The 288,358-nt window shown below is 39.2% G+C and overlaps 12 protein-coding genes across 57 annotated transcripts in view; 4 read left to right on the forward strand and 8 right to left on the reverse strand.

Moving 5' to 3' along the window:
- The first annotated feature begins 1,960 nt into the window (after nt 1-1,960).
- On the forward strand, nt 1,961-54,597 carry LOC310736892 (transcription initiation factor TFIID subunit 4). 5 transcript variants are annotated; one of them, XR_014536700.1, is made up of 16 exons: nt 1,961-3,669; nt 4,101-4,255; nt 4,537-4,626; nt 5,601-5,762; nt 6,316-6,438; nt 7,502-7,591; nt 10,371-10,547; nt 10,647-10,722; nt 10,836-10,947; nt 12,946-13,115; nt 19,670-19,800; nt 22,417-22,542; nt 25,213-25,269; nt 31,989-32,105; nt 52,840-53,829; nt 53,862-54,597. XR_014536700.1 is itself a non-coding variant. In XM_083560854.1 (15 exons), exons 1-15 carry the CDS (start codon nt 2,490-2,492, stop codon nt 52,999-53,001), a joined length of 2,928 nt encoding a protein of 975 aa, XP_083416980.1. In that variant the 5' UTR covers nt 1,961-2,489; the 3' UTR covers nt 53,002-54,597. The 5 variants fall into 5 exon arrangements, 2 of the variants coding, with proteins under 2 accessions (XP_083416980.1, XP_083416981.1); XR_014536701.1 differs by having other exon boundaries at nt 52,840-53,819; XR_014536702.1 differs by having other exon boundaries at nt 52,840-53,811.
- A 1,343-nt stretch (nt 54,598-55,940) lies between these two features.
- Nucleotides 55,941-74,798, reverse strand: kctd15a (potassium channel tetramerization domain containing 15a). Of its 4 annotated transcripts, none has more exons than XM_083560897.1 (5): nt 73,544-74,798; nt 70,794-70,969; nt 68,040-68,184; nt 63,761-64,066; nt 55,941-58,691 (listed from the first exon to the last, which is right to left on the reverse strand). In XM_083560897.1, the coding sequence occupies exons 1-5, from the start codon at nt 73,553-73,555 to the stop codon at nt 58,533-58,535; spliced, it is 798 nt and encodes a 265-aa protein (XP_083417023.1). In that variant the 5' UTR covers nt 73,556-74,798; the 3' UTR covers nt 55,941-58,532. The 4 variants fall into 4 exon arrangements, with proteins under 4 accessions (XP_083417023.1, XP_083417026.1, XP_083417025.1 ...); XM_083560900.1 differs by having other exon boundaries at nt 74,015-74,363; XM_083560899.1 differs by having other exon boundaries at nt 74,019-74,362.
- A 5,917-nt stretch (nt 74,799-80,715) lies between these two features.
- On the reverse strand, nt 80,716-144,851 carry LOC310736902 (carbohydrate sulfotransferase 8). 2 transcript variants are annotated; one of them, XM_083560894.1, is made up of 6 exons: nt 144,629-144,851; nt 113,819-114,009; nt 85,225-85,256; nt 83,803-84,267; nt 81,577-83,640; nt 80,716-81,407 (listed from the first exon to the last, which is right to left on the reverse strand). In XM_083560894.1, the coding sequence occupies exons 2-5, from the start codon at nt 113,976-113,978 to the stop codon at nt 83,044-83,046; spliced, it is 1,254 nt and encodes a 417-aa protein (XP_083417020.1). In that variant the 5' UTR covers nt 113,979-114,009; nt 144,629-144,851; the 3' UTR covers nt 80,716-81,407; nt 81,577-83,043. The 2 variants fall into 2 exon arrangements, with proteins under 2 accessions (XP_083417020.1, XP_083417019.1); XM_083560893.1 differs by lacking the exon at nt 144,629-144,851 and adding an exon at nt 130,300-130,740.
- A 4,140-nt stretch (nt 144,852-148,991) lies between these two features.
- On the reverse strand, nt 148,992-154,221 carry mapda (N6-Methyl-AMP deaminase). Its single transcript, XM_083560896.1, has 10 exons — nt 154,073-154,221; nt 152,713-152,843; nt 152,105-152,165; nt 151,922-152,009; nt 151,758-151,839; nt 151,549-151,675; nt 149,864-149,944; nt 149,633-149,771; nt 149,444-149,544; nt 148,992-149,357 (listed from the first exon to the last, which is right to left on the reverse strand). Exons 1-10 carry the CDS (start codon nt 154,115-154,117, stop codon nt 149,166-149,168), a joined length of 1,047 nt encoding a protein of 348 aa, XP_083417022.1. The 5' UTR covers nt 154,118-154,221; the 3' UTR covers nt 148,992-149,165.
- A 67-nt stretch (nt 154,222-154,288) lies between these two features.
- Nucleotides 154,289-157,502, reverse strand: cplx3a (complexin 3a). Of its 2 annotated transcripts, XM_083560914.1 has the most exons (4): nt 157,390-157,502; nt 156,337-156,530; nt 155,348-155,435; nt 154,289-155,226 (listed from the first exon to the last, which is right to left on the reverse strand). In XM_083560914.1, the coding sequence occupies exons 2-4, from the start codon at nt 156,492-156,494 to the stop codon at nt 155,002-155,004; spliced, it is 471 nt and encodes a 156-aa protein (XP_083417040.1). In that variant the 5' UTR covers nt 156,495-156,530; nt 157,390-157,502; the 3' UTR covers nt 154,289-155,001. The 2 variants fall into 2 exon arrangements, with proteins under 2 accessions (XP_083417040.1, XP_083417039.1); XM_083560913.1 differs by lacking the exon at nt 157,390-157,502 and having other exon boundaries at nt 156,337-156,808.
- A 6,164-nt stretch (nt 157,503-163,666) lies between these two features.
- On the reverse strand, nt 163,667-205,613 carry csk (C-terminal Src kinase). 4 transcript variants are annotated; one of them, XM_083560890.1, is made up of 14 exons: nt 205,324-205,613; nt 204,412-204,537; nt 189,073-189,214; nt 187,737-187,850; nt 187,488-187,600; nt 181,467-181,686; nt 171,930-172,023; nt 170,073-170,138; nt 169,655-169,754; nt 169,425-169,515; nt 168,200-168,273; nt 166,633-166,828; nt 166,423-166,509; nt 163,667-164,608 (listed from the first exon to the last, which is right to left on the reverse strand). In XM_083560890.1, the coding sequence occupies exons 3-14, from the start codon at nt 189,085-189,087 to the stop codon at nt 164,426-164,428; spliced, it is 1,353 nt and encodes a 450-aa protein (XP_083417016.1). In that variant the 5' UTR covers nt 189,088-189,214; nt 204,412-204,537; nt 205,324-205,613; the 3' UTR covers nt 163,667-164,425. The 4 variants fall into 4 exon arrangements, with proteins under 4 accessions (XP_083417016.1, XP_083417015.1, XP_083417018.1 ...); XM_083560889.1 differs by having other exon boundaries at nt 204,412-204,592; nt 204,923-205,592; XM_083560892.1 differs by lacking the exon at nt 204,412-204,537 and having other exon boundaries at nt 205,324-205,553.
- On the forward strand, nt 175,831-177,181 carry LOC310736914 (uncharacterized protein). The gene is made up of 3 exons (XM_083560912.1): nt 175,831-175,923; nt 175,986-176,379; nt 176,556-177,181. The coding sequence occupies exons 1-3, from the start codon at nt 175,859-175,861 to the stop codon at nt 176,568-176,570; spliced, it is 474 nt and encodes a 157-aa protein (XP_083417038.1). The 5' UTR covers nt 175,831-175,858; the 3' UTR covers nt 176,571-177,181.
- Nucleotides 205,614-208,817: 3,204 nt separating the features above from the next.
- edc3 (enhancer of mRNA decapping 3 homolog) lies at nt 208,818-218,167 on the reverse strand. Of its 4 annotated transcripts, XM_083560883.1 has the most exons (8): nt 218,084-218,113; nt 217,966-218,050; nt 217,348-217,527; nt 216,952-217,235; nt 215,769-216,110; nt 215,127-215,280; nt 214,722-214,939; nt 208,818-212,229 (listed from the first exon to the last, which is right to left on the reverse strand). In XM_083560883.1, exons 3-8 carry the CDS (start codon nt 217,509-217,511, stop codon nt 211,895-211,897), a joined length of 1,497 nt encoding a protein of 498 aa, XP_083417009.1. In that variant the 5' UTR covers nt 217,512-217,527; nt 217,966-218,050; nt 218,084-218,113; the 3' UTR covers nt 208,818-211,894. The 4 variants fall into 4 exon arrangements, with proteins under 4 accessions (XP_083417009.1, XP_083417011.1, XP_083417012.1 ...); XM_083560885.1 differs by having other exon boundaries at nt 217,966-218,167; XM_083560886.1 differs by having other exon boundaries at nt 217,348-217,512; nt 217,966-218,137.
- Nucleotides 218,168-218,172: 5 nt separating this feature from the next.
- Nucleotides 218,173-224,367, forward strand: kxd1 (KxDL motif containing 1). Of its 2 annotated transcripts, none has more exons than XM_083560909.1 (6): nt 218,173-218,534; nt 221,654-221,749; nt 221,877-222,029; nt 222,139-222,185; nt 223,292-224,120; nt 224,161-224,367. In XM_083560909.1, the coding sequence occupies exons 2-5, from the start codon at nt 221,655-221,657 to the stop codon at nt 223,540-223,542; spliced, it is 546 nt and encodes a 181-aa protein (XP_083417035.1). In that variant the 5' UTR covers nt 218,173-218,534; nt 221,654; the 3' UTR covers nt 223,543-224,120; nt 224,161-224,367. The 2 variants fall into 2 exon arrangements, with proteins under 2 accessions (XP_083417035.1, XP_083417036.1); XM_083560910.1 differs by having other exon boundaries at nt 218,275-218,534; nt 221,651-221,749.
- A 1,361-nt stretch (nt 224,368-225,728) lies between these two features.
- Nucleotides 225,729-234,830, forward strand: ergic2 (ERGIC and golgi 2). Its single transcript, XM_083560895.1, has 14 exons — nt 225,729-225,940; nt 226,234-226,366; nt 226,573-226,681; nt 226,799-226,845; nt 227,596-227,663; nt 227,751-227,791; nt 229,052-229,153; nt 229,312-229,407; nt 230,806-230,861; nt 231,143-231,241; nt 231,465-231,562; nt 233,141-233,303; nt 233,413-233,492; nt 233,671-234,830. Exons 2-14 carry the CDS (start codon nt 226,261-226,263, stop codon nt 233,734-233,736), a joined length of 1,131 nt encoding a protein of 376 aa, XP_083417021.1. The 5' UTR covers nt 225,729-225,940; nt 226,234-226,260; the 3' UTR covers nt 233,737-234,830.
- Nucleotides 234,831-238,177: 3,347 nt separating this feature from the next.
- On the reverse strand, nt 238,178-240,827 carry LOC310737297 (uncharacterized protein). Its single transcript, XM_083561548.1, has 3 exons — nt 240,531-240,827; nt 240,360-240,432; nt 238,178-238,915 (listed from the first exon to the last, which is right to left on the reverse strand). Exons 1-3 carry the CDS (start codon nt 240,665-240,667, stop codon nt 238,619-238,621), a joined length of 507 nt encoding a protein of 168 aa, XP_083417674.1. The 5' UTR covers nt 240,668-240,827; the 3' UTR covers nt 238,178-238,618.
- A 3,235-nt stretch (nt 240,828-244,062) lies between these two features.
- The window catches only part of magi2b (membrane associated guanylate kinase, WW and PDZ domain containing 2b), a 163,021-nt gene continuing 118,725 nt past the window's right edge, over nt 244,063-288,358 (reverse strand). For 4 of the 30 annotated variants that reach the window (XM_083560821.1, XM_083560817.1, XM_083560836.1 and 1 more), the window contains 13 exons: nt 280,301-280,332; nt 274,797-274,974; nt 270,499-270,534; nt 269,160-269,275; nt 268,504-268,699; nt 263,097-263,276; nt 262,698-262,883; nt 261,504-261,951; nt 259,008-259,206; nt 257,218-257,361; nt 256,853-256,991; nt 250,859-250,947; nt 244,063-247,935 (listed from right to left, as the gene is read on the reverse strand). In XM_083560821.1, the coding sequence (XP_083416947.1) occupies nt 247,879-247,935; nt 250,859-250,947; nt 256,853-256,991; nt 257,218-257,361; nt 259,008-259,206; nt 261,504-261,951; nt 262,698-262,883; nt 263,097-263,276; nt 268,504-268,699; nt 269,160-269,275; nt 270,499-270,534; nt 274,797-274,974; nt 280,301-280,332 (2,000 nt within the window). In that variant the 3' untranslated portion in view covers nt 244,063-247,878. The remainder of the gene's footprint in view (nt 247,936-250,858; nt 250,948-256,852; nt 256,992-257,217; nt 257,362-259,007; nt 259,207-261,503; nt 261,952-262,697; nt 262,884-263,096; nt 263,277-268,503; nt 268,700-269,159; nt 269,276-270,498; nt 270,535-274,796; nt 274,975-280,300; nt 280,333-288,358) is intronic. The other 26 variants (XM_083560825.1, XM_083560845.1, XM_083560833.1 and 23 more) reach the window with 12 other exon arrangements.

The following is a 288,358-nucleotide window of genomic DNA, read 5'->3' on the forward strand; positions in this document are numbered from 1 at the left end:
GTGAGGGTGGTGCAGGACATGTATGAGGACAGTGTGCAGTAAGAACGTCAGACTGATCGGAAGGAGTGATTTGTGATAGAAGCGTGTCTGCAAGAGTGAAAGGGAAAGTTTATAGGACTGTGGTGAGGCCTGCGATGTTGTATGGTTTAGGGACAGTGGCATTGAGTAAAAGACAGGAGGTGGAGCTGGAGGTAGCAGAGCTGAAGATGTTGAGGTTTTCATCTGGAGTATTGAGGATGGACAGGATTAGAAACAAGTTTATTAGAGGGACAGCGCATGTAGGACGTTTTGGTGAAAAGGTGAGGGAGGCGAGATTGAGATGGTTTGGACATGTGCAGAGGAGGGACATGGGGTATATCAGTAGGAGAATGCTGAGAATGGAGCCACCAGGAAGGAGGAAAAGAGGAAGGCCAAGGAGTCGGTTTATGGATGTGATGAGGGAAGACATGCAGGTGGTTGGTTTGAAAGAGGCAGATGCAAAGGACAGAGGGGTATGGAGACAGATGATCTGCTGTGGAGACCCCTAATGGGAGAAGCCAATAGAAGAAGAGTCTATGCTCTTTATTTCATAGCTTTTCTCTAAGTTGTGCTGTTTCAAGAACTGTATATTTTATCCAATCTGATTCCAGCGATCACATCACGTGGTGTTGCCAGGGTCCTTTTAGAAGGTTAACATTGATGCTTCTGCTAGATATGATAATTGCAGTACAGCAGTAACACTCAGAAGTTTGGGTCCACCTTCTTCTTCAGAATTTTTATTATTATAATTTTCATCATTGTACATTAACACTGAAGACATCCAAACTGAAATAACACGTATGGAATTTTGAAGTAAAAAATCTAGAATCTAAAAAATCTGCTAAACAACCCAGAATATATTTTGTATTTTGGATTGTCCAAAGTAGCTAGATTTTGCATTGATGTCAGATTGGTGAACTTATGGCCTGTCTAGTCAAGTCAAAGTCAAAGTGAACTTTGTCACTCAGTCAGGCAGCAAAGTGCAAAGTAGAACGAAATTGTGTTTCTTTAAAGGCTCCATGTGCAGATGAACATGTAACAGTCAGTAGACAAGACAAGTACCAAATAGGCAGCACAATAGACAGTAGACAATACACAAAGATTACACAATAGACACAATGAGAAAAATAAAATAAATTGCACATCATGCACACACATGGATGACACAATCTCTTTCCTTGTTACTTCTGTTCAGCCTAATCACATCTTCTCCCAGCCTGCGAGTGTATCAGGTACCCAGACTGTTGCCCTCCACTGACCTTCCAACATCACACCCAATCAGAGTGACCCGAAACTCGCAGCGTCTATGAGCATCGCCCCTGACCCAGCCTCTGCGCTGACCTTTTCCAATGCCAGTCTGATCAAGACCAACCCCCAGACCCAGATTAAAACCATTGTCCCGAATTAGCTTGCCGGGTCTCCTGTCTCCTTACCACCCGGATTCACTATCCCACCGAGTTAGCAGCATTTACACTCCTACTAAAGTTCATATTTGGAGTCGGTATGACCATGATGGAGAAATTGAGATCCTGTTTCGGACTTTTAAGAGCCAGTCACCCCTTTAACTTAAAAAATACAGAGGGTGTCATATCACACACATTCATTCATTCATTCATTCATTCATTTTCTCCCGCTTATCCGTAATTCGGGTCGCGGGGGCAGCAGTCTAAGCAGGCCCCCACCTTCGACTGCTGCCCAATCCTTACAGCACCGTCCCTTACGGTCCCTCCTGCAGGTCCCTTACGGTCCCTCCTGCAGGTGGTGAGCCCCACGTCACGGACCCTGATATTTCCCTCGTAAGGGACCCCCGGAGCATAGAGGGTTAAGGGCCTTGCTCAAGGGCCCAAGAGTGGCAGCTTGGCGATACCGGGGCTTGAACCCCAGACCTTCCGATCGACAACCCAGCGCCTTAACCGCTGGAGCCACCACTCCCCCCCATCACACACATTCGTTTTATGAATCTTATTTAAATGTTTACTATGTCTGTTTACTATAGAGCCATTGAGTTTATTTAGAGTATTATTTGTATTTTAGATTGTCCAAAGTAGCTAGATTTTGCATTGATGACAGATTGGCGGACTCGTCGCCTGTCTATATAGTCAAAGTGAACTTTGTTGTCATTCAGCCAGACAGCAAGCTGCAGTGCAGAACGAAATTGCGTTGCTCCAAAGGCTCCATGTAAAGATGAACATGTAACAGTCAGTGGGCAAAATATTGAATACTGAGAGTGATAACAGCAACAAGAAACTGGACAACTCCATCTATTAAAGAAAGAGAAATATCAGTACATTAACATTATTTAGTTTTAGCAACGTTCTTATAACTCGACGGGAACCCGCGGCGCGTACACACACCAATCCCGTACAGCGGTGTCGCGTGCTTGTGACGTCACACCCGCCCATTTCCCACCGTGCACTGCGCGGGCAAAACAACGCACGCGCACGACACGCTCCGTCGAGCGTCTTCCAAAGATGGCGGGCGTCCCCGATCCGCTGGAAGATATGCTGTATTCCGAAGTGGACGAGAAAGCCGTCAGCGATCTTGTGGGTTCGTTAGAGTCGGAGCTCGGCGGTCAGAATAAGTCCCAGAGCGAGGCGAGGAGGTCAGGAGCAGCCGAGAGCGGAAACAGCAACTTAGGAAAAGCGCAAGCCGCTCAAGCGGGAACCGCATTGGAGGCGCGAGAGTCGGGAGCGCACAGAGTGGAGGTGAAGCGGGAGAACGGCTCCGAGAGGACACCCAGCACCAACTCCGTCTCCGTCCCTTCCACTCTGAGCGCCACGGCGATTATGGCTACCAACCGAGTGCAGCCAAACATCACCGTAGTACCAAAGCCAGCTGTGCCGGGACTCGCAACTTCTCCCAACTGTTCAAGTGACGCAGCAGTTGTAGCATCATCCTCATCAGCAGCAGTTACAGATTCTCTACCCAACACCAATCACATAGCTTCAACTATCCGCCCCGTTTCCTCCAGAGCAGTGGCAGGTGAGAATGGCAGCAGTGGCTCTGTAGCTCTCCCTTCAGCTCCCACTCCTGTAGCCGGATTACAGCTCGGTGTCAATGGTGCTGTCATTAGCTCTGGCTTAGGCACCGACACCACCAACACATCCACTTCCAAAGGCACAAACGGTACTTTCCTTGCTACTTCTAATCACATCCTCTCCCAGCCTGCGAGTGTATCAGGTACCCAGACTGTTGCCCTCCACCGACCTTCCAACATCACACCCAATCCTAGTGACCCGAAACTCGCAGCATCTGTGAGCATCGCCCCTGACCCAGCCCCTGCGCTGACCTTTTCCAATGCCAGTCTGATCAAGACCAACCCCCAGACCCAGATTAAAACCATTGTCCCGAATCAGCTTGCCGGGTCTCCTGTAGCCGTGCGACCTCCGATGACCGGCACACTAGTGCACTCGGGGGCGGTGAGTACCCCACTTACAGTGGTCAGCACGCCGTCAGTGCTGGTCAAGCCGGACGCAGGGCAGACCACGGGAATGCTGAGACCAGCTACGGCGTCTCCGGTGGTGAGCACTGTGTCTGTGCGACCCGGGGTTCCTGCAGCACCTGCGCCCAGGGCAGTGGTACCTCAAATCACAGTCAGACCTCAACAACCGACCACAATTCAGTTACCACCCGGATTCACTATCCCACCGGGTAAGCAGCATTTACACTCCTACTGAAGTACATATTTGGAGTTGCTATGACCATGATGGAGAAATTGAGATCCTGTTTCAGACTTTTAAGAGCCAGTCACCCCTTTAACTGTTTAAAATAACACAGGGTGTCACGTCGGGTGTCTTTTAGAGAGCCATGGAGTTCATTTAATCCAGTAATTTTTCCCACACATACACACAGAAAACAAAAAGAATTGTTACTGAAAGATTCGTTTTGAAAAGAATCAGTTTGACACCTACGGCTTGAATCTTTGGGATATCCATCATTTCATGATTTAAAGACTATAATCGACAATCTAAAAGATTTATTATAATATTTATCGAGTTCTAATCTCGAGCACGTGTTGTGTTACGCAGCTTTTTTTGCTCATTTTGTGTGCATCTTAATGAGGTGTATCGTCTGTACTGTAGGAATGGTGCTTGTCCGGACTGAGGCAGGCCAGCTGGTGCTGGTTCCTCAGCAGGTCCTGGCCCAGGCGAAGGCTCAAAATCAGACCAAAGCGGCTCTGTCTCCTACGCCTGCGACGACCACCACCACTATCCGAGTCGCCACTCCTGTGCAGCAAGTATGAAAGAACACATTCTCAGTGTGAAAAATTTAATCGATAAAAAAATGTATTCGGGTTATTTATTTATTTATTTATTTATTTATTTATTTATTTGTTTATTTATTTGTATTTTTTATTTTATTTATTTATTTTTTTGTCAACCTCAGTTAGGGTTCAAATTACATGCGCATTGTTAGATCAAGGTGCAAATAGTATTATAGTAAATAATATGTATACATTTCTGGCTCGTAAGATTTTGGCTCTCGGGATTTCATCCTGGACAATGACTTGCTTTGCAGGCACCTGTGACATCCCAAGCCATCCGACCGATTCCTCCTGCACAGGCTAAAGTGGTCCAAGCTGCCAGCACTGCAGGTCCTGCTCTACAGGTACATGTCCTCTTTTATCTGTTTTAAATTTCTAACAATTGTACTGTATCATGTTTATTAATCCAACATAGTGAGCTCAAATAATTTTTTACTTAATGATAAACACTAAAGATCTTCAGTATTACTGATCAAACGAGGTGAATTTTTTTTCTTTTGACTATCAATAAATTCTTTCCGAGTTTAGTTTAAATATTCTTTATAAGGTTTCTTCTGAATATAGTCAACACTGCAGCTCTGCTCCACACAATTGTCTATTAGTTATCCCACGATGCACCAAAGAAGCGCCCAAGGAGACCATTTCTGCCTGTGGCCTTCAAACTATACAACCCCTCTCTCTGAGCACAAACAGCTGGTCCACAATATGTATGATCTAGATAATATAGTGATAGATTTTCATGCCACACTTATCAAATGTTATTACCCTTGGCAATTCAGTGCAATAATTACAGTGCAATAATAATAATAATTGTTACATGTGCCATAACTTGCATAAATATCATAGACTGATCTATTGATGAAATATCATGTAGACTGATCTATTGTCATCTGTTTCACTGCTGCTACACATTTCACTTCACTGAATATATAACTTATGTATATTTATTTAAATTTTCATGTTTTTTTTTTTCTTTCTTTTTTTATTTCAGTTTAATCTTGACTTACATTTTTTCAGCTCAGGCAGATTTTCATCATCGTCTCAACCACATACAATACACAGCATTACAATACAAAATATTTAAAGTTATAATAAAACACTTCCTGAATGTAGACATTTTAATGGGTGGGTTTATTTTTGACTGTTGCCAGCCAATCAGACGATCAGGGTATAAATATTATTGCAGGTGAAATCCTTTGATGTTTCAATGAGAGTGTCAGCTTGGTGTTAGTTTTTTTTAAGAGTTCATTGCAATATTGTAATATAATGAAATATAAATACCCATATGTGTGATGGTTGTTATGATGTGTTGTGTTAGAAGACCCCATTGGTGACAGCAAGCCCTGCTCAGAAGCCCAGTGGCCCCACTGTGATCACTGCCGGAGCTCGTGTCCAAACACCAAACCAGACGATCCTGAAACCTTCACCCGCCGTCACGGCACCCGCCGCCCCCACCACGGGACTCGCCGGCCTTTCTCAGGTAAACCGACTCATCTCAAATCTTTCGTCTGCACAGAAAATATCTGCTTCGTCCTAAATTGTGTTTCTTGTGGTTCTTGTACAGTCTCTTATGTAGTAGTACATAAAATTTATTTATAAATTAAATTTGTTTTTGTGAATTTCCAGATAATTTTGCTTCACATTGCTTTGCATTGAACCAAATGTTTACTTGTACAGTATTTATTTGTAATTTTTCTACAGACAATCCACATGCACAACCTTCTGTACTGTTCAGAACGGAGCTACAGCGTCGCTGTGTTTACTGTTTCTGACAGTTACGGTGTCTACTTGTCTCATGCTGTTATTTTTATTGTTTTCTTGCAGTAAATGTTGCGCACGTGCACTTTGTGGTGTTAGTTCTTTTGTGTAGTTCTGTTACTTTGTGTTAATTTCTGTTGTCCGACGTAGCACCTTGGTCCTGGGGAAACGTTGTTTCGTTTCACTGTGTACTGCACTGTATATGTTTGAAATGACGATAAAGCCCACTTGACCTGATCGATTTGCTGTAATGTTTCACCCTTTGTTTGTTTTAGGAAATGCAAGAGAATGTGAAGAAGTGCAAGAATTTCTTAGCAACGTTGATCAAACTGGCATCCCATAATTCCCCTTTTCCGGAAACGTCGAAGAACGTGAAGGCGCTTGTGCAGGACCTGCTGGTGAGTAGCATCGGTGGTTCCATGACATCTCTGTCTGCCTTTTTGAGAGGGAGCGTTACAGCACTCCGATGCTCACGCATTTGTGGAGATGCAAATGTTCTACTGTACTCACAACTTTCCTTCAACTGTCATTCATACAGCATATATGATCGCAATGGACGTTCTATATTGAAAGAAATGTGCAATACTTGTTACATACAACGTTTAGGAACAGTTTGAACAACAGAGATTTATCACAGAAAGGCTCTTGTCCTTGTAAATTCTATTCGCTATGCATTGTGGGAAATCCACTGCAGTAGCGTAGATTCAACGATCCAGAAGAAGAAAATTTCTGTCACTTTATCTGTATCTATATTTGGGATTTCTGCACTGTAATTTACAAGTTTCTCATGATCTCATTTCTATCGGATGTCCAGACGGCGAAAATCTAAATTTTAGGTCTTAAGTCTTAAATTCACTGTTAAATAATTTTAAATTGGTCTTAATTTTCCAGTGTCCATGTAACGCTACCTGTAATGCTCATTGAAATGCTCCTGCAGCACTTCAGAATGTTTTTGTTTTAGTTTCTGTGGTGTTGTAGTTCTTTCTTTTGTTAGTCCAATTATAATTTGCTTTCTGACAACTACAAATGAGACCAACATGCAACAACCAGTCAGCTGTGTGTTATTGGAGCGAATTTCACTTGGATTGTATGACAGACATCAAACGGATAACATTTTTCAGATATGGGGAAGTGCAAGTTTAGCGATACTTGGCCTGAAAAACATGAATTAAGGGCTTGACTAAGTTTCTAACAACATATTCGTGTGTTTTTGGTCGTAAAAAGGTTTTCAAATGTTTTGAGCTGACTTTGTGAAATCTGCAAACCTGCCTTGTGGTAGCTCAGTGGTGAAGATGTCGCTCCCACTGCTGGGCTCTAGTGCAAGGCCCTTAACCTTCAATGCCACAGAATTTTATGCATGTGATAAATGTAAGTCGCTCAGGATAAGAGTGTCTGCTAAATGCCATAAATGTGAATGTCCAGTAATCCCCATTCTGTGAAACACTGTTTAATTCTGAACAGGATGACAAAATTGAGCCTGAGGAATTTACGAATCGCCTGCAGACGGAGCTGAAGTCGTCTCCTCAGCCCTACCTCATCCCCTTTCTGAAGGTAATGTCCCCAAACCTGTCTCTTCCTCCACTGAGCTATAGATTAAAGAAGAACGGGAGACTTGCTCTCTGATCATTAGTGTTATCGTTAGCTGATAATCGGGTGGCGATTTGTTAGAACAAGAAACCATTTTATAATTTGTCATCGAGTTTTTCATGCATGCATCCGTTCTGGAGCACTGATGGGTTTTTATGTATTGGTGATTATTTTAGCATGACGGTGTAACAGGTGCCTCGTAGGATACATGATTTGGAGGCCTGTGAACCTTTTAGAAAATGAAACTGAAAGTCACAGCTTGTGGTTACAGCAGGGACCAAAACTCCGATTTACTTCTGGAAGAATTCACTTGCCGAGTCACAATCTGTGAATATTATTGTATACATTTTTATATTAAAAACGTGCTTACAATTTCTAATGTGTTTTCAGTAAACGACACTGTTTGTTTAGTTTAAAGTTGCATCCATGAATGAAGTTATATATATTATAGCAGTCGCCCCCATCACCGGCGTCTTTGGTTTCTCCGTGTTGAAGTGAGACAGAAACCTTCTTTGTCCTGAAGCCATAGTGGAAATCTTACTGTCTCACAACACTGACCCTGGAGACTCCTTCCATATGATGTTCATATTGCTTAGAAAGAGTGCTTTAATAAAAACACGCGATGTGCAGCTGCATTTCTGCCGTAGAAAGATTTTCAGCACTTTCTGACAATTCGGACTGGTGAATTCACGAGTGCTGTGGTTTCAAAACATTTCCGAGCATTTTAATGAATGATGCAAGTTAGACCCTAGCTAGCATTGCTTTAGGTGACGACTATCAGAGTTTCAGTGGTCTAGAGTTAAAACATTTTGCACTTCTTGTTTTTAAATTTCGCTTTAGTCCTGTTCGGAAGAAATGATGCTTATATAAAATCAATGAAGTTTTTGGAAAAAGTGAAATTATTGTTTAAATTAAGTTATATGTGGAAGCGTTTGTTATTCAGTCCAGCGGATGCGGCATTCGTGTTTTTCAAAAAGAATCTTAAATTTTCATTCGTTTGACCACAGAACAGTTTTTCACTTTGCTTCAGTACATTTTAAGTGAGCTTTGACCCATTAAAAGGTGGTGGCATTTATGGACCATGTTCACATATGGTTTCTTCTGTGTATGATAAAGATTTAACCTGCATTTGCGAAAGATTTGGCGAACTGTGTTCACAGATAATGATTTCTGGAGGTGCTTTCGAGCCCATGCAGCGATTTCCATTCGAAAATTGTGACCGTTTTTAATGCGGTGCCACCTAATGGCCCAGATATGATGGGGATTTTTTTTTTTTTTCACACTTGTTCCTTGAGATGTCTTCAGATTCTCAGAACCTTTTCATTATGTACTGTATTTGATGAGATATTGAAAGTCTTTTCAATTTGATGGTGAGGAACATTTATTCTAAAATTGTCCCAAAAATTGTAGCCACAGTTTTTCACAGATTGGTAAAGCACTGCCCATCTGTACTTCCTAGAGACTCTGGCTATGTCTACACTAATCCGGATCAATTTGAAAACAGTGTTTTAGTTTAAAAACTAAAACACTCCGTGTCGACTTTCGTTTCCAAAAGTTGCTCATCCACAACCAAACGTCTGGAAACGCTTACGTCCCTGTACTAAGATTCGGCCCGCGTAATTTCTGCCTGCCGTTTATTTCATTTCTCGCTGCAATGACTAAAAATGTGCCATCGTTTTGTTGCCCTGTCCGTGTTGAAAAATAATTGCATTCTGTTTGATTATATATATTTAGCATAGCGTCCTAACTCTTTTGGAACTGGGGTTGTACATCTCTCTGGAGATGGTAAATGTACAGAGGTCTTGATGTCTAAGAGTTGGCGTCAATAAACAAGCTAACAGTTTATACTGTGTAGTGGCAATGTGTTTATGGGGTCAGTACAACAATGCTGCCTTTGTTTACAATAATTATCATTCTGTAAACCTTTTCACCTAATCAAGCCAATCACTTTTTCTGTACACACGTTGGGGAGTGTTAGAGTTGGGAACAGAAACACAGACAGTGTTTACATGGTGATGTGTGGTCACCCTGTGCTTGCACTAATTCAGACGTGAGGAAGCAATGCAGATGGAGATGCGCGTTTAATGTCACCTTCGTCAGGGCTTTGATGGTGTATGTCTATATACTGATTAGGCATAACATTCTGATCACTTACTCAATGTAGTGTTGGTCCCCCTTTTGCTGCCAAAACAGTTCTGACCTGTTGAGCATTAACATCATTACCTTATTCAGCAATTTGAGCTACAGGAGTTCGTCTGTTGGATCGGACCAGCATTCGTTCCACCCAAGTGCATCGATGAGCCTTGGCCCTTTTGCCGGTTCACTACTGTTTCCTTATTGGATCGTTTTTGATCAACACTGACCACTGCAGACCGGGAAAAGACCACAAGAGCTGCAGTTTTGGAGATGCTCTGACTCAGTTGTCTAGCCATCACAATTTTTCCTGCTTCTAACACACCAACATTGAGGACAAAATGTTCACTTGCCGCCTAAATCCTACACACTAACAGGTGCCATGATGAAGAGATAATCAGTGTTCTTTACTCACCGCTCTTTGTTATAATGCCATAATGTTGTGCCTGATCCGTGTATGATTTGTATTTCAATCTGAATGGGTATTTGTAGTGTGTGAGTGAATTGTAGTAATCGTTAAAGTAGTAGCGAGTAAAAGGATTGTGTGTGTGTGTGTGTGTGTGTGTGTGTGTGTGTGTGTGTGTGTGTGTGTGTGTGCATGTGTATACAGAAAAGCCTACCTGCTCTCCGCATGACGCTGTTGAGCTCACAGCAGTCTCTGACCCAGCTCGCTCAAACCTCCAGCCCCCTGACTGTGAGCGCCATTAAGGCTCCGCCCCCACGCTCCCTCGCCACCGCAATGCCTACTGTCCGCCCCACCGTCACACAGGACCAAGCTGCCGTGGTGGTACTAGACATAAACGTTACCTATACAGAAATTATTAATGTAAGTAAAGCATGCAAGCCGTCACTATAAATATATATTTATTATTTGTCCCACCTGAAGGCTGTGAAGAGGACGGCAGCACAGACAGGTCCAGTTCGGATGCCCGTAGTGATCACTCAGTCAGTCCGGCCTCAAGGTGTGTGAGTTTTCCTACTGATGACTGAAGAGTTTTGGGAGACTGGTGAGTGAATCTGCAGCTGTATGTTGTAGTTATTGGGAGTAATGCAGTGTGTGTTTTGTGTGTTGCAGGAGCCGTATTGAGAGGGCCAGCGGTACAGGTGAGGGGCCCAATGGGCATCGCCATGCAGGCTACAGCCAATCAAAGACAGAAAGCGAACGACCCAGGAGGTGGAACTTTTAGGTACTTGTGCTAAATGCCGTGTGTGTGTGTGTGTGTGTGTGTGTGTGTGTGTGTGTGTGTGTGTGTGTGTGTGTGTGTGTGTGTGTGTGTGTGTGTGTGTGTGTGTGTGTGTGTGTGTGTGTGTGTGTGTGTGTGTGTGTGTGTGTGAGTTTCTGACCATTACCGCCTGCTTCTACAACGTGCGATTTTTGTGTCCACTCCCACTTGCACCCGCAAACATTCTTTCAGCTTATAAAGATTGTGTAAAAATATACACAAACGTTAGGGTTATGATTAACTTTTAAGCCTTAAAAACTTATAAAGCACTTTCAAACGAAACATTACAACTAGCGCAGTCTGCAGGATGGTGATACACGTGCCCACAGCAAAGCTAAAACCACCCAATCACGTGACATTTCTGTTGGGTTCTGTAGGACCCCAATCCCAGTCCAGCTCTCGATCTCACGCCAATGTGTTTGTTAAATAGAAATTAACACCACTGTGTTTTTATTAATTTTTGTAACTTTTTTTCCACACTCTGCTGAAAAACATGCTGGTTCAAGGAAATTTTGATGCTGATGATAAAAAAAAAAAAAGGTCCCTCACCCAGAACACACACTGTAACCATAACAATGCTTTTAACAGTCCTACCTACAGCTAATTAACCTCCCTAGCTTACTATATAGATTAAACACTGCTGATGAGCCATTGCTGTCAAATCAAGAAGGCTTTTATTGTCATTTCAGTCCTATAAAGTAGAGTTACACAGTGAAACAAAAGTGTTCATGTCTGATGTGCCCCATAAAACAAGGTGCCCCATTAAAAAAAAAAAAAAAAAAAAAAAAAAAAAAGAACTAGGACACTATATAAAGTATACATGACATTTAGTGCAAACTATCTAAAACAGTGAGATGTACATTTGTACAAAAGGTTTTCTTCAATTATTATTAATACCCAATCCTCATGGGTATATAAATGTCATTGGTGCATAAGAGGTAATAAATGACACGTTTTATCTGATATAGTGAACAGAGCATTTTTGTATTGATTTTGGTTACTTATTTTTGTCATTTTGTTGGGGGTTTTTTGTGCAGCTACACAATACCGCTCAAATGTGAGAAAGTCTGCAATGTGAATAAATGGCAAGTTTAGGTTTCCTTCATGTGCACTTGTGGTTAAAGGGGAAGTGACTCAAAGTGGTTTTGGTGAGAGATGACCTGTGGAGTGTGTACATTTAAAGTGAAACGAGCATTCCTGTGAGCAATTCAGCCAGACAGAATTTATTCCTCTGTCTGTTTCTTGGCATGTCAATCAACGGATGATTTGTCACGTTACGTGTGTGTGTGTGTGTAAGAATAAAAAAGAGATTTTTATTATTGGCTCTTGAACACTGTTAATAGCAATACCTCCTGTCTTGCGTTTCATTAAAGGGTCTGTTTCAAGCCAATAGTTTCTGCATTAATTAGGTGCTACCCTGGTGGTCTAGTGGTTAGGATGCGGCGCTCTCACCGCTGCGGCCCGGGTTTGATCCCCGGTCTGGGAACCAACCCCAGCCATTAGGGTTGCACAAGCCAGTGCACTCTTAGTGCCGGTCCCAAGCCCGGATAAATGGGGAGGGTTGCGTTAGGAAAGGGCATCCAGCGTAAAAACGTGCCAAATCGAACATGCGGATCATGAATACGGATGATCCGCTGTGGCGACCCCTAATCGGACAAGCCGAAAGAAAGAAAGTTTCTGCATTAATTAAGTTCGTGTCTTTTATAACTGAGGCCACTAGGGGGCAGCACGTCACTGAGGGTTTTCTAGCAGTGATCAAACAGCAATCACAAACACATGTACTGGATGAATAATTCTCAGGGCTAAGAGTTATTTTTTTTAATTATTATTATTTAAAGAAATTAGTTTTTGAAAACAGTTATAGTTTATGCAGAGATCTTAATTCAGACTGCAGTTTTTATTTCTTTGCAGTTAGATGTGACTCGAGGCAAGGTAACCGATCCTGTATGTGATGTATTTCAGGGATGATGACGACATCAACGATGTGGCCTCCATGGCCGGTGTGAACCTTAATGAGGAGAACGCTCGTATTTTAGCCACGGGCTCGGAGCTGGTGGGCACACAGATCCGTTCCTGCAAAGACGAAACGTTCCTGCCGGCTAATCTGCTCCACAAGCGCATCCTCGAGATCGGTAGGGAAACCCCAAAGACATTAATATACGCATTAATTCATTAAGGAGCACTTTATATATAATGTATTTAATTAGGGCTGTCAATCGATTAAAATATTTACTCACGATTAATCGCATAATTGTCAGGAGCTAACTCGTGATTAATTTCAACTGAATCGCACATTTTATCTGTTTTAATTGTACTTAAATTAATACTTTTCAAGTTTTTGATACATTAATTAACATGGCCAGGATAAATATTTATGCTTTATGCAAATAAATGTTAATTATTAGTGAAACAAAACTCAACATAGAGCATGAAGACAATATTCTTGTAAATGTTTAAAACGAATTGTTTTGTTTTTAATGAGACATCACCAGGACACCAAACGAAACTTTTGCTATGTTTCCACACGGACAGTTAATGAGGTGACACCAGAGAAACTGTACTTCTTCTAACTTTTATACGGATTACATAATCAGAGAATTAGTTTATTTAAAAGTAGACATTTCAAGCTTTCTTTCTATAAATATAACTCTGTGAGGCAAATTTTTAGAGATTCAGGTTGTTTTATTTGTCTCAGTGAAGAGAAGAGACAGAGACGGCAGATAGCGCCCCCTGTCTGTTTTGTTTATTTTACAAAAGCTTTTTTTATTACAAGTGAATGTAAATAAAATTAGACCGTTTACAGATTCGAATGCTGTATTGCTACGATGTATTTGTGCCGTTAAAATTAATTTGCGTTAACACGTTATTAGTGTGTTAATTTTGACACCCCTAATATTTTATATATATATATATATATATATATATATATATATATATATATATATACACACACACACGCGCACACACACACACGTTTCTACATCATAATGGCTGAAGCCTGGAGCTGCAGATACACACAGATGAGACAATAATTCTGCCTCCCTGAGCATTAAGAGTGAATGAAATTGTTTCCACTGAGCCGAAGGTGAAGCATTTTTATGCAGAACATCCAGTAGAGTTCACACAAAAACGTGCATCAGTGGCTTTGAAAGAACATCTTACTGATACCCATCCAGAGTATTAACACCCAGGAAGTCACTCCAGAGACTGACTCAAGCCCCAGATTTTCTCACATGGCAGATATGTATCTGCCATGTGAGAAAATCTGGGGCTTGAGTCAGTCTCATGTGTGAACACCATGATGTTTGTACTGTGCAGAAAAGGCCATTTTAGTTCCCTGTATAGTTTTTATCCTGTTGGTGTGCTGCAGTTCGGCGTTGTATCAATTCCACAGCTGAAGTTTTTGCTACACTTTAATGAGCCTCTGTCAGATGTTCACTTTCTCTTCTCCTGTTCATATTGTTGAATCCTTGCAACCTAAATGTCTCGATTCTTAATGGTGAGAATTTGCTGAGTACGTTTCTGTAAATAACAATACAGTCAGGATTCCAGATGTGCCAGAGGTTCAGCATGTAAGAGCCACATAACTGAGGAAAAACGGCAAGAATTTCTAGGCTCTATATTTAACACAGAAGTAGAACAATGCACTGTAGCACAAAATGATTTATATTGGTATAATATTCATTAAAATAAATAACAATTAGAATTATTATAAAAACTAAATTATAATAAATAAATGTAATACATTCTATATATAATATACACACGCTGCGATGCATGTACAGTATTTTAATAGCTATAACCTTTTTTAAAAATAATACTTTAAGTGTAGTAATAAGTAATGCATGTGTATGATTATAATAAATAAGGATTTTATGCATTTATTTTATGCATTTATCGTTTTATTTAAATTGGCAAAGCTCAACAAAATATTTGATAGATAATTATAACACAATCTTTATTTATATTGTAAAAAAAAAATAAATCAAAGAAATAAAAAAATTATATACCCCTGAATGTGGAAGTTTGCAAGACAGATGCTCGTTTCCCTTCATATGCTTTATAGCATTAAATGTAACTATAAATGGATAAGAAGTACAGTAGTTAATAATAAACGTGTGGAGGGTCAGTGGGCTACTGAAAAAAACTGTGTTAACAATAAACCTGCTTAACATCAGCTCAGTGCAGATTAGCATCAGCTCATTTATTTTTTTTCCATCGCAGTGTCTTATTTTCTCTAAAAGCCTCTCGGACCGGCGCAGCATCAGAGTGTATCGCTAGTGACATGGTGCAAATGATCGCGCTAATCATGTGCATCGCCTCGACACGGTTATTGAAGCGTCACGCTATACAAGTTGTGACGTCCTACACTAACCCTGAATGCTCCCCGCTCACCTGTGTTTAGCTCTCCTTTAGTCCACTAAACTTCTAATGCACTTCTGCTGTCCTCTCGCTCCTCTCCGACTCTAATGAGTGCTCGGTGTAGCGAGGCTCAGGCATCCTCAGGCTGCGTATGAATACTTTATGGGCCTCCCTCTGATGCCTCTCTGTCAGTTTGTCATGTGTGCTGGACCAAGAGAGAGCCCGCGGCCGTCTTCCCGACAAGGTCGCCTCCACAAAACGTGCACTACATGCTCTCAGTGAGTCGAGCAGCGATGAGAGAAGAAACGGATTACAACATGTATTACACACCCGTTTGTCCATAAAAGTGAACCTTCAGCGAAGCCAAAAAGAACACTTTATGAATTATAAATCAAAGTTTACTCTCCACGTTTGTGAATAAATGATCACCGATTATCTTAATAGAATCGATGGGAGTTCTCGAAATTGGGCTTAATTGTTTTATGACCTTTTTAAATAGAAAAACATAAACACTGTATAAACAGTAATGAAGATGACTAGAGGAGGCCTGCGAGTCTCACTCACAGTATTCACCACAAGGTGGAGCTGTTACTCAAGTAGTTTTTAAGATCTACAGTTCTGGAAACTTTTCCACAGTGCGCAACAGGTTCGCTGATATTCCATTCTACTCAGATTATACAGTATGTAAGGAGGGCGGAAGGAGCAAAGGACGAAGATGATTTTTAGATGAAAAACAACTCAGATAATTTAATTCATCCTATTTCTTGTGTTATATAAGCACTCATTATATCTGGTCTGCATTTCTTTCAATTACAGCATTATTATTATTTACTGCTGTTCTAATAACTTCCACTCTTCTGGGAAGATGATTTTAAAGTGATGCTTGTGGTGATTTGTGATCATTAAGCTACAAGGGTCTTAGTAAAATCAGGTACTGCTGGATGGCGAGGAGGACTGGGGTGCGTTCCAGTCAGAAAAACACAACAAATACACACAAATCATATTTAAATTACGGACGCCGGACAAATGCATTGTGTTGTCACATGACATCAATTGTCAAAGGTTTGCATTCGAAAGACACAAGCTATTGAACAACAAACTTTTCTAAATAGTTTAGAGTTAAGCTGTTGGTCAATAATACATTCAAAGATGTAATTACAATAAACTATAAAAAGATGTAATATATTTACATGTACATTTATGCAAATGCTTTGATTTCATTAAAAGAAAAATTGTTGATGAGATGTGAGGAGAGCACTCACGTTTGTGAGATACTGTAAATGTATCTGTGACCAAATTAATTTCTTCTCCTCTGTCAGCCATTGTGGAATGAAAAAACAGCTATTAAATCCATATACAGTGGGTACGGAATGTATTGAGACCCCCTTAAATTTTTCACTCTTTGTTATATTGCAGCCATTTGCTAAAATCATTTAGGTTCATTCTTCTTCCTCATGAATGTACACATAGCACCCCATACTGACAGAAAAACAGAATTGTTGACATTGTTGCAGATTTATTAAAAAAGAAAAACTGAAATATCACATGGTCCTAAGTATTCAAACCCTTTGCTCAGTATTTAGTAGAAGCCCCCTTTTGATCTAATACAGCCAGGAGTCTTTTTGGGAAAGATGCAACAAGTCTTTCACACCTGGATTTGGGGATCCTCTGCCATTCCTCCTTGCAGGTCCTCTCCAGTTCTGTCAGGTTGGATGGTAAACGTTGGTGGACAGCCATTTTTAGGTCTCTCCAGAGATGCTCAATTGGGTTTAAGTCAGGGCTCTGGCTGGGCCATTCAAGAACAGTCACGGAGTTGTTGTGAAGCCACTCCTTCGTTATTTTAGCTGTGTGCTTAGGGTCATTGTCTTGTTGGAAGGTAAACCTTCGGCCCAGTCTGAGGTCCAGAGCACTCTGGAGAAGGTTTTTGTCCAGGATATCCCTGTACTTGGCCGCATTCATCTTTCCCTCGATTGCAACCAGTCGTCCTGTCCCTGCAGCTGAAAAACACCCCCACAGCATGATGCTGCCACCACCATGCTTCACTGTTGGGACTGTATTGGACAGGTGATGAGCAGTGCCTGGTTTTCTCCACACATACCGCTTAGAATTAAGGCCAAAATGTTCTATTTTGGTCCCATCAGACCAGAGAATCTTATTTCTCACCATCTTGGAGTCCTTCAGGTGTTTTTTAGCAAACTCCATGCAGGCGTTCATGTGTCTTACACTGAGGAGAGGCTTCCGTCGGGCCACTCTGCCATAAAGCCCCGACTGGTGGAGGGCTGCAGTAATGGTTGACTTTCTACAACTTTCTCCCATCTCCTGACTGCATCTCTGGAGTTCAGCCACAGTGATCTTTGGGTTCTTCTTTACCTCTCTCACCAAGGCTCTTCTCCCCCGATAGCTCAGTTTGGCCGGACGGCCAGCTCTAGGAAGGGTTCTGGTCGTCCCAAACGTCTTCCATTTGAGGATTATGGAGGCCACTGTGCTCTTAGGAACCTTAAGTGCAGCAGAAATCTTTTTGTAACCTTGGCCAGATCTGTGCCTTGCCACAATTCTGTCTCTGAGCTCTTCAGGCAGTTCCTTTGACCTCATGATTCTCATTTGCTCTGACATGCATTGTGATCTGGAAGGTCTTATATAGACAGGTGTGTGGCTTTCCTAATCAAGTCCAATCAGTATCATCAAACACAGCTGGACTCAAATGAAGGTGTAGAACCATCTCAAGGATGATCAGAAGAAATGGAAAGCACCTGAGTTAAATATATGAGTGTCACAGCAAAGGGTCTGAATACTTAGGACCATGTGATATTTCAGTTTTTCTTTTTTAATAAATCTGCAACAATGTCAACAATTCTGTGTTTTTCTGTCAATATGGGGAGCTGTGTGTACATTCATGAGGAAGAAGAATGAACCTAAATGATTTTAGCAAATGGCTGCAATATAACAAAGAGTGAAAAATTTAAGGGGGTCTGAATACTTTCCGTACCCACTGTATATCTGAGCTTGTGCAGTTTGCTACGGATGCAGTTCGTGAGCTCTGACTAGCACGCTTTCTGACCATCCAATCGAAGGACGTGAAAATGCAGACGTAACTGGACGCTTGCCAAATCGCAGTCTGATTGTTTGAGTCAAAGGTTGATGACTGCTGGCCTTACGCCAGATTCCTTTGACCCCAGCAACATGTAATGTGACAGTAGAAATCTGATTGGATAGAACCACCAATGTATACAAATAGTAGTCAATGGTTTTACTGATTAATCGGCAGGGATAGTTGATTGTTGGAACTATCGAATATTGGCAAACATCCATACCGATAGTTTTTCTGGACAGCGTCTGTTGCTGGAAGGGCTGTGAAGGTCGGCTGTCATTACGAGAGTGGCCTCTAGAGGCAGATCACTAACGCCGCATGAAAAACGCTATAATATCTTTATTATTTATTAGTCATATAATTCTATTTATAATATCATTTAAAATATGTTAATATTTATTTCATGTAGCACATTTTTATGATGCAGTAGTTCTTTTTATTTTAGTTATAAAGTTCAGCACTATTTTACATGGAGTGTTATGTTTGTTTGTTTTTTAATCCAGTATCCTTTTGAAAAAAGACATCCACAATAGGCAAACTACAAGCAACACAGTCAACTCGTCACCTGCTAGTTATAAACTATATAAACCATTTTATAACTGTAAAGTTGCAAAATGTTCAGTTACTGGCTTTTTTTTTTGGCGGGGGGTGTCTAAATGGCTTTAATCATTTTTAATCATGTTTTTACAGAACCCAGCCGTTAGGGTTTACAGGTTTCAAAGGTGTTTGTACAAAAAAGAGCAGATGTTTTGGTTTTTAGTCCGACACAACATTTAGTATGCTTTAATAACACTCAATGCTTTAACCTTCACTATGTTGATGATATATAAACGTTTGTCTGCATCTCAGCTGGTCAGTGGTGTGAGGTGTGAACAGACACACTGCAGCAGAGCGTGATGATGAAAGATTTCTCTTGTTCTCAGAAGTCATGTCAAGCTGTTTAATTCCTTCCCTTAAGCATTCGCAGGTGTTAATCTATTCTCTCTCGCTCTTTTTCCCTGCTTTCACTTTTTCTCCTCGCTCTTGCTTTTTCTTTTTCTCTTTTTCCAATCTCCCTTTCTTTCTCTTTCTCCCTTTTCCTACATCTTTTTCTATTTCCTCTCTGTTTCTCTTTCCTTCTGTCTTTCACTCTCTTTCTCTTTTTCCTCTCTCTCCCCCTCTATCTTTCTCTTTTTCCTCTGTGTCTCTCTCTCTCTCTCTCTCTCTCTCTCTCTCTCTCTCTCTCTCTCTCTGCAGCACGTGGGTTTGGTGTGAACGAGGTGTTTGCAGACGTGGTGAGTTTGGTATCTAACGCCACTGAGGCCAGGCTCCGTGCCACGCTGGAAAACGTCTCTGCGCTCGCGCGACACCGAACGGACCCCTGCAAGGTAAGAGCCAATCAGAGTGATATGTGGGCGTGTCCGAGTGATCCGTACGAGCACGTTATTCAGATTTAGTCCACTGATCAAATATTCATTTTGGAAGCATTGGAATCGCTGTCCGTTAGGGGCGTAACAGTACACAACAGCCACGTTCCAGAACAATTTCAATACAGTTAGAGGAAGAAATGCAAGCCATAAAATTAATGCAGTTTATTATTATTATTATTAACATTTGTGAACATGAACAGTTTGCGTTGTTAAAACAAATTTAAATAAAATGCCTGCTTGGTTAAATAATGTATATATTTTGTAATCTTTTATAAAAATTGTAATGTAGAATTAATTCATGCAATACACTTTATTATATTGATTAATCGAATAAAGTTTCACATATTAAATTGATTCAATTACATTTTTATCAATGAAAAACAATTTAATTACGAGTGTGTGTGTGTGTGTGTGTGTGTGTGTGTGTGTGTGTGTAGAAAAGACTTTGTTAGTGTACTTTTTCTTTATTTAAGAACAACACTAAATATTCAAGAGAAAATCAGACTTGTCTCATATACTAAACCAGTAATTGGTTTTCTTTTTAGAAACATTTACATTTTTATTGCTGAATTTGCAATCTGTAAAAACTAAACCCATTTAGTGCATATAATTGCCATATTACATCATAATATAAATATATAAATAAGAAAATCATACATAAAAATATAAAAAAATCCATTTCAAATGACTTAAAAAAAAAAAGAAAGAAAGAAAGAAAGAAAGAAAGAAAGAAAGAAAAGGAAAAAAAAGTGGTGAACGCATTATTTTCTTTATTTATTGTTTTGAATTGATTCTGTACTTGGGAGACTTTCTGTTGTGTTGTTCACTCCGAATCTGCTCCTCGCCCCTCGCTGTTTTCTCTCTGTTCCTCCATTTGTCATCCTGCAGCATCTTCTGTGTTGTATGGAAGCCTGTTTTCCACCACATAAAAAAAAAAAAGTTTGCCCAATTCCAACTTTTTTTTTCTCGCAAATGCGACTAAATTTCTCAAAAACGTCTAACATTTCTGGTGCATCCAACGGTAACCATGTTGTGGGCCTGAATTTTGAAGCTGTTGGTGAATGAACGAGGCTCCTATGCTTCATCTGTCTTATTCTGTCTCCTCCAGAGCTGATTGTTAGACAGAGTTCTCTTCAGGGATTCAAGGCTTAGTTTCAATGCAATTCTACTGATTGTAGCCTGTTTTATTTTCAGAAGTAAAGCTTTTTGCCACTACAGAGGAGGGATGCTGCCAGATTGGCTAAAATAAAGTTGGAATTGCAAGAAATAAAGTCATTAGGCAAACATTTGAATGTGGCAGAATTGGTCTTCCATAGCGTTTACCTGTAGAGAGCGCTTCCTAGTTTAGCAGGTGGTGCATCAGTAATAATGGTCTGTGTGGAAACACAGTGCTCTTTGTGTAGTTAAATGGACTAAACAAAGCAACGAGGCAAATAATTTACCTTTATGCATTGTTGTAATCGATTTACTTCAGGCCTACTTAATACGTTCCTGAGGTAACTCAGAGTTTAGCTTTGTTCCGCACGCAAAAAGGATTGCATTCGTTGCATATGTACACCGAACCGAAATGCTCAAAAGTAGCTTGATAAATCCGTGTTAATTATAACAGCAGCTTAAACAGTACCACTGCCTGTAATCTCACTCGTTCTAATGTTGCGTTTGTGTTAGGATTTTTCTTCGGATCCAGTGTCATTTTGAGGGAAGTCAGACGTAAGGAGTTTGTGAAATCTTTTTTTTTTAAATTAGATTTATACTTATGAAATATCTGAGAAAAGCAACCCGTGACACAAAGATCAGAATTCTGCAGTGACTTGAGGTATCGCGTTCTAAACTTTCTACAATGAACACCGTCACCCCCCCTGTCATAACAGCAGCTGTGTTAATGATCTCACCCCGAGAAGCGTTTCAAACATATTCATTTATCAGTATAGGAAAATTATTTAAATTACAATTTACTGGTAGACTTCAAGGGGAAAAAAATTCCCTTGGGTGTGTGTGTGTGAGACAAGCTGAGAGTATTGTTTTGTAGTTAGTTTATAGTTTAGCACTTGATGGAAAGAAAAGTGCCGAGAGGGTTGAGTCATTTACCTGCTATTCTAAAAGCGGGGCACACTTGAGCAGTGACAGGAAAACTTGCCCTACCAGCGAGCACAGCTGCAACACACACACATACACGCACACACACACACACACACACACACAGATCTAGAGCGAAGTTTGATGAGAGGCAGAGAGCACTGCTGCTACCAGGCTACAGCTTCAGAAGTGTGTGTGTGTTTGTGTTCGTTCCGTCGTGCGCTGCCTTGCTTTGGTTCTTATACCACTTTAAGTGAGAAGTAAGAACAGAGCCTTGGCAGCGAGTGTGTCGGGGGCTGCCTCGGAGATGCTCAGCGAAACAAACAATTATCCCATTAACTCAGGGTGACCTACTAACTTCTCCTCACTTCAGTCGCACGCGCGAGAAATCAGCAAAAAGTTTAGAGCAGAAGTTTAGACGCCAGATGAAAGGGCAGCGCAGCACAATGTGGAGGTGGAGTGTGTACATGATGATAAGGATGGTTTTTCCTGCTTCAGGATGAAGAGCACCACGAGCAGACGTCGGATGTGAGGACGCAGCTGAAGTTCTTCGAGCAGCTGGAGAAGATGGAGAAGCAGCGCAAAGACGACGAGGAGCGAGAGATCCTACTGAAAGTGGCCAAAGTAGGTTCTGCTTCTCACGCACGTCTCCAGTCCGAGATGAACATTGGCATCCTGTTATCATTTCTTTTTTTTAATTAATATGGTGTTTGATAAGTTTTCTCAAAGGCGATTGTAGATTTTTGGAGGAACCTTCAGTGTCAGGGTTTTGTTCCGCTCAATGGAAAGATCTAATTTTACATTTTCCAGCATGAGAACTAACAAATGAATGTTGTTTATATCTGCTACATGGTATGGTTAAGTATGTGGATGCATGATCTTTACAAACAAGAGTGGGCCTTCACCAAATCATAGTTTGAAGCGCGTACAGTGTGCAGTGATCTCAAGGTATTCGGACCGCTTTATTTATTTATTTTTTAGCTAAAATGCACTTCATACTTCTGTCATTCTGACGCAGAGACCAACTTTCCTTTTTCATTGTTAAATTATTTTTAAAAAAGAAAAAACTTAAGTGTCTCACTGATTTAATAATTGAGACCTTTTCACAATGATGAAATGGCACTGTGATGTATCCCATAACTCTGGGTCTTCAGAGATGTTTCAACACTTTGAATGGAGTCTAGATGTGGCAAATTCAATTGATGAGCATGGTTTGGGACAAAACACAGCTGTTTATATGAGTTCTAACAGCTGGATATATTAGAGTATCGTAGCAAAAAAACAATCATGAAGTCAAAGAATCTGGATGCAGAGCTTGTCTCGGGGCAAATAAACATTTCTGCTGAATTAAAGGTTCCTATGAGCAGAGTGGCCTCGGTAATGCTTAAAATGTAAGAGGTATGGGACAACCAGGACTCTTGGCAATCTGGCAAAAAAACAAAAACAAAAAAAAAACCTTGGTGGCCAGAAATCGATTGTCACTCTGGTTGAGCTCCAGAGATGATTTGTGGATATTAGGAAACGTACAGAAGGTCAACCCTCACATGACGGATCTGGTCAGAGAGATGCATCTCTTCAGTGCATAATGATCCTAAAAAATGTCTAAAAGGTTTGGAAATGTATTTACATATACAGCGTAGCTGAAGTTTGGAAACACCTATTCTGTTATCGTTTTTTAAGAGACAACAAACTCATAATGTAATAGTATGAAGATTTACTTTAGCCAAAGAAATAAATATATATATACACCGATCAGGCATAACATTGACCACCTGCCTAATATTGTGTTGGTCCCCTTTTGCTGCCAAAGCAGTTCTGTCCCATCGAGCACTAAATCCAATAACTTCTTCAGCAGTTTGAGTTACAGGAGCTCGTCTGTTGGATGAGTCCAAGCAGACCAGCCTTCGCTCCCCACGTGCATCAATGCGCCTCGGTCACCCACGACCCTGTCGCCGGTTCCTTCCTTGGGCCACTTTTGATAGATACTGACCACTGCAGACCAGGAACAGCCCACAAAAGCTGCAGTTTTGGAGATGCTCTGACCCAGTTGTCTTGCCATCACAATTTGGCCCTAGTCGAATCCTTACGCTTGCCCATTTTTCCTGCTGATAACACGTCAACTTTGAGGACAAAATGTTCACTTGCTGCCTAATAAATCCCGCCCACTAACAGGCACCATGGTGAAGAGATAATCAGTGTTATTTACTTGATAATGTTATGCCTGATGGGTGTAAATGTACACATTACAGTTTACTTTCTTTCGAAAAATCCTCCCATAGCATGAATAACAGCTTCTGGATAGTTAATTTCTGCAAACATTAAGCTGAAGCACGTTGATATGCCTCTTGTAAAACTTGCGTGTTTTTTACTAGTTGGAGATTTCTTCCTGACTTTGTGCTTCAGTTCATCCCAGTGCAGTTCAATAGCATCAGCAACTGTTTGCTCTGTGTTTAATGCTTACAGAGCTTGGACGTACTCTTCTGAGCATTGTCTTGTTCTATGCTGAAGTTGGACTTTCAATTCGCTACAGTCCAGACAGAATGGTTGCCATGTTGGTTCAGTTTTCTGCTACCATCTTCTTGTGTCTGTTCCTCTGTTCCCCTAAGCTCTTCTGTAAGAGCATAGTTCCCCATAGTTCTTCTTTTCCTTAGTTTGTTTTATATAAACAGAAATAACCTGTCTCTTTTATAAACCATTCAAAAGTAGGTGTTTCCAAACTTTCCACAGACACTGCATCCTCCGACGAGACGCACTCCGATAGCTACAATTTCCCATCAACATTTTAAATTAGCAAGCAGCTAGCTTTTAATTCTCCCAGCATGCCTTCTTTCTCGCTCAGGTTTTGCTCCATAAACTCCTAAAGTCCAGGGTTGTTTCAGGATGCTCCACAGGAGAAGGCGTGCAAATAAAAACACAAGCAATTAAATCGACTTAAAGCGCAGCGATGCTGAGGACGTGAGGATGGTAGCGTCCCGGTCCTCAGCCTCCTTTGTTATACCTCCAGCGCTGCGTCCCTCTTCTAATTAAGCACTCGTCTAATTGAGCTGTCAGCCTGGAAATAATTGCTGTTGTGTTGCTCTTTACGGTTTGTTTGTGAGTTCAGCTGACCGATATGCACAACCCGACTTAATTATATAGCAAGCTTTCATCTAGAGACAAACTTTCTGACGCTTTGATTGTTTGCACTTCAGACCTTCAAGACTTTCGGCAACTGTGTCAAAATGTTCAAGCTGAAGACTGAAGTTTTGAATCTGAATGATAAATCTGTGTCTAATTCTAACATGTGTTCTGCAGAGTCGCTCCAGGCAAGAAGATCCCGAGCAAGCTCGGCTGAAGCAGAAAGCTAAAGAGGTGAGTATATACCATATAGACTGTGTAAATATAGCATGCATGTGGTGGTCTGTTTCAAAGGTGCTAAAATAAATTGTTTAGGACAATTGGGAAGGGAATAGTTTTCTATTTTTTTGCCAAACAAACTAGAAAGATGGATGTAGAACCAGTCTTTAGTGTGATTTTACTCACACTGTGAATATCACATTGTTGGATCGATACATTCTATAGTGAAGCAGACATGAGCCTGCCTGCCTGCCTGCCTTTCTTCCTTCCTTCCTTTCTTCCTTCTTTCCTTCCTTTATCTAGCTGCTGCTATTAATTTATATTAGTATTTAAGTATCCTCATGATTATTTCACCGATTAATCGGAATATAAAGTAAAAAAATGTTATTTTATTTTTTAATCGGGCTCTTAAAATGAACAAGTATTTGTTGATTTGTTTAAATTTTTTTTATTTTTAGAAACAATACCCTTTTCATTGCTAAAATTGCCTACAAGAATATCTGTGATTGATTGCAATATTGCATCAAAATACAAATACAGTTGCGTTCAAAAAGTCCCTCCGCAGATTATGGGAAACTATTAGTTCCTTTAATGAAACTCGTAATTATTCTCACTCGTATTTATTTATTTAATCTCACAAGATCGTGATGTGGTTTTCATTTCTCCGTAAAAGCTGCTTGAAATTTTCCACACACTAAATCCGTCTATTTATCAGCAGCTAATAATGAATAAAAATATAAAAATCTATTTCAAGTTACTTTAAAAACGGTAATCGCACTTTACTGCGTATTCTTTATGCTTTAGTTTGTAAATGATTCCAACCTTTAGAAACGCCCTGCCTGAATCTTCTCCTCTACCCCTCGCTGTTTAGTTTGAGCCTTTAATGTGGTCTCTACTGGTAATTTGTTGTGAATATTATTAGAATGCATTTGGTCACTTGTAGGTCACATGATAGTAAATATGATTACAAAAGTTGATTAAGGCAAACATGCTTCGTTTTGTCCATTTAACTTAACACTGAGCCTTGTGTTTCCCATGGACCAAACACAGTGCTTTCAAAAAGTCCCTCTGCAGTGGGCAGATTAAATGCACTAAATGGGTTTAGTTTTCACTGATATTCTTGTATGCAATTTCAGCAATAAAATTTTACTTTTTTCTAAAAAAAACAAAAAACAAAATCCTTGTTAATTTTATAAAAAATATGATGCTATGCAATTCAATATGTTACAGATAGTTCCGATTTTTTTTTCCACCCAGTAAAGATTTATTCCATGTATAAGCTCATACACTGGTATATGATTGGTTAGTTTCAGTCTGATTGACAGGGTCAATGGGCAAAAAATGGGCAATTAGTTGTTTTGTTGATGATTTGACTCAGAGACATTAGAACTGTTTAATGTTTCTTATTTCAAAAGGAATTTTGCATACAAACTTGAATTGTTTGGGTTTGTTTAGTTGTTGACGTATTAAGTGTTTTATCTAACTAGTAGTGGTTAAGGAGGTTTTCTTCTAACCACATTTTGCATTAGCTGTAAGAGCAGAGCGAGGCAGTCGTGTTATGGTGCCCCAGTGGCTCTTTCTCGGATTGTACCGCTGGTTTCAGCACTCAGTCTTGTTTTCGACCTCCTGAGGCCATGCTGTAATGGAGAAAGTCGAGCGCTTCATGAAGCTCTTTTTGTTCTGTGGCTCTTTTTTTCCCCCAGACCTGAGCATGGCTAAGTAGAATAATGAGACATTAAAGTGTACACCGAAGGAACTTTTGCATTTTGCTTTAAGGCTGCCTTAAGGAACAGCATGTCCTTGGTTTTTATCCTGCCTCAACATATCTTAGAGTCGAGACCTGGAATCATTAACTAGCAGAATGATGCAGATCCAGATGCAGAGTATTTTTATTAATTTTTTCCCGGGCTGAAGTGGAGATTTGGGGAAGATATTGTACACAAAAAAAAAAGCAGTTAACATATCAATAAACTGCCCATAGTTCAGCATCTCTGGTTTTTCTAACATGAACCAGTTGCTGTTTATCTAATCACATGCATTTATGCTAATTATTTAGCTAAATGCAGCTCATCAGACCAGAGACTAGCTACAGGGTTGGAGACATTAGCTGGGAGTTTCATGTGTTTCCACAGATTTTTCATGTTACAAAAGCCAATGATTAATGTTGAAACATTAGACGGTCGTTGTTTGTTGCCATTCATTTCATTCTGTAACTTCTTTGTAAGAAATTTTGTGTAGTGTTGGGGAATACCTCTCCCTCGGCCCCCAACACACAAGCACATACAGCTATTACAAAAACACTTCTACACTTCAATCTTGAATATTCTTCAGGAGGGAGACTTTATGTGGCTTTTTCACCACAGGGAGATTAATGTTCCTTCATCTGATTATTATGGTGAGAGTGGATGTTCTACTTAAAGCTTATCTTTTCAAAGTAACAACAGACAGAATCAGGCACTTTATAGGACCGTGGAGGTTACGCCGGTTCATCATAATTGCAGGCCAAGAGATATATAATAGATGGACAAAAGTATTGATACACCCGACTTTGTTGTTGAGACTATTAGAAGCTTCATATTTCACATTCTGGCTGTTGTTTTTTTTATTTAGGTATGTATAAGGATATACCAACATACCCAGAATCATAAAATGTTTACCATCAAAGCAAGTCCTGGAGAAAAATAAAAAATAAAAATGAAAATCCATCAGGATTTGGCCTAGTAAGAGTCTAGACCACATTCCAGTTCCAAATCTGTGGGAAGATTAGAACTATATTTGCTTACCAATGGACTTCATTAACAGTTATGTCAGGAAAAAGTTCATTTCAGTGACTTTGAGTATGCGTTTGTTCCTACTGTTGCATTGGATTCAATGTGTTGTGTATAGTGAGATGCATTTCTGCTTACCTTGGTTGTAAAGAGTGGCTGTTTGAGTTACTGTAATCTTCCTGTCATTTAAAATCAGCAGCCGTTCTTAAACTTTCACTCAAATCTGGCACCTTCCATTTCATGGCCAAATTTTCAGATCTCACATATTTCCTCGCCATGCTGTTTCTGAATCTGTATTTTGTTTAATGATTGGATAGTTGTTGAATGTTTACAGGCTACAAGTTAAGAAGTGGCTAGTAAACCTATTTGGTCCACAAGAACTACAGATAGCCTCTTCATAAAATCCGATGTCCAGGCTAGTTATTTGTCTCCCCCCTGGACTGAGGCCGAGAATGGGTTGTACCGCTCAATATGAAAACGCCATTAAACTGATTCTTATCAATTTTTTTCGAGGTTGATCCAACTCATTGCTGGCAGAGAATAATGTCTCCGTATCGCCTTTGTCTAATGGCAGCTCATTTAGAAGTCACCTTGCTAATCCGGAAAAGACAGACAGCCCCTAAAGGCCGGTGAAGCCCCCCGAAGCGATCGCTTCCCGTGCTAATATCGGCCGCAGAGCCAACAATCCCATTCGGCATTGCCGTCGGACACGTAGCTCTTTGGTCTTCGTGTCCTTGACTTCAGTCAGCCGGCCTAATTGAAGTGCTGCGTTCAGCGCTCTCTTGCACGTTTATTAAGCTCTCGCTCTGGGGCCAGTCATTGTGCAGAGCTGGACAGCAGATAAGGATCAATAAGGGTGGAGAGCAGCGCTGGCGGCGTCGCTGTCTCCCTCCACTGACCTTTTGGAAATGATTAGAGATTACAAGCATTTCTCTCTCTGTCATTTCTGTGTTTGTCACTCTCTCTCTTGTTTTTTCTCTTCCTCTCTTCGTCCCGTCGTCCATTAATCTGTTCTGCACAGGAAACCTTAAAGTTTTCCGTTTCCATACGTTGAGATTGTTGCACCCAGACTGGAAATTGAGCTCTGTGATTGAGCTCGGTCATTAAAGTGTGTGTGTGGGGGGGTTTGATTGGGCGCAGAGCTCTGGATTACAGATGGCATAACTAGGTTTCCCCTTTCACTCCTCATCAAATAAATGAATATGAAAGCAAAGTGCCACTGGCTGGGGGCACTGAGAAGATCGGCTCAGACACCAAGCAGTCTCTCAGCTTCCGAAACCTTCTGTTTAGCGCTAATAGAGCCGCTGCAGCGTTTGTGCCTGTGAGACTCCTTTCTTCCCCACCTCGGGCAGCAGCATCCTCAGCGTAGCCATGAGAGACGAAGCGGAGTTCAGTCACGCGGCCGCTGAAGCCTCGTACAATCCGCGGGCACGTGACTGTGTCGTCTGCTTTCTTCAGGGCAGCCATGCATGTGCATGCATTGTGCATGACTTCCTCTTAGATTAGCATAACCCCTAAGTTAATTAGCATGCAAATGTTGCCTCATATTAGCTTTTTGTCAATTCCAACGCTTCACGATATCTTTGTATATGTGAGAGGAAGAAAGTGGCAAATGTATAGAGAAGTTAGTGTGTGTGTGTGTGTGTGTGTGTGTGTGTGTGTGTGTGTGTGTGTGTGTGTGTGTGTGTGTGTGTGTGTGTGTTATCACTGACTGCTGTGTAGAAGTGAGGTGTCTGAATTAGGACTAAATAATCTAATTGCAATATATTATTATTATTATTTTTTTTTTTTTTTTTACCAAAATTGCGATTGCAATTTAATATGCAATTTTTTCAAGCTCTTTATTTTTTTTGTATTATTCAACAAAGGCAAGCAATAAATCATTGTGTAGAATGACTAACCCAATATTAGACATATTAAACATAAAATTGTCTTTTCTGTAGGCCAGACCTATTTGTTACGATGAGACAAGGTGATGCATGCATTGATATGAATGACATTTTTATTTAGTAGCTCCAATCAGATTAGTATATTGAATAATTTGTGAAACCTTTGTAAGCATGTAATAATTGACAACATGAAGCACCTACAAATAAGCCTGGTGTAAACATGATGGAAGTCAGTAACCAATCACACAAACTAAACTAGAATAAACTTAAACACTGTGTGTGAACTTTACTAGGCAGTATTTATACTTGCTTGTATTTATACTATACTTCACTTCACTATACTTACTATACTTGTGCTGCTCCGGTATGGCGACCTGGCTAAAATATGTGCGGGAAGGCATGCTTTACTGCTTATACAGTATGAATACGGTGTATTTATCAAAGCCACGGCTTAATCACCATACGGATCAGCATCATATCTTTCGCATTATTGCTGGAGTAATTTCCATGTGCCGCTTTGAAGTACATTCAAATAGGGTTATGACACACTGGTGTTCGTGTTTTGAGCAGTGCAAGTATTGTACAAGTCTTTGTGGTGGTTGAGTGCTGAATCAGGTTAGTAGTGTTGCCCCTTGAGGTAGCAACCTTAGCAGGTTTTGCACAATACCTGACGCTGCACAGCAGCATCTTTTTTTAAAGCCAGAATAGTTCAACACAACGTACTGTTCCACTTTGACAGTAAAGTTTCTGCAATGTCAGGTTCTGTCAAGCCTGAGGTCATTGTATATCTGATCAAGGTGCAGTGTAGCATGCCAACTTGATGCTTCCTCTGCAAACTGCTTTGCTCTCGCGTGTCACGTGAGAGAGTGGAACCGCAGCCTCTGCTATTATCGCAAATGCAATTAGTCGTTCAGCCCTAGTCTGAATATTACAAATTCCATTGATGCAATTAGTTACTATTAACAGACTGCAGTGATGGTAAACATATCTTAAGTTACTGTTTGTGTTGGGTGCTTCAAGTTCTTCTGGTTCTCGTGTGGGTTTCTTGCCAGTGAGTGTGTGGGGACATCCGGGGTTATTCTCATATTTTGCACAAGCCCAGAATAGACTCCAGGGACATCACAACCCTGTCCTGCAGTTTCTGTTGATCAGGGGTCTCGAAAACTATATACAGCCTCCCCCTAACTTTGGGTGGGTTCTTTAAACAAGACGAGAGTCCATAAAACCTGGGCTCCTAAGTAACCTTTTTACGTCAACATTTTTACTCATTCAGACGTTTTTTCTTTTTCATAAAAATTTTCAGTAACATTAGCATGCATGATATTGTTGTTATTTTTAGATATTCTTTTTTTATTCAGGTTTTTTATTTATTTATTTACCAAATCAATTGTAAGCATTTAAAAATAATGTATCTATGTATCTAATAGAGTTGGAAAATTTGTTAATTTTATAATTGCATTGATTTATTACTCTCATGCTTATCTCTTTATTCTCATATGGCAACACAAACATACACAGAGTTTTGGTGAGGTCGTGGTTGCTGTGGTGTTGGTATGACAGTAAGTTTCTGTCAGCTGTATGTGCTCATCAGTGCCTGAGCTGAATGAGGACCCCTTCCTCTGGCAAGGCTGTCTCCGTCATTGCCTGCTAGGGAGATACGGCTTCACCTGCAGGCTGGGCTTTTTAACAATCCCCCCCCCCCCTCTTGCTCACTCGCTCGCTCTCTCTCGCTCTCTCTCGCTCTCTCTCTCTCTCTCTCTCTCTCTCTCTCTCTCTCTCACTCTCTTTCACTCATTCTTTCTCTCATAATACTATCTTTCATGGACAGATATTGAATTAAGTGCCTGAATATTGAAAATAAAATGGCCACATGTCTGTCTGGTGCATACAAGATCATAGTTACATTGAGGTTTCTGACTGACGTATTGTACATTGGCCAAATTCAGGGAGATATATATATATATATATATATATATATATATATTATATAATATTATATTAGCACCCCACCACCACCACCCCACCCCACCAAGGCTAATATTTAATATTGATTGTTTTTTTTTAATTCCCTATTCAGATGCAGCAGCAGGAACTGGCACAGATGAGACAGCGCGACGCTAACCTCACCGCACTCGCAGCGATCGGGCCACGCAAAAAACGCAAATTGGACTCTCCCGGGGCTCCTGGAGCAGAGGTAAGAGCATTGAAACTCCTGCATTTAGTTCAGTTCTAATCTTTTTGAATAAGGATTAAGTGGGGAGTTAATCCAAAGAGAAAACACATGAGAGAAAATTATGCAATTATCAGCACTAATTAATCATCGCGTTTTCTCATTAAAGCAGCACAGACATATTATAGTGGTTCAAATCAACAGAGGATATTTGTATGTAGAAATAGACAGTATTATTATTATTATTATTATTATTATTATTATTATTATTATTATTATTATTATTATTATTATTAAAGGTCCCCTGGTGGTCTAGTGGTTAAGATGCAGCGCTCCCACCGCTGCGACCCGGGTTCGATTCCCGGTCAGGGAACCATCCCCAGCCACTCTTAGTGCCGGTCCCAAGCCCGGATAAATTGGGGAGGGTTGCGTTAGGAAGGGCATCCAGCGTAAAACATGTGCCAAATCAAACGTGCGGAGGATCCGCTGTGGCGACCCCTAACGGGAGAAGCCGAAAAGAAACTTATTATTATTATTAAAACACTTTACTGTGCCACATAACTACATATGGAGAATTGCGTGACATTATGTAGTGCTGCCTGAAGTAATAATGCAGGACAGTTCCAAATGCCAGGCAGTAGATGGTGTAAACTGGAATTTAAGTACATTTCACTTTCTTTTTAAATAGGAGTCGTTAAACTGATACGTTCGTATCTCCACTACGTGTTTCTATCATCATATAAAAGATTAAAAAAAAGTAAAGGGAAACTTGTAGGTGAGTCCATGAGACACTATCTGGACAAAAGTATTTGGACAACTAACTTTTCCAGCCATATGTGGTTCTTCCCTAAACTGGGAAGGAAACAGGTGTAGAATGTCTTTAGCATTAGATTTTCCCTTCACTTGAACTAGGAGACTCAATTCTGTTCCAGCAAGTCCATGCCCCTTTCCACAAAGCTAGATCCATGAAGATATGCTTTACATGGGTTTAAGTGAAAGATTTAGAGCTCTCTGATGAATTTTACATGCTGACTGCACCCCAGGCCTCTTTACCTACATCAGTACCTGACTTTTCTAATACCGTTGTAGCTGAATGAGTACAAATCTCCACAACCACACTCCAAAAGCTACTTCCTAAAAGAGAGGAGGTTATTCTAACAGCAATTGGGGATTAAGTGAAATGAGATGTTAAAAAAAAAAAGTCTTATGGTTAGGTGTCCAAACTTTTGTTCATATAGTTATACCTACTGCGGTAAGAAATAAGTGTATGTCATAAAGTAGCAAGTGTTTTGCATATCAGTTTCGTTCAGATTTTCCCTTAAGGCAAGTTTTAAAACATGTACCTTAAACTTCAATATAATTTCACAGAAATCAATGATTTCTTACATTTCTTTTTTTTTTTTTTTTAAACAAATGAAGTATTTGTAATTTAAATATTTATCTTGTGATGTTGTCAAACCCCACATTGGTTCTTCCAGGTGTAAAATTTCACTACATTAGTACATCTTAGTCAAAAGATACATTTATTACACCATTTCACCCCTTGAATGAGACTAGTTCTTTACTTTCAATTCGTACAATTTATTATTGGCCTGAAAGAAATCATCTGCTTGGCTGTTTGATTGACATCCCTGATTTAGAACTGTAGACCTGACATGTAGACAAAACTTTAAAAGAGGAAAACAATTATATGGGCATTAAATCTGTGATGAAAGCAGTGATACTTGAACAAATAAAATAATGATGAACTGAAATTTCAGCCACAGAAAGATCTTCATACATTTTCTGTTCTTAAGCAGCGCTGGACAGTAGCGAAGTGAATGTCATTTGTTATTGTACTTAAGTTCCTTTCTCGCATGTTTGTACTTTAAGTATTTCCATTTGAAGAGAATTTTATTTTCATTTTACTACATTTCAAAGAGAAATATTTTACTTTTTACTTTACTACATTTTGCATCAGTCGAAAACTAAATTGGTCAAACTTGCCGCAAGCCACCAATCAGGATCAAGCTCTGTTTTTAACTTGTTTTGATTGGTGCTTGGAGTTATCTACTAAACATACAGTTCAGCATCAGTTCACCAGCAAGCAGAACATTTTAAGAGAAATAAATGATGGAAGAAACTCCTTACTCGAACTTGACACAACACCCGTAGCCATATTTGCATTATTTAAAAAAAATGTAGTTAAAAAAGTTTTGGGCTTATGATAATTTTAATAGATGTCAAATCATTTCTGTACAGAAAAGAGTTGATTAAGCAAAAGTCTTGTAACAATATTAATAGAACATTATATTCATAATAAATCAAGTATTTTTGCTGTGAAGTGAAAGTTTAAAGAAAGCACTTTTACTGGAGTTATATTTTACCGAGTACTACATAATAGTGGTTGTACCAGAAGTACCTAGTGTTTTTTACCTTATTACCTTATAATGACCCCCCCACCCCCCATGCATTCCGCCCAAAAAATTAAAGGCTCTAATGTAATGAGTGCCTTCTTTAAAATATACTTTCACTTTAACTAAGGTACCTTAAACCTGTTCCAGCATGACAGTGTTGCACAAAGCGATCCCTGTGAAAACATGTTTTGCCAAAGTGTGAGTGAAAGAACTCGTGTCCTCCACAGAGTTCTGAACTCGACCCCACTGAACACCTTTAAGATGAACTGAAACTCACAGTTCACACATCCGCCGAAATTTTTCCACTCAATTTTTCACCCGAAATCTATTTTAAGTTTCTTTTCTGATGTGCAGCTGAAAAGTTTATATAGTAATTTAAATGTTATGGATTTGATGATGAGCTGATGCGAACATGCCATTAAAACTAAATAAACTAAACTAAGCTTAAAAATCTACTGAAAGACCTTCACAGAAGAATGGAGGTTGTTACAGCAGTGATGGTGAAACTCGCCTCGTATTAAAACCATGGTGTAGCAAACAAATGCCACTTGGAGACAACCAGCACTTTTATTACTGACAAAAAATTACCTACAGTAACACCTCGGGACTCAACACGTTATGACGACTAAAAAAAGTTCCGGTTGTGACTCTTGAACGCTTTAGTCTTGTGGTAAAACAGATGCATGAAGAGTCTCATGTTGGCTCGCAAACGGTGCCATAGCGTTCTCTTTTGTGTTTTCTGTGCATTTTGCGTGTAAATCATGTGTCCTAAAGTGGTTAAAAATGCTACAACCTACTTGTTCGGTCAGTTTCAGCACTCGTTACCGACGAGCACCGAGGTTTTACTGTACTTTAGTTGTTTCAGACAAGAATGTTAATTTCAGTGTGTCCAGAATGTTACCAGCTACCAAAACCACCAAGAGGACAGTTCTTGAGAATGCTGTATATATGCGAGTGATGCACACATTTAAAACAAAACAACAACAAAAACCTCACTGTCGAAGCATTTTAATAATAATTTAAGCCAATGATTCAGAACTAAATATTTCAACATCATCCTGTGAAAAATTGTGTGATTTCTTATGCAAACTAGATTAGATATACAACAAACCTTTGGCTCGAAGTCAATAAGGCGATCGATGTTTCGCACCTAAACAATAATTACTCCAACACTAACGACACTCTTCGTAATTATTCACGTCGCCACTCTTACCAGTGCAGTTGCCGCAGTCTGTTTACGTCTGGGAGCAGTTTACGGACTAAAAACATGTCTTTTTAGGTGTGAACAGTAATAATACCACAGAGATATTAGTGACTCAGATGGTAAAGAGTGTGGCTGTAAATGTCCTCAGTATAAAAAGCATGAATAACTAAATAAAGGCATTATTTCTGCTCTGACTGCACTGCCGAGCCGCTTTAAAAAGGGTAAAAAAACAACACAGAAATGCAATTATATAAAGCTGTATCTACAGTTCTGGTCTTTTTCTAACGTTCTCGTTTCACCCGCACTTTCAGAGTGACGCATGAACATGTATCAGAAGTGAAGGCAACGAAGCGATCTTTCTCTTCATTTTCGCCTCACCACGTCTCAGTCTTTCGCATCCGTCTCAAAAGTGCCTTTGGCAATTTTTTTTCCCCTCCCTTTTCTGGCTCTCCACTCTGTCTCCAAACCCCCCCCCCTGTGGAGTTAGGTGAATGTGACTTTTCTAAAGGGGTCAGCACTGGCCTCAAGGGCTGTAGCTCAGGCCGCTCTAAAGGGGCCAGTCAGACATTTCATCTCCACAGTTATTCGCCTGGGGGTTTGTGTGGCCTGGAGCGCCAGCTAGCCTGCCAGGTGGCCAGCTGCACTATGAACGTTCGACTGTTATGCTTTTTCCAATCAGAAAGCTGCAAATACTTTGGAAATGCTGATTATCCTGTCATTGTGAGGCTCTGTAGACGACAGTAGCTCTGACCCACTGAATTGTGTAGTGTTAAACGACTGAACCGCTCACGCCATGATTCTGACGAGGACATCATAATTTAACACTGTTTCTTGACTTCGCAAGGTCGTTCAAAATACAGGCCCTGAAAGACTGAGAACAAAATCCTCTTGCTTGCGTGTATATTCAAAGGAAGGTGGTATTTTTGCCGTGCCCTTTGTTCAAGCCCCAAGCCCTCTGGGCGTTTTTTATCTGATTGCCAGTCAGGGGCAGAGCTGCTATCTTAGACTTGATGAGCCGTTGAGGCTCAAGGCCGGGCCTGAAGCAGAGCCTGAGGTTGGATTAGTCATAGAGCAGGTGATGAGGGCGTTCCTCAGAGGTGAGTTTTAGGCCCAACTTTAATAAAAGCTGCCGAATGGCCGTGGGCCTGCATACCAGACTGAGCCCGCGGCATGACTGCACACAGAGCCGCATATTAACATGTCCGTTCCACTCTGAAGGCCAGAGGGGCTGCAGTAAGGAAGGATTGAGACGAGTAGAAAAAAGCAGACTCTGGGAAGAAAAGAATATGGTATGACAGAAAAAAGAAGGGAGGAGGATTTAGTGAATACGCTGTCTGGTACACGCTCGAATCGCACCCTTTCATCTTTAATGACTGTAGAATAATAGACGCTGGTATGTGTGGAGTTTTTCTTGAACACCCCCCCCCCACCACCACCACCACCACCCCTGTTCCTTTTAGAACATTGCGTTTTTGCCATTAATTTTGATTGTCAGAACAGCTGATCAACAAGGTAAGGGGAAAAAATAGAGGGACTGAGAGACAGCAAAGCGATGAGGTAGAGAAAGGGGAAGAGAGGGAGAGATACGCTTGCCCTTGCCTGCAGCAGAATTAACAAGGCATCACATGGAAAACTATCTGAGGCTGGCTATGAAAGAGAGGGGGGGAGAGGAGCCATTAAAAGCAGCCTGGAGGGATGGACTGCACCCAATATCACTAAAGCAAGTTCTCTCAGCCACCGAAGCAAGGGCTCGCTTACAGGCAAAAAAGCGCGCAGAGTTCTATAGCCACAATTAAAACCTCCCCTTCTGCCAGATGAGCCCGAAGCAAGGGAGATGGCAGTGGGGGAAGGGACGGCCACAGAATACCAAAGGCACACTGAAACACGGAGCCAGTAATGAGCACTACCAAAGCGGCCTTTTTTCACACGGGAGCGCAGTTTAAACGTTACCAGTCGTAGCTTTTAGTCGTCAGTGCGTATTTTCTTTTCCAAGCTTGCTTGAATTTGCTCAGTCGCATGTTGCAATTCACGCCTACTTGTTGCCTTTTTTTAGTATGAAGCACATCAGAACTTTATGAACTTCCTGAAGTTTGATTTGCAGCTAAAGTTGTTTATCACTTGTCACACCAAGATAGTTCGAGAACGTTCTCCGTGACCAGGTATAAGATTAAAATCCTCTAATGGGAGACCTGGCAATAAAGAACGCTCCATAATAATCAACTCGCGCTGAACCCAGAGTCACAGAAAAGAGCCCTTTGTCTAGTAACTGTAGCAAGTAAAAGTACGGAAAACATGTTTGCTGAAATTCTAATCATCCATAACTGAATAAAAGACGAAGAACGTGAAAGTGCTCCCTTTAAACCTTCACTTGAGTGAAATTACAAAAGTATTTGCCATCAAATGTATTTGAGTATCCAAAGTACTATGATTTACTATGGTATAATGTTCCTATTATCATTTTATTATTATTTTTGTAAATTATCATGAGCACAAAACCACCTTTTCAACTACATAAAAAAGCATGCAAATCAGGCCACAGACGGCGTTGAAAGTTATAGTCAGGAGTTTCTTCCATCATTTATTTCTCAAAATGTTCTGCTTGCTGTTGAACTGATGCTGAAGTGTATGTTGGGGTTAAGTAGATACCACCAACCGGCGATCAAAGCAAGTTCAAAACTGATTGCTATTTGAAATGACCAAAAAAAAAAGGGTGAACGCGATGTATTTCTGCATTCCTTTGTATTGGTTTGAAATGATCAGAAACTTTGGAAACTTTTTGTTGGGTTCTTTGGTCTGAATCTTCTCCTCACTGTTTTCTCTCCGTTTCTCCTGTTGTATGGAAGCCCGTTTCCGCCACATGAAAATAAAAGTTTGCCTAATGCAGTCTTTTTTTCTCGCAATTACATCTTTATTTTTTGTAAACATCCAACATTTTTGGTGCATCCACCGGTAAACATTTTGTCAGCCTGAAGTTTGAAGCTGTTGGTGTATGAACGAGGCTCCTCTGCTTCATCTGCATTGTTCTGTCTCCTTCAGAGCTGATTGTTAGACCAGAGAGTTAGGAATTTTGGAATTGCGAGAAATAATGTCAGAATTGCGAGAACAAATAGTCAGAATGAGGCAAAAATTTTGTGTGTGCTGGAAACAGACTTCCATAGTGTTTACCTGTCAAGAGCGCTCCAGAGTTTAGCGGGTGGTGCATCAGTAATAATTATTCATGGGGAAATGCAATGCTCCTTAGTTAAATGAAGTTAAATGGACTAAATGAGGCATAAATTTTTGTGTTTGAATTACTCGAGGAATCCTTTCAGCCTTAAACAAATAAAATTTTCTTCATTCCTGTCCACCACTGGTAAAAGAGGACATTTAAGTAGTCATTCTTACTGTTGCCACAATACAAAAAAATGATTTATTTTTATTTTTTTTGTTATTCCACACCTTTTATTTACATTTTCCTTTTTGCCAGTACTACATTTGTTGCTATTCTATGAGTTTTGTGTTACATTTTTCATTTACTTTTAAGCATTTGGCAGACACCCTTATCCAGAGCTTTTTCACAACTGAGCAGTTGAGGCTTAAGGGTCTTGCTTAAGGGCCCAGCATTGGCAACTTTGTTCTCCTGGATTTCATGACCTTTTGATTCAGTCCATCATCTTATTACAACCTAATAAGGCTGTGGTTAAGTTATTTTACCACGTCGATGTATCAAGCAAAACATTACTGACTGAACAGTTCCCTGTTAATGCTTAATGTTAAATACCTAAAATAATCGCTTAACACACAAGTACTGTTTACCCTCTTCCAAATACATGAAGAAATAAAGAATATCGTACAATCCCTTTCACTGTTATAGCATAGCAAGTTTTACTTCTTGGATCTGTTCTGCAGACAATCTTCCAATTTTTGTAAATGTTTTTCCTGATATATGTATTGGTTTGTTGGGGGCTCAATTTTGTGGGGTTTTTTTGTTTGTTTGTTTGTTTTTATTTGTTTTGTTGTTGTTGTTGTTTTTTTGGATGGGGAGGGGCTTATTTCCGCAGTCTCTGAAGGTATTGACGGAACACACAAACTTTCCTCTTATTCGATGAGCTGCCTCCAGCAAAATTAGCCCCTGCTAGAAGGTAAACCTGGAGTTGCTGATAAAGCCAGTTTTAATTCGTTGATCAGCAATTTGCATCCGTTTGATGACCCCAGCTTCATGCCTTAGGTATACATTATTTTATACGTCATATTTTGATAAGATTAGGTTCTGGCACATCGTCTCCACCCATGCACTTGGAACATTATCGATCAGTGACGATCTCATGGCGTCCAGTGCAGGCAGGTGCCGGTTATTAGCATATAAACAGTCCCATAGTTCATTAACCTGGCCTAGCCGAAAAAGAAACACGGACAAAAATAGCCGCATCGCACTTCTATTTCTAAACCGTGCATGTTTGTTTCTCTTTTTAACCCCAGGATAGTGTAACATTGAGGAGGAGGAGGTCAGCCTTCCTCTGAACATCATCTCCAAAACAAGTTTCAACTGAAGACATGTTTCAGTGCTCAAAAATCTTTCTACTAATCACGTTTTTAGGATTAAGCAGATTTTTTATAATTGCTGTTTAATTTGTGACTTGTGATGGTGTTGCCAGTTTGGATATATTTACACATTAGAATGATACCGGTTCACTTTTCCTAATCGTCTTTCATTCTGCTTCATATTATAAGCCTGTATGAATGTTGTAAGGCAGTAAATATAGTTTCTCCCTGACGTCTAATGTTGCCCCTTAGTTCTCACCTACACTGATGAATAACATTCAGTGCCAGCAACAAAATCGGGCCTTCGGCGCTTTTAAGATGCCCATCTCAAGGAAATTAATTGCCTCCCTTGTTAATCTTGGCTAATTAAGAAGTTTGTGAGCAACAGTGACTTATTTTTAGTCTTGTTCCTTGAAAAACCGTTATAATGAAACAGAAAATGACTCTCTTCAGAGAACCTGCGGTCATCAGTCAGACAGCCGAGGCACTTTAACTGGGATTGAAACAATACCGCTCCATTCGGCAGTTCTTCATATTCTGCAAGGTTTAATCAAACCGTTGTATTCCGCCTGTTTCCAGAGCGTTTGATCCTTTGGGAATCGCTCTAGTCGTAGAGTAATAATTCGCTACAGACCTTGTGTACATGTAGTCTAATCCATTAGTGTTGAGAGGTTATTGGCTTCCTTTCTGCAGCTGAAATAGAAGCCCATTAAGAGAGGTAATGTGTGCCTGCAGCATGGCCAGCAGCCCGAGCAACCAATGGAGGGTGTATTTCACACAGCGCAGCACACACTCTGCTTAAGCAGACCGAGGGTGTCGAGAAAACTACAGATCGCTTTCATTTGCTCCCTCTTCCTTTTGTTCTTTTTCTTTTTTTTTTCTTTTCCTCTTCTCGACAATCTAACTTTTAGTCCTTGCTCATTCTGTCATTGTCTTCATCACTTTCATACACACTGTTCTTTCTGCTTTCTCTGTCTCTCTCATTCTCACTCCCTCGCTCTTTAGCTTTCTTTCTGGCACAGGCTTGGGCACAGTCTCACATTGATCTGTGAAATGCCCCGCGGGTGATTATAAAATATTAAATCCAAGTCACACACTAGCACTTCACTCTCTTCCTTCCAATCTCACGCTCTCAAACACTCTCTCTCTCTTTCAATCTTTTTCTGTTTCTTCGCCTCGCACTCTCCCTGCACTGCTCTTTACACTTAGACGCGAACGGCTCATCATAGTCATCCGTTTGAACACTGAACAACTCGCACTTACTTCATGAAGTCGCCGAGCTCCGCATTTCTTGGACCAGATTGAGATTCAGATTTTTTTAAGAAAACACCACCTTGCTAGCAGATATAATGATGACTTTTAAAGGAAGAATTGAAGTCATAAAATCAGATTTGTTCTCCATTATAAGCTTAACGTTAGTTCCTACCTATCATTTCCCAGATACATTCAAAGTCATGTTAAAGAGAACTCAGACTTAGTAGAGACCAGGGTTGCAAAGGGTTGCATTTCCGGTAAAGTTCCTGTGTGTATTTTGGAGATATTCCAAGTTGGAAACTTACCAAGAATTTATGGGAATCTTTAAAAATAAATTACAAATTTTGGGAAATTTGTATAAACAGTATCCTATGCAAATATAAATAAATACCTTTTGTTTGGTCATGAGCTGACATGCATGTAAACTAATACAGATTTTTGACTGATTTCATTGGTAGTATAATTTTGTTGCACAATAGCTAACACACAGCACAAGGAAATTTTAAACAAATGTATGTAATATTTTTGTAATTTACTTAAATACTCATTAGATGGACATTTTTGATATTATTTGGATGTGCAGGGTAGAAATTCAATTAAAATTGATAATTCTCCTGCAAGATTCTTTTCCCACTACATTTAATTTCTCTATTATGGGCTAACCTGCAATTTTGTGAATTCCCGGTTTATTTCCATTGATTCCTGTTAATTCCCCTGGAAAGCTTCCGGTCTTGAATATTCCTGGGATTTTGCAGTCCTAGTAGGGACAGGAAATACTGGATTCCGAGTGATCTAGAATGCACTGCACCAATAGGACGCGATAACAATAATACAAAATATTCGACTTTCGCAACCAGTTTTTTTCCCCCTTCTGTTTTTCGTTAGTGCACATGCATTTCTACAGATTTTAGAGTTAGGGGATAAAGTACAGCTGCATTTTGATAGAAATAGAGAGCAATCCCACTGACACCTGCTATATTGGGTAGGTGAACGACATTTTGGGTTCAGCGCTATATGCACAAAAGTTTGTGGATTCCTGAGAGTAAGATTTGTATGTGCTTTTTCTTCTTCTTCTTCTTTCGGCTGCTCCCATTAGGGGTCGCCACAGCGGATCATCCGTCTCCATACCACCCTGTCCTCTACATCTGCCTCTTTCACACCAACTACCTGCATGTCTTCCCTCACCACATCCATGAACCTCCTCCTTGGCCTTCCTCTTTTCCTCCTACCTGGTGGCTCCATCTTCAGCATTTTTCTACCAATATAATTCATGTCCCTTCTATGCACATGTCCAAACCATCTCAATCTCGCCTCCCTCACCTTGTCACCAAAACATCCTACATGTGCTGTCCCTCTAATAAACTCATTTCTAATCTTGTCCATCCTCGTCACTCCCAACGAAAACCTTAACATCTTCAGCTCTGCTACCTCCAGCTCCACTTCCTGTCTTTTACTCAATGCCACTGTCTCTAATCCATACAACATCGCAGGTCTCACCACAGTCCTATAAACTTTCCCTTTTATTCTTGCAGATACCCTACTATCACAAATCACTCCTGTCACTCTTCTCCACCCACTCCACCCTGCCTGCACTCTTTTCTTTACTTCTCTAACACACTCTCCATTACTTTGCACTGTTGACCCCAGGTACCTAAACTCCTCCACCTTCTCCACCTCTTCTCCCTGCAACCGCATCACTCCACTGCCCTCCCTCTCATTCACATACATGTACTCTGTCCTACTCCTACTGACTTTCATTCCCCTTCTCTCAAGCGCATATCTCCACCTTTTTAGGCTCTTCTCAACCTGCTCTCTACTCTCACCACAAATCACAATATCATCTGCAAACATCATAATCCAGAGAGACTCCTGTCTGACCTCGTCCGTCAACCTGTCCATCACCACTGCAAACAGGAAAGGGCTCAGGGCCGATCCTTGATGCAGTCCAACCTTCACCCTGAACCAGTCTGTCGTACCTACTGCACACTTTACTGCCGTCACACTGTCCTCATTCATGTCCTGCACCACCCTCACATACTTCTCTGACACACCTGACTTCCTCATACAATACCACAACTCCTCTCTCGGCACCCTGTCGTACGCTTTCTCTAAATCCACAAATACACAATGCAGCTCCTTCTGTCCTTCTCTATACTTCTCCATCAACATCCTCAAAGCAAATAAGGCATCTGTTGTGCTCTTCCTCGGCATGAAACCATACTGTTGCTCACAGATGGTCACCTCTTCTCTCAGCCTGGCTTCCACTACTCTTTCCCATAACTTCATGGTGTGACTGATCAACTTAATTCCCCTGTAGTTACTGCAGGTCTGCACATCTCCCTTATGCTTAAAGATCGGTACCAGCACACTCCTTCTCCATTCCTCAGGCATCCTCTCCCCTTCCAGAATCCTGTTAAACAATCTGGTTAAAAACTTGACTGCCATCTCTCCTAAACATCTCTACGCTTCTACCAGTATGTCATCTGGTCCAACCGACTTTCCATTCTTCATCCTCTTAATCGCTGCTCTCACTTCCTCCTTACTAATCCTATCTACATCCTGCTTCACCAACTCCACATCCTCCAACCTTCTCTCTCTCTGATTTTCCTCATTCATCAGCTGCTCAAAATACTTCCTCCATCTTCTCAACACACTCTCCTCATTAGTCAACACATTTCCCTCTCCATCCTTTATTGCTCTTACTTGCAGTACATCCTTCCCAGCTCGGTCCCTCTGCCTGGCCAATCGGTATAAATCCTTTTCTCCTTCCTTAGTGTCCAACCTCTTATACAGCTCCTCATGTGCCTTTTCCTTGGCTTTCGCCACATCCCTTTTTACCTGCTGCCGCATCTCCTTGTACTCCTGCCTACTTTTCTCATCACTCTGTCGATCCCACTTCTGTTTTGCCAACCTCTTTCCCCTAATGCTCTCCTGCACTTCCTCATTCCACCACCACGTTTTCTTGTCTTGCTTTCTATTTCCAGATGTCACACCAAGTACTTTTCTAGCTGCCTCCCTCATCACTCCTGCAGTAGTTGCCCAATCATCCAGCACCTCTTCACCACCACCAAGCCCCTGTCTGACCTCTTCCCTGAACCTCACACTACACTCTTCCTCCTTCAGTTTCCACCATCTTATTCTTCTTTCAATCCTTACTTTCCTCCTCTTCTTCTTCGCCTCCAAAACCATCCTACAGACCACCATCCGATGCTGTCTAGCTACACTGTCCCCCGCCAACACCTTACAGTCTCCAATCTCCTTCAGGTTGCATCTCCTACACAGAACATAATCCACCTGTGTGCACCTTCCTCCACTCTTATACGTCACCCTATGATCCTCCTTCTTCTTAAAATACGTGTTCACCACTGCCATTTCCATCCTTTTAGCAAAATCTACCACCATCTGCCCTTCCACATTCCTCTCCTTAAAACCATACCTACCCATCACCTCCTCATCACCTCTGTTCCCTTCACCTACATGCCCATTAAAGTCTGCCCCAATCACCAATCGTTCTTTCCCAGTACACCATCTACCACTTCATCTAATTCACTCCAGAATCTTTCCTTCTCCTCCATCTCACAGCCAACTTGTGGAGCATAGGCACTGATGACATTTATCATCATCCCTTCAACCTCCACCTTCACGATCATCACCCTATCAGAAACTCTCTTCACCTCCACTACACTCTTACTGTACTCTTCCTTCAGAATCACCCCTACACCATTTCTCTTTCCATCCACACCATGATAAAACAGTTTAAACCCACCTCCAATGTTCCTGGCCTTACTCCCTTTCCACTTGGTCTCCTGAACACACAGCATATCTACCTTTCTCCTCTCCATCATATCAGCTACCTCTCTCCCTTTACCAGTCATAGTACCAACATTTAAAGTACCAACCCGAACCTCTACTCTCCTACACTGCTCCTTTTCCTGCCGTCTCTGTAGACGTCTTCCTTCTCTCCTTCTCCTCCTTCGGCCAACAGTAGCCCAATTTCCACCGGTACCCGGCTAACGATACCTGTGGCGGTCGTTGTTAACCCGGGCCTCGACCGATCCGGTATGAAATTCTCATTTGTGATCCGCATATTTGATTTGGCACATGTTTTACGCTGGATGCCCTTCCTAACGCAACCCTCCCCATTTACTCGGGCTTGGGACCGGCACTAAGAGTGCACTGGCTTGTGCCCCCCTAATGGCTGGGTTTATGTGCTTTTTAAACATTTAATTTAATATACATTTAGTTCCCATTTGCTGTTATTATAACTTCCACTCTTCTGGGAAGATGTTCCACTTGGTTTTGGAGTGTACTTATGGAAATTTGTGCTCATTCAACCACAAGGGTGTTGGTAAAGTTAGGTACTTATGGCTTCAGTATGGCTGAGAGCCAGAGCATTGTAGTAGCCCACTTAATATCTTCCTCTCCATATGTAAACCATATGTTCATGAAGCTGGCTTTGTGCACAGGAGCATTGTCCTGCTGGAACAGGTTTGGGTCTCCTTGTTCAAGTGAAGGGAAAATTTGATGTTACCGATTGTGTGCCTCTAACTGTGTGGCTAACATTTTGGTGAAGAACCACACATGGTTGGAAAAGTCAGGTGACCCAATAGGTTTGTCCCTACAGTGTATAAGAAACCATTCATCAAAGTAAAAGTCAATTAAGGGCAGTGAAAATCACATTAATTCTAAAGATTAATATACAAGTAGTTCAGGGTGGATCTTTTCCTTTCAGGCTGAATCCTTATCTCGTTGTTCAGAGGCGCGAGGCTTGAAGGCATCGCAGTTCATTTGTTGAAGGTTGAGTGAAGAAGCTACCGAGCGAGGTTTTTACGAAAATAACGAGTGTTTTCGGATCTTTTGTGCGTCTGGTGAAGCACGATCGAGGTGTCACCACCATGGGCTGGCCGTTGTGAAAATGATTCCATCTGATATCGCACCCAATCCACCCCCCACCCTCACTATCCTCAGGGTTTATGTGTGTGTGAGTGTGCGAGACTGCGCCAGAAGGCATTTGGCTACATTTCAGCCTGCTTGACTAATATTACAGCTTTTTGTGCTGGTTTTATAGCATATGCTGCTTCTTGAAATGGAGACGTGATCAGTGCTCACGGATTCGCTGAAGGCCGGCTTAAAGATCAGGTTACATCAATCTATTTTAAACATCACAATATTAAGCCCTCGTTGCCTGGGTCGTCTCGCATGCTTTTGATTTAGTTTTGATACAACTCTTCCACCCCCCCCCCCCCACCCCCTCCACCCCCCACCCCCCCCACATATAATAATGTATTCTACACTTTCTAAAATTCAAACGTCTGAGTGGATGCTTTTGTGTTCCACTATCTCTTGTTTTTCTCGTTGTGTTTGTACAGTGTGGCCCTGGAGCTGAGTGCATAGCCTACAGCCATGTACTCCATACACACGTGTACACACACACACACACAGAGTTTAGTGAACATGGAGTGGGAAAGCTGTTTGAGTTGCAGATGGAGCCGGAGTGTGTGTTCGCCTTGAGGCCCGGCTTCCAGCAGCCGAGCTTTTTGTGCTGAAAAGTGAAGAAGAAAAAAGAGCCAGTGAGCGTGCAAGAGAGAAAAAAAGCTAAGTTTCTTTTTGAAAGGGTCTGACTATTTACAGACATAGCCAGAAAAGCTGTAATCACACAGCTGTAGAGAACTGGCAAACATCTTCCTTTCAAGTCTATGTGGAGGCAGTGATCGCTGCACTATAAAACAATGGCGTTTCCAGAAGTGTTGCCTCGTTCTGATTAATCCGCCTTTTTTTTCCTCTTCTTTCTTTTTTCCGAAGTCTGGAGGAGATGCTCAACTCCCACAGCCGAGTGCTGCGTGAATCACCCCCGCATGTTTTATCCTCTCACTTTTACCTTCCCTGACCTCTGGGTTTGATAAACAGTCGGCTGTGACGATCGCTGCAGCAGCTCTGCCTCGAGGTTTTATTAGCACGGTTGAGCTTGCATAAGAGAAAAGGCATGTGATTAGCGATGATACTGTGTCTCGGTTGTTGTGTTTCAGGCTATACGCATCTATCTATTTATTTATATTCTTTTTTTGCATAGATTTTATCAGTGTATATACATGATTCACACACGTATCTGTCTTTAAGTACCTGGAAATGCCATGTTTCCTCAAGCACCAGGTCATTCCTTTCATTCTTCAACAGAGTATATTGAGTATTGTGCAAGATCCTTGGTAGAGAAGTGAATTCCAAGCTGACCATTCTCATCCATCTCTTGTAGTGACTTACACCGATCAGGCAGAACATTATGATCACCTGCTTGATATTGTGTTGGTCCATCTTTTGCTGCCAAAACAGTTCTGACTCGTCGAGCATTAACATTATTCCTTCAGCAATCTAAGCTGCAGGAGCTCGACCACACGGACCAGCCTTCACTTCCCATGTGCATGTCCCTTCCTTGGACTGCTTTTAATAGACACTGACCACTGCAGACCAGGAACATCCCACAAGAGCTGCAGTTTTGGAGATGCTCTGACCCAGTCGTCTTGCCATTACAAATCCTGCTTCTAACACATCAACTTTGAGGACAAAATGTTCCCTTTGTGCCGAATAAATCCCACCCACTAAAAGGTGCCATGATTAAGAGATAATCAGTGTTATTTACTTCACCGGTCATAATGTTATGCCGGATTTAAAAATACCTCAGGGCTGATTTAAAAAGATTGGATATTGTGAGCCAGTTTTGTATCCCATGAAGGTAGACTTGGTTTTGTGTCACTACAGCTGGTTAAATGAACGTAGCCTTCGATTTTATTGCTCATTACCTCCTTTGTTCCTCAGTAAACTGCAGCGATTACTAAGCAAATAGTTGCGTTTGAATATTTACATTGAAATCATTTAAGGGATGGTCTTATCCAGAGTGCTAAGCAAATATCCTACTGCATGACTTGAGTATTATCGAGTTGTTGAATATTGCTGAGTAAGCACTTAGCCGCAGAGCGGCGTCCGTGCCTAGGGTTCTATACGCTCCCAAGATGCCACGTCAGTCTTTTACTTCCGACTTGCGTTCACACACTGTTAATTGCTGCGATTCCTGTCTGCATGCAAAAAAAAAAAAGATTTGCTGCACTGCGTCATACATTATCAAAGATCATTCCACTTCCTCTGTTTGAATGTGTCATTTTTATTTTCATTTTCATTTCCACATCCAAACCCCACTCTGAGCTTATTGAGTGTCGTCGAGCTGAAGGTCTGTCTTTCATCCTCGGTTCCACAGCACAGCCTCTCGGCTCTGACTGCAAGCCAGGGAAACTACAGCTTTGTCAATACCGCACTAATTAGAAAATCCTCCAGCCTTAAGCAAGACGTTTTAATTAGTCCTTATGTCAACTAGTTTACTGATCGGGGTCTATAGTTAGAGCAACAAACCAAATTGTGAACAAGGATTGTGTCTCGAAAGAATGTTCGTGTTCTCTGCAAACTTTGATCGTCGTCTTCATGTTGCAGCTCCATGTAAATCTCACAGTCGACTGGAGTTATAACTTTTTGACATGTAATAGGAAAAAGGAGGTTAAGGTGAGATTGATATTGGACTGGGTTTATGGCATTTTCTCAAATGTAGAACACTGGTGTGTACACACACACACACACACACACACACACACACACACACACACACACACACACACACACACACACACATATCCACTCATTCAGCCACATTTCTTAGTTATTGACTGTAAAAAGGTGCAAAATTCATGATTTTGGTTGAACTACGAATGTACAAATACACCATATGGCCAGAGGTTTGTGGGCTCATCACCTTCACACCCATATGATTCTTTCCTAGACTGTTGCCACAAATCTTGTGTGGTGTGAAGCATTATGAATTCCCCTTTAATGGATAGGCCCAAATCTGTTCCATCATGACGATGCCTCTGTAGTCATGTGATCTCCAAGAGGGCATGGTTTGCCAGTGCTGGAGTGGAAGAACTCGCCTTTCTTTCAGAGACCCAACTTCAATTCCACTGAACACCTTTGGGATGTACAGTGAAGGACACAAATCTTCATAGCTGCACTCCAGAAGAACCTTCCCTGAACAGTGGCGCTTATACATTAACTTGAGAATGAGGTGTTAAAGTAAGCACACCTGAATGCAATGAACAGGTGTCCATCTTTTTTTGGGCCGTGTAATATATTTTATGCAATGTAATGAGTCCTATGGAGCAAAGGAAGACCTGTTTAGTGCACTTCAATGGTATTTACTTTATCCCGAGTAATTCCTTCTCCGAGCCATGATGGGTTAGGCTACTATTTTGTGTATCTTTTGAAATTGTGTAAAAATATGAAAATACAACTGTTGAGCTGGATGTCTGTGAGGATTCGCAGTCATCAAGGTGCGGGTATCTGGAAGTCGAGTCATGTCAACTGGACTTCTGTCTGGGCAGATCGAAATGTTTCACTATTTATCCGAGCAGCTTCTTTAGTAGTTGAGCTGGATTTAAAAAAGAAATAGTTTGTTGTACATCTGTAGTGGAGTAATCATATAATGTAGTGATGAAGCTGAGGTTGAGGAACCATCAGGGCTCTGTTTTTTAAACCCAGTGATTTCCAGTGTTGCTGTGGGCATAGTGAAAAGGTTTTATGGTTAGTTCTGGTTTAGGCCACACCCAGTTTTGATACAAAAATGCATATTTGGAGCACTGTAGACCATATTGTAGAACTGTTGAACCCCCATAGACTGAACCACGCTCTTTAACATGTCTTTGAACGAATTCGAAGCTTATATTCAATCCATGTGTCATTTAAAATGAAACCATCCGACCCGATTCTGTTTTTTCTGTGCTAAAGATAGTAAAGACCATCACTTCAGGATATACCGTTTACTGTTTTTTCAGTGATGGTTACCTGTGCTCCTCCACATGTTGAGCTTTCTATATGAGTTAATGTGGCAAAATGAGAGAAGAGAGCAAAAACAGTGGAGTTTTCATTTACTGCCCGAGGTGTAGAAATGCTCACGTCGGTAATGTATTCATCCTCGTCTTAACACATTTATGCAAGCTTAACAAGCCCGTTCTGAGCGCAGTGGTAGGATGGTGGCAAAATGCCTGCAGCATGTTCACCCACACATGTTAACTGTGAAACACCATCTTCCAACCTTTCAGTGTTTGAAACAGTTTTCAGTGCGAACTGAACGATAGTGTAGGGCTCATTTTGCATGTGGGGTTTGTGTAATGAGGATGATGTTTTAATGATTCTATCTACACATGTTCTGTAAATAAGTGATCCTTAGTTCAGAACAGGAATCTGGCAGATGTTTAGCAGTTTTTAGAGGCAATCTGACTAAATGTAAGGTCCTTCAAATAGTAGGGTTGTGGATAACTAAACAGAAGAGTTTTGAGATTGGCCTTGAGCTTGGGGTGCAAGTCAGTGAGACAATGTGTATCTGTTCTTCAAACAAAAATCTATATCTGCTGTTGGACTTCAACTTGGTGTGTGTGGCATAAACCAGAATTTACTCCATCTATCCGTGTATCTAAAATGAGTATAAAAGACTGGAAAAACACTTGAATAGGAAAATGGTTTGTGAATTCTCGCCATGACTGTTCTAAAACCTCAACTGCATCACTCATGTATATAGTGAATCTTAGCTGGAACTTTCTTTTTGTTGTTTTGTTAATTTTTTTTTATAAATCCCTCATGAGTTGTTGTTTGTACCTGCATGTGATATTGTAAAACAGTTTTAGTTGGTTCAACTTTAAAAATTGAAGCAAATATGTAGCTTAATTTGAAACTCCACAACCCTCACCAGGCAGTTCCTAAAAGATGAGCTTTTTTTTCCCCCCCAGTTAGGTTACTTAATGCATCTGACTTCTCGCTGGAAAAAAAAAGAAAAACTCCCACGTTCAACATTTGTGTTATGCCATGGCATCCCTTTCCTAATACACTCATCTAGTCAACCTAAAAAACCCTAAAAAAAAAAAAAAAAAACAGTAAAGGAATGATCTCTGATTTGTACTGATATTTATCTAGAACTCAGTATCCCAGTGTGGTACATTCCTTTTGTCAGCATTTTTCTTGTCATTCAGGCAAAATATGCGACACTCTGGACACTCTGTGTGTTCATTCACTCCAGTCACTACAGGCTGATCAGATAATAGTGCAGGCCCCACTGAGTCTGTGTGTCTGTTGTGAGTAAGCAGAAGTCAAACAAAGGGCAAAGCACAACATTGAATCCTAAAATTCTTTTTCATATTAAATGCGTCTCGCCTGTCTTCAAATAATAGTGTAATTTTGTCAGAACAGATGCGCTCCCAAGACCACGCACTAACATGCCTGAATAAACACATCAGAGAATACGATTCGTGTCAAGAGAGACTTCATGGGAATTTGGGGAGTGTTTGGGTGTGTTTTCGAACCCTTGTTGCTGTAGGGTGTTTCCTGTAGGGTGTGGTGTGTGTTGTGTGCCCAGAGGCAGTCTGGCACTTCTCTCACACACACTACCTTTCTCTCTCTCTCTCTCTCTCTCTCTCTCTCTCTCTCTCTCTCTCTCTCTCTCTCTCTCTCTCTCTCTCTCTCTCTCTCTCTCTCTCTCTCTCTCTCTCTCTCTCTCTCTCTCTCTCTCTCTCTCTCTCTCTCTCTCTCTCTCTCTCTCTCTCTCTCTCTCTCTCTCTCTCTCTCTCTCTCTCTCTCTCTCTCTCTCTCTCTCTCTCTCTCTCTCATATTCCTGACCTACTGCTTGTTTAATGTCATACCCTAGATCAGACCAATGGGTCTTCTAATGCACCCCATTAACTGACTAACATTACAATAGCGATACAACGAAGACACACATTTTCACCACCAGCCATGCCACAGTACCATCATGTTTGTTTAGAATCCCGTCTTGACCAGTCGTTCGAAATGTGTATATTCAGGACCAGGTGTTTTCCCCATCTATGTTCTTTCTTCTTTCCTATTGTACTGAGTAGGGAAAGTGTGTTCATCTACTAGTGGCTGTTAGGCCACAGGCACAGGTATGGCCCTGTAGCCCAGGGCAGCCTTTCATTTATAGGTGTGGTCATACATTTGCAGGCACACGCATATACACACACACACACACACACACACACACACATGCCTCAGCCGGCTCAATTTTCCACGCTTTAAGGCCGGCAAACTAAAAATCCAACTGCATGCCTGTTTAAAGCTACAATATCATACTATATAAGATTTCGAATCACCAGATGCTTCTCCATTCCGAGGGGGTGGGATGCTGAATGTTCTGTATATGTATTAGTGCCCACCGCTGTGTAGTGAAAAGGTGGCGTTATATGAGCCCAGCACATTGTTTTGCATGTATACAAGTGACCTCTCAAGTATGTTTGATTTTTTTAATGCAGTAATTGTTTCTGTGCATCATTTCTCACTCCAGGCATCAGGAAGCTCCTCGGGCTCGGCCGGCGCCTCCTCGTCCTCCACTCGGCAGGTGAGACAGCGCATCACGCGGGTCAACCTCAGGGACCTGATCTTCTGCCTGGAGCAGGAGCGCTCCACGGCCCGCTCGCTGCTGCTCTACAAGGCTTTGCTCAAGTAGAACCCAGTCCAGGCTGGAACTGCGCCTCTGTTTCTCCCTCTTCCTGTGCGCCAGGTGTCCATGGTGGTCCGTCTCAGCTTCCGAACCCCTATTTTTCCCCCCGTCATCGTTTGATTTGTAAAATCTTTTTTTTTCTTCCCATGCCTCATGCGTCTTTCTTTGTGCCTTCAGGCAAAGCTGGGACATAATCAGTAAGAACCTGTCTTTGCTTTAAGAGGAATGTATGAGGTTTTCATGCTCCAAACACACCTATATATTCAGGAAGTGAATGAAAGCCATGAAGAAAGAAAAGAAAAGCATTTATTTCCGGTTAATGCCGTCTGGGCTTTCGGCACAGAAGCCAGCATATAGGAGGAAAAACTCATTCAGACTTTTTTTTCTTCTTCTTCTTGTGAAATATTTGAACATTTAAATATTTGGATTTCAGTTCAATGAAAACTTTCCCTCGGTGGTGTCGTGCGTGATGGGACTCGAAGCTCAGTTTTTAACTTAAATGCCTCATTTGCAATATGGACACTGGAAGTGTGAATGTATAGTCTTTGGGGATTTTTTTTATTATTATTATTTTTTTTTTTTTTTTAACAATCTAACAAATTCTTAAATATTTTAATAACTTATGACTTTTATACCTCCAGTACATACCTGGTTTGTTTCGATCTGGATTTTGTTTCAGTAAAATTATGCAAATGAAGGATCTGTTCTGTCCTTCATCCTGTCACATGGCGTTTTTGTAATTCAGAGACAGTATTTTCTCACGCTCCTTTGTGTGTGTGTGTGTGTGTGTGTGTGTGTGTGTGTGTGTGTGTGTGTGTGTGTGTGTGTGTGTGTGTGTGTGTGTGTTTGTGTGTGTGTGTGGGAAGAATGGGCAGGTGATAGTTGAATGTGCTGTGAAGAAATGTGGTGTAGGAAGTGGCACGATGCCATCTGAACCGAGAAGGCTGCCATAAATTCCACCAAAAAAACGACATGACGCATGAAAACGGTCCCCCTCTCCCTCACTTTTCCCTTCGTCGAATAAACTGAAGACTACGATCGCAGCATAGCAGACGATTACGATTTGATCTTTAATCAGCCTTGCACTGGAATTTAAAAATTTATCCGATATGAGTAGTCAGGCCATGTAGATAATGATCCAACATTTCACTGACTGTTTTTGGTTTCCTTTGGAACAATTTTGAGTGCAGTTTTTAAAGACCCCCTCAGCAGGACATGTAGTGGACATGAAGGGTTTTAGTTTTTTTTCTTGTTTTTTTTCTTTTAGTTTTTTTTCCATTTTTTTAAATAATAATTATTAGCCTTGTCTTTGCCTTCACACACAGTAAAGCGTTACACAGGCGGCGGTGACGAATACCGAGTTTGTTACCTGCACGCGCACGGAGCTCAGAAAAAGCCGAGCATTTCTGATGAGAGGGTCAGGGCTTTTGATTATTTGTATGTTGTATTGTCTACAAAGACCATATATCTATTGTAAACTCTATTTTTTTGGTAAATTTTACTGATTTTTAAACGTTTGGCTGGTTTGGAAAAAAAAAGTGTTCATCTCTCTATGAAATTTGTACTATTTTGTAAAAGAATAAAGTTGCTTACTTCCATGTTTGACTGTTTCTATATTAAAAGCAAGTGTCATTCATTTTCTCTTAGTTCAGGATCTGTAGGAATGCAAAAATCTTTTCCAATCACCGTGTTTCCTGCTACTTTTTTGTTCCTGTACATTTTTTTCTATCCCTTTGTGGATAGTGCCAGCGTTCCCCGTTATCACACCTCGCTCAACTGAACTTGTGCTTCCAGCAAGATCTAATTTGCATGATGATCTGCCAGCACACTTATAGGGGTGTGTGTGTGTGCGTGTGCATGCAAGGAGCATGTTTTAATATCACGGTGGGGGCCAAATGTGCCCACAAGCACAGGAATATCTGACATTTTTGACCTTGTGGGAACATTTGACTGGCCTCCATGAAAAGAACAGGAGTTACTATGAAAATATCTAAAATATTAGTAGTTGCAAAAATGGATAGAAAGCTGATTTAAAAGCTCCACTACGTTGTGATCGACGATTGTTCAATTTCATTGCTTTTTGCATATTAGCAAAACTGATTTAACTGAAACTGGGTTTCTGCTGGGTCCTAAAGAGTCTAAAGTTTAAAAATACAAATTTTAGCTTTTAAAAAAGTCTTAAACTCACTGTTCTAGATTTTAAATCATTCTTAACCGGTCTTCTGTTGTCCGTGTAAAGCTGTCTAATGCTCATTTAAATGCTCCTGCAGCACTTTAGAATGTTTATTTTTTTTTTTGTACTTCATGTAGTTCTTTCTTTCGCTAGTTCAAATTTAATTCACTGTATTTTGACTACAAATGAAGCCAACATGCAACAACCAATCAGCTTTCTGTTATTGTAAAGAATCTCTTTGATTGTACCACAGACATAAAACAGATTTTATTTTTCACAAGTTTAGCGATACCTAGCTTGAAAAAAAAGATAATTTATTCGGTTAAGTCCAGTCGCTAACACAACCTATCTGTGTGTTTTGATGTTGTGATATACAGTAGGTGTTCATTTCATTCTTAATGGTCTTAAGTCTTAAATTTGACTTGGCAAGTACACTTCAAAGCTCTTCTCTGTTCTGGGAGGTGGTGGAATGAACTTCCCCTAGATGTCCGTACAGCAGAGTCCCTGACTATTTTCAAGCGACGACTGAAGACCTACCTCTTCCTGAAATACTTAAATTAGCACTTTCCAAGTTTGTATAATTCAAGAGTTATATTTATATTAAGTTTGTAATCTTGTGTATGTCGCTCTGGATAAGGCCGTCTGCTGAATGGCGCAAATGTAAATGTAAATGAAACCTGCAGAAACCTTGTTAAAAAAAAAAAAAAAAAAAAAACCATTCTTTTAACACCATTTACTAAAGGAGAAGGAGCACACGTCTGCATTACACGAATCCGCTAACAAAAAAGGGATTTTATTTAAATAATGTACATAAATTTGCACCTTACTGTAATTATACATTTGGACACAACATCAATTAGAACAGCATTTTTAAATAGAATCTTGTCTTTCGCGCAGGTTGAAAGTCCGAGTGTGAGCTCTGAGATCCACTTCTGATCCCGTGGTTTAAAAAAAAAAAAAAAAAGACGCTGTACGACTGGAGTTGAGATTTTCTTTGTGTATTTGCTAAAGGGCCTCATCAAGCCGCCAAAACATCCCACACGCTAGCCGAGATGGAACAAACAATTTGAAGAATAACAAAGCATAACGAGCTCCTCGGTCTCAGCAGTTCATTGTGTCATTCTACGCTTAACACTCAGCGTGTGATCGTGTAGAGTGTGTTGGCATTTCTCTGGCCTTTGCCCCTCCTCTGCCATCCGCTTGTGCCAAGAATGTCCTGGAAAAACCGTTCGGCCTATTAGATGTGTACTTTTACAACACATTAAGTATCATTTGGTGTTTTCCTGCCACATACGTAACCTTTCGTGTTTATTCTCCCCCACATTGTGACTGGGCCTTTTTGGCTTGGGGACTTTTGGCTGACTAAATGGATTGTGGGAAAGTGACCTCGGCTCCTGGGGTGTTCGGAAGAGGAGGTTGGCTTCTCTCTGACCTGTATGTATATTTTTTTTCTTCTTCCTCCGGAGCTTTGAAGAAGCCTTGAGCTGCACACTAATTCCTGTACTGCTGTGGTAGAAATCCTGACGGCCATTCTGTATCGCAGAAATGTAATCAATTCGTGAACGAAAAATCCCACTCAAATCTGCCTTCATCACGAGAGTGAGTTTCCAAACATCATGCAATTAATTTGATTACACACAAATGAGAGAGGGAATTTGAGAATGACAGAAACTCTGGCAAACTTCAGGCCGGTCTTATTTCTGTTGTAAACACTGTGTTTTGTACTGTATTGTGAAAGAAACCTGAGCGAATCAGATCTGTCACTGTACTGACTGATGCACCATGTGATCAAGTCTGAGCCAATTCGTTCCACATCCAACATGGAGATTTCTCAATGGTTTATTAAATTTCAAGCCATTGTCGATTCCCACATGAACAAGGGTGTGGGCTGGAACATGCTTCCTTCAGTTTTTTCTGCTCATATGCCAACAGAGTTTGGCTGAACACAATCAGAGGAAAGCACTATCTGCCCTCTTCTCCATACTATTGGCCAGTATGACTCTGACATTGCAAGAGTAATTCCACACTCCCAGGTCAAAATAAATCTCTTACAGAAGAGGATTTGGTGATCTCCTGATGATCTACTAGAGTATTGTTCTCCGATTCATGGATCTAGGGATTTCCATATTGTATCAGATTTAAAATATTTAGGAGGTGGTATTAAAAGGTTTCGAGGCAATCTCTGTTTACAAGAAAGTACTTTATTTATCTACGTTGACACACCGTCATCTTTAAAATAGTCCCCTTGCACAGCAGTACAGCGCTCCCATCGTTCCTTCCACTTCTTGAATGTGTCCTGGAAGTTTTCTTTTCGAAAAGTGTCAAGCACCTTCTTTCGATTTCGCGCTGGATCGCCACAATGGTGTCAAAACGCGGACCTTTGAGCTGGATCTTCATCTTCGGGAAGGTGGCGAAGTCCGCAGGAACGAAATCTGGCAAATCGGGTGGGTGCGGAAGTGAAAAGGTGTTGATTGTTCTCTGACCATCATCATGCGCCAAATTGCCGGATGTTTTTGATATTTTAAGGGGATGAGATTGTTAAAGGTCTTCCTGATCTGTTGCTGTCTTCCGTGATGATGCTGGTCAAAACACCTCGACTCACACACTCGTTGCAGCATCGCCATAAACTCGTAATCATGTCAAACGTCTCTGTGGCAGATTTGGCAAGTTTTATGCAGAATTTCACTCTTTTGTTTTACTCTTTGACCCAACTTGCTGTTCATGATGAAATCGCAGACGTTTCGAAACCTTTTGATACCAACTCTATTGAATATATCTATTGAACCATGAAATCTGATGAAGTTTGAAATTTGTAAATAAGATTTAAAACCACATCTTGGTTCATTCACTATGTCGCTGTTGCATCATCGGAGGATATTCAGAGAAGGTTTTTTTTGTGGTCATTTTGACCACAATGTCAGCCAGCTTTTCTACACTCCACAGTCATCATAAAAACACGCAGGAACGATGGTGAGAACATGCAAGGGTGTGATATACAGAAGACCGGAGGGTGAGATGTTCCACAGTGGGGGGGGAACCCTGGAATGCAGATTAGTGTGCAAAAAAAGGAATTTCTGCTTCGAACACAATGTCATGACTGAATAATAGAGCAACAGTGTTAATGTAAGTGGAAGACCAAATTATACAGAATGCAATCTTGACTTTTTTCTTTTTTGTCTTTTTTTTTAAAAACATCTCTCTAGTGAGTCTTAGTGTTCAGTCAGATGTCTTTTATAGTTATCACAGAGGTCCATCAGAATGGGCTCATCAACAGTCCAGTGAGCCAGTAAAGAAGTACACACTCGGCTCATTCTAGTCCACAGCTGATGTTTTGCGGGTGCGACGGAGGCGAGGAGGCGATGCGCTAGTCCAGCGGCTCCTGTTTTATCCGGATGGGCGTGTGGATGGTCTGACAGCGTCTGTCCTCACGGCTCAGGATGTACTCGCTGAACTGAGACGAGTCCACTCCTCCACCACATGATGCCACCATGGTGAAGCCTTTCTGGAACAATCTCTCCAGCACCTATGCAAATTAAAAAGGTGAGGCTAATGTCAGCGAAGTATTCACATTTAATTCTTTATTCATTTATGATTGGTCAATTTAGAGAAACAAGACAAGTTTGATCATGGCTAATCATGTTCTTTTGTACAATGAAATATGAAGTTAGATTAATACATTAATTACTATGCCTCAATGTCAAAAAGCGTTATGGTATGATTTTTGAACCTATCATGTCCAAAATAAAAATGATTATAACATACATTTTTAGCCACTGGGTCATGCCTAGTTAGGTCATGCCTAGTTAATTAACTAGCTAACTTAGCTAATATTAGTGATTCATTACATGCCATTCTTTGTATATTTTTGCTAATTTCTTATGGTGAAATGACTAAAACCTAACAACCTAGGCATATTTCGGCATCTTTACTCATAATCTAATCTATATAAAGATAAGTCCTTTAAAGATGTGTTCACCTGCTGCTCAAACCAGCTTGCTAACTGCTAACATTATTTACAATGGTTTTCGTTTCATTTTCATGTACTTCAATTTGTACAATCATGTTGTCATGTGAGTGCTTTTAACTGCAGACAGAACAGCCAAGATTGTGTTCATCCGCTAAGGTAGCTAGCTAACTGACTAGCTTCAGGTATACTTTTTTACATTTACCACAGACACAGGTGGTCAGCTCCAAGGTCATATTCTGCAGCTTTATTTTATATAACAATGGACAAATCTAGCCAAATACACCCTATCAACCAAATGATTATATTAAATGAATCACTGTGGTTAGTTTGCTAGTTCAATAACATACATGATGTCCAAACAGACGTTTACAGGCATCTCGTTTTTCCATATCGAACACGAAAACCAGCTCATTTCATGATATGACTGCGCTCATACAGAACACTTCCTGAATATTTCTCTCTAGGGAAATGCTGAGAACATCTTTTGCTACAAGAATAAAATCTTTAACTATAAAATATCACAATATTTATTGCTGGCGTACGTTCCATTTATTCTGTAACCTACAACGGTGCTGGGGTTTTTTTCTGCTACCATTTTGACAAACACAAAAGCAGCTTCTCCTAACGTCTATAGTGCCTGCTGAGTTTCCGGAACAAATTCCATCACAAACCATCAACCATTAAATGCCATAACCAAATGTTTTCCATTCAATGTTTTATCATCGATCCAAAGAAACCACTGTAGAAACTTCTGGATCTAATGATGTTCTAATGGTCTTTAATGGTGTCCAGTAGTGGTCAACATTTGATCTACAGTTGACAGTTGACAAATGTGTTCTATTGTTACCCACTAAACATAACATGCCACTTAAAGAAGGCAACCGATTACCAGTAAAGACCAGTAATTGATGTCCCAAGTGCTCTGGGAAATGCTGTTATTGGCAAACTAATCAACCTCAGAGTGTGTTAATAACTTTCACAGGACGCATCACACCAGCCTATCCTTAACTACTTTCCCGCACCAGCATGCCACCATGCAATTTGTTTTCTTCCTTATTTAGAGCATTTTATCTCTATTTTATCTTTACATGTTTATTCGCTGGCAACATTTTCCTCCTCAGACGGTCCAGTGAAGATGAGAGAGCGATCAGACTCTCCCTGCAGCTGTTTACTGGAGTTTGATGAGGAGTCAAAAGCAAACCCCCCCCCCCCCCCCCAAACACCCGAAACCCCAACCCCAACCCCAACCCCAACCTTAAGACCACACACACTACACACTCGGAGATCCATAGACGAGTGGGCTCTCTGCAAAGCCTGTCACTTACTTGTCCACAGATCACTGGCATGTTTTATCTGCTGCAGTACTTGTAGATTTTTTTCTTTTTTTGAAATTCAACACATGCAGTCTGGAGTATTCACTTACTCCTCCACTCCTTTCAAGTGTGCTTCACATGAAAACGAAAGTTCTGCCTCAAGGCAAGTGAGGCAGATAAAAAGTTCCTCAGACGGGGAAAAAAAAATAATAACACTCGGGCGAATCACGGGCCGTGAGTAAAATGTCCACCCTTATACACACTCTGGAAACCTCTGGAACAATTTCAGGACGTATTACAGGGGAAATGATTTTGTCTCATGTGTTCCTCAGGTAGAGAAAATCAGGTGACGCAACAAGCACATGCCACTTTCCTGAGTTCTCTGTGTGAATGGAAATAAAAGTGGCAACCAAATGAATTAGAGGTTGAAATCTTATGTGAATAACACGGAAAAACACGATGCAGGAGTCATGTGCATTGCTGAAACAATTTTTATAGCCATAACTCTGTCTCTCATTCTTTCTCTTTATCTGTGTCTATATATCTGTGTTTGTCTCTTTTTGTCTCATCCTACTTTCTTTTATTTTTGATCTCTTTCCCTCTCAATGTTTTTGTCTCCCTTTGTCTCTCTTTCTTATTCCTTTCCTCTGTCTCTGTATCTCTCTGTCTTCTCTACCTTTCTTACTTTCTTTGAGTCTCTCTTTCTTTGTCTTATCCTCCTGTCTCTTAATCTTATCTCTTTTCCTCTGTCTGGTTTTGTCTCTTTTGCTCTCTCCTATACTTTCTCTCTGTATCTCTAACTCTCTTTGTCTCAGTCTTTTCTGATTCTCTCCTGTCTCAGGTTTTGTCTCTCTTGGTCTCTCTCGGTCTCTCTCATTCTTTCGCTCTTTCTCTGTCTTTAAGTGTCTCACCTTGTCTCTGCACACCTCTCTTTATTATTTTGACTCACTGACTAACTTCCACTCTGACTCCATCTTCGCCTCTTTATTACTGACTTTTTTGTCTCTGGCTCTCTAATTCTGTGTTTCTCTCATTGTCTCTCTCTCTTTCTCTCTCTCTCTCTCTCTCTCTCTCTCTCTCTCTCTCTCTCTCTCTCTCTCTCTCTCTCTCTCTCTCTCTCTATCTCTCTATCTCTGACCCGCTGTCTTTCTGTGTATTTGTGTCTCTGTCTCTCTGTCTGTCCCCTTTTAAATTAATTACTCTGGCTATTTTAATTCATGGCACTTATGACTGCTTGGGCTGAAGACTGGCTGAAATGTGGCAAAGTGAAAAAAAGAACTGCACTTCTAGCGTGATACAATTAGTCGAGTGTGCAAAGGCGGGAAAAACAGTGTTAGCAGATGCAGCGATTAGTTATACTGTAAGTCAATTAAGTGTGTGTAAAAATGAGTGCAAACCAGTTTAGTTTGTTTAAAGAAACCAAAGTAGGTATTAAAAATGTAATATGTGTGTTTAAACCGCCGCAGGCACATATGCTGGAGCGCTTTTTTTTTTTTTTTTAAATAAGGGATTTGTCTTGAGGAAGAGTTAAAAATAAATTATGCATATCATTTCCCCCTCGATTTCTCCACTCATTTACAGCTCTCTATATCCCTACATTAGAGGTGCCCTACATTACAATGTGTGTGTGTGTGTGTGTGTGTGTGTGTGTGTGTGTGTGTGTGTGTGTGTGTGTGTGGTTGCAGCACTTCATGAACAGGTGAAGGCAGGAAATTTGAGACAAATTAATTAATTCTCAAGTTTCCATACTTGTGATCCGAAAGTTTATAATCCAAAATGGATCCTTATATAGTCGTCAAAAAGTCAATACTGTGTGTACATGGATTTATTAAACAGAATCTCACCAGTATGTATTCAAATGTAATTAAGATTTGCCACCCACTGTAATCATATAATAAACTATAACACCATGAAAGATCATTTGAACGCACCTACAGTGGTGTGATTTTATATTATACAGCTGTGGACGTGCAATAGTTTATCACTTCACTATCCAGAGTCACCCAGGTGGGAATGGGTTTCTTTTAGAGTCTTCTAAGTGTTCTCAAAACTTGTTACTCATGATGTCTCAGGGAGTTTTTCCTTGCCACTAAAATATTTACTTTTTATGTACAGAAGATTTCAAAGATTTCAATGTACAAGGTGCCTCAAGTGTCTATACAAAATTAATGATTTTTAGAAAAATGTTTTTCAAAGATTTTCTTTTAAGAATGCCTTTGACAACAAAAAAAACATTAGAAAGCTGTTACAAAGTTGCACCGGAAACGTGGTCAACACGTCGCACATGACACTGTTGTCAAATTAAGAGCCAAAATTCGGAGAGACGACTCCATGCGTGTCTACAAAGAAAATAAAATCATGTAGAAAATGTTCCGTAAATCAAGTCACATTTTACTGTGTTCATTTATTGACATTTTGGACGGCCTGAAGGTATATGTGTCTGTTTCCTTATCAGGAGACTTAACGTCTTACTCAGTATTGGGTTGAAAATAAAGTCGGTGGTATCGCTACGGTCCCTATGGGGGATGTAATAACATCTCGTGGGGCAGAACTGCACCTTTGCAGCTGTGTATCTACACCTTTCTCAACACCTGCCAGCTTCATCCTCTCCTTCTCACAACAGCTCTCTGCACTTCTTCCTGTGTGACACTCGTGCTCCAGTCCTGCTTTCTAACATTCTTTCTAGCATCTCAAACTTTTCCGTGAACACACCGTCTCCTTCATGATCACTCACATCATATGTACACATCACTGACCTAAATTACTTAAATCAGAGACGAAAATGGTAAAGGGTGAGTGTGTGAAGCAGCAAATACCACAAGAAGAAAAAAAAGATATATAATAAAGAAATAAATAGTTCTTAGTACATGTATTAAAGGTTCTGCTTGCACTCTAGATTAGCTAATGCTAGCTAGTGCTACTTAACTTACAATTATGAAAGTCAGTCCAGTCATTCACATACTGGCAAAGTAGTTGAATGGAGGCTTATGAATTTCAAGTCCAAGAAATTGTTCAAATCTTAAAGCACAGAACTCCCCATAACCTCAAACTGGAAATGAAATAATTATGGATAATATCTGTGGCTAAGCCTTGAAGAAATGTGATGCTAGCCCAACACTGAGAAAGTTCTCAATTTAGCTGAAAGTTGGTGCTTGGTTTTGGGAGCAAATAATGTTAATTATCCACATTCCTGCCACTGCTACACTCTTCTAAATATCTAAACTCTTCAGGATTAAATAAAAGTGAGTAGGTTTCGTCATAAAGAAAATTTTTTCAGGTAATGAAGGCTGAGTATGAACCATGTGACTCTACCTGTACAGAATTGAGTCTGCAGTATCCGTTTAGAGGAAATCGAATGACGTGAGTGGGGTCCTGGTTCCAGCCGGCGTTGACCGAGTTGCACATGACGTCTCCCGTCTCGGGGAAGATCTCCTCAATGAGAGCTTTGTCTCCACTCAGGGCAATCCTCTCGCCCAGGTCAGGGGTCACGCGCACTACCAGGCATTCGCAGGGCTGAGCTCCTCGTCGCTGCTCTCGCTCCTGCTTCCAGCGCTCCAGCTCCTTCACCATAGGGCTCAGCTGGTAATAACGCGCCTCCTCGTACAGCAGCTGGATCTCCTACAGAAGAGCAGGAAGCAGATTTTAGTCATGGGAATGGGTGAAGGAATGTGTTTTTAATAGCAGTAAAGCAATCGATCCTTTCAAATGATTGGTCCAGTTAGCCTTAAAATCAACATGCAATCCATGCTAGCTGGGCACTGTCACATGAACAGAACAAAACTGCTTGGAGATTAGCCAAGAACTGAAATTAAATTTAGAAGATCAACATTTATGGCATTAGGCAGATGCCCTTATCTAGAGCGACTTATAGCGGAACAGTTGAGGGTTAGGGAGCCTTGCTCAAAGGCACAGCAGCTTGGTGGTGCTGGGATTTGAACTAGTAACCTTCTGATCAAGTGTCAAATGCCTTAACCACTGAGCTACCCCCTCTAATTTAAAGCAAATCTTCTTTTAAAGGTAAACAGTACATAATAAAGAAAATATTAGCATTTCATCATTGATATATAATCATTTACCGGGTCAGATTTGTTTTGTTTTGTTGCCTGAATTTACAGATTGAACTGACGTGCTACTGTATAACACCAGTGTTTTATGACACATGCTACACAACAATAAAACAGCACATGGCTACATCCTTTCCCAGATATTAGCTACCACCAGATTCAATCTGTGTTTTTATTCATGAAGGAACTGAAGAATATGACTATGACTAGTACAGATTGTTTTTCTTTATTACCACCACTGTTGGTAATATTAACCATAGTAACCATAGTTGTAAACCTTACAATTCTTATGCTCTATTGTTAAATTAGTACAAGATATTGTGCTTTGTGACATTAACATGGCATTTTAGCTATAGCCACACGTTCCTAAATGGGGAATCAAAATGGTTACAAGGGAAAACAATAGTTTTGGAATCACTACTCACTACACTACGACAGCCATACTACCTCCCAGAACCATGTAGGTCTGTAAAATTTCTCATACTATGCTACACCACACACACACACACACACACACACACACACACACACACACACACACACACACACACACACACACACACACACACACACACACACACTACAGTTTGAAAGCACAGATTGGCTGTATTGGCCTGAGGGTCTCAGTACCCTGAAGCTACTTCACCCCAGCCCTTTTACGCCTACCATTTTCCACCAGACCAGATGGCACTGCTACTCACTTGAATTAAAACCACACAGACGGAAACTAGCTCGCTCAACAACAGATACATTTCTTATTTCAGCAAACCAAAAAATAATACAAACTAAACTGATTTTTGTTTGTTAACAGTCAAAAGGACAGGTTAAAGACTGACATGCTTATTGCGGTTGCCAGATTCTTTGAATTATAAAAGCAGTAGTTTGTAAGCCAAATAGGTAATATTTGTTTTATGCAAAAAGTATGCTCGAACAAATTCCCATGTACAGTATATGGTGGTATTAAAATATACAGAAATAGCAGATAAAGTAGTATATCAGGAATAGGAGCTGAGTAATTTAGCATATTATGGTATTAAATCTATATGGATTTTTCTTCATACAAAATGGATGCGCTTGCTGTCTTAGTGAATTAGTTTACTCTCTTTTACTGTTATTTAAGATAATATGACTATAATAATAATAACAACAACAACAACAGTAATAGAACATTCCTCGAGGTACATGCAAAGAATCCGAGCATATTTATTTACTCTATAACATCCTGCAATTGTTAACACACGCATGCATGATTATTTTGGAGTGTTTCAAATTGTTCTGGGTTCATTTATTTGTCTTTTGAAGACTTGGCAACCTTAAATCACACTTATCCTGAAGCAGGCAACACCACTGGAGGTAGTCAGAAACTCTCTCATCTTCTCTCTCATCTTCTCCCTCTCTCTCTCTCTCTCTCTCTCTCTCTCTCTCTCTCTCTCTCTCTCTCTCGCTCTCTCTCTCGCACGCTCTTTTCCTCTTTATTCTGTCCATTTGCCATTAAGCTCTGTGATGTGTTTCCAGTTGAGCTGCTTCTGCAACACCAATCTCTTTCTCGCTGCATCTCCGAAAAGTTAGCTCTTCATCTCCACCATGTACGAACTACTAATTTTTCTGCAGGCTATGCCACCATGAACAATAGCAGTCGGCGTCTAAGACTCCATACCTTCAATATGCACACAAAAAAGAAGCTGCTTTTGCTTGCCCCTTGCCCCACCCCGTCTGCCTATTTCTCTCTCTCTCTCTCTCTCTCTCTCTCTCTCTCTCTCTCTCTCTCTCTCTCTCTCTCACTCTCTCTCTCTCTTTCTCTCTCTCTCTCTCTCTCTCTCTCTCTCTCTCTTCTTGTCATCATGCATGCTAACACTTTAAGCCTTGAGGCTTGAAATAATTCAAAGGGAAATATAAGTCTTAGGGTGCTATTCATCCTCAGTCTGTATCGAGGGTTAGATATGTCGAGACTTCTACAAGGCAACATTCTGAACAACCTTAATCCAGTAAATGCAGAGAACTATAAAGGAAGACCACTCAATAGCTCCTCGTGATTGCTGCAGCGCTTTGAAGCCACTACTAGACAAAGAAATTGATAAAAGCGCACTGAATTGCAATTCCATTAGCTGAAAAAGTCCGAATTGCATTCGACACTTTACAAAATTTCCCTGAGGGGACAAGCGACTAAGTATATATCTGAAGTAACAAGTGCCTCAGACTCGCAATGAATTACAGCTTTCACTGTTATAAATTTGCAAACATTTTCAAAGAGTGAATGAGTTGATGAGCGAGTCAGTGCCGTTTTGGATATGCTAGGAAGGCAAACAGATTGATCTTGTGAACCCTGCGTGTCAAAGTCACGTGCTTAGCACAATTAAAACCCTGCAGCATTTCGATGGGGCTGCAAATGATGATCAATTCAGTCAGTCGCCCCTATTTGCATATTTTCCAGCTTGGAATAGGGTGAAGAGTGTGATGGCTGAACTGTGAAGCTTGAGTGTAATGAGATGTAATGATTGGAGCTATTGCTGCTGTCTATGCATCATTTCACAGCATCTCAGAGAACTTTAGACGGAGCTGGGAGTTGTAGACGAGACCGTCCGGACTGCTGTTAATGATACGGATATGTTTTATTGGTTGGGCTGCAACCAAAAAACAAAATGTGCAACTTGAAGTTTCCATGGCCAGGTCACAAATAACCCATTACAAATCAAATTCTAGAAACAACTTTACACATTTAACCTTATTACAAATACCAAAATGAAATCAGAATGACTATTCATGTCTTATGAGCATCAGGAATGCCACGTCCTTTCAATTTAAATAGCTAGTGGCTAGCAAACAGTTTATAAAAGAATCTGCATTTTTCACAGGTAGACACTTGAGATTTCAATATCTGCATCCTGATTAATCATATATTCAGTAATTTGTATATACATATACAGTAGAACATAAATAGCCAAGTTAGTTAAATAGTGTAACTCATAAAGTTGAACCAGTTTTCAAAATCTGATTCGGGTTTGCCATTTTCTCAGAAATGTATTTACCAGTAGCTAAATCTATTAACATATATAAAACAAAGCAATTGTGAATTGCTACCATAAATTGGCTAGCCATGCTAACTTAGTGCTAGTCATTTTCACAAATGAGTGCATTTTCACTATTCAGGTCTGGTTTGTACAACATCACATTTTACTGTTACATTTTATTGTCATTGTGTTCATCCAGCACATAGATACAGTCTAGCATACAGATAATGAGACTAACACACAATTTCAGAAAGCCATAACAATATATTACAAATTAAAAAAAATTCTATATTTCAACTATATTATAAAATTTTTAAACTGGAAAAAAAGGTTGTATTTTTTTTTTTATCTGAAAATAAAAAATTTATATCAGACAGACAGACAGACAGACAGACAGACAGACAGATAGACAGATAGATAGATAGATAGATAGATAGATAGATAGATAGATAGATAGATAGATAGATAGATAGATAGATAGATAGATAGATAGATAGATAGATAGATACTAATTTTTACCTTGAAGTCTTCAGGAAGGAGCAGTTTGCTGGTGCGAAGGTAGCTGAGAATGTAACGGAAAATTTCCCCGTCCCGGTCAATAAAGTAGTGCTGCTTCAGACTGTCCAACACGATGGGCTCTGTGCCATTAAACAGCCGACTGATTCTGATGAGGACACAACAACAACAACAACAACAATAACAACAAAAACAGATTGTGAATTCAACCCTGATGCAGAGGCTGAGTAATAATCACAACTGGAGGTTTATGACAATTTTATAGTGAGAATAATGAGTTTTATTGTTTAACCTGGTTTGAAGAATGAGGCCGAACATTTGGTTTCATGTCTTATGCTATTTCTGCTCTTGTGTTAAATCAACTTAAATCTTGTCATTGCAAAGATGTTCCCATTTCATTTCATGTTCTCTCTCTCTCTCTCTCTCTCTCTCTCTCTCTCTCTCTCTCTCTCTCTCTCTCTTTCTCTCTTTCTCTCTCTCTCTCTCTCTCTCTTCCTCCCTCCTATTCTGGAAACTGATGCAAAACACTTAATAAGAAAACCAATTCCCCCATTTGTGCCTGCGGTGCTTCTTTTCTCATATGGTCTTGCAGTTCCCCCAGTTAGAATTTCACCATATAGCTTCAGGCAATCTTAGTTTTTCATCTCCGTTTCTTTTTCTTTTTTTTTCCTCTAAAAAGCAATTAAAATGCTGCCTGCACCAACGCCCCCCCCCCACACCCCCATTCCCCTACGCTGCTCTCCTCCTCCTCCGTGTCTCTCTATCTACGTTATTAAATCAGAGAAGGCCATGGCATGTGTTAAGCTGAGCAGATGTGAGGGTGTGCTCTGCTCTCACTCTCTTCATACTCTTCCTTTCCTAACAGGTGGTGCTCTTTTCCACCCGCCTCTCATGGGGGAGTGAATTATCAGAGGGACCTTGGAGGATTGAGGTTGAAATGCAGCAGGTAGGAATTTCACAGCACCACAAGTGGGAATTCTGCTTTTTATCGTTCGAGTGATTGACTCAAATAGAAAGTGAATCAAAAGACCTATAGACGATGTCCAAATATGGTTTCACTGGAGCGTCCATGAGACACGCCGTAGCATTGACATAGCATCAGCTTTCTTTCCTGCAAGATTTCGTCCCTACAGTTTCCTCCTCTTTTTATACTTCCATACAAATGACAGCTTTGACACCATTAAGTGCACATCAGCTTTTCCACGCAATAGTGCTTTTTGTCTCAGTGAGTTCAGCACTTCTGCTGATAGTTCAGTTACAAATACACGGACAAGGATGCGACTGAGGGAGATGCATTTTAGAGATGCATTTCGGATCTTCGTACGTACCAGTGCTGCTTGTGTGTACAGCAAAATTTAAGTTGACCATATAGTTTTCACTAATATACAAACTAAGACTCAAACTGTTGAAATCTACTCCAAATGTCAAACCTCTAAAGGAAAACTCATAGTGGAAGAGCTCTTGATTTTGACTGGTCAGTAAATAAACATTTGCATTAAATTCTGGCTCTGCGGTCATTAAAAGATCACAAACTGTTCACAACCCAATTGTGGTCTATATGTGATTACCACCAAAAATTTCAACACATTTGCCAGTAAAGAAACAAAGAACCAAAGATCAATTTGTAAGCATTTTTGAAGAATGTTTTCATGAACACTTAACATGTATGATCATTTATAACTCCTGCAATTGAACATAAATCTGCTTGCCTATGTTATCATGTGTAGCTGATAGACAGCACATCACTATATAGACACAAATATTGGGAGACCCAATTTTTCAGCCATATGCATTTTCTTCCAAACTGTTACCACAAAGTTGGACACATACATTTGTTATAGGACGTCTCTGGATGCTGTAGCATTAAATTTCCTCTCACTTTTACTAGGAGACACAAACCTGTTCCAGCATGACAAAACCCCTGTGCACAAAGCCATCTACAAGAAGGTAATGTTTACATGAAAGTGGAAGATTTGAACATTTTTGGGATGAATTGGAACACTGATTGCACCCCAGGCCTCCTCACCCTACAGGAGGATCTGACTTTACTCTTGTGGTTGAATGAGCACAAAGCTACACATACACATGTCAAAATCTAGTGGAATATCTTCCCAGAAGAGTGGAGGTTATTATAACAGCAAATGGAATGGGAATGGGAATGGGATGTTCTAAAAGCACTGACAAATCTAAATTAAACTAGTCTAAAATTACTTTTGATTCTTCTGTTAAATGTAATGGAATTCCATGAAAGTTCATCAAGCTGTCTTGTGTATGATTCACCCTAGCACCATAACTAAAACAGAAATGACTAGAGTTGAATTTATTTTGGTTTTCTAAATATTTAATGCTTTTTGCTAGTCAGGCTGACATCGAATCCAGATCCTATCCCGGGAACACCGTGCGTGACATGGGAATATACCACGCATGTGTCAACGTTTACATTTTCAGACAAATTACATTGGCAATATATTTATTCGCTTGTTTTTTTTTTTTTGAGAGGTGGGAGGAAACTGGAGAAACTAAGAAAAACCCATTTGGACATGACCCATGCTGAAGCTGAATATTGGGAATATTGGAGATGTAAAATTAAAATGTATGTTCTTCTAACACATACTACATGCAATAAATAAAGATAAACACCAATAGAGTATTTGAAATGTATTTAAAACACTTAAAGAGCATTCAAAAGACATCCGAGTAGACACTCTATGACAATTGGAGCACCACGTTCTGATACCGAATATAAAAGTGTCCTACCTTGAGTCTGGGTACTTTGTGAGTGTAGCCAAGCTGCTGGTGTACATGTGTCCTCCTACATCGATGTGAACGGGGGCGTTGGCTTTAGTCAGCTGAGCAGGAAGAGGGATGCCCTGCGCTGCCAGAGGAGACACTGGAGAGCGGGTCAAAGAGAGGCGAGACATGCTTCTTCCCTCCTGCGGATCACACACACAACACACGCTAAGCGGAGGGTACACACACACAGAAAACACACCACACACACCTGCAGCACTGCTGCTCCCCAGAGTCCTTCTCCTGATTCCCTGAGCGTAAATGCATGCTCCGGGCCTGTCGATACGTCTAAGATCACTCTTACATCTACCTCGTTCCACATTGCACTCAAGAATTAGTAGCACACCTCTAATCAAGGGAATTTGCATGGCGGGTTTTTTTCTCCCTTCAAGAACTGGAGGGGAGGAAAGGATGAGGCTTATTAACGAGCATGAGAGAGGGAGAGAGACAGAGAGGGATAAATGGTACTGTAGGTGTCTACCCTTCAGGGAACACTGACAATGTGTAAACTCCTAATTAAAGGTAGTGGGAGTGAGTGTGAGCGTGAGCGTGAGACGTGAAAGGTTTGATGACATCCAGCGATTTGGTTTGGAGCCTAATAAATCAGCATCTACAAGTGACATGGAAAAAAGAGAAGTATTATATTCAGAAAGACAAAACATGTTCAATTAAGGGACACTTTTCTACTTTTGGGCAGGATTTAGGAATTGACATGATGAAAGGCAGAAAGTCTAAGGAGGACTTGTTAACACCTAGAATACATCTATTAATCAGATTATATCAATCGGGATTGAATCAGATCCAGTATCGAGTAATCAGTATCGAGGCTGATACCGGACTGAAACACCGGATCAGATACATTTTTATCAAAGGTTGACTTCCATCTTCAAGCTTGTCACCATCAAGTCAAGTCAAGTCAAGTTTATTTCTATAGCGCTTTTCACAACATTGTCTCAAAGCAGCTTTACAGAAAAAAAACAGTCAAGGTGAATGATGAGCAGCCGTGGTGACTGTGGCAAGGAAAAACTCCCTTAGATGTTATGAGGAAGAAACCTTGAGAGGAACCAGACTCAAAAGTGGAACCCATCCTCATTTGGGTGACATCAAGAGTGTGATCATAAATCTTTCAACAATACAGAACACTGAAGAGTGAGAACTAACATGAGCACTGGAGTGTGTGATTATAATTAATGTCCTTTCTACAGTCTTATACAGTCATTATGGTTATAAAACTAGGAGCTACTGAGCAACTCATAAAATAACTCAACATTTGTGATGATCACAGATCCAACACCATCACACTTCTGATGCTTCACATCACAAACGTACATCAGTATAATACGGTAGAAATCAGCCCTTTAGTATTCACTCGGATACTGTGAATTGAAAATGGGCAATCAGTTCCCTTCTACAAATATATCAGAGCTGGAAGCAAATAAGCGTTAGAGTGAACACCAGAGTGCGTCTTACATGTACATGTTCATTCAACATGGCCGATTTGGTTTTCTGCCTGTGTGTTTTTTTTTTCTTTGGAAACACATCTGTCATTTACAAAAATCTAAACTGTCATTGTGGAGTTACAGTTGCTGCTATATGAACCGCATGAAAATATTAAGCAGATGTTTAAAGGCTGCTTTGCTCAAGGCACAATGCTTCAGGCAAACAGCGTTCATTTCCATCTGGGGTTGGAACTTCAACAACAAGCACAAACACAAGTTGGGTTGGAAAGACCTGGGTAGCACACGTCAAAGACACCAACACAAACGGGTCAGAGGTAAAGCAGATTATACTGAGAGGTACAGTGAAGTATTGATGGTTCTTCTAGGAATGACTGATGTTGCAAAAAACTGATTTCTGGAGACATTTCAACCAAAAAATCCGAATTTTTCCATGAACCCCTTTTAACCACCTTACAGTGTAGTTACAGTGATACAGTAATAAAAACACAAAAAAAAAACAATATTGTTATATTACATGCAACCTGATATTTAGGTGAACTCCAGAACTCCAGTTCTGCTTGAGAGCAACCCAAAATGTGAATGAATGAATGGTTCAGGATTCTCTAATACAATGACAGTGTGAATACTTTCAAAACCACACGTTACAATACCACGTGTTATCACTATACAGTTCATCTATATTATATAAAATACATTTAATGCATATAATCCCTCTGTGTAATGCATTATATATCCTGTAATGAGCTGTTTGAGATCGCACTTAAAAATACAGCTTTGAGTGTAAGTTTATAAACAGATATTTATTAAAGAATAGTGTTATACACTACCGTTTCAAACATCGCAGGATGTCCGATGCAATCTGATCAGGAACTCTGTCTCTATATATGCGTGTGTGCGTGCGTGCGTGCGTGCGTGCGCGTGTGTGCGTGTGTGTGAGAGATAGATAGAGAGAGAGAGAGAGAGAGAGAGAGAGAGAGAGAGAGAGAGAGAGAGATTGTCTAGATAGATCTCCAGCCTTTCAGAAATAACTTTCCGAGAATAATCTTTATCAATCCGCAAAAAAAAAAAAAGAAAAAAAAGAAAAAAAAAAAAAAAGAAAAGAAGAAAACGACGCAAAGCAGTTCCACATCTGCGGCGGGTACAGAATGAGAGGTCGCTGTGGCTTTAACACACACACACACACACACACACACACGGATATACCGAGAGACTCCACAAAAAAACCCCACCTCCGTGGGGAGAGAAGCGCGTGCTTACCTTGGAAGTCATGGCTCAGTCCGGGTCTCTCTAACGCATGAGATCGATCGTGTCTTTATGCTTCACGCTTCCAGTTTTTTTTTTGGTTGAAGTGTGAGACTGAGAGAAGCAGAGAGACAGTGTGTGTGTGTTGGTGTGTGTGTGTGTGTGTGTGTGTGTGTGTGTGTGTGTGTGAGCTGAGATCCTTTCCGAATAAGAGTGAAGGAGAGCTGAGCAGGAATTCTGGCTCGGGGCTCTGCAAACGGCCCCGGGGGGAAAAGGGATTAGTCTCCAATCAGCTGCGCTCCTGCCCTCCTCAACACATCAACATCTCACCCTACTGCGCACACGATCACGCGCATCTTTCACTCCACACGTTCGGGTTTAGGTGCATCTTTCTTTTCATTTCTGTACCAAACTAATACGTGCGTGCGCAAAAAAAGAGATGGCACAGAAAGAGAGAAAGAAAGAGATAACGGTTTAGATGGTTACCTACTATGCAATCTGAGATGATTGTTTATGATGATGATGATGATGATGAAAGCACCATGAGGAAACTTGATGATGATGGAGCCATCTTTAAAGAAAGCTCAAAAGCATGGTCATTATTATTTTTTGTTTAGTTTTGTCTAACATGCCCAGCCCAGCCCGTGTCTCTGCAAGTCTTCTGCGTTTTTTTGTCCCTGTCTCTCTCCTCTTGTTGTGTTGCGCTCCAGACCGGAGTGACGCGGATCGGCGCGCGCCGCACGACAGAGCACAAAGCGCTTCAGGCCACGCGCGCCATTTCAATTACAGCGCGCGGCTGGATGGACGCGACCGACTTTAATGGCATGTGTTCCAGAGAGAAAGAGAGAGAGAGAGAGAGAGAGAGAGAGAGAGAGAGAGAGAGAGAGAGAGAGAGAGAGAGAGAGAGAGAGAGGGGGGGGGGGGTGTTTGATATACTGAGAAAGACAGGCATGTCCACCCTGAATTGCACGTTAGGTTCAGCCCGCAGTGGAAGAAACAGATTCTGGGCTGCGGAGAAGGTGCGTGTGCGCTGACGGAACGCGCGCACACTTTCAACTCTTAAACCCTCGTGCTAACAGTTTCCTCCAAAGTGTATAAGTGGCGTCTATTAGTGACCACATCACATCATACATACATCATACAACTGAGCAGTCGAGGGTTAGGGGCCTTGCTTTAGGGCCCAAAAGTGGCAGATTAGTGGCGCCGGTTTTTAAACTCACAACCTTCTGATCAGAAGTCCACCACATTAACCAAAGAGCTTCGGCTTCCCCAGACATCCCATCACATCCCATCACACCACACAATACCATTAGAGGTCGACCGATATTTACGAATCGGGACAGCCGATAGCCGATATATGATGCCGATATTTTTGGCCGATTTCCTTTTTTTTTCTCTTTCATGTAAAAAAATCTAATTCTTAACACACGCCTCTCAAATCAGTGCACTTGATCACAGGTTTCTGTTCCCATGCCTGGTTTGAAGGCTCACTAACAAAATGTTATGCTCATTCTCTCTCTAAAAGCAGCATCATATTTAGCCAATGAAATATATAAAGTTAGATTAGGAAAAAATGATAATTTTTCTGAAAAAACGCTACATGAATCCGTTAGTAATGTGGAAACGCTTCTTGCTTTAGATATTTACAGTTGTAGCGCTTTCGGTTTCCCTGTTCGGAAACCGAATACAGAATACTGCCACCTGTTGGTGCGAGAGAGTTATGTTCCCTCACGCAAGCGCAGAACGTACATGTACTGTTTGGATTCAAATACGACGGCCTAATAAACGGATTAATTTGCAGCACAATCGATGCCGATTAATAAGAAAAAATAAAATAAAATAAAAAATCGGGCAGATTAATCAGCAGCTCGACCAATCGGTCAACCTCTAAATACCATACTACATCACTCCACACCACACGATACACACCACATTACAACACCACATTACACCACATTACACTACATCACACCACATTACAGCAGGCCAGCATACAACACCACAATACATCACCAATTACACATTACACTACATCACACCACAATACACAACACTACACCACAGCACACCACTTTACAATACATCACACTACATCACACCACTATACACAGCACATCACACTACATTGCAACACATAACTACAACCCACCTCACACCCTACCACATTACATCAGAAAAGACAAGACAAAAACAGACTATACAAGATGAAACAGACAATGTGAGACAATATAGACAGTATGAGTATTAAAGTGATACAGATTATATGACAGATCAGTGATGCACGAACCCGATTCCAAAAAAGTTCCCTCTGTACAAATTGTGAATAAAAAAATAATGCAATAATTTACAAATCTTTAACTTATATTTTATTTACAATAGAATATAGATAACATATCAAATGTTGAAAGTGAGACATTTTGAAATGTCATGCCAAATATTGGATCATTTTGGATTTAATGAGAGCAACACATTTCAAAAAAGTTGGGACATTTAGCAATAAGAGGCTGGAAAAGTTAAATGTACATATAAGAAACAGCTGGAGGACTAATTTGCAATTTATTAAGTCAATTGGCAACATGATTGGGTATAAAAAGAGCCTCTCAGAGTGGCAGTGTCTCTCAGAAGTCATGATGGGCAGAGGATCACCAATTCCCTCAATGCTGCGGCGAAAAATAGTGGAGCAATATCAGAAAGGAGTTTCTCAGAGAAAAATTGCAGAGTTTGAAGTTATCATCATCTACAGTACATAATATCATCCAAAGATTCAGAGAATCTGGAACAATCTCTGTGCGTAAGGGTTCAAGGCTGGAACACCATACTGGATGCCCGTGATCTTCGGGCCCTTAGACGGCACTGCATCACATACAGGAATGCTACTGTAATGGAAATCACAACTCAGGAATACTTCCAGAAAACATTGTCGGTGAACACAATCCAGCGTGCCATTCGCCATTGCCCGCTAAAACTCTATAGGTCAAAAAAGAAGCCATATCTAAACATGATCCAGAAGCGCAGGTGTTTTCTCTGGGCCAAGGCTCATTTAAAATGGACTGTGGCAAAGTGGAAAACTGTTCTGTGGTCAGACGAATCAAAATTTGAAGTTCTTTTTGGAAAACTGGGATGCCATTTCATCTGGACTAAAGAGGATCAGGACAACCCAAGTTGTTATCAGCACTCAGTTTAGAAGCCTGCATCTCTGATGGTTTGGGGTTGCATATGTGTGTGTGGCATAGGCAGTTTACACGTCTGGAAAGGCACCATCAATGCTGAAAGGTAAATCCAAGTTCTAGAACAACATATGCTCCCATCCAGACATCGTCTCTTTCAGGGAAGGACCTTGCATTTTCCAACATGGCAATGCCAGACCAAATACTGCATCAATTACAACATCATGGCTGTGTAGAAGAAGGATCCGGGTACTGAAATGTCCAGATCTCTCACCAATAGAAAACATTTGGCGCATCATAAAGATGAAGATGCGACAAAGAAGACCTAAGACAGTTGAACAACTAGAAGCCTGTATTAGACAAGAATGGGACAACATTCCTAAACTTGAGCAACGTGTCCCTTCAGTCCCCAGACGTTTGCAGACTGTTATAAAAAGAAGAGGGGATGCCACACAGTGGTAAACATGGCCTTGTCCCAACTTTTTTTTTAGATGTTTTGATGTCATGAAATTATAAATCAACTTATTTTTCCCTTAAAATTATACATTTTCTCAGTTTAAATATTTGATATGTCATCTATGTTGTATTCTGAATAAAATATTGAAATTTTAAACTTCCACATCATTGCATTCTGTTTTTATTCACAATTTGTACAGTGTCCCAACTTTTTTGGAATTGGGTTTGTACATAAAGTGTGGGAGTGCATGATAGTGCTAATGACAGTATTGTGCGTCAGGTACGATAAAGAGTTACTTTAGAACATTGTTCAATATACAGCAGCAGTAGTGTGTGTAACATATACGGATATTGTGATGACTATAATCACATTAAGGGAGTTTTTCCTTTCCACAGTCACCATGGCTGTTTATCAGGGATAAATACACACCGTTCACTTTAACTATTACATTCTGTAAAGCTGCTTTGAGACAATTTTTTTTACAGTAGAGATGTCATGCATCATATATATTTATTCCTCATCAGTTACAGACAATAACCCGAGCTCAGGAAGGAACCAGGCAGCCCAGCAACCCATATCATTGCTGCCATCTTCACCACTTTACACTCTCCTGATCTGAAAAAAAGCACAATTTTATAATGCCAGCATTTGCATATCAGAGAATGTGCACTTATGTCATCATCATTAAAGCAGCTGTCAATGCACTTAGGGAATCCCATTAACTCTTTATAATGTGGGTTGTCATATGACATTGCTAATAAGGTTAATGCTGCATTGTAAAGCAGGGAAATGTCTGTCAGTGGAACAGGATTGCAGGAAACACTGTCGAGATTATTTCAGAATTTTATTTTTGGAGCTGACTCGGACAAAGAAAAGCTGTCAGAGGTTAACAGTTTAACTTATGCATGTGTTTTCAGACTTAAAGACTGTTCTGGTTTGAGTTGCAGTCCAAACATGGCAACCACAACACTTTGCATTTGCATTCAAAAATTAGGCCATGTTTCAAATTATTTGGACTGAAACGATATTGCCAACTGATTCCCCCCTTTTTTTTCCCATCCCTTAGCCGTTGGCTGAAATTAGTTTCCCTCTTCAGAGCAAAGCAGCAGGAAGACAAGATATTTTTGCTCAATTAAAGCAGCAAGCCCGGAGTTAGTTCAATTACTTGAGGCAGGAGGAAGATGTAAATTTAAAGATTTAAATAGCTTAGGATGTCGCCTCGAGCGCTTGCACTTAATTTCCTTCATTTACGGGGGATGTGAGAAAGAGATGGGAATAAACGGGTTATCCAAATGATGTGCATCCCAGTAACACAGCCTCTGTGTGCATAGAACACTATCTATCGCCCCATGTTGCAGCTTCCATTCAAGATCATGGAGAATTGCCTGGAGAAAAAAAGCCCAGCATCTCTTTTACTGAGATTTTTGGAACTGTTTTGAGAGATCTTCGTGAATCTGCATGCAAACTAGGCTGCATGCTCCACATATACACATAATCACATATTGTACATATATTTTATACATATAATTTATTATAAAGCTTAAATGAGTAGAGCCATTTTAAATATGAACTAAATAAATGTTATACTTATTTAAAAAGAAAATAATCCTAAAAGTAATATAAATCCTCATTTGGTTATTTGATGCATTATCTAACCTGTATATAATTCCAAAAACAAAATGAATGAACAAAATAAATATTGTTTCTTCATCACATTGACATTACCACGCCTCAGATGGGCCACCTGCTGGACGTTATCAGTGTAACACATCTAGTTATTATTTCTATCACTAGCTCACGTGAATCGTCACCTGTTCCGGAAGTTCCACTGACTGCCTGGCCAAAATAACCGGAAGTACACGCATGCGCGTATGGAGAGCTTTGTGACAGTAGCTCGTAATGTAAACATCAAAACATCAGTTTACACTTTACAGTGATTCATTAAAATAAGATTAAATATGTTTATAAACCTGATAAGATTTGATGGTATGCTTATTATAATCAAAGTATTTGGCTATTATTTTGTTATATATTTGTAGATAAAAAAAATTGTAAATACAAATAAAATCATGACACATTATTACTCTGTAATTGGACAGGTGTAAATAATAAAACATCACCTGGTCTCTTTCTACACTTCAGCTGTCAGTTTTATTAAGACTCACATCACTGTAGCCACTAGAGCAGCTAGATCAGGGGTCTCCAAACTTTTTGAAACTGAGAGCTACTTCTTGGGTACTGAATAATGTGAAGGGCTACCAGTTTGATACACACAGTTTCCAGTTTGATCTGAAATAACAAATCTGCTCGATTTACCTTTTATTATATGTTATTATTAATAATTAATGATATTCATCTATGTGAAGACACTGATCATGTTAATGATTTCTCATAAAAAGTATCAACAATGATTTAACAAAGTAGGAAACAGCTATTTTTAGAAAAGTCTCGCAGGCTACTCATGTGGTCCTTGCGGGCTACCTGGTGTGTTCTTCTCCTGTTGTAGTTCAACTGCTCAAAAGTCAGAAGTGTTGCTTTTCTGTTCACCAAAGTTGTACAGAGTGGTAATTTGCATCACCGCAACCTTTCCTGGTTAAGTAGCCTGGTTGTTCTTCAATGATCTCATTAACTGAAAGTCTATGACCTGTATCTGCATGTTTTTAGGCAAGCATAAAGGTGTTCCTAGTGTGTATGCTCTAATAACAGAATGTACACAGGTATGATATTCTTAGCTACATTTTCAACAATGTCAGATTAGTGCTTGTGTCTGTTCCTTTCTAGTTGGGTCCCATCATCAGAATCGTAACTTTTTTATCCGCTAGGTTTGTTGTGTCATCCTTCAGGTAGATTATTGACCCACTTAAGTTACTTGTGGTGTTCAAACTATAAGCAGGCAAACCAAAACTAACATCTGTTTTGTAGGATTATAAGAAACAGTACATTTGTGCATTTCTTTGTTCTGTAACCTTGATGACAAACAGCAGCTGATTTGATGTGCCCTTTGAGTGCTGCAATCTGAGATGTCAGAGCCTGAGGCTGTCCCTTAGAGAGAAAGAGAGAGAGAGAGAGAGAGAGAGAGAGAGAGAGAGAGAGAGAGAGAGAGAGAGAGAGAGAGAGAGAGAGCGAGCGAGAGAGCGAGAGAGAGAGAGAGAGAGAGAGAGAGAGAGAGAGGGTGGGGGGGTAAATAAGAAGGGTGCGGGGGTGAAAGTGCCCATAATGCCCCAGGCAAGGGAGGAGAGGACAGGCTTACTGTAGCACAAGAGGGGGAGGGAGTGGAGCACATCACTGCTGATGTCGCCTGATGTAGAGAAACAGCAATAACTCCAAAAAAGCATCTTTTACAGGCATTCTGAATTGTTAAAAATGTACTGCTTTATGCTGGAAACATATTATGCAATAGATCTTAAAGGATATTATCCTGAGATTTTTACCCGGTTAAAATGGCTAGAGTCCATAAATAAGATTAAAAAAAAAACAAAACAAAAAAACACATTTAAGATTCACTATACATCCGATATAAGAAAATGAATCAAACACTATTTGCAACAGCAGTCAAACAATTCTATTATGCCACCTTAAACCAGTTTATTTGCCCCAAAATAATAAAAAAATAATAATAATCTGAACACAACATTATCATCAACAGTAAAAACAAAAAAAGCAATGGCACATATATATTATACATTCAACTTACAAATTAAGATGCTGTCATTACTTTGTGAGGTACAGTACAAGGTTCATACTTTATATGGATATATGTTATATTTTTCTTTAACCTCATTTAACATTTCTTTAACATTTCCAACAAGTAAAAACGGGGATATGTGCTGACCGGCAGTATGCTGTAAGGCTAAAGGCATGCTACACTGTGTTTAATGGGCTGTACAGAAAACACCAAATCACATCAGACATCCACATTATAAACCTCAAACATCATCTTTCATCAGTGGCCCATTAACAGTGCGTGTTTAATTTAAAGTGTTTAAGTGAGAAATGTTTAAGACTTCGGCTTACAGGTCAAACACTATCATTTTAGAACAAATAATCAGATGAAAGTGAAAAGGCAGTTCTTATAGATACCATAAATGACTTTTGCTCTGTATTGGAGCTTATTTTCATTTTCATCTCATCATCATTTAAATAAATAAAATAAATAGATTCATCTTTAAATACACAACAGTGCTGCTGAATTCTCAATTCTGATTGGTCAGAGGGTGGTGATTCATTTTTTATGACACAAGCTCCTATATCAAAACTGCATATCAAATGTATATTAATGTGATCCTTCTAATACAGTTCCACAGTAACATCTCATTTACAGGGATTTTTATTGTAAATGAAGGTTGTAGCTCAGTGGTCATTGGACTTTGTATCAGAAGGTCACTAATTGAAATCCCAGAACCACCAAGCTGCCACTGCTGGGCCCTTGAGCAAGGCCCTTAACTGCACGGTTGTAAGTCGCTCTAGATAAAGGTGTCTGCCAAATGCCAGAAATGCTCAAATAATTTATGCCTTAATAAACAGTCAGGCTTATGTAATATTCATGTATGGTTGTGTGTAATTGACCATTTACTAGTTTACAAAACTCATAATTAAAATTTTATTTTCAAAAATCATTTTGTATGAATGTGTTGTGTTATTTATGACTGTACTTTAAAAGTCACTAACAGCTGGAACCAAATTCCTTGTGTGTGTCAACACACTTGGCCAATAAACCTGATTCTGATTCTGATCTGTCGAAAACCATATGAAAATGTCAGGAAAATGAGCACTTCCACTATTAATGGTTTAATGAATTTGGGGAACGTTGTGTAACATCAGATGGATGGGGATGTACAGATATTCCAGTAAACACTAAACCACCACTGAACACACAACCACCCCCATGCATTCCTTTGACAAATCAATTGTTTATTGTCCACAATAAGCAAACACCAGGCTGGGCCCTTAAAATGCCATAAACATAAATGTGTAAGTGCTGACAGCTTATAACACTAAAAATAACATATATACTTCTCATAAACATTAAAATGTGTTAGATTTGACACTTTGATTTAGGTCTATTTAATTCTTATAATTTAAAGATAATGTAATTTAATTTATAATTAAAATTCTTAGAATTTTTTCTCTTGCTACTGAAAATCAAAAGCACTTATTTCAACCCTTTTTAAGTTTTATTTTATAAAGCCATACCTAATAAATATAGGTAGCTGAGACTAAATATACAATATTCTAATGTAGACACAACATTTTGAATTTCCATGTCAGTCAGGGAAAAGTGGCGGGGCTTCAAGGCAGAGTCTGTTAAAATTGAGTGGACAAAATGACTCAGAAAATCACTTTATATATCTAATAGACCATCTGCTCTATTTTATTGGAGAAAGACAAAGCTTTTGGCATCTTTGTAAATGATTTACATTTACATTTATGTCATTTAGCAGCCCCCTTATCCAAAGCAACGTACAATTACCACATTTATCTGCAAAAGTGTCAGTCGATATCTTGGCAGTGCAATATCATGTGGGGACAATTATAAATTATTATATTGCACAGGCTTAGCACACAAACGTTTACAAATGTACATCTTCCCTAGTACAGCTTTGTATTTGTATTCCTTCATAATACCCCTGTTTATGCCCTGAAATGGATTGGAATTCCTTCCAGGGTGTGTTTCCTACTTCATGTGTGAATGATAATATCCACGTTTATGCGATCTGAAAGAGTAGTGTAAGACTTGCACAAACCAGTTTGCCAAAGCCAGAATAAACCGACTGATGAAATACATTAAAACAAAATAATTAAATCAAGAAAATGATTTAAAATAAGCCTGAAGTAAAACACAGGCAATAGACCAACAATTGAAAATATCTGTCTATACATTCACAAAGTCCTCAGTGCAAATCTGAGAATGGCTTGGAATAGTTAAACATTAGATAATCCATATAGAAAAAGTCGTAGGTTTTCTGGCTTTCGTTTAAACTCAGCTGAGAAAAATACTCCTGGGTAATGCGTGAGGACGTCCTGGCTGCATTCGGGTTCCTGTCTTTAAAGCTGGGGAACGTCAGGTTCGCAGGCGCTCCGATTTGCCTGAGGAGGAAATTGGCTTCCTCTTCGATTGTCTCAAACTTGCCAATGAAGTCGTAATTGATGAGGCAGGGGTTACAGAGCTGCACCACACGCTCCCAGTGGATGTCCATCCCCACAGGACGCTGAACATCAAGTAGGTACTGGATAAACTCTTTGAAGGTCACACCCTCTCCAGAAAGCAGGGCTGATCTTGACGCGTTAGCACGGTACTTCGCGATGATGGGCTTCCCAAACACTGGATGATAGTATGAGTTCGGGCTCTCGAACTTGTCCCGAAATGCTGAGACAAGCCTCTCGAAAGGTTCCCTCAGGAAGAGCACTTTGGTGTAGGTGTTCAGGCGATGGGCAATCTGTTTGTGGTCAAAGGAGTCCAGTCGCTTTAAGTGGTTGGCATAATGCACCTGTTTAAAAAAACAGGGAGAAAATAAACAGCAAAGACACAAAATATGGGAAATACATTACAATCATTGACATGAAGAACAATTTGTGTTTAATACTCAAATAGAATTTTACATGCATGAAAACTAAACTAGAAAGTTCCTTAAGGTTGTTCTATTATACACCTGTTCATGCCGGAGCTCCTTTGTGGTGGATGCCTGGCCCTGCAGCACCATCAGCACACGCTTCCAGTTGGAGCAGCCTGCTTTGGGCACCTCGCAGTACAGGAGCTTGTGTGTGTCCTCTACATAGATGCGGGACACCTGCCTGCGGCTTATGGTCCTCGTGAGGCTTCTGTATTTGGCACACACATCTCTCATCAGCTTGCGGCGGGACCGCTGTATTTGGGTCAACCTGTGGATGTGATTGGAATCCTGGCCAGTAGGAGTGCTGTTAAGCTGCGGTAGCAGGGAGGAGCTCTTTAGAAGGAGCTTGCGATAGTTCTTGGTGATTTGAGGTGCTATGCCTTTTGGGCGAATGACAGGAGAGCGCTGATGCCCGAGTTTTACTGGACGAACACGACTGCGCTTCTGGCCATTTTTTAAACTGGAGATGTATGTATTATTGTGTAGACAATAGGGGCATTGGTCCTGCAAAGAAAAATGAAGATTTAATTATAGATAAGTATCTTTGAGTAATAGAGCAGTGACTGAGTGATATTTTTGTCATGACAATTTATCATAATTAACTCAATTTCAGGGGATGGAATGGACAAACAAAGTCATCAAATAAGCCATTGTAATAGACATATGACATTTTTGAATTTTGAAAAAAGTCTAAATAAATAAATGAATAAATAAACAAATAAATAAATTAATAAATAATATGTAACTGAATAAAAAAAAAAAAAATTAATAACCAAATGTTCAGGACAACTAACAATTAAAAACATTAGCAATGGCAAATTCCCCCTTTTTCTGTTTAAATTTATATATATATATATATATATATATATATATATATATATATATATATATATATATATATATATATATATATATATATATATATATCAAAATTAGGTGTATTATAAGGTGCCACCACAATTCACTAAGTCTTTGTAATTGATACTCCATCAGTTGGTATTTTGATGATGATGGTGTGTCTTAACATATCACTCCATATTATATCACTTCATATAATCAGTGTTTAAAGGGGTTAAGATCTGTTAATTGTAGCATATTATTTACATTTTTATGATTATCAAAACCATTCTGTGCCAGGGGGCAAGGTCATCCTGAAAAAGACCACTCCCACAGGAATATATATCATAAGGACAAAGAAGAACTTTGTATTAATTTGTAGTGACACTGTACGGATGTGTCCAAAACATTCTGAATAAATCAATAAATGTTTACTTTTCCATTAATTTTACCTACTGGGTGTATATACAATATATTGGTTCAACCACTGTGTGGCACTGGTGTGTAATTTTTTTCAGGTCTGCTATTAGATTTAGAAGAAACAGAAAATTTTTGCCAGAGATGATGGAATTTGGAGCTGAGATTTTATTTTAGCACACATAATTGTGAACGTGATTTACTCACCAGTTGCTGTTGTGGGAATATTAGCTTTCTACCTACACAGGAAAAGAAACAGAGCGGTGCTTTCATTTAGTATATTTTCTCACACCGACTTAAACATTCCAGATTAAAGCAGTGAGGTGTGTATCTGAACTCTCTGCTCTTATAAAAATACCAAAGCTTGCTCTTTCATTCTCTCTTCCACACACTCATTTACTTTGCATCAACTCCTAGAGATACAGTGAAGGGAAAGGGTAAGGGGATGGAGCTAAGCAGTGTACGGAAGAAAGAGGCAGAGCGGAGGATGACTTCCACAGCCGGCACTAATGTTTATGCCACTGCTCACTGCAGCATCCAGATGGCAACTCAGCAGCGTCAGGAACATCATTAAGACCAAGGTTACTATATGCAAAACATAGGTGTGTGCAAGAGGAATAAGAAGTTTTTATAAGCAAAAAAAATAATAAAAAAATCTAAAAAGCAGCCCAGTCATTCACTATAAATAATAAAGCAAATCCAATGAGAATAATGTACCCATTACTTAGAGGCAATTGGGGGTTTAAAAAATAATAATAATCTCTGCTGTTCAGCAAGTGTGTCTAAAAACGTGATATCTCACTAGTGCCGAGTTTGCAAATTATTGACAGCTGAGGCTTCTTCCCAGCTGCTCTTCTCTAGCAGTGGTGCCTGTCTCTCGAGCGCAAAGCAAAGATTAGACCAGGACGTGAGTCACACTCAGACAAGCATGAGGACGTTGGCTGAGGTGTCTGAGTGCCTTGACACTGGACCTGTAGTGGGCTGAAAAAGTAACATCTCCTTTGTGTCTCTTCACACATTTTTCTTCTTTCTCAACTCTCATACGTATACCTTTCTTCTATTATAGCGGTAATAATCACCATACTAACAATAAAATCTGGTATGTATGTAATTAGGAAGATAATTTTTCCAAATGTTTATTTGCTATCCTCTGATCTGATTTACTCCTGACTGCTTCTGCTCTAACCGGTTTATTTTAATTCCTTCTCGTACTTCTGATCCAAGTGGTCTATTGGGTTTCAACAGACCTTGAACAGAGACACTTGTTTTGATTAGCATAAAAAAAGAAAGAAGGACCAACACAATCAGCCACTTTAATAACAACTGCTCAATTATTCAATATCATAAAATAATACAGATACAGATCATTATTGGAATGGATGAAAAATGTAATCTCAGTGATTTGGAATGGCTGTGTGTGGTGGTAGTTGGGCGGGTTCGAGTATTTCAATTAGTGTTTCATGCACAGTAACTGTCTAGAGTTTACACATAGTGGTGCCAAAAACAAAAAACATCCAATAAGAGGCCCTGAGGGAAAACGTAGTCTTGTTGATTAAAGAGAGGTAAAAGCAGATTGGTCAAACTGACAGGAATGTTATGGTAACTCAAATACTGTCTTATAAATCTCATAAATCATTCTTAACAAACTACAGTGAGCAGAAAAGCATCCCCAGTTGCACATTAAACCTTCAGGGTGAATAAGAAGACTTCCTCTCCTGTCGTCTTTTATTTGTAGATGCGCAACTCTGCCACGCACATGCGACGTGAGATAAGTGAAGCAAAATGGCAGCAGAGTGGAAAAGTACAGATGATCTGTGTTAAACGGCTAAATGTCGTCAGCGAGCTCTCCTCACTACAGGACCTGGCACATCTCTCAGGTCTATTAGATCAGAGTCATGGCACAGACAGGCAGAATAAACGACACGACTCGGAGTTGGAGAGCAGCACGTCAGCACAGTAGGTGCTGGCAAAGATGGAGCAATGCACACAGCGCTCTGATTCAACACTCCTTATAGCCTTCAGGATATCTGAAGAGTTTTGTGTGGAAGAACCGAGTTCTATGGAAGAAGCCGTGCCATGTTAATGGGCTCTGCCCTATTTTCACTGGGAGTGAAGCTGAAAGAATAATATACAATATGTCTTTAAGGTATGCTACACAAGAACGAACAAACATTGAGTCATGCTGTTATGAGAAAAAAAAAAAGGGGGTGGTGTGATGTGACCATGTCAAGCTCATATCAAGCTCTGATGACAATTTACAACTTTGTTGAGCAGAAATGCATCTTAGAACGCACTACATGGTGAACTGTGAGAAAGATCAAGAGCAAGATATCAAGGCTACAAGAGCAAGAGAACACATTAAGTTCCACTTAGGTTGTCCAAGAACAAGAATCTGAAAGGCAGCTGAAGATTGAAATAACTAGGACTAGGACAGTCAGTGCATGTGCACTTGTAATATTTACATTATACAGGTAGCAAAGGACAAGAATGCACCACACATTATGCTACGTGCTGCTAAAAAAAACACTTTGGCTAATTGTAGCCGTTATCATTGATCAGTGCCTAACCCAGCCATTAGGGGGGCACAAGCCAGTGTACTCTTAGTGCCGGTCCCAAGCCCGGGTAAATAGGGAGGGTTGCGTTAGGAAGGGCATCCAGCATAAAACATGTGCCAAATCAAATATGCGGATCACAAATGAGAATTTTATACCGGATCGGTCGAGGCCCGGGTTAACAACGACCGCCACAGGTATCGTTAGCCGACAGGGTACCGGTGGAAATTGGGCTACTGTTGGCCGAAGGAGGAGAAGGAGAGGAGGAAGGCGTCTACAGAGACGGCAGGAAAAGGAGCACTGTAGGAGAGTAGAGGTTCGGGTTGGTACTTTAAATGTTGGTACTATGACAGGTAAAGGGAGAGAGATAGCTGATATGATGGAGAGGAGAAAGGTAGATGTGTTGTGTGTTCAGGAGACCAAGTGGAAAGGGAGTAAGGCCAGGAACATTGGAGGTGGGTTTAAACTGTTTTATCATGGTGTGGATGGGAAGAGAAATGGTGTAGGGGTGATTCTGAAGGAAGCGTACAGTAAGAGTGTAGTGAAGGTGAAGAGAGTTTCTGATAGGGTGGAAGTTGAAGGGATGATGATAAATGTCATCAGTGCCTATGCTCCACAAGTTGGCTGTGAGATGGAGGAGAAGGAAAGATTCTGGAGTGAATTAGATGAAGTGGTAGATGGTGTACCTAGGAAAGAACGATTGGTGATTGGGGCAGACTTTAAGGAGAGGAATGTGGAAGGGCAGATGGTGGTAGATTTTGCTAAAAGGATGGAAATAGCAGTGGTCAACACGTATTTTAAGAAGAAGGAGGATCATAGGGTGACGTATAAGAGTGGAGGAAGGTGCACACAGGTGGATTATGTTCTGTGTAGGAGATGCAACCTGAAGGAGATTGGAGACTGTAAGGTGTTGGCGGGGGACAGTGTAGCTAGACAGCATCGGATGGTGGTCTGTAGGATGGTTTTGGAGGCGAAGAAGAAGAGGAGGAAAGTAAGGTTTGAAAGAAGAATAAGATGGTGGAAACTGAAGGAGGAAGAGTGTAGTGTGAGGTTCAGGGAAGAGGTCAGACAGGGGCTTGGTGGTGGTGAAGAGGTGCCGGATGATTGGGCAACTACTGCAGGAGTGATGAGGGAGGCAGCTAGAAAAGTACTTGGTGTGACATCTGGAAATAGAAAGCAAGACAAGGAGACGTGGTGGTGGAATGAGGAAGTGCAGGAGAGCATTAGGGGAAAGAGGTTGGCAAAACAGAAGTGGGATCGACAGAGTGATGAGAAAAGTAGGCAGGAGTACAAGGAGATGCGGCAGCAGGTTAAAAGGGATGTGGCGAAAGCCAAGGAAAAGGCATATGAGGAGCTGTATAAGAGGTTGGACACTAAGGAAGGAGAAAAGGATTTATACCGATTGGCCAAGCAGAGGGACCGAGCTGGGAAGGATGTACTGCAAGTAAGAGCAATAAAGGATAGAGAGGGAAATGTGTTGACTAGTGAGGAGAGTGTGTTGAGAAGATGGAGGGAGTATTTTGAGCAGCTGATGAATGAGGAAAATCAGAGAGAGAGAAGGTTGGAGGATGTGGAGTTGGTGAAGCAGGATGTAGATAGGATTAGTAAGGAGGAAGTGAGAGCAGCGATTAAGAGGATGAAGAATGGAAAGTCGGTTGGACCAGATGACATACCGGTAGAAGCGTGGAGATGTTTAGGAGAGATGGCAGTGGAGTTTTTAACCAGATTGTTTAACAGGATTCTGGAAGGGGAGAGGATGCCTGAGGAATGGAGAAGGAGTGTGCTGGTACCGATCTTTAAGCATAAGGGAGATGTGCAGACCTGCAGTAACTACAGGGGAATTAAGTTGATCAGTCACACCATGAAGTTATGGGAAAGAGTAGTGGAAGCCAGGCTGAGAGAAGAGGTGACCATCTGTGAGCAACAGTATGGTTTCATGCCAAAGAAGAGCACCACAGATGCCTTATTTGCTTTGAGGATGTTGATGGAGAAGTATAGAGAAGGACAGAAGGAGCTGCATTGTGTATTTGTGGATTTAGAGAGTAGAATAGCAGAGCTGAAGATGTTGAGGTTTTCGTTGGGAGTGACGAGGATGGACAAGATTAGAAATGAGTTTATTAGAGGGACAGCACATGTAGGATGTTTTGGTGACAAGGTGAGGGAGGCGAGATTGAGATGGTTTGGACATGTGCAGAGAAGGGACAGGAATTATATTGGTAGAAAAATGCTGAAGATGGAGCCACCAGGTAGGAGGAAAAGAGGAAGGCCAAGGAGGAGGTTCATGGATGTGGTGAGGGATGACATGCAGGTAGTTGGTGTAAAAGAGGCAGATATAGAGGACAGGGTGGTATGGAGACGGATGATCCGCTGTGGCGACCCCTAATGGGAGCAGCCGAAAGAAGAAGAAGAAGATCATTGATCAGTGCCTAAGCTGAGAGGTGTGTGTAAGACAAAGTAGGGCAAACACACAGGCATATTCATAAAAAAATAAAAAATTACATGGGAAGAATGAAGCACTCACTAAAAAGAAGCAGACTTTATTTACAGAGTAATAAAGTTAGACTGATCATTATCCAGTTCATGCGCACAATCAAGATGAAATGGACCACGAAATGTTAAATCAATATAAGGTCATATGTGGTATTAGTGGCTAATTGAACTCATAATTAGTAAAGCAAAGCAGATGGTATCATGGATTATTTCACACACACCATACTGTGACGGCTCCTGCGAAGCCTGAGCCTAATCTTAGCGCCGACTACCAGTTTCAGTGTCTCAGACTTGGTGGTGTGTGTCAGTATGGGGGCTGATATCCATGTTCATGAATCCAAGAATGTGTTTCAGAATGTGTTGCTCCATGGTGGGTGTGTGTGTGTGTGTGTGTGTGTGTGTGTGTGTGTGTGTGTCTGTCGGTCCGTCAAATAACTCTAAAAAAAGGAGGCTGTAGGAAATGCTAAAAAATCATTGTACCAGCAGTTGTATATTAAAAATAAACTAAAATGTTTATATATCTTAGAAATATAATGCAAACCTAAAGTAACATTTAAAATGCTAAAAAAATTCCCATAAAGGAGCAAAGTATATTTCAGTACCATTTCTTAAATTCTTTTCCCCAATCTTACTGTAGCTATGTTCCACTTATAGTAATGATTGTTCTCTGGTGTTATATTGTGTTAGTTAGCAGTTTGTTTCAAGTGCAAGACCAGAAGCTTGTTCTTCTTCCTTGTCTCACAAAAATCTTTGGATTTAATCTAATGCACTAAATATCTTGGTGTTTGTATATATTATTGCTAAAGGTTTGCAGACACCTGATCATTTGTATTGTATGTGCTTTTTAAGCATCGTATTCCACATTTAGCCCAATTTGCTCTCACAATCCCCTCCACTCTTTCCGGGAAGATGTTCCACTAGATTTTGTAATGTTCTTGTGGACATTTGTGTTTATCACAAGGGTGTTAGTAAAGTCAGGTACTGATGTAGGTGAGGTGGCCTGGGGTGCAGTCAGCGTTCCAATTCATCCCAAAGGTGTTCAGTACGGATGAAATCAGATCTCAACAGCAGGTCACTCAAGATCCTCTTCTCCAAACCATGTAAACCATAATTTAATGGAGCTCGCTTTGTGCACAGAGGCATTGCCATGCTGGAACAGGTTTGGGTTTCCAACTTTAAGTGAACGCAAAATTTTATTTTACCGCATCCAAAGACATTCTGCACAATTGTATGGTTCCAGCTTTGTGATAACGGTTTAGAGAAGAACCACATATGGCAGGAAAGGTCAGGTGTCCCAATACCACATATGGCAGGAAAGGTCAGGTGTGCAATACCTTTGTCCATATACTATGAGGTCTGCAGTAATGGACTAATCACAATCCCAGGCACCTAGAAAAAGCAACTTGCGTGTCAGTTGTATTTTCATATTTTCTTAGTGGTCATTAACATAACAACAACCAACATTTAACTGCATTCGTCTGACAACTGAAAAAAAAAAAGACTCTACTTCCTATTCATTTTGACTACAGAAAACATAACGTCTGATCAGTCCACATGTTTATACTGTATTTAATTCGATTTCAATTTGATTAGAAAGGAGAATTTAACAATAGACAATGTCAAAACAAAGCATTAGCTAAAATTACCTTTAGAGCTTTAGAGAAATAAATAAATAAACCTTGAGAATATTAATTCAAAAATTAATAACTGTATCCCTTTTTAGTTTATTTCTATATATTTCTTTGTGGTGCACACTATTGTCTAATCACCCATTCACTCCCACCTGATGCACTACTGCATTACACATGATCCAAACTTTTTTCCACTAAGCAAATTATTCAGTTTGAACGAATCTTTCCAGCATCAGGAATTATGGATGATTTGGAAACAGCCAATGTATTTACATTAATCCACAGCCAAAATAATTTCTTCCTTCCTGCCATTGGCGGAAATGTGATGCTTTACCACGAAAGCAAGTTGGTAGTAGGAGAAGTGGTTGCTTAGTGGTTAAGGCATTGGACTTTGGCTCCAAAATGTTGTGAGTTCAAATCCCAGCCACACCAAGCTGCCACTCCTGGGCCCCTGAGCAATGCCCCAAACCCCATAGCTCAGTTGAATTGATAAATGTAAGTAGCCCTGGATAAGGGCGTCTGCTCAAATGCCATAAATGTAAAATTATTTGTATAGAACAGATGCTATAATCAGCTCATCATACTGAGGACTTTCAGCTATAAGCTGCGGAGTACAGCTATAAAGTTGCACACTACAGCTACGAACTGTATCCGTTCTCTCGCCAGATACTCCTGAAGTTAATCCATTTATGTGGCGCGTCCATCAAACGACTTCCTGTGTCCCTGCTTTCTCTCTGACTTTATCTGATCTCAGCCATGCTATACATCAATATTTATATCCACTAGACAGAAGATGGAAGAAAAGTAAACAGCTCTAGACACCAAAGTCAACAGTAAAAAGCAAAGCAAATGTATAGTGACAAAAGGTTTTGTGTCTGTGTCACTAAACATCTGATTGGATTGGGGGAACAGGGCGGCTGGATAAATAGAGGAATGCAAAGATGGACAGATAGAAATCGGCTGCATCTGTGCTCTTTGTTTTGTCACCAAACATAATTCAAAATACTGGGGAAAAAAAATTCTTGATTTAAGAATAAATAAATAAATAATTCTTTCATGTACACTTTGAGAGTGTGAATGTCTGCGGCAGTCTGGTCTTTTATTTAGAGTCTGTCTCCTCATTTATTGTCAGGCACTTCACTTGTTTACCCCTGTTGTGTTAGTAGACCCCCTGATGCTGCCGCCGTCTGTTGTGTACTGCTGTGCCGAAAGTCAGAAAGTGTGTGTTTCCTCATCAGTGTGCCCCCTATGCCCACTCCCTTCCATACTCACGATGAGCCTGCATGCTGCCCAACTCTTCATTAACTTGATTAGCATACTTCTTATTCATAAGTTTTTAAACTCTCCAAAGCGCAGAGTTGATGCTCATATGGTGGACACCTCACAGCAAAATAATTATAAAAAAGAAAAGCAAACATGATCATGATGATTAAGATGAAGCATGTTAATTTGATAAATCAGTAAAATTCCAATGATAACCATTAGTAACCATCTGTAGACTATGACTACAATATGTTCAATGCAAATGCCTGTTCCTTGACTCATGCTCTATGTGAATGTCTGTCCTATTGTGCCATTATGTACACACAAACCTGTACACAGACAGGACTTGGTGTTTTCAGTGGACTACCAAAAAATTCTCAAAAAAGACAAAGACCAAGGCTAAACAAGCTTTCAAGAGAGTTCATCAGCCCTGGGTATCAACACAGAGAAATACTAAGTGAACAAAGTCATTAAAAAACCTTGCTGAACTTATATACTAGGGATGGTAAGACTCACTGATTCGTATTGGTGCATCGGCATAAAAGTTGACGATGTGATGCATTGATTTAAAAAAGTGCGCATCGGATACAAGTTGGCATTTGTATCGTGTTGCATCGTTTTTAACAAATTTGCATCAGTAAAAAAATTAATGAATTTATATATAATGATTAGTAAACGCACTATACTTTTATTATTTAGAAAGTGACCAATAATTTGTTCGATTGTACACAATGTAGATTTCTGCTCGCTAAACTGTTTGAATAAGTACATTTTCTCAGCACTATTGCTGCTACATCAGTATGACGTATGACAACAATACAGACACCAAGGCGTGTCCTGAGAGTCACATAGAATACAGATTAACATGGCAGAGGTAGAGCTGGAGACAGAACAGGAAAAGACCACACTAATACTAACACACTACAAGGTCTGTTTGTCAAAGGGCCATGTGTTAGAAGTCAGAAATACTTTAGTAAATCTATGATTTATGAACATATACATTTATGAAAATAATTATTTTTGCTGTCTGTTGAAAGCAAAAAAATAAAAGTGAACTATCTACCATATTGTATATGATCATATTTTTTTTTCCATTAAATTGTATTGCATTGACTTGCACTTTATTGAATCAAATTAAAAATTGCACCACACTGCATCGTAATAGCGGTAATTCGTATCATGACGCATCGGTAGCTGCTTCATATGTATCTGTAATGTACCATATCATTGGCTATGTGAGATGCACATCCCTAGAATATAAACATATATGTAATATATGTATTAATACTTCCTTTTATCATACATGCACTAAATATAAAAAACTGCAAAACCCAATTAAAACAATTAAAACAAAACACATCACAATAACAAATCACATGTACTTAATTCATTTCACAAAGCAAAACCTTTTTTTTTTCTTTTTATTTAAAAATCGTTTTAATTTTGAGTATGCTTATAATATTCACAATTTTCGAAAACGATCATGTTTAACACAAATGAGAGCAAACCATGTACACTGTACATGGAGAGATCAGCAGGAGCAATCATCCACAGTCCAAAACATGAACTGCAGGGGGCTTTGCTGTATAAGCTTTATCCACCTTTCCTTTTCATTCAGTATGAAGATCATGTGCCTCATCTTTATGACCATAAAAGCTTTTCACTCTACAATTATCTTGCAGAGAACAAATATAAGCTGTGCCTCATTAATTGTTGTGATAGATATTCATCCAATTGTATGACAGTGCAGTGCCAGCAAGTCACCCGGTGGGACAGTTCCTGTTTCACTGTGGTGATACTTGTTGGCATTATGCGTTCTGGCTGGCTGGACCTAAATGCATTGGACAGGATTGGATTTGATGCAGATTCTTACTCATCAATAGATATACCTGGCTGGCGAGGAAATTAGGAACAGATGGGTCTAGAAAGTATGAGAGTAAGTTCATTTGAATATTGTTAGTGTTAAGATTGTTCTCACACCGGTTCACACACATTCCTTTGTCTGTTCGGTGTCAAAAGAATATTTAGGATGTTAGTACATAAGGTATACAGGGAGTCTTTATCTGGGCTCTCACATCTCCGGCTAGTATGTCTTCTTATCCAAACTTTAAACAGTTTTAGGTCAGGCTTTCTTTTCAATATGTATATATACTTATCTGTTGCCTACAAGAAACCGCAGAAGAACATTGCTCCATTCTGTGTGCTGTGTGATTCTTCCCTGATCAGAACCGGCACCACGAGCATCGTAGATCGCATGGAAAAACTCTCTAGGAATTAAGTTTCGTTTCAGCATCATAAAAATCTAACAGATATTTAATGCATAGGTTGTAAATAGTAAATGAAGTGTTCTGACCAATGAATGTGTCTAATTCATTTGTAGACAAAGCCTGATGTTACCAGTAAGGTTGTTCAACCCTGGCGATCTGTCTTGACATGTGCTCTCCAACATTGCCAGACTTACACTGTTCCATATAAAACCACTGGTCTGAATTGTTGAGGACATTAAAAGCAAAGACATCTGGTTCCTCACTGGCATCCTTAAGCTCTCAAAAAAAAAAACAACATTCACTGCTGCAGATGAGCTAAGAATGGTGGAAACTGACAGATGAAAGGCTTTAGCACTGTGAAGCCTGTAAAGCGGGTCTCGTATTCTATGAGTATTTGGAGGATGAATCATGGGTAATATGCAAAATCCAAAGTAAAATGCAAACCTTATTAGCACAGATGCATTCTGATTAGACGAGTAGTGATGCCTGTAGCTGACAGTCAGAACCCACACAACATGCACTACAATGTCAGTGAGACATGCAATAAGCCTGACAGAAATAACCGCAGACATCTCCTTTGGGAAGCAGCTGAAGAATGAACAGAGGTCAAATTCAAGGCTTACCTGTCTTAAAAAAGAGTACAGAACAACAAAAAAGGTCATGTAACCGAACGTTAATCTTGGCATCTCTTGGAAGATGCAGAAGAGCAAACGGTGTGCAAGCGAGTAAGTCCATGAACGGTGGCTAATGAGGAAATTATGGATTGTGCCAGTTGAAGAATTTTTTACAAATTTTAAGAAAGTTGTTGCAGAGAGTTTGTGAAATAGACTGGAATCAAATTGCTTACATTCCTATAGCTGTCTGGACCAATACAGAATAGCAAACAGTAAAAAACACTTTCTACATGCTTGCCCACATGCAGGTCAGTAGAGTTCTCAAAATGCATTCAAATGCAACCCACAATTTCCTTAAACATCCCTGTTTTTTTGCTATACTTTTTAACTATCATCTGCACTGCAGAAATGGTTCTTTTGCCATGTTATTTAGATGAATTCTGTATTAAATTGACCTTGTGTGCATTTCGAGGAACAAAATCATTCAACAGCCAAGTCCACTTTTGACCTGTTATGGAGGACGAAACACTGCAAGCTGAATCTGTTGACTGCTCTGAATTTTTTGCTAGACAGGCATGTCATCAGACTGCAAAAGTAATTTCTTTCAAATTTTATTGGCCAGGATACCTTCAATAACATGATACAGCACATGGATCTGCGATCATTTCTGCAGTAGCTTAGCGCCTTTTCAAGATTCAACTGATTAAACAAGTGGAATTACGCTGAAAAAAAATTAATGCTAGAGGTCAACTTATATGGGGTTTTCTCCGCCCGATGCTGATATATAATGCCGTTTTTTTGGCCGATTTTCTCTTTTTTAATAACAAGTGTGTAATAAGAAGGGATACAGAAAATTGCTTACAGTTATTGAACACAAGTCTCTACAATCCGTGCACTTGCTAGCAGGTTTTGGTACCTGTAGCCTAAACTACAGCCTATTCTCACATTACTCACATTCTCTCTCTAAATGTTATTCTCATTCTATCATATTTAACCAATGAAAAATATAAAGCTAGATTAAAAACGGAGGATTATATTTAAAACCCAGGACACACCAAGCTGACAGGGGGCCGTCGGGCAATGTCGGGTGTTTTTGGGAGTCAGTTTGACTTTTTCAGTGTGTTCTGCACTGTTGGCAGCTGTCAGCTGTTTTTCGGCCGATTCTATTTGTCAAATCAGCGGCCGATCTCGCTGACCAGAAAGCAAATTTCTACTGGTTATTTAGCTCATCGAATGAACATATGAGGAAAATAAAAACAGAACTGACGAAAGCAAACAATGATGGAGTAAAGAGAAAATGCAGAGACACTTGTTGTCATTCTTGTTCTCGTCTTTGCAAATTGAAACAGGATTGAAAAAAGCTACACAAATCCGGTAGTAATGATCGTGGCAGGTTTGAATGCTGCTTGCTTTATATATTCAAAGTTCTAACGCTTTCATTTTCCCTGTTTGGATGCCAAACACAGTACGTTCTCTCAGACAAGGGCAGAACATACGCGCACGGTTTGGTGTGTCAGATGCGCCTGCCTAATAATTGGCATAATTTGCAGCACAATCGGCTGATGCCGATTAATTGGTCGGCTGATAAATCGAACAACCTCTACTTAAAGCCACTTTATAGGTACATTTAAAAACCATTCCTATAGTGCATTAAAAAGACACAGTTTGTCTAGAACATGTAATCCAGCCACAAAAGCTTGAATCAGTCCATTGGGTCTTCGACTGCATTTTCTTTGATGGAGTTGGTACTGCTGTGGTAACACTCTTTGATCACTAGCTAAGTGAGATGTGAGATGGTTGGATGCAGCATCGCTTTGCTCCGTGCCCAAAAGATGCATTGCTCCTGTGCCCTGAGGCAGTCGATGAGAATGGCAGTTTGTCAGGTTGCTGCACTGCCGATAGTTATATCAATAGACATTAAAACTTGAGAGTGTATGTCACCGTAGGATGAGAAGATCCTCTTACACTAAGCGTGTATCGCTAACAGTTTAGTGCTCCAAGTATTTGCATCTGCATATGCATAATGAGGGTATGGCCTACAATAGAATTGAGTTTTATTTTTGTTATAAAAATAAATTCTACCACTAGACTCAATTAAACACCGATTTAAGACACAATGGTGATAAACCTAGACATGGAAATCCCAGCACTGGTTAATGCTCTGGATTGGATGCTTCCTCAATCTAAAATCACTTGAAATATGCATGTTAAACAATTTTTAAAATCCAACACTTGATTCTATTTTACAGAATTTAAACAAACAAGAAGCCCATTATGTAGTCAATTATGACACTGACCTGACAGCCAGTAAGGACATGTAAATGGCAATTGTCTTTATTTGAGCTTCATATCTCACAGCTTGGTCACAAACAAAGGGAAATCAACAGTGTGCAATTTCTGTTGCATGTGATTCCAGTGCCAGGGCACACGTTTTGATGCCATGTGAACTATTCTTGCAATCAGGGCCGGCGCTAGCTATAGGCAGCGCAAGCAATGTTCTATTATAACCATAACAATTCTATATACTAGTTCACCAATCAAGATGGGAAGCATAAGACTTGGCTCTTTGTCCACTGGAACCAGTTAATATCACAATTAAATGAGGGTCCCCACACTCTGAATACGGGAAGAGTCTGTGTACAGTGATGAACAAAATCCAACTTTTCTGCATTCTTACCTGATGATGCCAAAACAAATTTATCCCGCGAAGGTTGCTAAGCGGAAAGCTAAACAAGCACGGAAAAAAGCGCAGCTCGTGATGCAGCTACTGTATGTGACTTTAATCGCAGCTAGGTGGCCATGAACAAGAAATAAAAAAAAAAAGCAGAAGAGCTGGTCCAGATGACCTTTCCTTTTTTTCTTTTTTTAGTGTTGATCTTAAAATAATTAACATGCACATTTAAGTAAATATATAAAAGTACTGATAACTGGTTTGTATGAATTAACAGAAACTTTTAATTTATAACATATAATATATAGAATTTTAATATTTTTTTCAAGTGCTTTGTATTTATTCTGAAAGGTGGAGGGTAGAAAGCAAAATATCTAAATATCTAGAACGGGCCCTGCTAGCAATATAAATAATATATCTTGTACAGAGACTAAACAATTTGTTTTAAAATAAAAATCTTTACATCCAGTTGTCTGTAGAATTAAACTTTTTATAACACAGTTTAAACTGCATTTTTCTTCATGTCCATATTTCATAGGTTTTTGATAAACATGAAGAAAATGCGGATTGTAAAAACACCATGACTCTACACAATAGTTTGACTAGATCTCTACCTGGCTAGTTCTTGTGCTCACCTGTCTCTTATCACACCACGCATGCAGTACAGAACTGTATGCATGATTCATTGCTGAGTCACAAGCAGCTGGAAGCTGCTTTCCTCGTGGGACACCACTGAGAGCTCGGCCTGATTCTCATGCACTGGGTGAGATGAAGAGATTCAGCGCGAGTGAGCTAGTGCATGCCAGAGGCTGTGAATTGTGTGAAAATATGCTGTATATCACATGCACCGGTGCTGTTTGCACTGTCACGTATTACAGCCTGCCGTATCTCTCTGTATATAAATGCACCAAATGTGAAATGCAATCTTGGGAAGAAAATGTATGTAGAGATTCCTTTCTAATATTATTGTGAAGTGAAGGTAAAAGATCACCTGCATCTTGTCATAGATCTTCAGAGGGAATGATGTGCACTGGCTAATATTAAGGCTGAACAAACAATCTAAAAGCCATCACTTCTTTTAACTGCAGTAATAAGCGCTGATATTGTTTCCCGGATGCTTGACATGACCTTCTTCCTGAAGGATGATGAGGCTGCTGCGTTCTACCTTCTGTTTGCGTAGCTTCATCTTTAGATGTAATGAAAATGGATTACTCTCTAAATGAAAATCCAGGTCAGTCCACAAACTAGATTGTGCGATTGCTGTGCTGCATGGAAGAGAGGATTATTTTTTTGCGTTTTCCAGTGTTTACAAGTGGAACAGAAACGTGTGCCGATCTAGCTGTATTGATCTCGAGCCGTTTCCTAGGGTAATAGAGCACTCTGCCCTGCTGCTTTGCCAAGCTTCTCTGTATTCTACATCGTTGCTTTGACATTGAAAGTCTTTAGCTTGCACTCAACTCTTTCGCAGTCTGGACTTGAAACTTTTGATAACAGCACTTTTATCTTTTTAATGAGATGAATAAACTGAATAGATTTGCACATGCTGGTAAAGTGACTGATATTTTGCTAGTAAGGAACAGTTAGGTTTCCTCAGGCTGAGTCAAAGAGAATGAGAAATAAATGCAGAAGATTTCCACCAGGCCATTAACAAGAACAAGGAATCTCAAGCAGAATCTAAAAAAAAAACCCTATAACTCTAAAACACTATAAAGCTGTGTTTTTGAACACCTTGCACCACAAGAAGCCCCACACCTCCATGTCCTCCTCATGAAAATGGCTCAAGCAATGATTGAATTACATCCAGTTCTCCAATTTTTACAAACACTCACTAAGGAACTGTACTTCGGTGTAGGAGCCCTGAGATTGTTCTTTTAACTGGACTCTTTATGGGTCTCCAGTTATTCCATTTGTGGGCACTCTACTGGAATAGCACACACTGACCCAAAAAGAATGAGCTGTATGAAGGTTTCAAGAACACCATCATCATATACAGAGAGGAGAAGAAATCGAAAGCAGTGCCACTCTTGTGCATTGGTGTAAAACAGCTTTCTCAAGGAAGTGGAAATGAATAAGTACAGAAAACAGGAAATATATCATTCTAGATAATATTACTAATAACAGCTTCTTTTGTTGTATTGTATGGTGTATATTTCTCAAGAACGTACAGTTAAACCAAGTTACAGTTATGTATAGTGGATTGGAATGCTTTTATATTTAACTGTAAATGTATCAAGAGGAATTATAAATAGGCTCCTGGCTTATACTCCAATCTCCTGAAAGTCAAATTTTAATGAATGCAGCATGACTTATTTCATTTTGATAGAGGATGTTGCACATTGTGGGATTTGGAGTGACGCTGTTTCAGGGATCGTACATTTTTCAGAAGAAAGGTCCCTTTAGCTCATCAGCATGAACTGATAAATGAATGTCATTAGCTGGGACCTAATTTTAAGAGGGAAATCAGGCACAGAAATGTGATACCTGCTCAAAGTGTACATGCTTATGTTTTAACCATATGACTTTTGGCTGCAAGCATATTTTTAGAGCAAAATGTTAAATACAGTGACTTACATTTAAAAAAACATCTCAAAGTAGGAACAATAATAACCCCATTGGGGTAAGAATCTCAGTGCCCCATCCTCACACTATGAACTACTTTTAGTTGCAAAGGACCTGTAGACAGACCTGGGAATGGGGTTGCCATAAGTTTTATAGTTACCAAATTTCCACAAATCCAAACTATAATTGCATGTGGTATCACTCTAATGTACAGAACAGTTTCTAATGTAAAATCTATTTATTGCAAAAATTAAGAAAAGGAAAGCGTTATTGTGTCGAAATGAAAATCAGAGACGCCTTTTGTATATAAAAATCTAAATCTCAGTTTTCATTCCACGTTTCGCTGTTGCACTAGCAAAAATAATTTTTTTGTTGTAGTGTCTGTATTCCCACTACACACAAACACACATACATACACTCTGGTGATAAACAATTAGTATTTCTTTGGTTTGAAATTTAATTCCAATTGGATTTTTTGCACATGAGACCTCTTAGAAATTGTATTCATAAGAACGATTCAGGACCTTTACTACACTAAAAAGACAAATGAGAGTTCTCATCTGAAGGGACAATACAATACTCATTTTTGGTGGATGTGTCCCCCCCCTTACTCTATACCTTATCAAATAATCAATATGAGTCTTATGAGCTGAATTAGCTGTGTGGATTCAGATTCATGCTTTAGCTCACTGGATTCTTCTGCGTCTCATCCGAAGCTTACTTTAATATCCACTCATATCAGCTTCTCTCTGGGTCAAGATCATAATTAACCCTAATAAATATAAGAATGAGAGGATGACTCATTATGACTCATAAGCTCATTACTGCCATATAACCATAGCAGGGCTGATATATGACACAGATTTTGATTTCTGGGAGAAATACCATTTTACAAAGTCGTTCAATAAAACACATTATTCTGGATGGGTGACATAGTAATTGTTCGATTTATTTTGCATCATATCAGATTTCAGACGGATGGAATATTTTGCTATATATCCTGTAATTAACTGAGCTGGCTTGTAGAAGATTGTGGCAGTGCTAACATCTCAAAAGAAAAGAGAAATGAGGATAGTTACTGGATAACATAAAAGAACACTGTTTGCAGAAGATGTTAAGCTGTCGTTTACACGGGTGTATAATATTTTTTTGTAGCTTTTTTCTTTGTGCCACCATGCCATCCTCTGTCTCTCCTCTTAAGTCATAAACAGTCTCGGGTGATTTTGCTGAGCATTAACAGCAGTAACTTCTTTAGCAATCTGAGATACAGGAGCTCCTCTGTTGGATCAGACCACACGGACCAGCCTTCACTCCCCATGTGCATTAGCGAGCCTTGGCCACGCGAGCCATGACCCTGTCGCCAGTTCACCACTGTTCCTTCCTTGGACAGCTGCAGTTTTGGAGATGCACTGACTCAGTCGTCTAGCAACCACAATTTGTCAAACTCGCTCAAACCCTTGCACATTTTTCCTGCTTCTAACGTCAACTTTGAGGACAAAATGTTCACTTGCTGCCTAATAAATCCCACCCACTAACAGGTGCCATGATGAAGAGATAATCAGTGTTATTCACTTTACCTGCCATAATGTCATAATGTTATGCCTGGTTTGTGTATGTTTTTTTTATTTTTATTTTACAGAGCTCTGATTAATACAATGAATGAATAATGAACAAATGCAGATTAGGAACTCAGATTTGTGAAAGAAATATTTACCCAGTAAATGCAACTGAAAATATGTATTGAGACATGTAACATATTACAGTGCAAAATCCATCTATTCCAGCTGGCCGGCTCTAGCACAGAGAGACTGCATGTGCCAAGAGGTCTGCACTTGGATGGGTTAAAATAATTAGGTGCTTGTCATGAGAAAGTGGGCTGTGGTGCAATGCTCCTTGAATGCAAGCCCTACAGTAAATTAAATCCAGAAATGCCAAGTATCCAATTTCTTACCATTGCCATTATGGCCACCCACCCATATCCATTTATCAATTTCACCCAGTGATGGCTCGCCGCAGTATATCACAGCAGTGTCTGCGAGGAATCTGTAAACAGCCTCGGCTCAAAAACTCATAGTGAGATGGACCTCTTAACTCATACACTACACACCCACACATGCATGCATGCACACACAGCAGGTCTTTAGCATAAAAAGGTAGACAACAATATTTACCACAACACATCAATGAATTTAATGTTTACAGACTATGAAATCTTTCCACATTAAAATATGTCTGAGGTTTTGCTCAGGTTCCACCAAGTCCAAGGAATGAATTAAACCAAGACTGGTCTATTCCAGGTCTTATTTATTGATTCTGTCTGCAGTTAAATTTAAAGCTACTTTGAATCAGGACATCAGGAACAGAGCCTGTTAATGCTTTCTCACCTATTAGTCTGTTTGCCTAATGCAGGATAGAGTGAAATTTATACTTTGGGTTTGTTCTCTTTTTGGACAATAATAGATACAGTACCTGGCCGTGTCTGAACAAACCAACAAACATTTCATTGATTTAGCCAGAAATACGGTGAGAGAAAATCAGTTATCAACTGAATATGTACCACAGATTAAAAAGGTATAAACAAACTGTTTAGGGTTGAATCAGATTTGAACCAACACAAAACACAGAAATGGCAGAATTCTGTATTTAAAAACATTTCTGAAAAGCATTGGTTTCTGAAAACAACTTGAAATTCCTTTATTGGCACCACATGCATCAAATGCAGGAATATTTGTACTTGTAGAAGTGCCTCAGTATGGAGACGGATGATCCGCTGTGGCGACCCCTAATGGGAGCAGCCGAAAGAAGAAGAAGAAGAGGAAGAAGAAGAAGAAGAGTGCCTCATTAACATGGTTAAGCCAATGTGTCAAGTCTTGTACCAAGGAAGGCAAACGTATTATAGCCGGCAAAACGATTGGATGGCTAGAATGACAAATAAAGAATGAGCATCTAATGGATGGATGTAGGACATAACATTATAATGTACCATCATTCTTTGAAACAGCCCAAATTTATATAAATTAGGAACATTTTAGGCAGCAAAATCCTTCCTCTGAATTCACTCATCCCTCTGGAACATAACACATGGCATTTAAGTGACATTTACTTAAATTGGATAAGGCATATGATAAATGTGTGATAAATGAATTGTTTAACTGGAAACACTGTAGCAGCGGTTGCTGAAATGCACTGAAAATGTGCAGGTTCAGACTGCAGCATTTTCATATGCAATGTAATTTTTATGTTCATCTTAAAAAGTGAAAGTAGGATTTTTCTTGGAGACTTTTGGAGACAACAATGAATGCTGAACTGAGGTTGAACTGTGTGAGCTGTATGTTGAAGCGTGCTGTCTTGTGTGCTGATGGTCCGGAATGCTGAAGATGGAATAAAAAAAAAGAGGCTTTCAGCACAACACGCTGCAGCCTGAATTCAGAGGAAGCTACCGAGCATTCGAAAGATTCCGTTTTATCCATCAGCATTCCCAAATCACAGCTGATAGAACTTAATTCGGAAGATTTTATTTGGAAGATTTATAGGAAGAGAAAAATTATCATCATTGTAATCGTTTTTTTGTGGCATTTAATTACTGAATAGCTTTGTGATAAAGAAACAGCAACTCTGAAAGTCTGAAGATGATATGAATTGTTTAAGACAGTAGTTCTCAGCATGAAGCAAAGTGAATTCGTTCTTTGTATGAATGTATGTTAGGGATTGTAAGATTTACCGATTCGCATTGGTGCATCGGCATAAAAGGTAATGATGTGATGCGATTTAAAAATGTGTACAAGTTGGCATTTGTAACATGATGCTTTACTTTAATTATTTAGAAAGTGAACAATAATTTGTGACCAATATTTTATATGTAGATCGAATTCTCCTTGCTAAACTGTTTCTCGAGCGCGTTGCTACGTGAATATGATGTTTCACAACACTACGGAGACTGAGGCGTGTCCTGAGAGTCCAATAGAACACAGATTAATATGGCATCTTCCTGCAGACAGAACAGGAAAAGAAAATCGGGAGATGCACATGCCTAATGTATGTTTGTATGTTTGTATGTATGTATGTATGTATGTATGTATGTATGCATCTATCTATCTATCTATCTATCTATCTATCTATCTATCTATCTATCTATCTATCTATCTATCTATCTATCTATCTATCTATCTATCTATCTATCTATCTATCATCTCTTGCATAGTTTTTAATCCAACCTGGTGTATGAAGAGTAGCCACTGGCCTCATTGTGTCAGAGTCTGTGCAGTTTGCAAGACCTCTGCTCTGGGCAGCAGTGGGTGGGCAGGAGGTGGCCTTGAATAGGAATCAATTACGGCATGTGCTTCGGAAAACGCTGGACACAAAGACATAGCAATACGTCTAGAGGGAATGCGATAACCTTGAATTGTTCCTGATGCAAGCATTTTGGTCCCATATTATGCAAAGAGACAGGGTCTCTCATCGCCCTTGTAAATAAATAAAAAAGAAAAAGAGAAGCAATGACACATCAAGGTAACACCCTCAAAGTCATAAATATATTATCCGCCGGTGGAATATGAGGTTTTTACTAAAGTATGATTTAAATTAGGTTACACTAAATTTAAAAAACGAAAAATTGCATGCTCTGCAACATTGAATGCCATTACTAGGAACCCTTTAGTACAATAAAGGTGGTGGTGGCGTTGGGGGGGCGGGGGGGGGGGGGGTTTTCTAGTGACCCAAAGTGGTCAAGCCATTTGTTTTATTAACAGACAGCTGCTGCCTTGGCCTTGGATTAGTTTAAAAGATCCCCACCCACTGTTGTGTGGGTTCACAAATCCCTCTATTGCAGTAGCCTTAATTCCAAACAGGACTGTGCTTTTCTTTACAAATCCTCCAAAATCCTCCTGTCATATACAGTATATATACACTGTATACAATATAAGTGCATACAGAGACCACCTACACACTTCTGCAGGACAAAATTGCACAGTCTATCATTTTAAGATTTAAGACTTTGGCAAAAAAGCAAACCCTTTGCTGAATAAACACCTAACTAGCACATCTTAGAACATCCTATATAAATAAGGTGGTATCAAAAAGTTTACTAGCTCTGATAAGACTAGCTCTGTAACAAGAAAGTATTTTATTTATCTACGTTTACATATTATAACCTGCAAAACTGGTCCCCTTGCACAGCAATACAGCGCTCCCAGCGTTCATGTCTTCTTTTTGAAGCATGGCTTCTGCTATTCACGCTTGATCTCAGCAATGGTGTTAAAATGCCGACCTTTGAGCTGGATCTTCATCTTCGTCAGCAGTAGCCAAATCTGATGAGTAGGGTGGGTGCTGAAGTGATATCGTTATTTCCGGCGAGGAAAGTGGACGATTGCACACGTGGTCAGCATATCAGATATGGTAACGCACGTGGTCAGATTAGCACCAGTTGCACAGCTCCCGAACACTGACACATGAGTCTAATATAGAAACTTAGCTTCACTATACCAATGATTATAATGGTTCTGATTCTCTTCTATGTTATATAACAACAGCAAAAAATCTGTTTACTACAAAAAAAGATAATAAAGATAACTGTCAGAGGGCTGCTTTTACAAAAAATAAACACCACTGCTTCAATAAAAGCAACACCTTCTGACAACCAGAATTAAGCAGTCAACAAGCCTGTGCCTTTGTAAAAAATGTAAGCCCTGCCCTCATCATAAACCTCAAAACCTTTCTTTATTTTGTTCCTCTGTAATCGTGCCATTCAAATAAAGTGTAAAACTAGATCATAACCTCAAATTTTGAATTCACATTGATCTCGCAATGTCATAACCCAGGAGTGTGACCTTGTTACTCTCCACTTTTAACTCATCTTCCCTCTACACTGAGCCATGAAGAGTGTTGACTTCAATAGTATAGTTTTTTCCAAACACTTTGGCTTTTTCCTCTTGGTTTGGAACCCTAGGGAGGGAAATGTAATCTACAGCTTCACACCTCAGGGTAACTGGAGGCAGAAATGCTTTGCGTGATACAATAGATTTTGCAGGTTTGTCTTGGCTTAATTAAGCAACAGTCAATATGCAGAAATCATCAGCAATTTTTACGCAGCTGCTGCTTCAGACCTTCTATCATACTGGATGAAAAGTGTCTTTGAAAGAGTAACCGAAGCGATCGATGGCCGATGCTCATTACTCAGCTTCAGGGCATCTAATTTAAACACTCATCAATGTATTGATTAGGATAGCGTATCAGAGACAGTTTTAAACATTGTGCTGTTTGGATTGCAGGAGATGAACACATGAAAATTATTATTTTAAAGGGATGTGAGGTAGTAATACATGAAGACTCTTCTCTGTTCTGGCACTGAGGTGGTGGAATGAACTTGCCCTAGACGTCTGTACAGAGTCTGTGCCTATCATCCAATGACAGGTGAAAACCTACCTCTTCCTGAAACACTTAAACTAGCATTTTTCTCCTGTTTGTTTTGTTTTTCTTAAAAAAAAAAAAAAAGCCCATAATCATAATCATAATTCCTCTCAAAAGAGTTTAGGCTGCTGGTATCTTAAGTTTGTAATCCAGTGAACCAGTGTTGATTTATTCATTGATAGAGACTTAAAGCAATTTTGTACATTGCTTTGGATGAGGGTGTCTGCAAAATGCTGTAAATGTAAATGTAAGTTAAGATGCAGTCAAGCTAATCAACAAAATGTAATTTTTTTTTACAGATATACCCAACTTATTACAAATTAAAACAGGAATACCTGTAATATCATTGTACAAGTCCAATAATGCATAGTTTTTTTTTGTGTGGACACCAGACCCATATGTGCTTTTTGAGTGATCCAGATTTTGTTCCCCTTTCCTGATATAATATAATATCCTCTACTTTTCTGGGAAGGCTGTCCACTAGATTTTGGAGCATGGGTATGGGGATTTGTGTTTGATCTGTGTTCATTCAGCTGCAAGAGCATTAGTGAGGTCAGGCACTGATGACAAGCGAGGGGGCCTGAGGTGCAGTCGGTCTTCCGATTCATCCCGAAGGTTTTTGAGGGGGTTGAGGTCAGGGCTTAGTGCAGAAAACTCAAATTTTTCATGGACTTCAAGGGCACTTTTTGCAAAGTGAGTATCTGGCATGCGTGGAACAGGTCTGGACCTCATAGTTCCAGGGAAGGGAAATTCAATCACTACAGCATATAAAAACAATGTATACAAATAGGTGTTTTTGACCTTGTAGTAACATTACAGGGAAGAACCACATATGGATCTAATGGCCAGCTGTTTAAACACCAATGACCTATAGTATATGTTACATAGAGTATGTATCCATTAAACTGTATAAATACTAAATAAACAGTACAAATAACATTAGCATGCAAATAATCTCTATACATAATAGGTATATGATATATAGCATCTATTAATACTAGTATTAAGTATTATTAATTAATAATATGACATCTATATGATATAATTAAAAGTATTTATTAAATATATGTTTGTTATTTAGGTTTCATGGTGCTCACCTTCAAAAAACATGCAGGTAGGTGGATTATCTGTGCACAATTGCCACAAGGTATCAAGGTATTTGATTGTGTGTGGGTCTATATGTGTGTGTGCTATTTATTTATTATTTATGTTCTATATTACTACTTTGCTGAGTAGTAGTTGTTTAAATTGTGTGTGTGTGTGTGTGTGTGTGTGTGTGTGTGTGTGTGTGTGTGTGTGTGTGCGCGCGCGCGTGCATATGTTCCCGCCTTGCACCCAGTGTTCCCGGACACTCCGAGTGACCCTGACCTAGATGAAGATAAATAAACAAATGCAGCCTTTTTTTTTTTTTTGCAACACTAGCATGAATCTTTTCATGGACATAAAATTGGTTCTGCCCGTGGTTTATGCAGTGTGTAAAGTGATCTCGGCTGCAATTATATTATGAAGGGAAGCTGCTAGAAAAGCTCGTGATAATGTAGCTCTCTTCCTCCAACTGAGTACAATATGCTACACGCACACTGAACTCGATTTAGAATTTGAGAGCTCGTGCACAGGGCTGCACAAGCACTTTTGCTGAGACCAAATGATATCGCTATAGTCAGATAATCTCATTGTAATATGGCTGGATCTGACTGTGAGACCCTCCTGGAGAGCTGATAAATCATTCCCTCTTTGTTAATTACTGAGCTCTGGGGCGTGGCACATCTGTCCCCTGCTTTACACCAGGCACCATGGGGATCCTTTAAAAATTGTAATCACACGTTTTGCAGGGATGAATCTTTTCTTTCTGTAGTGATCTAAAAATGACTTTTATTTTCATCTATCGATTTAGTCTAATGTAGAAATACACTATATGAACAAAACTATTTGGACACCTGACAATTTCAGCTAAATTTAAAGCAACTGCATACTTAGAGGCTTGCAATTGCATAGGATGTCTATGGATTGGATGTGGCAGCATTACATTCTGCTTTCATTTGAACTAGGAGACCCAAATCTCTTCCAGCATGACAATGCCCCTGAGTAAAGCTCCATATGGAGATATTTTTTACATGGGATGGAGTGGAAGATCTTCAGTGACCAGCAACAGAGCTCTGACTTCAACTCTATTGGATAAATTGGAACACTGACTGCACCCCAGGCCTCCTCACCCAACATCAATACCTGACTTTACTAATGTGCTTGTGGATGAATAGACACAGATCTCCACAAGAAACACTCTAAAATCTATTCGAACATCCTCTCAGAAGAGTGGAGGTGACTATAACACCAGATAGGAAGTACATGTGGTAAGGGATTGTTTAAAAAAGCATATACGAGTCTTAAGGTTTGTTGTCCACAAACATTTGTAAATATGGCACAGCACAAGTTGCAATGTCACTTTAGGCAGGACAAACATCTTTTTTCCCCTAGTTTACATAGAAATTAATTAACTCTTTCCTGGGCAATTTCCAGTCTATGCCTAGTAATGGACTGAATCACTGTGCCAGCTGGGATATCCCTTTTTAGTAGCTTAACTGACAAACATTAAAACACATAGTTCCTCTGAACAGCTTTTTAGCCTTAAATTGGTCCTTTTCTTTCAGTCTTTTTCTTAAAATGTGCCCAATTCTGTGGAAAACAATCTGGCAGCACTGCCATTATGGCTCTGAGCAACACGGCTAATTAACACCTAGTTTCTGAGTAGAGAATAAAATCATGTGTAAAACTCTTATAAACTATTATATGTCCTTTAAAAGTTTTATATATCTAAACTCAATTTTATTCAGTGTCTTTGATCATTTTACTTATCACAATGTATGCGATGATCCCAATAAAAATCTATTTGTAATTCTTCAACAGACTGTGCAATAACATACTTTCCCAGGTAGATTATATGATAAGGGCCCTTGCAATGTAGAAAAAGTGACTACATTGTGTTTTATGTCATTAATCACATGCTGAAAATGAGGTCATGTAAACAGAAACATTCTCTAAAGGGAATTTAAGGTGACAAGGCTATTTTTCTATCCATTAGTTTATATTTCACCATATTTACAGCTGTATGATTAGTTTCACAAAATCCTACAATATGTTCCAATACAGATTTTATTAAAACTGTGATAACTTTATCACTGGCAACATTACAATTCTGACTGCAGATTTCAACATGTGAAATTATTTTATTTGTTCCATATGTGAATTTGTTCCATAATGTAAAAATAAAATCTATCTAGTGTATAGCCTTGAGGCTCAACTGAACAAGTATTAAGCTGCATATTTTACAGATGCATATGTTGCCACACGTAGCATTTACGCAGGTTTTGTACAAAAAATAGATATTTTTTCCCGGAATGCAGACAAACCATGTCTGAAAGGACAAACAGTGTAACACATCCGTCATAGCATGTTCTTTTTTATTTGATTTTTTTGAATATGTAAGCCTATTAAGTTGTTTTCTTATTGAAAGCAGCCAAACCACTAAATTAAAGAAAACGATCCCATGCATTTTCAAATAAACTGTGAGGAATTAATTCTATTGGGCATTTTATTACTTTCCATCAGTGCAAATCTTCTGGATTTCAATCTTTTATTGATCACGCAAATGAACACTGACACAGATAGGCAGGTAAATTGTGTGTTCAATATGTAAAGTGTGGTTCAATACCTAATTACTATGCTACATCACAAGTCAGTTAAAATAAGAATTCCTGTGTAGCATCCTCTCTAGTCTGTACTAAGACTGGTGGAAATGAATTTCCTAGTCATCATCTTATGTACTTATAACCATGCAAATACAGGTCAAGAATTTCAGGAAATGTGTACATTAAACATCATAATGAGATCATAGTGACTTCTACTGTGGCATGAACAGGCCAAATATGCAGGTTTAAGTATATCAGTAAGTGCTGATCTGTTATTTACACGTACAATACACTATACAGCATGTAAGCCTGAAAAGCTCAGAGGAGAAAGGTTTGAGGTGACAGGAAGGCTACAGTAACTCAAATCAGCCTTCTTTACAACTATAGTAAACAGAAAAGCATCCAAAAAATGCACAAAATGGCTTAACAACAGCACAAAATCACAGTGGATTTCACTCCTTTCAGCCAAGTACAGTAATTGCAGGGTATATTGGGTTTCAATTCACCAAAACAAGACAGGCAAAGATTGGGAAAAACCAGAAAAAAACAGGTTATTATTTTGGTGAGCCTGTGCCTTGTGTTCTCAGACAAATTGAATTTTAAGTCAAAAATTCTAGACCTAACAGCAAACCCACAATCCATAAGTATGCCATTACTTCTAATATTTCAACTGTTAATGAGTATTCGGTACCTAAAACTAATTAGGAAGCAGCTTCAGATGGGAAACAGATGCACTTCAATTAAGTGTATACAGTAGTTAGTCCTGCTGCATTAAAAACCACTAACAGTGTTAGTGCTCAGTTTGTGTAAGCTCTTTGGTTTGCCTATTACATGAATGTATTTTGGAACAATAAACTAAATAAAGTTTAAAATTTCATATGCATATCTGATATGTTCTTAACTGCATTATCTTCTTCTGATCACCCTGTGCATGGGTATTACATGCAGTACAGTTTGTCTACTATTACCTTTATAGTTTGGTTTAAATATACATGCTGTACATACAGTACACAATATGATATAAATGTGTGCCTTCAAGTTTGTGGTAACAGTTTGGGAAAGAACCACATATGGCTGAAAAGGTCAGGTGTTCCAATACTTTTGTCCATATAATGTATTTTAGGATATATTTAGGGATATGGTATTATTAATATATTGGTGTTACTGGTGTTATTTATACACAATTCTATCGGTGCTTTAATATCATGTTACTATCTAAACAAAATAAGGTTTATGGTCAAAGTTTATAACTGGACAAAAAAATAATAATTAAACGCAACTCAAGGTCATAGTCACAAAATAAACTAAACCAGGAAAAGCATAAATTGTGTTTGTATACAACCTACATAACAATATTTATAACTGTGATCACGGTGACGATGACCCATCTCTGACCAGGCTTTATGATTTGTTGAACCAAACCCAGAACATTCCTGTGATCATGGATGCATTGATCGCTTGGAGAACAAGTTGAAACTATAGACAGGAAGAAAACCACACAGATGGAGAAGAAGCCCTCCAGACATTATTGAGTTGTTTCTTTAGTTCCCTTCCACTGAGTGCTTACACAAGTTCAGTCAATAGTAATTGATTTGATTCTCTCGTCACTGCTCTAGCTATTCTCTAATAGTCAGAACAATGTCTCTCATGATTTAATTATATGCAGCTGCTATATCATTAATACAAATTTACATTGCCATTTTCCAGTAAAGGAATGCTACCGTATACCACTTTAAATAGAGTGTTATATTTCCTGTCTTTCAGGATGCCATGGATGCTGTGAATGGGGCTGGTAGGTCTTGTGCTTCTTGTAACAGCAGGAATGTGGAATGTTAAGAAATTGTCTCTATGGTCCTTGCAGATTTCAGCTTTATGCCATTTCTTTTGACAGGAACAGAATGGTAACAGAATGGTAGAATGGTAATAAACTCAGTAAACACTGTTCACAATTGGGTTGAGCAGAAAAGCATTACAGAATGGACATCATGTTGAACGTCACAGGCAAGAAGAAGATAAGAAGATTGGAAGAAACTTGGAAGAACATTGAAAGAAGAGCCTTTAGTTCATATTGTTTTCTTTTTGTCTTTTTAGAAGTAAAACTATGCGCTAGCATAATTTGTTTTACTTGAGTAAAAGTCTAGTATTGGCCTAAATTTTAGGAAGTAGGAAAAGGGATAGAGGGACAAAGACAAGACATGCTTACATAACAAACTAGAAACAAACTACATGCATGTGTCTCCTGTGTGTAGCTTTAAATTAGCCTGATATTATTTTCTCATAGCACTTCACTCGCAGTTATTGCATGCTCAGTGTGAAAAAGTTGAAAGCCGAGCTTGTATCTGCTATTTCTAATAGCTGAGCAGGAAAGCTGTAGCATAATATAACCCACTAGGCATGCTATAGCCTGATACACTGCGCTACTGATGTTACCAAATCTGTTAGCCAAAGCTCTGACACTGCGCAGGATGCACTATAAATTTAGTTCAGTTTAATTTAATTATTAGGGACCATTTTGCAAAAAGCAGCATATGGTGTTGCTGCAGTGGGAGTCACCTGCGCAATATGCAATGATGTGAAACTCATTAGTCAGAGAGGCAAAGCATGTAAATGACATTCTGCTTAGCATAGCATATAAAGTAACTCTCAGTGTAAGTTGGACAAACCTGGACCCTGCTCATGGAGTGTTTCTGTGAGGTACTGTAAGTGCAGCAGGAGCAGCAAACCTCCGGCGCTGAATAGCAGCAGGAATAAGAAGATGTAAGGCAGCCTCATGGTGGCCAGACGCAGACACCGTCTGCCTCGGTCTATCACCTTACAATCCATGCCCTAATGAGTATGGCCCTAAGCCTGGAGCCTACAAACACACACACAGACACATAAATACACATAATGCATTTCTTCAGACAAAAACAATAACATTTACAATACAAATATTTACTGAGGACATGCTCGGCATAGTACACCTAATGTACACATGGTATAATGGATTATAGCATTTACCGCTAACTCTCAGGCGACGGAAATAGGTTCTCGCTAACATAAATCATCTCCAAGATAATTCATTATTACACAAAACAACACAATAAGCAATGAAGCCTATAAAAATAAAACAAAATTGAGCAATACTTTGCCAGTTTCTTTTAGTCTTTGTTCTGTCCCTGTGCCCCAGACTAGCAAACACTAAAATGCTCAGCTAGCATACACAACAGTTAATCATATCAATTATACAGTGCATTTAAATATTTAGTACTTAAAAATGTCTCCATATTGTGGATAAAACAGAATACAAATATGTATCAACAAAAAAGATAAAGTGAATACGACTACAGATATGAATTGTAACCGAAGCGTTTGTTTCTTTAGCTTCTCAGAAAGTTTCGCTGTGGATCTGATTGAAACTCTAGATGTGCAGAGGGACTGGAATCCCACAAGACACAACAAAAACATTTTGTGAGAGGTAGAGTTTTACTTTCATACTTTCATTCTTCTCACTCGCTTACAGACAGGACAGACACAACATTCATTTTTGATTAGGAGGCCCAGTATTCTTTCTTTTTCTTTTCTATTGCACGTGGTTTGCTCCACTAGCCTGCCACTGTTTTACTAAGCTCCCAAATAAAACATTCATTTTATCATATTCTACACAAACTAATCTGGAATTCACAAAATAGCCACCACTCCATGATTCATGAGGTTTTCTGACTATGCACAAAATATACTACAAATTCATATATTATATACATATAACAGCGTGCACTATATGGACAAATGTTTGTTGATATCTTACTATAAGATTCGTATGTGATTTTTTCATTCTATTCCACATTTAGGAACTGTGCACACATAACCTCCACTCTTTTGGGAAGATGTTCCACTAGATTTTGGAGTGTGCTTGTGAAGATTTGTGCTTATTTAGCCACAAGGACATTAGTAAAGTCAGGTACTGATGTAGGTGAGGTGCCGTCAGTGTTCCAATTCACTCCGAAGGTGTTCAATATGGTTGAGTATTGAGTTGAGGTTGAGTGCTGTAGCAGGCCACTCATATAAAGATAGGGTGAAGTGAGCAAATTTTCATATCTCTTCTCTCTCTCTATCTCTCTCTCTCTCTCTCTCTTTCTTTCTCTCACTCTCACACACACACACACACACACACACACACACACACACACACACACACACACACACACACACACACACACACACACTTTCTCACTCAGTAGATGCTGAGGTGTGTGTTAGTGTGTGAGTGACAGCAGATCTAAACTATACAAAACTGAACTGAACCAAACCAAGACACTGGAAAGCAGCTTATGTTCTGATCTTTTGTGGTTTTTGCTTTTTTTTTGTCCTGGTGCAGGGCCAGAGACAAAAAATAAATGACCCAGTCGTCTCACCCTGAGTCCACTGTACCCTCGAGATTCATTATGTCACAGAACTTGTCCTGACTAGCAGCACCACTGTGTTCCAGCTTCAAAGTTGTGTCAAGTAAAACTTTAGGATCTTTCTGGAAGGTAAAACAACTCAAAACCCTAAAACTTTTTCCATTTTATGCCTAATTTAATTAATTAATCAGTGGTGATGCTGGTTAGCATTGGATGCCAGCCATGAAATGCTGATTTGCCAACTAACTAGGGGTGTAACGGTACATGTATTTGTTCAGAATCGTTTTGGTACAGGGCTTTCGGTTCGGTGCACATGTGTACCGAATGCAGTCCTTTTGACATGTACAATATAATTATACTCTGAGTTCCCTCACAAACTTTATTATTAAATTATTAAGTGGTTGACTGCAAGTTTTATAGTGTCCGCCTTGCACTTTCAGCATGTCACTTTTTATTTTATTGTATTATTAATAAACTGGAACGCATGCACAACAATGCCAGTGGTATAAAAAAGAGACGAAAGCTAGTGCAGTCACTGTGGCTACTCATTCCCGACTGTAAAAACATTTTTTTTTAGTTTGTGGTAAAACTAAAATGTCGATTTTGCGCATGCACAAAACTGCTGCCACTTCCATTTTCACGACAGTCTAGCGATAGGGATTCATTTGCGTTTAATGTACAGCTTCAAGAATTTCGCTCAAAAGGAAAAAGATCCTGACAATTCCGCATATTAAGGGAGTGAATGAATAAAGGAATGACATTTGTTAAAGTATGCTCGAATAAATAGTACAGTTAAGAACATATCTTTAGAAAATATAATATTAAATGTAAAACACACACATGTGCACACACATGTGCACGCACACACACACACAAACACACACACACACACACACTTATATACACATCTGTATTACCCAAATGGGGTCTTACAAATTATTTAAATTATTAAAAACTATTTAATTTGTTCCAATTTAATACAATTACTCAATTAATTTAATCAACTTATCAATATAATTGCATTAGTTTGTAAATAAATGTATTCTATTTATTGTTTAATATTTTGTTTTTTATAAAATATTATAAAATATTATTTTATATATAAATTACTACCCAAGCAGGCATTTTATTTAAAATTGTTTTAAAAGTATAAACTGTCAATGTTCACAAATGTTAATAATAATATTTTGCATGAAATTTTAACTGAAATTTAACTAAACTGTGAATAAACCGAGGTAAGTACCGATCGTGAAATATGTGAACCGTTACACCCCTATATCCAACCCTTTTTCAAATACATAATCTTATACCTACAATCTGCTAGTGCCACTGTGATTGACAGGAGAGAGTGTAATTGGAGATCAATTGGAGAGCAAAACTCATGGACTATTTCCACAGACAGCTATGGCATCTTCAAGATTTGGACTTGCAATCTTCAGAAGATAAGGCAACAGTCCTTTGTTGTGCCTCCTGTCTTTTACTCATTGCCACTGTCTCTAAACCACACAACATCGCAGGTCTCACCACAGTCCTATAAACTTTCCTTTTCACTGTCGCAGATACTCTTCTATCACAAATCACTCCTGTCATTCTTCTTCACCCTGCCTGCACTCTTTTCTTCAATTCTCTAACACTCTCCATTACTTTGCACTGCTGACTCCAGGAACCTGAACTCCTCCACCTTCTCCACCTCTTCTCCCTGCAACTGCACCACTCCACTGCCCTCCCTCTCATTCACACACATGTACTCTGTCCTACTCCTACTGACTTTCATTCCCCTTCTCTCCAGCATTTACCTCCAAGCTCTTCTTAACCTGCTCCCTACTCTCACCACAAATCACAATATCATCCCAGACATCATAGTCCACGGAGACTCCTGTCTGATCTCATCCGTCAACCTGTCCATCACCACTGCAAACAGGAAAGGGCTCAGAGCCGATCCTTGATGTAATCCAACCTCCACCTTGAACTAGTCTGTCGTTCCTACTGCACACTTTTGTTACACTGCCCTCATACATGTCCTGCACCACCCTCACATACTTCTCTGCCACACCAGACTTCCTCATACAATACCACAACTCCTCTCTTGGCACCCTGCTTTCTTTAAATCCACAAACGCACAATGCAACTCCTTCTGACCTTCATCCTTCCTTGCTCAGTCCCTCTGCCCAGCCAATCGGTATAAAAGTCTAGACCATGCATGATACCAGTTTAAATCCAAATACAGATGGTGATAAAAAAAAACAACATTATAAGCACTAAATCAATAAAGATGCAGATAACAGCATTCAGTTATAGTCCTGCTGTAAAACGTGCTTCAATCTGAAGGTCACAAAAACAATCCTTTTGGTATTTCAAATACTGGAAAAAGTTTTTTTCAGTTTCTACAACTGTTCAGCTGCATAGATGAGTGATAGTTCGGTGATGCAAGAATTCAAGCTCTCGATCTTCTAAACAGTTTCCCAGGGCTGTAACCTCCACTCAGTCACCACTCTAATTTTTTTCACAGCAAGTTGTCTATACAATGCTGCACAAACTAATTTAGGGTTACCTTTTACTTTTTCCTGTTCTCGCTTAATGTCATGTGAAGCCAAGTCAATAACACAAACAGCATCCTGTAATAGGTGCAATTATACAGAATGTGTGCATTTGTTTATTTCTCAGGTTTGGCATTTACAATACAATAAATGTGCATTTTGATGAATAACAGAGTTGCTGGGTTGTGTACTTTTGGCATATGTGCTATAATATTAAAGAGGTAATGTCTTAATTGACAACAAACGTAAGCAGTAAACTATGTTAAAGGGCAAAAAGAAAGATGAATTGTTGACAGTGAATGACTGGAAGAAAGTTCTGTGGACAGATGAGTCCAAATTTGACATTTTGTCTCTAACAGAAGAACTTAATATAAGATGGAGAAGATGTTAGCAGACTGCCTCACACCCACAATCAAACATGGAGGTGTAAGCTTATTGGTCTGGAGTTGTTCTGAGTGAAAGGAATACTGACCCAACATGACAACCATTTCATACTTCAATACCTAAGTAAAAAAAACCTTCAACATACAAGATAATGACCCAAAGCATACATATTTAGAGAGCAAACAGTTGCCTGAAGTGCTATCTATCATGGAATGGCCTGCCCAGTCACTGCACCTAAAACATACTGAGCTGCTCTGGGATGAACTTGATTGCAAGGTCAGAATGAAATTTCCCACTATTGAAGAACACCGTGGCAAGTTTTACAAGAGGCATGGGAAAGTATTTCAGCTAAATGTTTGTAGAAATTAACTGTCTGAATAGCAAAAGTGTGTGAAGCTGTTATTCATGCGAAGAGATAATTTTTCAATGAAAGATATCTTCTGTCAAAGTAAATGTTCATATTAGCTAGTTTGTTGCATATGCAAATGACGAAAGACTGTGTTTCCAAACTTTTGACAGGTACTATTTGAAATGTTTAGATCTATGTATTTTTGTGATGTTTTTGGGTTTTTATGTTATGTTTTTGTTTTTTATGGTTTGGCAAAGGCAAATGTTTACTCTGTGGGCATAAAAACTATCCACCTAACTAACTAATGAACTATATACTATAGAAACCTAGAGATCCTAAAGGCGGCAAAATATTATTTAAGTTTGTGATAGAGAAGTTCCTGCTTATGTCATGCCCTGTACCTAGGGTTGTTCATGTTTTACTTTCTCATAACTGACACTAACAACCTTGTCATTACTGAATGAAACATTTACTGCATATGCATAATTATAACGAATCACCATAAATGTATTCGCTAAAGAAGAGCTCACTCAGCAAAAAGAAGCAAGTGACATAAGCTGTCATGGCACCAAACCCTATGGCCCTAATAATCATAATTATACTTGCCCGGTAATGATGACATGACATTCATTGATGTGAAGTGTCATGGGATAAAAGCCGTCTAATTTTATGACATCCTCTATAAAGTTTAATGACCTTAATTTAGCAAAGGCATTGATATTTTTTTCCAATGAAGAAGAGAATTAATGGGTCAGTGCGTGTCCACCATGTGTCTAATGAAACCTAATAAGACCCAGTACATCTATAGAAATTAATGTGCTGTTTTTATGGCCATTCAAATTTCTTTATAAAATGTGCAGCCAGCACTGACAGTTTTGCTTGACACCACTGGGTCCTGAATCTTACCCGGTACACATGACCCCAAACGCACCCTGTGCTACCTCCGCACTCTTTTATAATACCACAATAATTATAATATCATGAATACCAAGTAGCACATAATGATGACAAATCTTAGTAACAACTATGGCAGCATACCAACACAAGTGCATGTGACATAATAATAACAAAAGCTCTGTGCTTAGAACTTACAAAACCTGAACCATATCGTATTGCATTTTAATCACACCCTGACACTCCAGATTTATATAATGGCAGGTTTATTTACTCTGTGCTTAATATGTGTCAAACATTTTAAAGCATATGGATTTCTAAAGCTAATCGAGAAACCGCTAAACAAAGCACAGCAATGAGAAATCGACAGATTAGCGCTGGTAGTGTTAATTTGTTATATATTATTGATCAACCTTCTAGTACATCATCTACTATTTATCGGTAATAAGAATTTTCTTTAATTATTACTATCACAGTAGTGCTTGTATGGTGGATACGTAACCTCAGACTAACAATAAACGTATAAAATAATTTGTACCAAAATAAATTGGAACAAAAACATAAAAAATACCACAGAGATGTGGTTGTTTTGAGCCTCCTCGGTTAGCAATAGTTGGCTAGCCATTGAAAGACAACCCTCGGCTGCATCACTATACTGAGGTATAACAGGTGATTGTCATAGATGTGTAATTGTGTTCGGAACTGACAGGACTGTCTTTTATTGGGTGTGCATTATTGTTTGAGCTGTCAAAAAAATACATGAATAAAATAAAAAGATGCTGCTATGAAAGTGTACCTGTGGCTGGTCTAAAAAAAAAAAAAAATGCAATCATTTGTCAGTTAATCGTATTAATAAAACAATAATGTGTCAGCATTCTGGCGTTTTTCTGCATGGGAGAATCGTTCTGATGTTTTTCTGCATGAGAGAACCATCAGGTGCATGGGAGCAAAATAAGGTTAGTAAGGGAACATCTGTGTATGACAGTTTAACAGTTTCTAACTTTAGGTAAAAAATAAGTGCTTATTCGTTCCACAATATTCTACTGCAACATATAGCAATATACAGTGTGGCCAACCATTTAAATATAAATTTTATAGTAAATAAACCAACAATTGGGTAATTATTGTGGTATAAATGCAATAAAACACATTTGCAGACTTTCTGTTATTCTAAAATTATCATGTTTGCAAATATCACAACAGGCTGCATCACATATCGCTAATTATTTTCCTATAACATCATGTCTCTAAATATTTTATTCCATCAATGTTGTGGTTTTTCTGGCACTATTTCGTAAAAAAAAAAAAAAAAGTAATGTAATAGATGCAAGCACTCATAGGAACATGCTGAATTAGATATAATCCTTTTTTAAAAATCATTACATCCTATTTCTCTGCACCCATTCACTATGTTCTTTACCAGATGGGCCACATCAGTCCCAGAGGAAACCAGCAAAATTGTTTGCTTGATGCCTGCAGTTTTGCTTTTTTGCAGGCAATCACTGGAGAGGCGACAATGTTGGCTTTTTTAACAACAGCTCTGAGTAAAAAACACCCAGCACACCTGCTCACATCCCTTCATCCCCCATCCCTTTATCTTGACTTGATTGCTTTCCTCTGGACTTGACCACTTCCCTCATTACGCGCAGGCCGGCGGCATCGCTGCTCCCTGACCTGTGAGATAGAGGGATTTTAAAGTGTTGGCAGCAGCAGACAGACATCTGATGGATGTAATCTAGAATCCGGTGATCTCGGGGGAAGTGGAGGGTCTCTGTCTAATGAAGTTGTGGACAGTAGAAATAGATGCGGAGACCAAGGTGATGACCCAGTGCATCTCAGACACAAGGGACTGCAGTACAGAAACAGCTACTCGTCATGCGCTGGGTTTCATCCTTCACTTCCGCCTCAGCTTTGTCCGAACACTTTTAAGAAAAACGTATAATACGTTTTACATTACATGAAGAAAAAGCGTGCTTGTGACATTTTGAGAACTGGAACTGCAGTACTGTCACTTTTCAGTCATACTCCTGGCTCTTTAATCAAATGAATACTCTCGTCACATCTCAAGCCGTTATTCTTATATTCCCCTTAGTTCGGTGGCTCACTGCAAGAGCACTCGATGATCTTTTTTTGGTCTTTCATCCAATTCTCGGATAGATAATACTCCTGGAATGTGATCAGAGCGCTGCCCATATTAATGTTAATGAGAATATAATTCAGTGAGTGTGCTGTGGTCTGTCCCTGCCATAACTAATTATGTTGCTCAGCGAGTGGAAATTTAATAATGGAATTTGAAACCACAGCACAGATTTTAATAGTTTAAATATGTTCAGAATAAATTCAATATACTTGATTTTCTCAGACAAATAGATTTCATTTGCTTTAATTATGAAATAAAATCTGTGTGCTCAGTGGCAATGATTTTACATATGGTTATCAGGAGCTGATAAAGCAGCATAAAGGATTTCTATGACGAGCAGAAATGAGAATGAAGGCCTATTTCTCGTAATTTCTCATTTAAGGTTTAAAAAGAAATCATGAAGTTTGTTTTCGTGACTTATTAAACCAGTCTATTAGGACTAAGCTCCAAATTTAAAAGAACAATTTATTTATTGATTGATTTAAAAAATTCATCATCAAGTAACTTAACATTGCGTATTTAATCATCTGCTTATTCTCTCTTTGCCGCTCATATTTATATTAATCCTGTCTATTCTCAGTGCACCTAATGCAGTTATCCTAGCCTTAATTCACATAACATTACTGCAAGTCAAGGACCATCAGTCAAGGACTTGCCAAATGGAGACATTGCCACTATTGTGATCTTACAATACACTTATAAAGCACAATATATTATTTAGAAAAGAATAAGAAGAGTGTATGTATTTAGTTTTGTGCCTTTCTTACACTCAAAGTCTTTGAGTCTCCTAAATATGCACCAAAAGAGTAAAAATAATAGTAGTTAGGGCAGTGCTGGGAGAAAACTAAAGGGTAGAATTGAGAAGCGTCCCATCCATTCCCCCACCAATTTTATTTTCACAATCACCTGTCAACTACTTGACATCCAGTGCTCCCCATCACTCAACCTATGAGGGTGAAGATTAATCCATGCTTTCTAAACCAACACACCAGATTTATTTTAATGAATTCTTGTTCATGCTGCATTACTCTGATTAAGTAATACCTTCACTACCACCGAGAGAGCTCTCTCGATTCCGGGCCACAGTTATCGTTTTCATTGTTGGGATTTGAATCTTAACAATAGGACGGACGCTTTTCTATTGTGCAGGAAAGGTATTCCAGTTGACTCTTAAAAATTAAGAAAGAGGTACAGTCACAAATGTATTATTTATGGTGACCAGATGCATACAGATAAAATGTAGGACCAGGAGTTACTTTGCATTGGACAATTTAGAATATATTTCCAACATTGAATACCTACTATTTTGATGTGTGCATGAATAAAAAGTGGATAACAAATGTTCACTCTGCTCAATTTATTTTTTATTTTTTTTTATAATTATACAAGGCAACTAACAGAAACATTACTGCATAAAAAGTCACATTTATTTTGTTTCACAATAATAGCCCATAGTCCCACAATGGTGCATAAAATCCCTACATTTCATCCATAAATATGTGGCTTATGCATTCTTCATTAATCCTAAACGTTCTTTTTTCATTACTTGGTGACTGTAATTGTGTTTCTAGTAAATGATCTCTATGTTGTGACATCTCGAGTGCTGATTTTGAAAGCTGACACAACCATTTAATGATTATCCTTTCCTCATTGACTGAAAGATTTGGTCACCGTACAAACTGTCAGCAATGCAACTAAGGTTTTTGTCTTTTACAGTTTAAAAATTAATAAAAGTTTATTCTAGAAATGAGATTACAACACAAAGCAGGACGTCTGGTCACTCCAGTCCTTGGGCATTACATCACTAAAAGATTTGCCCCCACAGTGAGATCAGTCTGGTCCAGGTTGAGCCCAAATACTTTGGCCATATACTTTTGTCAATAAGAGAAAGGAATATAATGTGTAATTAAATGTGTGTTTGTTCTCAATCTTTTGAACTAACAGACAATATTGTGCACAGATAAAAAATGTTGACAACATGAGGTTCAGACCAAAGTCTGTTGTCAGATGTTTCGAATAAAAACATTTATAGAAGGTATGAATGAATAATGAATGAAAATGATGAAAAGTAATACTCACACTCATACCAAACCTGAGAAAGCAATCTGAGTGAGTACGAGTGGAGTATTATTTTGTTTTGTTCATGAAGTGAAATGGGATTACCGCAGATCAGTGATTATTTGTATTCTCTGCTCTAAAAACTGAGCTCAAATTCGGTCTCAAATTCAGCAGGAAGGTAAAAGGTATTTAATCTCAATACATGCACTAGAAAAAATGTTTTTCAAGTGGTTGTCCAGTTAAACACTATTTTAAATGTAACCACAGGTGCAAGTAATCTTCTTCAGCTATAATATCAACAAAGTTTATATAAAAGGCCTATAAAGTCTTTGGGTTATGGATAATGGAATTTTCCTAGATGACATGTTTTTGTTAAAAAAGATGAACTATAATGACCTGATGAGTCTGTACATTCCAGCAGTCATTTATTCATTCCTTCATTCATTAGACTCCTTTATCCTGTTCAGCATCACAGAGTTTTAGTGTTCATGGAAACTATTGGTATAAGGCACATCCAACCTGAATGAGATGCCACTCTAATGTAGGAGACTTTGCACATTCTTTCAAATACTCATTCACATCTATGGAAAAAATGTGAGGGAAGGTTAAGGGAAGGTTGAGAAGCTGAGAAGTGAAGAGAACCAGAAGAAATCTCACATAGACATATTGAGAACATGAAAAACTACACACAGTGGCAGCTCTGCAGGTAGAAATGTCTATTTGATAAGTTGTCACAGGATAATTTTTTGTTATAAATATGTTGTTTTTTTGCTACAGGCTGTCTGCATGAAAATTGCATGAAATCATCTGTTTCTAAAATACTTAATAAATGTGACCGGTCGGTAAATGTGTATAGTTTTAGCATGATCAGCTGGAGAAATAAATTTCAGTAATATTACCACAATCAGAACATTTACCTCATCTTAGAATTTCAAAGACTACATACACATATGTCAATTAAAATCAAAATCCACACACATACACAACAGAATAGAAATATAATTTTAGACACAACAAAAAAAGTCTATTTGCCCCGTTATCAAAGATCCACAACAAATTACTTTGATCCTGATCAGCGCTTCTGTATCTAAATGATCGGATAAAAACTGGCAGTGCTCTCCAACACTACACAACACTAATGCTAATTTAATTTTGTTTCTTATTGATTTCTTCACCTCGAATAAGACATTGCTTGACAGTGAAGAAAGTGTCCCTGTCATGACCCTTAGTTTTCCCTCGCTGTCTCAGCTTTAATATTGATGGTTGTACACCTGAGACCTGTGCTTTGATTTTTTTTAAGCCCATGTGAGTGTGACATTTTACTGTGAGAATCGTGGATTTAGAAATCAACCTAATTTTTCATTAAACAAATTGCACTGAGCAATATCTCAGATTACTTGGTAATGAAGGAAAACAGCTTGTCTACTTTAATGTAAAACCATGTAGTATGTAAATGCAAATAGATTTTCGCATGATTTAAAACGTAAAAAAATTTTTTGAAACAACTACAACTGACTAAAAAAAAAAATTATATGAAGCACCAGTAAAGTGCATTTCTCATTAAATCATCATTTATCTTCAGCAGGTGCTTTATACCTAGTTTATGCGGTGGATTACCACACAGCTCCAAGGTTCCTGATTTGATCTTGAGCTCGGGTTACATGCCATCTGTGCAAAGTTTTGTGTGTTGTCCCTGTGGATTTCCTCCATCCTTCTTCGGTTTCCTCCCACCTAACAACATGTTGGTAAGCGGATCGTGAGCTTTAACTATTGCCCTATTTGTGAATGTACAGTATGTGTGGAAGTGTGTGTGCATGATGCCCATCCATACAAATGTCATACAAATGTTTCTATTCCCTTGAAGAATGCAAGCATATACTCCAGGTTCAACTCTAGATCCATAAGGGTTCTTTAGTTGACCTTTGAGGAGAACCAAAGAACTGTAAGATCCATTTTAGAAAACAAAGAATAATCCAATAAGCCCTTCTAAGAATACTTATTATCCAATGAGCCTTTATTAGAATACTCATTTTTCAATGAGCCCTTATAAAAATACTTATCCAATTAACCCTTATTTTAATACTCATAATCTAATGAGCCTGTATAAGAATACTAATTATCAAGTTAGCCTTTATTATAATACGTATTATCCAATAAGCCAGTATAAGAATACTTATTATATAAACAGCTGTTATAAGAATACTGATTATACAATCAGCCCTTACAAAAATAATTATCATCCAATTAGCCTTTATTAGAATACTTACTATCCAATGAACAATTAAATCCTTAAAGAACAATAAGGATTAGTATGTAAATTGGTATGTAAACATGTCTCCATGTACTCCTGCCGTCAGAACCGCACCATTTTCCCCCACAATATCCAGATGATCTATCATGTTCTAGACTATCATCAACATCACTGGGGAAATCACAGACTATTCAATAAAATAAGCTTGACATAAGGAAATTAATAGACTTGGCCTAGTATTTTTTCTTTAGTTTCAATTTTAGTAGCTACAATTCTTTTTTCCAAGTAATGATAATCCTTTACCAAGAATATGTATAAAAATTATAAAACTAAAAATACAGTATATACAGTATAACATAAAGAAATTAAATAATGAAAATAATGAAATTAAGGACAAGTGTAAAACATTTTGTGTCACATCAACAACTTATTTTATTTTGGGTTCATCCTTCCAAATTTCTGACCGTTGGTTCAGGTTGTGCCTTGTGGCTCAGTTTAGCGGCTCACATCAAGAAAAAAAAGACTTGCAGAGCTAGCCTGTTTCAGGAGAACTGCAATGAAACTAGGTTTGTGTTTGATTGAGCAGAACAAGACCACCTCGCATGGTGTCAGAATGGTTGAAACCCAAGTAAAAAAAATAAATGCAGGGGGCGGGCGGGCGGGCGTGCGTGTGCACACGCACACACACACACACACACACACACACACACACACACACACACACCGGGGTTAGGATCAAACAGTCTAATGAAAGCACCTTGACAGATCCTCTTCTTTCACATGTCACACTACAGAATAAATAAGGCTATGCTCAGCAGGACTCTGAACATTTTGTCTGAGCAAATAGTAAACATTGTCTACATCACATGACTGAAGACTCACACACACACACACATACACACACACACACATACACAAATGAAACCAGGACACCCTGACCGTAACCTCAAATGTGTGTTTGCATGCATTCAGAATTTCATTCCGTCATGGCACCGTCCTCAGAGGCTCCCGTTAGAGTCTCCTGCTTTCTCTGTCTCTCTCACACACTCACTATTAGAAATGGGGCTTGATACCATATGTTGACCTCCCTTACACATGAGGTGTGCTGTCTCCTGAGGGAAATCAATCACACACTAATGCTGGCTGGGGCTTCTTCCAAAGCAGCTGTTCAGCCTGATCTTTAAACAAGAGACCAGAGCGACTCTAACTGTCCCCGTGACCTGCCACCCCCGTGGATTTGCTCAGTACTCCAGCCTGGCATCCTACAGTGCGGAGCGCAGAGTAGCTTACTGAATGTTAAAATTGTGCGTTCTCGTATGGCCTTATTAATCATACAGAGTGAGACCGAATCCTGTTGCTTTTCTCTGCTGGCTGCCTACCACTGTCCTTGACATTCATGCTCACAGGAAGTCTGACAAACACAGTCAGAAATAGTGTGTGGGCTTGTCACTGTTTGTGCCAGGTATTCTAAAGTGTTTTGTCTGTGTGTGTGTGTGTGTGTGTGTGTGTGTGTGTGTGTGTGTGTGTGTGTGTGTGTGTGTGTGTGTGTGTGTGTATGTGTGTGTTTGCTTTTTAAAGCTGTTAGGCCTATAATAAATGAGTATATACCATGAACCAAAGCGAAACCACAAATGATTTAGAGCTAGTCGTTTACACTTATTGTATTATTGTATTTACATTTATTGTATTACATTCATCCAGCATTTTACCCTGAAATAGTTTGTTAACTGTCTGTTAGCCCTTAAATGCTGTTAGCTGGATACATTTGTTTGGTGGACAGCTCATTTCCATTCTATTCAAATTAGTTATAACACAGTAAAGTGAAAGAAACCACACAATTGGCTCAAATGATCCTCTGACAGGAACATGTGGTCAGAAGTGTTTTTTCTTATCACTTTTATTAAAGCGACTAGTTTAGATTTAAAGTTAGTTTCACATGAAGTTATGGAAGAAACCCCCGCTAAAAATGGATTCGTCTTATTCTGATGAGTAAAAATTAAGCCTGGAAAAAAGTAATAAAGCTATTTTAAAGCCGGCTAACAGGTGTGGAGTAATTGTTTTAGTTTATAGGAAACTAAAACCCAAAAGTGAAGCAAGAGGAAAGTGAAAGTATTGGATAAGGCAAGAAGTCAAGAACTCCAAGCAGCTCCAGACAGACAGACAGACAGACAGACAGACAGACAGACAGACAGACAGACAGACAGACAGACAGACAGACAGACAGATAGATAGATAGATTCTTTATTCATCCCAAATGGGAAATTGACAAATTCCAACAGCAGAATAATAAACTCAAGTTAAAATGTAAGAAGTAAAGATAAAACTTCTTGTAGTGTATATTAAATGCCACTACACACCTGGCATAAAGTCTCTCATTTCCTAGTCATGACCAGCAGCTACTTTCATATCCTGTCTATCTAATATTATCCTGATTAATATTTAAGATACGCGTCAGGTGAAATTATATGACGATAGAAGTGGTCAGTTTAAAACAGTACAATGGTGTAAATGCCATTCTCCATGTATGTGCTAACAGCTCAACATTCATGCATGTTTACAGTTTTGGTCTAGCAGTGCACATCAAACAAGTCTATGCATGACTACTGGTCAAAACAGTGTCAGGTTTCTTATTGTTTACAAAACATTAAAGGTATAGAAATTTGCTTGCTTTGGAATGGCAACCTGAGAAAGGCATCGAATCTAAAGTAAACTGTGATAAAGCTCCACCACGGACGCTCTGTATGGTACGAATACTTTTGCACCCATCTACATGAAAAAAAAACCAAGTCAAATACAACACACCGACGCGTCCTGTCGTTCTGCACTTGTTTTAAAGCACAACAGATCTGTACATAGCAAACAGCCATTATCCTAGTGCTTAAACAGTATGAGAACTCCCACAAGTGCTGTTTCCTCCGAATTAAAGGAAGCCATTATGGATGCTGCAGCAGCAGCAGAAGTCAAAATCACTTTCAGCTGTTGTAAGAGCTTTTCGCATAACAACCAAAGAAACTAAACCTCCATGTGTGTGAGGATGAGGGGGGTGTTCAAAAGCTGTTTTACTGTCATTCATAATTCACCGGCTGCACTCTGAATAACAGCCTTTGAGGAATAGTTTGACATCCCAGATGAATAATTAAAAGGTGCCCTTTCTCCCATTAAAAGAGACAGACAGATAGCGTTTCCATCACCCGATTGGCCAGACGCTGTTCTCTGAAGGATGCTGCGGCTTTCCTAAATGCCATGCTGTCAGTAACTTTAAATAACAAGTCGATTACACTTTTCATCAGGCATTTATTCATGCCAAAAAAAAAAAAAACTTTTTTAATGAATCGTTAGTATGTGCCATATCGAAGCAGACAGAAGACAGTTTGCAATCTTAATTGTAATTTGAAGGAACTTTATGGCTTTTTTTTTTTTTCTTTTACTTTTAGCGCACGTGAACATGCACATCCTCTATATGGGGAAAAAAAAAGGAAATGCACGAGTCTAAAGTATGTTTTCTATAAACATCATCAAGGACAAGTGCAAAAAAAGCCAAGTGATCAAGACGCTGTTCATGAGACCAATGAAGTAATTAAGTGTTGCTTTGATTTATTATTATTATTATTATTATTATTATTATTATTATTATTATTATTATTATTATTGTATGTTTTTTCATTGCATCACCAAACCCTGTTCTTTAGCCTGCATCCATTTCCTATTAGCTTGGTGGGAGGACGAGCAGGCTTGTGTATACTATTTATAGCCCAGTGCGAAATAATTCAAAGATATCCGAGAGAAGATCTTGCGAATCTCTGACAGCAGGAGGAACGGCTGAGGAGATCTTTTGTCTGTCTCTGTGACACTGGGAGATGATGTTATGTAATGTGCTTTGCCTGTCTGCGATTCAGTGCATGAGGGATGGCAATGATCTGGGACAGGAGGGAAAAGTCAGTCTTTTCCGTCACTGGTGAAACACTCTTCAGTGATTAGTATCTCGCGCGCGCGCACACACACACGCTGGTGTGAGATTTCCTCACCTAGTCTGACAGTGTGATATTGGTTATTCAATGCTATTTTGCATTGTTGTGTGTGAACAGTTTGAGTTATATAGGTATATTAAAAATACAATAAAATTAAAAAATAAATAAATCCAACACTGACCTTAAGTGTCTTCATGCTCAGGAAGTCCATATTTCCTGTATCTCAGCTCGTGCAGTTCAGTCTTGCTTACAACTCAGGCATGGCTCGAGAGAGAGGAAAGAAAAAGCCGTAACGCGCACAAACGCAAAAAAAAAAAAAAACCTCCCTGTTTAAACCTCTCCCTCAACTTGTGTCGCGTGCGAGCTTGAGCGCGAGGAGCTCCGCGTCACGCCGCGGTCGCGGTACTGGCGAAGTGCAAACGCGCGCGCCGGCGCACGCCCGCTTCTATTCCTGCGCTCCCCCGAGACGCTGCTCGCGCACTGCCAAGCAACAGCTCGAGCTCGAGCTCGAGCCCCAAAGCACCGACAGAACCACAACCTCCGCCAAGTTTAGTGCTGCTCGATGACGGTGCTGCGCCTCGGTTTCAATTACAAATGAGCACGAATTTAACTCCACACAGCCGCCGCCCCCCGCAATCCCCCCCCCCCCCCACACACACACACACGCATGCACGCACACCGGTATTATTTCCTTTTTATTTCCGAATCCGAAACTGAATTAACCCAAGTGTTTAACAATCTGAGTAAATCTGCATACATCAGCGTCAAAAGAGTGCGGGGGATTTCTGCAGTTTTTCATGTGAACAGATCCAACTTTGATTCACAAGCTGTTTGGGATCATCACTTTCTATTAGTGCAGCAAAAAAGGGGGAAAAAATTACTTCCACTTTTTCTAGGGTTACAGCAGGAGTATGCAAAAAAAAAAAAAAAAGGTGGTGAATATGTATCAATGACAACGTTATCTGTAACACACACACACACACACACACACACACACACACACCTCAGTAATATAACGGGTTTTTGTGTAAGTACATAATGTTTAAATCCATCAGTTCCAGATTGTAACTCTACATCATAGTGATAGGGTTCAAAGGGAATGAATACTTGTGTATGATATTGTTAACTGTACACTTTAAAGAAGGGATGAAGAATAAACAAGGTAAGAAAGAAACAAGTGGCAGACTATTAGGGCCAACAAGGCCTATGCTTCTGGTCTAAACTCAGGATCACTGACTTACTTTTGAATTCATTTTTGTCCATAAATATGTATTAAATTATTTAGAATAGTTATTTAGAAAAGATCAAAAGACACTTGAATTGTGTATTGTCCAGGCCACTGGATATAATGGAGGTATAAAGGATAAAGAAAAAATTAAGGATTAAAAGAAAGTTAGAAAAATAATGGGTGGCGTTTAAGTAGAACATTAAGCAATTCCCAGCACAGTATTTACACTTTGAACATTTGAACATTCTCCATGACCCCTTTTTCAGAAAACGCTTTATCTTTTGTGGTGGATCCAGGCGTGTAGCAGGAATACGCCCTGGAAAGATTGTCAATCACAGTGCATCATTTGCACACTCATTCAAGCCTCCTGGGACTTTATCTTCGACAATTTCCCTTGCATGTTTACTGACATGATTTTGTACAGGTAGAGTAAAAAAGGGAAACCCAGAGGAAACTCACACAGATGGGTCTTGGAACCCTGGACCTATAAGGCACCAGCACTGTACACTGCACCACCATGCTAGCCTCATTCTATCCATAAACACATAAACAAATTACCCTGTCAGGTATATAATGCATTTAAAAAGCTAATTTGCGATCAGACCAACCAAGTCATTAATATCTGAAATATTATGGGAAGCAGATTATATATAATTGCATCCTACGTTCATAAAACCTGACTTCAAATCCCAAGTCATCTCAAAGCAGAAACTGAAACAGCAGAAAAAAAGATATGCATTAAAAATAATTTGACTATCAAATGGACTGTCATTCACCAAATGCATCAAACACATTAATGAGAAGCACCCCAGCAGATTTCTGGCTTTGAGACTAAATGATCTGAGATGAAATTATAATGAGGGACTCGGGTGGTGTGCTTCATGCCGGTCCCGAAAAAGTGAACGGTATATTTAAACTCCCTGAAGTGCAGGCAAATTATTTAGTTATTCACCCAAACACATTATTCTAATTCAGTTAGCTACAGGAAAGCTATGTAGTAACAAGCAGGTAATTTCTAGCTATAAGTGGTATAAATAGTCGCTTATGGACTCTGAGACACCGGGGCGGCCTATGAGAAGGCAGGAGATTCAAATAGCACGTTTATTAAAGAAAGCAAATATTCAGAAGCAGCCATGGTTAAGGGATCTAACTCTGAATGCACCAGTGGGTTTTAACATTTGAACTGAAGTAATTGTGATTTTTATTATGAAGAACAGGGTTGTCTATCTTTGGTAGTTTTCCTTGTTATTTTTGTGTTTTATGTGTTCTCGAGTTTCTACACACCTCCCAAAAACACTCGGGAAGGTCAATAATTGATAGTTATAGTTTATTCATATACTTGCATTTATATATCTATAAAGGGAAATACTGCATTTAGTCCTCATGCTATTGACAAATCTCACCGATGATTACAAATGAATTTTTTGTGATGAAAATTTCAAAAATCAGTCAAGTGCTGATTAAGATATTATTCACAACCTTCTTAATGACACAAACTACTGATTTGCAACATAGTTTGTTCCAGTGATATGCATGAAGTGATAGGTATAAAATGATATCACTTTATCAAAGGTATTACATCTGTTATTGTGCTTGGATTATTATTGTCCTGTTTCCAGTGGTGGACAAACAACCATGTACTTAAGTTAAAGTGGATACACACTAGGTAAAATATTATTCCAATAAAAGTAAAATTGCTCCCTTTAAACTTCCACTTGAGTAAAATCACTACCTTTAAATGTACTTAAGTATTCAAAGTACTGTACTATGATTTATTATGGCTGTTGTCCTATAATAATTTTTGTCACAAGACTCTTGCTTAAGTAACTCAGTTAAGTGAAAAGACACTACTTAGCACACCAATCTATAAATAATTATTATTAATTAGTCATACACTGATTAATATCTATTAAAATGATCCTGAACCTTCTTAAAAACTACTTAAAATAAGATTGTGCCAATAAGACCTGAGAGTCAGGAGATTCTTTTATTATTTATTCCTCTCTGTTCGCAGTTGAACTGACTGAACTGTATGTTAAATTTAAGTAGATACCAAGTGGCAATCAAAACAAAGTGCACGCTCGACCCTGATTGGTGGTTCGACCAGTGAAGTTTTTAATCCACTCCTCAATAAAAAGGAATGACTGATTTCACAAATGTAGTGAAATGTAGTAAAGTTAAAGTAAAAGTCTCCTCTAATGGAAATACTTCAGTAAAGTACAAATACGTGATAAAGTTACTTTGTTACTGTCCACCACTGCCAATTTGTCAGGTAATATTAAAACCCCTTACGCCCCTAAAAATAGACGGCTATAAATAATGAATAAATAAAGACAGTTTGGAGTTACAGTTTGTGTTTTGTGAATGGAACTTAAAGGAATAAAAATCTTTATAGATGCCATAAATAATCAGAGTATGATTGTTTTATTGCCTGGCTGCACTCCGATGGTCAACATCATGCAAGTTTCTTGATATATGCACTATCTCTGCTTTAGTGGTAAAATGAATTTGCCAATACGGTGCATTTGAGCTCAGCGGAGACAAACCACACAGGGTGCTCATTGTTACCTCTGGTTTTTGTCCTTTCCCTAAAGCTATTAGATCAAGCACTGCAATAGGATACCTCCTCAAATCACTCAAATCCTTAGGCATCATTGTTCCCTTTTTAAGGTTGACATCTTGTTGCACTTATCAAAGTGATCATCCTTTATCTCTCAGTGGCCTAAAATATTCAACATCTTCAGAGGCAGAAGTGGATATAAAATTACTAAGACAAAGTGCATTCTAATGCCCTTGACGGAATCCCGTAAGCATGCCTACATAATTCCTGTTAGCACTGATTTATCCAAGAATACAGATAAAACTCTCAGTCCAGTCATTCTTTCTACACTCCAGTGGTTCTCTGTAGAAAAAGCGAGTTTCCAAACCTTTTTTTCTATTGTTTCATTCTCCACTTTCTCTTAACAAAAGGTTTGTCAGAGATTTTTGTTTAAATCTGTCCAGAATAAGAAAACAAACTGAGGACTTTCCAACAACAGACATACAAAAACTGATTTTTGTTGTTGTTCAGATTTGGGAGAAATTAAATCTTTTGGAGGCTTGTGGGGATTTTTTTATTTAAATTAGAGGAACAAAAATCCAATGCAATGCTAACAAGCTCATTTAATGTGACAACATATCAGTAAATTTCTAGGCTTAGGTGGCATCTGAGAACAAACTATAGTGTGCCCAACCTCCTCCTCAACAGCTATAATAATAGCAGCAAAACAAGCCATCCAGTTGTTTAATTTTCTCCCGAGACATGCTTTCTGTATTTAAGACTGAGATGTGCATTATGTGCTTGCAGGCTGTTGTGGGACACAGCGAACGACTGTCACACTCTAATTAACTGTTTGAAGTTCAGAGGCACATGTGGAGCTGTTTCTTTGATTTGCAATGAATGACTCACACACACACACACACACACACACACACACACACACACACACACACACACACACACACACACACACACACACACACTGTGATATGGGAAAGAGTATTTATGATTATAACCAACCTAGAATTGGAAATGGAAAGGCATTTATATTTACTTCATTTGACACTCTTAATCCACAGAGACTTATATTGATCGCACAAATATAACTGAGCAATTGAGATTCAAGGGCCTTGCTCAGGGGCCCAGCAGTGGTTGCCTCTTGGTGCTGGGAACTGAACTCCAATCAGATATTCAATATCCTAAATACTGAGCTTCCACTTCTATAATATTTCTAGCATTGGTAACAGCTGCCATTAGGAAATTTATTCGCCTTGATGTCTCACGTAATGAACACCATGAAGCGGGTGCTGCAACACCACATGAGGCCACAGTTCCGCCATGCCCTTGACCCTCTATAGTTTGCATGCCAGGAAAAGACGGGGATGAGGAATGCCATTATCTACATGTTACACTGAACCCTATCACACTTAGACAGTGACAGCGAGACTATGAGAATTACATTTTTGGACCACTCTATCACTTTCAACACTATCCAGCCGCTGATCCTCAGAGATAAACTAGCAAAGATGGGAGTGGACTCACACCTGGTGGCGTGGATTATAAACTATCTATCTACTGTTGCAAAATTTTGGGATCAACATTTGGATTAATATGAAATGTCATGACATCTTTAAATGTGTAAAAACATCACTCATGAGAACATGATTTTGCATGTTCTGTGGGCTTCCTCAGGGTTCTCTGGTTTCCTCCGACCATCAAAAAAAAAAGTTAAATTGTGCTTAGGTGTAAAAGAGGGTGTGAATGTGCATGTGTGAGCTTTTTACCATCAAATAGACCTTGTATCCCATTCAGGCTGAATTCTCCTGCATGCTGTAGGTTATAGAATAAAAAAATAAAAATTTAAAGACACTCCACAAGAAGTGAGAGCTGCCCCTGGACTTTTCTTCTGTGTCTGTTTTTCATCAAACTGAGTTATAAAGTGTGCACACTGCCCAAATTGATGTTTGTGTTGAAGTTGATGTTGAAGTGAAAATATTGTAAATATAGACAAATGTAGCTTTTATATATATATATATATATATATATATATATATATATATATATATATATATATATATATATATATATATATATATATATAACATGTAGTGCATGACATTTTAATAATTAATAACATGTGGTGGTCATGTGACTTTTGGTTAAGCCTTTTTAACTTAAGAAACTGGTGAAAAACTAAACATCGGCCTAAATAATTGACTAAATAATGATATTTTAAGGTTAAAGAAACATTGTGTTCATTTTGACCAAAATATAATGTTATCTCTGCATTTTTGTTAATGATCTTGTACCATTCTAAGGGCTAAAAACAAATCTAGTGTGAAACAAATGAACGCAAAGAAAGCCGGCGCTCACTGAGCAGGGACATAAACATAGATCTGCTTTGCTGGGAGGCTTTCTTTGGGAGAGAGAAATTAAAAAAATGGAGCATCACAAGAACCCCCTGTTGTGCAGCGAACAAAACATGATGCTCTGCTGGAGGTCTGCGTCTCACACTGCTGTATACGAGCACGAGTGTTTTGTTGAGGACATTGCAGTAGACCGTTTCACTGATCACAACATCCTGGGCCTTAACAAATCTTACACAGCACATTAACACACTCTCACTGAAATTTTTGTGTTTAGTTTGTTTTTTTCTTCAAAACCCTTTGATTTCTTGACTAGCATTCAGGAGGATTTGTTATAACTGCTAATGTCGAGATATCAGCCGAGATAAATCTTTTTATGTGACACAGATATCGACATATTTTACTGGTTACTATATTTGTGTTTATATCAAAGGTCTCAAAAGGGCCATTTGTTAGGATCTATTCCCTAGATTAATCTCTCAGGGTGACTCAGCTTCAGGCATACGTGACAGCCCTCATCAGAGACTTGATCTCCCATGCTGCTCACACACCTCACCCCCTCTTGTGAGCCCACCACATGAACATAAGCAACTTCTCAATACAAAAGAAAGGAAACCACGTGTTGGTTAAATCGGTTGTGTTGTTTAAACTACAGTCGTGTGTAGATTCATCAATAGTTTTCCATGTTTCCATATAAAGACAAAGAGACAATCTATACACTGCCTGAAGCTTTAGCGCTAACCCCACACACCTCCCTAAAGAAATGCAATTTCGTAATCAATGTTTGTGTAGCTGGTTCATTTAAAGTTACATCCACATGAATGCCAGGTGACAAGATTTCCCAGCAGATCATTGCCCAGAGCAAAACACTGCCTCCACCAGCTTACCTTCTTGATCAGCATGGCTATTCTGACAACTCAGCAGCTATACAGCTGCAATCTCTTGTGTGTTTTGACTCGTTTCTGTCAGAGCCAACATTTTATTTTAGCTCTTTTTTTACTGCTACATTAGATGTTCTCTGGGATTAGACCAGACCAGCATACCTTCACTTCTCATACACATCAATGAGTCTTGAGTGCTCATGAGTATATGGTTCATTGAGTGTCTTTTCCTGGACTACTGTTGTTAGGTACTAAGCACTGTAATCCAAGAACACCCCACAAGACCTGTCATTTTGGAGGTGCTCTGACCCAGTCTGCTAGCCATCACATACATGTACTGGCTCTTCTCAAAGTCTCTCAGATATTATGCTTCCCCATTTTTCCTCTTCCAGCGTATTAAATTTGAAGACTGACTGGTCACTTGCTGCTTAATATATTATCAAACCCCATGAAAGGTGCCTTTGTAACAAGATTCTTCTTCTTCTTCTTTCGGCTGCTCCCATTAGGGGTCGCCACAGCGGATCATCCGTCTCCATACCACCCTGTCCTCTACATCTGCCTCTTTCACACCAACTACCTGCATGTCTTCCCTCACCACATCCATGAACCTCTTTCTTGGCCTTCCTCTTTTCCTCCTACCTGGTGGCTCCATCCTCAGCATTCTTCTACCAATATAATTCATGTCCCTCCTTTGCACATGTCCAAACCATCTCAATCTCGCCTCCCTCACCTTGTCTCCAAAACATCCTACATGCGCTGTCCCTCTAATAAACTCATTTCTAATCTTGTCCATCCTCGTCACTCCCAACGAAAACCTTAACATCTTCAGTTCTGCCACCTCCAGCTCCACCTCCTGTCTTTTCTGCCACTGTCTCTAATCCATACAACATCGCAGGTCTCACCACAGTCCTATAAACTTTCCCTTTCATTCTTGCAGATACCCTACTATCACAAATCACTCCTGTCACTCTTCTCCACCCACTCCACCCTGCCTGCACTTTTTTCTTTACTTCTCTAACACACTCTCCATTACTTTGCACTGTTGACTCCACCTCTTCTCCCTGCAACCGCATCACTCCACTGCCCTCCCTCTCATTCACACACATGTACTCTGTCTTACTCCTACTGACTCTCATTCCCCTTCTCTCCAACGCATATCTCCACCTCTCCAGGCTTTTCTCAACCTGCTCCCTACTCTCACCACAAATGACAATATCATCCGCAAACATCATAGTCCTGGGAGACTCCTGTCTGACCTCGTCTGTCAACCTGTCCATCACCACTGCAAACAGGAAAGGGCTCAGGGCCGATCCTTGATGCAGTCCAACCTTCACCCTGAACCAGTCTGTCGTACCTACTGCACACTTCACTGCCGTCACACTGTCCTCATACATGTCCTGCACCACCCTCACATACTTCTCTGACACACCTGACTTCATCATACAATACCACAACTCCTCTCTTGGCACTCTGTCGTACGCTTTCTCTAAATCCACAAATCCACAATGCAATTCCTTCTGTCCTTCTCTATACTTCTCCATCAGCATCCTCAAAGCAAATAAGGCATCTGTGGTGCTCTTCCTCTGTGGTGCTCTTCCTCTTCCTTTGTAACAAGATATTTCATTATATTCACTTCTCCTCCCAGAGAATTTAATGTTATAGCCAATCTGCATCATTGGCTCAGTAAAGGCATTTACAATTAATTTCCAAACATTTCTTCCCAGAAAAAATTCAATGCTACACGGATATTTTGTGTATTAAAAAAAAATAAGTTATGTAATAGACCATTTTCAGACATAGAACATAACGAAGGCTGTCAGGTTTTACCTGCTAAAACAGAAGCAAACGTGACAGCTGGAATCTCCAGAAGAACTGTCAGAGATTCTCCAAGATTAGATGTTTAGAAAGATGTACTGGCCAATTTATTATTTTTTTTTTATAAAACCAGACAAATATGTACCTAAGATTACTGATGCATTTTTAACAAGTGAAGGCTTGCCACCACAAACATTGACTTGGATTTGTTTATTATAGTTTACTTCATCCTCTTGTAAACATTGCCTTGTTTTTGAAGGCATCTTTGCTTTCAGCATTTCCTTGCAAGATTTTTGCTCAGTGCTGTAGATATTTTTAATTGAAGAACAAAGAAAATAAATATTACAAGCAGAAATTATTATTATTACAAAATAAATCAATGCTCATATTTTATGGTCAAATATTGTTTATGATTATAGAGTATATACAAATGATACAGAAATAAAATGCATTAATTCTAGTGCTTTGGATTTAATGCAGAAAATATGACTCCTGGTCAGACTGCCTGATGCATACTTATTGTGCAAAACTGATAAACACCTGGGAGAAAATGCAAAACATAGAGCAGACAACCTGTGTGTGTGTGTGTGTGTGTGTGTGTGTGTGTGTGTGTGTGTGTGTGTGTGTGTGTGTGGGTGTGTGTGGGTGTGAGTGTGTGTAAATGTAAATATGAAGGCCTGTGGAATATTGCATAGCATGGAGGCATATGTTGCTATCAAGGACACCACTGTGGATTACTGATGGAGTAAGTGAGGACTATTCTGAATGTGCCACATAAAGCTGCAGGAAATTCATATTTCTGTCAGATATACATCAGTAATCTCTTCTAATATTAATGTAAATCATATCTGTGACCAAATGATAGTAAAATTCCACAGTAAAGCAAACTCCCGATCAAACCAGTGACCCTGGAGCTGTGAAGCGCCAATGCTACTTGCTGTGCCAATGTACTCTGAACAGTACATAAAGACTTGATTTCAAAAATGAGTCATTGTCTTGTATATAAAAAGCATGTAAGGAATAAAACTTTCAGGTCAAACTCTATGAGGAAAATATGCAATGACAAAAAACGAGCAAAGATACTGATTACTGTCATTATAACAGTAGATCCTGAAGTGTTTTTTTAAATATTTTTACAATTATTATGAATTCTACATCTAATTTGTATATCTATATCTAATATATGACACTAATTTGTCAGCGATTCCATTTATATATATTTTTTTTCTTCAATTATTCAGCATGTCTTAATTATTGTCAAAATAACTGGCAACAATTTAAATCAATTTACAGGTGCATTCAATGTAATAAAACATGTTGCTTCCAGTTGTCACATGCATTATAATACATGTTTCAGCGGTATCTTTTCACTTATATTGTTTTAAGTTAATAAGACAAAAAATGCAGCTTGACATATCACCAGGAAACCACAACATGCTCTGTCCTGGAGACTTTCCTTTGGTGGAAAAATCACTGCATGTTAGAAAGCAATGACACTGGAGAATCCTTCAATTATAAGCTGAATGCTCCACCATATAAATTAAAGTAAATCTCTGTTTAATAGCAATGCATTCAGAATTTATTTAGCATTACCCTTAGATAAGAGCATCTGCCTGGTCCATGTGTAAGTAGTGATAAAATTAGAAACAGCAAATAACCCCGCCTTACGGTTGGAAATATTATTAGAGCTGTAACAGAAGATTAATCAACACCTCACCCAAAAGGTCTGAGACATCCACTTCATAGGCACCTCTAATCTTTAAAAAAAGACAAAAAACGAATGTAGTACATATGAAGACTTTCATGAACTTGGAAAAAGGAAAACATCATCTGTGCATTCTCCAAAACCGGCTCAGACCACACAATCTCAAAATCTCAAATATTGTAATTTTGCTTTCTTTCTGTTCTTCATAATAACAAACATCTGTGCTGCATCAGTAAAGCCACTGAAGTGCAGGTACACACAGTAGCTGACAGCTGTCACTCACACAAACCCAGAGGGAGCACAGGCAGCGCTGCGTATCTCCAGCTGCCAGGTCGCGGCTGTCTCCATCATAGCAGGTGTTGACACTTTCAATGCGTGCTTTTGTGGAAACCCAAACTGACACAACACTTGCTAAGAGCACATCTTATTTACTAATGCTGTTTGTCTGTAATGGTATAGAGGATGGTATAAAGTGGAAAGCATAGAATTCTTAATACACTATATACCCACATTTACAAGGACCTATTCATCACATCCATATGTGTATCTTCACCAAACCGTATAGACCTACTGTATATAGAACACAGAGCACAAACCAAGCTCCATGAAGACATTGTTTGTCAAAGTTAGAATAGAAGACCTAAGGTGTCCTGAACAAAGCCCTGACCTAAACCTCAGTGAACACCTATAGAATGAACTGGAACACTGACTGCACCTCACACCTCCTCACATAACATCAGAGCCAGACTTTACTAATGCTCTTTTAGCTGAAGTCTCCACAGCCATGGGCCAATATATAGGCCAAAACTTTGCTGATGTAGGCCATTTTCTACCAGTTTTAGTCTGCAGTATTGGGTATGGTATGGTATGGTATGGTATGGTATGGTATGGTATGGTATGGCATAGATAGATAGATAGATAGATAGATAGATAGATAGATAGATAGATAGATAGATAGATAGATAGATAGATAGATAGATAGATAGATAGATAGATAGATAGATAGATAGATAGATAGATAGATAGATAGATAGATGCATACAGACAGACAGACAGACAGACAGACAGACACCTTCCTGTAGATGCTATTTCCATGAAGGGATCAAGGTGGGTATATGGAGTCCTTCAGTTTAATGTTTCATAAGAATTCAGATTTTTCTTTGGTTATACATTTTGGAAGATTTCTACATGTCCTTTCTGTGTAGAAAAGCTGTCTTTGTTTTTGTTTTACAGTAATTGTGTTTGTTTTACAGTAATGAGATGTTGACCATCAAAAGATGTGTACCATTTTCAAGTTATTTCTAATCATTTATGTACAACTTTTATATAACGCTATATAAAAAAAATGACAGTTTATGCCATGATTTTGGGTGTGACGAGTTGAGAAACTGAAGTAAAAAGCTGCTCGCACTTCACTCCCTCAATCACACTTAGAGTAAATAACTCAATGCTGCCATCAGCATCACCGCTCTCGTGTGTAACGTTCCTGTCAGACAACGCAAACCTTCAGCTTCTTGACAGTGTGTCAATTTCTCCATCAGCTTAGAATTATTCTAGCTTACAGTGTCACCTCAAGGTCCATCATAATGAGGATGTGTTTAAAATACCCATAGAATAAACTCAAAGCTCTTGCTTGAAGCTCGTACCTGTTGGGATTAAAAATTTCCACAAAACCATTTCCGTCCCGGAAAACGAACATCATCGATTGTTTGAGGCGACACCTTTTTAATGCATTGTTTGCATTAGAGATGAATATTTTAGCTCCTCAAGTAGAACAACGCCCAAAGAAGAAAGCATTAGCACTTGATTTATGCAAAACAGTTGTAAAATTAGAAACCATCTTGCAAAATCCATAACACAAGACTAAACCGTTTCCAACCCAGAATAGTTCATTCATTAATCAGAACTAGGTTCTATCCTGTGCAGGCCTGTGGTGGATTTAGAACTGGGAACACTGGGCACATTGCTTGCAACAGTTTGCTTGTTATTTGTGAATGTGTGTAATGGAGTACTTGAACAGATTGTGGATTTTGTCAATGGGTTACTTGTTAACTTCTGATTAGAAATGAAAAGGAGAAAAATTCTAGTTTAAAAAGAAGAAAAAGGTATTATTAAAGCATGACCCAGGAAAGTCATATTTACATGTGATTTCTTTAAATATAAATTGTGTAATGTAATTTATTAGAATACTTTTCTCTATCTTTGTCTCCCACAGACACACGGTCAGGAAAGCGAGATAGATTAATGGGTGCTAAAAGAGATGACATACTCGTGCTCACATCACAAACGCAGCGTTAAACCGGCCGGTCCAGCACACAAGATTGCATCAGCAGTTTCCTCTCTGCAATTATTACACTGCGTCCTCAACACCTTAATACTGTTATATAAAAGCTAACGTGTGGGATTCCAACCCGGTTCAGCATTGTACTTGACACAGATTCTTATCTGCTTAACTTCAAAAAGAACAAGATGACCAAGAGTTAAGATCTAAATATCATCAATAAATTGCTGCTTCCATAGAAGCATTTGGTCCTTCACAACCTCCCATCGTTCTATAAGACAGCTTATAGACACGCTTAGCCCTAACCTTAACCTCGAAAACCGAAAGAAAACCTCTTGGCTTAATTTAGTTTCTTCAAATAAAACATTCAGTTCTTGAAAGTAAAAATAGCTAACCTGCTGCTATCTTAAATATTTGAATATATTTCTATATCAAAAGGTTATACATCAAAATTACACGTTTGAAAATGTTTGTGAGGACCTCATGCTGGCCTAAATGTCAAGGCAGTGACTTTGTTATGTTCCACTTAACTTACATTCAAGCGAAAGGAAGAATTTTTGCCGCTGCGTTTTTTGTAAAACAAATACACCAACACATAAACAAATATATATCAATTAATCAATTAATCCTATAATAAAAAAAATGTCCAGATAAAAATCTCACACACAATCTTACACAAAAAGGACACACACAACGTAGCAGGGCACCAGTCAGTCCTACCATTCAGCTGAGATCAAATTTTTGTGTTTGGGACAGAATATAGACTGTACAATGAGAGGAAATGGACAAAAACAAAGCAGTAGGCAAAACAAAAAAAATCTGTCAGACACAACAATGCTACCAAAAATTTACTTTTCAGTTGAATGTTGTGTTATTGTGATACAATCCGACAACTCGTTTTTGTCTCTTGAAAACTTTACTAAACTGCTAGAGGGTGAATGTTGGCTGAGTGAAAGTCATTTCTTACTGTATCCTAGCTTGCTTGAAGTTTGGGGTCGGAGAACACCAGCTAGTGAAATTGTGACACCCCTTTGATTTGCCAGTGAGAAAGCAAGATTAATATCATGAGCAATGCTTTTTTTGGTATTGTAGTACTCCTAGTTTCCTGAAATGTGAGCATCAGTGCTACCTGATGAAGTTCAAGTTTGAGCTTCAGAATAAAAACCACTTAATAAAGAATTATTGAGGTATGCAATATTGATGTGAAAACTCTTATTATATTGTAAAGAGCCCCAATTGCCAAAGATTTATTTGCATCTATCCATACACATCCTAATGCGTCTCAGACAGGGGTCTATTCTGTAATGCCACCTGTCTTTAGGTATAATGCTGAGATTATTATACCTAAAGACGACGAAAGTTGAAAGTTGAAAGAAATCAGCTCAAGGTTATTTCTAATTGAGAAATAGTTAATAATTGCACTAATATTTCTAATAAACTAAATGGACTAAATTGTGTCCATGCTTTACACATTACACAAAAAATAAATGTAAGCACCATTTTCATTACCCAGGCATTATTAGAGCATTTTGTGCACTTTTCACACTTCAAGCTTTAGGATCTTGACGGTTTCAATCAGAAAATTTGTTAACCTTCTCTATGTTTTGGTCAAAAATAAAAAGCACCACCTACAATTTAGTGTTGTATGAATATGCAGGTTGTATATAATGCAGAAAAAAAGATATAGCCAATTACCTTGACTATGATGTTTCACAGAGAAGGACACCACCTCAATGTCTTGTGCTATATGTTTACTCACTTTACTCTTTAAATACGTTTGTGAGTTTCTGGTTAAGCAGGTTGGACACGGTACCAAACATGCATTATATATTACAGGTTAAGATCATCCTTCAACACTTCCTTCAACATGGTGAAGACGTCACTGCAGATTTCACTGAGCAGGAACTGTTCTCCAGCAAGATGCTGTGTAAACAAACCAGTTTGTTTTTACTCTCAAACATTTAAATTATATATATATATATATATATATATATATATATATATATATATATATATATATATATATATATATATATATATATATCACCCCTCACATTTCAGCAACCATTTTAGTAGATCTTCTCAATACTATAGAAATAAAGCTTTGATATATTTAAGTCAATGTGCAGCTTGTACAGCAGTACCGATTTACTGTCCTCTGAAAATAACAGCCATTACTGTCTGTCAACAAAAGTGAGTACACCCTAAGTGATAACAGCTGTGCATCTTTTAACCATACAGAGCCACATGTCCTATTCATCATGTTCAAGTTTTAGTCTGTTTGATAGGATCATACAAATGTGTGTATCTTGTATTAGAGCAGTTATAATGTGGTGCCTTGTGTACAATTCTCTCATACTGACCACTGGATGTTAAACATGGCACCTCATGGCAAAGACTCTCTGTGGATTTAAGAATTAGAATTGTTGCTCTCCACAAATATGGCCCAGGCTATTAGAAGATCTGTAACATCTTGAAACCGAGTTAAGGTACAGGGGCCAGGGTCATACAGAGGTTTTCCAAGACGGGCTCCACTCGGAACAGACCTCGCAAGGGTCCATTAAAGAAATTGAGTCCTCATGCTGTGATGCTGATTTCCTCAGGTGCAGAAGCTGCTTTTAAAAAAGATGCATGAGTGCTGCCAGCATTGCTTTAGAGGTTGCAGAAGCGGAAGGTCCTATTGTCAGTACTCAGACAACATGCCGCATGCTGCAACAAGTCTGTTTGCATGGATGTCTTCTTAGAAGGAACCCTCTTCTGAAGCTGGCTCACAAGAAAGCCCGAAGAATATATATATATATATATATATATATATATATATATAGATATAGATATAGATATATATATATATATATATATATATATATATATATATATACACACACACACACACACACACACACACTCACAAGGGTCTAGGATTTAGCTTGAAGCACTGGCTTTCAAACCATAAGAACCTGTTTAATTTATTAGCTAGATTTCGCTCTAATAACATGACCAGTCATGGTAGTACACTTTCATCATGGGTGTATTTGTCTTGTTATTCTGGTCTCACCGGTCACGTCACTTGTTCTCCTGATTTCTAATCTTCCGCTCTACGCTGGAATGAGTACATCATGCGTCAACCATGTACAGACTTCTGCTCAGGTTACGGCAAGTTTGGATTAAGGATGGCACACTGCAGCCTGACACTATTGCCTTTACAAGAAACATGTTCAAGCTTTAAAATTCCAAACATAGTGTTAAATTATACACAATTGTTTGCAAGTATTATCACACTGTGTATAAGAACAATAAAATCTCAGCACCATTCTCATTAAACAGTGTATAATCTGAGTCCGATAACGTTTGTGCACTTTTCAGGCCACAGCTTCAGGATTTGAAAGTTTGCAATCTGATTCTGTCTTTTTGCCAGTCTCTGATGGAAAAACAAAGTCTGCAAAACTGAGCTTTTGGAGTGCAGTGTATTAAAAATAATAATACATGATATTTAAGAGGCTTAAAATTAAATATCCTTGTGAGTTTACTGACCTGATGCTCCAAAAAACTGGTGGACCTCTGTGAAACCTAGCAAAATCTTGGAAATCTGCTGTAAAACAAGTCCATACACAAACCGACATGTTTCAGGGATGTTTTCACAAATGTAACTATGAAAGGATAAAAAGCACTAAGTATTATAGTAAATAACTGGCCTTTAGTAGATTAGAATTGATGCTTTTTTAAAAAGCACTTAAACCTACTACTCCTCAGATTGTTCTAGTGGTTTAAGCACAAATAAGCAGTGCGTCAGTTCACTAGAAGTACACCATGAGCAAGCAGGACGCTCCAGTAAACAGCTGCAAAATTAATGATAGACATTGTCTTTTAACTGTGTGATCACAGAGATGACTCTTATAAGCACTGGATGGACTGGAGTGATAAAAGCGAGCAGCAGGCATCAGGTGGTCCACGCTTTAGAGCTGCAGCGACTAAAGGCAGCTGTGGATTGGGAACTATTTTGCCCCCAGCAAAAAAAAGGAGACTGACAGGGAAAAGAATCTATATAAGTTTAGATGCAAACAGGTGAAATGCCACATGAAACATGAAAGCATGCACACACACACACACACACACACACACACACACACACACACACACACACACACACACACAAACCAACTGCTTCAAATGGCACAGCTTTTAAGACTTACTTTTAGCAGCCATCCTTAGTTCTGTTGCAGGTGTCACTTCATACTTTTTTTTTTATCTCAGTTACAATTAATGAGGACAGAATCATTTGGTTGTCCAGTATATAAGTAACAAAAAGGTTGAGCCTGTATAACAGGTGTTACTTACCCTGATCATGGACTAACCCTATCCTGCCATTTTAATTAGCATAGGGATTCAAACAAAATAAAAATAAATAAAAACAAAGATGCATTGAATCTGAATTCAAGTCCACGGTTGTGAACCAGTGAACCAACTTTTTGTAGTTGTGCTTCTGCCCCCTGCTGGTAATACCATAAAACATACTATTTGCGGCATTGGGCAGAGCCCATTGTACAGTCACTTACCAGAGGTGGGAAGTTATGATGTACAAATACTTCGTTACTGTACTTGAAAAGATTTTTTTCAATACTTCACTTCACTATTTATTTTTTTGGACTTTTTATTTTCACTCTACATTTTTTACACAAATATCTGTACTTTCTACTTCTTTTTTACATTTTCAAAACAGGCTCTTCACTTTAGTCTTCTATTTAGTGACATGATCAAGTTTTTTTCTTTTCATTGCACACCATTTTTAGCACATCAGCCTGTTTCTTGTCTTTGCGCAGCTTTTTTTCTTTACCGCTGGTGTATCTTTTCCTGGACTTAGACTAGTTTACAAAGCCAACAACGAGCAAAGCAGAAGGCAACAAGAAGTCTGGGGTTAAAGTGGATGAGACAGAGGGAGTCAGTCATGCACACATGACTGAGAACAGACACATTCAGCCTGGATACATTTATTAGATAACATTTGAAATTCTTTTATATCACTATATTAATATGATGTGAGGTCCAGTTACCAGCGTGACACAAAAACAGGTAGTAGAAAAGGTTACTTTTTATTTAAGTACAGAGCCCAAATTTCTTTACTTTAACATGAGTAAAAAAGTGTAGTCAGTACTTCAACTTTTACCAGAGTCTTTTAAAACATAAGTATCTGTACTTCTACTTAAGTAAAGCATGTGTGCACTTTTGTCAATTACAATTAAATGTAGTCCTTGACTTACGATGAAAACGCATCAATCATAACTTGAAAATATTGCAAATTGTAAGACATGGTCTAGCCGTCCCAGGGGTCTTAAAGAATGGTGATCAGTATTACAATTTTGTGTTATCGCTGTCGTCATCGTACATTAAAAAAATCCTTAAGTTGAACCAGCGTAAATACCAAGATACAACCTGTATCTTATTTATACACCAGAACAGTTGTGGGTTAGGGGCCTTGCTCAAGGGCCCAGGAGCAGCAGCATGGTTTTGGGATTCGAGCTCATGATCTTTTGATCAGAAGTCTGAAACGTCTTAACCACAACGACCACCACAAGCACATTCATTAAGAACAGCACTACTGTATTTATTAAAAAACAGCTCAGTCTTTCATTATAACAATCATTGTTTAACTGTGAACATAATGAAGTAAGCTTGAACATTTATGTACTGATATAATCTCACAGACTACCAGTGTGTCATTTAATATAACATTAATATCACGTTTCATTTCATTTCACACTTTAACTGTATATGAGAGGCGCTTCATTATTAACACTCACGTCATCATTTGTCTTTCGGAGGTAAATCCACAGCTATAATGGCAGGAAAAACTACTGCGTCAGTGACAAAGAGAACAAACGGCTAAACAGTACAACCTTTGAGAACAGAGAGTATCTAGTGCTAAACAAAGCGAATATTTCCTGGGGATATCATGAGAGAATCAGGGTTGCTACAGATGAATGGAAGGATTAGTGAATCCTGGGCCTTTGGATAGCAGCCTGAACATTTAAACTTCTTATCATGAATTGAAAATAATAAACATTAAAACGTTTAACTGTGGATGTTGGGTATGAGGGTGATAACATGGGGGGGGTAGAGGCAGGTAGTACAAATTAGTAGAAACAGCTACATTCAAGTGCTTTCAAGATCTCGAATACATCATATACCCCATGGATCCCAGATGTATAGTCATTAGCCGATGCTGAGATCATCCTTGTCAGTGAAGGATATGAGGTCTTAACTCATCCCACCTCTGCTCCAGCTTCTGCTTTAAAGCCTCTGGGGCAAAAGTGCATTGAATAGCCTGCTGGGAAAGAGCCCACACAGCCTCCTGATTGAGGCCGAATGTAGACGCAGCCAAGTGATACTCCTGAGAGAGATCGGTGCAAAACACCCCCTTATCATCGGTCTGCAAGGAGCAAAGAAACAGGAAAATGGAGTTACGCTAGTTTAAATCTTGTCAGCATGATAAACAGGGCGAGAAGACACACTCACGCAGGGTACACACGGGTGCTGGCGTTTATACCAGTACTGGAAGTGGTGCTTGTCGTACGAAGGTACTGTTTGACCTTTCACATTTGAGGTTAAGCACAATTCTGGAAACAAACGAACGAAGAAAAAATCAGCACTAAAAGCGGCACTAAATAAGAAGTGAAGAGATTACTCTAATTTGAGATTACTCACCCAAAGGGATGTTCATCTTACAAACTTTATCCACCAGGCTGTCCGAGCCGCCCACTTCCGGGTGTAGAAATGTGCCATGGCCAATTCTGTCTGGAGGCAAAGCCAACAGCAGCTCCGACTCCTCCTTCTGAGACGGAACCTAAAACAACATCGCCGAATATTACTGTTATACAGCTGGAGTCCATTAAAAAAACATACATGAAATGTTAAACAGTGCTGATATGAGCAAACCTCAGACATATGCAGGGCCAGCTTAAGCCCACAGTTCCTGGCTCTCTGAAGAGCAGGAAGCAAGTCTTTCCCATGGCCTACCTTTTAAAGACCAACACAAAACACTGTTAAAAGCCAGACGCAATAAACCCAGAGAAAGCAAATGCACATTAAAATCTAATCTGCAGGTTGAAGGGAATTCAATTTAAGATTTTAGACCTTTTTACGTAATGCGATTCAAGGCCATTAGTACAGCAATGACATCTGACTGGTGCTGATGTAATGCTACAAGCTTCTCTTCAAGAGGCGACGGATTTTTAACAATTATATGCTTGAAATGTATAAAAGCATCCGAAACCCAGAATGAATGGCATGAGGTATCTGATTTGTAATGATCTCATAATAAGTAATATAGGATACATTCGGCCATAGTTTCATTTGCTTAGAAAGTATATTTAGGCAGTGCATCTGCAAACTTATTAATGTATGAATATTCACACAAAGTAGAAGAAAAAAAAAAAGAAAAGTATCACTAAGCAACAAAGATAAAATCTCAGCCAGCATTTTGCATTTAGTACAATTTGCATTTCTACAAGTAGTGAAATTCATAGTTAAAACCAGATATGATCATTTTTATTGCTAAAAAAAAAGCAAATAAATAAATATATAGATTAATTAATTAAAATGTCCACAATATATCATTACATATCAAAATTACTTTTTTTTATCTGTAACTTTAAAATGCAATAGTAATTAAAAAATGTTTGTCATTTGTTTGTGAATAGGACTTAATGAATGTTTTTTGTGTATTTATCATCTTTTACCGATTAAAAGGCTTTTACTTATTCACACACATAAATACCATGAGGTTTATAATAGAAAAGTTGTGTACAATCAAATCTGATCTTAAATCTCCAGCATCGTTTTCCTTATTTATTCATTCCGTCTGTATCATAGTTGTATGATAAAACTGACAACTAATCAATGTGTGTGTGTGTCTGTTTATGGTGTAACATTTAAAAAACCAGGGGAAAAAAATATTGATTTGGACTTGATAACACTAATAATCACACCTTCACTCTCAGGAACCACAAACTCAAGCAGGGAGAACGTGGTTTAGAGAAAACACGGTGTTGTAAATGTAAATCAGAGCTGCAGATGTTGCTCACTTGTCATATGGAGTATTAGGTATTTATGTGTACACACTCTGACATGGATATTTTCATATATTTTCACACTAAAACACAATTTTCAGTGCATTTTTGTTTATTACAAATCTGAATTTCATCTCCATTTGTTCATCTCCAGCGTCCAACGAATTTAGGTTGAAAAATGATTTGTCTCTGACCTGATTATGGCCTTCAGCAGCTTTTAAAAGCAAACAGTCATTTAAGTTCTTTAATGTGGCAACCTCAGATCTTTCAAATTCTTTCATTTAATGACTTTTGCATTATATGTATAAATGAATGGTGTAAAAGGGGTGTGTTTAATGTAAAGTGAAAAGCATGTGAGGGGGAATTGGGGTGTGGCGTATGGATAGAATATCGCAAATAAGGACGATCGATACAACAGAAGCCGATTGATTTGCTCAGATAACTGCTTGTTCTGAATCAGATGCAGATTCATTCTGTACAGCAACATCGTTAAATACTAAGCATCGTGTTGATCTTAAAACTCAAGCCATCCAATCACAAAGCTGTACTAACTGTAGGGTCACCGCTGAGGTCCAGTCCCACCACCACACCATCACTGGACAACATGAAGTCTTCGGCCAACTTTACCGTCTCCATGGCAACCTCATGGCCATTTCTGCGGTCCACAGACACAAGAAACCTGCTCCACAGAAACAAATCATCACTAACACAGGTCACGGTTATGAGGAATCTACAGAAAGGTTTAGGAAGAACTTACAAACCTGACATCGATATTCACTTCTTCTTGCTTGCACTGATGGATGGCCTCGAGAACTGTCTCAATATAGCTTCTTTTAGACAAACCTTGATCAAAAAGGCTCATCAGAGTTCATTGTGAAATACCTTTGAATCATTTCACTACATTTCCATGTCCACTAACTGCTACCTGTTTTGGTTTCTTCACGAGGAGTGCTGCGCAGTTCCAAGTACTTCACCCCGTCTGCCGCAAACTCCTCTATAACAGCTTTGGCAACCTGTTCGAATGCATTTATTTTATTTTTACAATAATTTGAGCAAGCATTTCACCAGGGGGTTTGACACTGAACGTTAAAATCGACCTCATTTTTACCATCAAAATGTCTTCCTGGGAATCTACAAGCTGATGGATCACTTTGAAAACCTGGAAGCATCTGTATAAAGGAATAAGTGAGAAACCAGTGATCATAAAGAAATTAAGATGACACACGTCATATTTACATTTATGGCATTTGGAAGAAGCCCGTATCCTGAGTGAAACACAGTTATCTTAGTTATACAGCACAGTTATACTGAGCAATTGAGGGTTATGGGCTTTGCTTATGGGCCCAGCAGTGGCAGCTTGGTGGTGCTGGGATTTGAACCCAGAACTTTTTAATCAGAGGTCCAACATCGTATCCACTGAGCTTCCACTTCATTTACAATGTACTTTCAAACTAATAATAAGAAACATGAAAGGGAAGCCAGAAGTACTCGAAAAGACCTTCTCACCTCCATCAATACATGACTTTACTAACACCCTTGTGACTGAATGAGCACAAATCTCCACAAGCACACTCCAAAATCTAGTGAAACCTCTTCCTAAAAGAGTGGAGGTTATTATAAGAGAAAATAGGCATTAAATGTGGAATGGAATGTTTAAAAAACCACACAAGGTGAACTTTTGTGTATAACTAGTAAAGTATAAAGAGGAGTACGCACTCGTTCAGTGTGCGGCACGGCCCACTGTGGATGGCCGTCCTGCTGGATTCGATGTTCAGATGAGGCTTTCGGGCAATGAGCTTCTCCATTGTTGCCAAGCTGACAGAGCCGTTAAGATGTGCATGAAGCTCCTGTAAGCAAAAATTTAAAAGAATTCAATAATGCAATTAAATACACAGATAATTCTCCGCTCTAAGAATAATTAGGAATGAGCAGAGAATAAAACAAGACTGTGCTGATATAGAAAGCGAATAAAACAGGGATGTGTGATGTGGCCAGTCACAAAGTACTAAGAGTCACTGCTCCACTGCTCTGATTAAAATCCAACAGCATCTCACCCAGTGTTTCAGTCCCCTTCTACTACAACCATTTGACACTGGTTTTTACCTTACCGTCAATGGATCATTTGTAAATGAGCCCTTACTACACACAACAATGTAATAAAAACAAGTGTATTATAAGAAGTAATATAATACAACTAACTTTAAAGATGCTGTTACGGGACATAAATCAACACTTTCTGACTAATTAGAATCAAGAATCTGACACAGATTAATATTCGGAAAAGTTCATCATTACAAAAGGAAAGCAATTGTACATTAGACTATCTGATGTTTTAGACACACTAAATCAGCTTTTACGCACCCACAATTCCTAGTATTTTCAGTCAATTTTGCATTTGTATATAATAATGAAATATATCATTCTATTTTAAATTCTATTGATTAATCTATCCATCCATCCATCTCCCTGTGTATGTACAGTATGTATGTATGTATGTATGTATGTATGTACAGTATGTATGTATGAATGTATCTATCTATCTATCTATCTATCTATCTATCTATCTATCTATCTATCTATCTATATCTATGTATGCATCTATCTATAAAAAAGAAGACTTCGCCAGAAATTGTTAAAAAAATACTATATAACTTTCTTTTAAATAATAATATAAGTATTATTTAAAGTCATTAATGTCAACATTCTCTTTTTGTAGTCAAACACACCTGTGCGTGAACCGCTTCACTAACAAGTAAATACCGCCATCTAGCGGCGACACGCTGCAGCTTCACCGCGATTTATCCGTGAACGAGAAGATCCAAATAAAAGCCGCTTGAATAAGACGAATGGCCTCCGTGTGCATAAGTATTGGCACTTCTTCAATATCATAGTGTACGATTTAAGCTTAACTGAATGCATTCTCATTTCTTCCTGAATGCTAATGATTTTAGCGAGTAGCTGTAGAGTGCCTCGGATTTAATACGCCATTAATCTGCCTCAATGTCTCAATAAATAAAGTCCACAAATTAACCTTTTCTAATTTACAAGACCTGGTTTTCTGTTTTAGCTTACTTACAACTTTGGGTATCTGTCGATAAAAGAGGTCAGCTTCCTTGTCCATTGAAGCTTTTAGTTTAAAATATATAGTTATTTAGTTTTATATAGTAAAATATATATATATATATAACTAAATAACTATATATTGTAAACGAATAAACACGGATCGCTTTCCTAGTTGCACAAAGAAAAGTGCGACACTAATATTATTCCTAAGTAACACACACGCTTGGATAGTTAGTTCCGGCGTTTATTTGCATCCACGATATAAGATAAGATATACCTTTATTCGTCCCACAGTGAAATTTCTCATATGCCATAGTGATACACGAATACACGGGATATACTAAAACGCCTGACGTGGAAAAAAAAGCTTTGAACGTGGATTAATGCGAGAAGACAGTGGTTTTAAACACATTAATAATAAAGCATACTATGTACAGACAAGCAGTTTGGTTGAGTTTGGTTTTTCTTAAAAAGTTTTCGTCGCATTAAGCCACATTATGATTATTCCTTAACAGTTTTCTATGGGAGAAAAACACATAACGCGTAATTAAACGCGTCTGTACATAGTATGCTTTATTATTAATGCATTTACAGAGTTTGGTCTTTTTTTTAAATAAAAAAACACTGTCTTATCGCATTAAGCCGCTTTAACTATTTTTTTACATTAAGCGTTTTAGAATGTCTCAGAATAACAACTTTATTCAACAACAACAGCAGCAAAATACGTGAATCATTATTTTTTAACAATTTTACAAAAACAAAATAAGTAAAACAAAGCATTTTGATCAACACTGTACGATATTTGCATAGACTACGTATAAGGAATGTGCTGTTTATGATTAAATCAGTGATGATGATTATTATTATTATTAAGAGAGCTCGTATATAAATAACTCAGATTCGCTCTCTCATCCTGAGATTTACTGTGTGTAAGAGCTTCAATCACATGACGTCACATTTTTCTGCTGTCTCTTTGAGATCTCCTAATGTGGCCTGCGCTTTGTCCTTCAGCTGGTCAATATCCACATCCCCTAAGCTGCTGAGCTGACCCAGGACCGACAGCTTGTGCTCTTCCTCTTGGTTGTCCTCAGCGATCATCTTAGCCAGCTCTGAGGGTAGGGCTACGTCCTTGCCCGCTGCTTGGATTTGTGTTTTGTCCAGCTCACTCTAGGGTGAAACAAATGCAAGCAGGTAGGGCCAAGGACAAAACAGTCAGCATTGTATACTATAGGAATACTAGGAGGAAAACGAAAAATATTATAGCTGGAATTCATGTCATGCTACTTACCTTAGGCAGCCTGTATTTGTCCCGAAAGTGGCTCCTGACTGTGGCTCTCTCCGCTTTCTTCTGTGTAAAGCTGGCTTCTCTCTCTATCCTGAGAGAACACGATATACAGAATCGGTCTATACAGAATTCAGCGTCTTCATATATTCACATCACAAATTCCTCTCTATTGATCAAAACAACACATGTGATTTGTTTTCTTTTACTTCACTTTCTTTTCTCTCTGCATTCCTTGTTTTTTCTCTTTTATTCATTTGTTCCTTCCTTTCTTTCCCCTTCCCTCTTATCTTTCCTTCCTTTCTTCCATCCTCCCTCTCATCTCTCCTTCCTTCCTTCCTTCCTTCCTTCCTTCCTTCCTTCCTTCCTTCCTTCCTTCCTTTCTTCATTCTTTCCTCCCTCCTTTCCTCCATCCCACCGTCCCTCCCTCAGTACATTTCTTCTTTTCTCCTTTTTTTAAATTCCAATGGGTGCTCATTCCAATAGGAGCTTTTAGATTCACTGTGACCTTGACACCAGGATTTTGTGGTTACTGAAAATTAATGGAGTGAATGGCAAAAGCATTTTCAGGGAGAAATAATAAACGACAAAAAAAAAAAATCCACTCCAGAAATATGCATAATAAAGAATAAATAAAAATACGTGAATGAGAAAAGGAAATTTTTTCCAGGTCAATGTTGGTGTACATTACTGACACTAGTGTGTAATTTAAAACCTAATACCGTCTATTATTACATGAGATAGAGGTGATTAGGCTATTTTTATATTACAGAAAGGTAGAATCTAAATAGAGAGCAAATTTTTGCAAAACTGGCTTTAAAGGTTATGTGTCAATGTACAGATTTTACATAGAATCCTCAGGCCTTGTATTAATGCCTAAAAGATATGATAGTTTTTTTTTTTCTTTTTCTTTCCACCAAAGACGTGACTCTTCTAAGGTGCTTTCGGGGAACATGGAGCTTCTCTCAGAAATAAGACTTACAAAACTTACTTACTTTTCCTCAGCCAGCTGCTGCTGATACTCCTCAAACTCCTCATGTGTCATCCCCTTAGCCGCCGCCTCGGACTTCTCCCCTTCGACTTTCTCTTCTCCAAGACCCCCGGTGAGATCCTTCAGTTGTCCCCCTATCATGTGCTTTACCATGAACGCCATGCCTCTCACGTCTCACGCCTCCTCGTCCCACAAACCCTTCACCCAAATCAGAAATAAATTGAAATAGTGAGCAACACTCTCTTACAACATAAATAGAAACTCTAAATCAGGTGTGCATCTGTGGGGAGCTGTTTCTTGAAGGAACTCCTGTTTCAGCACCAGCTTCGTGTGCCCAGCTCTGTCTCATGTGACTGTGAGCTCTCTCAGTCTCTCTCTCACTCTCTTTATATAAATCCACCCTGTCCTGTCTATTTCCTGCTCTCACTCTCTCTCTTTCTATATTAAACTGATACTGTACTATTTTTGTCCCTCTATCTATACTGTACATACAACACAACATAATAGCATAATATATTTATGGGTGCTAAATGAATTGGATTTTTTTTTGTCTAAAATCAATCCAAACCTTACTACCGTAATATATATGTACAGGAACAAACAGTACATGTACAACATGGAATACAGATACAGTGCAAAGAAACACCAACAATACACCACTTGCCATTAGAAGCAATGACTAAATCTCGAACTTTATATGTATCCATGATGCTATATTTATATGCAAATGCTAGACATGATACTGGTGATCCTGTGCCATCTCCTAAATGTTTTTAAGCATATGTGTATGATAGATTTATTTATTTATTGTGAAAGTGCTCGCATTTATTTATTCATCTTAGATAAGTACTTTATCCTGCTCAGGGTCAGTGTGGAGCCTAACCAGCAGGAATACACAATGGATAGGACACTAATCTATCCCAGGGCATGATGTGCACACGCACACACACACACACACACACACACACACACACACACACACACACACACACACACACAGACTATCTTCTATATTTAGGGGCAATTTAGTTGGCAAATGAGTAGCTTATCCACATACCTGGGCAGATTGAGGAAACTGAAGATCCTGGAAAAAAACGCCAACGGACACTAGGAGAACATGGGAAAGTCTGTAGAGACAGAAATCCGAATTTTGTGCAGAATTTGTAACCCAATCTGGTAACCTCACAAAGCAACATGTGCACTCCATCACTTTGGCATTCACTTTGTCATTGCTTTTCTTTTCGGGTGAGCTGGTAGCTCAGTGGCTAAGGCTCTGGGTTACTGATTAGCAGGTCAGAGTTTCAAGCCCTGGTATCACCACCTGCCACCTTTGGGGCCTTTGAGCAAGGCCCTTAACCCTCTGTGTTGCAGGGATGCTGTATCATGACTGAGCCTGTGCGCTGACCACAGCTTCCTAACATTGCTGGGATATGCAAAGAAAGAATTTTACTGTGCTGTAATGTAAATTATAAAATATAATTTTAAGACAGTCTGAATAACATCATCTGTCAAAAGCCATAAATGTAAATGATTGATGATGGATTTCTGTGAAAGCACAATGAGGCACATTGATGCCCTGCTCCAACACTTACATACTTATATAACATACTACATTCTTCTTCATTTGGAGATTTTGTTGCATTTGTTTGACTTTCTTTAATCAGATACTTTGAAAAGCATATTCCTGGGTGGATTCCTGAGCGTTCCCCCCCCCCCCCATACAAACACATGGGCATACACACCTACAATACATGAATCTATGCAGTGAATAATTACATGACACTCGGCTCATAAAGAACGTGTATGAGTTGGACACATTGTTATAATGCATGCCTGAGCAACTTAGGAGAGTTAGGGAGTATTAATAGATGCAGATTGATGCCAGTGCGGCAACACGAAGACACGCTGCCAGCTGAAAACAAAGTCTAACAACCCCCGGGTCTTGCTCAGCACTGAATAATTAGTTTGCAACTTGGTACTTTAATGGAATATTTGTTGGGCTTAAATATTGTTCATTAGGGAGTAACTTCCTGTCAGCAGAGAGCAGAGAGAGAGAGAGCAGAGAGAGAGAGAGAGAGAGAGAGAGAGAGAGAGAGAGAGAGAGAGAGATTAAGTATATTAAGAATATTAAGTAAAGTTTACTTTATGGAAAAAAGGTTTGTGGACACCTGACTACACTGACCAGGCATAACATTATGAATAACATTCAATACTGATTATCTCTTCATAATGGCACCTGTTAATGGGTGGGATTTATTGGGCAGCAAGTGAACATTTTATACTCAAAGTTGACGTGTTAGAAGCCGAAAAAATGGGCAAGCGTAAGGATTTGAGGAGTTTGAAATCTTCTAATAGCTAGACGACTGGGTCAGAGCATCTCCAAAACTGCATCTCTTGTGGAATGTTCCTGGTCTGCAGTGGTCAATATCTATCAAAAGTGGTCCAAGGAAGGAACATTGGTGAACCGTTGACAGGGTCGTGGGCAGCCAAGACTCATTGAAGCACGTGAGGAACGAAGGTTGGTCCGTGTGGTCCGATCCAACAGACGAGCTCCTGTAGCTCAAACTGCTGAAGAAGTGAATGCTCTTAATACTCAATGGTTCAGAACTGTATTGGCAGCAAAAGACACAATGTTATGCAGGTGGTCATAATGTTATGCCTGATTGCTGTATAGACCTATCAGCCATAACGTTGCCATTTTTCCATAATCTGAGTTTCATATTTTGAACAGTTCATCACCAGTTCCAAACCTAAGTACATACACTGTTCAATGAGGGTTTCACTTGGAACCTTATTCGACTTCAGTCCACTCTTGTATGTTTCTTTATTTTTAAACCTAGAATTGTTTCCCTTAAAAGGTGCATCAATATCTGTGAGATTATGCTCGTTTAAAACTGTTAGAAGGGTTTAAAATCTTCTTGAGAGTGAATAAATTTTTTGTGTTTTCTTGTTTGTTTCACTGAGCACCACTGGTAAGAAATGCAAGTCTGCGCTTGTGACTCATTCATGGTGTCACCCTTTAGCATGTTCCCTGTCATACTCTTACACTTGCTCTGATGCACAGATCTCAAAAACCTATTCGTGAGCTGTTTCTCCACTGTCCCAGAAACTGATTATGAAACATTTATTCAAAACACACACACAGATGGGAGAGTGAGAGCCTGGAAAAGATGACACAAAAATGACAAGATTTTAACAAAGTCTGACCTCCAAAACACTGTAAAGCTAGAGAAAGCTAGTAGAGAAATACAGAGCAGACAGAACCGAATGAAAGAAATACTCCTCTATTTAATTTTTAGGATAGTAAACAAAAGTGTTCATACTATCTGGAATATGTTCTCAAATCCAGCATATTTTGATGTAGTCATTGAACAGAATCATTGACATACAGTTTATATTTCAGCGAGACTGCAGCATCATCGCTTCTCTTCTTCTAGGGATATTGTTACTGCAATGCTGTATCAGATGCATGGTGTGCTGTACCTAGCGCAGGAGAAAAGCAGAAAGATGAGAACTCTGCAGAATGAAATATACGTCCTTGACACAGGAGTCAGTGATCCTGATCCTTAAAAACCGTTAATGTTTTTAACTTCAGTTGTCGAATAAAACAAACTTATAGATTTTAAATCCTTTGAAATGGCATCGTAGATATATAAACTCTTTTCTTCAAAGTCTGGGTATCAACTTTTCCAGTAGTACAGCAAATGAGGACCAGCAGGAGTGGACCCTGACTTTGACCTAATCAGAATTACTGACATACGTTTTAATTACGGCTGTTAATTGATTAAGATGTTTAATCACGATTAATCACAATTATACTGATTAATACTCGTGATCAATCGCACATTTGTATCTGTTCTAAATGTACCTTAAACCAATACTTTTCAAGTTTAATGGACGCTTTATGTAAATGTATGTTTATTATTAGTGAAACCAAACTCAACAAAGAGCACAAAAACAAAATATGCTTGTAAATGTTTTCAAGCGATTTTGATGATTTTAATTACGTAAATCATCAGGACACCAAATGGTACTTTTGCTATGTTTCCACACGGACAGTTTAAATTGCCGGATGGTGGATTTTGGTGCTGATTTGAGTCTTGGTGCACTAGTATAACAAATGTTTAGTGATTTCAAAAAGAAATTAATGTGAATTAATGTGTTGTGTGGGGGGGTTTTGAGTTTATGTTTATTTATTAATATTTTTATAAAAAATGGTCAAACAGATATGCGCGCTGCATTAATTGCGCGTTAAGTTGCGTTAAAATTAATTTGCGTTAATGCGTTAGAACACGCAAGCAAAGAAGAAAAAGTAAAAAATAAAAGTTTAGGGATACGTAGTGTACAGCAGTGATAGTAAAAAACAAGTTTTCCCTCCTCCTTCTCTTATCGCCTCTACTCCCCGCCCCCCTCCTCCACCGGCGTTTTCGTTAGCTCAAGTCGTCTCATCTCCAAGGTAAATACACTTCATAAAACTTTATTATATCTTTACATACTCTTTCTATTATGTTTTTTATAAAAGATTTGTTATTTAGAAATGTATTTTCCTAATTTAATAACATGAAACATAAAAACGGGGGTGTCATTTTGAGGGTTGGAACGGATTAATGCCATTTAAAGTATTTTTATTGGGGAAAATTTATTTGATGTGCGAGCAACTTGAGATACGAGCTCGTCCACGGAACGAATTAAACTCGGTCAAGGTACCACTGTATTTCCAAAAGTCTATTTTCTAAATGTCATACCTTTTCTCTAGGTTGCACTGCTTCCAGTAGTGTATGCTTAGGTTAGTTTCTATCTAATCATATTTCAGCCGTCACATCACATGTTCCCTGGGCCAAAGCAATCTGCCTTGAGGCCTTTAGAATCAACAGTGTTGGTTCTCCTGTAGCTTAAAAAACATTTTTTTTTGTTCATTTCACCAAAAAAAGAGAGGAGGTGGAGCTGGAGGTAGCAAAGCTGAAGATGCTGAGATTTTCATTGGGAGTGACGAGGATGGACAGGATTAAAAACAAGTTTATTAGAGGGACAGCGCATGAGAGAGACCCGATTGAGATGGTTTGGACATGCGCAGAGGAGGGACATGGGGTATATCGGTAGGAGAATGCTGAGGATGAAGCAACCAGGAAGGAGGAAAAAAGGAAGGCCAATAAGGAGGTTTATGAATGTGGTGAGGGAAGACATGCAGGTAGTTGGTTTGAAAGAGGCAGATGTAGAGGACAGAGTTGTATGGAGACGGATGAGCCGCTGTGGCGACCCCTAATGGACGCAGCCGAAAAAAGAAGAATGGCTGACAAAGGAAAAGAAATTGATTTGGTCACTGATATACTTACAAGGACATTTACAAGACAGACTTTTCAAGAAAAGCAGGACATCGTGAGGAAAGGTCAGCCAAAACAGTTCAAAACAATTACGCTTTTTCATAGAACATTTATACTTTTGTGTATTTTTTCGCACACACACAGTTGTGCGCAAACACACACACACACACAAAAAAATCTAATCAGTGGCCTGACCGTTCTGAGATACTGATCGGAGAATTGTGGGTTCAAGCCCCAGCACTGTGAAGTTGCCAATGTTGGGCTCTTTAGCAAGGCCCTTAACCTTCCCTGGTAAAGGTATCATGGCTAAGCCCGTGACCTAACATGAACTTCCTCAGCAATAAAGCTTACTTGGCTCGAATATGTGGTTAAACCATGTACATCTTAAAATAAGATTTTATTATGTTTATAAAAATTATAGTAAAAATACAAAAAATAATAAAAAATTAATCGAATCCCTGACTTTCTGAATCCATTCTGTAAGCAAAAGCAATGATTTCAAAGAATGCCTTAACCAAACGTGATAATAATAATAATAAAACTACTACTGACAAATAACCAAGGTGTAAACTGAATTTCATCTTCTCCCGCTTATCCGTAATTCGGGTCGCGGGGGCAGCAGTCTAAGCAGATTCCCCAGACACTTCTCCGTGTCCAGGGATCGGGCTGTCAAGGCCCCTGCCTTCGACTGCTGCCCAATCCTCTCAGCACGGGTCCCTTACGATCCCTCCTGCAGGTGGTGAGCCCACGGGAAGGCGCCCACGGGAAGGCGGCCCCACGTAGCTCCGACGTCACGGTCCTTGATTTATTTTTCTCGTAAGGGTCCCCTGGAGCATAAAGGGTTAAGGGCCTTGCTCAAGGGCCCAAGAGTGGCAGCTTGGCGATACCGGGGCTTGAACCAACGACCTTCCAATCGGTAACCCAGAGCCTTAACCGCTGGAGCCACCACTCCCCTGTGAACTGAATGGAAACAATGAAAGTGAACAAATAAGTCAAACCGATTTGAAATAGATTCAATCAATTATTCTAAATTATTATGATTAACACTCAGTTTTTAAAACTCTTCTCTTAACTTTTTTTTGGGCAGTGAACAATTTCAGTTCTTTTTTTTAAAAACATTACTGTTTTAATTGAAGTCCCACGTCTCTCTCAATGTTGTGTTTAACCACTGTTTCACATTGCAGCTTTGTTGAGTGTGGATCTGTACTTAAAAGAGTTCAACATGAGTTGCTGTGATTTTCTATACACAATACTATTTTGGAAGTGAAATAAAAAAAATATATTAACCTCAGGTAAAGCTTTGTCTGAAATTTTCAGCAATTCCAAACTGGGCCTTGCAAATAGATGTGATATAAGGAGACAGGCAGCAGTCCAGATCTCTAACAAAACAAGCTGCATCTGCTATTGCCTAAGATCTGTTACAGACATGGAAACCTGGAGAGATAATAATATAGTAGCTCAGAAGGTGAATGAATACTGCCGTGTGCTCCATGTGTTTCAGCCAAATCTCTATCTAATCTAAAACTGATGTATTCAGTTACCCATTCGGTGCTAATGAAGTAGAAGGTTCTGAGTGGCAGAGTTTGGGCCTTTGCATGGATTCTAAATATACACAAAGTAGACAAAAGTATTGTGGCACCTGGTTTCTCCAGTCATATGTGGTTCTTCCACAAATTGTTAATTGTTCAGAACATCTTTGGACATACAATGACCTGTGCTAAAGCCCTATTCAACCCTATTAAACAGCTCTGGGATGAACTGGAACTCTGCACCCCAGACCTCCTCACTCTATACAGTACCTGACTTTACTAACACTCTTGTGGCTGAATGATCAAATCTCTACAAGCACACTTCAAAATCTAGTCTTTCTAAGAAGAGAAGAGTGGAGGTTATTAACAGCAAATGGGAAGTAAATGTGGAACACAATGTTCAGAAATTACATAGAAATCTTCTGTTCAAACTTTTCTCCATACAGTGATAGAGTGCAAAATAAAAAAAAGCTTCACAGATATGTAGAGGCAGACACCTTTATATTCTCTTCTTACATTTACATACAAAATGCTCCTTTTTCCATGGATCAAAATTGTAATGAACTAATCTCCCACCTATTTCCCTGCTATGTGAAGTTTGGTCTTATCCAGGGTGAAGTACGAGACCCATTTTTTTTTTTTGCACCCAATGAAAAGAACACAAAAAAAATTCAGCAACAGCTCATGGGAACAGCGAAGAGTCCAGTGCTCCGGATACACAACATCCAAAGGAGTTACGCCCAGGCGAACGCTTGCACGTCCACACAGACCCATGTGATCATGTGAACGAACCCGGAGGAAGACGTCTAAACGCCTCTGCTTTGTGTGCATATCGAAGTAAAAGGTGTAGTCTAGTACAGGGCAGACAGAAAGACAGTAACTAAAAGATAAAGACAAACAGGTCATAAAGAGGCTGTAGACAGTTAAATAATTTTTTTTTTTTTAAAGCAAAAAAAAAAAACAAGAGAAGGCCAGCCTCTCCGATTTAATAAAACAAATCATGAAGGCACAGCAAAAGAAAAAGGACAAAAACAAGTTGGGGATCAGTAAAACAATTTGGCCAAACTTATATTTTCCATGCACATCTCTTCTTTTTCAAGTGTGTGAAGACACAGTGTTGCTCTGTGAGTGTGTGTGTGAGAGTGTATAGAGTTCTGTATGGTCCTCTGTGCTCTCCCTCTCTCTCTCTCTCTCTCTCTCTCTCTCTCTTTCACACACATAGTTAGTCTCAGTGGGTTTGCTCTCACAGATACATCTCTTTATCCAGGATAAGCTGCAGGTTCTCTTTCAGAGCTCTGAAGCTGGGCCGCATCGCCGGCTCCAGAGTCCAGCATTGCTTCATGATGTCGTACACAACAGGAGGACAGCCGTCCGGAGCGTCCATCTTGTATCCCTTTTCCACGCGGGGCACTACGTCTTTCAGAGGCTGCGACGAGACACACATTTATACATTTATTGTACAAAAATGAAGAAAAATTAATATACAATTGTTTAATTGATAGGTGTAGATTAGGGATGTGCAACTACATAACTGACAACGATGTAATTCGCGTCTCAATGCATAGCCAACGATACAATACATTAAAATTTATATATTTATATATATATATATATATATATATATATATATATATATATATATATATATATATATATATATATATATATACATAGATATACAAAACAGCTACCGATCCGATTCACCTCTATTATGACGCAGTGCCATCTGATTTCGATTTGATTCAACACAATGCGATTCAATGAAAAAAATATGATGCTTTTCAATTCGATATGCTACATCGAACTTTTCACAAACAGGCCTTTGTAGTGCAAAAAAGAAAAGAAAAGGAAAAAGACTAAATAAAACCAAATGTTCTTTTCCAGTTCTGTCTGCAGATAGACGCAGCTCTACCTCTGCCATGTTAATCTCAGGACACGCCTCGGTCTCCATAGCGCTGTGAAACGTCATATTCACGTAGCAGCAGTGGTGCCAAGAGAGCGCGCTTGAGAAATAGTTTAGCGAAGAGAAATCAATCTGCATATTAAATATTGGTTACTTTCTAAATAATAAAAGTATAAATAAGTAAAAAAAGAATAAATAAGCTGTCTGCTGATGCAAATGTTTCAAAACGATGAATCGCAAACCCAAATGCCAACCTGCAGCTGATGTACACGTTTTTAAATCGATGCATCACATCGTTAACTTTTATGCCGATTCAACGATGCTAATCAGTGGAGCCTACCATCCCTACTATAGACACACGTATATAATTATGGACTATTCTGCCCCCTGCTGGAGACTGCCGAGTGCAGGGAAATTTGACCTGTTTAGTCCATAAGAAGAATTTTGTCTAATTTTATTGCAAAGAATATATGTGATTTAAGCAACACCAGATGGACAGTAACCAGAGCACCGGGACCCAGGAGATATAGCAGAACCTACTGCGCAACCTCCTAAACAAAAAACGACATATAGGAAATTACTGAGCAACAGAGCAGTATGATACACTGCCATTCCAAAGCTCATAGCAATTTGCTAATGCTACTACTTGCAATCTGTGTATAGTTACACGTAATTGTTAGAGAAGTGAAGAAAAGAGTGCAGGCAGGGTGGAGAAAAGTGGCAGGAGTGATTTGTGATAGAGAGATATCTGCAGGAGTGAGAGGGAAAGTTAATAGGACGGTGGTGCGACCTGCTTTTTTGTATGGTTTAAAGACAGTGGCATAAAGACAGGAGGTGGAGCTGGAGAACTGATGAGGATGGACAGGATCAGAAACAAGTGTAGGCAGGACGTTTTGGAAAAAAGGTGAGGAAAGCGCGATTGAGATGGTTTGATCATGTGCAGAAGATAGACACAAGGTATATCGGTAAAAGAATGCTGAGGATGGAGCCAACATGCAGGAGAAAAAGCAGAGGTTTATGGATGTAGTGAGGGAAGACATGCAGGTAGTTGGTTTGAAAGAGGCAGATGAAATGGAGACGGGCGGTCCGCTGTGGTGACCAAAAAATGGAGCAGCCGAAATAATAAAAAGGATTGCATTTGTTGGTGCACTCAGTGGTGTTTAAGGTGTGTGTGAAACAATTCACACCGCTGCACCAGACTCTCTTTTTTAAATCTCCCTTAAGTAAATCTGTAAAAACTGTGGCTTTTGTCCCTCTCACAGTAAACAATTAAAAATGTATTTCTTTCTGCAAGAAATACAGGAGTGAATAAACTCTTTAAAGTAAAGAATACTTACAATTCTTGGGTACGGTACACGGCCAAAGGAATAGATCTCCCAGAGCAATATTCCATAACTCCATACATCCGACTTGGTGGAGAATTTCTGTTCAGACACACAGAAATGACTGAATTTAGCCGTGGCCTTTATTACAACTGTCTGCAGCTGATCACCCACAAACAGTCGCACACACTCACACTTATGCTCACAAACACACGCGCACACTACCTTCTCTCTCAGGGCTTCAGGGGACGTCCATTTGATGGGCAGCTTAGCCGTGTCCTGAGTGGACGATGCCTCCTTGGTTAAACCGAAATCGCTGACTTTAGCGATGTTGTCCTCCGAGACTAAAACATTCCGAGCTGCCAGATCTCTATGGACAAAGTTGTTACTCTCCAGATACTCCATGGCGTCACACACATTCCTATACAGAGGGGCAGAGAGACCATATTTCAATCTTAATTACAATAACTGCTCAAAGGATTGCAATAACTGGAAAAGCGGAACGGATTTGTGTCGTTTTAAAATACCTGGTCCACATGACCTTAAATATTATTCTTCCAAAATCTTTGACCTATATCTACCATATCCCTAAGTGTGTGTGAGCAATGATTATTACGACACAAATTTAATCATGTCTCAGTACAGAAAGTAGTAACAGTCGACCGAGTGACCGGTTTTGCCGATTGAATGGGTACTGATAGTTGATTGCTGGAACTATCGGCTATCTGCCAAAATCCATAGACAGTTTTTCCGGCTTTCTGTCCGGTGTCATTACAAGAGGCTGATCACTGACGCCACGTTGTTTTTTGTATATATAAACCTGTGCACTGCACGGAGAGTGCAATATTCTATTTATTAATGATCTCATTCTATTTAGTAATGAATTGATTCATATTTATTTCCTTCAGCACATGTTCATAATTCAGCATTGTTTATTTTTTATGTTTTTGATTAAAGTTCTGTACTATTTTACATAGCGTTATGTTTAAGTATTTCTTTAAAAAAAAAATCCAGTATCCACTTTAAAAACTATCGGTTGATTAATCGGTTATTGGCAATTCTGGCCTTTTCACTTTAAACTCATTTTCAGCAGGAAGATTCTTTCCCATGTGCACTTCACTTTCTCCTTATGAAATAGATAGAGAGAGCAGTGTTCCACTGCCACTGACTAAAAAAAACTACTAAAGACAAATAAAAATGATCTGCATGGCATGGTTACAATCATTGTTGTTAAAATCCAGAAAGATTTCAGATTCTAAACGCCCTCCCATAACCCCAATCTATATTGGACTTCTTACTACACTTCCTCTATTTCTCTACTTGTGCAATATCAAAGCCAAGTGCAATATCTTTTTTTATTTTAATAATCACTGCAATCACTTCACTAAAATGTCACTGTGTGTCATTGGCCAATCGGAACGGCTTTCTGTGCGTGGTCATCTAGTTGTGTTATGTGTAATCATGTTTATATTATCTGTGTTGCATATCATGTTGTATGGTTCATGTCTCATACAGGCCAGCGTTTCTGCACAGTGTCTGCATGTTAAACGTGCACTGTTTACTCTAATAAAAAGATCAAGATTCCTCGTATATTTAAGCAAACTATTTGCTTATTGGTGCTACTTAAATAAAAATTAGACTTATTTTGTATTATTATCATGTACTTACTAATTATTGTCTCCGTTTGCAGCGGACCGTAGACGAACACCACGAACCACTGAGGCGTTTGCAATACATTTTACAAGAGTATTCCTCAAACTTTACTTCTCTCAAACCAGATTTGAACACTCACATAGAGAACTTGATCAAACAATCTCCTCCGATAACAGTGCGTCCTCTGGAGCGGAGGTAGTCCACCAGGCTTCCCTGCAGAGAAACGGTCACTTTGTATTAATGTAGCCTTCCATGCCGTGTGTTTAAGTTCGGCAAATAAATGCAGTCAAAAACATCACTGTGCTAATGCAGTTAACCTAAAAGCTTTGGGAAATGGATTTAAAAACTCTACAGTGCCAATGCAATGCGAGTTTAAATTAGAATCAGAATACTTTATTGATATTTAAATAAATATGCATATTAAGTTATATATTCATTGAAATTAAATGTCTAGCAGTAGTGAAACAAATGGCAGAAAAAGTGTACAATGATGGATATACAAGTTTTTGCACATGTAACTATTATTAATCTATTAAGTACAGTAGATTGAAGGCAAATACTTTTGTACTTTTAATTAAGTGAAAGTTTAAACGGGGCCACTTTTACTAGAGTCATATTTTACCGAGTGTAACTACTGTGTTTCTCTAAAAATAAGACCAGGTCTTAAATAAATCTTTGCTCCAAAATTATTTTCGGGGGAGGTCATATTCTTATCTACAACAATCTAGCGGTACGTTTATTTATATATGGTACAAAAATCTATATATCATCCACTTCATTCACTATCATCCACCCGCTTGGGTGACATGAAAAACACAGTAATTATAATGTATTTAATTTTATATTACTATAACTATTATTGTTATATTAAACTTTCTTTTCGGCTTCTCCCGTTAGGGGTCGCCACAGCGGATCCTCCGCACGTTTGATTTGGCACATGTTTTACGCTGGATGCCCTTCCTAACGCAACCCTCCCCAATTTATCCGGGCTTGGGACCGGCACTAAGAGTGGCTGGGGATGGTTCCCTGACCGGGAATCGAACCCGGGTCGCAGCGGTGGGAGCGCTGCATCTTAACCACTAGACCACCAGGGGACCAACTATTATTGTTATATTAATATCTTATAATTCAATACACTATCGTGTGTTGCAACAGATCTATAGTACTACTTTAAATGCTGGCTGACAATTATAACTATTTATTTAGCTTATTTTTGGGGTAGGGCTTTTATTGGGGGGGACCTTGAAAAAAAAATCATGCTAGGGCTTATTTCTGGGAGATGTCTTATTTTCAGGGAAACACTAATTTTACTTAAGTACTTCGTCCACCACTGGTGCTGGGTAAATGTGGTTCCTGTCACTGACCTTAGACATGTACTCTGTGACGATGAACAAACTGCCTTTCTCCTCAACGATCACTCCCAACAGCTGCACCAGGTTATTGTGTCTCATTTGCCTACATTGGGGGGAAAGGGGGAAGAAAAAAAAATGTCCACGAAGCATTTCTACAAAAATACAGGAGTAAATGTTGACTGATGAGTGCACTTCTTGTTTGTGACTACTGGAGCTTCACGGAAATTTCAAACCCAACTCACGTCATGACCGAGGCCTCTGCGATGAAGGCCTGCGCTGTGGCGTCATGTTTGATGCACTTCACGGCCACTTTATTGCCTCTGTAATCTCCCACCATGACATCTGCGCAAAACATTGCACGTCATTCGCCGGACGATTAGAGTCATGCTTGGATTTTCTCAGATCTTATCTTTTTTTGATGGATATGTTGCCCTTTCTAGACTTTTAACCTGCACAAGTATTAGATTCAAATCCAGGAAGTGATGAATAACCAATAACGCTAAGCAGTCATCTTAGGGCAGCGGAAACATAAACAATATCGTTTTGAAACATCTTGGACGGCTTCGTCATTAGAGAATGCTTTTACAAGCTAATTATTCACTGTGAATGCGCTTAAAGTGTAAAGTGGATAGTCTTTGATAGACCGTGTGTGAAACTTGCCTCCGAATTCACCCTTTCCAATAGATTGAATGAGTTTCAGTTCCTTGAGGTTCAGTGCCCATCCACCTGTGCAACACAAACAGGAAGTGTGAATAGCTGTGAGCATTAAACCAAAAAGACACAAGGAAGAAGCTTTACATATCAGTAGTGTTTCTTTCTTCTATACGGTATAAAACCACCCTGCTAACATGTAAATGCTATGTATGTCATGCAAGTATGAACATTCTGCATTGAATCTGCACTGTACCAGTCTCAGGGCACAGAAAGAACCCTGACCTGTACGTCTTCTCAAAAAACCTTGTACAATATTCTGGAAAAGATTTGACAAGAATCATTATAAAGGAGCTTAGAGAAACATCCAGTATCAGAAATCACTTATCGTTTGGTGCTCATATATGATACAGGTCAGGATGGTGATAGTGATGCTCCAACTGACTTTTCATGTTGCTTACGTGGTGGTTTATTCTGCTACGTTTCGTTTGGAACATGAAATTGTATTGCTAGCCATAAAACAGGATTACACCTGGATGGCACATCAGTCCATCACAAAGCACTGTTCATATACTCATTAACTCTTAAGGTCGATTTAGAGACTCGTGTCCACCATATTGCATGTTGTTTGGACGTCGGAGAAAACAGTGTTTCTGAGAATCGGCTTAATTACCATGCAATTAATTTCCAATCAGAATGCATAAGAGATGCAGAACATTAGCCAAAACCGTTCCCAACTCCAATTTGACGTGAAAGTACTCATATATGGGATGGTAAGATTCATTGGCATAAAACTTACGACTTGATGCAGTGATTTAAAAACGTGTGCATGAGATACAAGTTGGCATTTGTATCGTGTTGTGTTGTTTTCAACATATTTGCAATGTCTATATATAACGATTTGTAAGTGCGCTATACTTTTAATATTTAGAAAGAGACTATTAATCTGTGACCAATATTTTATACGTAGACTGATTTCTCCTCTCTAAACTGATTCTCAAGCGCCTTCTCTCATCACCGTTGCGTGAATACGACTCATCACAACACTACGGAGGCCGAGGCGTGTCCTGAGAGTCACATAGAATATACACACATCAGACATAACATTATCACCACCTGACTAATATTGTGTTGGTTCCCCTTTTGCTGCCAAAACAGTCCTGATGCATCAGGCATCAACACCATAACGTCTTCAGTAATTTAAGATACACTTGCATGCATGTGCAACTGTATCTCCCCATGTGCATCAATAATTTTAGGTCCTTAGGTCCTTGTCTAATGTTCTCACTCATGTCCTTACGCTTGCCCATTTTTCCTGCTTCTAACACGTTAACTTTTAAAAATAGATTAACATGGCAGAGGTAGAGCTGTATCTTGCTGGAGACAGAACAGAATCTTTTTTCTGTTTATCCTGTTGATCCCTGTGTACCATATTCAATTGCATTGCATCATATTTTTTCCATTGCATCATAGTGCATTGAATCGCATTGTGTAGAATCAACCTGAAATCAGATCGCATGGGGTGGATCGTATCGCATTCGGTAGTATCAGTAGCGCCTTCATATGTGTCTTTATTGCATGTGTCGAGACGCGAATCGCATCAGACTCAGTTATGGCGATGCACATCCTTAATTCCCATAATGTATATTACTTTACACTGTAATATTATTAATACATACATTAATACTTCTGCATCACTTTGTATCCTATTCACTCTACACACGTATAGAGAATATCATACATATCATGCCTGATCACATGATCAGGAAACTTTCACAAAAACAAGAGGTGAAAAAACAACCCCAGCAAGGACACAAGAGACTCTGATTAATGAAAGAAGAAATGGAGGACGTTCTATGCTCTTACTTCTGGAGAACTCATCCTGCGCTGCCACTGTTCCCTCCATGAGCTTGGGTTTCATGAGTCTGGTGCAAAGCCCGTCTGCGTCTTTTGTGTAGTGCTGCACACATAAACACCAATAAGAAGTGGGTTAGACATGTTGACATCAACTGCAGATTTGTCTTCACCTTTATCAAGAAAAGACATTTATGCATACACTGGGCTCAAAGATTATTAGATTTCTTAAATATTTCAAACCAACAAGATGAATGTTAAATACCTTGAATATTTAAAATGTGCTACACTTTCCCACTGGGATTAATAAAGTGAGCTCTCTATCTCTCTATCTAATCTGCACTGCTTTGTACAAAAGATCAGAGACATTTTTCCATGTCTCATCTCTTCTCTTCTTTTGATATATTTGATCTAAAATAGATCAGAGAGGTTTTGGCGCAAACTTGTGGCAGCCCGAGTGCATGCTGTCAAAATGGGACGAACCGAATACTCTGACATTTGTGTGAATATTTCAAAGGCTCTACTTTCCACTACAGTATAGTAAAAAGGGTTTAACCCCTTTCTTCAGAAAGACACATTCGCACATGCAGACTACTCTCAGGCTTCATGCATCAAAGTTTTTGTAGCGTTCGAGCAGAAGATAATGTAACCAGTGCAACAGAAACGTAACAGTTGTGCCTCATAAATGTCTGACCTTTCTCTTTGTCACTTCCTTTTCATCAACTTTTCCAGGAACTGAATTGCAGGCAGCAGGTGAGACGACACCATGTTCGTGATACCACACCATCCATAACAAATCACACGCATACCAAACCTGCACCTGATACCCAGGCTGATGATCACGCGATCAATCACTGAACTCGATGGCAAAGCAACCTTGTTTATCATCAAGCTCATGCTGAGTTCTTTACTGCTTAAATGCTATATGCTTAAGTGAACCAGGACTAAAAGATCAATGAAGAAGGATTTCACCACCATTTCAACTAATGGGTCTTACTGAGCACACTGAGGCTGAAGGAACTGGTGCTTTCATTTAAACTGAAAGCAAAAAACCCACCTCAGCCACTCGGAACAAGAGCCTTAAGACAAATAGAGTTGACAGCATAAAAACAAAACAAACAAAAAAACACATCCTGGAACCTGTCAAGGCAACAATTTACGTACCTGAGAAATACAAAAGACGCTGCTTGTGCGTGTGAATAAAACATGACCAGACAATCTAATAGTATGTGAAATTGTAAATGAATTCAATAACAGTTGGGTGTAGAGAGTGGAAGAAAGAAAGAGAAAGAAAGCAGGAAGCAAGATCTGAGTACATATATAACACATAAACCACTACTCAGCTCCTCGTCCAAGTTACACTGAATGTAAAAACTAGTTAAAACACCCGAAACCTTAAACTATTTCTGGTGAAGTTTTTTTTCCCTTCTCTGAATGGTGAGCTCAAAGCTCAGAGAATGTTTGCATGACATTTGTGAGGCAATAAAGTTTTAGCAGATTATGAACTCGTACTATACTCATGCACACACTGAGCAGGCAAGTTTAGCAAGCAGTTTAGTGACGCAAAAAAAACAAAAAAGCATTATGAAGGCCTGTGCATATGCATGTGTTTGTGTGTGTGCTTGTGCGTGCGCGTGCATGTATGTATGCGTTTCCTGACGCCTCGAACAGAAGTTCTTTCTGCCTTTGTGGCTGTGTCTGAAGTGGGCTGCTTCCTGTTTTGGCTATTTTGAGCCAGTCTGTGAACATCATTTAAAAAACAGTGTATGATGGGGAGGATTCTGAAACTAAAAAAAGACATGAGGAAATCAGCAATTCGAGCAGATCAGATACAAGAAGTTTTTTAGTCCTACTTAGTGAATATTGTGTAATTTTTGCCATGCTGAAAAAGAAATAATGTATTAATTCTACAAAAAATGTGACTCAGACAATTACAATAAATATCACAAAGCTAATCAGACAATTTAGATTTGATCGATTCTGGTGATGTACAATTGGGTATTTCAGTATTAAAGTGCATTACAGGTCACAGAAATGGAAGAAGTTGCTGAATTGCTGAAAAAACTTTCCGAGTTAATATTGGTTGCATGTTAACAGCTTTTTGACTACGTGTCTATTTCCTGAAGATGGCCACTACAATTAAATGAAACAACACTTCAGAACGTGTTTAAAAAAAAAAAAAAAAAAAAAAAAAAACGAGATTAAAGAAAAAGGAAACACTTTTCGGTATGAACTTGCTGTATGCTGCTTTGTTGTAAAAGTTAGCATTCGCTGCTAAACATATGCTAATCATGTATTTTTCCCTTGTTGCCTACATGTGGATACCATGTAGAAACGATTTAGACAGAACTAGCCATTTAGACACACTTCATATTTTGACCATAAACCCAAAATTACTGAATTACTGAATAACTGAAGAATTAAAGCTGGGGGACATTAACTGGGAGAATCGATTTCTTGGTTTCCTTCTGTGAAATGCACAATAGTGACCCTTGCCAAATGTCTATTTATGGAAGCCGGGAAGCTATGTCGGCCCTGCCTTTAAAAACCGGAGCCAGTGTTACTCCATGCTGCTTCCTATAAGACACTTTAAGCCTCCATGTCTTTCTGAACCGCTGCATAATATGAATGATATGATTCGCTGAATCGCATCGGCAAAAATCTTAACAATGTGATGCATCGTTAAAAAAAAAAACGTGCATTGGACAGAAGTATCGTGATGCATCTTTTAAACATATTTACAGTGGTAAAAAAACGATTTATTTATATATCGTTATTAGTAAATGCGCTATACTTTTATTATTTACAAAGTGACCGATAATTTGTGCCCAACATTTTCCATGTAGATCGATTTCTCCTCGCTAACTGTGTCTCGAGCGCGTTCTCTCAGCACCACTGCTGCTACGTGAATATGACGCATCACAGACCGTCTAACGTATAACCGAGGCGTGTCCCAAGAGTCACATAGAATACAGATTAACATGGCAGAGGTAGAGCTGCGTCTTCCTGCAGACAGAACAGGAATCTTTTTCATTTCTTTTGCACTACAAAAGCCTGTGTGAAAAGCCTGTGCGTTAGAAGTCAGAAAAGACACTTCAATAAATTGATGATTTGCTGTCGGTCTGAACCAAAGAAATAAAAGTGAACTATCCGTAACATATTGAATTGCATAACATCATATTTTTTTTCCTATGGCATCGAAGTGCATGGTGTTGAATCGAATCCAAAACGGATTGCACTGCATCATGATGGGGCGAATAGTGTTGCATCGCATCGGTAGCTGCTGCATATATATCTTTAATGTATCGTATCATTGGAAAACACATTCCGAGGGAAGCGCTATCTACCCTCCTTGAGTGAACCTGGGTACAGCTCTGTGATGAGGTTGAGTCGGTCATCTTACTCAAACACAGAGCATTGATCATTTCACTATTTCACAGACTCCCTGCCATAGAAGGCCTTGGCAATATAAAGATTCCAATTCACAAGAAACCAACAACGGTTTGAAGGATATAAAAGCCAATTAGAGACAATGATGATGTTATGACAATGCAGGCATTCTTCTGTAAAACCCCAATTCTTTTCTCGGGTAGAGCTTCCTGTGTTTGACTTGTTTGCCGCGAGTTACGTGTTTGTATCTCTCTCGGCGTCTTTTAAACAAACTCTGCTATCTATCCATCCGTTTTTCCTCTTTTAATAATCCTTAATTGTTTTTGTCTTCCTGACTTGTGCCTGTAGTTAGTTAACTCGACTATAACTAGTGTTGTTTATATTTATTTTCTCTCACTCACATCTCTGTATAATAAATCTGTTCGTGACGATAAGCACTATGCCGGTTGTTTGTCTGCATTCGAGCACAGGTGAGGACTCGTTCGAGTTGCAATCGGTGGCGTTGGAGATGGAGGCATTGGAGAAACAGATTCGCGAGCTGCATGTAAAGCATGCCCGGCTGCGAGAGCGGAAAGCGGCGCTGGAAACATCCCGGGCGGACGCGCACTCATCCCAGGTAAACTCCCGGGTTGAACCTAACGCTCCCAGCACATCAACTCCGCGTGCTTCTATGCCCAGGCCCAGCGCACCTACAACTCCGGCACCGGTGCAACATGGACCCTGGATGCGGCCGCGGCGGAAGAGACAAGCCAAGCCCCGATCGAGGACGTCTCCACCTCCACCACCGGCCTTCGAGATCTTGACCGAGAACCGCTTCGTCCCCCTCCGCGAGACGGAACGCGACACTGTTATTCTCGGAGATTCCATCGTCCGGCATGTCCGCGCTACCCGAGCTAAAGGTAAGGTGCACACTCGCTGTTTTCCTGGTGCTCGTGTTCTGGATGTCGCTGCGCAGGTACCCGCGATCCTGAACGAGAACTTCGGAGCGGTTGTTCTCCATGCCGGATCAAACGACACCAGGCTGCGGCAAACGGAGATCTTAAAGAGGGACTTCAGGATCCTGGTGGAGACGGTACGCAGCACATCACCCACAACGAGGATCATTGTGTCAGGACCTCTTCCCACTTACCAGCGAGGGGCTGAGAAGTTTAGTAGACTTTTAGCTCTAAATGAATGGTTACAGTCATGGTGTCGAGAACATAAACTTCTCTTTGTTAATAACTGGAACTGTTTCTGGGAGCGTCCTAGGTTCTTCCGCCCTGATGGCCTGCACCCCAGCAGAGTTGGAGCAGCAGTGCTATCAGATAACATCTCTAGGATACTACACACCATCTGACTGGTAAGACATCAAGAAATCTTCAACTATAAGAACACGCATACTACAGACCAAATAGTTACAAGTTGACACACAGCCCAGTTTATAGAAACCGTATCTATTCCTCGTGTAGTAAAACCAAGAATTACATACACAAGATCCAGAAATAATCTTATTGCAGTTAAAACTGAAAAATGCCAGATAAACAAACACAACAAAGTTCTAAAGTTCGGTCTTTTAAACATTAGATCACTTGCACCCAAAGCACTGATTGTAAATGAGATGATCACAGAGAATAATCTCGATGCACTCTGTCTCACTGAGACCTGGATTAAACCAGGTGATTATATGGGTCTAAACGAGTCGACACCGTCAGGATATGTTTATAAGCATGAGCCCCGTCAGACTGGTCGTGGGGGGGGTGTAGGAACCATTTATAGTGCTTCTCTTAATGTTAGTCAGAAATTAGGATTCAGCTTTAAATCATTTGAAGTGCTCGTTCTTAAAATTGCACTTTCAGACATGCATAGAAAACTCGCCCTGGTCACCGTGTACAGACCCCCAGGACCCTACGCTGATTTTCTTCATGAGTTTGCTTGTTTTCTCTCAGACCTCTTGATCAGCTTTGATAAAGTGCTGCTTGTAGGAGATTTTAATATTCATGTAGATGATGAAAACGATGCCCTAGGATTATCATTTGTCGATTTACTAAACTCTTTTGGAGTTAAACAAAACGTCACCAGACCAACCCACCGTTTTAACCACACACTAGACTTAATAATATCCCACGGAGCAGACGTCACTGATATAGATATTTTACCCCAGAGTGATGACATCACAGACCATTATCTCCTACTGTACACACTACCGGTAGAGCAGATTAACCGTGTTTCACCACGGTATCGACTTGGTAGGACTATTATTCCAACCACTAAGGACAGATTCATAAATAACCTGCCTGATTTATCTCAGTTTCACATTAAACCCATAACTGCTGATCATCTTGATGAGATGGCGAACAACATAGACCTTATCCTCACTAGCACTTTAGACACTGTTGCCCCCATCCGGTTAAAAAAGGTTCGAGAACAAGCACCTGCACCTTGGTATAATAGTCATACGCAAAATGGAGGAAAACTAAATTGGAGGTATTTAGAATTGCGTATAAAGACCGTATGCTTAGCTACAGACAGGCGCTAAAAGCTGCTAGAGCTAAACACCTGAGCAAACTCATAGAAAATAACAAAAACAACCCCAGGTTCCTTTTCAGTACAGTCGCTAAATTAACAACAAATCAGGGATCTGAAAAATGTGTTCCATCACAGTTTAGTAGTGAAGACTTTATGAATTTCTTCACTGAAAAAATAGATAACATTAGAAAAACAATTGTGGCAGTTCAACCTCTGACAGCATCTCCCGACACAATCGTACTTACAACCCCACAACTACACTGTTTTACATGTATAGGACAGGAAGAGCTGTATGATGCTATTATGAAAGCTAAATCAACAACATGTCAGTTAGATCCAATTCCCACTAAACTACTGAAGGAAGTGTTATATACAGCTGGTGAGCCTCTTTTAAATATTATTAACTCCTCACTATCGTTAGGTCATGTCCCTAAATCCCTCAAGTTAGCAGTTATTAAGCCCCTCATTAAAAAACCTAATCTGGATCCAAGCACGCTATCGAATTACAGACCAATTTCAAATCTCCCATTTATGTCTAAGATTTTAGAAAAGATTGTCGCTGCCCAGCTATGTAACCACTTGCAGGGGAACAATATTTTTGAAGAGTTTCAGTCAGGTTTTAGGCCCCATCATAGCACAGAAACTGCTCTAGTTAAAATCACTAACGACCTGTTTTTAGCTTCAGACCAAGGCTACATCTCCCTATTAGTTTTACTAGATCTTAGTGCTGCGTTCGACACTATAGATCATGATCTTCTCCTCGATCGCTTACAGAATTACATCGGTATTCAGGGACAGGCATTAAGCTGGTTTAAATCCTACCTGTCCAATCGTTACCATTTCGTAGATTTAAATGGAGAGCTATCCAGGATAATGCTAGTAAATTATGGCGTGCCACAAGGGTCAGTTCTGGGACCCCTGCTTTTTACAATATACATGCTTCCATTAGGAAATATTATTAGAAGGCATGGAATTAGCTTCCATTGTTATGCTGATGATACCCAGCTATATATTTCATCCAAACCAGGCGATACAGCTCAATTAGCTCGCATAACTGAGTGTGTTGAAGAAATAAGAGATTGGATGACCCATAACTTTTCTGATAAAACGGAGATTTTGCTCATCGGCCCAAAAAATAGTACACAGAAGCTCCGGCATCTCAGCCTGCATTTAGACGGTTGTTCTGTAACTACTAGTTCAACGGTAAAAGACCTGGGAGTTATTTTAGACAGCAACTTATCTTTCAAAAATCACATCAATCAAGTTACAAAAACAGCCTTCTTTCACCTTAGAAATATTTCTAAGCTAAGAAATATGTTATCTATATCTGATGCAGAGAAGCTCGTCCATGCGTTTATGACCTCTAGAATAGACTACTGTAATGCATTACTAGGTGGATGTCCTGCATCATTAATAAACAAGCTTCAGTTAGTTCAGAATGCCGCAGCAAGAGTTCTTACTAGGTCAAGAAAATACGATCATATAACCCCAATCTTATCGTCCCTACATTGGCTTCCTATTAAGTTTCGAATAGACTACAAACTACTGCTACTCACTTATAAAGCACTAAATGGTTTGGCTCCCATGTATCTATCCAGTCTTTTAACACGCTACAATCCGTCACGCTCCCTGAGATCTCAAAACTCTGGGCTTCTAGTAGTTCCTAGAATAGCAAAGTCCACTAAAGGCGGTAGAGCATTTTCACATTTAGCTCCTAAACTCTGGAATAGTCTTCCTGACAGTGTTCGGGGTTCAGATACACTCTCCCAGTTTAAGTGCAGATTAAAAACATATCTTTTAAGCAAAGCCTACACATAACACACATAACACACATCACATCATAACCTTGTGCTCCAGAACATCTGATCACATGCACATTATCAACTTGTGCTGTTAATATCATGAACAGCAGCTACGCTAATTCCTCTCCACTGCTTCTCTTTCTCTCCCCATCCCGAGGCATCCTGAGGTTTGGCCAGCTCCAGTCACGTCCCACCTCGTGAAGATTATGGACCTATGGATGATCATGGAGAAGTAGATGCCGAGTGTTTAAAGGCCCTGGCATGGAGAAGCTGATGCTGGATCTATGATGATCACAAATTGTTCTGTATTGTTGAAAGATTTATGACCAAACTTTTGATGTCACCCATATGAGGATGGGTTCCCCTTTGAGTCTGGTTCCTCTCAAGGTTTCTTCCTCATATCATCTAAGGGAGTTTTTCCTTGCCACTGTCGCCACGGCTTGCTCATCAGGGACAAACGCACACCATTCACCTTCACTGTTGTTTTCTGTAAAGCTGCTTTGAGACAATGTCTGTTGTGAAAAGCGCTATACAAATAAACTTGACTTGACTTGACTAGTAAACAGATATTTGTTTCATTTTTGGTTAATGTTTACAGCTACAGTATGTGGCAAGAGACACGTAATATAAAGTAAGAGTGCAAAAATTATTAATCCGAAGCAACCATGTGCCGAAACAACCCTGAAACTAGGGCAGGGCGATATGGCCTAAAAAAAAAATTTTTCACAAAAAATTTAAATAGATTTTTTTTCCCCTGCTTAAAATCAATCTGCATATGACAAAGAAAATGTTGAAAAAAGTTGTAACTTTATTAAATAAAGTTTATTTACCCTTCTGGGATTATAACCCACTTTGGGTTAAAGTGCAATCAGAAACAACAAGCCAAAAATACAAGATGCAGGCCCTGCCATTGTAAATTGTGAAAATAGAACATAACATAAAATAAGCAAACCTATAAAGAAAAATATTTTATGAGTTTTTAAATGTGGAACATGATTGAAAATGCACCTGAGGTTTTGAGTGAATTTGCCTTTACTTTTCTCCAAAACTCCAGTAAAATGACTGGAAAACTAAGAGAGTAACAGACAGGGACACTGTTAGTAAAAAATAATTTGAAAGATTGAGCAAACCTATAAAAAAAAATGTTTTATGAGTGTTTGAATGTGGAACATGGTTAAAAATTGCAGTGATGCTTGGAGTGATTTTGCCTTTACTTTTCTTAAAATCTCCACAGTAAACTGAGTTGAAATTTGAAATAAGAATATAAAAGACAGCGAGATTCTAAATAAGAATTATGTGAAAGATTGAGCAAACCTCAAAATAATGTTTTATGAGTGTTTGAATATGGTGATTCAAATGCTCTGATTTTTCTGTTTCTTAACGGAAACGCCGTTCTGAAGCGTCTTTGCATGTATTTTGACCGCTCCCACCACCCATACCGTAAGTGTACGATTAGACGCGCAACACTAAACAAAGTGCGGCTCCTTAACCGTGTGTATTTTCAAGATGCGGCTGCTTAACTGCAGTCTTGTGCTGCCGCTGTCTTGTTCATTTCGTCTGACGCAGCAAAACCGAACCAATTCCAAATTACAGATGACACTGTGGCTTTCTTGGGAACGAGTTCTTCTCTGCTCGCTTCCATGTTGTTTGTGTATATCTATGGCTAACGCGCGGGGGGAGGGCTGAGTCAGTTCGAAACTATGGGAGCCCAGAGGGGGGCGTCGGCGGACATTAAAGAGAAACCCGATTTTTATTAAAACAGATCGATGTAAACTACACATTCGAGTTAATCGATAAAATCGATTTATCGCCCATCCCTACCTGAAACCCCAGACTTTTATGTGAGCCTCACCTCGACGAGCTGCATCAGGTTCTCGAAGTACACCTCCTCGTCGATGGAGAGTTTCCCGTTGTGGTAGATGATGCGGTAGTGCTCCACTTTGCCCTCGGAGCTCACACACAGCGTGTAGTCTCCGGGGAAGTTGGTGCTCTCGCGCACCAGGTAGAGCCCCGTCTCGGGTGGGTAGAGCAGTCTCTCGGCCTGGTCACGTGTTATCTTACCATGGAACCATCTGAAGGAAAGCGGGAAGAAAAAACAAACAGCAACATAAACAACACTGAACATGACCAACACTGGGAAGCATATTATACATTTTAAAGCGTATATCATTTTTCTGCTCGTCCTTATTAAACATAATCTACAGCCATGTTGATAAAAAAAAAAATAAATGAACAGAAAACATTTAATATTGGCTTCAAATGTAAAGTACAACTTGTTTGGTCTAACTGTGTATGTATTTCTCTTAAACTTTTATTTAGCATAAAAAAAAAAACCCTGTTAATTTACAAATGCAAATTAAAAAGCAATAAAACTATTTGGCAGAATAATTGGGATAATGGAGATAAATAGTCAGTGGTGGCCTGTTCTTAAGTGCAGGTGTAGGAGAGGCTCAACATTTACACCAGCAGATTAGAACAATTCATATTTAATAACAAATAGTCATCGTTAAAATGCCCTTAACAAAAATGAGAATTACACCAAGGAGTACTAAAAGCCCCTTTGAAGAAACAATCACTCTTCTCTGATGCTTGCTTTTCAGTGGAAGGAAAAACAGTTAACAGACCTTTAATGAATGGGTTGCCAGATTGGGCTAGTTTGAGATACTTCACAGCTGCCAAGATTTTTTAATCAAAAGATTAAGAATTTATTACATCCCCCTCAAAAAAAAAAAAGCTAATTATAAGTTTATACAGTATTCTATATTTCTAATGAGAAAACATGTTGATAAAAAGATTGGGAAAGTTGGATTTTAGAGTAATGTCTGTACATCAGAAATATACAGGTAACTGTATGATTTTTTTGAGTGTGTGTGTGTTTTGTATGTGTTTTTTTTTTGTTTTTTTTTTTAGAAGTCATCTCTAATATGTCTCAAAACCTTATGCTAGATCGTATACTGAATATGTTGTTGACTCTTAACTTCTTATTATTAAAAATTCACTAGCTAGTACCCTTTAGCATAAGGTAACCTCATGACTTCATTTAATTAGAAACAATGTCATTATTACCAACAAAACCTACTGTTACAAGCTACTGGTGATTTTCATGATTATAGTTTTACTTAGAGGCAAAAAACCCTTAAGACAAACAAACAAACAAACAAACAAAAAAAAACTTCATTCTAACGACCCTACTGGTGGATTAAGCTGTGGAAAACATAAAAATACATGCACTAACAAACATTTATTCAGCTATCCTTGTGAGGACCACATTTATTGACAATAATTAATGAAACTATGTAAAGCAATGCTGCACCGAAATCGAATCCTCGGCTTAAATTCAGCAACCAAATGAAAACCTGCAGCTTCGTTAAAAATAAAGAAATCTCCAGTTTTCCTAATGAGAACCAGTCAATTGTCCCCACAAGCTCTAAAAATGCCAGATATTGCTTACTCTGTGGAGACATTTAATCCCAACAAGGATATAAACACAGAGACACGCACAGTAACACTCGAGTTCAAGACGAGAAAAGAAAAATTACAGGGTTCCAAAAGGAGCACAGCGTCGGATGCTTCTGCTGAGACTCTGGCATCAGAAGCATGCAATCTGCGTTTTGCAATTCCAATTGAATCGTACCCCTCGAACAGAAACCTGACTACTGAAAAGAAAAGAACGAAACCTGTCCACAATTTGCTGCACTGAAGTACTGTAGTTGTGAAGCTTGTGTGTAAAACATGTATGAATGATGCTTGAATGATGAATAAAACGATTGCAGGTATTCAATTAATAATTCGTTCAAAAATCCACAATGATCAAATCCTAGTTATTCAGTTAAAGAATGAAACTGTTCTATTATTTACTCAGGTTAATAATGACACAAAATTTGCTTTTATATTGCACACACTAAATCATCCATCGAAATCCCCATTCTTTCTATTAACATTAATCACAGTAATAAATTAGCTCTTTAAATGCTGTATGCAACATGAACATGACGATAGTCTAAATCCATTAAGAAAAGATAACGGCTTCATGAAATTCTTGATTCTGATTGGTCCAAACATGTGGATTCATTTTCTATTATAGTAGCAGCATGGCTCAGAAGGAAGTTTCAGCTGCAGCATGAAAGAGAATTTAATACCCAAAGTTCTCGCTTTAATGCCTATTGTTTGTTTGTTTTTTTGCTCACAGGAAGTCATATGGTAGGCGATATTACATGTTTCAAAAACCTTGAATCATTCATGTTAAGATTTATTTACTTATTTATTTAGGAGACTCTCAGAACACGTTTTACGGAAATCAAACCAAATGTGAGCGCTTTGTAATGATCATAGCGCATTTCCCTGGTGTGGGAAAGTCTGGAGAGCGGCAGTCTGTAGATGCTTTCTGAGGTCTTTGTTGTGCATTTGGTCCCACAGTTTTGAAGAGTTGTTTAAAACGTAACTTGTCTTGCGAACGATTAAATGGAACAGTTAAAAAACACGATATGTCGCCAATGAATAAAAATAAAATGGCGGTTTGAAGCTGCACTATATGAGGAATAACAAACCGATTCCTTTATAGGACGGTTATATGGTCCTATATTTCATGTTAGACAACTTCCGCCTGGATTTTTGGGTGTAAAGCTCATAAATTAATGTTGCACAATTAATACAAACAAATTGTAAAATGAAAACTCAGTTGTATTCTGATAAAAAAAAAAAAAAATCAAAATGTGCGGTTAGTAAATCTTTTCCAATATTGTCCCAGAATTTCAAACAGCTTATTTTTTTATTGGAACAAAACCTCATATTTCTATCTGTTTACACTGCAGCAAATGATGAATGCAGTGGAAAAAAAATCTGTGAAACAAGTTTGTTCCTGTTTTCACCGCAGTTATAAAACATTGCTTGACTTCTCTTGAAGTTCATAAAACAAACAAAAAATGCAGCTTGTTTCTGAAAACACGTTTTTTGCCGTTTTCGTGTTTTTCCGTAAATCTTCTACGTAGGGCAGTTTGCTGCTGTGGTGTGATTGATGGGCAGGAATTGAAGAATAACAATTTCCGATCTCGATCGATCGGTTTCCTCGTTCATTTATTACCAGGTTTGTTTATTACACTGCCCGACGTGTGCTGCTTTTCAACCACCGACTAGCTGATTTAAATGAGGTGGCAATCGTAAGTGCTGGACACGCTATCAGCAAGACATGTGCCATGAGCATGACTATAGTGAAAGAACATTGATGATATCACTAATGCGTGCACTAAATATAGCTCGTCCAGGCTAAATGTCACGTGTCTGTATTTTCCTGCATGACTGGGTTCAACAGTCTTTCTCTCTCTCTATATTCAAACATCAATGACTTGGCAGTTTAAATGTCCTCACATATACTATATGGACAAAAGTATTGGGACACCTGACTTTTCCAGCCATATGCAGTTCATCCACCAAACTCTTACCACAAATTTGGAGGCACACACACAGAATATATAAACATCTTTGGCTGTGGAAGCATTACATTTTCCCTTCACTTGAACTAGAAACCCCAAACCTGTTTTAGCATGACAATGCCCCTGTACACAAAACCAGCTCCATTATGGTTTTCATGGGTTAGAGTGGAAGATCTTGATTGGCCTGCTAAAAAGCTCTGACCTCAACTCTACTGAACACCTTTGGGATGAACTGGAACACTAACTGCACCCCAGACCTCCTTACCTCACCTACATCAGTGCCTGATTTTACCAACACCCTTATAGCTGAATAAGCACACTCCAAAAGCTAGTGGAACATCTTCCCAGAAGAATAGAGGCCATAATATTATACAGCAAATACAATATTATACAAGATTAACAGCAAATGTGGAATAGGATGTTACAAATCTTATCCCTGGGTGTCCACAAACTTATCCATATAGTGTAGTTTTATTTTCATACTGAGATTCTTCACAAATACTGCAAAATAACCAAACACACCAGTTTTCAAAGATGCTTTAAAACCCCCATAGATAATCCATAACTTTACCTACACTGTGTATATGTTCGTCATTAACCACAGAAAGGTGACATTAATAACAACACTATATTTATAAACAGGGTTTCTGCAGGTTTCACCAAGTCAAATTGAAGACTTAAGACCTTTTTAAGACCATTTAAAGACTAAGAATGAAATTATGACCTACATCACACACAGAAAACCCTTTTTTTCAAGCCAAGTATCACTAAACTTGCACTTCCCCATTGCTGAAAAAGTTAAATCCGTTTTACGCATGTGGTACAATTCAAGAGAGCTTCGCTCCAATAACAGAAAGCTGTTGCATGTTGGTCTCATTTGTAGTCGTAATACAGCGAATTATATTTGAACTTGCGAAAGAAAGAAAGAACTACAACACCATGGAAACTAACAAACAAAAACATTAAAGTGCTGCGGGAGCATTTCAATGAGTCAAGTAAAGAAGTTTTTATTGTAATTTTGAAACCACATATAGCTGACGCAGTACACAGCGAAATGAGACCATGTTCCTCCTGTACCCTGGTGCTTCATTTAACAACATAAATCTACATAACAGAAAACACAGAGCTAAGGAATAGTAAGTGTCCTCGCCACATAAATTCATAATGTGCAACCTGAAGCAAACAGTGCAAGCACAACACAAGACAGTTTAGAACAAATACACAAAACAGCGCCTCCAGTAAACCTACTGTATATTATACAGTACCGTGTGCAGAGAGGACTGAGTACAGGAGTGTACTTGTAAGTAAACAAAATGTAAACAAAAGGGTTTGTGCAAAACAGCAACAGCAGCAGTCGAGAGAATGTGCAAAAACAGCATGTAAACAGTTTGTATTAGAGGTAGCGTTACATGGACATCGCAAAATTAAGACCTGTTTAAAATAATTTTAAACCTACAACAGTGAATTTGGCTGAATTTAAGGACTAAAATTTAGATCCTGCAGAAACCCTGTATGAACCTCACTTCCTTTTATGGCATGTGGCAGACGCTTTTATTCAGACTGTTTTACAATGATCTCACTCTCACCTCTGAGCAGTTCAAGATTATTAAGGGTCTTGCTCAAGGGCCCCACAGTGGCACTTAAGTAGTGGTGGGATTTGAACTCACAATCTTCTGATCAGAAGTCCAACATCTTAACCGCTGAGCTACTCCGTCCCCTTAGCCATTATTTCTGAAATTTACTGATATTTTGCTTGATTCTTTTTTTTTTAAAGCTACGTACAAATGTAGTGTTTACATAGGATTCCTATTTACTTGGAATTTACAAAAAGCCTAGTTACCTAGTAAAGTGTGTTTATTTCGAGATCTATTTCATACATTGTGTTAAATGTTTATGAAATCAGCATTTATTTATTTCAAATCAAAGCAAATCAGATTTTATTGGTCACATACACATTCATACAGAGTACGACATGCAGTGAGATACTTTTTACGACTGTCCAACATATAAATAGAAATATAAAAATTCAAAATTCAAAAATTAAGTATAAAAAATATAACATTAAGTATAAAAATAGGGATAAAATAAACAGTATACTATACTGAAGGCTACACACACACGCACACACACACACACACACACACACACACACACACTATACTATAAGCACACACACTATAAAATAAATATATAAGATTAAGGCAGAAAGGGGTTGGATTTGTATATAACAGATATTGACAGAGGTCCAGATTTAACGTCTCCCAGTGTGATTGTCGCTAAAGAGTCCATTTGCTGATATTAAAGGGAAACTGTACTGTGCCAGTGATTGTTTATTTCGAGATTTATTCTATACATTGTGTTAAACGTTTAGGAAATCAGCCGTTATTTATTTAAGTCATGAAAGGCTAAATTTGTGCTTTTAGTCGTAACGTATCGGTACTTACGGCATGAGGCTGAGTTTTCCGCCCGACTTGACTCCTTCTCGTTTCTGGACGTAGTTCGCTGGAATGGTTCCCTCTCGTCCCACTGTGTTTTTGGCTTTGTACCAGTTTGGGTCCTGTTATTAAACAAAAAGTGCTGTTTCTGTGAGACTGAAGGAGAGACAGGAGTAGCAGCAGGTCGTACAGGAGAAGACACTGGGAATCCAGTAGTGTCGGGAGCATTAATATGATGTCACACAGAACAACACTTACCTTGGTGACTCCTATAATGGTGAGAACGTCTCCTTTACACAGGGGCAGGTCCTGGTCAGTCGTGCCGGGGAAGTTGTACCTTGCTACGCACTCTGTGCCCGGAGGCCAAATCGTCTAATGAGGGGGGAGATGATGCAATGCTGCTTATTCAGTGGACACACAACAGATCTCACACACAAACACAGAGACACATATTGCACTCTCTCTCACATGCTGCACACACACCACACACTGTCTCTCACATTAGACACATTTGTTCATTTGTGCGTGCACATTCACTATTCCTGTGCATGTGCCCCCTCTCACACACGCCCATTCCCTTTCTCACACACGCCCTCTCTCACCCACGCCCTCTCTCACCCACGCCTATTCCCACTCTCACACATGCCCATTCCCTCTCTCACACATGCCCATTCCCTCTCTCACACACGCCCTCTCTCACCCATGCTCATTCCCTCAGTCACACATGCCCATTCCCTCTCTCACACACGCCAAATCCCCCTCTCACACTCGCCCAATCACCCTCTCACACACGCCTATTCCCTTTCTCACACATGCCCAATCCCCCTCGCACACACGCCCATTCCCTCTCGCACACACGCCCATTCCCTCTGGCACACACGCCCATTCCCTCTGGCACACACGCCCATTCCCTCTGGCACACACGCCCATTCCCACACGCCCATTCTGTCTCTCACACACGCCCATGTGTTTCGACAAAAACAGCAGAAAACGCATAGTATTAAAATAAGATAAAGATAAAGTCAAGTAAGAAAGAAATATTATAATAAAAAAAATCAACCCCCAAACAGCAAAAAAGGGTTTTACATGTTATATTATATAATATACAAATATCATGTAAATAAAGTACAAATATAATTTAAAAAATTTTAATCAAACCCCCCCAACAAGTCTAATTACGTGTAAAGATGTCCAATTTCAATCTTTTCTTTATGCAGTTACAAGATCAGATTTGACTTGTGCATTGTTCCGCCTAAATCCAATCCACCATTCTGTATCGATATCGAACAAATACTGAATCTTCACTTATAGAGGTACAGTATGAATAAAAATAGTCAGTTTCAGTTTCTAAACTGGCTGCAAAATTTGTAAATAATTGCAGTTTCAGTATTAAACAAACAAAAAAAAATTATTATTATTATGCTTATTATTTATCACTAAACCTCTAATTATTTATCACTAAATCACTAATTTATCACTATATCACTAATGTAATTGAATGCTAGGCTAATTGAAGGCTAATTATCTTTTAGCAATATATATGCTAAGGGATCAGACCGTTCCATTCCAGGTAGCTTTTATTGTTCACTCTCACCTGTACAGCAGACATGGTGAAGTGGGTGGAAGGAAAAACGGAAACAGGGGGAGAGGGAAGGAGAAAATCCTCTCAGTGTCCCAGCAGGTTAAGAAACACCATCAGCACTGAACCAACATCCACCATCAAGTGCGTCCAGAACCTACAAACAGAACGATTAGATTTATTAAAAAATAAATAAATAAATAAATAAATAAATGTAGAAACAATATATAATACTATTAGAACAGGAAAAATGTTTGATTCAGGAATGAGAAGACCTGTGAAATGTCACCCTAGCAGCATGACTTCTTTATTCACCCCCTCATTGCACTGTGGGAGGTGGTGGAGACGCTTTAATGTGCATTCAAAAATGCGTCAAAAGTGACACGCTAGGTTCGTTTGAAGTCCCTCAAATCCCTCCCAGAATCGAACAGAACAAAGCGACCAATCGCTCAGAAGGGAGTGAACTTATAAGTACGAGCAGCTTAATAACAGGAAGCGCAAACACTTTCGAAGAGGAAGTGTCGGCTGCAGATTTTCCGATGCCTCAGACAGGAACTGGGGTTTGTAACAGCACAGCAGAGCAGAGCTGAGAGAGCGACATCGTGTTTCTAAACACGGCTGAAACGCGAGGGAAGATCGGCACCTTCTCAAACCACACTCCAATATCATCAGGGGCACCACGTCAGATTACCATATATGGGCAACAAGAATGCTGAAATATTGTACCACGTAATCGCGGCACTAAGAAAGCTTGAACATTGTGATATGGCACATCACCGCTGAAAATGGTTTTCCGATTTCAGCCAGCACTTCCTGTTCATAGTTCATGTCATGTAGCCCTGACTATACTTCCTGTTTTCACTGCAATAAGGCCTGCTTTCTGGAAGTTACTTACTGATTCTCGGTGGTCCCAATTAGGCAAGAAAATGAAGTACGTAGATTTTTTTTCGGCACAGACTTGTACACAAACACACACACAGAAAATCACAGAAACACAGATTGACCCCAAAAGACATACATAAAGAGAGACACCGAAACAGAAAGACATTTGTAGACACAGAGATACGCAAAAAATAAAAGAACAGGCACAGTGAGACATACACACAAAGGCACAGACACACACACAAAGGCACAGAGACACACGCGCGCGCACACAAAGGCACAGAGACACACGCGCGCACACACAAAGGCACAGAGACACACGCGCGCACACACAAAGGCACAGAGACACACGCGCGCACACACAAAGGCACAGAGACACACGCGCGCACAGAGACACACACGCGCACACACACACACACACACACACAAAGGCACAGAGACACACACACACAAAGGCACAGAGACACACACACACAAAGGCACAGAGACACACACACACACAAAGGCACAGAGACACACACACACAAAGGCACAGAGACACACACACACAAAGGCACAGAGACACACACACACAAAGGCACAGAGACACACACACACAAAGGCACACACACACACACAGGCACAGAGACACACAAACTGGTTGTTCAGTGGTTAAGGCCCCGGGTTACTGATCAGAAGGTCGGGGGTTCAAGCCCCGGTATCGCCAAGCTGCCAGTCTTGGGCCCTTGAGCAAGGCCCTTAACCCTCTGTGCTTCAGGGGCGCTGTATCGCTGTACCCTGCACTCTGGCCCCAGCTTCTGAACAAGCTGGGATATGCGAAGAAAAAGTTTCACTGTGCTGTAATGTGTATGTGACAGAAAAAGGCAATTCTATTTTATTTTATAAATAAACACACACCTGATATTTCATATCCATTCCACAAACATAAAACACAGCGCAAAGCCATAATCAGAAATTTTGTGTATCTGCAAGTTTTACAGTATGGGCAAACTTCCTGTGTTGGTCAGAGCGATGTTTCGTGCAGTTAGTGCTCGATCGACATTATAGGATGGGTGTGGGCTCCAGACGCCAACCACAGCTCCTGTACACAGCAGCCTTTACAGTTAGGGCACATAAGCCACTTCCCTTTAAAAAAACACACTTTTCCTCTGCTGTTCCGATGGCCTAATTTTACATTGCCTGCACCGGAACAGCATGAATCATTAAAAAATAGGACACGTGGTGAGGCCTACACAAGTACACAACATTTTACAGGAAAAAAAACCCACTTTGGGAACCTGATATGATGTGCCTATTAAAATCTATTCAACAATCTGGGTCTGGTAAAACCAACGCATCGTTAGCAGCGTGATTGACTGAGGACAGGATGCGTGCAATTCCGCGGATTCGTCAGCTGCTTTTCATGACAGAACTCTCTCAGCTCCAATTCCTTCTTCACCATCTGCGACACTTCAGTGTAAAAAACGCTTTTACATTGAACTCGATGTTCAACTGATACTCGAGCTTCGAAGACAAGAAGCTGTACTTTTGTTATTCCTGTGAGAAGTTCACGGTCGCCACTACAACTCCCAGCACAGTCGGGTTTCCAGGTTGAAAAACCTGAAGCTTGTTTTCTTACTCACTCACCGCTTTCCTGCGATGTTTACCGTCATATTAAAGGCTCTGGGTTACTGATCGGAAGGTCGGGGGTTCAAGCCCGTCACTCTTGGGCCCTTAAACAAGGCATTTAACACTCAGTGTATCCTCTGACCCCAGATTCCCATCGCTGGGGCATATGTGAAGAAAGAATTTCATTGTGCTGTAATATACACGTGACAAATATCACCTTTTTTTCCTTTTTTTTTTTTTTAAAAGAAACCCGATGTAGTCTTACATTTATACTGGATTCCAAACTCCAGAGGGCATTCCATTTCAGCATGGCTAGTTATAGATCTACAAGATGACGAGCACGATGGTGAAGATCTAATCTGAAGAAACAGACTCGAGTACACCAATGAGAGACTAAAGCGATGCTGTATCGCTCTATTCAGGTAGTGGTGAAATAAGAGCTTAAATCTCAGCAGAAAAGCATTGTGAGTAAGAAAGAAAGAAAAAAAAAAAAAGAGTTAACTAGAGTAAATAGACTCAAAATTTTGAAACTTTAAATGTCGATTCGAAGCTAACGCCGCTAAAGACCTCACATGGTTATAAATACTGATATGGGAGGCTTTCAACTGTTTTTTTTTTTTTTTCCGAAACTGTTAAACGCCCATCAGTATCTGAAAGATTTTTTAACCCAAAAAAAGAACGAGCGAGCGAGCGAGCGAGCGAGAGAGAGAGAGAGAGAAGATAATCACTGTGCAGAGAAGGGGAAAACGTGATGCAATCGCATGAAAACACCTTGAAAAAAGAAAGAAATAAAGTATACCACAACAAATAGCAGGATGCTGCCGCTTTGCAAAACGGCACAAACTGTAAGTTGGGTGAAAATCAAATCTTTTAATTTGTTTTTTATATGTTCGAGCACAAGCAAGACAAATGTAAAGTATCATTTTTCTCAGAAGAGTACGGGGTGTGCCCAGACTTGTACCCCATAAAAATGATGTCATTACTCGAGGAATGCGTGTTCAGGGCCCGATCTAGTACAAGAGAACTTTTCATTTCTGGTCTTCTCAAGAAAGTGTGCTGCGCGCGCACGCACGCACGCACGCACACACACACACACACACACACACACAGCAACTGGAAGCCTGCATGCTCCTGAACAAGACTTCATCTGGATGAAAAAAATATATTCATGGAAAATTCCAGAAGAGCCAAAGCTTTCCTTCTCATTCACAAGTGCTTCTGAGTGTCCCATGTGCTCAGATGAACCTGGTGCATAAAATGTCTGGACCAAAAGAGAAGCTTCGAAGATGATTTCTTGTGACAGGTCTTCGTGGCATTGTACGTTTGCATGCTTCTCATACTGGGTGCGATATGCATCAGCATACACTGATCATTAGACTTTGTAAAACAAGTTTGATCAAAGGACAGTGTAGAAGGAAAACGAAGACAATAAAGTCAATAAAGAAAATACGCCGATAATAAAGCAGACAAACTTTAGTCGCACACACCACCCACCAAAAAACCTCAGAGATCTCGAGCTTGATTTGACTTGATGCCGTTTTTAACCAGAAAAGGAAAGGGCGAGAGTGCCTTTAGGTGACATGAGGAACCAGGAAGTAAGAGTGCAGACATGACGTGCAACCAGATAAGCACTTCAGGACGGTAAAGTCCACACCCGTACCCGTATGCGCTTTCAGCAAAGTCCTTTGTGTCATTTAAAAAACACACAGAGCCACCAGAGCATGAAATGTATATTATATCTATATATTGATACACACACACACACACACACACACACACACACACACACACACACACACACACACACACACACACACACACACACACATTTTGGAGTGTGCTTGTGGAAATTTGTGCTCATTCATATAAAAGGGTGATAGTAAAGTCAGGTACTGATGTAGGTGAGGTGAAGAATCCTGGATTGAGGTCAGAGCTCTATAGTAGATCGCTCAAGATCTATCTATCTAGTAGTTCAAGTGAAAGGAAAATGTAATGCTCCCATCTTCAGAGACATCCTATACAATTGAGCGCCTTATACTTTGGTTTAAAAGTTCGAGAAAAAAAATAAATAATAAAATCTTCAATGCATATGGCTGGACAAGTTAGGTGTCCTAATACTTTTGAGTGTATGTATGTCAGCTTTCCTATCACTCAAGTATTGACTTACTCAGGAAAAATGCTTTTTATCCCCATCCAGATTCGAGAAGTCACTTTTTTAGAGCAGGAACTATAGCTTGATTAGATTTCATTTGTTTATTCACCTCACAGTATATAATCTGTGTTATCACATGATCTGCTGAACTGCATTTATTTGCAGCAAACATTGTTACAACTACAGACATATGAGACTCGGTGTGCTTGATAATCAATAACAAATATACACGGATCAGGCATAACATTATGACATTATAACATGATGAATGGTGAAGTGAATAACACTGATTATCTCCTATAAAAGCACCTGTTAGTGTATAGGATTTATTAAGCAGCAAATGATCATTTTGTCCTCAAACTTCGATGTGTTAGAAGCAGGAAAAGTGGGCGAGCGTAAGGATTTTGAGTGAGTTCGACAAATTGTGATGTTTAGATGACTGGGACAGAGCATCTCCAAAACTGCAGCGCTTGTGGGATGTTCCTGGTCTGCAGTTGTCAGTGTTTATAAAAAACGCTCCAAGGAAGGAACAGTCGACAGGGTCATAGGCGGACAAGCGGATGCATGTGAGAAGCGACAGCCGATCTGTGTGGTCCGATCTAACAGACGAGCTCTTGAAGGTCACATTGCTGAAGAAGTGAATGCTGTTGATCCTCAATGGGTCAGAACTGTTTTGGCAGCAAAAGGGGGACCAACAGAATAGTAGGCAGGTGGTCATTATGGTATGCCTGATCAGTGTAATTCCTAGTTCTAATGTACTAGCGAGTCAGCCACAATATTCAGTATTAAAGTATATTTACTTTTGCGCCTCTGTGGGATGAATGAGAACACTGCCTGGCTCCTGTCATGCATATTATTACCAGTGTACTTCATTTTCTTTATTTTAGCTGCATCTCTTACTGAAATCAGGCTCAAATTGCTGAGTGCTTTTAGAAAGCAATCACAGAAAACCTACACGACAAAAGCATTTCCTGTCTGTCTCTTTACACTGCAGCTATAATTGAGAGCGAACAGTGGCAGGCAGTAACAAAGTAATTGTATACCTGTACTATTGTATATTTGTAAACCCTAGACACAGGACCAACTTGCTCTATAAAACGACATAGAATAGCACAAGATAATACGAATAAACCACCACGTAATTTACTAGGACACTTCATTAAAAGCACGTGTGCAAACATTTGGTGCAAACTACACCAGACAGCATGATGGTAAACAGAGTGACATTAGATATTTAGTGCAAATAGTGCAAATGAGTTTGTCCATATAATAACAAAATACTTAACATGCAAATATTGGTTGTTTAGCAGCAATTTTGCAAACAGTCTAGATGGATTTGTTCTTTTGAGTGTGAGTGTGTGTGAGTGTGTGTGTGTTAGTCCTGTTTAGTATTGAGTATTAGGTTCACATGGCTTATGGAAATACTGCAAATACTTTTGCTTAGGATGAACTGAAATGCTTAGGAAGAACTGTTACTTTTACTGGGGTTATATTTTAGAAGAGGATTTGTACTTTTACTCCACTCCTAATGGGTAATGCAATTTCTTACACTTTGCCACTTGAAGGAGTATTACAGTGGTATGTGTGTGCAATAACCAAGGACACGAACAGACTTGTTTCCTGCAGGAAAAAAAAGCACAAATCACTTGTAAAAGCCACTGATGTATTTTGTGTAAAATCATACGGCTTTACGATGATGTGTATATTGATGAGGGTGAGTCAAATAAAAACCTTTTATTTCCCCAGTGAATAGGTGTCGCAAATGTTTACAATCACCTCCATTTAGCATCCCAGCAATCGTTTTACAACAAAGATTTAAAGCATAATTTAGTACAGTCGTCCCTTGATTTATCGCGGTTCGAATCTCACGGTCCCACTTCTTCGTGATTTTCAATTCGGCACGCAACTGTTTTGATACGAGAACGGTCCCCATTTATCGTGAATAAATCGAAACGTATAGCGAATTGTTTTTATGGAGTTTTATGTTGAAATAAGGTCATTTATTCATAAAAATATAACTATTAATGATGAAGTAAAAGTATACCTAAAATACCGTACATCAGGGCAGAGCTGAAGACATCTCACAAGGATTTAGCCAATAAAAATAAATGTAGTGACGTGTAGTGATCATTAACTCAGACCCTTTTTTGACGTCATAGGACGCTTCAACCGATAAACAAGCAGATAAACTATGTATAGGCTACGCTACAGTAATATACAGTAGTGTTTATGGCTTAAACAAAAAAAATTAAATTTTCATGGTGGCGTCTATTTATTTATCGCGGAAATTAAATTTTTTCGAGGCCGATTTTGGCAGTAACTACCGCGATAAACGAGGGACGACTGTAATCATAAAGCCACGGAATAAGAAGTTGTTAAAAACTGCAGCATTGGCTGCATTACATGGCACTCGCTTCCCACAATTACCAGCAGAAACTTTTGTGCAATTCTTTAAAAAGACTTGCTAATACAACTATTTAAAATCGTCTACATTTCAGACAGCTCTGGAAAATGAGACACAGGAATGGACCAATCAGAAACCTGGGTTCATTGGTCCAAGCTTTTGAACAAATTACTTTTTTTGTTTATTATTATTATTATTATTATTATTATTATTATTACATTTAATTTTAAAAACAAAAAAAAAAATTACATTAAAATTAAAAAAGCAGTTCTTTGAAAAATACTGCTAAAGAATTTGTATCTAATTTGGCAGCTCAATTGTTTTTAGGTATTAAGATATTATGTATACGTTATACATTTTTTTTTGCAATGAGGCAAGAATAATTAAATATTTTTAGATTTTTCATATTCTTTCTTTTAACGCACAGACAAATTGAATGAACAAACACAGCTTAAAAATAAATCTTGCAATTTTACTAAAACACATGCGCATACACTCACCCCTCCATCACATTTCCTAAACACACACATTCGTTAGATCAAAAAAATTTACATAAAAAAAAAAGTTTGCTTCATTTACAACATTGTATGATATTCTCTCACTGTATATTTTCAGCAAAATTGTCCCGATTGTATTCACTGATAGTGAGGTACTTTCCCAGCTATAATTTGTAGCTACGTATGTTTGCACTTGTTTGACGCACGCCAACGTTGTAACTGCAAGGCATGTTTCCAGATCTCGTGCTCTGCTGCACTCTGACTTACATGGTATGGTGGAGGATGCAAAGATTAATACTAGGAGGATTCATTAGCGTGCACGAATGAGTGAACACCATACAGAGGTGTCAAAATGCTGAGGAAACCGAGGAAAAAAATCTTTTTTAATGACGAGCCAGACTTCAACAGTACCTTTTTACATACCAAACCAACACTGAATCTCAGAATGACTTGCTGAAGATAAGATCCTTGTTTGTTTCCCTTGTAAATTTACTTCCCCAGCTAACTAGCTTCCAGTGTTAACCTAGACTGCCAATTACAGAAACGTGGGATTGTGCAGCACTTAATGGCTTTTATGTCTTGACTAATGCATTTATTATTTCTTACAATACAAAATTTAGACTGCTGTAGTTGGTCGGTTGTTGTTGGGGGGGGGGGGGGGGGTTGTTGCGGTACAAATACTGTGCAAACTTTTTTTTATCTTTTAAATACTGCACAATGGAGAACCCAGTGCACAGAATGCACTTCAGATTGTTGTTTTGAGCAAATGATCTCTTCAATCAATCAAAAAACCTCAACAGTAACAGCATTAAGCCTTAAGTTTAGAAGAATACACCAGGCGGGGCAGATGTTCCAGCCGTCCTCAGCCTGAGAATCATGAGCTCGGAGACTCGCGGTTCAATTTGTTGAAACTCTACAGAAGCAGAATTGGGTTTTGCTTCAGAAACCGCGTTCAGGATTCGGAGGCAGGTGCTCGGACAGAAAGGCGAGGGATTAGAAGTATTTACTCGCAGCCGTGTGCACGGCAGGATAGAACCAGCGAGGTCTCGGAACGTTCCGGGAAAACTTGCCATTTGTATGCAAAGCAGTGGGATTAAACGGCAAACAGCGAGGCTGTAGATTCAGACGTGCAGACATCACATGGCAGGCTGTCCATATTTCATTTGAATAACAACAACAACAACAACAACATAATCGCCTATCCTTATCATATATACGCCATATAACCGCGTTTTTTTTCATAGTATCGTTAGTCAGAAAAGCTGAATTCCGTATATTTTTTAGCCTTTGAGAAGAATGAGAGGATTGCTTTCTCTAAAAGAGGAAATGAAAAGTTTTCTGTACATTTCTTCGACCTTTAAAACTACTGAGGAAACAAAACTTAAAGGAAAGATAGAGAGGATATTTTAAAACATGGTTGACAACATCTACGAGTGTGTACAAGTAACACTGTGTAATTAAAAATCGCCTCATGCCTTCTGTCCTGTAGAACCAGTATTACTTACATTTTGAAATCTGTGCATCAATAAAATGAGATACTCATACAATTTTATATTTTGTATGATATTTAAATATTCAAAGGAAAATTTCTTTTAAATATTTTGCTATATTTCTGGATTATTTGCGTGTTGTTTGGTGAGCGTAAATAGGCCTGAACAAGAAAAACATCATTTACCTCGCATTGATTTTAAACAGATTTCCTCGCATAATTTTGAAAAAAAAAAAAAAAAAGAGATCAAAAGTATGTGTTCCTGAAGTCTGAATCGGTCATTTCTAAATAATATTCATTTCGAAAATTATTTTTGTCTGTGTGCATATTAAAATATGAGAACATTCAAATATTATTCATGAATGAAAACAAGTAAAACGAACATTTTTGAAGATGAACCAGTTCAGACATTTGACCTTACGGTGACCTCGGTTTAAATGAAATCCAAAATTTGGTAGTTTCATCTGGTAACAAATTGTCTGCACTGATTCTTGGGATATGGAATTGAAATTGAACTACATTTCAGAAAAATAAACATAACTGTGATTAGTGTCCTAGAGGGAATTAAACAGAAGATTTTTATTAATAAAAAAATGCATATGGATTAAATTTGGGTCAAGAAATAAAAAAAAAAAATCAAACTAAAATGACTAAATAACTGTGGATTTAAAAAAATAAAAAAAAATTAAGTGAATGCTAAAGAAGGTATATACATTCATATATGCAAAATGTATTATGGTTTTATTTGGAAATGTAAAATGTCTTAATATTATGCAAAGAATGTACATTTGGTATGAGGCTGGGGCATTATATGTATATTTATATCGATTATTTCATGAGGAATCACTTTTCTAAGATATTCTTATACATTTATATGTATAAGAATATGATGCAACGCTGTTTTGAGCAGATTTTCTCCTATTAACTGAACCCCCCCACCACAAATACTTTTCTATTTAATACAACAAAAATTAACATTTATTAAACTAGTCTCTACTGCTTGCAGTTTGTGAGCAAAGCTACAAATCATATTGCTTTGAGAAATGTGGCCAGATAAATAAATAAATAAATCACGAGTTTAGGATACTGTGTGTATAATGTTTTTGTGATATTCTTCTGCATGTGTTATATTATTGCAGCACTACTACTATACCTTAGTTCAATAAGTGCAGTATTAAAGATTTGCATTTGATTTATACCAAATCTTTTATAAAAACACACACATTTCGAATAACACACAACTGAAGTGACGCTGAACGTGCAGGGCCGAGTTGGGTTTTGTGCAGCAGAAATAGAAGCTGGAAGCAAGACGTGCAGTTTGAGCCCACAGCATGTCCCTCACCTCGGTAATTATTCCCATCCAACCTCTCCGTTTCTCTGCTGCACTCTCTCAGAACAGGGGTCTCGCTCTGATCACGATGCCTTCGGGCTAAAATTAGCTCGTCCAGCCCCGTTTGATGATTAAGATCTGGACCACGCTAACGCTATAAGTCGCCCAGCAAGTAGAGGGCTGGCGAAAAAGGAGCAAAAAGGTCAAATGAAGAGGATTCCAGGAACTAAAAAAAAAAGGATCTAAGATGGGTTTGTAATAACATGTATGAAAGTAATGTGGGTTTGAGTTGTCTGTCTGTGTGTGTGTGTGTGTGTGTGTGTGTGTGTGTGTGTGTGTGTGTGTGTGTGTGTGTGTGTGTGTGTGACAGAAAAGTTGGCCACCCTTACTCCACCCTGAACAGCTACAGATGTTTGTCTTTCTGGGACGTGAGCTCTAAAACAGCAAAACAGCTGCAAACAGCTGAGCAAGAACACTACCACTGATATTGACTGATCTCGGCCTGTGATTTAATGCACCCAGAGTATACCATTAACCCGCACACGTCAAACTTCTTATACAGAAACGTAAACCGCAAATAAGATGTGATTAGATGTCAGATGTCAAGAAGATGCTTTTTCCATTTATTTGACAGCAACGCAGTTTCCTTTGACGATTAGTCACATTGCTAACTAATACAGCAGTTATGTACAAACTCCTGACTGCTGAAAAAATGATGGCTTTTTGATACCGTGAGTAATTTTGTTTGAGCGCCACTTATCTTAAAGACAACAATCGCTGCCCTAATAAAGTATTTATGATCATCATTATCTTTTAATGAAGAATTTAATGAGGCTGACAATAATTCACAGTAAACAAACAGCGACCCAACTGATCATTCATGGAAGGTTCCGGAGCGACAGGCTATACATATTAGCGATTTCCAGCATCATAACTGAGGAAATCTCTTTTGGAAAATTTGTTCATCGCCCGAATACAGATCTATAGACTTGCCTAAACTCTGTCTTATTGAAACGTTTATATTCTCTAGAGTTTTTTAGCAGTCCAGTTGCTGTGTGCTTGATGATTTTGCGTCATATACTATATGAGCTGTAGACATGAAGTTGTAATTAGCGTGGCCCGTCTCCCACTCTGCAGATGTGCTCCTGAAAGCCAACACTGTTGCGTTCGTTTCGCTGACGCAAACCTGGAAATCAGCTCTAGGACTAGGCTGTTGCTGTCGCTCCCGTGTGCGTCTTAATTAAGTGTGCGTGGCACATCACAGGATCGACGACAGCTTGTTTACAGCCGCGCCGGCACTCGGCCTTCTGAGTGCTTCTTTCTCTGCGGAAGCGTCGTACTTCGCGAGATGGCATCTGTCAAAGTCAAAGGCCCAAAGGACGCACAGCAAAGGCAGCATTCATCCTGTTTACACCCTGCCTACCAGGGCGGATTTCACCCGAGCGCCTCATGTAGAGGCCGTGTGCGAGTGAAGCGCGTCGGAAATGCTGCGAGCGACAGAAGCATCAAAAGACGAGCTTGTTTTATAAAAGCCTGATGTGCGCTTGAAAGTTAGCTGCGATTGTGCTGTTTGGACACGGTAAACAAAGTGACAGGTTCATGCTACCACAAAGTGGGGCTTAGAAAGAGTCTAAATAAAGAGCATTTCACCACAGTATTCTTCAGGGCATAAAAGAAAGCAGGTTGAGCAAATAAAATCATTCAGAGCAGGGGAAACCCCTCCGCAAATGACGGGCCTGAATGAAAAGTTCTGGAACTATATACACCAACCAGCCATCGATCAGGTGTAACATTATGACCACCTGCCTAACATTGCGTTAGTCCCCCTTTTGCTGCCAAAACAGGCCTGACCCTTCCAGCATTAACAGCAAATTGCTGATAATGCAGTAATTGCAGTTAATGAGCTACAGGAGCTCGTATGTAGGACCACACGGACCAGCCTTCGGACCCTGCCAATGACCCGGTCCCCGGTACACCACTGTTCCTTCTTTGGAGCACTTTTGATAAATACTGACCACTGCAGAATAGGAACATCCCACAAGAGCTGCAGTTGATGCTCTGTAGAGATGATCTGACCCAGTCGTCTTGCTAGCACAATTTGGCCCTCACCAAACACAATGAAATTCTTACGCTTGCCCATTTTTCCTGCTAACACATGAAGTTTTAGAACAAAATGTTTACTTGCCACCTAATATATCTCAGCCACTAGCAGGTGCCATGAAGAATATATGTATACTATATAACACATACAGTATCTCACAAATGTGAGTACACTCCTCACATTTCAACAACCATTTCAGTACATTTTTCCAACATAATAACGACTCCAAACACAACTGCCTTGCTGAAGGTGAATAATTGGCCAAGTATGTCTCCAGACCTGAACCCTATTGAGCACCTGTAGATCATTCTCAAGCAGATGGTGAAAAAGCGCCATTTGTCTAATGTCCAGCAGCTCCGTGATGTCATTATGGAGGAGTGGAAGAGGATCCCAGCAACAACCTGTGCAGCTCTGGTGAATTCCATACCCAGCAGCATTAAGGCAGTGCTACATAACAATGGTGTCACACAAAATATATACACTTTGCACACAGTTTTGACATGTTCACTTAGGGTGTACTCACTTTTGTTGGCAGTTATTGAGACAATAATGGCTGCACGTTGAGTTATTTTTAGAGGACAGTAAATCTATACTGCTATACATGCTGCACATTTACTACTATAATATATCCGAGTTTCATTTCTATAGTATTGTCCCTTGGGAAGACACTAAAATATTTGCTGAAATTTGAGGGGTGTACTAACTTTTGCGGGAAACTGAATAGTTAGATAATCAGTGGAGCATCAAATCTGATCAGTCTCTGTGTTTCCAGTTAAAATATTAGTGTCAGTATTACAATATCCTTATGACCAGCGCACATCAGGAGTACAAAGCACATCTGTCATAACACGTTTGAGTGTGTAGGATGGTGCAGGCTGTGGGATTTGATTGGAACGTGCCCGACTGCCAGCGAGGTCAGAGTGTGCGCGTTGTGCTGAGAAGGAGGAAGTGACCTTCTAAAGCCAGCGTGACTAAATCTATCTCTTGTTCATTAATTCAAATCAGCTCCATATAAAAAAAAATAAATAAAAAAAAACAAAACAAAAAAAAAACACTGCGCCTTTTTTCGACACCAGAAATACTTTGGTATTTGAATAATTGCCCATTTGACTGGTGGGGATGTGGATGGGGTTGTTCCATCCTATTTTAATAACAAAGAAGCCTTTTCCCCCCCCTTACATTAACACACACTGACCTTAAATGTTCAATTTGAGGTAATATAGCATTCGTGTTTAAATGTTTACATGTCAAAATCACGAAGCTCTGATTAAAAAGAAAATGTGGGCAAGCACGAGTATTAAAACTCCACTTACAGATCGACCTCAAGTTAGACACCGCTATGCTATTTCAGTAAAACATGCCTCAATATATAGCGCTTCAGTAAGTGCTTTATCGGGGTCAAGGTCGCAGCAGAATACACATTCACACTCGGTCATAGACTTTAGAGAAGTCTATTAAACCTGTCAGCATGATTTGAGAGGCAGAACACGAACAAATGGAAAGTATCATAACTTTGTACATTTTCCACTGAAACACAGCACATGATGCCAACATATATATTTTACATACATACGCCTGTTCATTTCGTTCCTTAAATTCAATTCTACTTCAAACCAAAATGTATATACGATTTAAATTTTATTCAAATTCTTTTTACACAATTCATTTATTCTCTCTCTCTCCATCTCTCCCTGTATTATATATAGAGGAACTAAACGTCATGTTTAGTTTGTAAGTCGCAAAACTGTTAAACAGAAACAACCTGGACGAAGAGGAAAAATTTTATATAAACACACACGTTGTATACACACTAACAAGAATTCGTTAGAGCTAGCAGAGACTAGTGACATACTGTAGAAAAAGATATATAAAATCCAAGCAATGCGGTACCTCTAAAAGTTTCCATAATACTAAAGAATAAAAATACAAAAATAATACAAAAATGTAAAAAAAGATGAGAAACTCGCAGAGTAACCCAAGTTCACATTTGAACTGAGGACCCTGAAGCATGCGAGACAGCGAGATCTGCTGCACCACCATGATTAGAGAGTAACTATTCTATTTTCATACATCAATAACAATTCGTTATGTTATTGATGTATGAATCTTCTAAGAGAAACACCATTTCCCCCTAAGACACTTTAAGATGACTGCCCTTACACAACCTTCCAACATTATACTCTCTCGTATAAAAGCTATGCTTCCTTACGCATATGCTTACTTAGGTCAGTGACACTTAGGTCAGTGAATATTATAATCTGGAGCACAGATCAGCACAGGATTCTGACTGACATTCTTGCGAAAACTGCATTTCTTCCGTTTCCCACATCTATAATAAGGACATGATCCATCACGTCCCTCTGGATCCAGTAAACCCGAGGTGCACTCGGGGGTCGAGTCCATGGCCCCGGCCGAAAGACTCGCTTCCTTCTTTTAGACAAACTGGATGGACTCAAAAGCGCATTGTGTGCCATTCTACTGGAATGTTGTCCACATTCCTGGGAATTGAACTGGGAATCCCAGAGAATGAACAAAACAATTCTCAGTGGGCCACTTGCACAGTCTCAAAAGAGACTGGGAGCAGCTTCAGCAGGGCCACTTGAGACAGCATAACTGGGACAGCTGTGTCGAGGCCAAGCCCCTTGTACACACTCAATATCCTGCACAATGTTCCCATTTTAAAACAGGCTTCAAATGAACACATTGTACTGGGTATAAATGCACAAACGAGGACTGAGGACTCAGGAGAAAAAGAGTGGAAAAGACAGAAGTTAGGACATTGTGCAAGACTGTATTTGCCGTCGCATGGGTCTGAAAGCAGAAAGACAAAGTTGTTTGAGGTGTTAAACATCGACCAAGAGAGCAGATGTTAATAATAAACCCAGACTAACCTGTATGCACTCAGATGGTGAATGGTGAGGAGCAGATCTGGAAGATTTCCCGGAATAATTAATTGATTGATTGATTGATTGATTTCAAAGGCAGAGCAACAGCCGCGGGTCTTGTCCCTAAACAGACTAAAGACATGCAACAGCCGCCTGAGAAGGGCTTCCTCTCTCTCTCGCTCCCTCTCTGTGTGTGTGTCTGCCTGCCTCTCTCTCTCTCCCCCTCTCTCTATTTCTGTGTGTGTGTCTACCTCTCTCTCTCTCTATTTCTGTGTGTGTGTGTGTGTGTGTGTGTGTGTCTGCTTCTCTCTCTCTCTCTCTCTCTCTCTCTCTCTGTGTGTCTGCTTCTCTCTCTCTCTCTCTCTCTCTGTGTGTCTGCTTCTCTCTCTCTCTCTCTCTCTGTGTATGTGTGTGTCTGCTTCTCTCTCTCTCTCTCTCTCTCTCTCTCTCTGTGTGTATGTGTGTCTGCTTCTCTCTCTCTCTCTCTCTCTCTCTCTCTCTGTGTATGTGTGTCTGCTTCTCTCTCTCTCTCTCTCTCTCTCTCTCTCTGTGTATGTGTGTCTGCTTCTCTCTCTCTCTCTCTCTCTGTGTATGTGTGTCTGCTTCTCTCTCTCTCTCTCTCTCTCTCTCTCTCTGTGTGTATGTGTCTGCTTCTCTCTCTCTCTCTCTCTCTCTCTCTCTCTCTGTGTATGTGTGTCTGCTTCTCTCTCTCTCTCTCTCTCTCTCTCTCTCTCTCTCTCTCTCTCTCTCTCTCTCTATGTGTGTCTGCTTCTCTCTCTCTCTCTCTCTCTCTCTCTCTCTCTCTCTCTCTCTCTCTCTCTATTTCAACCTTGTTTCATCAACACACAATAGAGGAAGGCGTAAACCTGAATCTAAACCTAAAACAAGAACACACACACGTGTGAACGCTCCACTCACAGCGCGAAAACCGCAAGCCGGAACCAGACTGCTGCAGCTCCTGCAGGACCTCCGCACACAAAGGCACCCGATGCGGCGTCAGTATCTGTGAGCTCCGAAGCCTTCAACAGACCTGCTTGTGCTCTCCGGAACCTCCAGCAACACACACACACACACAAAATTGCATACATGCGCCCTGAAAAGGAAGCGGATTTTTTCCTTTTTTTTTTTTTTTTTTTTAAATGCGAACCACACCAGAGCGCATGCGCAGTTCTGGGCACACGCGCGCGTCTCCATGCCAACTCCCATTGAAATTACGTGGGGAGATTCCGAACACGAGTACACTTCCGTGCTACAAAGTAAGGAGGGACACGTGACAGAAAAATGAACTCTTGAATACTATGTAGTAGGCGAGTATGCTGGTGTTTGGGGCGGAGCCTCAAACTCAGTAGGTAGGATCAAATTTGTGGCATCGTTTTAGCATTTTTTTTATATTAAAATATGCATTGTCAAATATTTTTCAGATATGTATTAAATATAAGATAGATAGATAATTCTATCTATCCATCCATCCATCCATCCATTCAGATCAGGTATAACATTATGACCACCTGGCTAATATTGTGTTGGTCCCCCTTTGACTGCCAAAACAGTCCTGACCCATCGAGCATTAACAGCAGTAACATCTTCAGAAATGTGAGCTACAGGAGCTCTTCTGTTGGATCAAACCACATGGACCAGCCTTCACTCCCAAACGTACATTATGAGCCTTTGGCCGCTCATGACCCTGTAACCAGTTCACCACTATTCCTCCCTTGGACCACTTTCGATATATTCTGACCACTGCACCCCAGGAACATCCCACAAGAGCTGCAGTTTTAATGCCATAATAGAGACAATCAGTGTTATTCACTTAAACTGTCAGTGGTTATAATGTTATCCATTCATCCATCCCAGTCTAGTCTAGTCTAATCTGTCATGGGCTGTCTCTGAATCACTGACTTACATTCTAATATAGTTTGTCCATGAATTTGTATTCAGTTATTTCCAATATTCTATTAGGAGCAGCATAACTGAGTGTAAGTTTAGTATTGAGTTTCTATCCAATCTGATTTCAGCCATCACATCACATGCTACCTGGGTCAAAGGTATCTATCTGCTGCAAGGCCTTCAGGACTGCAGTCTCTTTTAGCCTACAATCTATAAAATCACTTCTGTAGCAAACTGCACAAGCTCGAAAATATTCATGTCGATTTAATAACCGTTTATTCATTCCACAAAGACTGACACAGGAGAAGAAATGGATTTGGTCACGGATATATTTACAAGAACATTTAAAAAAAAAAAAAAAAAAAAAAAGCTGAAAGGGCAGTCCAAAAAAGTTGTTAAGCTTTTTCATGTCTTTTTTTTGTTTTCTTATCTGCTGAATTTGCACAAAAACACACAATTTGCTTTAATTTCAAATGCCCAGGAAAACCACTACGCATGGAAATAGTACACAAAAATGCACTGAAAATCAGAGGTCATTTCATGAGATTCATATTGATGATTCTGCAAGAGATGATGTTTGCAGGTGGCTGCAGTGAATGGAGACTTGTGTTCATCTGGTTTCTTGCTGTAGAAATGACATTCATTCTCATAGCATGAGATACTTGTCATTAATGCAGTGCTTTGTTATACTGTGCTTCCGTATAATATTGATGATTTCATAATGATGATATTAAGAGGTCGATGGATTCAGGTAGGGCACCACTGAAGGGCTGTGTGTGAAATGCACAGCCTTCTACTGCTATCTGTCTGTCCTCCTAAGCTCAGCTATCAGTCTCTGTAGATTTTCACATTGTTCTCATGTCTGCATGATCTCTCAGAAACATTAATGTAAGTATAATACTGATTTATTTTGACCCTAGATGTGAATGAGTGTGGGAATGTGTGCTCAAGATGTATTCTTGCAACTGGCTTGAGATCCACCGTGACTCTGACCAGGATAAATCAGTAATCTGAAGTTAAATAATAAACACAAATGAATTATAAAACACGCCTAAAAGAAAATCTAACTGTATTTCAAGGGGGATACATAAAAAAAAAAACGTATTGATAAAACAAACTTGTGTTCGGATGGACTGGTTCTCGGTATGATATCTGTAAAACACAACCTCATGATAATCCACCATTTTATCAATTTTGTGAGCTCCCAATATTAAAAATGTTTTTTACACAAATGTATGACAATTGTATGCAAATGGATTTTCTAAGTGAAAAATGTTATACAATTAAATAGTACATTTGTCAAAGAAATGTATGCTAAGGGTGGGAAAACGTTTGAGAACTTCTGGTTTACAGAATGATTGTCTACTTCTACATTTATGTTGTTTACCAGATGCCCCTATACAGAGCAACTTGCGGCTCATTTTTACAACTAAACTATTAAACGATACAACGTTTAGTACCTTAATCACTGAGCTGCCACTCTCCATTGTTTACTTAATTATACTGCTTTAATCTGCCTCACAGCTGCTCTGTAGCAGAGATGCCCAAACTAAAGCCCAAGATGGCCTGGGGTGATCTGTGTTTGAGATGTGAATGAGTGTGGGAATGTGTGCTCAAGATGTATTCTTGCAACTGGCTTAAGAGCCACCGTGACTCTGACCAGGATAAATCAGTAATCTGAAGTTAAATAATAAAAAAATTATAAAAACACACCTAAAAGAAAATCTAATTGTATGTCAAGGGAGATACATAAAACAAATGTGCTCAGATGGACTGGTTCTCGGTATGATTTCTGTGATCTTTGATTTACCCATAAATAAGAAGAGGGGGGAAAAAAGGGGGATATAGAATGCTGTCAAAAACTTTTGACAAAGACCAGCTTCTTGTCCCTCATTAGAAGTCTCTGAGTAGCTGTATGAGACCTTGAACTTTATTGTACTATCATTTTTAGCGAACTGGAACTTTGAAAATAAAACCGCATTAATTATGCCGATTACAATGTAATGTTTTCTATTATTTTTGTTTTTAAATATTATAGAAATCATAAATGAGAGAAACCATGGCAACATTAGTTGAAATAATATTTGGTATAATGTAAGATTTATTTTCAGCTCTTAGGCCCATCAAGTTAGATTTTTGGCCCTTTCTTGAAAAAGGTTTGGGCACCTCGGCTCTATAGTCTGTAATACTCAAGGGTCCTGATAAAGTTACTTACTGAACCTACAACATGAACTAGAAATGAGGATTAAACCACTCAAAAGATTTCGGGACAGCCCACAATGCAGAAGAACCGCTACAGATAGAAAATGTGGCGTCACGTCGCCACCTTGTGAGGAATTCGGAGTGATTTCCTACATTAAATCACAATCAATAATACTAATAAGAATGCTACATGAATAGTGTTTTACTATATGCAAGATCGTTGCATGAATTCATTGCTAATGGAGACTGTATATAAATTTATAATAAGGGAAGGAAAAAAAAAAAGTTGGTTATCAAAAAAGACTATTAACATGACAATAGACTTGCAGTTAAGACTGTCTTTATTCTCAAGTTTTTAACATTTCAACTGAGTGAATTGAGGGATTAAGTCAACAATAATGTGTTGACCCCAAACTTTCATAAACATTGATGTTATACATCATCAGTGACTTGGAAATAATAAGGTATCCGTTTCCAAACCAAGCTACAGAAGTAACAAACTAAATCATTGCAATTGATTTATGTTCCAAACAATGAACCAGGAGAGTAAAATAGTCATTTTTGTTGACACGGTGAAAAGCAAAAAAAAAAAGGAAAACCAAAAGACGAAATATTTCGCATTTGTAAATTAGCCCTAAACCTGAACATTGAACACGACTATATGCAAAACAAGGCAACATTATAACGTACATTGGCTTTAATTGACTAGAAGGTTAACACCCAGTCTCAATGCAATACAAGAAAGCAAAAGAAGAAAAAAGAAAAAAAAAAAAAAAACGATTGGCTTGTAACAATTGCAATAACCACAGAAAACACCAGTTTTTTTTGTGGGAGAAAAAAATATTATGGTAAATATTTTTGATCCGTTTTAGAAGATAATGCAGTTAACAGAGCTTTCTGGAAAAAAAGAAAGTTAGTTAAACCTCACATTCCTGGAATGGTACAAGTGCATTTCTTTGCACACAATATGCTAAACTCAGTGCTTAGGGGATAACACACTGATACTGCCCAAGAAAAGGCATATCCTCTGGAGTGATTCAAAGCTGAATGGTTTGAAATAAACCACACCAAAAAAAAAAATTCTCTCATCACTTCTAGCTTCATTTCAGGTTTCCAACACTTTAAATATCAAGGGGAAAAAAAATAATAATAATAAAATTGCAACTTAGAAAATGCAAAGAAATGACCAATGCTATGATTTAGGATTATAAGAAAGATACAGTTCTCAGAGTTCTTGCTTACTAAGCACTGTAAACATTTCTTAAATGCTGTAAACATTACCAGAATGGGTTTTCTTTTTAGAAAGGCCAGTTAACAGCTGGTCAGCTGAGATACAAGTCAGCTCTAAATGCCAATTCTATTTTCCCCTCATCTCTGCATAGATTAAATGTTCTTTCAAGATTTAATAAATGCAAATAAGTCAACAATGACAAGGCAAAAACGCAAACCCCGTTGGCTGCATTGCTGCGAATTAGAGAACAAAAAGAACTCTAACAGCGGAAACCTATGTTTATAGCTACGTTTTTCTTTTTTTTTTTTCTTTTGAATGTCTCTGCTTTCTGACACTGAGCTAATACATTGTGCTTCAGGACATATAGTGCAAGTGCAGCTAAATTGTTACAAACGTCTAGGTTTTAACTCAGCGACACATTTGGCACTTTTGTACAACGTTTTTACTACTGCCTCCTGGTCTTTTACCGTAATAACATGCATAACGTTGGAACGTTCATTCTTATACATTTTCCTCCCAACTCAATAAGGACCATGTTCGCTACCAATATCATTCAGCCTATCAATCGGGTAATATAAGCTACTTGACAACTGGCGAGTGCACCTATGACGCGAAATAGGCAACGATATGCAATATGATCATTGTCACCCACTGAAGAAGCATTTTGTATACATTTATCAGTCTATAACCACAAACATATACAACTTACATATAATTTTACAATAAGTCACCTATCCAGGAATTCCCATACAGCCACTTTAATGCTGAGGACACTGGAAACCCAGAGAGATGAATAAACCCAGTACCAGTGTCTCCTTAAATCAGACTTCAGTCATGTATCAGACACGATATCTTTAATACCTGGACGAATTCCTGCTTGTGTGTAATGCTGGGTTCTGTGTCCATCCAATCTATTTACTAGTATCTTTACAGTGCAAGACAAAACAAATGAGCTTGGAGAAAAGGTAAGGCAAAACCTATAAAAAAGGCAGGTCGTAAAATTACAAAAAGGTTGTTTCTACAAAAAGTAATAAGGGTGAAGAAAACAATGCATCGTTCGGTAAATAAGACCGACACAGTAAAAACATTGAACAATTCTTCAAACAACCAATTTGTAGACTGAACTCCAATTAAACAAACAGTTCAACTTCAAATACAAATAGCTTGAAACATGACAGCATGTTTTCATCATGAATCTCTTATAAAAGTCCACATCATAGTATTTGTGTAGCTGTTTTCTATTAAAAGTTATAATGTTGCATCAGAGATATCGAAGCTGTGCCACAACTCTTGTAAGAGAAATAAACTGAATAAGTGAGAAGAAATGTTGGTGTTTGTCTGTCATTCAGGCCTACAAATAAAAGGAGTCATTATGATACTCTAAGGGGGGAAAAAAATATAAAATTAAAATAAAAAAAAAAGTAAGAAAGAATATATCTTAAGAATCCTACTGGGCAACAGAGTCAAACAAAGTTTTGATTACCTCTTTACATATCCCAAGGACTTCAGACTCTGCACAAATCAGTGCTGACTTTGATCACATTTGGCAAAAGCTTGAAAAAAAAAAAGAATAATAATACAATAACATATGCAACATTGTTTTTTCCCCCCATCCAAGGAGGAACCAAACTCAATGAATTTCTCTCAACACAAAATAATGTCGAAAGGAATCGAAGGGAAATTAGACCGGTTCAATCCCGAGTACGATTGTTCTGGTTCTGTGCCAATGACATCTTTACACAGCATTAAATAAGATGAAATATTACATAGTTGTGCAAACTGATCTGAGCTGCCCTACAGATCTGAGCTGCCCTACAGCTCAAACCACATCAGTACTCTGTAAAGACTACAAAGGATCGATTAAAGATTGTTAAATTCGAACTAAAACGCACAAAGAGTCAGAGGCTGGTTCCACAGTAAACACGCACACAGAGCGAAAGAGGGCTGAACCATAAGCTGTAGGTATCCTTCAGTGTTTTTCCCTTTTCCCAATTCAACATCCAGGATTTGAATATAGCTTTGAAGAATGCAACAGAAATAAGATGCTGGAATCAGTACCACGACAGAAGGTGCTAGCTCACGCCAACATCTGATCACGGCGGGATTTAAGGCAGGTTCTGGCTCATTGACCCTGTGCCTGGCCCCGTTACAGTCCGGGTTAGAGTATGTTTATGCTGAGTGCAGCGGGATGACAAACTTGCAGCCGAACGGCGAGTGGTACCTGATGCCCACTTCCTGAAACACCTGGCGTGGCACGCCGATGTCACACAGGTAGACTCGACCCGCTCTCTCTGGCAGTGGCAGAGGCAGGCCCAGGCAGAGGGACCACTTCGCCTCAACAGCTTGCTCCTGCCCGCTCACGGGAGGATCTATACTGAGCACGGGCGCTCGATTCTGATTGGCCCAGTCAGCCGCTGCCCGGTACCACGGCTGCTCCCTCAGGAAAGTGTTCTCATGAGAGTCGAGACAGTTTATGACCAGGTCCACTGGGGTATCTGGTAAATCTGAGAAAATAAAGGACATATTGGCTTAACACTAAATGAATTAACATACATGACACAATAGGATCACTGATTCATATAATCAATCATTTTAATGTGATGTGTTGAGATGATGAGAGGGAGTATTTTGAGCAGCTGATGAGTGAGGAAAAGAGAAAAGGTTGGATGATGTGGAGATGGTGGATAGGATTAGTATAGAGGAAGTGAGAGCAGCTATTAAGAGGATAAAGAGTGGAAAGTCCGTTGGACCAGATGACATACCAATAGAAGTGTGGAGATGTTTAGGGGAGATGACAGTGGAGTTTTTAACAAGATTGTTTAACAGGATTTTGGAAGGTGAGCGGATGCCTGAGTAATGGAGGAGTGTGCTGTCACGATCTAAGAATAAGGGAGAACTGCAGTAACTAAAAGGGAAAAAAAGTTAATCAGTCACACCAAGAAGTTATGGGAAAGAATAGTGGAAGCCAGGCTGAGAGAAGAGGTGACCATCTGTGAGCAACAGTATGGTTTCATGCCGAGGAACAGCACTACGGACGCGATGTTAGCTTTGAGAATGTTGATGGAGAAGTACAGAGAAGGTCAGAAGGATTTGCAGTGCGTTTCTGAATTTAGAGAAAGCGTACAACAGGGTGCCGAGAGAGGAATTATGGTATTAAGGAAGTCAGATGTGTCAGAAGTATGTTTGGGTGGTACAGGACATGTACAAGGACAGTGTGACAGCAGTGAAGTGTGCAGTAGGAACAACAGACTGGTTCACGGTGGAGGTTGAACTGCATCAAGGATCGCCTCTGAGGTCAGACAGACCAGACCATGGACTATGTTGGTTGCGGATGATATTGTGATTTGTGGTGAGAGTAGGGATGAGTTTAGTTACATGGGGTCAACTGTGCAAAGAAATGGAGTGTGTGTTAGAGAAGTGAAGGAAAAAGTACAGGCAGGGTGGAGTGGGTGGAGAAGAGTGACAGGAGTGATTTGTGATAGAAGAGTATCTGCAAGAGTGAAAGGGAAAGTTTATAGGACTGTGGTGAGGCCTGCGATGTTGTACGGTTTAGAGACAGTGGCATTGAGTAAAAGACAGGAGGTGGAGCTGGAGGTAGCAGAGCTGATGATGTTGAGGTTTTCGTTGGGAGTGTTGACAATGGACAAGATTAGAAATGAGTTTATTAGAGGGACAGCGCATGTCGGACGGTTTGGAGACATGGTGAGGGAGGCGAGAACGGGATGGTTTGGACATGTGCAGAGGAGGGACATGGGGTATATCAGTAGGAGAATGCTAAAGATGAAGCCGCCAGGAAGGAGGAAAAGAGGAAGACCAAGGAAGAGGTTTATGGATGTGGTGAGGGAAGACATGTAACAGGTTCACCAGTGTTTCTTCCTTGGACCACTTTTGATAGATTCTGACCACTGCAGACCAGGAACAGCCCACAAGAGCTGCAGTTTTGGAGATGCTCTGACCGTCATCTACACAACAATTTGGCCCATGTCAAAATCCTTATGCTTGCCAATTTTTCCTGCTTCTTGCACGTCAACTTTGAGGAAAAAATGTTTACTTGCTGCCTAACATATCCCACCCACTAACAGGTGCCATGATAAGGAGATAATCAGTGTTATTCACTTCACTGCTCATAATGTTATTGTCTCAATGTTATTCCTGGTCAGTGTATTTATTTGATTAAAAACCACCATTTTTGCATCCTCAAAACATTGTAACTTTCTCAGTCTACTTCATCACACAGCTGTAACTTACTACAACCAACTGAACACCCTGGAAAAATATTAACAAACTGAGTGAGAAAGCTATATAAACATTGTTATATAAACCTATGTATATAAACATTTTGTTGAAGACTGTAAATGTAAGTAGGTAGTACAGGCTTTACCCTCTTTATTTAGATTACCACAAGAATTGATTATTTTGATTATACTGTTGTTTTTTCTCTAATACGAGGTGGTATCAAAAAGTTTTGAGACTGGCTCTGTTTACAAGAAAGTACTTTAGTGATCTACGTTTTCACACCATCACCTTCAAAATAGTCCCCTTTCACAGAAATACAGCTCTTCCAGCGTTCCTGCTACTTCTGGAATTATCTCGTGGAAGCGTTCATTTTGAAGCGTGTCAAGCACCCTCTGCGATTCGTGCCGGATAATGGCTCCATAATGGTGTGCTCTGCTCAAAACACCTCGAATGACTCATTGCAGCATCTCCTTACATCAAACGTCTCTGCGGTTGATTTGCTCAGTTTCACACAGAATTTCACGGTCGCTCTTTGTTCTAACTTGCTGTCCATGATGAAATTGCAGACGTGGTAACGCACGAGGTCGGGATATCACCAGTTAGCACCATATAGTCTTGAAGCTTCGATACCACATCGTATTTGAATATGTGATGCGTGATATTTAATATTTAAATCTAATTTAGTGTCATTCAATGACCGGTTTTACAGCAGGCACTAAAAGTTCAGCACAAACAAGAGGTTTGTTTGCAAAAAAAGTACCTTTGACGCTGGAAACCTGTTTGCCACCCGTCTTGCTGAATAGTGCGAGTTCACTGGTGATGGCTTCTAGCATCTTCACGAAGTTGGGGAGGAAGAGGACGACCTCCACTTCATGGTTGGCCAGGTGGCGGCCGCAGCTGATTCCTTGAGCTCCCTGTACATGTGGCCCACACAGCAAAGCCACTGTTGGACGCTGGTGCAAATTTTTAGGTGTGAGCCTACAAAAGAAGAGCGTATGAATAGTCTGGTACATACTACTTTAGCCCTCAAAATGAAAGGGACACTAATCAGGTGAAACAAAAATGCTGATCTAAAATATATAGCTGTTATAATGTCTCTAAACTAAAAAAATAAGACTTTAAATATAACATCCTATACAGACTACACAGTTTTATTCACACTGACCTGTTTGGGCCTCCGAGCAGTGTGAGAGACATCTGACTGGCACACACACCGGTCATCTCCAGCCTGCGCTCCAGAGAGAGGCCGTAATTCTCAGCCATGCTCAGCACGCGCTTGTGCAACTCGTATGAGATACTGGGGACAACCAACCCCGAATCTTTAACAAAAAATAAATGTAAAAAAAAAAATTCCCATGATTCCAAAATAATTTCTGAATAATTTACAAAATGTTAAATAAAAATCTCCAGACGTTAAACAATTTTTAATTAACTTGCACTATTCATCATATTCTTCTCTCGGCTTCTCCCATCAGGGGTCGCCACAGCGGATCATCAGTCTCCGTACCCCCCCCCCGTCCTCTACATCTGCCTCTTTCAACCCAAATACCCTCATGTCTTTCCTTACCACATCCATAAACCTCCTCCTTGTCCTTCCTCTTTTTCTTCTTTCTGGTGGCTCCATCCTCAGCATTCTCCTACCTGTCCCTCCTCTGCACATGCCCAAACCATCTCTATCTCACCTCCCTCACCTTGTCTTCAAAACGTCCTGCATGCCCTGTCCCTCTAATAAACTCATTTCTAACCCTGTCCATCCTCGTCACCCCCAACAAAAACCTCAACATCTCACTATTCATCATTTTCTTACCAGTGCTATATTCTTTTGCCCCTGACTGAGGCACTATGATCTGCCTGTAGACGACAGGCTTGGCTTCCAGAATGTTCTCGTCATGTCGGTAACGTGAGGGCGTCTGCTCTATGGGATTTCCCCGTGACCGAGCGCCGTTGCCTCGCCGGTCCGACGATTCGATCTGCGAGAACACTGCGGCTTTGTCGAACAGGGCCAGGTTCCCTTCAAAGTCGAAGTCTTCGTCTAGGACGTCGTCCATGCCGTCGCCGAAACATTCGTCGTCTTTGTTCTTCATCTGACCATTCTTCGAGCCGTTCTTCTTCGGCGTGACCTGATTTACACCTCGACTGCTGGACGACCCTGAAATAGAAAATAATCAGGCACTACTTTTTTTTTTTAACAAACACAAAGTGTGGATATGTTCTTTACTGTTCTACTTATTTCAGCATATTTTAACAAATGTCTTCATCTCTTCCATCCTTCATTTATTTATTTACTCCCTCGATATGCAGAATTGTCAGGATTTTCTCCTTTTATGAGAAATTCTTGAAGCTGGACATAAAACCCAAAAAACAAGGAAGTGTCAACGAATTTGTGCGAGCGCAATACAAAATGTATTTATTTTTTTTTTGTCAGTTTTATAACGGGGGAAGTGGTGGCTCCAGCGGTTAAGGCGCTGGGTTACCGATCGGAAGGTCGGGGGTTCAAGCCCCGGTATCGCCAAGCTGCCACTCTTGGGCCCTTGAGCAAGGCAGTTAACCCTCTACGCTCCAGGAGACCCTTACGAGAAAAATAAAATCAAGGACCGTGACGTCGGAGCGACGTGGGGCCGCCTTCCCGTGGGCTTACCGCCTGCAGGAGGGACTGTAAGGGACCGGTGCTGAGAGGATTGGGCAGCAGTCGAAGGCGGGGGCCTTGACAGCCCGATCCCTGGACGTTCTGCATGTAAAAAAAAAAAAGATTGCACATGTGCCCCGAATAGAAAGCTCTGTACTGAAGTGGTTCAGTATGAATACATGTACCGTTACACCCCTTTAGTATTTACTCAAGATTATGCATTAGGGGTCTCTCCAGTAATTGTGCTTCTGCAGTCCTGCTGTGTGTTGCACCGTGGTCCAAAACAAACTACATTTCATTACAATGTATATACGTCACATAAAAGAATGTTTGAGGCTCCCACTGCCTCCCACCGTATACTTACATGAGTTGTGTCTTCGTCTGAAGCCTTTACTCTGGCCAATCTCTACATGGCGCTCTATATAGCTCTTGGAGTAGTGCTGTGACGGAGACATGCCGCCATCTTGAAGCCTGGGTTCAGCTTTGGGCATGTTTACAGGCACACTGTTGACTCCATTCCCTGCTCCTTTGTCCTTGCGTCCTGTGTAGCCGGGTACAGAGGAGCCAGATTCAGGAACACTCCGCTTTGTGACTCCATTGGAGCAGTTACGGATTTCCAAGATCTTGAGATCTTTAATGTCCACAGCACTGTAAACAGACATTAGGTGCTGCTTTGTTAGAATGCAGAAAACCCATTTCATGTAGAAATACAAACAGGTTTTACTGCACATGGGACACAATTCTGAACCTGAACCCGTACCTGAAAGTTACCTCGGGCACCGAACACTTGATGCCATTGTGAAACGGCTGTTTCAAGGAGATGGTCTGACGGGCCTGGTCAACCGAGGACACTTCTCCTTGGTACATCCCCAAAGTCGGACCACAGTTGATTGAAACAAGGCTGCCCAAACATTCTGCTGCCATTCTGCCTAATGAACACCTTTATCAGGGGAGATTTTATATATATATATATATATATATATATATATATATATATATATATATATATATATATATATATATATATTCCTCTTTTAAGTAAACATTGCAACTGCTAGCTGATACAAAGAAAAGTTAGTTATAAAAGTCTGACTGAAAACAATTAGCTCTAGACTGGCTAAGACAGATGTAGATATATAAACACACAACCAGAAAAACAACATATTATTGTTTAAAAAACATGTACAAAAAAACAACAACGTGGTTACTGTGCTTCTCTATTACAAAGAGCGCAGCAGCTAGCGGCTATACCGAAATAATACAGAGACGAGCTTTAGCCTAGCAGAACTAGCCAGCTAGCTTACTTTCCACAAACCATTAGCGTGCTAACAGCTCGAAGGTTTTGTTCGGTTTTATAGAGTTATACAGAGATACACACCTGGTACAAGTGGAATTAGAAATAAGTGAAAACAAATGATATAATGATATATATTTTCGTTGCGCTGTCTGGTTGTTTTCCTTTTCTTCTTTTTCTTCTTCTTCTTCTTTTCTTTTTCCTTCTTCTCCTCGCGTTCTCTCTCTCTTCTTCGCGGATGCCGTGTGAAGCGCCGTATGCACGCGCTTAAACTCACTACCGCCCCATACTGTTAGGGAGCAAACTAACAAGGCGGAAATAACAGAATAACAGAAAATAATACATATTTTATTTTTTACCTTTTTCGTGCTCAAAATGCTACACACATTCTTACTATAATCGCTTTTTATATCGCTTTTTTTCTCGGAAAAAACAACAACAACACTGGTGATTGGTAAGAGTTTTCAGGAGGGACCCTCGTGAGTCACGTGACAGCTTGACAACCACCTCACGACTGCATTTCCTGAGAGATTTGTTTTTAGACGCTTTACCCAAAGAAGCGGTTTTATTCTTCTGCTGTTGTAAATATTATGATGATTTTGTGATATCTGATTATTTACAGCAACGCTCGGGTTGGTAAAGAAGCCTGCCAGGTACGTGCAGTGTTTAGTTGCTAGCGAGGATGCTAATATAGCTAATATTAATTAATGCTTTGTCGTTTCATTGATATTCCTAAACGCCTATCAGATTTCATACAGATTTTTAATAGGTTTGGTTTTAAAAATACACAATTTTCAGGTGATAATCAACAAATTTACAGGCAAATGTAGTGTGCAGTTTAGTTGTGCATGCAGAACTTGCATTCACAACTGAGAAGTTATTTATACAGTGAGGAAAATAAGTATTTGAACACCCTGCTATTTTGCAAGTTCTCCCACTTAGAAATCATGGAGGGGTCTGAAATTATCATCGTAGGTGCATGTCCACTGTGAGAGACATAATCTAAAAAAAAATCCAGAAATCACAATGTATGATTTTTAAACTATTTATTTGCATGATACAGCTGCAAATAAGTATTTGAACACCTGTCTATCAGCTAGAATTCTGACCCTCAAAGACCTGTTAGTCTGCCTTTAAAATGTCCACCTCCACTACATTTATTATCCTAAATTAGATGCACCTGTTTGAGGTCGTTAGCTGCATAAAGACACCTGTCCACCCCATACAATCAGTAAGAATCCAACTACTAACATGGCCAAGACCAAAGAGCTGTCCAAAGACACTAGAGACAAAATTGTACACCTCCACAAGGCTGGAAAGGGCTACGGGGAAATTGCCAAGCAGCTTGGTGAAAAAAGGTCCACTGTTGGAGCAATCTTAAGAAAATGGAAGAAGCTAAACATGACTGTCATACTCCCTCAGACTGGGGCTCCATGCAAGATCTCACCTCGTGGGGTCTCAATGATTCTAAGGAAGGTGAGAAATCAGCCCAGAACTACACGGGAGGAGCTGGTCAATGACCTGAAAAGAGCTGGGACCACCGTTTCCAAGGTTACTGTTGGTAATACACTAAGACGTCATGGTTTGAAATCATGCATGGCACGGAAGGTTCCCCTGCTTAAACCAGCACATGTCCAGGCACGTCTTAAGTTTGCCAATGACCATTTGGATGATCCAGAGGAGTCATGGGAGAAAGTCATGTGGTCAGATGAGACCAAAATAGAACTTTTGGGTCATAATTCCACTAAACGTGTTTGGAGGAAGAAGAATGATGAGTACCATCCCGAGAACACCATCCCTAATGTGAAGCATGGGGGTGGTAGCATCATGCTTTGGGGGTGTTTTTCTGCACATGGGACAGGGCGACTGCACTGTATTAAGGAAAGGATGACCGGGCCATGTATTGCGAGATTTTGGGGAACAACCTCCTTCCCTCAGTTAGAGCATTGAAGATGGGTCGAGGCTGGGTCTTTCAACATGACAATGACCCGAAGCACACAGCCAGGATAACCAAGGAGTGGCTCTGTAAGAAGCATATCAAGGTTCTGGCGTGGCCTAGCCAGTCTCCAGACCTAAACCTAATAGAGAATCTTTGGAGGGAGTTCAAACTGCGTGTTTCTCAGCGACCGGCCAGAAACCTGACTGATCTAGAGAAGATCTGTGTGGAGGAGTGGGCCAAAATCCCTCCTGCAGTGTGTGCAAACCTGGTGAAAAACTACAGGAAATGTTTGACCTCTGTAATTGCAAACAAACAAATATTAACATTGACTTTCTCAGGTGTTCAAATACTTATTTGCAGCTGTATCATACAAATAAATAGTTTAAAAATCATATATTGTGGTTTCTGGATTTTTTTTTTAGATTATGTCTCTCACAGTGGACATGCACCTACGATGACAATTTTAGACCCCTCCATGATTTCTAAGTGGGAGAACTTGCAAAATAGCAGGGTGTTCAAACAGATGTTTAAATACTTATTTTCCTCACTGCATGTGTATATATATATATATATATATATATATATATATATATATATATATATATATATATATATATATATATATACTGAGTCTGTTATACTATTGCTGTATAACAAACTCAGTCTGTTATACTATTGCTGTAGGGCATCTCAGTATAAACCCCCCTGCAGCTGGTTGTATTTTATACAGGTTTAGGCAGGATTGGAGAAATGCTGTTTTTTTTGTTTATTTATAAAATGCAATCTAAGAGCCAACAGATTAAAATCCAACTCAAATCAATATTTGGTGTGAGCATCCTTTGCCTGCAAAACAGCCTCAGCGGTCAATTCATTTGCACACAGTTTTTAAAGGAACTCAACGGGAAGGTTGATCCAAACATCTTGGAGAACTAACTATAGATCTTAAATTGCTGTCAATTTGCAGAAATACAGCCCCATACCTTTAAGGAACCTCCACCATGCTGCACTGCTGCCTGCAGACACTCATCATTGTACTACGCTCCAGCCCTGCATCAAACAAACTAGTTTTTTTGCTTCAGCCAATATTTCAGATTTTGACTCTTCAGTTCAGTCCAGAGCACCTGCTGGCATTTTTCTGCCTCCCAGGTTTTGTGCATAGTTGAGTTGCTTAGCATTGTTTCTATGTCAGAGGTATGGCTTTTTGGCTGCAATTCTTCCATTCTTCTGACCAGACTGACTTACAGTAAAAGGTGTACCTGAGTATTTGGTGATGGCACTGCTGGACATCTAATATCGAAGGGAAGTAAGCATGATGTGTCTTTCATCAGCTTTCTTGGCCAACTACAGTTATGCTCCTCAGAATTGTCTGTTTCTCTGTGCTTTTTCAAAATCGCTTGAACAGCACATCTTGAAAGCCCAGTCTGCTTTGAATCCTTTGCCTGGGACAGACCTTGCTGATTAGAGGTTGACCGATAGTGGATTTTACCAAGACCGATATCTATTTTGGATCGTACTTGGCGTAGTATTGAACTTTATTACAAAAATGTGCTAAATTAAATAAATATAAATATATTAATAAATATAAATTCTAATAAAAGCGCACAGTCGCGCGCTCTAACAGACACAATCTGGTAAAAATGATAGTGTCTGTGATTGGCTTGTGTCTTCTTACGGGATGCCATGAGTGTTCCATAATGATGAATGTCATTTCCTGAAGTTAAACCATTGATGTGAGTCTTGGAGCTTGTAAGAGCTTCACCCCTCTACTACTTAGGAAGCCCATAAGTTCCTATGTAACTTTTTTCTTACTTTATAAATGTATTGACCCAGCAGAATGGATTCGACTGCCTCTGGAGTCTTCTGCAGCAGGATGCTGAGCATGGTCAACTCCGAGGACGTAAACGCAATCATTCAGGCCCAGAGACACATGTGAGTTCTTTTTTTTTTTTTGTTTTTTTTTTTGTTTTTTTTGTTTTTTTTTAAATCAGCAAGTTTTCATACAACTTTCTATGAAGTGGCTGTAACTCGAAAAACACTTGTGTAACTCGTTGTCCAGGCTGGACCGCTTCGAAAAGACCAACGAGATGCTCATTAACTTTAATGGCTTGTCCAATGTGCGGCTGCAGCAGATGAACGATCGCTTTCAGCTCCACACTCGCACGTTAATTGAAATGAAGAAGGACTTGGACAGCATTTTTCGGCGAATAAGGTGCTGTGGGCATACGTTATTATCTGTTTGCTTGGCATGAGATAGGGGGTTAAGGGACAATTTTTATGTAAGTGGACTAATTAATAGTAAATTATTGCATCTTTTTCAGGACACTGAAAGGCAAGATTGCTAAGCAGTATCCAGAGGCCTTTAGCAGTGAGTTCTTTACTCATTATATAACCCATGAACTACCCCGAAATAGTCTCAGTAGAATAATACATTGATATAGTGTTTTGCACAATGCCAGAGGAGATGGCTTCAAATGTTTTTCCTTATGAGAGATCTTAGGATTAATTAACATGCACAAATATGCACATTTTAAATAAAGACCTTCATGTTTCCATGCCACTGGAAATAGATAGCTGGATTATAATCTATCTCACATGCAGTATGTCACCGGTAGAGTGTGTGATTTCAGTGTCTGAGTTTCGGCTAAAAGGTTTATTGTCCTCTAATACGTTTTTGGTACATCGTTGCGTCATCACAATCTGAGCACCTATGCACGAGGTGGTTTCGAAAGGTTTCGAGACTAGTTTTGTAACACTTCAACAGATGGCAGCACAAGGCTGCACGCACAGTCACAGAGCGCACCGACCTTCATAAGTCAGTGTGCAAAAAGACATCGTCCTGTGTACATCAGGAGCAACTGGCGCTATTCTGACAACATGCGTTACCATGTCTGCTACTTTATCATGGACAACGTAAAAAACTGGTTGCTCCATGACGACAATGCACCCTGTCACCGAGTTTTCATCACACGTGAGTTTCTCGCTAGAAACAACATGATCTTACCTCCTCACCCACCCTACTCGCCAGATTTGGCTCCTGCTGACTTAAGAAGATGAAGATCCAGGTCAAAGGTTGCCGTTTTGACACCAATGGGGAGATCCAGCACGAATTGCAGAAGGTGCTCGACACACTTCGAAAAGAAGACTTCCAGGACACATTCCAGAAGTGGCAGGAACACTGGAAGTGCTGTATTGCTGTGCAAGGGGACTATTTTAAAGGTGGTAGTGTGTAAATATAGATAAATAAAGTACTTTCTTTTAAACAGAGCCAGTTTAAAAACCTTTCGGCACCACCTCGTACTGCTGTTCAATCAGTTCGTTCGTAAAGATATGAAATTTTAGGTTTAATGTTAAGCTCTAAACCCTATTTTAAGTTCAGTCATAATTTCTTTAATAGAATTAAGCACCATATGTAGTAATTTTTTCCCAGTTTTCCAGTTGTAGCTCAGCTCTAAAATCTTTCTTCATTCACAGACATTCGTGAAACCTCCAGTCTGGAGGACGACGACGATGACTTCGACCCTGTTCCTGCCAGTATAGCCACCACCACCACCGCCACGTCAGAACAGAGCACCGAATCTTGCGACACGAGCCCCGACGTTATCTCGCCAACCAACAGCCGATGTTCCGAGGAGCTTTCCCAGGAGAATCTGGACACTCCAACCTCAAACAGCCCTGAGAGAGCAGTGCTGCTGGATGAAGGCCCAGATTCAGTCAATATATAGAGAACCTACAGCATCACTTTGGACATCAGAAGAGCCTTGTTCGTTACGTTAATTAGCTCTGACATTACGCTTCTTCAAGTCCGGTCATGTTAACATTCTACACCTAGACATTCTCCAGAGCTAAAATATGCTGTAAGCCTGTTCGCCAAATGCGTGTTAATCAAATCGATCAGGTTTGGAAGTAAACTTTTGTCAATTTTTCTTTTTTTTTTGAAAGCTTTGTATTATATTATATATGTGGTATGTTTTATAGTTTCAAAGTTTCATGTCAGATTAAAATAACATGCCTTACCTAATAACGCTCATCATTTTACTCTGTAACTCATGCTGGTTTAAGACAAAGTATTATAAAAGCATTGCTCTTTAACTGATGTGGAACATTTCATTTGAGTGTCTGTAGAAATAGGACACTTTGGATCGTCTTGGTGGTGTCTTAGATATTCAAGCTGGGACAATTTATATTAAAAATGAGTGTGTGGAAAGACAGGTTTGATATCACATTCTAAACATAATTATCAACAATTGCTTTCGTGATGAACGAACGTTATGTGGAATTTATTCACATGTGCAAATATAACGTATCTATGTTAGGTGTTGCAGTTCTACAACACTGCGAAGCTTGAATCAGAACTCCTGAATGCGTTAACGTTCACTTGTGATTACAACAAAGTTGGCCATTTCTTCAGCAAGCCAGATTATATTCGAGTGGTATTTTGCTGTAATGTATTTAGTGTTCGTGTATTTGTTCCATTTTTTTTTAGGCTGATTTCGTGCATCGAGACCAAAAATCCGTTTGCCTGTAGAAATAAATACTAGGCGTGTAACGGTACAGGAAACCTCGGCATTCAACTCACAGTTCGGTTCAGTTTCGGTACTGTTAGGGGGAAGAAATGCTAAACATAAAATTGCTTGTTGTTATTTTATTAATGCAGTTTGTTATTATTAACATTTTTAACATGAGTTTGCTGTTTTTTTTTGTTTGTTTGTTTGTTTTTTTACAAATTGAGTAATCTAATAAATTTCCACAAATTTAATTGGTAAAATAAAATTAAATAAATGGAAAAATATTAGTTTACATTTGTTAGACTCCATTTGGGTAATACAGATGGTGTGTGTGTGTGTGTGTGTGTGTGTGTGTGTGTGTGTGTGTGTGTGTGTGTGCTTTACATGTAATATAAATTTTTCTAAAAAATATGATCTACTTAACTATTCTATTTATTTCAGCATACTTTGAATGAAGAATAAAGGGAATGAATACATTTGTTATTCACTTCCTCAATATGTCAAGTTTCATGATACGCTTTGGGAGTCTGAATCATGCGAAAATGTCAAAGAAGAGAAAAAGCAACCTTGTCAGCGGAATCAGGGCCCCCGTGGCCTCGTCTTAATTCAGTATTTTACCTTCATTTTATACAAATCCACAGTAACTAATAATAATAGCATTTCCTCAAGTAACAAACATTATTACTCTGTTACTCAAGTAAGTCTTTCCATAAGTACTTGTACTTGAGTAAAATTTTTTTGCTACTCTGCCCATCTGGTGAAATCTAAATGTAAATCTAAATGTAAATCTGGATTCATGTCTAGCTGACAAATGTTTCGTGACTATATAGATTGTTAAATGTACAATAAAATACACAGATGTCCTTATAGGCCATACATTTTAATATAGTGTTTTTCCTATTTTTTTCTCATGATTGCCACATAAAAATAGTTTTCTTTTAATCGCGACTTAATTTTTTGTGAACTCAAGATAAGAGTTTAGAGTTTTCTCGTGATTACGACTTAATTTTCTCGTTAGCACGACTTATTTTTCTTGTGATCTCACCACAACAAAAGTTCTCTCGACATCGGAAGTCGTTTTCGCAACATGATTTTCTCGCCATTCTCATGATCTTGACATAATTAATTCGTGATAACTTTTATTGCCACAAATGGTTCTGGTTATTTCTAATGATGTTGCAGTGATGTCTGCCTAATTAAATACTGATCACGAGGAATACCATTTGTTCACAATATGTGATATGTTGATATCACAAGAAAATCAAGTTGTGATCACGAGATATAATGCATAGCCTCTTAGGATTTCCGTAAAAAAATAGAAACAAACCCCCAATTAAACACGGGAATTGTGAATGACTCCTACCGAGGCTTGGCTCGAAGGAATCGACTCACTAAATGGCAGGAGTGGAGGAAGAACAACATTTCCCATGATGCACCATCAAAGGGCATCGTCACGACTCCACTCTTCAGCCTCAAAGCCCCAGCGGCTCGGTGTGCTTACAACATTGTTCCCTTTCCCTCCGTGTGGATGTTGACTGAGTCCGGTTTCTCACGGGGAACGTTTGGTTTGGAAACGGTGCGTCAACCATGATGATTTAACAGAGTTCTTCTCCAGGTAGGTGCAGTTCCACTGAGCTAGCTTCAACTAGCGCCTGGAATTACAGGTGTCCGCTAGCCTTAGCTGCTTCTCCCGGCTGTTGTTTAGCCTCCGGTCGCATTTAGGGGGCTGTAAAGCCGTTATTAGTTCCTGGTTCCGGTAAACATCCTGCCTGCTTTAGTATGGATGTAATAGAGATGCGAAGAATCGCTAAGAGTACCGAGTCAGAACAGGGCGCTAGCTGCTAATACAGTGCTGCTCATGGACAGTCTCCAGATGTGCTGCGATTGATCTGGTGCTCTTCCTCACAGGTTCAGGGGTGGACTGTTGCTCCAAAGATGCGCAGACTGTCTCGGAAGAAAGCTCTGAATTTAGTAAAGGAGCTGGATGCTTTCCCCAAGGTTCCTGAGAGTTATGTGGAAACAACAGCAAGTGGTGGAACCGGTGAGTTTTTATCCTCCTGTGATCACTCCATTCATTTCATCTCCAACTTCCCTCCACATTGGATCTGGTCCTCATGGTCCAATAGGTGTGTTGGAGCAGGAATCATCACAAATCTCCACGAACACGCTTGAGGAGAACCTCACGGATACAGTGAGACATGATTACATGAATCTCATTACATTGAATTGTGTTTTTCTTGTCCTCAGTGTCTCTGATTGCCTTCACTGCCATGGCACTGCTGGCCTTCTTTGAGTTTTTCGTCTACCGGGACACGTGGATGAAGTACGACTATGAAGTCGATACAGATTTTTCTAGGTAATGGTTTTTTTTCCGCTCTGTAATGCATTACCCATGGTGTATAATGGAGCAACATTTGTTTGTGAGATTATGGACCCATCAGTTGGACTGATTTGTGTGTTTCTTCTCTTACAGCAAATTAAGGATAAATATAGACATTACAGTCGCCATGAGGTGTCAATGTGAGTACGTTTTGTTTTCAGCGTCCCAAAGCTGACGTGATAAAAGATGTGCAAACATGCCTAACCTGTTTAATAAAAACTGATGTGTTGAACTTGAACGGCTGATCCGTCTTCCTTGGAACTGGATAAAGGGTTTGCCCTGACAAATGCAGACTTCTACAGTGTTCATCTAATCTGATTTTACACCGATCAGGCATAACATTATGACCAGCTGCCTGGTCCCTCTTTTGCATCCAAAACACTCCTGAACCTTCGAGCATTAACAGCATTAACTTCTTCAGCAGTTTCAGCTACAGGAGCTCGTCTGTTAGATCACACGGACCATCCTTCGCTCCACATGTGTATCAATGCGCCTCAGCCGCCCATGACCCTGTCGCCGGTTCACCAATGTTCCTTCTTTGGACTTCTTTTGATAAATTCTGACCACTGCAGACCAGGAACATCCCACAAGAGCTGCAGTTTTGGAGATGCTCTGACCCAGTCATCTTGCCATCACAATTTGTCAAACTCGCTCAAATCCTTACGCTTGCCCATTTTTCCTGCCTTCAATACATCAACTTTAAGGAAAAATTGTTCACTTGCTGCCTAATAATCCTCCTACTAACAGGTGCCATGATGAAGAGAAAATCAGTGTTATTCTCTTCACTGCTTATAATGTTATAATGTAATGCCTGATCGATGTTTATTCTTCAAAACTGAATGATATGAACAAGTTCGTTTGGTCTAATGAATTTGTCCTTATCTGCCTAGTTGTGGGTGCGGATGTGTTGGACCTGGCTGAAACTATGGTCGCATCCGATGGCTTAAAGTATGAGCCGGTGAGTATGAACCATATGCAGACATATTGCTGGTGTAATTAGTGCTTTGTGTCAGTGGTTATAACATGTTTTATGGCTTTGTTGCAGGTGGTGTTTGAGCTGTCTCCTCAGCAGAGATTATGGCACAGGTAAATGAACCGCACAGTTTCGCTGTACTGATCTTATTCCTTCATCTGAATGTCTGATGCCTAAAGGATGCACCTTGAGGATCATTTTTACATGTTCAGATTAAGGGGGAATTTAAAATGGGCTGGGTTTTTTTTTTTATTTGTATTTTTTTCAAAAACTTTATTTTATTAATCTGATAACGTACAAACTCTGCATAAGTCAGTGATGTCGAGTTAAGATTTCGAGGCTCTCATTGAGTGAACTGAATTTAGTTCAGTGCTGGTGTTAAAGAAAAACATTGCTCGGTATTTAAGCTCATGAAGTGCATCAGTGGTTCTGGTTGCATTGAAACAGTGGATTTTCTTTGTATGGATGCGCATAAACAGTACTGAAAATTGAAAGGGTCCAAAGATTTTTTTTAATACCATACCACTGTTGAATTTTTCTTTCTGACTGGTTAGAAGGTGTTCATTTTGTATAACAGCAGCTCTGGTATCATTTTAATTGTCATTCTTTGTAATTGTGATAGATTTCTTGTATTTATTTCTGTAGTAGCAGCATACACAGGGATTTCTAGCTACATGGTCTGTTTTACAGATAACGGTTTAGTTTATATGATGGACTTTTTTTCAACAGGATGGATTTATTTATTTATTTGGAAAGAGATAATGTATACTTTTGCAGGTTTTGAGTACGGAGGTTGACTAAAAAGTGTTTTAGTGATTGTTTGTAATTGGGAGCAATAACAGGGCTTGTATTTATTGTTGTTTTTAAATAGTTTTATTTACTCCACAGCCACAATAATCACTCAAATATACAACAATTAACAAGTTTTGTTGTCCCCCCCCCCCCCCCTTCCACCTTTCTTCCCTCTTCAAAAAAACATAAACATTAGTGCAATCCTACATATAACTGAACTAAAAGCATTGTGACTTTTTCAAACATTAAAAAAAAAGTGTCATACTTCAATTACTACAAAAATAATTGTCGGAAATTGCTGTAATGTAAAGGAAAGACAAACCTTTGGAAATATAGGAAAATTAATAATGTTTTAGGAAGCAGTCACTCCGCTTAGTGTCCATAATGAAACCATTTATTTTTGTTAAATCAGCACACTCGTGTTTTATTTCCTATGTACGCTACAGATAAATATTATTTTAAAATATTGCGACGTATATGAATAACCAGGAAAAGATTGTGTTATAGACATGCATGCAAACTCCATTAGAAACAAGCAAGTTTATTTTCATGTGGGTTTTTTTTTTTTTCCCCACCACCAGGACACTCCTGCTGATTCAGAACAGGCTGCGTGAGGAGCACTCCCTCCAGAATGTCCTCTTCAAAAACGTGATGAGAGGAGCCCCAACTGCATTACCCCCGAGGTCGGTCCTCATCTCCTCACAGTCTGTTTTCTTAAAGGATTCTTCATGCAGCATCAGATATGCGAACAAGCATGCTGATTAAAGCTGAGAATCGCAGCTGTTATCATGTTGTGACAGGAGTACAGTGAATCAGTGTCCTGTTGCTTTTCTGTCTTCAGAGAGGACAGTCCCACGCAGCCACTGGACTCGTGCAGAATACACGGACATCTCTATGTTAATAAAGTGGCTGGAAACTTCCACATCACGGTTGGCAAGTATGCATTACCACCTTATCATCAACCCCTGCACTGAACGTTATACTGTACACACTTATAACTGGTGATACCAGTGGTGATGCAATTTTGCTAGCTGGTAAAACAACTTGTCATAATAGTGGAATGTTTATATAAAGAATGCTGAGTTGAGTGAATTCTTTAAGGTCCTTTTATGCAGTTGATAAATATTATTCAAGAATGCGCATATATATATAATATACACAATTCTTGTTTGAAAATCTAAACTAGATGTATATACATACACGTGTGTGTGTGTGTGTGTATGTATATACGTATGTATATAATAAAATTTTCTAATATATATTCCTGACAAAAATGTGCATGAAATTGAATGATGAGTATATCATATTTAAATATTTTTTCATTAAGAAATATAATTTAGATTCTTGATGTATACATAATTAGGATTAAATTAAAGAGAAGGGGGAAGAAGTGTTCATTGTGCTCAAGAGGGGTACTGGAGAGTGAATAGAGGGGGAAGAGGGAGGGAGGCCTTCTGCCTGGGCTCCTATGCTTCAGGCCGTGATAGGAGAGCTGGCTCTGTCCTAATCTCCGACGGCGTGAAGGGGTCGGGGAGAGTCCTGCCGCAGGGCCGAGGAGTGTCCCGCATTTGTGAGGCGATGCAAGTGTCTGGCGGGAATCCTCTCCACTGCTGCCATTTCTGCCTAAAGTGAGCAAACGAGAGAGCCAGCATTAATCGGGGCTAAAACGTCTCCGTCTCACTGACTTCATCTTTTTATGTTTCGCCTTGCTCAAAGACAGTGAGCATCCGCCACTCTCATCAGTTGCCTCCAGCCGACTGCAGCCCCTAACGGCAATAGTGTTCGGAGCGTTGCTCTTCCTTCCTGAATTCACAATACATATATATATATATATATATATATGACCGGTGAAGTGAATAACACTGATTATCTCTTCATTACGGTACCTGTTAGTGGGTGGAATTAATTAAGCAGCAAGTAAAAATTTTGTCCTTAAAGTTGACGTGTTATAAGCAGGAAAAATGTTATGCCTGATCGATGTAAATTGGAGGCACACTTTTCTCTAGAATGCATTATTTCCCCCTTACTTGAACTATCATTATAATGTGCACAAAGTAAGCTTCTTGAAGACCTGGCTTGCTAAGGTTGGAGTAGAAGAACTCTAGAGTCCTGCACAGAACGCTGACCTTAACCTCACTTAACCACACTTATTGGCTGGACCTCCTCACCTGACATCAGTGCCAGACTTCACTAATGCTTTTGTTGCTTAACAAGCACAAATCCCAAATGTGTCTTCGCTAAGTAGAAACCTAGCGATAACATGCTCCTCCTGCATTCAGAATGAAACCCATCCATTTTTGTATCTTGTCACATGAGCATGTGTTCTTTGTTGCAGGGCCATCCCACACCCAAGAGGCCATGCTCACTTAGCTGCACTAGTCAGCCATGACAGTAAGTTTCATCTTATAAAATGCATACGATTTTACTTAAAGGAAGCCAAGACTGACACGGCACCGCTTTTTTTTAGCTTTGTATAAATTTGCAATGGAAATCTTTTGCATCTGTTAACATTCAAGTAAAACCACGAGCCTGCAGGCGATTTAATGGGGAAGCAGAAGTAAAACGTCATTTATTTCCTTTAGAAAATTTGATATGCAAACCCATTCTCTTGTCTGTGTAGAGTCTCTGAGCTTTGTTGCACTTTTACATGCAGTTTTCTTATCAATCCACAGCCTACAACTTCTCCCACAGAATAGACCACTTGTCCTTTGGCGAGGAAATCCCAGGCATTCTGAACCCGCTAGACGGCACAGAGAAAGTGTGCACAGATCGTAAGTCGCCTGTCGAACAGGTTACACAGCACATGCACATCAGACATGCAAGTGCATACCAGGACATCAAAAACTTTGTCGTTACACATTTATTCTGTGTTTATTTATGATTTTTTTTTTAATCGCAAAAAAGATGAGCAAGTTCTTTTCATATTCTCATAAGATCACATGCTTTATTTTTTTCCCCTGTATCTTTTTTTGTGCTCTTTTCTCTTTAACCCAGATAATCAGATGTTTCAGTACTTCATCACCATTGTACCGACCAAACTGGAAACCTACAAAGTGACAGCTGATACTCATCAGTACTCTGTTACAGAAAGGGTAGGTTCAAGAAAATCTATTTCACTTGCACTTAGTTGCATTTTGCAATTTTTAATTTTTTTGTATATCGCTTTTAACAATGGACATTGTCTCAAAGCAACTTTGCAGGTTATATAAAATAATGTGTAAGCAGTTCCTTCTGAAAAGGAGTGGCATGTTTGGAGCCACTGTCTGATTTGAATAAGTGATTTAAAGCATCAGATGTTTCTGCATACATCTGGCTTTACCTGCCACTAGGGATGAAGACCAAGAACCTATATTTTTTTGGGGACTGGTACGTAATTGGGTCAATACCGGACTACCGATACAATGTAAATGATACACATCCCTACCTGCCACTAAACACTGGTCTGTAGCATTGTAGTCGCAAGTAAAGCAGATACACAAACAGCAGTCCACATGGCCCTCGCTCTATTAAGTCTAATCTAATCGTGTATTTTGGGATATTGGTAAATAAAATTCTTAGCCTGAATTAGCATTTTAAAGTTTTTAACAAATCCTTTTATCCTTATCTAATTTAAATATAAAATCGGGAAACCCCTCGGATGCGTAAAGGTGTACTACATAGACGTTGTTTTTTGTCTCTCCCTAATTTTCAACAGTATTATTGGGCTACTAATATAGAATTAATGTTACAGTAGAGATTCCTCTTTGTCTAGACGTTCTCTGAATCCAATTGTTGGAGCATCTTGAATCAGTTAAGACGAGCTTTTTCGCTTACTGACGTCTCAAACACTTGTTACACTAAGCCTAAAGTTACACAGTTGGAACAATTGTTTTTTTTTTCCCTTCAATTGATTTTTAGATCAAGTCAAGATATGGTTGTTCACATCTTAGTCATGTTTGCTTGCTTGTCCACATCGGTTGCCATAGCAACAATGTGGCGTTGAGGCTGTGGAATATAGGGGAATCAGAAGTTTCGCTACAAACTATGGCTTCCTACCAATGCCACAGATGGGCATGTATAAGCTTACATATAAGAATGTTTAGGCAGAGACCACCAGCACAGAAGAATGTGGTATAGACAGGATACAGACAATAGCATTGTTCTTCTTGTAATTAATATCAGAGGTCAAGACATTGAAGCATACAAACAAGCCTCAGCATCAGGAACTTAAAGCACGGCCGTCTTTCCTGATGCATGAGGACAAATCTAAATAATTGTTTTAATGCCTATGCATTGGCTTTTATTCAATATAGGTTTTTTTTTTTCTCTAACAAAAAGGAAGGCATTATGTTGGTTTTATGATGTTGGACTTTTATTCTGATCTGTTTGAATTGGGTTTTAGGGCTTGCAGTATTTTCACGTCCTTAATTTATAAGGTTTGTAGTAGAGATGTTAAAAAGGAAATGGCTTTGTGCTCAAGGACAAATGTGAGTCATGCTGACTGGTGTTTTGGTTGAACCTTAAAAAAAAAAAACGAAACAAGAAACAATCAATATGAAGCCCTAAACTGAACTTTCACCCGCACACCAACTATTACAACGTAGCTATAAATGTTCTGCTTTGATTTCATTGCAGACGTATTAGTTCTGTTGTATATGTATCTGTTAAATCTTTTGGGCGTGTGGGTGCAGGAGCGGGTGATTAACCATGCGGCAGGAAGTCACGGCGTCTCGGGAATTTTCATGAAGTACGACCTCAGCGCGCTCATGGTCCGGGTAACGGAACAGCACATGCCATTTTGGCAGTTCCTGGTGCGATTATGCGGCATCATCGGAGGCATCTTCTCTACGACAGGTAAAGTCAAATTATACAGGGTGGCTGTTTTGTCAGTGTATAACAAGAAAAACACTGAGCGTGTGAGTACTGTGTGTGTTTTTGTTTCGTTTTGTTTTGTTTTCCTCAGGCATGCTGCACAACCTGGTCGGCTTCTTTGTAGACATCATCTGCTGTCGCTTTAAACTTGGAGCCTATAAGCCCAAACAGGTACTTTTCTTTAAATAAGGTTTGATCCCAGTAACTTGAGCTGTACAGCCTTATATCATGTTACGGCGTCGTTATATTTTATTACAGTGCCACTGAATCTTCTTCTGAAGTTAAAGCAGTGCAATAGAATATTTCCATCCCCTAGGATTAGCTGTAACTGTGATCCTTTGTGTTGTAGGTCAGCGTTGTGGATGGCCACGCAAACAGTCAAACGCCTCTACTGTCAGAGAACGGTGGACTCTAGCAGCACAGTGCTGGTTCCCCCTTTACCTGAGGATCTTCTCTACCTGAAACACAAGCACACCACGGACTGAACCAACCACGCAGCTCACCATAGCTGCTGTCATTATTGACTTGTCTGGCAATGTGGTATTGTGAAGGGCTGCATAACTGTAACTCAGGCTGTGAGCACAAGTATTGTTTGGATGCCTCAGCGTTTCCGTCATTCTGATAACAGTGTCAATCAGCTGCCCTCTAGTAGTTTTTGTGCTTGCGAGAGGCAGCAATTTAATTTGGAAACCAGCCTGATAGTATATACATCATGTCTTGGACTGATTTCTTCACGGCCATCACTGCGCTCTTCATCCACAATCATTCACCATCATTCCCCTTTTACCCAGATTCGTTTGATATTCAATTTTAAAATGTGTTTTTTTTTTTTTTTATTAGCCATTACTGATAAATTATGACAAGAAATAAGTGCGGTAATTTGAAATAAATTCAGTGAATCAGGAGAATCTGTATGAATCATAGCAGTATTATGATTTACGTGGAAGTCACGTCATGTTTGACGGCATGCGATTGATTAAATGTGTGTGGATACGGTTATCTTACGGTATTTTTTTCCGGGTTTGTTTTTAGCAGTTGGACACCAGTTATTTTTTTCCTCAGGATGAAGCAATTGAAAACATCTTTCAAAATAAATGATGAGTGATTGTGGGAGTGGGAAAACAGACAATTATTTGGCTCTGCTTTGTGTAAGACAGAGTATTTGGTCACTAGAAGTTGTTGAGCAGTTGGTGGGGAGCTTGTGGAAACTCTTCATGAGCTGGGAATGGATGGGAAGACAACTTAATTACTCCATATTGTGATATGGATAATGTTAGCGGTTTTAGACAGATAAACTACGCAAAAGTGTGACAGTAATACATTTTAAACTCATTTCCCATTTTACACAACAGTTACTGCTCCTATTACATGTTCTACACTCATTCTGTGTGTCCTAAACCAGTAGGCTTTGAATTAGAATGGAATTTGTACACACATCTGATAGACTCTATGCTGGTTTAAGTCCTTTGCCCTGATGCAAGTTTTGATAAAAAATCTTGCTTTCCTGTTTTCTCAGTCTCTGCTGGTTCTGTCAGATGCACCACACACAGCTGATATTCTAGCTTGCTAATAGGTAGAAACATTCTTACACTGTTTACGTAACGTGTAAGAATCAAAACACTTTCCTACCAACATATGAACATACCGGGAATTCTTCATTGCCCCATTGGTAATATAGTGTGAAATACAATATGCCAAATCACATAGAACGTGTGAGAGACGTGACATTTATTGACGATGTAACTTTTTAGATCTGTTACACCTTCACAGAAATTCATTTAGACCATATTAATTGTACTTTCATAATAAAAAGCTGAGGTAATGAATTACCACCTGGTACACACAAAGCGAGGTGTTTAAAAATGATTAAATAAATGATAAAAAAAAAAAGGTTCTCAGCAGCTCAAGAACTATTTGCATGGATTTGAACTGTAATTAGTATCAACAGTCTGCTACAATTGCTTAGGACTGCAATTCTGCATTTAATTGCCTATCCCTGAACCTCAAGAATGATGGAAATAGAATGAATGGAAATTCGGTGTCACCCTGGATGAGGATGGTTTCCCTTTTGTGTCTGGTTCCTATAAAGCAGTGGTCTCCAATCTTTTCCAGAAAGGGCCAGTGTGGGTGCAGGTTTTTATTCCAACCAAGCAAGTCCACACCAAATTCTACCTGTTCAAATCTAATGATCTTCATTTTCAATGACTATCAGGTGTGACCATTGATTGGTTGGAATGAAAACCTGCACCCACACTGGCCCTTCCTGGAAAAGATTGAAGACCCCTGCTATAAAGGTTTCTTCCTCATACCATCTCAGGTAGGTTTTTCTTTCACAGTCGCCACCAGCTTGTTCATTAGGGATCAACTTTATATATTATATAATAAGGAACAAACATAAAAACAATACACTTACACATTCTTTTATACAACTTTATAACTACATTATGTCTGTAATGCAGCTTTGAGACAATGTTTAGACAGATATATAGATTACAGATATATGTTTATAGATAGATAAATATGAACATATATTTGAGAAATAATATGGAATTAAATTAGAATATATATATATATATATATATATATATATATATATATATATATATATATATATATATATATATATATATATATATACATACATAAATACATACATAAATATATACAGTGGAACCTCGGAACTCGCGGCCTCAGCGCTCGCGACCTCGCATGCTCGCGACTCTCATTCAGATCGGCTCGTGAGCAAACGCGAGCTGCTCAAAACGCTAGTTTATCTCATTAAAATTGTCTAAAAAAAAATGCTTTAAAACTATTTTTATTATGTATTATTATACTGTACTTCTCTACTGCATACTATTATTAAAGTATTGTTAAAATAGTCTAATAATTAAGTGTTATGGAGTGAAATAGTGTTATTTACTCATTTAAATCGATTTCGTATAGTGTTCTTTGGGTTTTTACTGGGTTGGAAGGGGCGTATCAAGAGGTCGCGAAAATTCGGAACTCGCGACCGGTCTTGGTCCCTAACCCTCGTTCCACTGTATTTACAGACCAATAGTTCTATTATTAAACTATAATAATATATTTTTTTAAATTCTATTATATATATATATATATATATATATATATATATATATATATATATATATATATATATATATATATATATATATATATATATATACATACATACATACACACACACACACACACACACACACACACACACACACACACACACAGGTAGTCGTCGACTTACGACCATTACGACCACAAGCCGGTACGACAGTGCGTACCAGCTTCCGGCAGCACTACCATCTCCGCGATTTTGAAAGATAAAGAAAGAATTCGTGAATCAAAAGGGTGTAGAGATGATACAAATGGCATAAAACTGAACAAATACTTCTTAAATATTTTTATAACATCATTTCACAGTACTGTACATATAGCCTACTTACGACCAGATAGTGTTACGACCGTCTATCGGAACCAATCGTGGTCGTAAGTCGACTATATATATATATATATATATATATATATATATATATATATATATATATATATATATATATATATATATATATATATATATATATATAAACACAGTGATTTCCATCTTATGACACTCTGTGATGTGTATAAAAATGCAGATTGATGATCACTGTAGCTCAAGATGGAAAGAGGAAAAGATGTAAGCGATTTTGAAAGGGGTTATTGAGCAGGATTGCAAGATCTTTGCTTACGAAAACTCTTCATCTGGCTGGGTTTACATTTAGAAACAGTGACTAAAGTAATATATTGGTTTAGACTTAGGAAGGAAATAAGGAAGGAATTTGTGGTTCAGAGCAGATGATGTTCTGCAAATATTTTGGGGTGTGTGTGTGGGGGGGGGGGGGGGGGTTGCAGGTTTAATCTACTTCAAAAACAGAAGTAGATTATAAAATGGCTGTGGTGAAATAAAAACAGCAGTTGAGGACAAAGTGATATACAAAACATTCTTTACCATACTCTCAACTACTGAGCGTTTAAGTACAAAGCCACATATTTTTTTTTATCTTTACTCATACACACTTTGCCACTGTTGGGCCCTTGAGCAAGGCCCTTAACCCCCTATATTTCAGGGGTGCTGTATTATTGCTGACCTTGTGCTCTGACCACAGCTTCCTAACATCATATGTGAAGAAAGAACTTCATTGTGCTGTAATGTTCATGTACAAGTTATGTACAAGATTTTACTGTTATATATTTAGTTCCACTAATCATCCTTATTCTATAACTAAAAGTATATCCTGGTCTCTAAAACAGATTCCACCCTAATCCATAGACCATGAGAGCCCAATTAATGGTTTAATAAGGATGAAAATGATCGAAATAATATGCTTTGGCTTTTTTTCAGGTATCAGATCGAGACGTTAGAAAGCACTCAATGCCAGAATATAATATTAACAGCAGTTAAGAGATTCACTCGTGCATACTGTAGTTCCGGAGATTAGTTGCATCTATGTGAAGATCAGATCAGTGATTGGTGGAGGTCCAACACTTTACACTACACAATTTACCACGCATTATTTCCACCTACATCTCTTCTGTTTACTTCCCTCTGAAGTTCAAGCCTGGAGAACACTGGACACCCCGAGTGCCAGATCAGCTCAAAAGACAATAATCCAGAAAGGTCTGGAGAAGAGACCTGCACGGGACGGATTTTTCAGTTCAGCTCCTGACAAAATATGTAAATTTTCTCCCGTCTGCAATATTTAGTATATCAATTTGTTTTATTGTTAATGCACCGACTGCTTCTTCCCGCTCCTCTGCTTCTTTCCTCACGCTTTCCTTCAGAATATAAATGAAGCAGAACATTTTCAAATATGTTTCATTTTATTCAAGTTTGACTTTTTGTGTATATGATGAACAAAGCATGAACAAGGAACCTTTCAGAACATCAACTGATTGATTTCTTATAAAAGCAGCCCATGGTTTTATTGTGTTGTATATTCCTTAATGAAGAAATAATAATAATATAATAATAATGAAGTAAAATATGTAGCACTGAGTGAGTCTTCTGTCTTTCTTCATCTTTTTTTTCCTTCTTAGTTGCTATTGATGCCATTGTCCAGTAGATACATAACCGTTTATTTGTTTTTAGTAATTTATTTACATTTTTAAGACCATTTTGTGGAAGTCCTACAAATGATTTTATTCTCCCGCACCCCGCGGAAACATGAGAATTTTACCGCCCGCAGGTCATTAGTCTGGAGTTGTCCTTGAATGTTCCTCAGTTCAGCACTCATGTTTCTGCATCAGCTGAAAAAGATCTCTTGCAGCACCTGCAGCGCTTCATGATCAGAATCGCGCCATGACTTCTCCGCAGACTCGTTCTCCAAAACCGCTGACGAAGCTGCACACTGCTCACCAGAGCTCTCGGATGAACTGCTGCACCGTCGCTCCTCTAAACACTTGCTGTATTGTAACGTTTGTTGCTCGGCAACGTCCACATCGGCCTCCGAAACGTCTGAGTCTGTCGTCTCTTCAGGATCAGTCTCTGGAATCACGGTCAATTCAGGGTTCAGCGGAATACGTCCCTCTGCTGCAGCCATCTTTCACATAAAGATAAACAGGGGTTAAATAATTAACAGATAGGACATGATAAGAGGGATGGTGCACAAAATCAATTACCTTTATTTCTGCTCTAAAATCTTTTCGAGAGTTGACGAGGGCTCAAATGTAAAGGTGACACAAATTGATTTCGAGGTGTAACCCTGCTGGAAAATATGTTTTATTCGTTTGCTAGGTTCAATTACGCTTCCTGGCCAAAATAAAGTCACACAATATTTCTTCTGCTTTGAGTACAGCATGCATACATTCGCTGTGGTATAGTTGCAATAAGCTTATACAAAACCACAACATTTATTCATCCAGAGCTGCATTCAACTCTCACCAAGATCTTGTATTTATAATGAGAGAGCCAGACTGCTTCAATAATCTTCTCCAGCACATCCCAAAGACCCTCAATGGAGTTAAGGTCTGGACTGTTGTGGCAATCAATGTGAGAAAATGATGTCTAATGGTCCCTGAACCTTTCTTTCACAATTTGAGCTTGATAAATCCTGCCATCATTAAAGCCTCACTGATTTTTCTTGTTCTTAAGGATGAATGGTAGTTTATATAGAAATGCTTTAATTTTTACAATTAAACACAGCCATGAGTTCTACTCTTTTATTTATTTTTACGATTTGTTTTGACCAAACATTTAAGAACATTCAAGATTTTTTTCACCAATTTATTTCACCAATATCCTTCCAATTTTTAATAATTTGATGGACTTTATTTTAGGACAGACAAGCAATATAGCAAAATACTGATTACACCAGAATCATCTTTAAATGAAAATCTTCTGTGGGAGCTTAAGATGATGGGTGTACAGCTGTTGATCATGATTAGTATCACGTTGTAATTTTAACTGGATAAGTAGGAGGGTAACCTACACTGTCACACCTGGATGGAATATAAAGATGTCTTGTAGTGGATATATACTGTATTTACTACTAAAACAAAATGCAAGACTGTCCTTGCACAGGTGTGTACTAATGATAGAGATTTTTTAATTGCTCAAGTGTTCAAGATCTAAAAACACTTGGCACCATAATCATGTTTTTCTCCCCTTCAATGATAATCATCAATTTGTGCCACCATTATAATAAATGGGTAAAAAACTTGTTTCACAAATGACAATATTAGTGTAAAAAGTTATTGGTGACAAATGAAAGAGAAAGATGGTGTTAACTTGATTTGATTTGACTTGAAATCTTTCGACTTCTATCATCTGAAATCACAGCAACTTTGCTAGATTTTATTGGCAATTTGCCAAAATACCAGCAAACAAACCCATACTAAACGGGTCAAACTGGAAGATCTTTACCAGATGATAAGCTTGTTTTTTTTTTTTGGTTTCCTTTATTATTATTTTTTCTCCTCTTTATTGAAAGCCAAATTTATTGGCCAATGTCTGAAAAAGTATTTTCCCCCCAATGAAACCTTCACCTGTGTATGATCTCTCTTTAAAACACTGAGTGCTGCTTCCACAAGCTCCTGCTCATTCATCCAGTACATCATTCTGCAAAACAAACAAACAACCCAAGATGTTCCTTCTGATTTAAAACGAGTAACACAGGAGGGTAAAATAAGTTAAATCTAAGCCTATTTCTTTTTTACCTTTTGGTGCACATTTTGCGTCCACATTTGGTGTTTATTTCCAGTTTCCTTTTTACACCCTCTCTGAGAATCTGTTTTCCTCTGCCTATTGTATCAGATGTGAGCATCCAGGCTGGAAGGTTTCGTTTTCCAGACATAATGAAGCAATATTCAATTTATCCAAACGAATAAATTCAAAAACTACTGATTAACAGGATCCACACTCAGGGAAACACCAAACACTGCTCCTTGTGGTTTCCTCTGTCCCATAGCCGCCATGTTTACATTCTCACACTGGGTGCGTCTCAAATCAACTCTCCTGTAGTGTGGCGTTAATAATTAGCATAGTTATTCAAAAAATACCCGGATTGGTAATAATTATAGCCTACAGTCCATCTCAATCAGCAAAAAAGTGCCCTTATTCATATAAGCAACTGTTTACTACAATCACAAAATCACTTATTTCTTTAATCAATTAAAAAAAAAAAACATTTTTTAATAATGACTATCAAAAATAGCTCATGAAATCATGAAAGCCAAGTGAATCCTTCTGCAAACGCTGTCTCTAAACAGTGGTGTGGACTAAAACATATTTTAGAAGTATTTTTTTTATCCCCATTATAGGATGCAGTCATGCAACTCATTCAACTCCAAACAAAGATGGCGGATGTTGTACTGCGGGTGATGTTGCTGTCTTCACGCTCAATACCAGTTATTCCTATTCAATCTTCAGATTTCATTTTTGTTTTCTTTGTTCGATGTTCGCTTGCAAATGCATCGGTTCAGTGCGATCAAAAGTGAATAAAACTGTTGATGGAACAGATGCAGATCAAAGCTTAAACTTTTTTTGCAGTGTATGGGATTTTTTAGACCTTTCGTTGTAGGTGTGTAGATGAGCAGTTTTTTTTTAAAATATCTGTAATTCAGAGTGTTATGACATATTTCCTTTCTGAAATGCAGTGGCAGCACTGTTTTACATTCGGCAATACAGCAAGACCAACATTTCTCCCTCAGTCTTTTATGGTATTTAAGATAGTGGTGTCAGAAACATGATGACTAAGATTACCAGTGTTTCTCTTTTGAACGTGTTAATTTACAACCAGAAGTGGAAGCTTGGTGTGGTGGAGATTTAAACTCATGACCTACTGCTCCAAAGGCCAATGCTTTAACCACTAAACTACCACCTCCCTCACTAAACTACCACCTCCCTTTAGATTGTGTTTAATTCAACTTAATTTTGTTTGTTTAGTGATCTTAACAGTGGATTTTGTCCCAAAGCAGCTTTACACAAATAAATAGATTCATGTAAAAATTTCAGCATCGGAAATTAATCCCTATTAGTTCATCCCTTATTGCGGTTGCAGGGAGAAGAGGTGGTGAAGGTGGAGGAGTTCAGGTACCTGGGGTCAACAGTGCAAAGTAATGAAGAGTGTATTAGAGAAGTGAAGAAAAGAGTGCAGGCAGGGTGGAGTGAGTGAAGAAGAGTGATAGCAGGAGTGATTTGTGATAGAAGAGTATCTGCAAGAGTGAAAGGGAAAGTTTATAGGACTGCCACATTATTTCTATTAAATGTAATTTCTCATCATTATAAACATTTATTTATTTTATTTTAACATTAGCCTCTGTGTTAGTCAGCTGTTGGGTAAACGGTTAAAAGTGGAGAGGCATTTTTTTGCTGCACATGATGTAACACTAACACACTATGTGTTGTCCACTATGAACAAACACCAGGACTCGGTTTTAGACGCACCCTCAGATGAAGCGTCTTAGAAAAGGCTGAGACACTGCGACAGCGACCCCGCGGCGTTTGGAGGACTCAGTGGGTTGCTCTTTTGGCTTCATTCCAGAATAATATTCGCATGTTTATGAGAGACCTGCTGATACAGGCCAGGACTGTGAACTGTTTAGAAAGTCTCACTAGTTTGCTGTGGAGTGCATCTGCTCGCTTTATGCAAATTATAAACAAAACTAACAGAATTTTCCCTGCAGTAAATAACTAAAGAATGCCACACAGCTTTGTTTACAATGATTATAGAGTCATACATAATTTAGAACCAGTATAATAGTATTAACCAGTATTATCTGAACATTAAGCGCTGATTTGCATGAGCTGGGTGTTTGCTTGTTTGTCTGTCTGTTTGTTTTCAAGTATGTTTGCTTGTTTGTGTGCATTTAGGTTGTTCTTGCAGTGTAATGTAAGGAAATGGTTGAAGAAACTCCATGTCGAATCTGTACTGTATTTATAAAGAACAACTTTAAACGAATCTTCTAAATGCAGTGGTGCATTGCTGTATTTGTCCGTCTGCTACATTTGTAGTGTTTTGCTGATTGATGTTTAGATGTTTAGAGTCAACTCTTATACATGCACATTAAGAACTAACTTGCATGAGCTGTTTGTTGTTCGCTTGCTTGTTTGTTTGTTTGCTAATTTGCTTGTTTGTGGGTTTTGAGGTTGCAGTGATGTATTGTTTTTGTCTATGCACATCTGTCGTGTCTTACTGATTATTATTTTTATTTACACGTATTATTTTTATGATTATGATTATGATTATTATTTAAATAGATTTGAATGGCCTAATATACAATGAAAATTAATTCTGCTTTGTTAATTTTAATGAAGAACCAGACTTCACATATCTCCTTTTAGTGGAACATTAATACAAATTCAACTAAACTGTATGGTTGTGAAAACACTCTTCACCATGTATGTTGTGTTACATTTTTCTCCTTATTTAATAGGATTCTAACGTAATTGAATTTAAACGTAAAAGCTGCACAAATCTTTAATCTCCCCTGACATCTGGTGGTCAGGTACTGTCATTACCATTAAACAAATCAAACCGATGTTATAGTGAGGTGACAAAAACATTTGTCTATATGGTGTATTACTGAATAAATGCATTCAAGGGTGATTTTGTCGATTAGTTAAATACAATTAAAATTAATAAATAATGTATATAAAGGTATTTGCTTTATTTTAACCCACAAATGACTGCTGCAAATTGTGGATATTTAGATGTGAGTTTGGGCACCAGTAAGTCAAATTTTCTAAGTACAGTAAAACATTTTGTCTTCTGCAATATTTTGTTTATGACATAGAATTAGTAAATACACTTTTTTTTTTCCATTGTGACAATTGTAACAGTGTTTTATGACCATGTAAGTAAAGTAAGGTTTACACCCTCCTCCCTGAAATGACCTCTTGCAGGGTGGGATGTATGAAAGGGTGACTATTCAGCAAATGTAGTTTTTGTTAAATATACTCGTGTTGATTGTATTTCTGATTTTGCCGGAATATTATACATCGTTTTTTATTTGTTGTGAATATATTCTCCGGGTTTCAATTTGTGCTTCAAAACAAAAAATCTAACTTTGGCTGTTCAACTCATTATATTGTATTTTACTTCAGGCACATTTTTGCAATATACAAAAATCAAACTACAACTATTTTAATTACGATCATTTCTTTTTATTTGTGTTGTTTAATACCGTCAACAACTGCTCACACTCATAGAAACGGACATGAGTATAATGAGTACTATAAAATGAATACTTTACACCATGTCAAGAGTTTTATTTGACAGTATTTCAGAATATCATACAGGTAAACAAGAGTTTAGCAAAATTTAATATATTCGCACTGTTGCATTTCATAAAAATATTTGATCACTTAAGTCTTTGAAACTATCAATAATACATTAAACCATATTTATAGGAGTACAGCTGTACAAGGTAAATACACATCTAACACTACACAGTAATATCGATCTGAAATGGGCCCCTTGAATGTGCCATCTTTCACAGATTCAATATTTTCCTCAGTAATATAAAATGTTTTTTTTTGTTTTGTTTTGTTTTTTTATTTCCCCACAGCAGGCAGGATACAGCTTCTTCAGGAAAAAGCATGAGCTGTGCAATAGATGCTCTGTCTTTCTCTTCCTACATCTTCACATGTAAACAGCAATTAACTTTAACACACTTCAACCACTCTGTGAATCAGTAACTGGTACAAATGCAGGTCATAGGTACGAAACTATCAGGGTCTTATGAATGCTGTTGTTTTCGCTGTGGCACGTTGTTATTTATTTATTCTTCACATTTTACGAAGATTTAGGTCTCTGATATGCGATCAAAGCAAACGTAGCTTCGTTATTCATCTCGGATATAAACGTTTCTGTACTGCTTCGTGTTTATTAGTTACAGTCCGTGTACTTGAGTAGACAGTCTTCTGTTGGCACAGTTATCAGGCTGTGTGTATATATATATATATATATATATATATATATATGTGTGTGTGTGTGTGTGTGTGTGTGTGTGTGTGTGTGTGGGCTGGAGAGCAGCAGAGGCCTGCTGTAGTTTCATTTGCACACTGCACATGAAGGCGAAGCAGAGAGAAATGTTCGTCTCACAAAATCATTTTTATGGCACAAATTGCTCCTTAAAACGGAAAGTAGGCGAGTTTCCACACTTGCGCACAATGTAGTGATCCGATCTCGCTTTCACGCCCAAGACTTAAAAGATGTTATTAGGACTGAATGTTTCTACCTCAGGCAGGTATCAATGAAAATTATGCAGGTGGAGTTGTAGAACTGTAGAATTAGCTCCACAAGTTCGACTGACTCATGCACTCGAGTAAAGCCAGCAAGGAGAATCGAACAATTCTCTACTTGTAATGTGGCCAGTATCCTTGTAAGGTTTTATAGCATATTAGAGTCATATTCCGTCGCCATCTGTAATATGTGATTGCCAGAAGATCAGAATTTGGACACTTTTCCCTGCAATTAAAAATATTTTCACTATATCCATCTTGGCCAAATTTCCAGCACAGGCCTGCTCTCCTCAATCATTAAACAGCTTTCACCCAGAGAGGGTGAAGGCTGAAGGGTTTTCCTCTGGGGCCTCTGAAGCCAGCAAACCAAACTTATTCAAACGTAACACACTCTGAAGAAACTGCTATCCACCCTCTTCTACATACATGAGCTCACAGTCGGCCAGGATTACTTAGTATTGCTGTGATAGACAGAGGAGAGACAGTCAGCCATCCCTTCCACCCAGAGACTCTCTGGAGTCCTGGCCATGGTCGACTCATGGTCCATGGCATCATCCAGGTCTCAATGTTCCATCTCCGGATAATCCGCTGAGCGAAAATGGAGCCCAGAAGAGATCCTTTGACTCCAAACAAGCTTATAAGGGAAGTCCAAGGCAAGTTGTCATGGCACACAATGAGTGTTAGCAGCAAACATATTTCTGTAGAATTCTGTGCTGAATTCTTGGAATGGTTTGTAACCTGGAGCTATCAGTACAATTTGCCAATTTAGAGATCGAACCAATTTTAAAGACGCAATAGACACAAAACATTCCACCTGACTGCTTACAGGCGTCACAAAATATTTATGAAAATAGCTGTTTATTTATCTTCAGTAATTGGCCAAATGTGTGGTGAATTTAAAGTCAATCCTATGAATAATTTCGATGTTTTCTTGAAGGTGGGACAAAACTGGACAAGCAAGAACACCAAATTGAAGAGAATTCAATTATAAGTGAGTTTCATGAAAACACATTTCACATTCTTTTCTCACTCTGGGGAAATGTGACAATTCTTGACTTTTGAATGATGCTGGAAATTCTTTTAACGACGCTGGTTATTATCTATAGGTGAAAAATGGCATGTTTGATGTTCTGGCCAGGTATTATGTCATAGTGCTAACTGTCTCCTGCTTCAAGAAAAAGTGGTTTGAACAATGCGTACAGTGTGAAGGATATATCAAACAAAAAATGCATGACGATCAGTCAAAGCTGAAGCGCATTTCTGTAGTTTTTTTTTTAGACATTAACAATCTGACAGCTGCATGTTTAATGTAAAAAAAAAAAAAAGCTAAATCTCAAATGTAACAGTCCAAGCAAGTACTGTTAGTGGTCTCAGAAAACACATTTCATGCTGTATCCATTCCTGCCAGTAAGGCACTCTGCCCCATACAACTGGGTCTCTGTTCACACTATACACACTCTGCTATTTCCCCAAATCTCCCAGGCTCACACCTCCATTTCCTCCATGTGTGCAAACTCTTTTCAATTTATTTAGACTCCTTTAGTCTCAGACAGCACAGTTCAATCCTCTCTTGCTTTGCCATTTTCTGGGTGTAATCCAACATCACAGCTTCCACCTACTAATGTCCCTTTAGCTTGATGGCCTCGAGGCAAAAGAAGACGACGGAGGGCCGATTTCTAAGCATCGGGACGGGGGCCCCGGCCCCACAGTGGTGTGGTTCATGAAGCACAGTACAGGGACAACGAGGATGAAATGACACACTGAGGTGTTTGAGAAATCCGTGGATCGTAGGTTCCGCTTCGCTAGTCCACAGTCATTAAAAACATTTTCGCCTTCATAACATTAACGTAGTGCATTTTCTTATTTTATTCTAATAATTGTTTATTATCGTGATCCTGTTTTACAGATGGTCAGAGGTACAAGTCTTCATGATTGTGTCGCTGACTGATATGTATGTTTATATGATACTGTTTGTTTCGATTTTCCTTTAGTTTCTGATTATTAAAAAAACCCTATAAATTACAATGATAGCTTCTCTCAGCTAAACCGTGTTTTCTCAACAGAAAAGTGCAGTGTGATGACATGATCTTCACCTCTTTATCGTTGTGTTCACACAAGTACACATGGGCATGTCTACGCTGGACCAATACTGACAATTAATGAAACACGATTCTGCTGAAATAGTCGAGTTCTCCATAAGTTTCTGGTGACTGTGGTACCTTTCATGCTACACATAGAATTTCTTCACGGGTTGCCCCAGGGATTTAAGAGGCATGTAATATAAGCAATTCAAAATAATACAAACAAGCCCTCCTACATGATCAACCGAATATACGAACAGGATCAGATCCCTATCAGATGGTGAGTGGAGCACAATGAGAGAGCATCCAATGAGCAGGAAAACCAGACTTTAACAGTTCAGTCTGGTCTTCTCCGAGGTCCTGTTTGATCCAGGCGAGTTCAATCCCCTTCATGTTTTTATGATCATAAAAAAAACCCTGGATCAGACAATCCATGACTGGCATTCGTTCCCTGACTTCATACCGGACACTGTTCGTCATTTTCTAGAACTTTGCTTCCCATTCATACACAGCTCTTCTGGATGGACCTGCCACCCCTCCTCTGTGTGCAACTCTGCAATGCTGGTGGCACCGAGCTAAGCTGGCCTCCAGTGAGCACCATGTCTGGTCCAGGCCCATCATGCACTGCCTGTTAGAGAGAGAAAGAGAAAGATAGGGGGAGGCGGGGCGAGTCCAGGGAGCAGGGCTGGGTGAGATGATGGGCAATGACAAAGGGCACAAGTCGATCAACGGGGCCACGCTACTTCCTGCAAGGCAGCGAGGGCTGGAGGGTCAGAACTCCAGGAGGGGGCACCGTCTAGTAAACAATAAAAGACAAATAACATATATGACATTTAAATGTAAATATTCCAAAATCTGTAAACAAAAATTTGGATGAAACAAAGCTATATATATTATATAATAATAATTATATATATTATATATATACAATTTCACAACTTCATTTTTTCCTGGTTGCACAACTACAGCTGACTCTACAAGCTTGAAAAGACATTATAATCACACACTCCAGTGCCCAGGATATTATTCACTCTCTGGTGTTTGTAATGAATTAAATGATTTATAATCACACACTTGGTGTCACCCAAATGAGGATGATTTCCCTTTTGAGTCTGGTTCCTCTCAAGGTTTCTTCCTCAAACCACCATGAGGCTCGCTCATCAGGACTAAATACACATAATTCTCTTCTATTTAAATTCTTACATTCTGTAAAGCTGTTTTAAGACAATGTCGCTATAAAAATAAACTTGAATTAAATGAAAAATTATTTCAGATATATTTTACTTTTCTTGCTAAGCTCCTACGCTAGTGATAGGTCTAGAGCTTTCTTAGCTCCTGAGGTAGTTAGCAAAAACCCTCTGAATTAAAATGGAGCTAAATGTAAGAGCAATACTCTTAATATGAATTGACCTACTCCTAATAACACATTAAAGATGCAGTTTGTAAAGTCTGATGTGTCTCTAGACTCATAATCATATCTTTTGTGAGTGACAGCTACACTTTTAAGGAGAGAAATAATGCAGCTCAAACATTATTAGAAATACAAACAAAAATTGGTTTTGATATACAACTAATGCACTTCAACACACTCCATACATTTTATATATCACAATATATTTAACAAAAGTTTAGAAAATACCATAAATAAACAAGAAAGAATAAAATGGTCGAATGTGCAAAGACAATGGTCAAGTAAAATGTAATAATCTAAAAATTGATCTAAATAATAAATCTAATAATTAATTGATCTAATAAAAATAAAAAAATCTAATAATTCTCCTTGCTAATGTTTATTATTTAATTTTTTAAATCCATGTACTCTAGGACTTAAGTACAGTTTCAAGATGTTTTCTGTACTTGGATTAAATTTGTTTTTGGACTTGTTGGCATTTGTACTGGGACATATCTCAGTCCTGGGCCTCAATAATTATGGTTTGAGTCTCAACCTGGAAGTTAAATAATTAAAATAACCAAAATGAAAAGTAATAAGTTTCATTTAACAACTAGATATAACCAAGATTTATTCATAAATTGTTTGCAAGAGCAATCACATAAGGAATTTTCCGTTTATGAAAACCCTGTCATATTGAACAAAGCTATACCTGAGTGAGTGTGTAAAATGTATTTAAAGACTAAATTATTTAAACCTTGTAGAAATCATACAGAATCAAGTTACTGCACTTTTTTTTTACAGCATGTACTACGATGTCACTTACGAATTTAAATATCAAAGCAGTCATGTGACACCCTTCAGCTTTTTAAACACAGCATTGGAAAGGGTGCAAGAGGTTTCTGGTTGAAATCTCTGAGAAAAAAACAATCCCTAAAACCCCGCCTTTCAGTTGCTGTTGTGCAGTGACATAATATTTTTTTATTAGCATAGATGTACGTCAAAATATCTTGTCTATTGCAGCTGTGTGCAAACGGACTTTTATGCAAATCAGGCATGCTGTGTATGCCCCTAGTAATTTATGACTGATTGGCATTCGTGAACATTTGCATTCGAATGCACACAAAATCACTTTCTAAAACTTTTGTACTCTCTGGGTCCTACTATGGATTCACAAATTGTAAATGTCACGCAATAGGGAGAGATTTGGAGGAAGGCTGTGAAGATTTATGCGCGATTCGGACTAATGAAAAATCTGATAACATCTGCCATTAATTATACATATCATATTTTTCTTTACCTGCATGCCTGTTTATTATAAATATCATTATGTACAAAAATGTCAAGTATCTTATATTATACAGTGTCTTTTAAAAGTTTGGAAATAACTAGTAAAAACATACTAGGTAATGTACAAAGATTTACTTGGAACAAAAAAAAAACAAATATATAAATGTACAGATGTTTTCCATTGAAAAATCCTCCTTTAGCATGAATAACAGCTTTACTCAGTCTTGGCCTCTGGACAGTTTGTTTCTCAAAACATTCAGCTAACTTCTTTGCTATGCCAAAGGTGTTCTTCACTAGTTGGAGATTTCTTTCTGACTTTGTGATCCAGTTCATCCCAGAGCAGTTCAATAGGATTTAGGTGAGGTGACTGGGGAGGTCATTCCATGATAGATACACTCCAGCCAAGTGTTTGCTCTCTAAATAACGCTCAGCTTGGACGTACGCTTCGGGGCAGTTGGTTCCAATTAGCTGCAGTCCTGACAAAATTGCATGGTGTTGAAGTACGGAATGGTAGTCATGTTGGTTTAGTAATCTTTTTATCCAGAATAAGTCTCCAACCTTCCCTGATCCAAAACAACCCCAAACCATTAAACTCCCACCTCCGTGTTTGACTGTGGGTGTGAGGCAGTCTGCTAACATCTTCTAGCATGTTCTCTGTCTTATATAACAACTTCTGTTAGAGCCAAAAAGTCTAATTTAGACTCATCTGTCCACAGAACATTCTTCCAGTCAGTCTTCCACTCTTTAATTCTTGTCTGGGTTTTGCCTTTTACAAGTTTGTTGCATATAAACAAAAGAAACATTTATGCGTCTCAAAAATAATAGAATATTAGATGTTTCCAAACTTTAATCAGACACTGTACATCTTGTATTATTAGATTTTTGTCACTAATGAAAGATTTAGGAATGCCTGTGTTTTCATTGCAATTTCAATTTATTTTGCCGGATGCAACGAGCTGAAAAAATGATGAACTGCCCCAAAAAGAAGGAAGAAAAAGAAGAAACAGAGAGAAAAGCAAGCATGCAGTTTGCCACAAACCGTGTCTTTAGAGTGTCCCATTATGAAGAAATAGGGAGAGGCAAGAGTGTCGCTTTTCATGCACATGGAAAGGTTGGAAGGTACCATTCCTACGAAAGAGGGAGTAAAGATCTACTCTATGACTGGCGTTAAGAGTAAAAGCAGAAGAAGACCAGAAAAACTACAACCAGTTAAAGAACAGCATGGTGCAAACCAATGTCTTATCTCTACTGGCTGGGTTTCAGCTTGCTGATTTGTGATCTGGTAAAGCAGCTTAAAGCTGGTTCGTTCGGCCTGCTTTTACCTCCTGATCCAAATGTGAATTTGTGTGATGAGGGTGACGGGCTGCTGGCCAGAGATCTGACCGCTGCCTCATGCACATGAGCTTCGAGTTCACTGAAGTGATTAGATATAAAGGTAGCTGAGTGCACTGACAATTAAAATTATATAAACTATTACAAACAGATTAGCTTTAAACCCCTACGGGGAAACAGGTGCTACCCTTAAATAGTCTTAATTAAGTCAGCAATGTGGTTATTACTGACTTTTTTTTAGCTATCAGTTGAAAAAAACACCCACAATATTAATTGTGATATTCTTATGGATTTTTCCTGTAAGAGAAAAGTGCAGCCAGTAGAGACCAGAGACAGACCAGTGAATATTTTAAATAAATATTTCATGTACACACAAATTTTTCCACAAATGTAGTCAATCAGTCAAGACATGGCATTGAAATTCTCTAGTTTTGAGCTTTTAAACTAAATGTTGCCTACAGGTAAGTTGATTTTAGTAAGTTTGATTTGAGTCCTAAACAATTTTTTGGCAGAATGTGCTTTGTGAATGTAAAAAAAAAAAAAAAAAAAAAAAAAAAAAGGCTATATAAAAATCACATAATAAAAGGTAAAAATCCCTTCAGTCACACAGAACTGCAGGAACAGCTTACAATAAGCAAAAAATGTCTACCTTGATACATGTGATGTCTATGCAAGGCTTCATGCCCTGTCTGAGATCAATAGGCAATGTCGGAACAATTTAGCATGATTAGGCAACCTTGGCGCAAAATCATTCTAAAAAATTGGCAGTAATGTAGAAATGTTGCACAAAAGGCATATACCACTATATGCCTTTTGTGCAACATTTCTATATGAGTATTTCTGATGTGAATAGTTTGTCAAAGCCAGGAATGAAAGTGTTGAGTGAATCCACTGTTCAAAGGAGGACTTGCTGAATGCACTGCTTTCAAAAATGATGGGTTAATCATCCTAATAACTGTAATAATTGCTAATGTCAGGTGCTTTAAATGTTTGGTTGCAGCCAAGTTTGATGTTAAATTGACAATACATTTTTTTTTTACTAGGTTCCCTTGATGGTTGTTAGCATTATTATATTTGTGGACACCTGACCAGCACACTCATATACTAGTGATGGGAAGATCGGTTCCTTTTCAGGAACTCGAGCTGTGTCAACAACGCGTTGGGAACCCTTCCTCATTGTCCATGTTCTGAATCACGTGTGTAATCCGTCCAATAAAAAAAGCACAGCGTCACCGGCGAGGTGACGTCACAACAAGGAAGCTATAAAAGCACATAGAGTGAAGCCGTCACTAGCTTCTGTTTGTTCATGAAGCACTCTGTGTGTATTGTCTTGCCATGGTTCATACTATATATATATATATATATATATATATATATATATATATATATATATATATATATATATATATATATGTATATGTATAAAAAAATAAGGAATTAAGGCAAGCAAGAAGTGAGAAGAGAGCGGAGCATGCTAAGTCGCTTCCTGAGGGAGCAGACTGTGTATATTGTGCTCGCATGTCCATGCGAACCCTCTGCTCCGCTCTCCAGGAGTTCCAGGAGCTCTGCTGCATAGTGGATTTAGCTCTCAGGGCCACAAAAGAGACCGCTATGAACGTATAATTGGTTAACATGAGCTCAATCAGAGCACTTACCGGTCTGGCATCATTCTCGATCACATGAAGGAGCTGGGGTTTCGGCTGAACGCCAAAAAGAGTGTGCTTTCTCCATTACAGAGAACCACTTATTTAGCCCGCATTGCGTTAATGCTTACGGCCATCAGGATGATCAGAGAAATGCAGTTACTCACTGTCAAGCAGTTCCACAGACTGCTGGGGCTTATGGCAGCAGTGTCTGAAGTGGTTTCACTTGACCTCCTGCGCATGAGACCCCTTCAGTGGTGGCTCAGGACCTGAGGGTTCTCTCGGAGGGGCAATCCGCTTCGTACAGTGAAGGTCACATGGCGAGCCCTACATGCCTTAGAGGTCTGAAGAGATTCCGGGTTCCTATCTCAGGGCCCCGTGTTGGGAGTTCCAGAGTTCTAGAGATGCTGGCCGCGCTTCTAGCATTGAAGCATTTCCTGTCGGACCTCAGATGTCACCATGTGTTGATCTGCTTGGACAACACCTCTTACATCAACCACCAGGAGGGTCTACACTCACACCTCCTGTACAAGCTGGCACGCCAGATCCTCCTGTGGGCACAGGGAAAGCTGCTCTCCTTAAGGGCATTGTACATTCCGGGCTGTTTCAACAAATCAGCGGACACCCTTTCAAGACAAGTGTTAAGTCCCGGGAAATGGCGACTCCACCCTTATGTGGTGCTCTGGGAGAAATTCGGCAGGGCTCAGGTAGACCTGTTCACGACTCAAGAGACATCACACTGCCCCCCTCTGATTCTCCCTTACACCGGAATGCAGTCTCCTCCTGGTGGCCCAACGGTTGCCGGGCAGTCCATGGTTTGTGGATCTGGTAGCCCTTCTAAAGCACCCTCCCTGGGAGATTCCTCTCAGAAGGGATCTAGTCCATCCCTGGCCAGAGTTGTAAAGGCTGTGGCCCCTGAGGGGGAACAGTTTAGAGATTCAGGTCTCTCCACCAAGATGGTAAACAGACACTTAGCAGGTGGATTGTCGATACAATTGCATCCTCTTATGAGTCCCCTGGTTGTGAAAAGTGCTATAGAAATAAACTTGACTTGACTTTTATAACCTTGACCTCAGTGCCACTCCTGACCCCTCTGTACTTCAACCTAGCTGTGCCCTCACACACTAGGCAGAGACTGGTCAGTCTGGCAGCATTGGACTCTCGTTCCCAAAGCGTTGTTGACGCAGCTCGAGGTCCTGAAAGGGAACAACTCCCGGTTATGTATGTAACCCTGGTTTCCCGAGAGAACGAGACGCTGCATCTCCATGCCACACTGCCGGCATAGCTAGCACCGGCTTCACTCCATGTGCTTTCATAGCTTCCTAGTCATGACGTCACCCCGACGGTGATGCCACGCTTTCCATTGGACGGTTTACACACATGATTCAGAGCGTGAACAACGCAGAAGCGTTCCCAAAGCATTGCTGATGCAAAGTCTTGTTCTCTCAGGGAATCAGGGTTACATTTTAGTGACTTCTTTCTTTGAATCTGATTTATCAAAATGAACAAGTAATTTCATTTATTTAATTTTGTTCCTTTGATCAGAAATAATATAAAATGTTAAATTTTCAATAAGCAGATTCCCCAACGTTTCTACATACACAAAATTTGACTATAGATCCAATAATATATGTATATATAACTGCATTGCGTATATGGGAGTCATGTGAAAAAAAAAACGAACGACTCGGACCAGAGGACTCAAACTGCTCAATTCTGTTTCATGTGTAATGCACTGCACAGCATCTATAAGAGTCACGTGATAAAAGAACAAATATCTCGGTCTAGAAGAGCCAAGAGATGAACTACTCAGTTCTGTTTCCTGTACATAATTTACAGAGATTTGGCAATGCTTTGCTCATACACGTCCAGTAGAAAATGTATTAATTACTCTTTGAGACCAATCGTTCTTCTAAATCACATTAAAGACTCGTTCAAAATGGACGGATCGTTAATGAACGACCCGTTACCTACCCAAACTGTTGCAGCAACGTTGGGAAAAAAAAGAGTATGTTTATTATTAGTTAAACCATACTCAACATAGAGCATGATGAAGACAAAATATTTTTGTAAATGTATTTAAGTAACATTTACATTGGAAAAATTTGCAATGCAAAGCGGATTTTCCCATAGGAAATAATGTTCCAGATCATTCGTTTCACACACCCAAAATTATTCATATGAAAATCATTTTAATGGTATATTATGTACAAATTATTGGCCCTAATGTATCTGAAACAAATAACAATGATTAGTACACAATATAAAGTAAAAATAAAACAAATTAACCTGCACTTTACCTTTTAACCGAGTCGTGGCTGGTGTGAAGGAGACGAGAGGAAGGAGAGAAGGTTTATTGGTTGGAAGGAGAATCTCCTTCCATAAGAACACACGTGGTCACAATACTATAGTAAACAAATGCTGCCTATACTCAGTTGAGCGCGAGCCGTTCACGTGTTGTTTGTGTGATGCTCGATGTTCGCAATGCAAGTTACATTTTAATCAAACTTTTTGCTCGTCCTGCAAAGCATTTGTAAAGCATGTTACTTACAATCCAACGTTCTGGTGTATGTTAATCATCAGGAAACCAAACTTAACTCTAGCTATGTTTCCACACGGACAGTTTTATTTGCAGATTTTGATTTGAGACTTGGCGCATCAGTAAAACAAATGTTTAGTAATTAAAAGTTACTTTTTAGTGGAACTTTTTTTTTTTTTTTTTTTAGTAAAGAAAGGACGTTATCAATAAATGTGTGCTGCGTTGAAGGTTTCAATTTAGCCTCTTTTATATTTATTTATTTATATTCTTAAAAATATTTTTTAAACTGAAATATACGCTCTGGATTAATCGCGTGGTAGTAAAATTTGTGCCGTTCAAATGAATTTATATATATATAAATTCCAGTCAGTCCACAAACTTTTAGCCATTTAGCTTAGATTTAGAATAAAAAGAAGTACTCATTTGCCACAAAAACACAACTAGGCTAATTGATATCCTTAACTTGTAGTTAAATGTGCGTCTACAGCATTTGGCAGGTGCTTTTATGCAGAGCAACATCAGCAGAATCTATATTCATCAAAAAAGTCAATTCTACAAATGAATTCTACGTCTGTGTGAGTCTGGTCTTTCTGTAGAATAATAATAAACTATTTGATGAGAGAGAAAGCATCTTGCATCCATATTGGTTTATATGTAAAATTGCTGTAATAGATTTTTATCATTGGTGTGAATTTTTTTTATATTAAATGTACTTTACTGTATTTAAATCATCTTTTGCCTACTTTCTAGTTTTACTATCAAAAATATATAGCAACTTTTACTCTCTACTCAACTACACTTATGATTGAATATACGAGGTGGTATCAAAAAGTTTGCAGACTAGTTTTGTAACAAGCCAACAGATGGCAGCACAAGGCTGCCCGCACAGTCACAGGGAGCACCAAAATTCAAAAGTCAAAAGCTGTCTGTACATTTTGTCACATTTTGCACAGCAGCTGTGTCTGCCATAGCCATATTGCCATCTACAGGGCATCAAAGTTAGTAGATATGATTTGTCTTTTCACGACAATTAAGCTACTCCACATGAAGGCGAATTAGTGCTTAGCTGAATGCCAGGTGTTTCACATCAATTAAGGACAACGCTGCAGCCAGTAAAGAAAGTGGAAGGGAGCACAAGCGGTGCTAGCACTGACAACCATAAAACCTCACAAATCACCTGTTTTTCACAACGTGTCCTGGTGTGACTTTTAACTTGCAATAGAATCAGTTTTGTAGTAAAGTATCTATCCTTTTACTTAAGTATGATTTCTTAAAGGTTCTCTTTATACCTCTGGTTGTTATAAAACACTGTTGACTGATTGACTACATTTGGTGTAAGTAGAAAACTGGTTTAAATTCATGTTTGGAAGTTATAATTCATCAAATATGGAAAAGATTCCATTCCAGAAATATTTTAAGCTCAAATACCAGTGAAAGCACTTTGTTAATATTACAGTATACTTGACAATATGTCAATATGAATATTGTTGTAAGGTTATGACTGGAATGTGATACAGACCATATTCCGGCACCTGCCCCGTGCCCCGTTTGAGCAGCAGACGCACTCGCCGTCCTCCCGCCTTGATGAGCTCGATGGCCCGGGCGTGACTCATGTCCCGTGTGCTCTCGCCATTTATCTCAATGATCTGATCGCCCACCTACACACACACACACACACACACACATATAAAAGAATCAGACAAAGCCTGCCATGTTACCTAAACCAGGCTATTTGATGTCCAAATTCATTTAAAGAACATCCTAAAGATTAACCAGTCCCTGTAATATTGAGGCTTCTGACACACACACACACACACACACACACACACACACACACACACACACACACACACACACACACACACACACACACAAAGGACTGACCCTCATCCTGCCGTTGCGGATAGCAGGGCCGTCCTCAGCCAGACGGAGCACGACCAGGTCCATCTTGTACTCCCTCCCTCCTCTGATGCTGAAGCCAAAGCCCTTCACACTCTTCTCCAGCTCCACTGTAAAATAGTCGTAGTCCTGCACAGAAACCAGCACACATCTCATGACTCTTCTTGGTCTCAGTGTTGCATATTTGATTGTGTTGGCCCACTGCAAGCGACGGTATATTAATGCTCATGCTCTAATGGATTTTTAATTCCAATGCCCACGGTAAGGCTGAGTCAGCACACACAGCTGAGGCTCGAGCACAAGATTCGGGTTAGAGCGTTTAGAGAGTTTATCTTTTTCAATATTAAAATGATCACAGTGTCAAGTATTAATACTAAAATGATCACAGTTTCTCTGGCAGTTTATGAACAAAATAGTTTTATTTGAAATGTAATCCGGCTGAATCGAAAAGCTGAATACAGGTCAAGAGCCTCCCATAATGTTCACATCAAGCAACAAATTGGGGATCTTAACTGTGGTTTCAACCGTGGCTGGTTGTTGGTGTTAGATTGGCTGGTATAAGTATTCAGAAGATGATTTGCCTACAATATCCATTTAAAAAACTAACTGTTGATTTATCAGTTATTGGCAAGTATGATCAAACCTAGATATCGATATTGTAAAAAAATTACTCGATTCAATTAACCTCAACTAAAGGAGGAAAATGGACAGATTGCTTCCAGCTGCCAGAAAGCATATAGTAATTAATATAATCTTTACAACTGTATTGAGCAGAAAACATCAAACCTTGGCGTTGATGGGCTACAACAACAGAAGACTTCCACTCTTGTCAGGCAAGAACAAGAATCTAACAACTGTCTATTTTTAATTTATAGGTTTCTGTGCGTTATTAGATGCTTTTCTGATTATCATGGTTCTTAAAGAGTACTTCTTTGAGTAACTATAAGATTTCTGTCAGCTCAGACCAGGCTATATATTATTGTGTATATTAGAGGTCGACCGAGTAATCTAACGGCTATTGGAGAAAATTGTTGTTACGAGAGCGGCCTCTAGAGGCAAATCCATGACACCATGTGCTGTTTGTTTTACACGTTCGCTGCACGGAAAACGCTAAATGTATTATTTTGAATGAATGAATTATCTAATTATATTTATTAATTACATTAATTAATATATTAATATTTATTTCATTAGCACATTTTCATGATTCCTCAGTTTTATTTTCCCTAGTTTTACATACTCATATTCTACCTAGAGTGTTTTTTTTTTATCCAGTATTCAATATAAAAAATATCGGTTGATCAATCGGTAATATGCAAATGCGATCCAACCTAACTATCAGTATCTGTAAAATCCGCTATCAGTTGCCCTCTGGTGTGTATGTACACAGGATGTATTTTTGTTTTTTTCACACCTTGTTGTGTGTGAAAATCCCAGCAGACCAGCAAATTCTAAAAGACTCCCAACAAGCATGTCAGGATTAAAGTCACAGAGACCCCCTTATTTTTCCTGTTCTGAGGTTTGGTGTAAAGCTCTTTCCCTGAGTCTGCATGATTTCATGCACTGGATATCTGCATCCATGAGCAGGTGTACAGCAGGTATTAGTATTTAGGTGGATGTTGAGTGTAAAAATTCATGAAGTAATCTATATTTAAAGCTTGAACACAACCTGTATGGTTTTATTTCAACACAATTTTATGTGAGCACAATATTATGTGAGCATGTGAACACACTCTGAGCGCCACCATACAAACCCTCAGTGTCCATAGTCCTACCTGTGGCCTGTAATCCGGGATTGAATGCTGTCTGTAGTCAATAAGAGGAGGCGGGTGTCTGTAGTCCATAGTCGGAGGCTGTCTGTAGTCTGCTACTGGTGGATGCTTGTAGTCCACTGGAGGCTGTCTGTAGTCTGTGTACGGTGGCTGGCAGATATCGGGTTTAACATCCTGCCTGGCTTTTACCTCCGACCTGTAGCTGGCAGCAAGTTTCAATTAGTAGAAAGCCTTTCCCGTCTCTTTCAACTACATGCTTTGTCCGAGTAACTGCATGCAGCATGTGTTTCAAAAGTCTCTACACTTCACTCCTACACCCCCCACGTTGCGGATTTAAGATGCTGCCGTAATGTTTTACACATCCATAGCCTTTTTTTAAATGTCAGCAGTCCATTTGCATAAAGCCTGAAAAGCTTTGCTTTCTTCTGTCTTTGAGCAGGAGCCAAATCCGCCAAGACACTCTTCCGCTCTCAAAGCTGAGTAAGACATATGAAAAGATCCCTGAGCCAAGAGCCATGTTTTATTGAGCAGATATCTGCTGGTAAATAATTCAGATTCAGAAACTAGGCAACAATACGCAGCCGAGTGAGAGAATAGAGTGGTCTTTCAGGTACCAGCACTCACCAGTCCAGAGAACAAAAGTTTTCGATATTAAATGGTATCCGATTTTACAGCCTGATATGCACCTACATTTGTAAAGTAAAGAAAGCACAGATTTCTTGCATCTCTTTCAAAAAGTGAATCTACTAACCTAAGAAAACTCATTCTTTATGTCCTTTTCTCCTTTTCTCCAGACACTCCAGCATATTTATTCGTCTTCTTCTATTTTCAAAATGAAACAAATACCCCGAGCAAGCATAACATTATAGCCACCGATCAGGCACATGACCACCTGCCTGATATTAAGTCGGTCTTCTTTTGCTGCCAAAACAGTTCTGACCCATGGAGCATTAACAGCATGAACTTCTTTAGCAATTTGAGCTACAGGAGCTCGTCTGTTGGACCAGACCACACGGACCAGCCTTCGCTCCCCACGTGCATCAATGAGCCTCGGCTGCTCATAATCCTGGCGCCAGTTCACCACTTCCTTGAACCACTTTTGATAGACACTGCAGACAGGTACAGCCCACAAGAGCTGCAGTTTTGGAGATGCTCTCACCCAGTTCCCTTTTACCATCACAATTTGTCAAACTCGTTTAAATCCTTACGCTTGCCCATTTTTCCTGCTTCTAACACATCAACTTTAAGGACAAAACGTTTACTTGCTGCCTAATAAATACCACCCCCTAACAGGTGCCATGATTAAGAGATAATCAGTGTTATTCACTCAGCGGTCAGTGGTCATAATGTTATGCATAGGATTGGTGTACACCAGTGTGTATATAAGACTATATGTTGGGTGTAATTACAAATAGAATGTCCTTAGGAGTGGTCTGATAATACACTGCATTTCATAATGCTGTTGAAAACTCGAATCGGAATGTGTTTAATCACTTTCTATAACATCAGCTAAAGTAAATGATAGCTTTATATTAATGCACTCGTTCTGTTCCTATAGTAACGGCTCATTCACAAAGACTCGTATGGCAGATTCTTCACATAAACTCAGTCTAGTAATAAACTAATTAAGGAAACATATTATTACTTGACAAAAATCATGTGATCGTTGATACGACAGTTCTTTTTCCGTTACAGTTATGATATTAGAATTAGTAGAAGATTTCTGACAGACTGGTTTGTGTAGTACTGTTTCTCACTGCGTCTCGCATTTGGTAGTGTTATTAACTTCAAGACAGTGATTACACAAGCTAATTTGTTTCACAGATGTTCCAAATGTCTATATACAGCTACAAATGAAGTGTTGTTCATTAATAAATTCAAAACAGTAAGTGAGAAATGACAATATGTGACACGGTTAAAGGAAAATAAATCTACTTCAGAGTGGCATCATATCGCAGCATCCTGGCGTGGATTGATTTCTAAGATACACACCTGAGATGAGCATTTGCACGATATGTAAATATTTATCTTGTGTTTGAATTGCAATTGTATTGTATATACAGTGGAACCTCGGAGCTTGCGGCCTCAGCGCTCGCGACCTCGCATGCTCACGACTTTCATTCCGACCGGCGACTCTCATTCAGATCGTCTCGTGAGCAAACGCGAGCTGCTCAAAACGCTAGTTTTAACATTTCTAATCAAGGTTTATCTCATTAAAATTGTCTAATAATTAAGTGTTATGGAGTGAAATAGTGTTATTTACTCATTTAAATCGATTTCGTATAGTGTTCTTTGGGTTTGGAAGGGGCGTATCAAAAGGTCGCGAAAATTCGGAACTCGCGACCGGTCTTGGTCCCTAACCCTCGCGAGCTCCGAGGTTCCACTGTACTGTATATACTGTATATGTTTCAGTAATCAGGATTCATCTACATTCTGACTAGCAGTTGTGTATTGGGGACTATGGCCTTTCACCCCTTCTGAGAGTGTGATACACTGTACCTGCTGTCATGGAGGTAGAGCTGAGGTGGCACTGCAACTGGCACTCCACCCATGGTGGTAAGCTGAACAGCTGGGACACCTGGGATGACCGGAATCCCCTGAACAACAGAGACACCCGAAACAACCGGGATGGCCTGAATGGTTGGAACAGGGACACTCTGATCCCCCGCCGGTCCTGCCTGACTCACCATCGGGCCTGAGGGCACTGGATCAGTGGGGGGCTGACTAGTGGCCTGAGTGACTGGTGTGGTGCTTTGTGCTCCTACAGGGCTTGGCTCCATTCGCTGTGGGCTGGACTGTGTAGTGGCAGGGCTCGGGTGAGGGGCCGGGGGGCTTGGGTTGGTCAAGATGGGACTCGGCTGATTTGCAGAGGTCGAAGGGCTCTGCTTCTGAACCACCAGGGGGCTTTGTTTCTCTGATGTAGGGCCAGAGTGGGGGCCATTTACATCTGTCAGGGTAAAAGAATGTGCAAGTAAAAACGCAGCTTTAAAAACAAGAATATTAGTCAACAGTCAATTGCATGTTCAGACAGACAGATGCGGTAGACCATTAGCACAGACTACAGACTGTCTTTCTGTCTGTCTGTCTGTGTCTGTCTGTCTGTCTGTCTGTCTGTCTGTCTGTCTGTCTGTCTGTCTGTCTGTCTGTCTGTCTGTCTATCTATCTATCTATCTATCTATCTATCTATCTATCTATCTATCTATCTATCTATCTATTAACTTCTTCAGCAGTTTCAGCTACAGGAGCTCGTCTGTTGGCTTTCGCTTCATACGTGCATCAATGAGCCTCGGTCGGCCAGGACCCTGTCACCGTTTCACACCTGTTCCTTCCTTGGACCACTTTTGATATATATTGACCACTGCAGACCGGGAACATCCCACAATAGCTGCAGTTCTGGAGATGTTCTGACCCAGTCGTCTAGACCTCACAATTTGGCCCCGTCAAACTCCTCAAATCCTAACGCTCACCCATTTTTCCTTTGCCCTCACATCAACTTTGAGGGCAAAATGTTGTTGCCAAATCTATTCCACCCACTATCAGGTCCCATGATGAAGAGATAATTAGTGTTATTCACTTCACCAGTCATAACGTTATAATGTTATGCCTGGTTGGTGGATCAATCAAATGATGCTACTTTTCATTCCTTCATCATCAGACAGAATAAAAGTTCTTAGTAAAATCGTTCTTTCTTACCTTCCTCGGGGATGATGTGCAGGGTAACAGTGAGTCCTGCATCTTTGATCAGCTTCACAATGTCAGCATGAGGCATGTTGATAATGGACTGATTGTTGACTGCCATGATGCGGTCGCCAACCTTCAGCTTCCCGCAGCGGTCAGCCGGACTGCCCTCGATTATGCGGCCGATTTTGTGCGGCACGGCTGAAAAGAGGTGGGCAAGATCATTTTGAGTTCAGCAACAATGTAAACATGGAGTATATGCAGTTCCCTATCTAAGAGAAAATTACATTATCAGATACTAATCCGAAATTCTAAACTAGCAACTTTTTATTGTTATAGTTTGCACTTCAAACTCATAAAAACTGATTAGTGTATGTTTTGCCAAGCGAGTGAAAGAAGGAAACAGAGACTAACAGATTGTGGTGGTGTTCTCCGGTCTGTTCAGGGAGCTGATGATGACGAAGCCGAAGCCTTCGGTCTCTTTACGGTGGATGACTACATCAGTGGTGGGTGGCAGGTTGACTGGACACACGGCTCGGCCTCGGGGAGAGCTGTTCTGATTCGCTGCCGATCCATTCTCTCCACAGGGCTGGCCTGCAGGGGGCAGTACTTACAGTCTGAGTCATTGCTTAATATAGGCTTTCCTTACAAAATACAGCAAAGCTGGGCTGTTCTAACCAGAGACAAGGTGGCTGACTGAATAAAGAGTCCTCAACTGTCAGTGAATGAACCCACAATTCTGTTTATCTTTTAGCACTGAAATGCTAGTCAAATGTTTGGTGTGCTTAAAGGTGGCATCTGCTCAACCAGCTTGCCATTTTGCTGAGGCTAATCTATACTTAAAATGCACTCGTCCCAGACTAATACATATTAATTATCTATTAGCCTTCCAGACACATTAATAGATACTCTATAGATTGAGCTGGCAGCAAGACCCACAATGGCTACCCTTAATACCGCATAAAAGTCAGAGCAAAACCACAAAATCTGACAACCCCCCCACCCCCCCGGCCCCGACCGCAAAGCTGTACACAATAGCATCTTAATTCTCCAAGCCTGCAGTGCTACTGACATGGGATGCTAATATAGACCACTGCTGGCTTTTCAAAACTTCCTCCCACACTCACACACACGGATGGGCAGTATTTATGATGCATGTATTTCAAAAACGTATTTCAAATAAAAAATACGATTTTGTAATTTGTATTTGAGAGGGTTGATGAAAATGCTGATCAAAATACTGTTTTGTATTTTTGTAGCTTTAAAATACTGTCAAATACATCATAAAAATGCAGACTTTGATTGGTGCCTACTCAGTATTTTGCCCAGACTTGTTGAGATCAGAGCAGAAAATGGAAAATGGATAGAAGGTTGTCATAGTAAGAAACATGCAGGCTTCCAGCTTTCAAATAGGTGTCCAATGATTATTCAATTAATATTTAATTGTCAAATATTGTACCCTTTTTGAAGTAGCTGTTTAGTAGGATTATAATTTTGCATACCATTGCATGAATGACTGCCTGACCCATAATATATTATTATATTTATGATTAACAATCTAATGATTTATTAGTTAAAAACTAGTTGCTATGAATGCAGGTGCCATCAGTTCTCTTCTTATGAATGACTTGTTTGTCATTGAGTCGGTGTTGCTGATGCAAAGTAGCCCTTCATTACCAAACACCAAGTAACTACATAAGGATACAATTATGAGTCATTAACAAACTATTAAACATTCAACTGTTGGTGGTCACAGGGAAACGTATGTAAATATTTGATCTGGTTGTACATGTCAGATTTATTGGGTAACTTAGTCAGAGAAAAGCTGTTGCTATCAAACATTGTTTACCTAATCAACTGAGTCAGTGTAATGGTGAAGGGAAATTTTCCTTCTTGCAAAGAAAATTCATGCTCCCTTGTAAAAGTATTTTTTAGTTTTCTTTTTTTAAATACCAATAGTTTATTTTGATACGTTGATGGTGTGGCTGCTGTATTATGTAGTTTATTTTGATGCACTTAAAGTTAAGGTATTTGATATTTGTTTTAAAATTGATTTATTTTACAGAACTTTCTTAAACATTTATTTAAAAATATATTTATAAAAAAAAATACATTTATAAAAAAAGTATACACTTTGCCCAACCCTGCTCACAGGGCAGTGCTTTCATCTGCTCTGATCTCTTCATGCATCCTGAAAAGTAATCAGTGGATTCTGATTATTCCCTTTAAAATGCTTTTAGAAAGAGTAAAAGCTTGTAAAACAGCTTTTATCTAGATCCAGTCAGAAACTGCAATTTCCTTCTAATCCTGTAGAAACCTCATCATTCATGTCATTCACAAAAATTTTAAATAGATTGTGTTTGAATCGGTTTCCTTATTAATACATTTTTTTTCCAGATATCACACACCATAAAATACGTAACATACTGCTGGATTATTCTCCTGTTTTTCTCTCTGAATTATCTGCAGTGATTATTTCCTTATGGTTGTTTAATCAGTATTAAATACATATCTTAGATCATGTAGATTTATTTTAATCTGGGGGAGAGGGCAGCCCAGTGGATAAGGTATTGGTCTTCTGATCAGAAGGTCATGAGATCAAATCCCACCATAACTAAACTGTCACTGCTGGGCCCTTGAGCAACTGCTCAGTTGTTTGAATGAGATGATTGTAAGCTGTTCCAGATAAGAGTGTCGGCTAAATGCTGTAAAACAAAATCTACTTTGCTTAACTAAAACATGCACAAACTGTAAAGAAATACATTTTTTTTTCAAAAACATTCATGAAAAATAAATGCTGCATACAGCAGAATGGTTTCATAAAAGCTATGCAGTTAATGTGTCCTGTCTTTGCAAAAATATCCATTCAATACAGAAAATTTTATACATTTGAAAAATGGCCTTGGTTTCATCATCAGTTTAGCTTTCTTTATAATTCAATATTGAAAATATAGGTAAAAGGTAAAAGAGAAAAAAAGAAACAAGAGGTAAAATTGAAAAACAGATACAGATGATACACTATATGGACAAAAGTATTGGGACACCTGACCTTCCGTGACATGAGAGACACACAACTGTACAGGACGTCTTTGGATATTATTAAAATGAAATTTTGCATTCACTTGAACTTGAAAACCCAAACCTGTTTCAGCATGGCAATGCCCTGTGGGATGAATTGGAACGCTGACTGCGCCCCAGTCCTCCTCACCTCACATATATCAGTACCTGACTTTACTAACACCCTTGTGGCTGATGAACACAAATGTCCACAAGCAAACTCAAGATTTAGTGGAACATCTTTCCAGAAGAGTGGAGGGAATTATGAGCTTGGTACTTGGTACTAAATGTGATGCTCAAAAAGCACATACTATTATTATGACCAAGTGTCTGCAAATGTTTGGCAATATAGTGTACATGCAGCTTTAGATTCCAAAACAAAAACTATAAACTCAAGACAATAAAATGCAAAGACAAAAATATTCGACAACCACGAAAGAGAAAAGCTAAACCTAAACGTGACTCTATCACGTGGTAGCTATCACACGGTGGGGGGTGGTGGTAGTTCAGTGGTTAAGGCTCTGATTGGAAGTGCAGGGGTTTATACTTAAGAGCTGCCACTCTTGGGGCCCTTGAGCAAGGCTTTTACCCCTCTGTGCTCCAGGATTCCAGATTTAAGACTCTGCTCCAGACTCTGACCCCGGCTTCCTAACAACGCTGGGATATGCGAAGAAGGACTTTCACTGTGCTGTAATGTACATGTGACAAGTAAAAAGCACCTTACCTACTGTATTGGTCGGTGCTGCAGTGTCACTGGTTTTATTGTCTCTGTCAAGTCAAGTCAAGTCAAGTTTATTTGTATAGCGCTTTTCACAACAGACATTGTCTCAAAGCAGCTTTACAGAAAACAACAGTGAAGGTGAATGGTGTGCGTTTGTCCCTGATGAGCAGCCGTGGCGACAGTGGCAAGGAAAAACTCCCTTAGATGATATGAGGAAGAAACCTTGAGAGGAACCAGACTCAAAGGGGAACCCATCCTCATATGGGTGACATCAAAAGTTTGGTCATAAATCTTTCAACAATACAGAACAATTTGTGATCATCACTAATGGAGTGAAAAAGATCATGTCACTGGTGTATTTGTGTTGTTTGCAAATGTGCACTTCATGAATGATCCTAGTTAGTTTTGTGGGTTTTTTGTTTTATCTTGTGATAATTAATATTGTTTCATGCAGCACCTTGGTACTAAAGGGGGGATCTTGTTTCGTTTTACTGTGTACTCTACTGTATATGGCTAAAATGACCAGCCATATACAGTAGAGCTTACTTGACTTGAGGTGTACACAGTCACCTGACATGAGTGTTGTGATCATGTGAGTTGGAGTGGCTTATGGCAAAAGCTGTCCTGCGCCAAAGTCGGCAAAACCCTGACATCTGAATAGAAAGGACTTTTTCCTCTTTCCAGCCAATCAGCGGCATCTGTGTGCTCATGCATGCAGATGAAGGCAGGCAGTGCTCTATCGAGTGTGTTACGCTGCCTTGTGATGCAGCATTTACATGCACATTTACAGCACTTGTTGCATAGGCTGATTCAAACGTGCTCTATCTATCAGTAAATTCACTCTGATACTATTTCAGTCAGCTACAGATTACGAAATCCATCAGTTTAAACACCCTGCACGAGCAGCAGTCTTAAAAAGGTACACTGGCTGGATTCAGGAGTGCGTGTTACACCCCCACTCCCTCTACTAGCTATTGAATACTAGGGGGAAACCAAGGTACTGTAGAAGAATTTGGAAATGAGAAAAAAACCAGCAAAAAACAAAAAAAACACAACACAGTAAAATAAAAGTGAGATGAGTTCTACAGGCAGGTAAGGGAGCGCGATCTAATTTGCGACGACTCCAGGATTGATGGTGCATTTTTAAAATGTAATTTAACTTCATTGCACACTTCATCAGTTCTAATCACACACAAACCGTCTCTTTCATTTGTGCTGCTGTTTTGATTTCTCAGCCTGCATAAATAAAACCAGACTCCTTTGAAGCGATCTCGAAAATGGATGAGGCGCGGAGGTTATTCCGTGCAAAGTTTGGGTGATGTGTATGTGTATACACAAGCAGACATTTCTACAGTTCCTGATAATATGGATTGTCATGTGACCTCACTGACCCCCGACCCCTCTGAAAGTCCCAGGAAACAGTGTGGCATATCAAACTGCTCATCTTACCGAAGACAATCGTGTCTGGTGATGATTTTTGCACCGTCTTACATTTTCTTCAAGAAATGTTAAATCCGAGTTGTTTATTGTTACTTTTGATAGCATTTACATGCTCTCAGTTAGTTCCATCAATAAATCAACGAGGGTAACCTTTTAACATTTTTTGCTTATTATTCAGTTATTGACCTTAAAGCTAATTATTTTAGAGCTATTATGAATTTTTTAGAGACTACAAGAAAATGAATAAAAAATGAGTACAGCTTCAAGAGTCAGGAATATGCGTGGTTCCATCATAAGAGCCTGAGAATATAGATGGTTAACACTGATGTCATGTCTGTCTTATAACAACCAATTCACAGGCTGTTTAAATAAATCAGGAGAAGTGATGGCGGTCCGGTCACATATGGTCTCTCAGGTTAGACAGGATGACTGCCTCTAGAGAAAAAAACATGCAGATCTTCTGCTCTTAGCACTTGCTCTTTTTCCAGCCCATGCACTTATATTTATTTAGACCCAGTCTCATAGAAAGTTGTGAAATGCAGTGCAGCTTTGCTGGCGTGGTAATGAAGTTAACGATTCAGTCTGATGGCGTGTGGAACTTACCAAGATGAGGCACGACTCGGCGTCTCACAGTAAGCGTCACTTGACCGTTGCGTGCCGCCGCGTGCATGAGGTCAATCACGTAGCTGTGCGGTCGACCCGCCACCGCCATCCTGTCCACCGACACCAGCTCGTCACCTGGGCGCAGGCGTCCGTCCCGCTCCGCTGGGCTGTTCTCGATAATTGCTCCGATTACAATCTGTGACAGAATCACAGGCGATCATATATTAATATTTAGGCAGCCAGGTTTTATTCTGTATTACTACAAAATAAAGCACAGTGAGGTGGCATGAAGAAGCAGCGGTTTGTTTTGTAGACCCCAGACATTCCCTTATTGCTAATTTGTTTGTAGGCTTTATCTGGAGTGCTAGTCACAGCTAGATTAAAAGGTGTAACTGAGTGGGCAGCTCTACCCACGATAACAAGCGATTATTATGCAGCAAGAAATGCTGAAGATGACAAGCTAAGCTCCGTCCTGCCAAGAGGCAGCAAAGGAAAGCAGTTTGGCTTCCAACAATCGCCTGTTGTTTTGCTATAATTCTGCCCGCACGTAAGTCTGATTTTCTCTCTGTCTCATCAGTTTTTGTTTTTTTTATTATTCCTGAGCTGGAAAGAGGGAAAAGAGATTGCTGGGATCTCTTCGGTTGCCCCATACGAGCCTTGTCACGAGCCTCCGGACTCACAGCCTGCACCGCCTCGTCTCCTCCGAGGATGCGGAAGCCAAATCCCGTCTTCTCTCTCAGCAGGTGAACTTCCACTTCCTGGTACTCCACACCTGAAAAAAAAAAAAAAAAAAAAAAAACAGAGGAGCTGTAATATGTTCAAATTCGATTAAAAAAATTCAATTAAAAGGATTTAGATAAACTAGTTTGAGTCGGTTCATTCATTTGAGAAAAACCAAGGAAGCATCTCAATATATAATCAGACACACGAAAACAAAACGTACTGTACAGCTAAGACTGCACATAATATACAAACTACAGAAACCTTAAACTAAAGGCAACCATTGCTTTTTTTATTTTAATGGAAAACATCATTATATTAAAATATTTTAACAAGATTTCCATTCAATAACTTTTTGCAAGATATTCTTGAATTTCAACTTACTAGTTTGTTGATATGACCTAATAATCATCATTTTTCATTGGGAGTGACGAGGATGGACAGGATTAGAAATGATCTTATAAGAGGGACAGCGCATGTAGGACTTTTTGGGGACAAAGTGAAAGAGACCTGATTGAGATGGTTTGGACATGTGCAGAGGAGGGACATGGGGTATATTGGTATTAGAATGCTGAGTAAGGAGCCACCAGGAAGGAGGAAAAGAGGAAGGCCAAGGAGGAGATTTATGGCTGTGGTGAGGGAAGACATGCAGATAGTTGGTGTAAATGAGGCAGATGTAGAGGACAGAGTGGTACGGAGACGAATGATCCGCTGTGGCGACCACTAATGGTAGCAGCCGAAAGAAGAAGAATTCATCATTTTCATTTATCAAGGTGGGTTTTTTTTTTACCTTCAGTTAATAACTTCAACTAATTTCCACTCAGAACATCCTAATACTCATTATCTCATTATTTCAACCAGATATTTGGCTTAATATCTTATTACTTTGAGTTATTATCTCCTTATTCGAACATCGCATATATCCACTTAACCTTTAACATCCCACAATCTATCAGTAAGTGTACTTTACAAATCATGACATGATTGACAACTAAAAAATCTACCCCCCCCCCCAAAAAAAAAAAAAAAAAATGAGGAAAAAAAAAAAAAAGAAATCTCCCAGCTGTATGATTCATGCATTTTACACATACAAATACACTATGTAGATCACCTGATATGGTACACAGAGACGTGCTGAATCTTATGAGCAGCCGTTACATATGTGACTCAAAACAGCCCTGATATCCACGGATGTACAGTATAAGCTATTGAATTTGGAACAACTTGGCGTACACGCCGAACGTGGAGTAACAACTTGCTGCATAATGGACTTGCCTGTAGAGTCAGTCAGCGTTCGTGGTGGGCCAGGCTCTGGAAGAAAAATAATGTGGAGATCGCAATCAGAGATTCTTTATAACACTAAATGGTGTTTGTTTGGTTGAATGGTGTAGATTGGTATTCATTCATATGTGATTACAGGCAAATGTGTGTGTGGTTACATAATGTGAGAATGATTCCTTCACCGCAAAAGAATGTGTGCTGCAATGATCTTGGCGTATCACAGCTGAAGCCTGGGCACACTGAAGGCCAGGGCTGGAAGTGCGTTTTAAAGTAACGCCAAACAATCAAAGTTTTTAGTCTATTATCTAACAACGAATAGTGCTGTTACATCACCAGATGATTTATTTTTTTGCTTTTTGTGTCTCTCATAAGACAAAAGAGAAACATTGAGTTCCCATAAGCAATCCAGATGTAACAAGAAGATCCATAGATTCGGAATGATGTCATCGCTTTGTGAGCGCATAAAATTCACAGCTCGACTGGTGCCACCATAGATACAAGGAAGTCATGCTTCAAGACACTGTTCTGGATCCTCAGTGATAGAATGAACTTTCTCTTGATGTCTCAAACCTCTTGCAGAAGCACTTAATTGAGCAAAGCTTTTCTCACTATACTCTTCCCCAATAGAGTTTTAAGACTGATGGAACTCATAGTCTGTGACCTAATGAGCCAGAGTCAGGATGTATTTATTCATACAGACTTTAAAGCGCTCCTGCAAGTCGCTTTGGATAAAAGCGTGTGCAAAACGCCAAAAATGTGAATGTAAATATACAATTGAGACTCCCAGCTAAAAGATTTTGTTCAATATCCCAGCCTAATGCTTTGCTTTATTTAATGCAACCTGGTCTTTGTATTTAATCTATAGATAAATGTCAGATCTTGAACGTTGTATACCTCATTAGTGCAGTGCAAAAAGTGATCACAAATTGGAATCACCCTGATTCCAAGAATCCACAGCCAGGAGTCCAAGAGCAAGAGCAAAACTGTCATGGTGGGAGGAGTGGCATTTCTCTTTCTTTTAGTTAATGTATGCACAAGAGGGTTGTATGCACTTTCAGCCAAGTGTGTTAGGCTGCTCAGTGGAACAGCATGTGCAACAGTTTGAAGTTCTGGCTTCATGTGTCTTGAAGAAATTAGGTAATATCCTTAAGACTAGAGATCAACCGATTGAACAGCTGACCGATTAATTGGGATGATTTTTGGCACCCTAAACTGTGTACATTCTGTCATAGCAGCAGTGACAGTACTCGATTTGGCATCCCAACAGGGAAACCAAAAGAGCTAGAACTGTTAATATATAACTTTAACAGCGTTTACACCTGCCGCAATCATTACTAACGGATTTGTGTAACTTCATTCAATCATATCTGCTAAGTTGCAAAGACAAGAGCAAGAAAGACAAGTGTATGTGTGTTCCCTGTTTACTTAGTCCTTGTTTCATTTTGTCAGTTTTATTTTCTCGTGTGCTCATTCACTGGGCTGAACAGCCAATCCGAGTTAACTTTCGATTCGACATGCACAATCGGCTGAAAAACAGCTGACACTGTCCGACAAGATCCAACGGTGCAGGACTCACCGAAACAACTAAAGCTGTATGACGCTCAAAAAACACCGACATTCCCCGATGGCCGACCGTCAGCTTGTTGTGTCCCAGACTTTGAGTTCTTATCCTTCGTTCTTAATCTAACCTTATATATTTTATTAGTAACATATGATTCTGCTTTTGGAGAGAGAATGAGAATAACGATTTGGAGAGAGAATGAGAATAACCATTTGGAGAGAGAATGAGAATAACCATTTGGAGAGAGAATGAGAATAACCATTTGGAGAGAGAATGTGAGTAACGTTTAGAACTGTATTGTTAGGGATCCTTCAACCAGCTATAGTTCAGGCTACAAGCAGGAACAGGTACCAAAATCTGCTAACAAGTGAACTGATTGCAGAGGCTTGTGTGGTTCAATAAATGTTTAATTTAAGCAATGTTCTGTATCATGTTTTATTAATTCACTGTTAGATTTAATGAGATGAAGAAAGAAAAAAAAAAAAAGAGAATCGGCCAAACATATCGGCTAGAAAAATCGGCATCAATATCTACCATCGGCTGCCCTGATTTCTAAATATCGGCATCTGCATCGACCAGAGAAAAACCCAAATCGGTCGAACTCTACTAAAGACTTTCCTTGCTGGATGTGGTTGTATGACAGGGCAGAGCTAGCTGGTGGGTAAGAATTGTTCATAGCTAACTTAAAGAGAAAACACTTCAAATATACAGGTGCATCTCAATAAATTAGAATATCATTAAAAAGTTGATTTATTTTAGTATTTCAAAACAAAAATTGAAACTCCTATATTATATGGATTCATCACACACAGACTGATATATTTCAAGTGTTTATTTCTTTTAATTTTGATGATTATGGATTACCTATGAAAACCCAAAATTCAGTATATCAGAAAATTGGAATATTGTGAAAAAGTTCAATATTGGAGACTCGTTATGTCAAACTCTAATCAGCTCATTAAATCCAAACACCTGCAAAGGTTTTCTGATCCTTTAAATGGTGTCTCAGTCTGGTTCAGGCTGTGTCAAGCCACTTCTGAACCAGAGGTGTCTTACCTGGACAAAGGACAAAAAGGACTGTACTGTTGCTCAGTGGGCCAAATTCATCTTTTTCAGATGAAAGGGAAGAAAATTCTGCATTTTATTTGGAAATCAAGGTCCCAGAGTCTGGAAGAAGAGAGGACAGGCTAGTCAGTGTAAAGTTTGCACAGTCAGTGGTGGTTTGGGGAGTCATGTCATCTGTTGGTGTTGGTCCACTGTGTTTTATCAAGTCCAAGATCAGCATAGCCGTCTACCAGAAAGTTTTAGAGCACTTCATGCTTCCCTCTGCTGACCAGCTTTTTGGAGATGCTGATTTAATTTTCCAGCAGGATTTGGCACCTGCCCACACTTCCAAATGCACCAAAAGTTGGTTAAATGACCATTGTGTTGGTGTGCTTGACTGGCCAGCAAACTTACCAGACCTGAACCCCACAGAGAATCTATGAGGTATTGTCAAGAGGAAAATGAGAATCAAGAGTTAAAGAAAGCTGGGCTTTCAAACCACCTCAGCAGTGCCACAGACTGATCCCCTCCATGCCATGCCAAATTGAGGCAGTTATTAAAGTAAAAGGAGCCCCAACCAAGTATTTAATACATATACAGTAAATGAACATATTTTCCAGAACGCCAACAATTCACAAAAAAAATGATTTTTGATTGGTCCTTATGAACTATTATAAGTTTTGGAGATTGGTGGGTTTTTGTTAGATGTGAGCCAAAATCTTTCAAATTAAAAGAACATTTGAAACATATCTGTGTGTGTGATGAATCTCTATAATATACGAGTTTCACTTTTTTGTATTGAATTACTAAAATAAATCAACTTTTTAATGATATTCTAATTTATTGAGAAGCACCTGTACACTAGTGTATTGTTTATACACGCTCACCTATAGATAACGTGCAATAATGTTAATAATAATAACCTCACAGTTACACTTCGTTTGTCCACAGCGGATAATTGAGGCCTTTATAGCCGCATGAATACTGTATAGGTGAGCGGCTTTTTGTTTTAGAAATCCTGCATTTTCTTTTCCTGCTTTTGTTCCAGAGATAGAGGCGATATTAGAGTTGTCTTTCCTTTCTGTATGACAATAAGCAAAGTACTTAAAAATTCTCTTTCACGCATTATTTTGACATTACTTCCCTAAACGCTACTCCGCCGGCAGCAGGCTCGCCTTCTCTTCTATTTTCTTTAATGTGTTTTGCATCAAAGCGACAAATCTGGTGTCTGTTTTCCTTTGCTTTATGATTACCGGTTAAAGTACGACCCTTGCTTTCACACAACCACACTTTAAGTGTTGAATTTAAAAAAATGAACAAAAAAAAAAGCTTATTTAAAAAAAAAAACCACCTTCACATTTAGTCATGGCACCCCTGTTCTTGAACCACTATTCTTCTAAAGAGCATAGTGTCCTGATTCAGAAGTGATGTCCTAAATATACACACACACACACACACACACACACACACACACACACACACACACACACACACACACACACACACACACACACACACACACACACACACACACACACTGCTCCTGCACATGCTAAACCGTACTGAGGTCAGCGCTGGATCACACTCACTGCAGAACAGCATCTTAGTTCAGCTGTTTCAAAAGTTGAAGGTATATAAAGATGGAACGTCTCTTTTACACCGTCCTTCAAAAAGCCGTAGGACTTACGCCTGCTCTCGTATAAAGCTCGAGATTTCTCGTAGAGGTCGTAGGGGTCTGGTTTGCTGAGGTGAGCGCTGTCCGGGTCAGAGCCTGATGTGCAGTGAAGTGTCTGGCCCACATGAACAGAGCTGTGAGGGAGGCCAGGGCCTGACAGGCCAGTCTGGGGGCTTCCTTGGGAGTCCCACTGCACACACACACACACACACACACACACACACACACACACACACACACACACACACACACACACACACAAACACACACTGGTTAGGATATAGCTGTCAAGCCCAAGCTATGAGTATTGATTCTGCAAACATAATATTATTTATTGTTTGGTAGGAACAAATATTAGAAAGTGATATAAAATTATATATATATATATATTATATATATATATATATTTGTTTAATCTGGAAGCCTCATACGATGTTATACAGCAGTGGGATACTGTGTGTGTGTGTGTGTGTGTGTGTGTGTGTGTTATATATAAAAGTGTAATATATATAAAAGCAGTAAATTCATAGCCACTGGAATTTAAACATTTGGTAGAAATAAAAAAAAAAAAATGCCTTAAACACTTATTAATCAAATTCTGTCCTTATATAAGAGGAGTCTCCCCTGCATTTAAATGTAGACGTATTCACTTTTAAATCCATGCAAATTTATTTGTAACTTATTTTACAACTAAGTTTCTATTTATTTTCCTGAAGGTGCATTAATGCTGTATTATGCAATGATGCATTGATGTTCAACTTGCGCAAAAAAAAAACCAACAATAGAGAAACAATGGTGTACAGGATCTAAGTAAATGTACATTGTTACTGTACTTAAGTAATTTTTTTTGCCTACTTTCAAGTTTTACTGAGTATCAAAAATAAAGGCAACTTTTACTCTCTACTCTACTTCATTTATAATTCAATAAATATACTTTTGATTCAATATATGAATTTTATTTTTCCTACAGTTCTACATAGTACTGTAATTTTTTGGGGTTAATTTAAAGATCCCTTTTAAAAGATTAATTTACTACTTTGTCTTTTTATTGACCAGCCTTTTTAATTTAATTCTTGCATGTTGAAGAGCTGTTGTGTTGATGGTTAATGCAGTGTTCCGGTGTACAATTTGATTTGTATTTTAGGAAATAAAACTTAACAAATCAACTGTTTTTGGCTTTTCACTTAAATGTGTCTTGGTGTTGAGGAATAGTGCATCTTTTAACCTACGTTCAATATGAGTCAAATACTCAAGTATTGTTCAGATTAGATACTCAGAGACTCGTCATATTGTAACTGGTGACTTGTAATGGAGTCAGTTTTGCAGTGAGGTATCTATACTTTTACTCAAAGGATTTTCAGGTACTTGACATATCTGCAGAAAAATCACAAAAAATCTACACATCTGACAATGTTTGAAATGCATTTTTTCCCCCTCCTGGGGATCAAAGAAAAGTTACACATTTTAGAAATAACATTGATCAAAAAAATAAATGTTGGTATCCCCAAAAAACATATGTCATGCTCATAATAAACAAATGCAGACGAACCCTGTGTGGTAGCGTTTGGTGTCTGTACCGGTGCCTGTACCACAATCATGGCTTACATACTGTTTAAGCAGAATTACTATAAAGTTGCTGTTCTCGCGAAGATAGATAGAAGATACACAATAAAACAAACAATACATTTCTTGCTATTTTGTTTGAATTATAACCCAGGATTCGGTAAAGTTCAATCACAGACCTGTAGCTTCCAAACACAACCTTTCACCGATTATATATTTTCCTATTCTATTTTTAAATCATAAATCAGGTTTGTATGCTTCCTCAACCTGTAAGACGCGGCGTATCTACTGTCATGTTTATTAACTAGGTAGAAATAATGGGTGGAGACCTGTGAGGGTTAATGGCTATAAGCCCCACAGACAAACCACAATGGCACAGAATAGCTATTAAAGTGTCCAGGCAAAGACCTAAAGTGTGTTATGTATTTAATGATGTATTAATAGGCTGCTCTCTGAATCTGAATCAGACTCTAAATGATGCTTAAACGGCGGTACGGTCGAAGGGGAACTCAGAAGTACCTATGTGTAGTGTGCTATTGGTTGATCACTAGATCAGTGTTTGTTTTTCCATTTCAATCTCAATCCTGTTTTCAAGTCAAATTCAAGTAGAAGCCCATTGTTTGATGTTCGACCGAACATATACAGGTTGTACACAATCTATGGACTGGGAGTGTGTTACAGCAGTACCTCTGTTTATCTCTCAGGCAGAGGCGAATTTGCAATTCCCAGCCTGTGAGGCAGCAGATGATTCACTAATACTTCAAGGCTGTGTAGTGCAAGACAACAGTGTCCAGGCATAACACGTTATTGCATCACTTCCTGTGCACACCCAAGCTGAATTTTTCTTCTGTGTTCGTTGGCAAAATATGCCACAAAATATCCACAAATACATTTCTGTGTGTATAAAAGTGACAGCAAGTCGACTAGAGCACATTCGGTGCATGGTAAAGACGATCCGGTTCATTACTCCTGTGCTCTAGCGCTCTTCGTTCCTATGTTCAGGGGAGAGAGAGGAAGAACAAGGGAGAGGAAGCGAGAGAAAGAGGGGGTGGGGGTTGTCCCTGCGGGAGATGGATTGAAAGAGTGTGTGAAGTGTGGCAGGAGAGCAGTCTGATGCCTCGGGCACAACGGATCTCGGCGGATACATGACTTTTCACTCCGGGTCTGACGGCTTGCTAATGCCGCTTACACAGAGATCCGAAAAAGCCGACATGAGGGTCCCCTAAATCTACACACCGTAAATCTTAGAAAGACTATTCTTTTCTTTCTGTTTTTTTATTTTTTTACACAAGAGCAAATAAAACAACAACAAAAACATGATCCTGATTTTACAAAAACTTCATACAAAGTATGACAGGATGAATTTCTTATTTCAATTTCAATCACAATTAAATGATCCAGATTTATACTCTGTGATTATACACTGTTTTTCCTCATTATTTGCATCAATCATGAAAGCTGAAAATGTATTTTCTTTAAAAAAAAGATTACAAAATAAATTCCCAATCTGAATAACACAGACAACACCAGGGGAAATGGCGATGATGATCAAATATCGAGATTGTGATAAATTGTCACATTTCGGAAATATAATTGACATTGTGACAAACCTTTTTTTTAATGCTTTTAATTGTTACACACTAACTGAAAGTACAATTGGAGTCGTTTTTTAGAATGCGATAAATCTTCCTGCGGATTTCTGTTAATCTTCCCTTTTTTTCAGAGTTACAGAAAAAAAAAACATTCAATAAAAATATCAGCAAACTTTTACAAATATTTTTTAAAAATGTCAGCAAACTCTTCAAATAGCATTTTTGGGGTGGTGTCCGTTTATCGAGGTTTTTTGTTTATCGCGGGCGGTTTTGGAACGTAACCACTGTGGGGGATTACTGTATATCCCAAAAAAATGTTGCATGAATATAGTAAAAGTACCTGTCCTAAATACTACTCAAAGTTGAGTAAAATTATAGATACATTAGGTAAAATATGACTCCAGAAAAAGTAAAAATGCTCCCTTTAAACTTTCACTTCAGTAAAATTACAAATACAGTGGTACCCCGCTTATCGACCTTAACCCGTTCCTTAAAACCCGTCGAAATGCGAAAAGGTCGAAGAGCGAATGTACATGCAATATACAATATACACGAACTAAATTGTTATATTGACCGCTAAATAACACTTTATTGTTTACAAACCGAAGTTTAATTTACGATAGATGCTCTCTCCACGAAGGCTGAGGCGAGACTGGGAAGATCCTTTCCCTCGCTCCACGTGGGTCGGGGTAAAAAAAAAGATCGATAAGCAAACATTTGGTGGTTCAGCGGGCGCAAATTCTGGTCGTTTATGTGAAGAGACTCTAATGTTACTCTTAGCACATCAATCTATTAATAGAATGATATTAATGAGTCAAACACTGATTGATATAAAAAAATGATCATAAGCCTAAAACATTCTTTTTAACGAATAAAAGAAAATGCTCAAAAAAGGCCATGGGTGTTGTGGCGAGTTCGAGTCAGAAGTGTCTTCCATCATTTATTCCTCTCTAAAAGTTCTGCTTGCCATTGAACTGATGCTGAACTGTATGTTTGTGTTACCACCAAGCGGCGATCAAAACAAATTCAAAACGGAGCGTGAGCTTGACCCTGATTGGTGGATTGCTGCGTTTCTGACCAATTAAGTTTTTATCCGCAGATAAATAAAAAGGAACGACTGATTCCACAAAATGTAGTTGAGTAAAAAAATGTAATATTTGACTTAGAAATGTAGTGGAGTTTAGGTAAATGTCTCCCCAGATAGAAATACTTCAGTACTTCAGAACAGATATGTGAAAAAGCTACTTAAGTACTGTAACGTATTACTTTCCCTTCGTTAATATCCACCACTGGTATTAATATATTTGTGTAAACCTTTCAAAAGCAAAAATACAACAGATCTACTGTAAGAATCAATTGTTTTTTCCAGCTGTGCTAGTATTTTTTATTACAGTCTTCACAAGACTGTGAATGAATCAGAAAGCTTTTGATAAAAAAATAAATAAAAATAAATTGAATAACGCAGTAACCCATATCGTGGTGTGATGAGGGCCGAAAATCACAATGAGACAGCTCTCATTTTCGAGATTTAGTCAGGATCCGGCGCTGCCAAAAGCTTGTTCATGGTCTGGCAAAGCAATTCGCCTTCAATGACAGCATGATAAAACTGCGAGATCTCGGGGAGCAGGGTGGAGGAATATCAATTGAGAATGATCTGCATAATCGTCGGACTTGGAATCGTCGCTCTTCATGACAAATGCGTTTCGCCTTTTTATTCACACACATCATCTTCAGTTACAGGTCTTTGTTTTCTAACACAAGGACATGGCAGGCACGCTGAATTGGCAGGCAACCCATGGCGACTGCATTAAGGTGACTGTCACTTTGTTCTTTTATCTCTCCCTTGTTTATGACACTCGGTGATGCAGTGGCTGCGGACTGGGACTCACCTGTTGTGCAGCAATATTACTTTAATGCAAATCTGCTCTCTCTGAGAGCAGGTAGAAGTGAGATTAGGATTCGGGGATGAGTAGACGGTGTTAGATCAGCGCTAAAGGCCAACCACCACTGGCAGCCAGATCCTATTATACGACACAAAAATGTGATTTGATCCTTTACCCCTTGAGGCTTTTGGATCTTTCAGCACTGTCACTGCAGATAGCAAAGAAAAGGAATAATATCTGTATTTGTATTCCGGTGCTATTGTGCGACTCTTGGAGATATTTATTTATATTGTTCCATGTAATAATGAACCACGTACCCCGTTTTTAAAACACTATGCTCCTCTGGAAACCCGGTTTTGATTTCTGATTATTGCCATCGCGGTCTCACGTCTATGCTTATTCACCACATCAAAATATTACACGTCAAACATCAGACGACACACGGCTATGCAGAAGTAGATAGTTCAGATCTGTTTACCTGTTTGGCACCATCCCAGGAGGAGAAGTGTCCTGATAAAAGAGAAAAGAGAAGAAAACAAGAGATTAAAATCACAATCCGTTCTACAAACTGTCACTTTCATTTTCTGAAAACGCTGACGAGGTTATTCGAGAGATAATTACATCAGAAGTTTCAGTCCAGCACCAGGACTGCAATTAAAGGGATGCATTGGTACTTCTTTTTTAATAATGTTTGTAAAAAAAAAAAAAAAAAACACATTGAAAAAAAATAGCTGCTTCCATGTGATAGTGGATAATGGATTCATTCATGCATGTAAAAATATTTATTAAATGCTTTTTTTTTTTGGATTTTTTTTATTTACACTATTATAATAGGCTGTATATTAACTTATTGGGAGAAAAACGGTAGTTTTTTGTAAAATCAGTTATTGAGCACCCACATACACCCATCAGGCATAACTATGATAATCAATCAAGCTTAACATTATGACAACCTGTGTAATATTATGTAGGTCCCCCTTTTAGTGCCAAAACAGTTCTGACCCCTCAAGTATTAACACTATTAACTTCTTCGTGCATCAATGAGCCTCGGTCACCCACAACCCTGTTCCCGGTTCACCACTTTTGATAGATACTGACCACTGCAGACCGAAAACATCCCACTAGAGCTACAGTTTTGGAGAAGCTCTGACCCAGTCGTCTAGCTATTAGAAGTTGACCCTTTTCAAACTACTCAAATCCTTACGCTCGACCGTTTTTCCTGCTTCTTACACATCAACTTCGAGGACAAAATGTTCACTTGCTGCTTAATATATCCTACACACTAACAGGTGCCATGATAAAGAGATAATCAGTGTTATTTACAGTCATAATGTTATAGTGTCAGAATATGTTTGATTGGTATATAGCCAAAATGGTATGATCCTCGTTTCATAACACCTCTGAGACGATTCGACTGTAAGATTGGGAGTCAAATCAGGCTCCGCCTATCAAAGCTTCGGAACTTCTATTATTTGGGGTCTCCCCTAAAGCTTAGTGACGTCTATTACAATTAATCAAATGCAAAGTAGACTGTAAAACTATGCTCTGTGAAAATATTGAGAGGAGGAACTCCTCAACTTTACTAACACCCTTACGACTGAATGAGCACAAATCTTCACAACCATAATCCAAAATGAAGTGGAAACATCCCAGAAGAATGGAGGTTATTATAACAAGAAATGGAGACTAAATGTGGAATGGGATGTTGAAAACCCACACATGAACCTCATGATTAGGTGCCCACAAACATTTGTCCATATAGTATAAAGTGAGGAAAGCATGTCCACTGTGCATGTCCACTGTGAGAGACATAATCTAAAAAAAAAAATCCAGAAATCACAATGTATGATTTTTTAACTATTTATTTGTATGATACAGCTGCAAATAAGTATTTGAACACCTGAGAAAGTCAGGTGTTTTAATCGTTACACACTGATTTGTTTGCAATTACAGAGGTCAAACGTTTCCTGTAGTTTTTCACCAGGTTTGCACACACTGCAGGAGGGATTTTGGCCCACTCCTCCACACAGATCTTCTCTAGATCAGTCAGGTTTCTGGCCTGTCGCTGAGAAACACGCAGTTTGAGCTCCCTCCAAAGATTCTCTATTGGGTTTAGGTCTGGAGACTGGCTAGGCCACGCCAGAATCTTGATATGCTTCTTACAGAGCCACTCCTTGGTAATCCTGGCTGTGTGCTTCGGGTCATTGTCATGTTGGAAGACCCAGCCTCGACCCATCTTCAATGCTCTAACTAAGGGAAGGAGGTTGTTCCCCAAAATCTCGCAATACATGGCCCCGGTCATCCTCTCCTTAATACAGTGCAGTCGCCCTGTCCCATGTGCAGAAAAACACCCCAAAGCATGATGCTACCACCCCCATGCTTCACAGTAGGGATGGTGTTCTTGGGATGGTACTCATCATTCTTCTTCCTCCAAACACGTTTAGTGGAATTATGACCCAAAAGTTCTATTTTGGGCTCATCTGACCACATGACTTTCTCCCATGACTCCTCTGGATCATCCAAATGGTCATTGGCAAACTTAAGACGTGCCTGGACATGTGCTGGTTTAAGCAGGGGAACCTTCCGTGCCATGCATGATTTTAAACCATGACGTCTTAGTGTATTACCAACAGTAACCTTGGAAACGGTGGTCCCAGCTCTTTTCAGGTCATTGACCAGCTCCTCCCGTGTAGTTCTGGGCTGATTTCTCACCTTCCTTAGGATCATTGAGACCCCACGAGGTGAGATCTTGCATGGAGCCCCAGTCTGAGGGAGTTTGACAGTCATGTTTAGCTTCTTCCATTTTCTAATGATTGCTCCAGCAGTGGACCTTTTTTCACCAAGCTGCTTGGCAATTTCCCCGTAGCCCTTTCCAGCCTTGTGGAGGTGTACAATTTTGTCTCTAGTGTCTTTGGACAGCTCTTTGGTCTTGGCCATGTTAGTAGTTGGATTCTTACTGATTGTATGGGGTGGACAGGTGTCTTTATGCAGCTAACGACCTCAAACAGGTGCATCTAATTTAGGATAATAAATGTAGTGGAGGTGGACATTTTAAAGGCAGACTATCAGGTCTTTGAGGGTCAGAATTCTAGCTGATAGACAGGTGTTCAAATACTTATTTTGCAGCTGTATCATACAAATAAATAGTTTAACAATCATATATTGTGATTTCTGGATTTTTTTTTAGATTATGTCTCTCACAGTGGACATGCACCTACAATGACAATTTCAGACTTCTCCATGATTTCTAAGTGGGAGAACTTGCAAAATAGCAGGGTGTTTAAATACTTATTTTCCTCACTGTATATACTGATGGTTCAGTTGCTCTTTGTCCATCATTCTTTGTGTCATGCTGTCAGTTTTTGCTCTTAATGCTCATGTTTGTTTTTCTAGCTCATGTTTCTGGCTTTGTCATGGTTTTGAGGTTTGCACAAAAATAAATATTATCTGTGAAGCCCCTTATTGATTCATACTGTTACTACACTACACTCTACACTCATTTAAGTATAAGTATCCGGATCACAGTGTACCAAAAATATGTTTTTGTGCTCGTACTTAAAAAAAATAAAAAGCAGTATTATAGCTTCCCTAGCAGGTCTTCTGTTACACATAGATGATCTGAATATCTCACACACACACACACACACACACACACACACACACACACACACACACACACACACACACCCACACCCACACCCACACACACAGTGTTGTAAAGACACTTCAGGTTTAGAGAGCAGCATTCTTCCTGGTTACAATGATTTACTGCAAATCAATCTCAGTATATGCAGCACAATCAGAATCCAATAAAGCCAAAGCCAGAGTGATGATGCCGCATGCTGTATGAGAGAATGAACAAAACAAAAGGGAACAGGAACAGGAGGTGAGCATGAGTGTTTTTGTCCACTTCAGACGGCGTAAGGCAGCTGATGGGTACGGACAATTATGTGCACTACAGAAAGATGAAATGAAACCTCCTGTGTGTGAAATGTCCTTTCCAGTCCCGCAGGACAGGACGTCTGGCACAGCGAGACACAAAACTGACTCGATCCAGAACTGAAAACAGACGCGACACATTCTAAAGGGAATTATGATTGCAAAAAGAGACATTTTTGTGCAAACTCAAATCCATTCCAAGTGACTATGTGGAAAAGTACAGTATTGAGTGACACTTTTTCGAAGTATAACAGAAAAATCTATGCGTTTTTTGATTAAACATACACTTATTTTTAGATATCAATAGAAATTGAAGGTTGTTCGAGAAGTGAAGAAAAGAGTGCATGCAGGGTGGATTAGTGGAGAAGAGTGTTAGCAGGAGTGATTTGTGATAGAAGAGTATCTGCAGGAGTGAAAGGGAAAGTTTGCAGGACTGTGGTGAGACCTGCGATGTTGTAAAGTTTGGAGACACTGGTACTGACTAAAAGACAGGAGGTGGAGCTGGAGGACTGACAAGGAAGGACATGATCAGAAACGATTTGGAGAGAAGGTGAGAGAGCCATTATTGAGATGATTTGGACATGCACAGAGGAGGGACATGGGTTATATAGGAAGAAGAATGCTGAGGATGGAGGTATGGAAATGGATGATCTTTCAGAAGCAGCCGAACAAAGAATAAGAATATAGAAACCAAATACTTCTGGCCTGAAAACTCTGAATCTGACTGGATGTGACCTGTTTTCTGTTCTGACCCAACACAGATCCAAACATACGGTAGGACACGAAAAAAAAGGCCTTAAACACATGTCCATCTGAGCATTTTATGCTACTGCATTGAAAGACATCCAATTCAATGTTAACTGGAACCACATATGGCTGAAAATATCAGGTGTCCCAATGTTTTTTTGTCCATGTGGTGTATTTCAGTTTACAATAGATCACTATGGTAAAAGAAATGGCAACGTAATTATAATCCGGGTTCTGAATCTATTGCTCTGTGAGTTAATGTTTAATGTTAATATTAACTTTCAATACTACATTGTGGCTCTGACTGATTAAAATCCAAATCCATATGCTAAATTGCATAAATAATTAGTAGTGTGTATGTATGTGTGTGTGTGTGTGTGTGTGTGTGTGTGTGTGTGTGTGTGTACTATGACCAGAGACGGAAAGTAATGAAGGACAAATGCTTTGTTACTGTACTTTAATTCATAACTTTTTACTTTCTTCTCCTTACATTTTCAAAACAGGCTTGATACTTTACTTTTAATCTGCCCGGTGACATGATCAAGATTTTTTCTTCTAGTTGCGCACCATTTTCAGAACATCAACCTGTTTCTTGTCTTTGCGCCGCTTTTTCAACCTACCTCTGGTGTATCCTTTCCTGGATCTCACACACCATAGACGTAGACTAGTTTAGGAAGCAAACAAAGAGCGTGGCAGAAGGCAACAAGAAGTCTGGGGTTAATGTGGATGAGACAGAGGGAGTCAGCGATGCAAACATCAGCCTGATCATTACGATTTTTTTCTCTGCTTGTGTTCTATATGGTGGATGTTCCTTCATTACATAACAAAATTTTAAATTCTTTTATATCGCTATATTAATATGATGTGAGGTCCAGTTATCAGCGTGACACTAAAACAGGTAGTAGTAATGTCTACTTTTTACTTAAGTACATGTCAGAGCTCAGAGTCTTTTAAAAAACAAGTATCTGTACTTCTACTTAAAAGAAGGATGTGTGTACGTTTGCCCTCTCTGGCTTTGACTGATTTACCAAGTATAATTGCAGGCATTACATCAGGTTTAAAGTTGAATCGTTGAAGGCAAACATGAATGATATCCTTTCTCCAGAATACTGCTGGCATCACAGATGTAAACACACTTCCTTTCCTAAATAGCATCATTTTGTCTTTAATTGATAGAAACAGGCATCTGGAGATCTAAAACATGATTTTATAACCTGCACACATTCCTAAAGTGTGTTTCAGCTGTAGATAATGCGGGGGCTAAATCCGACGTCTTGCACTCGTACTGCCCTGTGTTTACATGTTCAGGTAAACATGCCCCAAACTGCATATTCCTGTACCTGTATTCAACAAAAAAGGTTGCAACTCATCATTTCTAAACTCATAATCAACATGGGTGCTCATAGCATCCGTGCTAAACTAAGTAGCTTCATTTCTTAGCTTTCAAATGAATTATGGTGTGTAACCAACCATTCGCTTTAGATCAATCATCATACAGAAAAGTATTGTTATGAATATAACAGTAAATAGACAGTGTGTTGTTTTGAGGACGAAAAATATTACAGTTAGCTGGCAAGTATGTTGTTAAAAAGATAAACCTAAAGACGTCTGTGTATTTTTAATCAAATTATTATGATAAAACGTTCCGTTCCACTGCACAAGAATTTTAAGGTATCAGCTTGGCTTCAATAGTGATCATTTTAAAATCAACACCTAGCCCCATGCTGCTAGTAAATCAGCTAGCATGTTTTTATGAGGGTTATTAAGTGTTATCACATTTTTACGCCCACAAACATTTTTGCAAGGCTTAGATTTTATGATATAGACCTAATAAAAATCTCCTTCTATCATTTCCTTCCCCAATGTGTTCGTTTAGCCGATTCCTGTCTAATCGCATAACAACTACCAACCGCTGAGGGTGAAGGATGAGATACATGAAGCTTCTCATTGCATCTCTTGAACTTTTGCTAATGCTATGCAGGTTAACAGACCTAAAAGTGGAGAGCTCTGCCCTCTAGAGGTGTAAAGTATTTGAGTAAATGTACTCATTACTGTACTTAAGCAACATTTACTCTCTACTCAGCTACATTTATGATTCAATATATATACTTTTAACCTCGCACTTTTTTAATTGACAATGTTTCCAATTACATTTTGCCTTATTTATTCTACAGAAAAGACAATATCGCATTTGATTTGTCCACCGAGTACTTATGCTTCTTTTACTTTGATACTGCAATTTATTTGCAATTTTCTTTGTTAATTTAAATCCCATTTTTGAAAGATTGCTTTACTACTTTGTCTTTTTTTGACTGACTTGTTTGGTTTTTGTTGCATTCTTGCATGTTGAAGAGGCCGTTGTGTTGATGGTTAATGCAGAATTGAGGGGTACAATGTGATTTATTTTTGGCTTTTCACTAACGTGGCTTGGTGTTGAGGACTAGTGGATCTTTGAGTGTATGTTCAATAGGAGTCAAATACATAAGTACTGTTACGATCAGATACTCAGGGACTTTTACTCAAGTCATATTGAAATTTGCGACTTCTAACTTGTGGAGGTGTCAGATCTATACTTTTACTCAATAATTATTTTCAGGTACTCTTGACTCCTCTGCTGCACTTTTTTTACATACATGAGCTCACAGACACCAGTTATTGGGTAGCGTTGTTGTGAGTGACATTGTTTAAGATCCCTCCCAACCAAAGAGCATTTTGCTTTTCAGGACCCCCTGCAATGGATAACTGAGCGGTTGTCAAGATTCAAACTCATGATTAGGCAACACAAGCCAGAATCTCACACACCACAATGATGAATAAATCACATTCATGTGTGTGAGCTGAAAAAGCTTTGACTAATTATGCCAGATGTGTGCAGATGACATTTGTCGTTGCTTCTGTGATTTAATTAAAACCCATGAAGAGTATAAATTAAGCAAAGCAAAAACCCAGAGTCTGTGCACCAAGCTTTTATTTGTGAGCTGAGCAAGTTTTTTCTTCTTCTCAAAAGCAAGCGTGTTACAGTCCATGTGTACAAATATCGTGATTTGTGAAACGTGCACGTGTGTATGTATGTGTGTTCACGTGTAAAAGGTGAGAGGAATCCATTTGCATGCCTGCTTACACTAACAGGATTACACTGAAAGCTATATGACCGGGACAGAGCTTGGCTGAACCTCTAAGAGCGGAACGTAAAGCCAAATGTACGCCACCGCCAAGTCGCTGAGCCTCTAAACACAAGCTAAAGTCCGACATAAACCAATGGAGATTTCAAAACAGACGACGACGTGCACTCCGTTTTGTCGGTTCTGTCAAGGGCAAGACCGGCACATGCTAGTAAAGAAAAGAGGATAATGCTGTTTCAAGTTTCTTCGCTGCCACATAGATATAGATATCTGCTGTAGACACAATTCAGTAGAGTTAAGTGTCTAAAACACAATAAAAACACGACTCAGAACTCGTACACGACTTACATTTCCATTAGAAATTAAAATATATTTCAAACAATGTATAGATACACATTATACCATGGTGTGAAAAAGTGATTTCTTATTTTTTTGCATGTTGTGTTCACTTGTGTTATCTTTTACTAATATTTAGTTTAGTTTGATGATCTAAAACATTAAAGTGTAACAAACATGCAAAAAAATAAGAAATCCCTTTTTTTTCAACACTTTTTCACACCACTGTATGGTTCGTATGTAATGGTTTGGGAACATCAGACCATAAGATTCCGATCTGCTTTTTCAACATCATATTACATTCCTTGTTATAATAAGCTCCACGAAATCTAGTGGAAGATGTTTCACTAGATTTCGGAGTGTGTTTTGGAAAGTTTCTTCCATATAGTATA

The sequence above is a fragment of the Silurus aristotelis genome (assembly GCF_946808225.1).
Source record: "Silurus aristotelis genome assembly, chromosome: 14".
NCBI classification, from domain to species: domain Eukaryota; kingdom Metazoa; phylum Chordata; class Actinopteri; order Siluriformes; family Siluridae; genus Silurus; species Silurus aristotelis.

What these genes read in the sequence shown, in the direction of transcription:
- LOC310737297 (XM_083561548.1), bottom strand. Translation starts at nt 240,667, where the DNA reads ATGTCTGGAAAACGAAACCTTCCAGCCTGGATGCTCACATCTGATACA. An exon ending in CGCAAAATGTGCACCAAAAG is followed by an intron (nt 240,433 to 240,530) that starts GTAAAAAAGAAA and finishes TTTGTTTTGCAG; the next exon opens with AATGATGTACTGGATGAATG. An exon ending in TAAAGAGAGATCATACACAG is followed by an intron (nt 238,916 to 240,359) that starts GTGAAGGTTTCA and finishes TTTATGTGAAAG; the next exon opens with ATGGCTGCAGCAGAGGGACG.
- csk (XM_083560890.1), bottom strand. An exon ending in GCAGAGGCCTCGGTCATGAC is followed by an intron (nt 169,516 to 169,654) that starts GTGAGTTGGGTT and finishes CCCCCAATGTAG; the next exon opens with GCAAATGAGACACAATAACC. An exon ending in CTGAAGCCCTGAGAGAGAAG is followed by an intron (nt 166,510 to 166,632) that starts GTAGTGTGCGCG and finishes GTGTCTGAACAG; the next exon opens with AAATTCTCCACCAAGTCGGA.
- LOC310736902 (XM_083560894.1), bottom strand. Translation starts at nt 113,978, where the DNA reads ATGGATTGTAAGGTGATAGACCGAGGCAGACGGTGTCTGCGTCTGGCC. An exon ending in ACTCCATGAGCAGGGTCCAG is followed by an intron (nt 85,257 to 113,818) that starts GTTTGTCCAACT and finishes TTTCCTGTGTAG; the next exon opens with GTAGAAAGCTAATATTCCCA. An exon ending in AGGAGCTCCGGCATGAACAG is followed by an intron (nt 83,641 to 83,802) that starts GTGTATAATAGA and finishes TTTTTTAAACAG; the next exon opens with GTGCATTATGCCAACCACTT.
- edc3 (XM_083560885.1), bottom strand. Translation starts at nt 217,511, where the DNA reads ATGGCAGCAGAATGTTTGGGCAGCCTTGTTTCAATCAACTGTGGTCCG. An exon ending in CAGACGAAGACACAACTCAT is followed by an intron (nt 216,111 to 216,951) that starts GTAAGTATACGG and finishes TTTCTATTTCAG; the next exon opens with GGTCGTCCAGCAGTCGAGGT. An exon ending in GGCAAAAGAATATAGCACTG is followed by an intron (nt 215,281 to 215,768) that starts GTAAGAAAATGA and finishes TTTTTGTTAAAG; the next exon opens with ATTCGGGGTTGGTTGTCCCC.
- ergic2 (XM_083560895.1), top strand. Translation starts at nt 226,261, where the DNA reads ATGCGCAGACTGTCTCGGAAGAAAGCTCTGAATTTAGTAAAGGAGCTG. An exon ending in GTCGATACAGATTTTTCTAG is followed by an intron (nt 226,682 to 226,798) that starts GTAATGGTTTTT and finishes CTTCTCTTACAG; the next exon opens with CAAATTAAGGATAAATATAG. An exon ending in ATGGCTTAAAGTATGAGCCG is followed by an intron (nt 227,664 to 227,750) that starts GTGAGTATGAAC and finishes GCTTTGTTGCAG; the next exon opens with GTGGTGTTTGAGCTGTCTCC.
- kxd1 (XM_083560909.1), top strand. Translation starts at nt 221,655, where the DNA reads ATGGATTCGACTGCCTCTGGAGTCTTCTGCAGCAGGATGCTGAGCATG. An exon ending in ATTCAGGCCCAGAGACACAT is followed by an intron (nt 221,750 to 221,876) that starts GTGAGTTCTTTT and finishes CTCGTTGTCCAG; the next exon opens with GCTGGACCGCTTCGAAAAGA. An exon ending in GTATCCAGAGGCCTTTAGCA is followed by an intron (nt 222,186 to 223,291) that starts GTGAGTTCTTTA and finishes CTTCATTCACAG; the next exon opens with ACATTCGTGAAACCTCCAGT.
- LOC310736892 (XM_083560854.1), top strand. Translation starts at nt 2,490, where the DNA reads ATGGCGGGCGTCCCCGATCCGCTGGAAGATATGCTGTATTCCGAAGTG. An exon ending in CGGATTCACTATCCCACCGG is followed by an intron (nt 3,670 to 4,100) that starts GTAAGCAGCATT and finishes TCTGTACTGTAG; the next exon opens with GAATGGTGCTTGTCCGGACT. An exon ending in TCGCCACTCCTGTGCAGCAA is followed by an intron (nt 4,256 to 4,536) that starts GTATGAAAGAAC and finishes CTTGCTTTGCAG; the next exon opens with GCACCTGTGACATCCCAAGC.
- kctd15a (XM_083560897.1), bottom strand. An exon ending in TCCTTCCTGAAGACTTCAAG is followed by an intron (nt 64,067 to 68,039) that starts GTAAAAATTAGT and finishes GCTCTTCTGTAG; the next exon opens with GAGATCCAGCTGCTGTACGA. An exon ending in GCAGACTCAATTCTGTACAG is followed by an intron (nt 58,692 to 63,760) that starts GTAGAGTCACAT and finishes TAATTTGCATAG; the next exon opens with GTGCTGGAGAGATTGTTCCA.
- mapda (XM_083560896.1), bottom strand. Translation starts at nt 154,117, where the DNA reads ATGGACAAGGAAGCTGACCTCTTTTATCGACAGATACCCAAAGTT. An exon ending in ATCGACAGATACCCAAAGTT is followed by an intron (nt 152,844 to 154,072) that starts GTAAGTAAGCTA and finishes TTTTGCTTACAG; the next exon opens with GAGCTTCATGCACATCTTAA. An exon ending in TCGTGAAGAAACCAAAACAG is followed by an intron (nt 151,840 to 151,921) that starts GTAGCAGTTAGT and finishes TTTTTGATCAAG; the next exon opens with GTTTGTCTAAAAGAAGCTAT.
- cplx3a (XM_083560914.1), bottom strand. Translation starts at nt 156,494, where the DNA reads ATGGCGTTCATGGTAAAGCACATGATAGGGGGACAACTGAAGGATCTC. An exon ending in CAGCAGCTGGCTGAGGAAAA is followed by an intron (nt 155,436 to 156,336) that starts GTAAGTAAGTTT and finishes GTGTTCTCTCAG; the next exon opens with GATAGAGAGAGAAGCCAGCT. An exon ending in ACAAATACAGGCTGCCTAAG is followed by an intron (nt 155,227 to 155,347) that starts GTAAGTAGCATG and finishes GTTTCACCCTAG; the next exon opens with AGTGAGCTGGACAAAACACA.
- LOC310736914 (XM_083560912.1), top strand. Translation starts at nt 175,859, where the DNA reads ATGCCCGGCTGCGAGAGCGGAAAGCGGCGCTGGAAACATCCCGGGCGG. An exon ending in CGGACGCGCACTCATCCCAG is followed by an intron (nt 175,924 to 175,985) that starts GTAAACTCCCGG and finishes TTCTATGCCCAG; the next exon opens with GCCCAGCGCACCTACAACTC.